The sequence below is a fragment of the Lycorma delicatula genome, chromosome 6, assembly GCF_047948215.1.
Source record: "Lycorma delicatula isolate Av1 chromosome 6, ASM4794821v1, whole genome shotgun sequence".
NCBI classification, from domain to species: domain Eukaryota; kingdom Metazoa; phylum Arthropoda; class Insecta; order Hemiptera; family Fulgoridae; genus Lycorma; species Lycorma delicatula.
Window position 1 is genome coordinate 163,864,123 of NC_134460.1, and position 288,358 is coordinate 164,152,480.

General features: G+C 33.0%; 3 protein-coding genes across 8 annotated transcripts in view; 2 read left to right on the forward strand and 1 right to left on the reverse strand.

Moving 5' to 3' along the window:
• Nucleotides 1–12,324: 12,324 nt before the first annotated feature.
• Nucleotides 12,325–173,423, reverse strand: Gpb5 (Glycoprotein hormone beta 5). Of its 4 annotated transcripts, XM_075369020.1 has the most exons (5): nt 173,021–173,423; nt 167,058–167,345; nt 48,061–48,357; nt 32,089–32,285; nt 12,325–15,812 (listed from the first exon to the last, which is right to left on the reverse strand). In XM_075369020.1, the coding sequence occupies exons 3-5, from the start codon at nt 48,313–48,315 to the stop codon at nt 15,800–15,802; spliced, it is 465 nt and encodes a 154-aa protein (XP_075225135.1). In that variant the 5' UTR covers nt 48,316–48,357; nt 167,058–167,345; nt 173,021–173,423; the 3' UTR covers nt 12,325–15,799. The 4 variants fall into 4 exon arrangements, with proteins under 4 accessions (XP_075225135.1, XP_075225133.1, XP_075225134.1 ...); XM_075369018.1 differs by lacking the exon at nt 167,058–167,345; XM_075369019.1 differs by lacking the exons at nt 167,058–167,345; nt 173,021–173,423 and adding an exon at nt 108,758–108,870.
• Nucleotides 123,549–164,854, forward strand: klhl10 (kelch-like protein 10). Its single transcript, XM_075369103.1, has 9 exons — nt 123,549–123,685; nt 129,881–130,132; nt 133,921–134,200; nt 137,080–137,316; nt 141,417–141,586; nt 145,704–145,873; nt 151,116–151,274; nt 159,949–160,153; nt 164,602–164,854. Exons 1-9 carry the CDS (start codon nt 123,549–123,551, stop codon nt 164,852–164,854), a joined length of 1,863 nt encoding a protein of 620 aa, XP_075225218.1.
• Nucleotides 173,424–180,611: 7,188 nt separating the features above from the next.
• Nucleotides 180,612–288,358, forward strand: part of LOC142326463 (ATP-binding cassette subfamily G member 4) — a 125,659-nt gene continuing 17,912 nt past the window's right edge. Inside the window, exons 1-10 of one of the 3 annotated variants that reach the window (XM_075369024.1) lie at nt 180,612–180,877; nt 206,888–207,024; nt 254,172–254,289; nt 256,136–256,325; nt 260,903–261,048; nt 269,756–269,994; nt 273,165–273,437; nt 276,973–277,172; nt 286,362–286,530; nt 288,334–288,358. The exon at nt 288,334–288,358 is cut by the window's right edge and continues 76 nt beyond it. In XM_075369024.1, coding sequence (XP_075225139.1) covers nt 180,849–180,877; nt 206,888–207,024; nt 254,172–254,289; nt 256,136–256,325; nt 260,903–261,048; nt 269,756–269,994; nt 273,165–273,437; nt 276,973–277,172; nt 286,362–286,530; nt 288,334–288,358 — 1,526 coding nt within the window. In that variant the 5' untranslated portion in view covers nt 180,612–180,848. Of the gene's footprint in view, nt 180,878–186,328; nt 186,695–206,707; nt 207,025–254,171; nt 254,290–256,135; nt 256,326–260,902; nt 261,049–269,755; nt 269,995–273,164; nt 273,438–276,972; nt 277,173–286,361; nt 286,531–288,333 lie in introns of those variants that run through there. The other 2 variants (XM_075369023.1, XM_075369022.1) reach the window with 2 other exon arrangements.

Consider the following 288,358-nt stretch of genomic DNA (forward strand, 5'->3'; position numbering starts at 1 on the left):
TAAAATGAAATATTTTTTGGAAAAAATTCATTTTGCAGGATAAGACGTTTAAAAACATATTAATATACGGTATACATACATAAATAATACGGGAATAATTAAAAATAAAAAATGATATAATACTTAATTTATTTGGGCAGTGAATAATTCACCAAAGGGAGCCCTAATATTTCGGTAAGGATGTATGAGATATGAAATTTTTAGGTGTGAAAATTGTCTAGTCTGATTGGAATTCGAACCTAGAACTTTTCGGATGAAAAATGAAAGACGAAGACGCTATTACTCTGTCATGAAGGTCGGCGTGAATTATTAATTGATAATTAAATTATTTTTAGTTAAAAACAATACATTTAATTAAAAATTACTGTTTACAAAATTACATAATTAAAAAAAAAAAAAATTAAAATATACAGATTGTCCTCTAAATATGAGACCAAGGTTTAGGAAGTGATTCTACTTAATATACTGAAGAAAAAATGTCCCGTGAACATAGGTCCGAAAACGCTTATTTTCTGTCTGTTCAAAATTTATTTTTAAGAAAAAAGTTATTTTTCAAGAACGGTTGGAGATAACGCAATAAAATTTTGTACTTTATTTTAAACTGAAATCTTTTAATAGGAAAAAAACGATACTCTTCGTTCACAAATTTCAAAATGGCGGCGTTTCAATTTTTCAATCTTAAATATCTTAAGAATTATTAGATTTATCAAACTGTGTTGTATCATAAAAATTATGAAGCATTATTTTTTAAACAAAACGACACCTTAGTCGTCGTAATCCGACGACAAACAACAGAGTTATTGCAAACCGTACGCCTAAACCGATATGGCGGCCATGTTTTTTTTTTACTATCGTGGTTTCTGATTAAAATTGATAATTTTAGCAATTTCAATCAGAAAATTTGAATTAGTTATCAAGTGAGTCACGATAATATAAAAAAATACAAGATACGTTCAGTTAGTAAAGCAGGATTTATTAATCCCTGTTAAAATAGAAATTTTTTTTGTCTTCAGTCATTTGACCGGTTTGATGCGGCTCTCCAAGATTCCCTATCTAGTGCTAGTCTTTTCATTTCCGTTTAACCCCAATAATCCTACATCCTACATCCCCAATAATTTGTTTTACATATTCCAAACGTTGCCTGCCTGCATAATTTCTTCCTTCAACCTGTCCCTCCAATATCAAAGAGAGTATTCCAAGGTGCCTTAATATGTGGCCTATAAGTCTGTCTCTTCTTTAACAATATTTTTCCAAATGCTTCTTTCTTCATCGATTTGCCGCAACACCTCTTCATTTGTCACTTTATCCACCAGTATGATTTTTTAAATTCTCCTATAGCACGACATTTCAAAAGCTTCTAGTCTTTTCTTCTCGGGTACTCCGATCGTCCAAATTTCAGTTCCACATAAAGCTACGCTCCAAACATATACATTCAAAAATGTTTTCCTGGCGTTTAAATTAATTTTTGTCTAAACAAATTTTATTTCTGACAGGGCTCGTTTTACCTGTGCTATTCGGCCTTTTATATCGCTCCTACTTCGTCCATCTTTAGTAATTCTACTTTTCAAATAACAAAATTCTTGTACCTCCATAATCTTTTCTCTTCGTATTTTTACATTCAGTGGTCCATCTTCGTTACTTCTACTACATTTCATTACTTTCGTCTTGTTCTTGTTTATTTTCATGCGGTAGTTCTTGCGTAGGACTTCATCTAAGCCATTCATTGTTTCTTCTAAATCCTTTTTACTCTGGGCTGGAATTACTATATCATCAGCAAATCGTAGCATCTTTATCTTTTCACCTTGTACTGTTACTCCGAATCTAAATTGTTCTTTCACATCATTAACTGCTAGTTCCATGTAAAGATTAAAAAGTAACGGAGATAGGGAACATCCTTGTCGGACTCCCTTTCTTATTACGGCTTCTTTCTTACGTTCTTCAATTATTACTGTTGCTGTTTGGTTCCTGTAAATGTTAGCAATCGTTCTTCTATCTCTGTATTTCAACCCTGGTTTTTTAATATGCTGAACATTTTATTTCAGTCTACGTTATCGAATGCCTTTTCTAGGTCTATAAACGCCAAGTATGTTGGTTTTTTTTTCTTTAATCTTCCTTCTACTATTAATCTAAGCCCTAAAATTACTTCCTTTGTCCTTATACGTTTTCTGAAATCTGAAATTCTAGTTAAGATTTTTGATGCATGGCTAGTAAGCTAAAATAGAAATACAAATTCCTATTTCAAGAATTGGTCATATATAAAACATAAAATATATCGAAAAGAAGCATATTCTGTGCAATATACAAACAAAATCAAAGTTTATTTAGAGTGCACACACACACACACACACACACACACACACACACACACACACACACACACACACACACACACACACACACATTTGTCCAAGAAGTACTTTGCTCCCAACATAGCAAAGTCCAGCAGTTCATTCCATTTTTTGGCATTGCAGTAGTTATATGTTTTATCGTGTTACCAGTTTGAATATCTTTAAAATTCAGATAGTCTGATATTATCTCAGGGTGATAATCAAATTTGATTTGAGAACTAACGTATTTATCGAAGGTTGAAATCGATTTTGGGACAAGCGTATACATTACTCTTTATGTCTTTGAGTACCTTCTGAAGTAGATTCACGTCGTCTACGATCATAAATTCTAATAGCCATAGACTTTCTTCTTTCTATCTGATCTGTGATCTTGCCGATCTAGCTGTTATGAAAATATCAATACCGAATCGAAAGTCGAAACTAAATCATCTATGCGTATGGCTTACCCTAATGGAACTTCTTAGTTCAGTATATAAAAATCTATTCACCGGTACTTTGCTTGCGTGAAAATGAATCCTCGTGGGTCACCGCAAGATTAGAAAATTACATTAAATTTAGTAAAAAATATAATAAATTTCTGAAGAAGTCGATATAGGTATAGAAATCCAATATTCCTCAAACCGTCAAAATTTTATTAATTATATAAATAGTCGGCATTCCCTTAATTTTGTTGTCAAACAAATTTATTTTTACATATACTACAATAACAATACATATTAATTAATCCCGGTCAGGCCCGTGCCTGAAAAATGCCATAATTTTTCACACAAAGCATTCATCTCATCCTCTGCAGAAAAAAGTGCTTAACTGCGGATCCGGAGGTTAAAACAAAAGTAAATCACGTAACTTTATGAAATCGATACTTACATAGACAACAATCGAAAAAGACAATGACAATGAATATAGAAGATATCTCCCGATATATGTACACAACATTAAATTTAGTAAAAAAAAAAAAAAAAAAAAAAAAAAAAACGTTTTAGATTATTTATACATACGTTCTTTACTTAAGATTTATATAATAGTGAAATTCGTGAAGTTTGAACTGTGGAAAACGTCCCTGAAATCGTATGAAAACTGCAGTTAATATTTTGTAATGATTAGTTGTAGTAATTGTAGTAATTATCACTGTTATCGAAAACTAACGAAAAAGACGTTTCTTTATACTGTAGTGAGATCAGATTATATATATATATATATATATATATATATATATAACGTGTCCCAAAAGACGTTGGCTGAGACTTAAAGGACTGACACAGGATATCAAAATAAAAAATAAATAAAAATCTTCACATGGATATATTCCCTATCACCCTTCTTTTTCCTTCTGTTCGCCATTTTATTTGTTCAATAAATTTGTTACTGTTTATGTAATTGACATATTTAAATATATATATATATATATATATATATATATATATATATATATATATATATATATATATATACGAGATCTGTAAATAAAGTTATAAGACTAGTTTTATTTTGGCAGCCAAAGTGGCAACACTGTAAAGTTACCAGTAAACATATAGTTAAATGAACAGCTGATTTATATTAGGTATTAATATTTTTAGTCTCTTGTTGCCACGTGAGACGTAAACAAAATTTTCGTGAAACGAGTTTTTGTTGTGCGTTACAAAAATGAGTGATACTAATTATGAGCGATCAAGTATTGCGTTAAACTCTGTGAAAATGCTACTGAAACCTTTTCAAAATTGAAAAGGGTGTACGGACATGACTCTCTGTGACGAGCCCAAGTTTTTGGGTGGTTTAAAGCATTTTCAGACGGTTAGGAATCAGTCGCGGACGATCCACACACTGGAAGACCGTAATGTCAAAAAGCAACGATAGTAATGACTCATCGATAGTAATGGCATCGTCCATAAATAGTTTTTGTCTACATGACAAACTGTAAATCAATATATTTACCGAGAAATTCTTGAAAGACTGCGGAAAAGAGTTGCCCGCGTGAGATCAGCCGTCAAAGACAACTGAATGTTGCAACTTGGCAATGCACCTTATCACACTGTACTCTCAATTAATGAGTTTTTGGCAAAGAAAAAAATTCTCGTAGTTCCTCAACCACCTTATTCACCCGATTTGAGTCCCTGTGACTTTTTCCTGTTCCCTGACTTTAAAAAATATCTCAAAGGACACTATTTTGGAACAGTAGAAAACATTTTAAAAAATGTAACCGACCATCTGAAGGATATTTCGGTTTCTGAGTTCAACCCTGCTATAAAGAGTGGGAAAACCGTTTGAAGCAATGCTTGGCTTTCGAAGGGAACAATTTCGAAGGTGATAGATTCCATATATAATTGGATTGTAAAAAAATTTTTTGTGAACCATTCTAATTACTTTATTTACAGATCTCGTATGTATATTTAAAAAAATATTTTAAATGCATTTTAAAAATTATATTAAAATTTAATTTTGTAGTACAGGTTGTTTCTACAAAATAAATAAGTTTGAAGATTAAAAAATGGCGGCTATTTTAATTTTTTAATTATTAATATCTCGTTAAATATTATTTTTATCGAATAATATTTTAATTAATAAAACCTATTATTGTGAAGAAATTGCCTTATCTGTTCAAATCGAATGTTAAAAACTGAGATCTGATTTAATCATTAAAGTGTAATCGAAAAAATTATGCGGTCCAACGATTTTGATCCTGTTTTCATTTACTTAAAATAAAATTATTAATTATTTCTAATTCAATTAGGGAAGAATTTTTATTGAAAAAAATCTCAAAATAACGAATGCACGGGAAACTGAAAAACCTAGTGCATTTATATACGTGAACTTTTTTGATTACTTTGGTGATCTGAATCGATTCCTAAAGTTTGGCTAAAATGTCTCGGCACCCCTGCATATAAAAAAAGCAGAGTCTTACTGGCTAATTGACTCATCAACGCGCAATTGAAGCCGTTTAAGTTAGATAGGTGAAGTTTACAGAGCGCATTGTTTTTGTAACGTATGCACCTATTAAAACCTTTTCCCATCACAATGATCCACGGTTGATTAGCGCTCCACGAAAATATGTTGATATCTGATTGCCTCCCTTCATAGTCTTATGCTACCCTCTTGTGAAAAAAAAATATCAAAAAATTACAGTATATTAAAGAGATTTAACAGATCTGACAAAAAAAATACCGTTACGATTGGATATTTTTTATGCCTGTAACAACAAAAAAATTGAAACATTACAAAAATTACGATAATTTAATTGCAGATTTTTTTTTGCGCATTTCTACCGCATTTTTTATAAGCGAATTTTTTTTTTGCTTTGTGTTCATGAAACATAGTTTTCTGATTTTAAAAATAATACTTTCAAGCAAATCGGTTGAAAATTGGGCAAAATATGATGAAAAACCCGTGTTACAAATCACAGATTAGTAACATATGTTAGTATAAGTGAAAGTAGATTCAGAAAACTACGTTTTATAAAAATTCGCACCGCTAAAAAGGCTATTCAGATTGACAAAAAACCATTTTTACTGTATACTGTTATTAATTACGAATCGATGTGTGTTACATGTTTACCGGTATCATTTGTCAGAAAAGATATTTATAGACCTCAAGTAAAAGTGACGTTTTATGACCACAATTCCTTTTCTTTGTGTCCCGTATATCATAATTTATTATGTGTTTCAATACATCGATATGTTGCTAGTAAGATAAATAATAAATAAATCGGTAATCCTCATAGCAATTATAATACACTCTAACACACACACACACACACACACACACACACAAGCACATTTCTGAGGAAAAACTGGTCATATTCTTTCTAGTCTAAATAAAACATTTTACATCGTACAAACGTCGTTCAAATTGTGTAATTAAACTGATTCCTTTGGAAATATAAAAAAAAATAACCGACTTAGATCCCATATAAAATGATTTTGTAACAGCGTTTTAAAACTGACGCCACACATATCCAGTTCCAAGGCTACATGATCTAAAAGGTGAAAGGATTTTGGAAAACTTCGTCTCAATGTTTGCAAATAGGGGTACAAATTTTTTAATGAAAATTATATATCTCAGGAATCGACGGTGTTACAGTCGTGAATATTGGTGTTTAACATCTTCTTTAAAAAAAAAATCACCGTTGTTCAAAAATTTAATTTGGGAGCCGAGGGGAGGACCAATATTTTGTATGAAAATTGTACAACTTATCTAAATCCTTGCTATTCTCCAAAGCATTAAAATTCTTACGTTCTAAAACTTTAAAAGTTGTAACCGGGATCGAGGCTACAGCGCTAACCAATACCTCTTAAATTACCGTTTTCAGTTCGAAAGACTTCAGTCCTTAATGTTTACGACGTCCCGCGAGATTTGGGAGAGCGAGGGTTTGCGGATGCGGTTCGGACTCGGAATACAAAATATTCAGAGGAAGATTTTAAAAAATTGTTTCAAGTACTTTTTCGTGTAGGGAACAGAGTCAGCAGTAATACGCATTACGCGGTTGAATGTGACAAGCAGTTACGCGCTGTTTTTGTCGGGAAAGGTAAGTTATTTGTGGATTATGGGGCTTGCAAGATTAAGGATTATATTACAGTGAATCTGTGCTTCCGGTGCTCCGGATACGGCATCCGGATTACGTAATCTAGATTACGGATTTCCTTTTGTTTCGGCACAATATGTAAAGGCGAGGAGCTGTCTTCCTACTGCAGCAAGGAGGGACGTTATGCGAAGAACTTTCCAATTAGGAAAGAAGAAGGTCCTCCTAATCGTGTTAACTGTTACCGTGCGGGAAGCACGCGTCTCATGACTGTAGTTCAGATGAATGTCCCGAATACAGGCGGGCGCGGGAGGTGTTGTGTAACAAGACTGATATCAATCTTTCTTTTTCCGTTTAGCCTCCGGAACCACAGTGAGGTATTACTTCAGAAAACGATGAGAATGATATGTATGAATGTTATTGAAGTGTAATCTTGTACAGTCTCTTGTCAACCGCTTCCTGAGAAGTGTGGTTAATTGAAACCCGACCGCCATAGAACACCGGTATCCACGATGTAGTATTCAAATCCGTATAAAAGTAAACTACCTTTACTAGGATTTGAACCTTAGAACTCTCGACTTCGAAATCAGCTGATTTGCGATGACGAGTTAACCGCTAGATTGGTACCTAAATCTAGGTGATTGTTCGGGCAGTTCGACCTTCTTTTACGATTATATTCTGTTTATTATTATATTCATATCTACGTTTCGTTAGGTTTCTATGTTTTTGTTAATGCGTGTACGGCTTGTTTTGTTTCTGTTATTTGTGTTGTCTCTGTTGCTGTCTCTGCTTCTTGCTTCGCGATTTTCCTAGTTTTGATATTTTTAGGGTGTTGTTCTCTTGTCTGAATATTTTTATAGTTTTGTTATTCGTTGTAGTTTTTTCACTTTGTTTGGCTACTTGTCTTCTTGTTAGGGTTTAGTTAATTTTGTTATTGTGTTTGTATTTTTTTGTTTATTACTTCGTTTAGGTATGTTATTGTTGTCTTTGAACGCTTTGATTTTTCTTGTCTTTTTATTAGCGCTTTCTAATAGAAGGTTTTATGTCTTTCGATTTATTACTTTGTCGTTCTGATTATTGCGGCTTCGTACGTATCTAGTTCTCGTTGTTGTTATGCGTCGAGCTCATTTTCCTCTCGGGTAGGTCGTGCAGCTCTATCGGTGTGGTCTCGTTCGAGACTGATAAACGGTATCGGTTTAGGGTTGTGTACATGTTAAGCGACGTACGCCGATAGGAATACAAGTGACATTCACATCGGCGGATTTTGACAGCGGCCAGACTGAAATATGTCTTGAGGCTATTGAAGATGTCCTCCGGTAAAGCCACTAAGGGCGATGTACGGCGGGGATGGTGCGGCGGTCGGACCCGTTACATGGTGGGTATCTTCCCCTCGGGGTCAAGCCTTTAATGCTGCGCTTTTCCACGACTATCAGGTCACAGAGAACTCAGGAGGTAGCGGGAATTGACTTACGAGAAGATCGCTTCTTTCATGTACAGATTTAAGTGGCCCGTTCCAGGGTGTGCTCTCTTGACTTACTGGTTATTCTCGCATCTGAAGGGAAAACCGCTTATGTAGTTTACAAAAAAACAATGTTCAAATATGTTTTTCGTACCGTTTTCTATTCGCTTAAAAAAAATATCGTCGGTGAACAATATATATTCTCTCATCAACAAAGTCTACAGAGTACGAACGTTCCCAGAATAATGCCAACCGGTAGAAACAATTTGACAAAACCAAAATTCTCGTCAAAGAAAATAAATCGATTTGTCAATATGTCCACTAAAATATTAAGTTATAAATTATTGTAGAATTAAAAAAAAATCTAATGTTTTTACAAAAATTCTTTCTAGATAAAATTTCAAAATCCACGCCAGTGGGTGGTGGTGGTATTGATAAAAGTTATAACACATTAATATTTTGATAGTACACTGTCAATATTTCATCAATAACTCTTGCACGTAAATGATAACATTTTTTTTTTATCGATTAAAAACCGAAAATTATTTTAATTATGATAAAGTTCATCTATTAAAACTATATAAAAATATTTAAAACATAATTCTATGTATTTTAAATGCGCCATAATTGTTAATGGTTGTGGTTAACACCGGAAAAGTCACTATTTAAAAAAAAAAAATGGCACCTTAAAAATAACAAGCATACTAAAAGAGATTGAGAAATGAAACGGTTTCCAATTACGTTCTTTACTAAGCCGAATATACAGTATTAAGCTAAACCACTGCAGTGCTAATGATTTCAACTCGCAAGTTACACATTTAATCGGTTCGCCAAAGATCTAACTATGTAATAAAAATCTATCATTTCTCTCATAGAATGCAAGTTTAATTAATTCTAGTTGAGCTTCAGATGATTCGAATGCGTTATAATCATAGGAATGATTTGTAAGAGATGATACGAAGAAAAAAATTAGCGTAGAATTTTTTTGTGAAAAACAATGCGTTATAAAATACAGTGTTTACAGTCGGAAGGGGAAATAACTTGGTTATTAATAGAAATCAATGCCAATAATAGTTAAAATTTTAAACTACAATCCATAATAGCATATTATACAACGAGCCTATAATGACAGTCATTAATGCACGAGTGCGAAGTAAGTTACGAACGAGCCTTGGCGAGTGTCGTAATCTCTTCAAGAGTGGCAAGGCTGTTAAGAGTGTTGCATACCTATTTTTTCTACGGGTGAGTAAATATTGGGGTTATTGATTTAAATCGATGATAAAATACATCGTTAAAGGAATATATTTTTTTTAATTTTTCAAAAATTATATTAAGTTAGCTTTCTGTGGCAGTAGATTATTTATTAGTCGTAAGTTCTGCCTTTTCTTTAATATCGATCGGTATTAAAGACATATCTTCCTCAGAATTTTACATAGTTAACAAAAATATAAATAGCGTAATGTAAAAGGTTAGTTACTTATCGGTGTATTTTCAAATTACCCTCCGTTTCCTAACTACTAAATCGAAGTAAATCAAAATAAAAAAAACAGCTGATACATTAAACGATACCCGCTTCTGATTGATTAGCGATTGAAAAGAATAGGATTTTGATCGGTTGAACACCTGTATCATAATGAAAGTCTACTTCATAGCGACCCTCACTAAGATATAGAAAGAGCATATATAACCTGATTACCAACATTATCTAGTTATGATTAAAAATATATTGGAGTTTTCTTTTGAATCTAAAGTACGATTTTAAAAACAGATATAAATAATTAATTTAAAAAAAAACATTTTATATATATATATGCCGTGCGTCCCACGATGAAGTACACACTTTTGACTTGGTATCACTCGCCTGTACCTCCACCGATTCTATTGAAACTTTACAGACTAACAAAGGATCTAAAAATGTTCTGTGAAAATTTCAACCTTGTAGGATTTATATATATACAAAGTGGCGGCTTTCAAATAAAAACATCAATTTCAGATAAACCGCATTTTTTATTCATACAAATAAAAGGGTAAAAATGATTAAAAATAGCTGATATTAAAACTAGAATAATTAAATTATTCACGATTACGATTAATTATTAACTTGTTTTATTCAATTTGAACAGCTGTTTAACAACACATCAACTGTTTTTAATCATTTTCCAGCTATTTTGTAACGAATTAAAAATACGATGTGGGCACCACATGACTTCCTTCCACGCTTATTAAATTACATATACAAATTTTTTTTAAATAAAAAATACATCAAATTTTTTTTTCATTAATAAGTTCTGATATTTTTCACGTTTTATTACTATTATCCAATTATTTATCGTAATTTTTTTTTATAATCAGAGGTTAATAATTCTTAATATAAGTCAGTAAATTTAAATTAAAAGGTACATAAAAATAAAAGGTTAAAAAAAAAAGAGCTGAAATCTGATTAGAACCGATGTGCTTTCTAAGATCCAAATATTTCATTAATTAAAGTTTCATTTGGCTATAACTCTGGAACAAATGAAAATAAGTACCGCTTATCATATATCGTTTAAAATATCTCAATGAGGGCTTATTACTACGGTTAAGATAAAGTCCAAAACCCAGATGTTTTTGGATTTTGGGATTTTTTTGGACACTTTTGGTTCAGTCAATCGCAATCAAAAAGAGAGGTGTACAACTAGATGTTACAACAGTCCTAAATTCAAAATTTTAACATCATGTGGCTAATCGTGTTTGAGTTATGCGAGCTACATACGTACGTACAGACGTCACGCCGAAACTAGTAAAAATGGATTCAGGGATGCTCAAAATGGATATTTCCGCTGAAATATGAAAACCGAAATTTTTCGCTATCACAATACTTCCTTTACTCCGTACGAGGAAGTAAAAATGTGGTTTATCTGAAATTGATGTTTTTATTTGAAAGCCGCCACTTTGTGTATATATAAATCCTAGAAGGTTGAAATTTTCACAGAAAAGTTTTAGAACTTTCTTTAAAAGATCTGTAAAGTTTCAACAGAATCAGTGAGGAAACGGGAGAGTGAAACTACATCAAAAGCGCGTACCTCTTCGTAGGACAAACTATATATATATATATATTCCAACAGGGTGTTAGCAAAGTACGGTAACCCGTAAATAAAAGTAGTATGAAAACCCTTTTAAACATTTTTTAGTCGATCATCTATGGTGGATGATCTTTTCGAGTTTGAAACGTCTCATTTATTTTTAATATTTAACCGCTGAAAAGTTATTTAAAGATTTTGATTTTCAGTACTTTTTTAACACTATATAATTAATTTTATGGCGATTTCAGATGGAAAAATTTTACATCTAATTTATTAAAGATCGGTAGCTTTTTTTTACTATTTAATTAATTTTTTCCTTAACATTAAATAGGTTTACGAGAGTAAATAAATATCTTCATAATTGCCGTATTGATTTTTTAGTGCCTTCTATTGAATTAAAGGTTAGCGTAAAAAAAACAAACAAACAATTAAATAAAAAGAACATCTGATCATGCGGTTTCGACCGGTGAATTATTTATCATATACCTTGTAAACTATGTGCAAATATGTACGTGCTCGCGTACATTTATTCTAAAATTAGACTATTTCATGCAAAAAAAGGTCATACTTACCGATCGGTTCTTTTAATGAAATTTTAAAAAATATTTAAGTATATATATACTTCAGGAAACAGGAATAAAGGAATTTTATGATGGTACAAATAAAAAAACGAAAACGTTTATGTAAAACGTTTTACGAGAGAGTATCAATAGACTACGAATTACAACGTTATTCGATTTTATTTATTGTAACACTTGAAGACCTGGGCGATGTAAAAAAAAAATAAAAAAATAAGGTATAACAAGTATCGGAATACATAAAAATATGATATATAATAAAACATATACGGTAAAACTATTAATGATAAACGATAAAAAATAATACGGAAATTTATGATTGGCTACCGCCAAATAAATGGTGAAAAACAAACACTGATTTAATGTAAATAAATATACGTATTTATTATTATTATTCAAAATACTTTGCCGTTTTAAGGCAAAAACATACAGCAGGAAATACCGTAAACTAATATAAAAAAGTGTGCATAACAAAGAGCATTACTAAATAAATTACGTGAATAAAATCAATTACACAATCATGCCTGTGCTTCGATTTATCCTTTACACTCATACGTAAACACCCCGCACGCACGCGAGGGCGTGAAAACACACACACACACACATACAAAGTAGGATCCAGAGACGGAATAGGAAAAAAAGATTTCTTAGTAAATTAAAAAAAAGATTATTAAGTACTCTTTTCTTTTTAAAATATCTGTATATCAATCAATTTTTGGAAATTATTAAAATAAAGTAATTTTTTTTTAATTAATCAAAATGAAACTATTTGGATTAAAAAAAAAAAACTTTCTATTATTTGTTTACTAATAAAAACAAATCGCATTCAAAAGGTTAAATAAAGATTAAAAAAAGTATCGTCGAAATACTTTCAACCGATCGTGAGTAAATGAAATAAATGACGACGAGAATGATTATTCAATTTTTTTTGGTCCGATACTGATAGAAAATACCGTAGAACCACCGTCTAACAAATAAAATAAGAATCTTAAAGCCCGTCAAGTCGTTCCTCAGAAATAGACACGGTAAATAAGTTTTTCTGTATTTACCGGCCAAAAAGCCATTTATTACAACTGGCCTTTTAGTTAGTTTTTTACAGGGTAAAAAGTCCAGTTATCGGTCCGATTCCAACAAAAGTTTTACGGGATCCAAAATCATTAAGATCGGTCCATCTGATAAAAATTTACGGTTGGAGATATAAAAAAAAATATATAGTAGAATAGAGAACCTCCTTCATTTTAAAATCGGTTATTTTAAATATTAGCAAACTTTATTTTATTATATATATTTCAAATAGCAGCTTCGAGGTGATATTACCGTCGCCTTGTTTGCTGACGATACAGCGATCCTGGCCGTCGACGACGATCATCGCTTGGCCTCAAAAATCGGTATTAGACCTGATCGGCGGGCGCCTAGCAAAATAAAGGTGGAAGTAAATCCGAACGTCAAGTCGTATTACGTTTACATTGAGCAGGATCGACCGTACCGAAGCCCACCCGGACGAGGTCATCGTCCCGCACTCTAATCCGGTTCGGTACGTTAGACTTCAAATCGATCGTCGTTTAACGCAGATGTACCGCGTGTAAGAGAAAAGGAAGCGACTTAACGCTAAGTAAAAGAGGCTTTATTAGGTAGGAACTCAAATAAACTTTTGATATAAAGCGATTTTAAAACCGGTTTGGATATACGGCGTACAGTTATAGGGTACGACCTACAAAAATAACGTTGAGATTATACAAGTTTTCAGAACAAGTCGGCGAGATCCATTATAGCGGCACAGCGGTCTGCCTCTATAATGAATCTCATTCAGAAGCGGAAGTCGGCGTGTTTCGATGAAGCCGGGAAAACCCCGATAGGACGCTCTAGAAGGCGGCAAGACAGGGGGGCAGAGACGACTGCCACGATTTCCTGAGACGACCGCGCATTGCCTAAAGGCGGAAGCCGGCGGTCTTAGGGGGAGTTTAAAAAAAATTTCCTAGAAAACAGCGAAGATGTCCGGCGACTGAAACGCCAACACGTGCTGGACATGGGATATCTGAGCGACACTTGAACCGGTTCGGTATCGATTACGAAACAAATTTCTATTTTTTTCCGTGAACTTATTACGCTACTATTTTATTTATCTATGTTTCTTCTTTAATAATATTGCGGATTGTTTTTCGGTTCGATTGACTTTTAACGCGTATATAGTTTATTAATATACGTATCCTTTATCGGTGTTTTCACTGGAAATTCCTCTTCACGCACTTTTATAGTGAAATTTACTTGCGGATCCTTAACGGAACAAATTTTAAATATACGATTTGCGAGACGAAAAAAATAGTCGACAAATCCTACTCGAAGCTCATTTAAATAAAAATTAAACGTAAATGAAGGAATCTTTTTTTGTAAATTATATATTTAATAAGAGGTGGTTGTTGCTGTGGAGTAGCCACAATACAATAGGGAATGTGTAACGATGCGGTTTCCCGTTACATCGAAACTGTTAGCTGTTATTTATTTTTAATTTAATTAAAATATATTATTAACCACCGATTTTAATTACTATCGTATTAATTAAATAAAACGGTTTTAGTTAGCGATATTTTAAATGCACTTTAAAAAAACTTGCTGGTAAATTTAATACAGTCTTGTGCTGAAGAGATACCTATTTGTAATACACGCTATTGATTTTAATGCGTTTAAATAAATTAGTCGTTACTGTAATTAAAATTAATTTACAAATAATTTGTTTATTTCTTTTTTTTAATATTTATAAAGGGAAAAAGTAATGAATCATCGATTAAATTTAATCCTAACAGCGTGAAAAGAATTGCATCTAAAGATCGATAACTTCGACGATCTAGGTTAATTAAACGCGGATTTAATAATCGTTGATATTTAATTTATACTTTACATCCTTCATTTCCGGTATAAAATTTTTTGAGATCGGTCAAAGTATTATACCGTAAATAAACTTTAGTTTATTATTTTTTTAAATACCTATTACCATTTATATGTATTTTTTGTTTTCAAAACATAAAATACAAATAAAAAACATGATCGGGTAAATTATCAATATTTGTAATAAAACATTTTATTTATAAAGAAAAAAATAGAATTTATAAAAAATTTGTTTGCTTAGAAAAAATAATCTAAAATCTTTCCTGTAAAACACACACACATACACACACAAATGAATTAAAATAATTAACATAATCTTATTCTAGAGAGCATTGCCCTGAAGAGGAAACATCATAAATACTGAAAAATATTATATATCTTATTAATAGTAACTTTTAGTACGCAAATAAAATATCTTCAGGTTTCCAAAAAAATAGAAGAGATTTTATTCGCCAAGATTCATTATTTAAATTAAAATTCAACCTCTTCAAGCTGTTACTCTGAATACTATAAACTAGAATAGAACATAAATTTGATTAATTTAACGCTGAAGAATTGTAAACATTACAAACACTGATTTTAGTGTAAGGTCAGTGAGGCGTGTGCGATGCGGATTATAAGAATAAACAAACAAGAAGGAAACTCGCTATAAATACAAATTTAAAAACTATTAATACGATTAAAATTACCATGCTTTACTCAAATCAATTATAAAAACAAAACGGATTAAAAAATAAAATAAAAAGATTAAAATTGTATAATATCACTTTTTTAAATTAGGTGAGTTTTGTCCATGCGTATCTTAAAAAATAAGTGTACAAGCTAAATAAAACCATGCGGTAAATATATAGTGCGATGGTGCGTTGGTGGTGATGATACGGTGCCATATTGTGCAGAGAGGATGCGTGTGTGTGCAACGGTGACACTGACTTGGGGAGTAATCCTCACTCTTCCATCTAAATCGCCTCCCTATAACACATGTAATTAAAATATTTCATTATATTTATAATTAAAAAATAACTATCGTTCAGTCGGTTTATTTTACTGCGGTTAATTTAAACAAAGATATTTGTAATATTTTTACATAAAGCCTAATAAATATACGTATAGATCAATCGTAGAACGAAGCGGTTAAAATAATGATTGTACCGGTCGTAAATTACAACAAAGAACGGAACTATTGAATTTTAACTATTACATCGGTATTTAAGAAATACCGTTTGATAAACAGGTATCCCGGAATTTGCCTGTCTTATTATTTCCAGTAATAAAATCCAGCGACGATCGCATAACTTTCCCGGCTAGCGGTTTTATCGTTAAACAAAATGGTTTTAAGCGTTAAAAATTTGAAATTTCGAATCGTTTTCATTTTCAGGGCTCCCGTACACTCGAGTTGAAGCATTCGGGTAGAATTTATTGTTTACAGAATAATCCCTGAACGGTAATAATAAATTTAAAAAAAGAACTTTTTAAAATTATTTAAAAACTAGCCGGCCCGTGTAGCCAGAACCTGAATCCTCGGGGCTCAGGCGAATCCCGGAGGCAACTCGAGGTGTCCTCGGGATCTCCAAGAGCCAAGCGACCTACCGTACGGTTGCAGAGCTCGTTTCGCTCGTCATTCCCGATTTGCCGGGGGAACCGGCACCCTAGACGCCGGTAGAATTCGCTTCGGTCGCCGTTCCCGTCTACCCGGAAGGCTCCACTCGCTGGACCCCCGGACTGTACGTTGTCCTCACGGTCGCGGGACCGATACTGATAAATAATAATTATACCGTTCGGACTTTATAGAAACCCGAAAAAGAAACTAAACCGCAAAGGATAGAAATAATAGTAATTACGGTAACTTAAGTACACGCTTCTTTGACGAAGAAAAATTCATAACTTATTTCTTCGCCGTGGTGGCGCATAAATAACGATGAATACTATAACCAGATAATTTATAAAATGTATTTTACCTCTTAAAAATAAAGAATATTTTTAATATGTTAACCTTCAAGGGAGCTAGGGTATCGGTCTACGACTTAAAACCTTCCTTGGGGTAACACGAATGTATCCAGCACGTTTGAAATTAACCGGCCTGTTTTTTCTCGCGTAATGCGATAAAAAACAGACAAACTTTATATGTACATATATTTCCGAATAACCGCGATCTATTAGACCGAGATGCATGCTAAAGTTAGCCTTCGACCTACTGACGAATGCCCCGTTTGAATTTTGAAAATCGGGCGATTGTTTGCAGAGATATTATAAGAGCACCCTATTCCACCTCCAAAAACAGCGTCGTAGGAGCATCCGGTCTGTTACCGATTAATGGTGATGATTGGTCTAGCCTTCCACGAGGTACTCGCGTACCTCACTACTCTACCCTCACACGGGAAGCCCGTTATTGTCAAACAGAATTTTTTTATAATTTATTTAATATAGTTTTATTTAACGTAAATTTAATTTTACGTATTATTATTGTAATACTATTCATTCGATCGATTCAAATCATTCAGTTCAAACCTGTTCAAACCCTGTTCAGTTCACTTCAAACCCTGTCCCACATTTTGTTATTTTTATATAAAAATTTATTTCTCAACTTCGCATAGACGAATCGCATTAATATTCGGTAAGCGTCTTGGTAATAAAGTTTTAAAATTAGCAAAAAATCACGACTTAAATACCTTCGCAAATTAAAAAATGGCGGTGATGTTTATTTCTCAATCGGTTATATCTCCATAAACATTTGTTTTATACAAATTTACGTTTATTTTCTAAAATACAAAACCATTTATTTTGTACAAAATTATATTTTAATTTTTTTAAATCGGTTAACAAATATCCTAGTTACGGCAGAAAATCGACGTCGTAATTTTGTACCTGTTTTCATGTTCTCCATTTTCCGTTCAATTCGATTAAATATTAATTGTTTTATTTATTGTTAATTCTAGTATTGTAAATTAGTACCAAATTAAGTAATAATAATTTTTTTACTATTATAAACCTAATAATTATGACGCAAAATTACAACATAAATTTTTACCCATAACACGGCTATTTGTAAACCGTTTTTAAAAATAAAATTCCATTTTGTTCAAAATAAAAGGCTTAATATTTTATCCGTAACATACATTTTGAAAAAACTAATATTTATGGAGATATAATAGATTGAAAAATAAACACGGCTGCATTTTGTAATTTGCGAAGGTATTTGAAGTCCTGATTTTTTGCTAATTTTAAAACTTTATTACAAAGACGCTTATCAAATAGTAATATGATTCGTCTATCCAAACTTGAGATACAAATTTTTATAAAAAAGGTAACAAAATGGCGAACAGAGGCAGAACGAGCCATATTTCCTAAGGATATTTTTGTTTAGTTTTACAAGTGGAATCGAAAAAGTATAGCCACCCTACCATTTTAGAACCGTTCTGTATATATTTGAGCACGGAAATCGTTTCAAATTTTATTTTTTATCCTCTGATATTCACTAAATTTATCCATAATGTTAAAATAATCGGTATCCGAAAGATGGGGAAAGGAACCGTAATTCGAAATTTCAGAAACGTTTTTGTAAAAGTTAAATACAGTTGTATTTGCTTCATTTTAATCCTTTAAAATTTTTGTCTGAATTTATCCTGCATATGTAAATTGAAAAAATTATTTTTTCCTAAAATGGAAGACATTTGAAATTCTTTTGTCCCGTAATTATTATTTTTTGTAAAATGTATTGTGTAAATAAAAAAAATAAATAAATAAAAAGTAAAAATTCATCAAGAGGTGGTGGCCCGATGTTTAATATTACAGAACAATAAATTACAGACGTTGCTGAAGTTTCAACCGTCTAAATTACAATAATTTTATTTTTAGGTTCCTTAGATCAAATTTCGTTATTCGTGCGTAATACCGTACAAAGAATAAAACAGACGACGTAAATAAAGATAATACGCAAACAAATTACGACATACGTATAAAAGAAGTAAACCGTACATCAGTATAGAGCTGCTATTAATTTTCGAACATACTGTACTTCTACATGCGATAAAATATTCTCGAATACCTGGTTTATATTAATTAGTTGCGAAAGAAATGAATGCGGTTTGAAACGGTTAAACAGTTGTGGATTAAAAATCAAAACAACGGATTAACCCAATTTTTTATAAAAATACTAGCAGACCCGGCAATGATTCGCTATTACTAGATCTGAGTACGTGTGTCGATTAAATGAACGTGATTGAAATTTAGATAAAACATTAACAAAATAAACATTACGGAACTTCACAGAATTTAACCTCTCTATTTTACCTTTTCTCCCTTTTCCCATTCCCCTTCCTTTTACCCCTTTTCCATTTTCCATTTTCCGTTTACCATTTTCTTTTTCCCCGTTTTCAATCTTTACTATATTCCCTTTTCCCCTTCCCCACCCTTTTCATTTTGTTTTCCCTTTCTCATTCCCCCTTTCCATTTCCTTTTCCCCGTTTTCAACAGATAGCGCTGTTTTTCAAAAAAAGCATGTTTTTACCTGTCACAGATGTAACATCTTAGGCATATAAATCGTAGGTATACAAAAACACGCGCGTATTCGAATGCAACGTTGTATCAAAATTTCAAAGCGATCGGTGAATAGCTTTCGGATATTTAAGATTTTGAACGAACGAACATTTACATTTTCGTTTATATAGATAGATGCAAGTTTTTGTAAAATAATATTACAAAAATTTTTCAAAATTTTTAAAAACTCGCTTTATATTTTTAAGTGACGCTTTAATCAAATTATTATCGTACATTCAGCAGGTGAATTTGAACGTCAAAAGATAACATCATATATTGAAATTTCTAATATATTTATAAAATATCAAACAAATTTTCAATCAAACATTTACTACACAAGATAACAAAATAGTGAAGCGTTTGCATCGTGAAGTTATTATTTCGTTTACTTGATTATCACAATTTCGACAAACGTTTTTATGAGTTTTTATAACGGTTTTCTCATTCGATCCATTTCTGATAATACATCACTATCGCAAGGTTTTCTTTCTGTCGTCCAATATTTCGATCTTAGTCCATCGAGAGATCTCTCGGCTAAGACTGACATACCCTCGACCTTCAAGTCAAGTTTTTGTCGGTTTGCAGATTTGCCATTTTTTTATTCCGTTCAAAGTTTATTTCGTTTTATGTGTTTGCCATTTTTTTTACGTCAAACTACTATCGGATTTGTTTGTTACATTCCACGTTTGTCATTTTTCTCATATTTTGCAGATTTTGCAATGTTTTTACGCTCGCACCCTTAATTTACCTCCGTACGGCCGTGCCCGTAATGAATACGTTCACGAATTTTGGAAGTTTTGGAAGGACTCCATGCGCGAGTTGCAACGCGATCCCTGGCAGCTCGCAAAGACTCGTTAAAATCCGAAGCCATTGCACGTGTTGTCCAGTGTTCGGTGCGGGTTTGGTGGTCGTGACCACAGATTAACATCTGTGGCGACCTACCAGGCGTTCCTGGATACTCTGTTTCCAGATGCTCCGGAGGGTGAAGCGGAAATCGGCGTTAGGGCGGGTGAAACACCATTCCCTGGCTTTCGGACCGTGGAACCCGAAGATATAGACCGAGTGGTTTCTCGAATGGCATTAAGGAAAGCACCGGGGATTGACCGACTTGACCAGGATATTTTTTACCATCTGCTGCCTGTCATAAGAGCCGCTTGGCAGACTGTTCTCGGGGTGCCTAAGCTGGGGCTGCTTTCCGGCTTGCCGGAAGGTGGCTTTGGTGAGGGTGCTCTTAAAACCTGGAAAGGATCCTGGTGAGGTCAGCAGTTATCGGCCCATGAGCTTCTTACCGGTCCTCGGCAAGTTGCTGGAAAGACTGGTTGTGGAACGGCTCTGGGAAAACATCGATATGAACTGTTTTCTAAATCGAGGCCAATACGGCTTCATGAAAGGGGTTGACACCGAGGATTGCATCTTAAATGCTCTTGCCGAGGTGGAAAGCGCCGACTGCAAATACGTTTTGGCAATTTCTATTGACATAGTGGCAGCATTTCCTTCCTTGTGTTGGAGTTCTGTCCTCTATGAATTGGAACGCCGCAATGTTCCCGAAGCTCTGCAGGCCGTGGTAAGAGACTATTTGTCTAACCGCACGGCTCTGTTTAAGGATGCGCACCTAGTTGTGGAAAAATCCGTCACCAGGGGAAGCCCGCAGAGTTCCGTTCTCGGTCCCCTGCTGTGGAACCTGGTGTTTGATGGATTTCTGGGGTTGACATTCCCAGAAGGGGCCACGGCTCAGCCTTTCGCCGATGACTGTCTCCTTTTAGTTCGAGGTAATTCACGACCGCAGCTAGAGAATAGGGCGCAGGCGGCTTTGTCAACCGCCGAGGGCTGGATGGACATACAAAATTTAAAGATTTCTGTGCCCAAGACGAAGTTTATGCTTCTGAAGGATACAGACAAATTATCAAGCAGTCGTAACCCCCAAATTAAGTATAAAGGGTGTGTAATCAGCCGAGTGAGGGTTCATAAGTACCTAGGTGTTTTGTTTGATGGCAAGTTGCCTTTTAGTAACCACATTAAGCAAGTTGCAGCGGACGCCGTCTCTGTGATGCACAAACTTAGAAGGATTACTCGGAAGGATTACGGGTTGTCGGGTCGTCAAATGTACTTGGTGTACCGAGGTGTCTTCGAGAGCATGATCGCATACGCGGCGCCAATTTGGGAGCATAGGTTGGATAGAAATAGAGCACTGCTTCAAAATTTAAGGAGTGCCCAGCGCAGAGCCTTGATAGTATGCGCTGGTGTTTTTAAAACAACTTCCTACGAGGCTACTACCGTATTGGAAAAGGCTCTCCCAATCGATTTAGTGGTGAAAGTTCGGGCAGCCATGTGGAGGTCGGGAAGCCGAGGCATTTGGGATGCGGATTCGAGCCGGGCTAGAACCGGAACGGAACGGCGATCACAATGCACCGGATTTAAATTTCGTTCAGTTGCCCATTTCCCGTCTGCGGAAGAGGCTATGGTGCCTCGCGATGGAGGCATGGCAGCTTGAATGGCACACCACGACTAAGGGAAGACCCTTGTATAGGTTTATACAGAATCTGGGGGGATGGTATGCCTCGAATTAATTTTTAAGGGCGGCGGGTGCCCAAGTGCTCACCAACCGTGTGGATTTGAAGCAATATCTGTTTCGGTTTCGCCTAGCGGCTGATGAGTTGTGTTTCTGCGGGGAGGTCCAGTCGAACGAGCATATGATGTTCGACTGCCCTGCTCTGGGGGCAGAGACCGGGCCACCCTGGAACTTAGAGGTCAGGGGGAAAACTGGCCGCTCATAAACGGCGAGTCAGTGCGGCGAGAGCCGCATTGTCGGACCGTGTGGGTGTTCCTCGATATGGTTGCGAAGTTCAACCGTCATCGCTAGAGTTTTTTAATTAATCTGGGTTATACTGATTCCTATAGCGCCGCTGTGGGAAGTTTTTCCTGAGATAATGGCTGGCCACCAGCCAGATACAAGCTCCAAGCGCTTTAAATGGTGGACAGGCACTAGCTGGCATACAGTGACCGAGGCGTGACAGCCTAAATTGCTGTCTTTTATTTTATTAACGTTAATGACTTTTAGTAATTAGTAACAAGGGGTGCGCCTCCCCGATCTAGATTCAGTTTGACAAGTGAGCGGTTGGGACGCATAAGCGGGTGGTGAATAGCACCCTGCTTGATTCGCTCACGCACGTTAGGTAGCTCACTAGGAGCTTTTAGGTAACGAGGTCGCTAAACTGTTTTAGAGGCACAGTAGCCGTATCTTGGCACTGACATTTGGTCTATGCTCTAGGGCGACCGAATGGGGTGGTGGCGGGAGAAATGCCAGTTAACCAATTACCTCCGTACGGAAAGATGTTTGCAAAAGCAACGGTGGAATATTGTATTGTCCCCCGACCTTAGTAACTGTGCAAAATTTCATCGGTCGGCAATGCTAGGAAGTACGTTAAATTAAGGATGCAAGATTTGAGGACAAACATGAAAAAAAAAACATTGCGAGTTGATGAAAAGCAAGTAAAAAAGGGAAAGGGCAGAATGAATTAGTAAGAGGTTGACTCACCCTCGTTTAGGTGGAATCTTCTCTTACTTTACATCTCAAATAACAAATATTTGTATAGCGCTTTAAAAAAGTATAAAGTTAATTCGAATCGATAAGGAAAATGTTTTTACCGGATGATACAAGTATTTACTACATAAAATTATAACGGAAGAAAATTATTATTTATTTAAAACGTCTGATTTATCCTTTCTGCGTTTCTGTTATTATTAAGTTCTCGTCTACACCAAAAAATTCCAGTAAATACGTTCAAATTATATTTTCTTATAAATATCTTTCTAACCAAATATTTTTGCTAAACTATTTCTAGAACGAATAAATAATAAAAGTCCTTCTCATCGTTCATCAATTTATTCATAATTTTAAGGAGAAGCTTTACAATAAGAAGAATATTTCCAAGATCACGAAATTAAGACGTTATACGACTGTAGTAAGATCAGTAATCTTGTACTGGACTGAAATATTACACCTAACCGACCACGAAAAATTGCTCAACATCAAATGAAGATTACTAAGGCGACAGAAAAAGGACACAAAGGAGATCTACCAAAATCAACAAGACCTAGAAACAGCGATAAGAAAAAGAAAGTTAAATTTATTGGAGCGTATAATCAGGATGAACCCGAACAGATTAAATAAACAAAACTTTGACGAGCTGTGAAACACGAAAAGCAGATCAAATTATCTGAAACAGATGGAAGAAGACCTCCAAAGGATAGGATTGAAAGAAGACGACTTCTTGTAATAGAAATAACTTCCGAAGAATTATTTACGTTGTAAAAGTTCTTTTGATAGAAAAATCTGACGATAAAGTTGTTATGCTTTTTTGGCATTAGTTATTTATTCTTATATAGTGCAAAAGTATCGATACGTAAAAAATGTTTAAAAAATCGATAATTTTGTACTTTTTTCTGCTTCCCCGACCACAAATCACCTCTCGAGAAATTTTGTTGGTTTTTCTGCGTTTAATAACTTAAATAGAAGAAACTGATAAAAATTCCCCTGAAAAATGAACAACCGATAAAAAGTTACCTAAAATTTATTTTTTGTGTACGGGAGGGTGATTTACGATGAAAATTTACTGTAATATTATTATAAAAAGTTTAAATGAAGTAAAAAAGTTTTTAAAAATTCAGAAAATCGATATTTTTAAATTTCGATCGGCTCCCCCACCCTCGGTATGGTCCCCAAAGTTTTTTTTTTTTTTTGCCGCTTACATAAGTACTATGTTTAAGAAGACAAAAAAAGTTTAGTTGAAAATATGCGATAAATAAAGATAGATTTTTTCAATTTTTGGGGAAGGTGGAGAATTTGGAAGCGATTTTTTTTTTAAATAATAAGATAAGCACGTATACGTATAGTGCGCTTAATATAAAGAGGGGGTTATGTTTGCAAAATTTTGAGACGATTGATCGCAAAGAAACTAACTACCTATCTCACCCCGTGGACATATCAACCCCCAAAAGTTTACCTATAAATTGCCTCGTAAACACCAGTCTGTGCCAAATTTCATTAAAATCTGTTATCCAGTCAAAAGTTATTAAGCTTCAAACACGCCAACACACGTACGTATGAAAATTACCCCCGCTTTTTTGTGTTTTCGAGTCCTTGGGTGATAAAAAGTCGAGAAATAACATATAAAAAAAATCCACACCCTATTTTTTGATCGATTACGATACTTTCCTTCTTGCAGCATAGCTCTAGAGTTACGATGCTAGGAAAGTAAAAGAATATCAGGAAGAAAGTGGAAGCCCACCGGCCGGTCTAGCGGTTAACTCGTCGTTGCAAATCAGGCGATTTCGAAGTCGACAGTTCTAATGTTCCAATCCTGGTAAAGATAGTTACTTTTATATGAATTTGAATACTAGATTTTGGATACCGGTATTCTTTGGCGGTTGAATTTCGATTAACCGCACGTCTAAGGAACGGTCGACCTGAGACGGTACAAGACAACACTTCATTTGTATTCATACATATCATCCTCATTCGTCCTCTGAAGTAATACCTGACGGTGCTTCCAGAGGCTAAACAGAAAAAAAGAGACAGAGGAAGAACAGGAGGATGAACGGGTGAGAAAAAACGAAACCGTACCGAAAAATGGAGAATCGCGTGGAACAAAAAAAGGAAATAATCATAAAGAAGAAATATTTCGTGTTTTAAGTTAACCTTTTCGCGTTAAAAAAAGTAATCTTTTTTTAATCCAGACTGATATCTGGATTACAGAAGGAGATTTTAAGATATTTTCACCTGATTAATTAACAATTATATTTATTTAAATTTATGAAGATAATAGAAGATAATAATAGTGTATAACAACTTATTAATCCCCGTTTGTCGGGAGTGAATTACACCCCGATGAATAGCATGTAATTCTACCAAGTACATGAAATATTCGAATTTATTGTACAAGAAAAATTCAATTATATATTTGTCGCTGTAAAAGTATAGATAAGTAAATAATTTATCTACACGAACGACTGAAAATTAATTAAAAATGAAAACAATACGTTATTTTTTTAACAATAAAAACAATTTCATAAAAAAAATCAATAAATACAAAAATTACTAATTTTCTCCCCCACACTCAATTTCACCATTACCTAGCGTCATAATATTTTTTAAAAAAATTAAAAGGATTTGCAACGTGCAGTAAAACAGAACGATTTTAATGAAATTCCTTTATTAAATATATCGCAATTTTGCGTAGGTTGATGCTCGCTTCCTTCACCAAATAAAATATAAAGAAATCCTCATGAGGTATCCGGGTTAAAAAAAAGTTAAATAGATTATTTTTTAATAAAATAACGCGTTGTAATGAAGCTGATAACAAAATAGAGGAGAGATTGCATTTAATATTAACGGAAACCATCGTTTTTATTCTTTTGCAAAGCAAATAGAAATATATTTATTAATATATATAAAATTGATTCTAATAATATCAAAGTAAAAATAACTTTAAATCTCCGATAACATATATTTGTAAGAAATAAATTTCCTTAGCGGTTTACGACGGTTATGGAATCAGTCAGTTACGAATAAATTTCTTTTTTTGTTATTAAATAAAAATTTCTTCAATTTTTTTATCTGATAGTAAATTAACGAATGATATCTTAAGCAAAATAACTGAAAACACTTTTAATATAATTTAGCTAAACGTAACTCGGTATCACCACGCATAACCGAATTTAAAACTATTAAAGGAAGTTATTTAGCAAATTATAGAGATGTCTTGTATTTGTTCAAGATGAGAACGCGTTCTAACTTTTGAAGCGATCTAGCTTATTTTTCTGCTGTATAAAAAAATTGTGTGATAGAAGTACAGGAAAAAAAGAAGGAATCTATCTTTAACATATATATAAAAATCAGGAGCAGCATTTGCGAAAAGAAAATCAAGTTCCAATCTGGAATGAACGATAATAAAAAAACTGACAACACAATTGTAGGACTTTCCCGTGACGCGGCTTTTTTCTGATACACGGCTTACACGCACAACTTAATTTAAAATATTTATAATTTTATTTAAATATAATATTTAAAAAAAATTTAATTCAACGATTTTAACTAAAGCACGCGCATACCGTATTTCATTCGCGCGGGTGTGGCAATACTAGCGGCCACTTTAAATATTATTCATTTATTTAATTATACAGCTCACCTGTGACGTTACAACATAACAGACGATTACAACAGATATGCGTCAGAGCTACACTACCGCTCCTTGTGGTTACAGGGAGTACTACTGACGCAGTATACCCGCTTAGCCAATAGTTTATTATGTAGAGCATTTTTGGGGGTGGGGGTGCGATTATACAAATTTTTTTGCAAATATTATTACTTTATGATTGTTAACAAATGCGCCTAAGAAAAAAAATAAGACCTGAATCAGGCGAAATCTCGAGATGATACCCTTGATGTACAGCCTCAACCGCTTGACGTTTTAAGATAAAAATTTAATGGCATCAATGCTTCATATATAGAAGTAATGTGACAAAATTTTGTCAAAATCGGTCGACAAGTTCTGGAGATATAAGGTGATTTAGAGGGCGACACCGAACAGACACACGTACATACGAACATCCGGAAAATTTCCACCCGGTTTGTGGGTTCCTTAGGTGTCAAAACGTTAAGATCCGGTGAAAACCGCATACGCCCAAATTTGACCGATTACAATGCTTTTCCTTCTAGAACTACAGTTCTGCTACAGCGCCAAACGAAAAAATACAAATTATAATAGTTTGCTTATTAATATGTAAAAAGATAATTTATATATCTACGAGCAAACAGAACGTACGGTATTATATATATATCAACAGATTAAATGAACACAATTGAAAGTTTGATAAAACATTGACAAAATGAACATTACGGAACTTCACAAAATTTAACCTTTCCCTTTCTCCCTTTTACTCTTTTCCCCTTTCCTATCCTCTTTCACCATTTCTTTTTCCCATTTTAATTTTTACCGAATCACCTTTCCCTTTTTCCCATTTCCCCTACCTTCCTCATATTCCCCATTTTCCTCCCCTTCCGCTTTCCTTCAATATTTCTCTTTCCTTATTTCCCTTTACCCCTTCCTCTTTCCCCCTTAATCCTTTTCTTTTTTCTCCTTTCCTCGTTCCATTTCCTTTTCCCCATTTTCCATTTTTCTTTTTCCATTTTCCCCTTCTTCCCTTTTACCTTCTTCCCTTTACCTTTATCGATTTTTCCATTTCTCCCTTTTTCCCCTGCGCGTAAATCGGTCCAGTAGTTTTTTGGTCTATAGCGGACACACATATCGGAAACAATGAAATGGAATCTTAAAATATTTAGTATAGCGTGTGCTGCTTTTACAAAATGTAATGCCATCAACGGTCCAATATATATATATATATAATTCTTAGAGCTATTTTCAAAAAAGTTATGTCGATCCAGTCCGGCGATATTAATCAAAATACAGACAAGCCGTATAGAAATTTCTTCCGGAAATTTCTATTTTTTATTCAACTATTAGTTATTTAGATTTGTTGTTTAAAACCAATTTCTGTTACTATTTTTTACTTTTATCGTGTTTCGCGTGTAAAATATTCATTAATAACAATGAAGAGAACCTAATGTAAAGAACCAATAAACAACATTTTTTTTAGTTAAAAATAAAGAGTATTAATTGTTCCTCTTTTATTAACAACTATCGATTAAAAAAATACTTTTATTAACTGAAAATATTACTACCGTTTTACTGTAAAATCCAAATAGCAAGCTGCTACCTTCGCTTTTATTATTACCTTACGCTTCGTGAAATCTGAAGTACTGTAATATTAGAGAAGTAAACGAAGATATATTAGAACAGATTATACGCTTACTCTAATCGATCTTCTGGCCATACAATACGAGCAACAGTTAAAGTTTGTATCCGTTTTATTTATTTAATTTATATCAATTTTAATTTGAACTCGATAAACCGGGTTCTAGCGTAATATTTTTCAAAATAAAAATTTTATTATAGAATAGTTAAATTTATCGTAAAATGTACTATTCAAAACGTTACACTATTCGTTGTTGAATAAGAAAAATATCCGATTTTTCTTTTGTAAAGATCCTTGTTGTTTTCTATCAAATTAAAGGGCTGCTTTTTTCTACATTTTTTTTATTAAGAATCTAATTCAGTAATATTAAAAATAAAAACGACGAAGAGATGAAATTATTTTTCTGTTATACTCGTACATGTATACATTTTAAATACGATACCGGTGGGATATCACGAACAAAAAAGCTCTGAAGATTTTTAAAGGGGAAACTTTTCCTCCAGTATTGAACGCATAAAGAATATCGAATGACAAATTTTGAAGTCTTTTAAATTTCTGAATTTTGAAGTACTTTTACGATAAAATTTCGAATTCCTACGTTTCCATTTGGTTTTTTCTGACTTTATTCGTACGATTTTACTTAGAATCCACAAATTTTGTTAAAAACTTTTACGCGCGTATTATCCATTTAACAAAGTTTTTTTACGGCAAACAAAAAATAATCTGTTTTTCGACCCTAATCTTTGTTTTTTATCCAGTATTTCTCGAAAACGACCAAAAATACAGTACTGAGACGTACTTTTTTTTTCAATTTTTAGGTCAGATCTCATTAAAAAAAACCTCAAAATTTATCCTTAATTTGAGCCCCAAGAATTATAGTTTAGCTTAATTTTACCGAAGGGATGGAAGTCAGGCCGAAATCTTTCCTAGCAGACAATCTAAAACAAAAGCCGACAAAAACTAAAAAACAAACAGGGGGTAGTTTCCGCCTTTCTTTTGACTCTGTATAGTACTCGTAAAAAATTGAGATTTAATACGATGAAGGTATACTTAAACAAGTGTTTTACGTTTTGGTACTTTAAAAGTTATTTAAAATTACTAAATTTTAAATAAATCAAATTTAGTGGTGGTGGAATATTCATCATCATTTGGACACAGATTTTGGTTCCTATCTCGAAAACCCTTTCACCAAAAAAGTTGAATTTTGGCACAAATATCTGAACTATATATATATATATACAAAATTTGACTGACATAAGACTGATATTTGACTGATTTATTATGACAAAATTTGACTGATATATATATATATATATATATCCCAGCTTCGGTCTGATTTTCGAGCCCATCATACAAGATAGAATCACGGTACTCCTTTATTTTTAATTTTTTTTTTGCCTTTTGAATAACATCGCCACCAAATTAGAACGACTGATAAAAGTAAATAATTACTCCGATTGAAGCCCCAAAAACAGGTGTCTGAATAGAAACCCGAACTTAAAATATCAGTTTTTTTAAATTTTAATCTTCAACGTTGAAAATCCAAACGTATCTAGTATTAGTGTAGACGACATGAGACCTTTTCAAAAAAACAACAGTCTCATGGTATCCGAATTTAAGATTTAAGAATTTTTAAATTTTACTTTCCCGTCTACAGCAATAGCTAAAGAAGGTAAGTATTGTAATCGGTACGATTTAGGCATATGCGGTTTTCACCGGATCTTAACGTTTTTGACAAGTATGGAACCCAAAAAACTAAAAGACCGGATGGAAATTTTTTGGATGTTCGTATGTACGTTTGTGTGTTTAATGTCGCACACCTTATATCGCCAGAACTACTGAATCGATATTTACTTGGATAGATTACTTCTGTATATCGGGCATTGGTGCCGTTAAATTTGCAAATTAAAAGGTAAAGGGGATGAGGCTATAGAGCAAGGTCACCCTCAGTATCTCGAGATTTCGCCGATTAAGGCTTTATTTTTCTTAGGCGCATTTGTTAACGATTAAAAAATAATATCTGAAAAAACTTTTCAAAATCGCACTCCCACCCCAAAAAATTCTGTAAAATAGTGGCTAAGCGGATATACTGCGTCATTAGTACCCCCTCTCACCACAAGGAGCGCTAGTGTAGCGCTGATGAATAGCTGTAAAAAAATATTATTATTAATAAAAATAATAAATATTTTACATTAAGTCGTGTGTGTAAACCGTGCATCAGTAAAAAGCCGCGTGACGGGAAGGTCTTGCAGCTTTTTTTAATAATTTCTGACATCTTATCTGTTTTTTCAAGTCCTGGTATTATTAAAAGTAATATATGAGGTATCAGAAGGGTCAAGCGGAACCCAAATCGCTTTACTTTTTTTTCAATTAAACTTCAAACGCAATATTCTTCCCCCTAATATAATATCGCAACTTTGGCCTGATTTTCGACCCCATCGGGCAAGACGGCTTCACGTTACTCGTATATATTTTTTTCGGCAGACTAAAAATCTTACCCTTATTTTAAATAAATAAGCTGAATAACTCGACTTCATTTATTTTCTTTTATTACAGTCCGTATGATATTAAAAAACCAACATAATTCTATTGGGTCAACTCGTTAAATATTTCCTAAAAATTTTTATACTGATATCTAAAAATAGAACGGTTGTTTTGTTAAGAACTCATTTAAATTTTTTAAACACTGACCCATAAATGCGATAACAAAATTTTATTAATAAAATTTAATACAAATAAATAATAATAATTAAAAAAAATAAGTATATTCTGACAACAAATAAATTTTATTACGAAGCGATTACATTCAAGGAATTTCAAACGCGATAAATATTACCGGTAAATATTTTTTCACTCGTTTATTTCAGTTAACGATTTTTCCCACAGTCGTATTTCAAGATTGTTCTGATGCAAAGCGGGTCGCAAGACTAATTGTAGTTCATATTTCACTGTTAAGGTCAAATTTATATCTGCAGACAACAGACATTACAACAGACAATGAAGTCATCGAGACAGCAAAACATATACCTTTGTTCCTCTGCCGAGGTGTACTTATTTTTGCTTATTATTATAATAATAAATTTATTAATTATAAATTTACTCTAATATAAATTTAAGTTTTTTAACTTAATTTAATTAAAAACCGGTGATAAATGGATTTAATTATCAAATCGTTGTTTTGATCTGCATACAAATTCACATCTGACTAGATTCAAAGGCGCCCAATATGTACGCCTGAACGAATCGATACAATCATCCGTTCGGTAAAATGTCTTGTCGATAATGTCAGTATAAAATGGACTAAAAATATTTGTTGTTTCTGTTACGATATGTGTTTTATACGTTCATTTTTTATAGATTTAAATGTACTTTCATTCGGTCAGGAAGATCTTACTGAGCATTCAGTATTGAAAATAAACAACTAAAATCCAGACATTAAAATTCATTTAAAAATAAATATGATTTACATTAAACTGAAATAATTTTTAAGTAAGCAGATTTGAATCAAGATCTTTTAGCATAACCGAAAAGCTGATCGATGATGATAAAACTGCCTAATTAGATACTGCACACACACACACACACACACACTCAACCTACAGAATTTTGAAATAAGATTGGAGCGTAAGAAATTACAGATGTAGTAAAATCATAGATACGGAGTTAAGCTTTTTTACACCTAAATACGCGTGCTTCCAAGTGAAACAAAAAATATACATTTATTTGCTGTCAGATTACACCGATTCAATATTATTGATAAATCAATAATAATAATATTATTTAAAGAAATAATAATCTCAATAAATTAATTAAAAATAGAAAATGATATATTATATATTAATATTATTTATTTTCTAATATAATTTCGACGATTTCATCAGTCGTTGGCCGCCTATACCTTACACCTTCGCAGGATGCTTCAGATGATTTACAAACCAGACACCTGCAGGAGACAGCTTGTAAATACTGATAAAATTCTGTCCCCGGCTCGACTCCTTCTTCGCAGTTGGATAACGTCACCGTAGCTAGTTCCCGTGAATCGAACAGACATACCGGATGGAAACTTCTTTTGTAAGGAAACCTCCAGTCAGATATCTGAAAATAAAAATAATAATAATAATACAAGAAATATTTTATTTTCTGATATAGTATAAGACGGCTACTGCGAGCTTACAAATTATTACACAAGAAGACCGTTAAGCGGAAAGTACGAATGTACTCGTATATAAGTAAAGAATTATATACAAAGTACTAGTCTATTCTTCGAGTAAACTTTTGACGTACGTGATCCCTATGACCATCACAATATTTCCCCACCCCTTGATCGATCGTAAAAAAAGTTAAATTCCTCAATAAATCGCATTAAGATGTCATCGTAAAAATCTTTAAAAAAGATTCGGTTCATCAAACGTTGAAGATATCGAGCAAAAAGGGATAAGTGGAGTGAAAAAAGTAAATAAAAAAAAAAAAAAATTGAGGCTGATTATCTCCCAGCCTTAAGACTCCCGAATACAAACCAAAGCGGCGCACTAATTAAATGTAATCATCTAATTAGTCCAAGAATGTGACGGAGTCCAGAAACGACAAAAAAAATCTTATGTGGACATCTGATGAACATTATCCACGATGTGGAATTTAGATATGAAAAAGTAAATGGACAATAATTTTTTGCCAAATTTAAAAAAAATGGAAAAAATAATATATAGGTTAAAAGATAACAGCAAAAAGAAAGAATACCACAAAAAAAACTGTTTCAGGAAAAGAAGAAATTAAAACCTGGTGATTAACAAACGTTATTCCATTTTCAATCTGTATGCTCAAATCACGATGAATAAATCTGACAAACATCTAAACAAATGTGGAAACGATCTTTTACGACTATGATATTCATATTATCAAAACTTCTATTATTACTGACATGAAACGGTCTGAACTTAAAAGAAATGTTGTTATTCATAATAATACAAAGCTCTACATTAAGACAATTGCAAATTCAGAAACTAAATTTAATGATGTAAACTGAAAGCCTTCTTAAGAAAATCTGATGTGAACACCGCATGATTTCCTTGTACGCCTATTAAATTACATATACACATTTTTATAAAATGAAAAGTACATAAAATTTTATTTCGATAATAACTTCTGATATTTTTTTCATTTTTTTTATTGTCATTATTGAATTTTTATTTATTGTACAATATTTTTACAATCGAGGGTTAATAATTATTAATAAATCGATATTTTTAAATCATAAAAAAAAGAGATGAAGTCGTATTTGAACCGATGCGCCTTTCCTTTGTAAGATCAAAATATTTCATTAGGCTATAACTCTGGAACCGATAAAAATAAGTACCTCTTACGATGTATCGTTGAAAAGCTGTCGATGAGGGGTTATTACTGCAGTTAAAAAAAGTCCAAAATACAATTTTTTTTTTTTTTTTTTTGCTTGATAATATCATCGCGTACGCTTGAAGCTTGTGGGTGGGATATGGAAGTGTATGAAAGATGCTATGCCTGACCGAGATCCGAACTCTGGACCTCGCCGTATGAAAGGTCAAGACGATACCACTCCGTCACAGAGATCGGCGATTATAATATTTTAGTGAAATTATAGTATTATAATACTACACTAAAAATCTATGTACATAAAATAATGAGTAAAATTAGTGATCTTATATGTATGTAATCTTTCACAAAAATATAAAAAAAGCTTCGATCCCAGAACTGTATACCAGTAGTTTCCGACAAAACTTGAAAAACAATAGGAGTTAAAAAAAAGTTTTTTTTAAATTTTGCGTAAATTTATTTTGTTAAATTGTTTGTAACCAAATAAAATTTTTAGAGAAATTAGTTATGAGGAAAGTGAGGCAATAAATAAAAGTACTGATGTGAACACCACATAATTTCCTTGTACGCCTGTTAAATTACAATTTTTTTAAATATATTTATATTTTTAATTACATATTTCTTTATTTTTCTCATATTATTTTTGTTGTTATTATTGAATTATTTATTGTAAAACTATTTTTACATTCACAGGTTAAAAATGATTAAAAGTCAATATATATATAAATTTAAAAAAAGGAAGTCGAATTCTTACCTTCTTCCTCTTATAAGATCAAATAATTCCTTAAATAAAATTTTATTGGATTATAACTCTGGAACCGATGAAAATAAGTACTTCATATGAAATATCGTTGAAAAGCTCTCGATGAGGGCTTATTACTGCAGTTAAGAAAAAGTCCGAAATTCAATTTTTTTTGGATTTTGGGCTTTTTTGGACTCTTTTGGCCCATTCAATTGCAATCAAAAGGGATGGTGCACAACTAGATGTTACAACAGTCGTAAATCCAAAAGTTGAACATCCTACGGCTAATCGTTTTTGAGTTATGCGAGATACATACATACATACATACGTACAGACATCACGCTGAAACTATTCAAAATGGATTTAGGGATGATCAAAATGAATATTTCCGTTGAAATCTGAAAACCGAAATTTGTCGCGATTACAATACTTCCTTTACTTCGTAAAACGAAGTAAAAAAGTATAAAATTGAAAAACATGATTTATATTAAAACTAAACATACACGCACACACACACACACACACACACACACACACACACACACACACACACACACACACATATATATATATATATATGAAAGTCATTCAATAATTAAATACAAATTGTTGTGGAGCCAAAACTTTACAGCTGTCCTGGAAGTATCATAAAAGGGATACTTTCAGAATAGCAAGTTGGTACCGCTGAGATGATCCGCTATTTGAGTAAAACTGTTATAACCTCAAAATATTTTATGATGCGGGTTTTGTTTGCGAATTAGTAGAACAGCGTGCAATGATCTGTTTTTTGCTTCGCCAATGTGAAAACCTGCTTAACATTTACTTTCGTAACAATACGGGCAAAGTTGAATAAACTGTAGGGAAAAGCGGGTAAAAAATTTTAAGACGGTCGAAATTCAGTTTCTGAAGAACACCGTTCTGGTCGTTCAAATGAAGTAACAATTCCAGCGCGTGAAACTCGCATAAATTCTTATTATTGAAGAATCGGGACGGTTGAGATTACAGCTGAAAAATTACAACTAAGTGTCGGGTCGGTTCGTAGGATTATCACCGACAATCTCAAATTCCGTAAAACAAGCGCAAGATGAGTTCCAAGAGAACCGACAGATTACTATAGGGAGACGAGACCCGCATATGTGCAGAGCTAAATCGACGATATCAGCAAGAAAGTGACTTTTTAGCGTAGTATTCTAACCTTTCAAGAAGAAATTCCGAAACCGACCGTCAGCAGGAAATACCATGTTTAAAATCTTTTGGTAAGATGTTTTAAAAGGCCCGGTTTTTCTCCATTTTCATAAAGATCAACGAATAGTAAACGGCGCATACTACTGCGACCTTATCGAGAAAGTGAAGTCAACCGTGTTGAAAAAACCGCCCTGGATCTCAGCACAAAGGCATCATTCTCCTTCAAGATAACCCTCGCCCTTACACGCTCACGGAATTCGAGAAATTGCGTCAGAAAGTATTAACTCACCCCTATACAATCCTGAGTCGGCCCCTTCTAATTTCCAATTATTTGGTACGCTAAAAGAGGCGCGCGCGTTACGCGGTAAGACGTTTAATGGCAATGAACACGACGAAATAAATGTTCTAAACCGGCTACGACATCAAGACAAAGATTTCATTCAGAAACGGGATAGCTGTAGAATATTTATCTTATTGTAGATTACGTTGAAAAGCGGAAAATTATTAAATACACCGTATAATAAAAAATAAATAAATTTAGACGTAGTCGGGTCCGACCCTTGGCGATTCCAATTCCTGGCAGGTTTTACAAGTGGTTTGCCGTCGCCTTCACCATGCGGTTAATTGAAACCCAACCGCTAAAGAACACCGGTATCCACGGTCTAGTATTGAAATCCATATAAAAGCAACTGCTTTTACAAGGACTCGAACGTTAGAACTCTTGATTTCGAAAATGAATTTATATAAATATATATCCATGTCCTGGGAGGTGTTTGCCAAAGTAAAGGTACCGATTTAGGTGAAAAAATAAACAAAAAAAAAAAAAGGCTCGTATAGATAAATACTTTTATCTCGTTTCATTATTCCTTTGTCCGTGATTTTTTTTTTAAAGAAATTGTATATTTTAAGAAAAGATTGAATGAGATATTTACCCAACAATATCCTTTAAAAAAGAAATAGATTTGAAATTTTACCTTTAATAATTTCAACGAAAATTTAATATTTATAATCGTTAATAGCTCTATCTGTAAATATTAATTTTATCGAATTATATTTTATTAAAAGAAATTTTAAACCTGTTATTGAGAAAAAATACCGCTTCATTTGTTAAAATCGATCGATAAACGGCTGAGATATAGTTGAAATTTTACAAGTGGATCGCGAAAATTATATGTTCTGACGGATTTATACCGGTTCTATTATTACTAATTATAAAAATTATTTTTAATTTAATTAGTGAAGGGTGTCAAATTATAGAGATAAAATTAATAAAAAGTTTTCTAATTAATTTAATTAAATTTTTGTAGCCGAAATGACAATGAATAACGGTGCAGATTTTGTTTTGAATATTTAAATAAGATTTTTAAAAAAAACTAAATATTTATGACCTATTTAAAACGTGTTTTAACTGTCCAAAGGGGGTGGTCGATGAGCAGGAGAACGCAAAAATTTCTCTTCCCGCTGCACCACTCATTACAACCAAGAGGAAGATGGGGCACTTGAGTTTTGCAAGAACCACTCCTGTTCCCGTCTCAGTAACCGACAGTCATTAAAAAATCAATTGTTCAATTAACACTGGGTTTTTTTGCGGCCACATAATACTACGTTTTCATAAAATCAGTTCGGTAAAGATAAACATATACAATATAATAAAGATTATTTTACCGATGATTTATTATCGATTGTTATTCGTTAAATATAATTAAATTAATATATATTTTGAATTAACAAAAGCAAAAATAATTTCTCACTTTGTAAAATGAAAACGATTTGTTAAAAACAGGGAAAAATTGTCTAAAAAAATTGGAATTTTTAACTTATTTCTAGGAATATTAGTTTACTATTTATAATTTTGACTTTCTTGGCTGTAGTAGCTCTGTTGCTGCTGAAGCAGCATATCGTCGCTGAAACCAGAAAAGTGTGTAAGTACATTTGAGTAAATTTTACAGGAGGGCCACAAAACTATGTATTTTAAAATGTAAATTTTGTTGAATACTTAAAACTTGTGAATATGATTTATATAACAAAATAATTAATTCTTAAAAATATTTATTTTTTTATTTATTATTGGAGTTACATATATTTTTACAGGAAAAACTGCACGGTTTATGTTGTTTCACGCTTTTCCTAAGAAACGTTTTTATCATTATCGACATTATCTAAGAGTAAAAAACGGTATTAGGTAGGTTTTATAAGAAAGCTACCTATTGTAACGGGTACCGTGAACAACTTACGGAAAATTTCGTCATATCTTCGCGTTTCACATTCCCCAGACACCAAAACCATCGTCAGTTCAAAAGTTTATATATATATATTTTACTTTCTTGTTGACATAATAAAGGCCGTAATTTTGCGCCAATCACTTTCGAACTGATAAATAAAATATAACGACGTAAAATATCGAACGAGTTCGTTATCGGGTAAAATCGGACCGTGGGGGTGGAAATGAGGGGGCTTTTTCGAAAAAACAAAATATCGCTATAACTTTCTTATCGAGTAAAATATTGAATTATTTTTAAGTTTCTACTATTCTTCGGATAAGGACTTAAAATTTATTTTAAGTAAAGTTTTCGTTATCACCAACCGTTAGCCCGAGGGTGGAAAAATGGGGTTTCGAAAACAAAAAAAAACCATACCTCAATTAATAGACGCAGTATCGAATCGGTTTAAAGCGGTCGTTAGTCCTCTAAATATTACCTAGAACTTTTGTCTGAAACAAGTTTTGATATGGCCAATTCTTACGGCAAGGGATGACCAAAATATTGCTGGAATTGTAAGAAGATTCCAGTTTCACATGAAGAAACATGTGAAACGTTTGTCGCATGCAACCGTTGTCGTATCGAGTAAATTTAAAGTTTTTCTTAACTTTAAGGTGGAAATCTTTTTTAATCCGTACTTGGCACCGGTGAAATCTACCTCCGCCTTCCGGCGCGTCGAAAGGGATTTTTTTTTAGTTGGAATATTTATTTAATAACATTTTGAAACACGTATTGTCTGTGAAGGGAATAAGTATATGAAAATTATATATATATATAATTGTGTATTATACTATACCATTCATCCGATTGCAACGAAACAACACTTTGGTGAGTTGTGCGCACGCCCGCAAAGCTTTCTGAATTAGTTTGGATCCGCTAGGTGGCGCTGGGGGTCGCGATATTTCGAAAAATTTGTATTTATGGTTCGATTTGGCTCATATTAACATACATTAGTTTAATCGTATCAGCATGGCCCGTTGGTATATATAATATAAAAATATATAAACAATAATTCCGCTTACCGACCGACACAATCATTATCCTGGTTGCCCCGTGGATTAGTCGGGCGTTGCTCAGTAATAAACGAAAACGTCAGTTAAATACTGCGGTCGATAAAAGCGTCTCGAACAACTGAAACGCTTTTATTCGACTAGACGTACAAATGTACGACTTATTTTATAACTTGACGATCGATTTTTATATTTATGGAAATTTTATTTTATTTTAATTTTAATTTACATCAAATTAATATGGGAAGTGAATACTTATATACAAGTTTATCAGATGTTCCTGAAGACGAGAAAACCTCTGAAAGCGCTAAAAAATAATAATTAATTAAATCGGTTGGTAAGCGGAATTATAATTTATATATTTTTATATACATTAGTTAAGTGAAAAGAAAAATATTTGCGAAAACTATACCCGCTAGGTGGCGCCGGTGTGGAGATATTTCCAAAACAAATATATAAACAGACTTTATATATATAAAAGGCAATGGTCGTATGTGTGTCCGCTATAGGCTAAAAAACTACTGGACCGATTTACGCGCGGGAAAAAGTGGAAAGGCAAAATGGAAAAAGGGATAAATTAAAAATGGAAGAAGGGGAAAAGGAAAATAGGTAAAGTGGGAAACAGGGGAAAAGGGAAATAGAGGAAAAAGTTAAAGTTAAAGGGAAATAAAGTAAAAGGTTAAATTTTGTGAACTTCCGTAATGTTCAGTTTTTTAATGTTTTATCAAACTTTCAATTGTGTTCATTTAATCTCCAAATATATATATATATATATACTCAAATCTAGCAATAGCGAAGCATTTCCGGGTAACTGATACAAATAAAAAATAGTATTTACTAATAAAATAGAAATTGAATCTAATATTACACGTTCAACTTCGGCATAATTTTTCTAATGATGAGGGAGTTCATCGTAAAAGGCAAGATAATCTGAGTCCAAACTTTTTTTAAAGCTTATAGGTGATTATATTTTTCTTTTTTGATTTTTGTACACTTCTGATATAGCGGTGGCAGCTTCTCCATTTCCTGTGGTCGTCTGGTCAATTATTGATCGTCTTGTGGTAATTTTTATCCAGTTTGTGTCTGTATGTTTTAATTTATATTCTATTTCTCCATCAGGTGTATATTTAATCTCTTTCAAATCTGTTACTGTCGTGTCTCCTACCTTGTGACCCGGTCTTATTGAAGAGTAGTATCACAGACCGGAAAAGTCTTTAAAAAAAGTGCGATAAAGGTACTGTACCTTATAAGGAAAAGGTTTTTTCTTGCTATTCGGCAGTGGAGTCAGTACATAATCATGAAGAATTATTTTTTTTATTAATTCCGATATTTTATTTGTTTTGCAGATTGCGACTGTTATCGTAAATGTTATATGAAGTAGCTGTCGAAAAGGATCAAAATGGACCCAAATTGTCTTTACTAAAGGTTATGATGTCTTTTCATAACTATTATGTTCTAAATACGGTAAATTTTGGTGATAAAAAGTCATTTGGTAAACGGGAGGTGATGTGAGATCCTATATTTTTTAATAAAAATTTTAATTTTTTTCAATTACAGTTCTTTTTAGCCTACCGGGTCGGTCTAGCGGTTAATTCGTCGTCACAAAACGGTTAACAGCTGATTTTCGAAAAGTTAATTGTTTTTATACTAAAAGAATGAATATTAAGCGGATACCGGTGTAATTTGGCGTTTACCACTTCTCAAGAACGGTCGGCTGAGTCTATAAGATTACACCTCGTTTATACGTTACGCATATCATTCTCATCTCATCGGGCCGGGGGGGGGGGTTGCTTATTGTTCATTAGTTGAATAGATTGCAACGTACACAGAAAAATAATAAATTAAAACGATGTCAGAAAAATAATTGTAATTTTACTACTACGTAATTTTTAAGGTAAAAACATTATTTGATAAGACTGCCAAACGGATCTATATTTTATTTTACCGAACGTTTTAATTTTTTTCGCATTTGTACTCTAAAAATTGCATAATTAAGTTATTAATATTTAAAAATTAATTAAATTAATATTATAAATTAATAATAATATTAATTTTTAATATAAAATATTAATAAATATAAAATATTAAAATATGAAATATTTTAATATTTTTAATATGAAATATTAATTTTTTAATACTTAAAAATTCTATGTTGTATTTGAAATAAAATCTGTCAAGGGTAAAGCCAGGAAAATAATGTAACCTTTTGTAGGGTTATCATAAATAAATTTGATTATGATTTATAATAATAATATACGTAATAAATAAAAATCCAAATATTTTTAAATATAAGATTCAAAAATAAAAATAATTTTTAATTACAGAAAAGTAAGATATAAACGTAAATAAGAAACTAGATTAATTAATATTCGGATACCGCAACTGTATATTACATATTTTTTTTATCGATCGAGTTCGTTGTGTATTATTATTTTTAACAGAGTAGTCTTGGTCAGCTGATGAATGGCCCTTCTCGAAAGAAACACCGGACAGACCTACTAAAACCTTAATGAACTCTGTTTAAAAAGAACAACGAGAACAAAATAAATGAAAAATATACTAGAGAAGAAAAAAGTAAACTAAGAAAAATGATCAATTTCAAAACTTTTTGTTTGCCGTTAACAATTTGATACAAAAACAGTTTGTTACGTATTTCCAATTACCGTTGTTAGATGCTAATAATTAGTATTTTTTTTTTATTTTAACCTAGTAACATCTGTCTCATACATAGAAATAGATATTAACTATTTACGTCAAGCCGTTTCTAGGATGTTAAATGAATCAGAAGCGAATACAATACACATGTACATATCTAGGATCCTTCATTTTCAGCGCAAAAAGTAAAATTGTAATAGAAAAAAATTATATGTAATATCAACGAAAATCTTCTTTTATTTTCAAGCTTATAACATAACATTATGTTCGAAAAACAATATCGTTCGTATGTCCACCACGGCTTTACTCGACTTAGTCAAGTCTACAAACAAAATTTTACGTAACTTTTTCGCACAAATCAGCTGGAATACGCGTCGAACATTGGCTTTCAAGTCATCAGTCGTTCGCCGTTTATCGCTATGGACTTAAGGTAATCCCAGAGAAAAAAGTCTAAGGGAGTCAAATCACACGATCTTATTGGCACATTGACATTAAAATTTCGTGAAAATATCGAATCACCGACCTTTTGACGCAATAATTGAATCGTTTCAGCAGGCGACTGGCATGCGGCACCAACCTATTGAAACTACATCCCATTAAAATCAAAATTTTTCAAATTTGTGAACAATAAATCACGAATCGCAGGTCGATAGCGTTCACCATTTACTGTAACAGCAAGTCCTTTCTCAATTTAAAAAAAATGGCCCGTTAAAGCCACAAGTCCATAATCGAAGCCAAACAGTGAATTTTTTCGGTAGTAATGATCACCACTGAATGATATGCGGTTTGTAATCGTATCAAATACGGCAATTTTGCTTTTTTAGAAAGCCATCGATCTAAAAACGAGCCTCACCTGAAAATATGATTAAATACAAGGAAGTATTACAATCGCGAAAAATTTCGGTTTTCAAATTTCAACGGAAATATCTATTGACTAGCTTCGGTGTGACGTCTGTACGCACGTAAGTATATCGCATAACTCATAAACGATTAGCCGTAGAATGTTGAAATTTTGGATTTAGGACTGTTGTAACATCTATTTGTGCACCTCCCCTTTTGATTGCAATCGACTGAACCAAAAATGTCCAAAATCCAAAACATTTGGATTTTGGACAAATGTTTTGTCCAAAAATAATAAGCCCTGCAGTAATAAGCCCTCATCGAGAGCTTTTCAACGATATATCGTAAGCGGTACTTATTTTCATCGGTTCCAGAGTAATAACCAAATAAAGTTTTAATTAATGAAATATTTGGAACTTACAAGAGGAAAGCGCATTTGTTCAAATCAGACTTCACCTCCTTTTTTAAATTTTTTTTTTTAATTTAAATAAATTAACCTCCGACTGTAAAAAAGATGTTTACGATAAATAATAATTTAATAACAATAAAAAAAATTAAAAAAAATGAAAAAATATCAGAAGTTATTAATAAAATAAAATAGGTGTACAAGGAAGTCATGTGGTGTCCACATCCGATTTTTTTCTTTAGCGATTATATTCCATCTACAGTAAAATTATTTTGACGATTAAGACTAACTCGGTCAAAGGAATCAACTGGGAGCCGAAAGTCTTTACTAAGAATTTTGATTTGTTTTCCCCGATTCTATTTTTAATATTACGTAATTTTAAGTTAAAAAGGTAATTTGATCAAGCGGGTCAAATAGGAGCAAAAATATCTTTATTGACCATGTTGATTTTTTCGAAATTGTGGATAAAATGTGCTTTCTATACGTGGTAAGGCGATCCAATAAAAACACTATTTTCACTATTAATAATAATAATAAATGATTATAATTATTAAACGATTACATTTAATAATAATATTATCGATTTTTATTTAATAAAATTATTAACTTTACGGCTTTAAATGTGTTTTAATTTTTCCTTCGTAAAAGCCGAATAATAATAATATTTAACATTTTTATTTAAAATTAAATAATTTTCTTTTCTTTTACTGTTATCAAAGAGCAGACATCAACAGCTATAGTCGTCAGTCGAGTGGAAATCGGTAGCGTATGAAAAGATGCCACGCCTTACCGGAATTCGAATCAGAGACATCCGCACGAAATGCTGAGACGCTACCTACTCAACTATGGAGGTCGGGAAAGAAATTTTACCTAAAAACTTAATTTTATTTTATTATTTCCATTTAAAACGCTTGTTGAACATAAGGTACAACGCCGGGAAAGTTTTGTAATCTTTTGCCGGCTTTTTTTTATTTATTATTAACAGACCCAGCAACGCTTCGCTATTGCTACATTTGAGTATATATAGATTAAATGAGCACATTTTGGAATATTTTTTTTTTTTTAACTTCCGGAACCACCGTTAGATATTGCTTCAGAGGATGAGATGAATGATTTGTAGCGTTTGTGAAAATGCCATGCCTGCCTGACCGGGATTCAAACCCGGGACCTCCGGATGAAAGGCCGAGGCGCTACCAATCGTGACACGGACGCCGGCCAAACATTAAAAAAACTGAACGTTACGGAACTTTACGAAATTTAATCTTTCCCTTTATAAAAGTCAGAACGTAAATAAATCCGATCGTCTAAACAGCACAACCTATCGGCTTTAATTCAAAATACTCTCTAAACACGGTAACGGGTCAAAATACCCGTAACTCTTTCTACCGGTCGGATCAGGATTTCAATGGCTTTAAACATTTCTCCCGTTAAAGCCCGTCAGGACTAGGAACGGAAGAGGCTGGTTTCTTCCCCTACGGGATTTGGATGCTTTAAACATTCTCCGGACAACGCGAATCGTTTTGCGAAAACCCACGCGTAAATCGGCCCGGTAGTTTTTTAGTCTATAGCAAACGCAAATACGAACGTTGTATTTTTTATATATATATATATATAGATAGATAGAAGAAGAAAGTCTGTTTGTATATTTGTTTGTTTGTTTGTTTCGAAAATATCTCGACACCGGCGCCACCTAGCGGGTATAGTTTTTGCAAAAATATTTATTTTCGCGTAACTAATATATATTCTGAATACGAGCCAAATCGGAACATAAATACAATTTTTTGAAATATCTCGACCCCCAGCGCCATCTAGCGGGTCCAAACTAATTGAGAAACTTTCGCGGGCGAATGCACTTCGGTTAAACTCACCAAAGTTTCATCGCAATCGGATGAATGGTATAGGAACGCATACGGACAAAACAAACAAATATTCATACAAATATATATATTAAGAATATCTTTTTGTTTTTATAACATTAAAATGCAAAATTTATAAATTATTAACATTTGGCAACATATGTGATATAAAATATGAAATAAATAATATACAACAGCTTACAAGATTCGTTACGTAATGATATTTATTTATAAAAAGAAATACCGATGTAACAAAATATTCTTTAGTAAAACAATACTCGTCACTTCTTAATACGAGCATTCAATATTCTGGTAAACACATTATTATTTGTGTCGTAACTTCTAAACGTGCTCGAATGAAAAACTGTAGGCTTTCAAATCAAGCATTACGTGAAGTCGCTCTTACATGTCGTATTTATACGTTATAATTTTAGATATATTTCGATCGTAAATCGGTAACAGTGTAGTAGAAATATCCGCGATGGTTTTATGCCGACAAATTATTAGCGTAGTCGTAGATTCGTGATATTAATAAAGAAAAGCCGATTGATGTTTTTTTTGTGTTATAGATATACCTTAATAATTAATTAACTCCGTATTTTCAACGATAAAGTTGTGATTTTAATTATTTATTTCTTTTCTTAAAAGAAAAATAATTAAATAACTTTTATAATAATCTATTTAAACGTAAAAGTTTATAAAAATTAGCGTAACCCTTTAGGGAGGAGGTATTGTACTAAATTATAATATTATTTTCTAAGTTATATAAAATAATTTAAATTATCTCAAATTACAAAAATTTGAATTATTTAAACAAACTATTACGTTTGAAATATCTATTATCCCTGAAATATTCGTTAATATTTATAATTCACCGTATTAAAAAAAAAAGAAGAGTTTATAGTTTGAAACTGTAAAACGTCAGAAATGGATTATATCGTAATCGTAAGGATAAGCTACTGACAAAGATCGTGGAATTACATTTCCGTCGGCGCTTAAGTGTTTGTCGCTTAAATATATAAAATTAAGACGAAGAGAAAATTTGAGAACGCTTGAGAGGACTATATATATAATTTTTTACACGAACGATTACATTAGTAAAGCCGAGTGAGCTACAACCGTCTCAATAAGCGGCATCGAGCGCAGTGTGACACGAAGGGTTATGTTGGGATTCCATTAAATTATAAGAATATTTCGCGCTAATTGAACTATCGAGGCGTAATAAGTAATATCGTTTTAAACGGTTTCATTATTATACGGATTTGAATACTAGATCGTGGATACCGGTGTTTTTTGGTAGTTAGGTTTCAATTAATCACACATTTCAGGAACGGTCGAACTGAGACTGTACACTGGACGCCGTCTCAGTGATGCACAAACTTATGAGGATTGCTCGATGGACTACGGGTTGTCTGGCCGTCAAATGTACACGGAGTACCGAGGTGTGTTTGAAAGCATGATCTGTTACGCGGCGCCCGTTTGGGCGCAAAGGTTGGATATGAATAGACTTCTTCAAAATTTAAGGATTGTCCGGCGCAGAGCCTTAATTGTATGCACTGGTGTTTTTAAAACAGCCTCCTACGAGGCTACTACCGTGTTGGGAAAGGCTTTCCAAATGGATTTAGCGGTGAAAGTTCGGACAGCCATGTGGAGATTGCGGAAAGGCCGGGAGGCCGATGTATTTGGAATGCGGTTTCGGGTGGGGCCAATACCGGAACGGAACGGTGATCGCAATGCACCGGGTCTAAATTTCGTTCGGTTGCTCATCTCCCGCCCGCGGAAGAGGTTGCAGAGCCTTGCGATGGAAGCGTGGCGGCTGGAACGGGACACGACGACTGAGTGAAAATCCTTGTACAAGTTTATACGGGATCTGAGGAGACGGTACGCCTCGAGTTCGTTTTTAAGAACAACGGGTGCCCAGGTGCTCACCAACCGTGTTACTTTGAACCGATATCTGTTTCGGCTTCCGCCTGGCGGCTGATGAGCTATGCGTCTGCGGGGAGGTCCAGTCATATGAACACCTGATGTTTGACTGCTCTGCTCTTGGGGGAGGCCAGAAACCGAGCCACCCTGGAACTTAGAGGTCAAGGGGAAAATCGGTCGTTCACAAACGACGTGGAGAGAGCCGCATTGTCAGACCGTGTGGGAGTTCCTTGATGCGGTTGCTTTGTTCAACCGACATCAGTAGTTTTACTTAAGAGAAAGACTCCTACCGCACTGCTGTGGGAAGCTAACCTAGAGATATAAGGATGATCACCAGCCAATTAAGGCTCCAAGCCCTTTAATACGGTAGACAGGTACTTTCTGGCATTCAGCGACCTAGGCGTGGCAGGTAATTGCTGTCTAGACGAAGTAAATTGTAATATATGGATGTCATATGTATTTTTAGTAGTTGACGGGGTGACCTACCCGTTTTAGTAAATATATGGCAAGTGAGAGGTTGGGACAAGTAAGGCGGTGGTGTATGGCACCGCGCTTAGTCCGCTCGTGCTGTTACGTAAGCTCTAGGAGCTATTTAGTCGCTAAACTGTTTCGAGACTCCGTAGCCGTTTATGGCACAGACATTCGGTCTTATTCTTTAGGTCGACCGAATGGGGTGGTGGCGGGAGAAATGCCAAGAAAACCAATAGCGAAGTTAAATTAGAAATTTAACTCTAGAAATTGATACTAACGAATCGAGATTTTTCGCTAGTGATCGGTACATTCCGGTGCCTACTCTTTGGTTATAGTTCATTATTTTTGAAGAAAAACAATCGCATAAGTAAAGCCTACCGGAATCGTCATCGTAAATCAGCTGATTTCGAAGTCGAGAGTTCTAAGGTTCAAATCCTAGTAAAGGCAGTTACGTTTATACGGATTTGAATACTAGATCGTGGATACCGGTGTTCTTTGATGGTTGCATTTCAATTAACCACACATCTCAGAAATGGACGACCTGAGATACACAAGACTACTCTATTATATCGATATATAATAATATAAAAAGTATATATACCTGACCACCATGAGACATGTACTAACGAATCGGGATTTTCCACTAATGATCGGTACATTCCGGTACTAAGCTAAGGGACACACACACACACACACATATATATATGTCCTATCCTACTAAAGGGCATTTGTGTGTATGTGTCCCTTAGCTTAGCAACGGACTGTATATATATATACAGCACACATATATATATCCTATCCTACTAAAGGGCAATTATGTGTGTGTGTGTGTGTGTGTGTGTGTGTGTGTGTGTGTGTGTGTGTGCGCGCGTGTGTGTGTGTGTGTAGCCAATATTAACTTTTTTTTTTTTTGAGCTTTCGAAGTATGATACAAAACCCGTTTAGAAATAATGTCACATATTTCCCACCCTTAAATCCTATTGACTTAAAACTTTGGAATTTACATAATTTAATAAGTAATTTCATCGTATTAAAGTTCAACTTTCTTCGATTGCATACGAAAAGTAAAACATTAAATCCGGTGAAAACTGCTTAATGTCTCTTGAAAAATTATCGCTATTAAAAATTACTGCTTAATCTAGCAAAATCTAAAATGAATATTTTTTTTACGTACTAACCTCTCTAGAATCGCAACGACCCCAGCAAGACATAACGCTGATCGTATCCCAGCACGTGCGACCTTGCGAGTCGGCTTTGGACACCTTACTGTTATACACCCGCTTGTGACAGCCCAATATACTGTTCGGATCGAACGCAGCCCCCGTTTGTTGATCTTGAATACGGATGCTGTTCAACTGCTCGCTGCTGATGTAGGCCCAGGCTGATACCCAAAATAAACACGTAATCAATACCGGGCTTCGAACTGATACCATGGTGTTAGGTCTCGATATTAGAAACTTGTTCGGACGAGCCGGCTGAAACAATTCCAAAAATTATAATATTAGAAAAATATCATTTTAGGGTAATCTTTAAAAAGCCACCCGACAATTTTTACTCTACAAAATGTTCGATGCATTATAATATATATTTCTTTTCGTTCGATTAAAACTTGAAAACGTTTAATTTTTTTACAATTTATCTTATATTCTCCATTCTTTTCTGTTCTTTGATAATTGCAAAAATACCGGATCAAAATATTTACTACATTGTTAATACAACTTCAGTTACACATGCGTTCACAGTCAAAAATCCGAAAACGGACGCCGATACAAGGTACACATACCAGGATACAAGGTAAGGCAGATATTTTTCTGAGACTGTACTAGACAACGGTAATACGCAGTTATCACGCGACTCTTTGTTCGTAATTTGCAGCAATACAACAAGCACGACGTTTCTACAGGCCGAACACATATTTATTGCGGAATATTATTTAATCATAGTCTTATTCTGCCAGAATGATTTTACGTCGAATTCGCCGACGGTACAGTAACAAACAGGTCGACTGTTTTTCGTTTAGCGCCTAAATTTCGTGAAAAAAGAAATGTACTTATCGAAGTCCATCGGTTTTAGACGATTACGGTTGCACAACATTTATCAGTCGCTTTTACGCTCTTCAGGAAACTTTGCGGCAAACCTTCTCGATAGAACTGACTTCCGGTTAGGGTCGTTCACAAGGAAAAACTCAAGTTAATCCCTATCAAATTCAATTAGTGTAAGAATTTGGGGAACCCGACTTTTATAGACAAATTAATTACTATATATGATTCAAACGTTTCATTCTTAATGGTGTGAATGTTTCGGGCGACTTTTCTTGTTAGATGCAGAACGGTTTTCCTTTTTGAATCGTTAAAAGCTAAAAGAGTAGAGTATTCGTTTCTGAGAATTCTCAGAAAGGTCATTGAATTCTCAAAAAGTAGGTGATTTTGTTGAGCAATTTTGCGATGAAGCGTGGTCTGACCCATTTTTTTCCGCAGAAACAGCCACTACAGGATATTATTATTATTATTCGGCAATTATTTAAAATTTTGAAGAACTATAGAAACAGAGAGTAGTACGGAAATGGTGGTACGGCGTCAAAAATGACGTCATTCCAAGATGGCGGCTGTCCGCCATCTTGGATTCCAAGATGGCGGCCGTCCGCCATCTTGGAAACGTCACTTCTGACGTCACTAATTCAAGATGGCTGTGGTCAGCCATCTTGGATTGTGACGTCATTGACGCCGGTACCCCGTCAGTGTTGCCAACTTGATTTATTTTATGTCGACAGCGAGTCAGTGTTACCAACTTGATTTATTTTTTGTTGACATGTTTATATATTGAAGAAATATTTCAAAGGTTGGTATCACTGTTGTGTGGCGGTCGATTTGAATTAAATAAATAATATTTAAAGTGAAAAAAATTCTGTCGGCTAGAGGATTCGAACCCGGTCATGACGGGACGCGACCGACTGACGCCTTAAACCAATCGGCTGCGGTGACTCCCTGATGTAATGAGTGAAAAATGTTCTACGTAAGCTGTGAATTTTAACGTAACATCAGTCTGTACACACACACACACACAAACACACATGCACACACACACACGCGCACACACATACATATATACACACAAGTGAATATAGACGTACCTCGAGGATGATCCTGGTCGTCCAGGCGATGACGTCGGGAGGCGTAACCTCGAAGGAGAGAGGTTCTCGTCGTAGATCGTGCACCGGGAGGCGGTGGCGGCGATGTCTGCTGCGACACACAAACACACACGCACACACACACACGCACACACATACATATATATACACACAAGTGAATATAGACGTACCTCGAGGATGATCCTGGTCGTCCAGGCGATGGCGTCGGGAGGCGTTACCGCGACGGAGAGAGGTTCTCGTCGTGGATCGTGCACCGGGAGGCGGTGGCGGCTGTGTTTGCGTGCGTGCGTCAGCGGAGTGACGTAGAGGTGTTTACCGTGCGAGATGCGGCGCTCGACTGAAGAATTGTGGGACCGACGTGGTCTGAAGTTGTCCGATTGACCAATCGCAGCGTTGGAATTCGAATCGGCGCATGCGCACTAGCCGTTAGTGCGTACGTGCCCACACATCTGCTTATCAACATCCGCAATCGGTATTCCAAGAATCGACAATTAATATTTATTTTAATTGCTTAACAACATCTGGTTGAGCCAATTATTTTTTCTTATCAAAGCCATAAATTATTATTATCAATATTTATTTTAATTGCTTAACAACATCTGGTTGAGTCAATTATTTTAAGTTCTTATCTACTAATCACATCCGGTCGAGCCAATTATTTCTTATCAACGCTATAAATAATTTTTTATTGTTATCGTCATTATAATTAATTCCGCGAATTGAGCCAATTATTTTTTATCAAAGCCATAAAATATTCTTATCGTCACGAAAAATAATTCCAAGAATCGTATTTGCTATGGTACAGTAATATTAATACACACATAGCCACCGTTTCTATACCATCGTTGCAGTCTCCGATACACGATTGCCTATCCTGCCCCTTCCCTCTTCATTTTCTCTCTTCTCTCTTTCGAGCCGTTTTTGTATATGAATCGGCGCATGCGCACTAGCCGTTAGTGCGCACGTGCGAACTGGAACGTCGTATCTAATAAGAGCGGATGCGATAAGGAAAATGTTTTTTTTTTTTTTTAATAATTAAAACCACAAGCCAATTATTTTTTTTTGTTCTTATCGACACGATAAATAATTCCACGAATCGTATTTATTTTAATTTCTTATCTATAACTTGCGTTGGTTAAATCCGGTTGTGTTTGTATATAAGTGAAAAAATTTGTGTAATTTCATCATTCGCAATCTGTTATTGAAAGTGAATACATCGATCGCAGAGAGATCATTTGATTTCATCATTCGCAATCTGTTATTGAAAGTGAATACATCGATCGGAGAGAGATCATTACATTTTCATCTTAATTAGCAAGGTAAGTTTTACTTTAATTAATTAAAAAAATAAATACTAATGGAACAGTATGGTATTATCAAATAACTTTCAATCAAATCAAGAAGAATTATTTAATTAAATTTTTAAAAAAATACTTTATAAATTAAAAAAATTAATACTTTTAAATAATTAAAATAAATACAATTAAAAAATACTGTATACAATTAAAATAAATACAATAAAAAATACTTTTAAACAAATAAAATAAATAATATATATAATGAAAAAAATTTCATCTTAATTAGCAAGGTAAGTTTTACTTTAATTAATTAAAAAAATAAATACTAATGGAACAGTATGGTATTATCAAATAACTTTCAATCAAATCAAAAAAAAATATTTAATTAAATTTAAAAAAAACACTTTATAAATTAAAAAAAAAATTAATACTTTTAAACAAGTAAAATAAATACAATTAAAAAATAATTTATACAATTAAAATAAATACAATAAAAAATACTTTTAAACAAATAAAATATATAATGAAAAAAATAAATACTAATGGAACAGTATGGTGTTATCAAATAACTTTCAATCAAATCAAATCAAATAAATTATTTAATTAAATTTAAAAAAATACTTTATAACTTAAAAAAAATAAATACTTTCAAACAATTAAAATAAATACAATTAAAAAAATACTTTATACAATTAAAATAAATACAATAAAAAATACTTTTAAACAAATAAAATAAATAATATATATAATGAAAAACATTTCTTCTTCTTCTGTTATTCACTGAAACACACAAAAAAAAAACAATGTTACGATATATGTTATTTTAATTTGTTTCAGATATTACAAAAAAAATGGTATCACCGGTAGTTATCCACGCAATAAATAACAACGTCATCCGTCTTCGATGGGACCTGTCTGACTCTGAGGAGATGTATCTCCTTTCAACTCTTCTACGGTATCAGAAGAACATCCTGAACTGTTTGAAGGAAGAAGGCAGACGCTTTGATGGCAACATAAAATGGTAATTAAAAAAAAACGTTAATATTTTTTGTAAATACTGTTTTTTTTTAAAGTAGTCAATATGTACTAACATTATTCTGTTTCTACAGGTACGTTGCAGCAAATGTTGAATTGATGAAGCGGACACATCTGGAAGACGGAGTAGAAACAACATTCATCAATTTGTACTTGCATGGAAAAACTAGAACGGTGATAAATTTGGACGATAACACCAACGTTGTTGAAGAATCATGGATAGAATCAGTGGAGAAAATTATAGAGACACTAACCAAATTCATCAACAACGGCAGCGGATGGGTAATGAATAAAATAATTTATATTGATTTAAATATTATCCGTTACCGTCCGTTATATGGCGCCTCTAGCACATTTATAAAAACACCAAAAAAACTTGTAAAAAGAGAGGCAATAGTTAATGTAAAAAATCCGCATGATGAAAAATGTTTCCTATGGTCCGTACTAGCATACCTGCATGACCAACCAGGTCGTAACTATCGTCAGAGTTGGTATGCACGCTTTGAACATGAAATTAACATGAACGGGATATCATATCCAGTAAAGGTTAAAGACATTGATCGCTTCGAGGTGTTGAACCGCACAATAAGCATCAATGTTTACGGCTATGAGGAAGATAACGATCGCGTGTACCCGGTGCGTGTTACCGAAAACCGCGATCGTACCCACTGCATACACCTATTGCTGCTTGCAGGGGAGACGAGAGATAAATTTCACTACTGCCTTATAAATACCAAACCAGGTAAAAATGGGCTATCTCGTCTCCTTTCAGGTCTTACAAAACATGGTGGTAGCAGCCAATATTGCCCTTACTGTTTGCACCGTTTCAGTTCATCAGACCCACATGTCGCTACACAAAACCTAAACCAACATTTGATCGAGTGTAAGCGACACGGTGCACAAAGGATAAGAGTACCCGATCCCGCTAAAGAAAAGGAATGCGTGATGAAGTTCAGGGACTACTCGTCCACACTACGCGTTCCGTATACAGTGTATGCAGACTTTGAATCATTTGTACATCCGATGGACACTGCCACCCCTAAACCCAACACTAGTTTTACCGATAAGGTAGCCCATCATCTTCCGTCCGGTTACGCCTATGTAATCGTCGACGAGGAAGGGGAGATTTGTGAAGGTCCTGTAGTCTACCGAGCGAGAACCGATGCTGAAAATATCGTTGAAAAGATGCTGGATGAATTGCTCGGTCACGCCGATAGATTGCACAAAATTATGATCACCGAAAAACCGATGGTGATGACTCCCGAAGACACTGAAACATTTCAAAGGGCTACCGAGTGTTTTCTTTGTCATTGTGAGTTGAACGACGATCGTGTACGTCATCACTCGCATACCACAGGACGGTTTCTCGGTGCATGTCATAACGAGTGCAATTTAAATTGTAAGCGCACCGAGCATATTCCAGTATTTTTTCATAACCTCCGCGGTTACGATAGTCATCATATAGTTCAAGCTCTGGGAAAATATAAGGACGATGTAAAAATAAACTGTATCGCCAACACATCCGAGCGATTACAGTCACTGTCTGTCGGTCCGTTGAGGTTCTTGGACTCTTTACAATTTCTTTCGTCATCGCTCGAAAAACTTGTGGAAAATCTTGTAAAAGATTGTCAGGACAAAGACACCGTATTTAAACGTCTCACAAACTGTTACCCGCTACCCGAGAAAAGAGATTGTTTAATCCGTAAAGGCGTTTACCCGTACGAGTACATGACCCATATAAACAAGTTTTTCGAAACCCAACTTCCACCACAGACGGCATTCTACAGTACGCTAAGAAGAGAGAACATAACGGACGATGATTACGTCCACGCTCAAAACGTGTGGGAATCGTTTGACTGCAATACGTTAGGCGATTACCACGATCTTTATCTTCTTAGCGACGTATTATTGTTGGCAGACGTCTTTGAAAATTTCCGAAGTACGTCTATGCAATATTACGGTTTGGACCCCTGTCACTTTTACTCCACCCCCCATTTCACGTGGAATGCCATGTTAAAATTTACCCGACAAAAATTGGAACTGTTGACCGACATAGATATGCATCTGTTTGTCGAAAAAGGAACACGAGGTGGTGTAGCCATGATTTCAAACAGGTACGCCAAGGCGAACAATCCCAACATTCCAGATCAGTATGACCCATCCGAACCCACATCCTGGGTTCAATATTACGATTGCAACAACCTTTACGGGACAGCCATGGTTGAGCCCTTGCCACACGCTAATTTTAGGTGGTTGAATACTGAAGAGATTGACAATCTCGATATTAACAGCGTTTGCGATCGTGGTGAAAAGGGCTACATCTTAGAAGTGGATCTTGAGTATCCACAAGAATTACACGATCGTCACAAGGATTACCCTCTTGCACCAGAACGATTAGTACCAACCGATGATATGCTGTCCCCCTATTTGAAGGACATAAAGAGATGTCCCGTAAAAAAATTAATGACTACATTGTACGACAAACAAAAATACGTTTTACATTACAGAAACCTAAAGTTGTACACTCGACTAGGACTGAAAGTGAAAAACATTCACAGAGTTCTGGAATTCTCCCAGTCGCCTTGGTTGAAACCGTACATCGACTTCAATACTGAAAAGCGTGCACAAGCACGAAACAGTTTTGAAAAGGACTTTTTTAAGTTGATGAACAACGCGGTGTACGGTAAGTCCTTAGAAAACGTACGAAACAGAATAGACTTCCAACTGGTCACTAACGAACGTAAATTGGATAAGGTGATTGCAAAACCGAGAGTTAAGGCTTGGTACATCTATAACAAGGATGTCGTTGGGGTAAATCTAAAGAAAACGGAGATATTCCTTAATCGTCCGATCTACATCGGATTTACCGTATTGGACATTAGCAAAATGATCATGTACGAATTCCACTATGACTACATGGTGGAAAAGTACGGTCATAATATAAATCTTCTAATGACCGATACGGACAGTCTGATGTATCATATCGTGACCGATAACGTTTACAACGATATTCTTCACGATATCGATCGGTTCGATACTTCAGATTACCCTCGCGATCACGCATGTTTTAGTAATACCAATAAGAAAAAACTTGGTAAATTCAAAGACGAAATGAATGGAAAAGCTATTCGTGAATTTGTCGGACTTCGTGCTAAGATGTATAGCATTCTCGAATTCGACAAGAAAGAGAAGAATGTAGCAAAGGGTATTCCTAGAGTATCCATTGCAAAGGATCTTAGACACGATCTGTACAAAAAAAGTCTTTTTAATGATTCCGTTACGTATACAAGCGCGTACGGAATCATAAGCACTTTGCACAATATATTTTCCATTAACAAGTCAAAGAAATCGCTTTCACCTTACGACGATAAACGTTACATATTAGAAAATAAAATCAACACAGTTCCATACGGACATTACAGTATAAACAAAAAGAAACGTAAACTCCCACCCAACAATAACGACAACACTCCGCAAAAAAGACCAAGAACCGTAAACGAAGTGCTCATAGCCCACGGTCATGACTATTGTAGACCAAGAACCGTAAACGAAACCCTAATAGCCCACGATCATGACTATTGTTAATTTTTTTTATCATGAGGATATATATTGCCTTTCTTTTATTTAAAATAAAACCATTATGTAATAAATTATTATAAGTGAAAAAAAAATTATATGTAAAAAATATGAAATAAAGTATATATCTAATAATATAAATGACTTTTTAAAATTATTACATAAATCACTTTTTTCAAAAAAATTGAATGTAAAAAAATATGAAATAAAGTATATATCTAATAATATAAAAACAAACACACACGAAATACGGTCAGTACAACAATGAACGTCAAGGCGTCAATAGCTAAAGAGCTCCATCGACAGGCGCGTCGAAACTACCCCACAAGACGCGTTGAACTTAAAGGTATTTCAGACCTATATCAAGCTGACCTTGTTGAGATGATACCGTATGCTAAATCGAACAAAGGTTATCGTTACATACTGACGATGATAAATTGTTTTTCTAAACTAGCATTTGCCGTACCGATTAAAACCAAAACCGGTACGGAGATCGCTAAAGCCCTCAAACCCATATTGGATAAACACAAGATGCGACATTTTCAAACCGATTTGGGTAAAGAGTTTTACAATCCGTCGGTTAAACGACTATTACAGTCGTACAATATAAATCACTATTCCACACATTCGGATAAAAAAGCGTCGATAGTCGAACGGTTTAATCGAACACTGAAAACGATGATGTGGAGAAATTTTACCGAACAAGGAACCTACAGGTGGTTAGAATTACTACCGAAATTAATCGCAAAATACAACAACACCAGTCACCGGACTATCGGAATGAAACCGAAAGATGTAAATAAGCGAAACCAAGCCGCTGTTTTACAGCGGTTAAATACGGTACTCTATCGAAAACCTACTTTACCGAAATACAATGTCGGCGATCGAGTGCGTATAAGCAAATTTAAAAAGACATTCGCCAAAGGATATCTACCGAATTGGACGAATGAAATATTTATCGTACATAAGGTACATGATAATACGCGTCCGTGTACTTACACGTTGATCGATGTTCACGGTGAGGTGGTGAGCGGTAAATTTTACGCTGAAGAGCTCACTAAAACTAACGTTACAAATAATGTTTATTTAGTCGAGAAATTCTTACGAAGAAAAGGCGATAGGCTATTTGTAAAGTGGCAAGGGTTCGATGGAAAACACAACAGTTGGATACATAAGGCGGATTTGGTGTAGTGAATCGATCAGTCATAAACATGAAGTTGGAACGTCAACAGGTCGGTAATATTACGCTAGAAAACTTCGACGAATATACAGGAGCCGGGTGTGGAGAGGGAAAAAGGACTCGTCATGGACCTCTTCTACCGAATACAATCAGATGTATTATCTGCGGACCGTCTAATTGCGGAAAAACAAATGTCCTATTCAACTTGCTGTTCTCACCGGACGGTTTACGATTTAGAAATATTTACGTGTTTTCTAAATCGCTGTACCAACCGAAATATAAGTTTCTAGAACAAGTCATGACTGGTGTCCCGGAGATCGGCTTTTTTGCATACTCAGAAAACGATCATGTGATGGCACCCGACGAAGCGGAACCGAACTCGATAATGATTTTCGACGATGTAGCTTGCGAAAAGCAACATAATATTCGCAAGTACTTTGCGATGGGGCGACACAACAACATCGATAGCTTTTATTTGACTCAGACATATTCCAGTGTCGGGAAACACCTTGTACGGGACAACGCAAATCTCCTTCTTATATTCAAACAAGACGATCTCAACTTACGTCACATATATCAAGATCATGTAAATACCGATATGAAATTCGATCGGTTTAAAAGTCTGTGTGGTGTTGCATGGAGAAAACCTCATGGATTTTTGGTTGTGGATAAGGAGAGCGATATCGACGGTGGACGATATAGAGTAGGCTTTGATGATTTTGTAAAAGAGATCAGTTGATAGTTGGTAACAATGGCAAGCATACACACCTACGAGGACGAAACACCGTACGCTAACGCGATACGTTTTAGGCAAAAACCGCAAAACAACTTGTGTTCCAAATATTTTAGCGACCGTCAGAAGTTTTGCGGTAACTACGTCTGCCGTAAAGTGAACTACTGTGAAAATAAAGACCGACGATGTTGGCGACATGTAAAAAGAATGAATCGTGACTATCCGTTGGTCGTTCTGTTGATGATTACTAGCGAAGGTACGATTTTCAATAAGCGTATATGGTTAAAATTTTTAGAAGAATGTGACAAATACGAGATGCCAATTGAACTGGTGATATACGATAAAAACATGTTCAACACCACAATTCGACACGGATGGAACTTTATTTCAAGATTTAGACCCTCTCCGCTCGTGTACAAAAAGCCTTTATTGGAACTTCGGAACCGTCATGCATCTATGGACTACACAAACGTTTACATGCACATGTTGGAATACGGTAGTCGTCTAGAAGGAGCGAGATGCTGTATAGTGATCACGGAACGAACTATTCCGATCAGGTCGCCAAAAACGTTGTACCGCTTAGCGTTATCATACGGTAGAAAATGTTTTGTGGACACGGCTTACGGAGTACAATTTACCGACGACGTACCGGAAACATTACCGATAAGACGAGGAGGATTACCGTTCGACATCGTGAACAACAGGGCGCAGGCGCTCTTTTCTGGCGAATTTCTAAACGAAGCGCTACCTACGTTGCGATTATACGCCGATTCGTTCGGATTGAGGTACAACGAACGACGCGAACTGTTTGAAATCCAAAACGAAGATCTGCTGCGAAAATGGTGCGAATATGCAGGAGCGAAACCGGACGAATTTTGGTTGTTGAATAGCTATCTGTTGCATTTACATTCGGAAGGTGACCGTCATCCGATCAGACGACTTTCCACACGGTACTTGACAAAGGTACCACAACGCGATCACTCAACGGTTGTGGATATTCCGCTGTGGGTTGGAAATGTAAAAAGGGCTGCTGTCTTTAAAGACACAAGCACGAAACTCATGATACCGTCTATCGATCAGGGTGTGACACAATATTACCGCGAATTGTGCAATACCAATCGTCGTCTGACAAGAATGAATGTTTCGTTAATCGATGTTATACGTTTTCTACGCAGAACCAAAAAACATGCAGTGTTCTTTAGATCGGTGGAACTAGGATGGTGATGTGATCGACTGTTTTCCGATCATTCGTAACCACGATGTCGAACAAGAACGAGGTCGATATGCCATCCTCATCGTCGTCTGCGAAGTTGGTAATGGAAATCGATAGAATACGAGATTCGATTAAACGAAAACATCGCGCTATTACGCAAGGAATAACAGAATCGGAACAAGATATTGAAAAGCAATTTAAGCCTATTGTCGAACCGCTCCGAGAACTTAATCAATCGTTTAAACAAAAGTACGATGTTAAAAAAGAACAAGAAGAGAATGCAAAGGAGGAGGTGGAAGAGACACCAACGGTTATGAGAAGACTCTTTAAAACACCGACGTCGGAAAAACAGTTCGTGAAACCTGTAGACCCGTCGACACCGAAAACGATGGGGTATCGTGCAAAACATTTCTTGGATCTTACCGTAACGGATAAAGGTAAAAAAATAGACAACGTCTACGGAGTTAAAAACATTGACGATCAATGGATGATCGGAACAAAACCACTCCAGTTCAAAGGAAATAAAATAGTTATCGACAACAAGACGTATAGCGGTTCCAAAGGTTTATATCAATTGATTTTTTTGAATGAGCCTGTAGATTATACAACCAAAGATTTAAATAACTATAAGAAAATATTAGAAACTACTGAGGCGCATAAAAGTCAAAATACCGGTCGCATAATTTCCAGTCGATCGTTAAAGTACAAAAATATTATCAAAAGACTGTTTCCTCGTACGCATCTTTCGTCGGAAAGCGGTCATGACGACGAAAGTCCAATAACTGGATCGGGTCTGTTGATGAGAGCGAAGAAAACGGTTAGACCGGATTACGTTTACTGGGACGATCCGAATGAACTGTGCGATAGACTGCGACTTTTATTGGCTTCGAAACGTGCGGGTCATACCGGTCATAATAACGAAATAGTTTCAATCGTAGAAGAACTGCAAGAAGGTGGATACATAAAGGAAGGTAGTACAGGGAACCTTTTATTTTAAACAGTCTGAAGATGAGTATCGACAAGTTCGGACGTTCTCGCGTTGGGAGTGCAACCGCCCAACCACCACCAACTCGGATTGTTGAAACGTTTGACAAAACCGCCGATGGAGATTTCGATATCAAAAAAAGACGTTTGTGCAACGTCGGACCGCCTGTTGAAGATGATGATGGTGCAACAATCGGTCACGTTAAGAAAATGTTCGTAAAGCAAAGCGAGTTGAATAATAAATACTTACCGACGGTTTCACCGATGGACAACAACGCACTCTCCTTTTCAAAGAGGCGATTGTGCGATATCGCCGATCCAATTGTAAAAACAGACGCCGTAACTGTCGACTATTTACGGAAAAACCTTTTCGGTACAAATGAGAGAATTAACGCGAGAGGGTGCGTTATTGCAAATGCTGGTGCACCAATTAATACCACAGATCTCACTACAAAGTCATACGTAGACAAATTGACAACTGGGATTTTAACGATTAAAAACGGTGTTGTGGATATCCAAAATAAGCGAATATGTAGAGTCGGTGATCCTGTCGAAAAGACGGACGTCGTTACTGTCAACTATTTAAAAAAAAAACTTTTCGATGAAAAGCAAATAACTAATTTGGTTTTAACACGCGCACTATTTAATTTTTACAAATTTGTATTAAACATTAATGACAGCGCTAACAGAAACTTAAATCAAATATCGCTTATGCGTATATTAACCGCTGACAATCATCACCAAAGCGATTCTGCAAACACAGATCTAAATAGTAAAGATACAAAGGAGAATGAGGATGCGACAAAAAATATGGTGCGTCCTCCAATCGCTGATAAGACAATGAAGAATGATGATGTGAATAAAAATACGATACGTCTCCCGGTTTCGGAGGACGAGGATGTGACAAAAAATATGGTGCGTCCTCCGATCACTGATAAGACATTGAAGAATGAGGATGTGAATAAAAATATGATACGTCCCCCGGTCTCGGATGATGTGAATAAAAATATGGTACGATTGTCGAACATGGATCCAATGTAAGATGGTAGAATGTTGTAAACAAGTTCATTGTCTATCCGACATGGCAAGAGTGAGGAGGTCAAAATGTTCTCCCGTTCAAAAGGGTAAGGTGAGAAGATCTAAACGAATAGCCAGTCTTAAACGAGGCGGTGGACTGTTAACAACTCTAACAGCAGGAGCTGCAGGAGCGTTAGGATCCTATATCGGTGATAAAGCATTAAAAGGTGTCAAAAAGGTGGTGGGTACGGTCGTAAACAAAGGGGTCGATTTATTACCGATAGAGTTACATATTCCGGGATATCAGTACTGCGGACCTGGAACGAATTTAAAAAAACGATTAAAGAGAGGCGATCCCGGTGTAAACAAGTTGGACGCCGCTTGTAAAGAACACGATATCGCATACGCAACGTACAGCGACAACGAAAGAAGAGCGGCAGCAGATCGTAAATTAGCCGAAAGCGCTTGGGAAAGAGTTAAAGCTAAGGATTCGAGTATCGCGGAAAAAGCTACGGCATTGGCGGTTACAAACGCGATGAAATTAAAAGCAAAGTTCGGCGGTGGAAGAGTACGAAGACGAAGAAGACGAACAAAAAGGAATAATATAAAACGCCTTGTCGAAATGATGAAACGAAAAGCGGACGCTGCAGGGCAGGGATTATACCTTAAGCCCTACCCTTTCACGGGATCGGGGATGGGCGGTAAAAAAAAACGTCGTCGCCGTCGTCGTCGTCTCCAATAAAGGGAATACCAGTGCGACCGCTATCGAACATAGAACTAATGTGGTACGCGAGAAGACTAAATATAACCGATTTTCGAGGGGTCTTCATGTTGGACGCATTACCTACACAACCGAAGATTAACGAAACTGCGATAGTTAATCTTGACCGCAGTACTGGTCATGGAACACACTGGGTATGTTATAGAAAACGTGGACGGATGGTGGACTATTTCGACAGTTTCGGTAATCTGCGTCCACCTAACGAATTGATACGTTATTTTCCACTCGATTCGATTATAAATTTCAATTATAACGCCAGACAGAGTATAAACACGGTTATCTGCGGTCATTTATGTCTTGAATTTCTCAGTCGTGATTCGTCAGCCTACAGGTAAACATGTTTTGCATAAGTGGAACTACGTCGTTCTTACACGCTACATTCTTTCCGCCATTGGATTTGTCTGATGGCGATTGGGAATTGGCGTTGATAAACTTAACCACATACAACTCGATTCCAAATGTCGAAGAGGGAATCAACAACACATTTACTGTTGTACCAAAGAAACCTCAAAAACCGATTAAGCTGACACTAGCGACCGGATCGTACGAAGTGGATGATATCGCCAAACGCTTGAGCGATGAACTCAAAGACAAAAGCAAAATAGATTTACTTATGCGTCCGAATAACAACACATTAAAATGCGAACTTAAATGCAGCGCTGCCATCGATTTGACATCAACGGATAGTTTAGCACCGTTGTTGGGGTTCGAGAAAACTAATCTGACGGCGAATATATGGCACGAGTCATCGAAGCCAGTTGCCATTAACAACGTGAACACCGTACGGGTCGAATGCAACCTTATACGAGGCTCCTACACAAACGGATCAGAGGGACACGTGTTGCACGAATTCACGCTAAGCGTACCGCCAGGTTTCAAAATAATCGAATCGCCGAAGAATATAATCTATCTACTGGTGAATACGAAGAGCTTAGACGATATCGCTATAAAGTTTACCGATCAAGACGGAAAACCGATTAATTTTCGCGGTGAAACCGTTACGGTGAGATTGCATTTACAAAGGAAAACGAAGTAAAAAAGAAAGCCAATAGATGGGGTTAATATACAACAGCGTTGGTACTAGTAGCGAAACGACACGCAAACCGATCAGTCGACGTGCAAACACCAAAGCGTTAACATCGCGTAACGTGTTGTTTCTTCGTAAACTTGGTTTTACAGTTTTGGTGAACAGTAATGGCAGGAGCGAATATGTTGGACGTCGGTGAAAGTGTTTCGTTCGATAACACGATCACACAGTACGAATATCATACCCATCTACCGTACGCTTCGTCGACTTACAACAACAACGATGAAATCCGGATTCCGATACACCAACAAGATGTGTACACTTTACCGCATAAAAGCTATTTGATGGTCGAAGGTGCGTTAACTACTAAAGCAGGCGATAAAAAGGCAACGGAATCGTGGTTAACAAACAACGCGATACCGTTTCTCTTCGAAGAGATACGATACGAGATAAACGGTACGGAAATGTGTCGCGTACAAAAGCTAGGAATAACGACAACGATAAAGAATATTCTTTCGTTGCGTAAAAGCGAAGAAAATATTTTGGAAAATTTCGGGTGGAAGTTCAAAGCGTCGGATAAGTTCGATTTGGAAGAAAACACGGGAAGATTTTGCTTCTACGTACCGCTGCGTATGCTTATGGGTTTCGCCGAAGACTACAGACACATAATATTGAACGTCAAACAAGAATTGGTTTTGCTTAGATCTTCCAACGACGTGAACGCATTAGTGTCTTCAAAAGAGGCGCCTGATTCCAAGTTGAAAGTGACTAAGATAGCGTGGAAAATTCCGTATGTTCACGTTGCCGATACGATGCGATTGCATTTGTTGAAGGTAGTAGAACGAGATAGACCGTTAGCTATTGCTTTTCGTACATGGCAGATCCACGAATATCCGGCTCTACCACAAACAAACATACATTCATGGACGGTAAAAACATGTGCGCAAACGGAGAGACCAAGATACGTGATATTCGGTTTACAGACCGACAGAAAAGATAAAGCTACAAAATCATTGACGAACTTCGATATGTGCGAGTTGGTAAACGTTCGTCTGTATTTGAATTCGCAGTACTATCCGTACGACAATCTACAGGGAGATGTGAATATGATGTATGAAATGTTCGCCAGCTTTCGGTCCGGGTATTATAACAAACCGCAGGACGAATGTCCCGCTTACAGTTTGGCGGATTTCAAGACCAGTGTACCGTTAATAGTTATCGACTGTTCCCGTCAGAACGAATCGCTTAAAACAGGAACAGTAGATGTACGTATCGATTTCGATACTAAAAACAATATACCGGCCAACACGACTGCCTACTGTCTCATTATACATGATAGCATCGTCACGTACACTCCGCTCAGTGGAATAGTGAAAAAACGTATGTAATGCCGGTGGTATTTGAGATGGATCAATTAGGTGGTGGACGGGGAGAGGAAGGTAAAAAGCAAATATTAGCTACGTGGCGACAGTTTACGAAATGGTTGATAACATTTAGCATATTTAAAACGGGTATTGCAGTTGGAATAATCGTAACACTGTTACTGGGTGACTTTTCGCATGAATCTTGTACAACGATCAAACCGATACGGTGTAGAGTGACATTTTCTACACAATCACCGGTTAACATACCGTTAGTATGGTGTAATTCATCGTCTGTGGAGGTGTTGTCCATTTTTTACAACGCTACCGTATCACCACCATCATCTTCAAAAAACCTGTCTGCTGACGTAGTTAGCAACATCACTACATCGTTACCTTCAGCGAAGACGACAGTATTACCAAAGGTAAACATCGACAAAACCGCATTGAAGAGGAAAAACATAGTGAATGTAACGACATCATTACCTTCAGCGAGGACAACAGTGTTACCAAAGGTAAACGCTACCAAAATCTCATTACGTAACATGACGTTACATGCACATGGTGATGATGACTATGATGGTCCTCTAAACGAGGAAGAAGAAGATGTGGAGGGGGTAACCCCCACCACTTCTACTTTGAAAGTATAAAAAGGCCTAATCCGACTGCACGCATACAAATCAGTAGTTGTTGAGCATCCGTCATGGAAGGAAGTGGTGTATATTCGCCAGACGACGTTCAATCGTTTCTATTCATGAACGATTCTTTGCATAACATCAATCACCATCCTGAAGTTACGAAACCGACTGAGAAGGAGGTTAAATCGAAACCAACGAAGATCCGCAAAAGGAGAAATCCGCGTAAAAAATCTTATGATAAACCTTCTTCAGTTGAACACACGATCACAAAGACCAAGACCAATAAGAAGCAGAAGAAGAAGGACAAAAAGAAGGCGGATAAGGGGAACGAAGGGATATCCCCCACCAACATTGTGATTTCATAGACATCGTTGGTGGTTACATATCGCCATCCTCATACACGGATGAGCGATCGTCATGGAAGGAGTTATCGAGTATCACGGCTTTCTCGGCAAACGAGGTGAGTTTATAGTTAAAGAACTTGCTGTTGTCGGTGATGGAAACTATATGATTCTTCACTTTCGATCACCGTACCCAAAGTCTGAGTTGACATCTAAATACAAACGGATGGTCGGATGGTTGGAGAGGAATTTTCACAAAATCGATTGGAATTACGGCGAAGTCGTATACAACGACGATATCATGAAGGCGTTATGTTCGCAGTTTGCCACAATACACACCAAAGGGTTGGAGAAAGTGGAATTTTTGCGACAGTTTCATAACGATGTTCGTCAGATACCGGACGGCGCACCGAAACCTAATTCAAATTATATCGTAAATTGTCCGTACCACACGCACAAGGAGAGTGGAAAATGTGCGTTACAAACCGGTTGTTTCTACATGGAGTGGTTGAAGATGTGTAAAAAGCCGTTGGATCTGGTGAGAGAAGCCGATCGATTGCGATCGTTTGCGAACACAAACGCGGAAAACAAAGAGGAATTGGCAAAAAACGGTTATTACTATTCCTTCAACGAATTGTGTGTAAAATGTTGTTGGTGTAACGAAAGGATGGATGTGCATCACCACTCAACTCGTTGTCAAAACTGCATCAAGGAAAACGTACCGCTTTCGTTTGAACATGTTGTTCCACGTCGAATACCGCTGTAGAGCTCAGTCTGCTGCAAGATGTTGATGAAAAAAATAAAAAATAAAAAAAAAAATAAAAAAAAATTTTAAAAAAATATAAAAAAAGATTCGAGTGTTTTACAGTAGGCCTATTGGGGAGAGATTTCACTCATGTAAAAAAAAAATCTCAACGCGCCACGGTTGCTACCTCGTGGGTGGTGTGGAAACGTAACCGTTTTTTTTTAAATTTAAAATAACAAGCGGGAAATAACAGGAAGTACAGGGTCCATAGCACTGATAAGGTATATATATTTGTCGCTCTGCTCACTACATCATTCATTTCACAACACAGCTGCACATCAGACGAACATGGGTGAGAGAACATCGACATCATTCGAACTTGCTAAAGCAAGAGTTGTTACCAGTATTAGAAACTTGGTGCGTAGTATCTCAAGTGTGAAGGGTGCAGATGTACCCTTTTTAGAATCGCTTAGTGAGGCATTAAGAAATGTGAAATGTGCAGTAGAACGAGGTGTTATACGGGATGAAGATTTGACCAGTACACTGCGATGTAAAATATGTCTGATTGGACGTGTAGGAGCAACGATACTACCGTGTGGTCACACATTCTGCATAGATTGTGTACGGTATTTAATACAACACAAACTTCCATGTGGGATGTGTAGACAAGCGGTGACTGGCTATATAAAAATCTATTTCAACTAGTCACCTCACCGTCTTTCCCAAACTGTCCTTTTCAGGACAACAACACATTACACAAACAACACAAAATTACACGCGTAGACAAAACAAAAAACACTTTAAACCCCCATACAATAAATTGTAACTAATTATTGTTTTTTTAATTTAAAAAAAAAAAACGATATTTATTTACATTTATTGAATGTAGTGGTTCCAAGGCCCGTGACACGATATGATATTGGATTTATCCACTATCAATTGTGTTACAAACGGTGAGGAGAGTGTTTTATAGTAAACCTATTTTTTCCCCTTAAAAAACCTTCCGATGTGTAATTCCATCCGCAGTTTAGCGATGGACGTTGACATAGCCGCATCGGTGTGGACGATTAGATTTTTTCCAAATCGTCGCGTAAGAACGTTGCGTCATCTTATGAAACTTACAATTGCTGCGTTTCCTCACGCAACAAGTATTACCGCAGACATACACCGTTTCAATACGGTTAGAGTGGTTTTCAATTACGACGCCACTTACGCTGAACTTCACGACGGTTTACAAGAATATTTAGACAGTTTAAAAATAGATACTGTAGACGGATTGTGTAGACATTATATTCACTATAGTGACGATCCAATATAGCAGCGATGAAAACGTTTAGCGATTCGGTAAACGAATTGAGGTTTATTGCATCGTATATTTGCAAATATTGTTTTATGATGCTTACCACCCACTACGATGTTAATGATGAAATACATGCTTTCGATTGTAAGAAATTCGACTACTGCGGTCGTGGTCTACCAGAATACTTATGTTCGTGCGAATTGATTATTGAAAACGTGAAAAGAATGCACGCTATGGTACGTGCAAATAAATACGAAGTGTTATGGGAAAGTCCGTTCGCCTGTACAGTTATCGATCGTAACGAACTCTTTCGGTTGTTTTGCAAAATTGTCGTGGAAATAGGGGGTAAGAAGGTAAATCACACTTGCAATTGCCATTCGGGTGTGAGCACTGCGAATGTTAAGATGGACACCGTAGCGTTTATTAACATTTTCAACGATGAATATTGTTTTCTAAAGAAGATACCGTTCAGGAGGTTGACCGATCTTGATATCGGTGTTAGCTACGTACTGTTGGAAATGAGAAAGATATTTACTCAATACGGCGAACTCCGTATTTGCGTAATATTGTTCGACAGCGAATCGGATGAACCGGACAGCTTTCAAACCTTATTACCAAAGACGTATACAAACAGATTTACCGACGATGAATTGAACGTTGTAAAAAATCATTCGATGAAATTAACTTATTATGGAAAGAAAAAACTCGCCAACGGTGACGTTGACGAGTTCAACGAGGATATAAAAATCAGTTTGTAAAATTTTGCACGAGTGTTTGTAGGCCTATTGGGGAGAGATATCACTCGCATAAAAAAAATCTCAACGCGCTGCAGTTGCTACCTCTTGGGTGGTGTGGAAACGCAACTCAAACAAATGTATTTTTTTTTTTGGTGGTGGTAAATGTTTGTTTATTTGTGATTACTGTTTTATAAGGAAAATATAATTTTTAATTGGCACGTGGGATTATTTATCGTGACGATAACAATAAAAAAAATATTTATAGCGTTGATAAGAAATAAAAATAATTTATGGCTTTGATAAGAAAAATAATTGGCTCAACCAGATGTTGTTAAGCAATTAAAATAAATATTGATAAGAATAATTTATGGCTTTGATAAAAAAAATAATTGGTTCAATTCGTGGAATTAATTATCGTGACGATAATTTTAATTGGCACGTGGGATTAATTATCATGACGATAACAATAAAAAATTATTTATAGCGTTGATAAGAAATAATTGGCTCGACCGGATGTGATTAGTAGATAAGAACTTAAAATAAAAATAATTGGCTCAACCAGATGTTGTTAAGCAATTAAAATAAATATTGATAAGAATAATTTATGACTTTGATAAAAAAAAATAATTGGTTCAATTCGTGGAATTAATTATCGTGACGATAATTTTAATTGACACGTGGGATTAATTATCGTGACGATAACAATAAAAAATTATTTATAGCGTTGATAAGAAATAATTGGCTCGACCGGATGTGATTAGTAGATAAGAACTTAAAATAAAAATAATTTATGGCTTTGATAAGAAAAAATAATTGGCTCAACCAGATGTTGTTAAGCAATTAAAATAAATATTAATTGTCGATTCTTGGAATACCGATTGCGGATGTTGATAAGCAGATGTGTGGGTATAAATAGCCATTTGTAATCGCCGTAGTCTCATTCTAAAGCTAACTCTTGGACAAACAACATCATCATGACTGACGGTAACAGAAAAGATTTTATTCATCATTTGAATAAGCGACTTGTTGCTACCAACTTCGAAACAAAAAGCGTTGGTGATCTCACTATCGGTAAACCTTATGAAATTGTATGGTTAAGGAAAATCGCTACACGTTATGGGAAGAGCATAGTATGTCGTTTACGAGATGGTGAAGAAGAACAACCATTTAACGTTTATTTACCAAGACGTTTTACCGAAATGCTTAATGAGGATGAATTAGAAAAAATGGTATCTATGAAATTAAAACTCGTATATAAAGGATTAATTGGTAAAGCTTTCGATGTAGCATTCGAGTAATACCAGGTAGCTATTTAAACTGTCCTTTTCAGGACAACAACACATTAAACAAACAACACAAAATTACACATACATACACAAAACAAAAAACACTTTAAACCCCCATCAATAAATTTGTAACTAATTATTGTTTTTTAAAAAATGTTTTCTTTTAAAGTAAACAAGATAGAAAACGATATTTAGTTACGTTTATTGAATGTAGTGGTTCCAAGGCCCGCGACACGATCTGGTAATAGATTTATCTACTATCGGATTTTGTTGCAAATGGTGAGGAGAGTGTTTAACAATAAATTGAAAAATTGTAGCTTCAAATCATACAAAATGCACTTGTCAGGATATCACCATACCTATCAGATGAATTTTTTTTTGAATTGTGGAGGGGAGGATGTGACATTCTGATTCGTTGATAGTATGGTGTGGTAGTTGTGGTGGTGGGGAGGAGCTTATAAATACAGTGTAACTGAGTGAAGCAGTTTATTTGTTGAGAAACGTTCGAGTTGTAAACATGATTCAGTTTAGTGAAGAAGATGTACGCGTGCGCGTTGGTGACCAACAACTGACGACTATGTGTTTTAAATTAAAACACAGTTACGTATATATTGTCGATTTATCTGATCATGATTTTGATAAAAACGGTGATAACTTGACCATAAGAGTGGTTTTCAATGATGATGATTTTGGATATGGACGAAAATATTATTGCGAATTTGAATGCGATGAACAAGCTATCGCACTTATTCACAGCAAAGAAGTACTGTTTTCTGGATTCTACGGTGACGACGGTAACGTAAAGGCGTTCAAATTAAATCGTTCGTCGAATATGAAGTTGAATGCGTCCGTGTTAAAAAATCTCAATACGTCGCATCGAAAAAATAACGTACTCGCTGTAAACGTGTTTGCTGCAAACGAAAGAAGAAGAGTAACAGCTAATGTAGCGACGGACGGAGGACTTTTCTTCAGAGGTCGTGATGAGGTAGATTGTTCTGCCGATGGTTGTGACGATGATACCCAACCGCTGTTGGTGGCGTACGACACAAATGAAAATTCAGAATTCGATTACGTTAAAACCAATCGATATATGAAAGGACGTCACATCGCTTCTCTTTATTTTATTTTATACAAGAATACGAAACGCAAAGAAGAGTATAAAGAAAACCGTCAACGAATTTTTTAATTTCTACGATGTTTAAATAAGTTCTTTTAAGGACTACAACATAAATTAGAGTTATCTTGGGATTTTTTTTTGTTTAACATAGATGTTCTTTCTTGTAAAGAAGTATCATGAAGACGTTTCTTAAGATATATATATAGTCGAGTGTTTTTTAGGCCTACTGGGGAGAGATATCACTCTAAAAAAAAAATCTCAACGCACCGCGGTTGCTACCTCTGGGGTGGTGTGGAAATGCAACAACACTCTAAACCCCCATACAGTAATGTAAAACTATTTTTTAGAAATAAAATTTAGTCGATCGGCATTACTGGATGAAGGTTCCAAGGCCTGCGGTGTAATCCGATGTCAGATTCACCATCTGTTGTCGAATTACACTTGCGAATGGTGAGGAGAGTGTTCCAACACATAAATTCATTTCATAACTTTTTTTTCCTTTTACAGATCCAGACACAACCGGATTTAACCAGTTACAACAACTCAAGTCACTTTTGTATTAGTGATCCGATAATTATTAAAAAAAACATTTTCCTTATCGCATCCGCTCTTATTAGAGACGACGTTCGAGTTCGCACGTACGCACTAACGGCTAGTGCGCATGCGCCGATTCGAATTCCAACGCTGCGATTGGTCAATCGGACAACTTCAGACCACGTCGGTCCCACAATTCTTCAGTCGAGCGCCGCATCTCGCACGGTAAACACCTCTACGTCACTCCGCTGACGCACGCACGCAAACACAGCCGCCACCGCCTCCCGGTGCACGATCCACGACGAGAACCTCTCTCCGTCGCGGTAACGCCTCCCGACGCCATCGCCTGGACGACCAGGATCATCCTCGAGGTACGTCTATATTCACTTGTGTGTAATGTATGTGTGTGCGCGTGTGTGTGTGCGTGTGTGTTTGTGTGTCGCAGCAGACATCGCCGCCACCGCCTCCCGGTGCACGATTCACGACGAGAACCTGTAACGCCTCCCGACGCCATCGCCTGGACGACCAGGATCATCCTCGAGGTACGTCTATATTCACTTGTGTGTATATATATGTATGTGTGTGCGCGTGTGTGTGTGCGTGTGTGTTTGTGTTTGTGTGTCGCAGCAGACATCGCCGCCACCGCCTCTCGGTGCACGATCTACGACGAGAACCTCTCTCCTTCGAGGTTACGCCTCCCAACGTCATCGCCTGGACGACCAGGATCATCCTCGAGGTACGTCTATATTCACTTGTGTGTATATATGTATGTGTGTGCGCGTGTGTATGTGTGCATGTGTGTTTGTGTATGTGTGTGTGTGTACAGACTGATGTTACGTTAAAATTCACAGCTTACGTAGAACATTTTTCACTCATTACATCAGGGAGTCACCGCAGCCGATTGGTTTAAGGCGTCAGTCGGTCGCGTCCCGTCATGACCGGGTTCGAATCCTCTAGCCGACAGAATTTTTTTTCACTTTAAATATTATTTATTTAATTCAAATCGACCGCCACACAACAGTGATACCAACCTTTGAAATATTCTTTCAATATATAAACATGTCAACAAAAAATAAATCAAGTTGGTAACACTGACTCGCTGTCGACATAAAATAAATCAAGTTGGCAACACTGACGGGGTACCGGCGTCAATGACGTCACAATCCAAGATGGCTGACCACAGCCATCTTGAATTAGTGACGTCAGAAGTGACGTTTCCAAGATGGCGGACGGCCGCCATCTTGGAATCCAAGATGGCGGACAGCCGCCATCTTGGAATGACGTCATTTTTGACGCCGTACCACCATTTCCGTACTACTACAGAGGCGATGAAAGTACGACCGATAGTTTCATTAACCGATTGTAGGGGTGTAAAGGTTGAGATGGAAGGGTATAACTGATAAACAAGAATGTTATCTTTCACCGACACCGTTCAACATTTATATTGAAAATATGATACGTAGTATATTAGGGGAAAGAGAAAAAGATGAAGTATAGCAGAAAATTTAAAGCGTATAAGGTTTGGTGACGATACGGTAATTCTAGCTGATGACACTTCTGGTCGGCAATTTTTGGACACTTTTGGTCCGTCGACTGCAATCAAAAGGGGTAGTGCACAAGTAGATGTTATAACGGTCCTAAATCCAAAATTTTATCATTCTACAGCTAATAGTTTTTGAGTCGTGCGAGATACGTACGTACGTACGTACAAACGTCTCGCCTAAACTAGTAAAAATAGATTCAGGGATGGTCAAAATGGATACTTTCGTTGAAATCTGAAACCCGAAATTTTTCGCGATCACGATACTGCCTTTACTTTGTATAAAGACGTAAAAATATTAAAAGATATCAGCAGTTATTAATAAAACAAAAATTTTATGTACTTTTCATTTTTTTTAAATGTGTATATGTAATTTAAAGTCATGTAGTATCCACATCAGATTTTTTAAAAATATTTTACAATTAATTTGTAAGATATGCTTATTGATACATAAGCAACTATATTAAATTGCATGTTGATAGGTAAAACCATTTATATATATAAAATTACATACACATAAAAACACATGCGCATACAAAAATACGAATTAATTTATCGCAAACATACTCAACTTTGAAATTAAGATTTTTAGTATTCGAATCAGATCTCAAAAAAAAAAAAAACACGAATATATATAACACTTTTAGGGAGAATTTTAAGATTAAGTCATTACTTTTCCCTCTATTATATTCTATAATATAAGAGCCAAAGAAGTAAAAAGTTATAATAATGATATTTATGTCGACACTTTTAAGAAGCTCTCTTAAAAACGATACTTTTGATTAATCCTATCTCCCCATGAAAAAAAGGTGAAAATTATACTTACTTTTTATTTCCTTGTACGAAGTAAATGAAGTATTATAATCGCGAAAAACTTCGGTTTTCAGATTTCGACGGAAATATCCATTTTTATCATCCCTGAATCCATTTTGACTAGTTTCGGCGTGACGTCTATACGTACGTGCGTATATATTTCGCATATCTCAAAAATGATTAGCCGTAGGATGTTGAAATTTTGCATTTAGGATTGTTGTAACATCTATTTTTGCACCTCCCCTTTTGATTGCAATCGACTGGACTAAAAGTATCCGAAAAACATTTGGATTTTGGACTTTTATTTTAACTGCAGTAATAATCCCTCATTGAGAGTTTTTCAACGATATATCATAAGCGGTATTTATTTTCATCGGTTCCAGAGTTGTAGTCAAATAAAATTTTAATTAATGAAATATTTGGATCTTACAAGGGAGGCGTATCGGTTCAAATCAGACGTCATCTCTTTTTTTAATTTAAATATATTGATTTATTAATAATTATAAATATTGGATTATAAAAAAAAAATAACAATAAACATTATATTATAATTCAATAACAATAAAAAAAAAAATAATAAAAAATCAGAAGTAATTAATGAAATAAAATTTTATATACTTTGAAAAATGTGTGTATGTAATGTAATAGGCGTACAAAGAAGTCATGTGGTGTCCACGTCAGATTTTTTTTTTATTTCCTAAAAAAATCCGTTCTTAAGTATAAATAAACAAATAAAGTATTTGTTTAAATGTTTTTTTTTCAAATCATTAATTTTTTTCCGTAAACCTTTTTGATAAAAATCCGAAAAAATGATTCGCCTCTGAATGTGCTCTTTTCTATAATACGATAATAAAAAAAAGTTATAATTAACATTATAGCTTTGAGAATAATCCAAATTAAAATAGGACTGGGTTATTATAAAAATGGATAGATATAAGATGCAAATACTCATGCGAGCGCGTAATCATCTAAAAGCTTTATCAACAGCCAACTACTTTAATTTACTAGCTTATAACCGTTATCTGCACGTTAACGCTAATACTTTTTATTTTAAATTTATCAGAACGATTCGTAAATTTATTACCGTGGATAGTTTTATTTACATAATCTCTCATGCAATTTTTTTTTTTACTTATTAAAAAATAAATAAAATAAAAATAATTTTATAAAAATGTTATCCTCAGTTCATTTATTTATTTTTTACTATTATTTAACTATACTATAAAGTAGAAGTAAACAGCAGGGAAAATTACCGCATTATCAGCATGAAATTTCCCGTTTGAATAATTTACCGGGAAAATATGCGGTGGAAGCTAAACTAACGATTAACAACCGGTTTAAGAAAAACCTTGTGAACGAGAAAGGCCCTGTTTTGGATTAAAAACTAATCGTAGAAGACAGATTTTAAAAAATAATAATAAATAACGCCACCTACATAGCGTTTGGAGATCTGAAAAATACATTTGGTAATGAAAAATGGACAAGCGTATTACATTTTAGGAAAACGAAGAAATAAGTATATTCTTAGAAATAGTTCTTACAAAAATGCTACTTAAAATCTAAAACTGTGAAATCGTTTCGATCGTTAAACGATCACAAACCAAACTAGCCGGCCCGTCTAGCTAGAACCTGGCCCTCAGGACTCAGGTCAGCCCGAGCGCATCCCGAAGTCAACTCAGGGGTTTATCGGGACTTCCCGAGGCCAAGGGGCTACCCCGTGGCTGCAGAGCTCGCTTCGATCACCATTTCCAATTTTTCAGAGGGACCGGCGCCCTGGTCACCCGCAGAGCACGCTTCGGTCCATCCCCTGAACCCCCTGTAATGTATGTTATCCTCACGATTGTGAGAATAATACTTATAAATAATAATTATAGTATTTAGGCTTTATAGAGACCCGAAAAAGAAATTTTTTTAACTTAAGATAGAATAATAGTAACTACGGTAACTAAAGTACACACACCTTTGACGACGAAAAATTTATAACTTATTTCTTTACCGCGGTGGCAAAAGTATAATAATGAAATAAAAGAATTAACCTATTTTTTCCATAATGAATATCTTTAATTCACAACGTTACCCTCCTTGGGAGCAAAAAAATAATGAACAATTTTAATATCTTAATCTTCAAGGCAGTTAGGGTCTCAGTCGATGCCTTAAAATCTTCACTGGGATAACATGAATGTATCCTGAAAATCTGAAAGTAATTGGTTTCTCGCGTAATGCGATGACAATAAACATTAAACATTATACATATATATATATATATATATATGTAATGACTAACCATGATCTGTTAGATCGGGAGTCTACCTGATGCATGCAAAAGTTAGTCTTCAACCTACTAACAAATACCCCGTTTGAATTTTTAAAATCGGACGATTGTTTGCAGAGATATTATAAGAGTACCTCATTGTACTTCCTAAAACAGCGCTCCACGGGCACCCCGTTTATTACCGGTCGATGATGATGACCGGTCTAGCCTCCCTCCAGGTGCTCGCATAACTCACCACTCTAGCCTCATACGTAGTCCCCACCGGAAGCCCGTTATTTTTATACAGAAATGTTTTAATGTATTTAATATTATTCTATTTAACGTAAATTTAATTCTACTATTTTCGTAATATTATTCGTCGGAATCGTTCGGTTCAAACTTAGCTCGCACAGTGATAGACTCGCAGATCATTAAAGTTTGTGCTTCAACCGATAAATCTCCACTACTACATATATTTTTTTCGAGATGAAATATATCGAAAAACCTTCTCGGTTATGTCAAGAAACACGGGGAAAAATCTGCGATTGATGGAGTAGTTTTTTTTGTTTATTCCGAACAAACAAAAACTCTCCTCCTCTTTATATAAGACGAGATAGATAAGCAAACAAATTAAAAATTTATTAAAAAAACAAATACGTATTAATTAACAAATCGCTCTTATGAAACACTAAAATAAGTGTTTTTAGATTAAAAGTAAAAAATATAATAACCTGTTATCGTTCACAATCTTAATATAAAGTGTAAATTTAACTTGAAACCTGGAAATTCAAACTGTTTACCGTAACTTCTTCCACAGGTTGATTAGATAAAACTTATCTCAGGATAGATAAAGAAAACATTAATCTTAAACCGAAAAAAGAGAGTATCCTCGCCCGCGAACAAAAGTTAGAGGTACAGTAACACGTTTTATACGACTAAAAACCTTCGCAAAAGATTTTTCATAAATTAAAAATTAAAAAATGCTATTCGATATTAAACCCCTACAATTGTTCAACAGGAAGGTAACTCCATCTTTATTCATAAAGTAAGTTTTCCGGCTATTTAATTTTTACGTATTACATACAATTTAGTTTGCACGTTATAAATATATTGTACTGATAATACAGTACGCAATATAAAGGAAAGTTTGATAAGATCAAATTTAGCATTTCGAAATTTTTCTATATCTTGACGTTTCATGATCTTTAACCGAAAAAAAAACATAATTTTAGTACTGAAATATTCCAGAAGGATGTATTCTACTTCCGTACTAATATCCGGATTGCATGGACTGATTTGAATGAAATTTTTTACGATGGCTTCTGAAATACATAGGATATTTGTTTTAAAACACAAACTGTGGAAAATAGGATCTTATAGGTTATACGACCACCATTTCCAATACACGCATCTCAATTCATTTACAGGTTTTTTTTTTTAATAGCATATTTTTCTCCCGTAATCCTATTCTTTTTATTTACTCGTATTATCTTTTTTTAGGTATTATTTTTTATCTATTAACATTTTATTTTTTAGTTATTTTATCAAATAGTATAATTCATATACAAAACATAGGTACCACGAATACATGAACATTTATTCCGGTAGCCAAAATACAACTATATCCTGAAGAATCTGCAAGAATAAATCTCCTCCCTTGTACTTTCAGCGCCACAAAAACTGACACAAATATGACTCTGGAAGGTTCCTATCTGTTTCATATTTCTTCTTGTTTCTTCGCTTAGCAGTAGCCTGGAACGATTCAATCTGATGTGTGTGTGTGCGCGCCTCAATTTCTGGGTCAACAAAATTTTGCGAACGGTTTACCTGCAAATGTCTGAAATTCATACGCTCGATTTGCGGTATTCCGTCATACGCTCGCCAACAATCGGAAACTATAGTCGTGCCTGGTAGTATGTGCTCTTGGAGACCGGCAAACAAACATTCGGTTATCCGGTTAGGCACCGTTTTCACGAAACATTGATTTGTTTCGACACAGATGCCTCCGAAAACCCACTGTGTCGGATAAACCCTGCCGACGTAATATTTTTGGCGAGCAAAACACGACTCGTCTATTTCTACAATAGTCCCAGGACCTCTAATTTTGACCGCAGTAACTAACAAATTATTCGCGCATACCTCACCCAAATAGTTTCGCCAGTATGTGAGTGCACTGTTCGCAATTCCGATCTCATCGATGCAAAATTTGTTCGAAGGAAATTTCATTGAACAAGCATAAATGAAAAAAAAAATTATCAAACGGAAGTTTGCTGTCCTGTAACTATGTATTTTTTCGGCAAACGATTGATGACCTGTATTCTCTCCTACTACAACGCCAACGATCAGGCGTGTCCGATAGTTTTTAAATATTTCACGGTTGTTCGTGCAATAAGGACGATTATGCAGTATGTTAAGTTCTTGAAGGAATCTAACTGTAGCTACTTTATCCTTAATCTCGTATACTATTTGAAGAAAATACATGTTTAAGCTGTGAATGAACGGCTATTAGAATAATTACTACGCGTATATTAGAAAGTAAATCGACAGGGATAAGATAAAGTATTATTATTTCTAGTTAAAAATAAGAATTTATCGTTATAAACAAAGAAACTACTAAGAACAGCGGATGACGTTGTATACAAAATAAGGTAACAAATTAATAGTTTAATTTTGTTATCGCGCATACTTTTATATTTCTACTTGTTTTCTGGTTGTCGTATAACTCATGACGCCCCAAAATACTTTTTAGAAAAGTTAATACAATAATTTCGTAAGAAGGGGTTGGCAAGACTACCTATTATTGTTTTATAATCGGCTGGGTATAATTTTCTATTTATTCTTTGTGAACGGTTAGTTACTTACTGTTATCTGTGTTTTTTTATTAAAATGAAATTATTTTAAACACGGAAGAAAGGATTTTTATTGTGGAACATTATTTAACAACTAAATCTTTTGTTTTGCACCAAGAAGCTTTTTCGATTGCGGTTCCGAGTAAGAATGTACTAAATAAATCTTCAGTTCATCGTTTGATAAAGAAATACAGAGGGACCGGTTTAGTTTCAAATTAGAAACGTAGTCGGAAACGTTCAGTACTTAATGACGAAGTATTGGAAGATGTTAGGATAAGCTTTTTAAATTCCCCTAACAAATCATTACGAAAAAAGAATCGTGCAACAAAAAGGAATATCTTTGTAAATTGGCTTTAAAGCTACCCGGCTACTTAACATAAAGCAATACCGAATTCATGTAACACATGAATTACATCCGGTTGATTTTGCCGCTAGGCTCCCCCCCTATGTCAACGGTTTAATCGATTCATTCGGATGAGAATTAAAGCGTTGGATAATGCATTTTTTATAGGAGAGGCTTAGTTTCATTCGATTAGTTACGCTAATAATCGAAACGATTGCTATTGGAGCGCTAACAGTTCTCACAAAATCCCGCATAAAATTGGTATGTAATGTGCAATTTCCACGGAGAAGAACAGTCGGCTCCGTATTCTGTGAAAACACTCTTAATGCAGACTTCTGTCAAGAAATTGTAACGAAATTTATTTCAAATTTAGAATTAAACGAGATAGATTCGTAGTTTCAACAAGTTAGGGTCACATGTCACACGGCAAGAGCAACAATGGACCTTTTGAGAAATCTCTTTGGTGAAAGAGTAATATCGACCGGCCAGCTAGGTCACTTGATCTTTCTCGTGCAGATTTTTTTCTCTGGAAAACTCTAAAAGGTTGTATATTCAAAAATAATCCACATACCACTGAAGAAGTGAAAGCCAAAATAATTCAAGAATTACGAAAAATTGGAAAAGATACGTTTCCAAAGGTAATTGCATTTATTAGGATTTGAACCTGATAACTTCGAGTTCGAAATCAGCTGATTTACGACGAGTTTACCGCTAGACCGACCCGGTGAGTTAATCGCATTTTAATTTAAAAAAAACAATAAAACTAGTAAATTTCTAATATTAGTAACTATTATTTTACAAGAAATCTCAATCGAATAAATGCCCTGAGCGCAAAGTTAAAACTTGCATTTAAAATGAAAAAAAAAGAAGTACTATCCAATCAAGAAAATTATTATGTCGACTAGGACACGAGATAAAAATATAATTTAGTTCGTGTAATGCAGGGATAGTGCAGATATAAAAAGAGATAAATAGGGAAAGTATTTATTGTTCAGTAAGTAAATACAGAGCGGTAAAGTAAATATTGCATTTAAAGGGAGTAAACGTCTACTAAACTGACTAACTGGAGAGTAAATACTTTTCTATTAAAGAATTTTTGTGTAGCATTCCAATATTTAAGTGTAGTTTACCGTATTAACCTCTTACTGATAATTACAATAATTACTTTTCTCGGCACGGTGACCACACGTCTAGTAAACTTATTATTTATTTATTTTCCTACCGTGTTCGTTGCGATCTGTTCAACTAATGAAAAATAAATAACCCCCTCGGCCTAATGAACTAAGGATACGTGTGACGCGCAAATAAAGCGTTGTCTTGTATAGACTCAAACCGAATATTTCTGAGACGTGCTGTTAATTGAAACCCAACCACCAAAGCACACCGGTATCCAGTGTCTAGTATTCAAATCCGTACAAAAACAACTAACTTTTACCGGGATATGAACCTCAAAAACAGAGACTTCGAAAATCAGCTGTTAAACAACCGGTTTTGCGACGAGGTGTTGTAGATAGATAAAATGGGGCCCGATTTATTCAGTTATTACATCAGCTTAGATTTTAAAATAAAGATTTCTGTAGTTGATATTTTCAGGATAATCTTATCTTCCAATTTATTTCGATAACCGTTATTAGCTCTTTATTTGCATTTTAGTCAAAATTGGATGACGTATAAGAAAATAAGGCAATCTGTAAAAGTATCAGGTAGACGTGATAAAAGTAAAATTACGGTAATAGGCAATTTCTGATTCAAAATAAAGCGAGACAAGGCTGAAGTCTCTTCCTTCTTGCTTTTTAACTTGTATGTAGAAGAATGAGTATTTGAAAGACAAATTTTCTGTACGCGTGCACACATGTATTACTTTTTACGTTATGTGTATTACGTTTTGGGAAAGATTAATTTAATTCCTATATATTTATATTAACTAAAAAAGTAATTTTTTAAATGTAAATCTGTTTTTTTATTTTTAGTTTATAATTCTTAATAATAATCTAAACAGAACCAAACAAAAAAGAAGTATTTATAATAAATTAGTTAAAGAATAAAAAACAAAATTTAATGCCGTTTTTAAAAATAAATGTCCAATATTTATAATAATCTTACACTAACAATTACAAAACACATACACGCACACACAACCGAAATTACACAATCGTATATCACTATAGTAAAAGGATTTATAGAACCTCTTACAAAGGAAACTAGAAGCGCGACAAAACTATGTTCTTTGAAAAAGGAAACTAAACTAGTCTCGAGAACAAATGAAATAGTTCGCACGAGTAAAGTAATTATTATTACTTTAATAATAATAAAGTAAACTTATTATTATTTATAAGTGCTCAAAAGTTTAGTATAGTACAAACAGTCGCTATATATATGTGTGTTTTTAATTTTCTAACGTGTACGTTGCTATCTATTCAACTAGCGATCAATAGGCAAACTCCCCAGGGCCCAGTGAGATGAGGATGATGTAAATGGGATGTAGTCTTGTCAGACACAGCCCGATCATTCCTGAGATGTGCGGTTAATTGAACCCCAACCACCAAAGTATACTGGTATCTACTGTATAGTATTCAAAACCGAATAAAAAAAACAAAACTAACTTTTACTACGATTTCAATCTCAGAACCTTCGTCTTCGAAAATCAGCTGTTAAATGACCGATTTGGGACGATGAGTTTACCACTCCACCAACCCGGTGGGCAATAACATAAAAAAACAAATTACCGTATTTGTTTGTAATAAATATACTATAAATAAATTTGTTTATAAAAACTAATATAAACAAATAAATATGGAAAACAGAAATGTAAAAAATGTTTCATTTTTTTTTCGCTTGTTTCAAGCGAATTTTTAAAATATTTGATGTAGACACCACATGACTTTCTTGTTCGCCTATTAAATTACATACTTTTTTTTACTGTTATTATTGAATAATTATTTATTGTAATTTTTTTTACAATCAGAGATTAATAATTCAATATATTTAAATTTATAATTATTAACCCCTGATTAAAAAAAAAAATGTGTAGATGTAATTTAATAGGCGTACAAGGAAGTCATGTGGTGTCGACACCAGATTCTTTTATTTTAATTCGATTTAGTAATTAGCAAGCAGAGGTTAATTTGAAAGTATACCGATAGGTAACTACTAAATTTCTATATTACATTGTTTATCCTTTTGTTAATTATGTCGGAATCTGAAGAAGAAATGTCTTTAATACCGATCGATATTAAAGAAAATACAAAATTTATAACTAATAAACATATTGCCGCAGAAGTTTATTGTTTAATGCGCTTTTTGAAAAATTAAAAAATACATATATTCCGTAAACAATGTATTCTATCTTTGAATTAAATCAATGATACAGTATGCAACACTCTAGTCTGGCCGTTATTGAACTCTTGGGAAATTTACGACACTCGCCAAGATTAGTGTCGAAAAAACTCGTGGATCAATGGTTATAAATAAAAGCTCGTTGCATAAGGTACTATTATTAAATAAAATTATGTGAAAAATGTATTTATCCTTTCAGTAAATTTTTGAAACGCGGGACCCAACTCCCGTTTCCTTGACCGATTGTGTCTAAAATTAAATGACATCAATACACCGTATCATCTTGCCACATTTAATTTGATTCGGCCCACGGTTAGAGGGAGGTCATGAAACGTGAAGATGTGGAAAAACTTCATTAACGAGCGTATTTTCCTTTGTATATTATAATGTATACACTACAACTACGTAAATGTTAGCAAAGTAAAAATATAAAAGAATTTTATTGAAACAACAATTTTAATGTATAAACTCTTATAATGAACATAAATATATATTATTCCTAATATGTACGTTGCAATCTGTTCAAATAGTGAACAATAAGCAACCACCCTACGTCCCGATGAGATGAGGATGGTGTGCATGACATACGAGGTGTGTGAGAAAAGTAATGAGATCGGTAACACTGCGAGCGATTTGGCAACGCTGCGTCTACCGGTCTGTGCTAGACCGATTTGTTCATTCCTTTCACATGCTCAGAACGAATTTCAACTCTGTTCAGCCAATACATTATTTTTGACAGCGCCATCGGTGAAGTTGTGTGTTACGAAAATTGAGCATCGGAATTTGGAGCGACGTAGTGCGATCAAGTTTTGCGTTAAACTTGGGGAATCCGCGAGTGTGACCTTTGAAACAGGCCTATGGGGAACATTGCTTATCAAGAGCGCAAGTTTTCCGCCGGCACAAATCATTTTTGGAAGGCCGAGAACACGTTGAAGATCAACCTCGCTCAGGAAGACCTTCGATTTCAAAATCTGACGAAAACGTTGAGCGTGTGAGGGTTCTAGTGAAATCAGGCAACAATAAGGATGATGAGTGAACGGTTAAATTTAAACGCTTTCACCGTACATCAAATTTTGACAGACGATTTGGACATGCGAAAGGTTTGTGCGAAATCGGTGCCGAAAAACCTCACGACGGAACAGAAGGACAATCGAAGAAACGCGTGCGTTGATCTTCTCGACAGGATTGACAACGACCAAGAATTTTTCAATCGTGTGATCGCAGGTGGTGAATCCCGGATATTTGATTACGATCCTGAAATTAAGCGGCAAAGCGAACAGCGGCACACTCCGTCATCTCCTCGACCGAAAAAATGTCGAATGAGCAAATCAAAGATCAAAACCGTGCCGATTTGCTTTTTTGACAGTAGGGGTAACGTGCAAAGAATTTGTTGCTCCACGACAAAATGTCAACCAAGTGTTTTACAAAGGTGTCCTTGAAAGGCTCAGGAAAAGAGCGATTCGCGTGAGACCAGACATTGCAGACAAGAGGATGCTTCATCATGACAACCATTTCCATCAGGGAATTTTTGTCCTGAAAACGCATTCCTACGGTTTCTCAATCCCCCTATTCACCTGATTTGAGTCCTTGCGACTTTTTCCTTTTCCCGAAATTGAAACGTGTCTTAAAAGGACGTCGTTTTGAAACTCTGGAGAACATTCAAAAGCCTGTGACCGACCGGTTAAAAGCCTTACCGGTTGAAGCCTCCCAGCGCTGCTACCAGGAGTGGGAACAACAAGGTTGGGACCGCCCAACCTTGGGCGGTGTATAGCTGCCCAAGGGAACTACTTTGAAGGGGATAATATTGTTGTTTGAAAAAAATAAAAACTTTGGTAAGTAAAAAGTCAGTTTCATTACTTTTCTCACACAACTCGTATAAATGAGTACTAACTTTTGTTTGTAACTTTACGAACCTCAGACTTTTCGACTTCGAAAATCAGTTTTAAAACAAGTGATTTTGTAACGAGTTATAAAGAGATAAATATAATCCAAAAAAAATTACAATGAAATTGTAAACCGTACGGTAAGATCTCACTGATATCATTTCTTCCGCTCAAAAAACAAGTTTCTATACTATAAATAAAACTATTATTAACAAAACGATACTGATATCAACAAAGGTAAGACACTACATTTCTATTATCAAAAACTGTTATTAATTAAGAATTTTCTTAAAAAAAAAAAAATACCTGTTAAATATTAATAATATTTAACATATTGTAGATATACAATAACAGATAATAAACAATGTGTAAGCGTTCCATATAATAAACAAAATAAATAAAAATTTGTTACAAAACTCATATCGGCTCGAGTTCATTTATTAAACAACGAATAATCATAATAATTGTATTATTTCTCTAAATGTGATATGTATTACATATAAATGAAACCGAGCCGGTAAGAGTTTTTGTACCAAATTTTTTTTTTTTATTATATGGAACGCTTAAACAATGTTTATTATTTATTATTGTATATCTATTTTCTGTTATATATATTTAATATGTTTATTTTTTAAACAAAATTCTAAATTAATAACAGCTTTTGATAATAGAAATGTAGTGTCTTACCTTTGTTGATATCAGTATCGTTTTGTTAAAAACAGTTTTATTTATATACAGAAATTTTTGTTTTTTGAGGGGAAGATATGATATCTGCGTGACTCTTACCGTGCGGTTTACAATTTCAGTGTTATTTTTTGGATATAACTTCGTTTTGTTAGATTATTCTTTTTTTTTATGAATTACTTATTGTTACCTTACGGATTTATTATTAAAATTTATTGCCTTTCTAGAAAAAACAAATATACATTTTTTCAATCGTTCAAGGGATTGATAAATAATTAATTTTTATTCGTTTAATTATTACAGGTAGAAAGAAGGTCGGTTACCTTATGAATAATTGAACGACAAACAAAAAGTTCTAATCCTGTTTCTACTTGGTCGAGGTTTCTGCCCGCTTTATGTTTACTGTACGAATTTTATTTCATTATGCGGCCCTTCTTTGACCGGAAGCTGATCGTATTAGTAGTAGAAGAAGTTGATCTTTAAGTTTCTTTTAAGACAAAAAAGCTGATGCGGACGCTACACCGCTTCCTTGTACGCCTATTAAATTACACGCACGCATTTTTAAAAGTACATAAAATTTTACTTCGTTAATAACTTCAGATATTTTTTGTTTTTTTATTGTTATCGAATAATTATTTATTGCATTTTTTTTAACGATTATCAACAAATCAATATATTTAAATTAAAATAAAAAAGTTAAAAAAAAAGCAGACGAAGTGGGATTCCGAACCGATGTGCCTTCCCCTTGTAAGATCCAAATATTTTATTAATTAAAATGTAATCGGTTATAACTCTGGAACCGATGAAAGTAAGTACCGTTTATCATACGTAGTTGAAGAGTTCTCGATGAGGGCTTATTACTGCAGTTAAGAAAAAGTTCTAAATCCAAATTTTTTGGATATCGGCTTATCGAACTCATTTGTTTCAGTCGATTGCGATCAAAAGGGGAGGTGCATAACTAGATGTTACAACAGCCCTAAATCCAAAATTTCAACATCCTACGGCTAATCGTTTTTGAATCGTGCGAGATACGTACATACTAACGTATATATGTACAGAACAGAACTCGTGCCGAAACTACTCGAAATGGATATTTCCGTTGAAATCTGAAAACCGAAATTTTTCGCTATCACAATACTTCGTACAAGGAAGTAAAACGTGGACCTATTATATTTGGTAACATTAAGTTTGTATTCGTGGTCGTTGAAAAACTATCCAAATACATAATTTAAATGAAAAATTTGAATTTAATTTATTTGAACAAAGACTAAAATTTTATAAGTTTTTTTAATCGCAGTTTAGATCGGACTGAATTTGTAAGATAAGAAATAAAAATATCTTAAAATAGCCCTGTTGTATAAAAATAAAGTATAATAATATATTAATTCGATTTTTGTCTATTTTGTTAGGAAGATTAAAAAAAAAAAAAATTAAGAACTGAACCGATTAAAAAATAAGATCGGTAGATGAACTTACCTAATTGTGCTCTCAACAGATATTTCATTTAAAATATTTGTGAGGAATCTCAATCTTTCATGAAAGCACAGTTTTTATAAGGGGAAGAATTACCTTATTAATAATTGTATTTACAAAAAAAATTATATGATAAAAAGCCGGCTGAAATACAAATTAAAGATTATTATTATTAATTATTTTGAAATTTAAAAAGTTCAAGCAGGGTTTCTCCGTCATAATTTTTTTTTCCTACAATACATTTCAAACAAATAAAAATTTCAAAGTAAAATTTATAATTAGAATCAAGAAAACTAGAAATTTTTTTTTAAATTTAAAACGGTACTTGATCCTATCTAAGATAATTTTTCTTTCGCTCTACCGCTATAGCAGAGTTATAGATTTCGAAGGGAAAGTATTGTAATCGGTCCAATCTCGGCATATAAAGTATACTTTATTATATTTATTTTTTTAAATTTTATTTTTGAGTTTTAAAGCTTAATTATTGACTGATCTTTCACCGGATCTTGACGTTTTGACACCCAAGAAAGTCCAAAAATCCCCAAAACCGGATGGAAATTTTCCGGATGTTCGTATGTACACGTGTATGCTCGGTGTCGCCCTTATATCTCCAGTACTCGACCGATTTGTATCAAACTCAAAAGTCAGATTATGTCAATATATGGGCACTGATATCAAACTGATGTTTGTGTATGTGTGTACGTGTGATTCTGTAAGCCGTGTATAAAAAAAGTACATAATTTTAAAATGCATAAAACGATACGATTTTCTTTTTTAGATACTATTTTGTCTTTTAAATGAGGTCGTCTATGATCCCCTCTGGAAAATTTTATTTACCGGCATTTATACGTACTTACTACAACTTGACACGGTCATTTTTCTCGTTATCGGTTGAATGAATCTCGGCCAATCGTACCGGGGCAATCACTTCGTTTTTAACACTGCACTTTCATACTTCCCCAATTTTCACGACGAGTCAACACCCTATGTTGAAATTCTCTCTTTCGTACTAGTAAAGTATATTTTCACTCCCTTCATATATTATCGATGTAAAACTCGTTGTCTCTTTGTAAATTGTATCAAATGCTTATTTATGAAGAATAAATTTAATATTGAGCGTAAACTCGATGACATCTGAATTTAGTTATACAATATCATGCTACATTAAATATCAAAGCGACTGAAAAATCTTTTCACGGTAACGAACTCTGTCTGATACCTCTGAATTTTACAAAGGCATCATTTTTACTTTTTTTTTTAATCTAATAATTTATTTCATCGTAACAAATTAAAAGCGATTCTTTGAAACAATATTAATAAAAATATTGTACCTTCTGTAATAAAAAGAAATCCATTTAACCGACACTTATGTTCATAATGTTCGTAACAAAACACCGACAATTAATTGAACGTACCTTTAAATCCATTTTTATAATATTTAAATCTTTTTATTTTAGTTTTTGAAGCTAAGATGAACAACAAAATAAAGCGATAACCAAAATTTTTAATATTAATAATTTAGAATTACAATTTTAAAAATACGATTTCAATTTGTTTTTAATTTTGTGACGGGGCTTTTTTAGTTATTAAAATATTCTATAAATTGATTTAAAAAAAATTAAAATCGAAATTTAAAAAATCTTTCAGATTTTTCCTAAATTTGGGAATTCCCCGATCGAGGGAGGGGATTAAATTGTTTTAGGGACTTTATTGTTTAAAAAAATACGTACTGAATATTTAAAATTTAAAATTGGATTTTTTTCATTTTTTTCCCCCATTTAACGTCGAATATTTTGTACAAAACTCAAGGTCTCCAAAGGAAAATTTTAGTTCCTTCGTTTGGCGAATTCTACAGATAAACGGCATAGATGAAGACCTACGCAAGAACTATCGCGTGAAAATAAACAAGAACAAAACAAAAGTAATGAAATGTAGTAGAAATAACAAAGATGGACCACTGAATGTGAAAATAGGAGGAAATAAGATTACGGAGGTAGAAGAATTTTTTTTATTTGGGAAGTAGAATTACTAAAGATGGACGAAGCAGGAGCGATATAAAATGCCGAATAGCACAAGCTAAACGAGCCTTCAGTAAGAAATATAATTTGTTTACATCAAAAATTAATTTAAATGTCAGGAAAAGATTTTTGAAAGTACATGTTTGGAGCGTCGCTTTATATGGAAGTGAAACTTGGACGATCGGAGTATCTGAGAAGAAAAGATTAGAAGCTTTTGAAATGCGGTGCTATAGGAGAATGTTAAAAATCAGACGGGTGGATAAAGTGACAAATGAAGAGGTATTGCGGCAAATAGATGAAGAAAGAAGCGTTTGGAAAAACATAGTTAAAAGAAGAGACAGACACTAAATGGTACATGATATTTATTTCGACTAATATTCCACGACAATTTTAATTCGCCTTCTTAAAATTTTTGTCAAACCAAAGTCGATCGCAAACGCTTCCAAACAGCTCAAACCTGATCGCTTTCAAATACCGTTTTTGAAGTGTTTATCCGCTGCACGCCAACGGTCCTGCATCGCATCAATTCGACTAATGTTGATATCCATCGGCCCGGGGACGTCTTCGACACGGGTGTTATCTTCACTCGTTATGTCCGTTAGTTCGAGTACAACGGCGGTAGAGGTGCTCGCGCCGTCGGCGTCGTTCACTAAGCGCGCCGTGACAGCTTTGCGACGCTCCCGAAACAGTCTCGCTCGCCCGGCACCGGATATTGGGGTAGCTGTGCGCGACCCATAACTTCCCCTTTCCAACGATACGCGTAATTTATATTTCCGGCTGGCTTTTGCGCCGGCTGAGTCTGTCATATTGAATTTTTATACTTTTTTGCATGTTTACTTTAATTTTTTACACGTAAATATTGTTTAAAATACATTTATTATTACGTAAATAAGTCTATCTCGACAAACTCTAAACACAAACACGAGAATCACCTCGCCATCAGGTCTAAGTCATGAGCTAATGGAAACGAGCGAGGGCGCCCGTTTTGGCCGATCTGCGTTGTGACTCCTCCCCGCCAACTCGCTCGCCCGCGACGCAAACTCAGTCTTATCGGCGATCCGACCGTTTAAGTTATAAAAGAACACCGTATTTACGTCGTCTCTGAGACTAATAGTTAGGGAGTTATAAAGGCAGGACGATATAGACCTTTTCGTTACGCTACAAATTTCCGTTCTGGTACTCGTATGTTTCGGTGTGATTTTAAAAACATTTCACGTCAAAAAAATATACAGTCATTTTTTGGTGACGGGCTGAATATTAAACAAAAACTTTTCGTAATTTGTGATCTTCACAAGATTTTAACTTTTCTAAGAAAAACCTTTCTTGAAGCGCCCCGATAAAGATTTGAAATTGTATTTCGGCCAAAACAACCCCTCGCCTTTTTCCAATTTTTTCAAAAAATTAATAAATTCTTTCTCCCTCAAGGTAGTATCTGTCTACCAAGCTAGAAGAAAATCGGTCAACGGTGACCTCAGTTATAATTATAAATAGATAAAATAGGTACATATGCACAAACAACAGTTTCACAAGAATAATTTTTTTGAATTTGGTAGTACTGAAATAATCTTTTTTTGTAGATTCTTTACAATTTAAGAAAAAAAAAATGAATATTTCCTTACCGCTCAAGACTTAATAAAAGACCGAATTTTTTAGATTTTTTTTTTTTTTTTTAACTGATCTCTCATTCTTTTCCCGTTTTAACTGTAGCAGTATAAATCGCTTTAGCCAGGAGTTTAAAAACCTCTCAATTTACAGTTAAAATCCAAACGTTTCTCTCCGGGATATTAAAAGTTCTAATTCCCAACACAATTGTCTACATCTCAATTGTCAATTGTCTAATTGTCAACAAAAATTTAGTCGACAAAAAAAGATTGAAATCTTTACTTCTTTATTTGCCAAAAAAGTCTAATTTTTAAAATTGTAGACGTAAAATGAAGAAAATATTTATTTTCTAATTTTAGACTTTATCGAAGGAAATATTAAATTTAGAGGAAACTTTACTTAAACGAATTTTTTAAGCTTATCCTATATACAGAATGATTCTAAAATGACGGGCTGGCTATACTTTTTCGGATTCTACTTGTAAAACTAAACAAAAAATATCCTTAGCAAAAATGGCGATTTCAAAATGTATGTTATTGATAAAATATTAGGCCTTTTATTTTGAACAAAAATTATATATATTTTTTTTTTAAATCGGTTTACAAATAGCCGAGTTACGGCAGAAAATTGATGTTCTAATTTTGTTTTTGTTTTCATGTTCTTCACTTTACGTTCAATTCGGTTAAATATTGTTTTTATTTATTGTTAATGAGTATCAAATTAAATATTAATAATTTTTTTACAATTAAAACCTAATAATTATAACTCAAAATTACAACATCAATTTTCTCCCATAACACGACTATGTGTAATCCGATTTTAAATAACAAAATGTATTGCGTTCAAAATAAAACGCTTAATATTTAGTAAATAACATAAATTTCGATACAACTAATATATATGGAGATATAACGGATTGAAAGATAAACATGACCGCCATTTTGTAATTTGCAAAGCTATTTAAGCCCTGATTTTTTGATAATTTTAAAACTATATTAATATGACGCTTACCAAATATTAATGTGATTCGTCAATCCGAACTTGAGATATAAATTTTTATATAAAAGTAACAAAATGACGGACAGGGGCAGAACGAACCGCTTTTCCTAACAATATTTTTTTGTTTAGTTTTACAGGTAGAATCCAAAAAAGTATAGTCAGCCCACCATTTTAGAAACACTCTGCATATAAATGAATATTTTAGAAAGATTTTTTTTAAAATATGTATCCTTTAAAAAATATGTATCCCGGGTTTTTTTCTTTTTTTTTGTTAATAGCCGGCAATGTTATGCAATACTTTGCCAGTTTTTTGTGTTTTTGTTTTCAAGGTATAATTATTTAATTATTTCAAGTATTTCAATGTGTTACAGAGAATACTACTCGACCGGTTTAATTTAAATTTATTTAATTTATGTTAGTTTTAGTATAGTTTCATTTATAACTGTTAATCTACTTATCACCTCACTGTCTTCTGTCTAATTACATCAGATCTGCTGTGACATAAAATGAATTAATAAATAAATAAAAAATAATGTGTTTTGTTCGATTTTAAGGAATTCTTTAATTTACTGGATTATTGATTACGGTGTGAATTTCATTTTAATATTCACCTTTTCAACAAGAAATAAATTTTACCGTAAAGAAATTTTCTTTTGCTGAAAAATGTTAACTATAGAGTTCTCCCCGTCTGTAGAATGTAGGATATTCTTTATTTCCTCTTTAAATAGAATAAAAGAAAACCTTTGTATTAGAAATTTTTAAATTTCTAATACATGAACAAAGGGACTGCCACATTAATACATTTCTATACGATGTTATTTTATAATATGAAGAATTATTTTAACAATATTATTGCATAGATTAATTAGGGAGCAATGAATTTTAACACAAAGTACAAAAATCTTCACCCACGTAAAATATATATATATATATATATACACACATATATGTGTGTGTGTGTAGAATATGTTACTATGTACATTTAATACTTCGCATAAGAGGTCAATTGTTGATAGAAAGAATCAGAAAATTTTCTTCTCGGCTTTTTGCTCTTTTGTTTACCCGTAATTCTTATTTTAAGCATCCCACGGGAAATCATACAACGAATGTATTCCAGGAAATACGGTTGCATTCCCCTCTTTTTCCTTAGAATGCAGTAAAAAAAATATTTTCTCTTTAAATACTGAAAAATCATATTTCTAAAAAATATGAAATCGATAAAAATAGAACCGTTAACCTCAATTGTGCAGTTGTACAGTCTTTGCGTTTCGTTCAGGAGGTCCCGGGTAGGGTTTATATTGTCACATAAAATCGGTGAAGATTTTATAGGAAAATAATTTACTGCGCGTAAATTGACAGTTTAAGTTGTTGGTTCGACTAATATTGAAATTAGCAAATATTTGAATTTTTTCATATTTTTTACGTAGTTCTGCGATAAAAAAACATGGTTTATATAAAAACGGGTCCGGAAACACTTCGTTATAGAGTTTGCTAAAAATTTCGCCCTGATTTTTTTTCGAGGGGTTAAAAAAAGCCGTAATGAAATTTCGACGTCTTAAATTAAGAGATAAATTTGACGCTTTCATATGGTTTTTTATCTAAAAAAAAATGAAATAAAACAGGTCTCAGAGCCGTACCACTAATAATTTTTGAGACAATTATTGTAAAAAAAAAAAAAAATATGTTTATGAAATTTAAATAATTATGTTAAACTGTAGCAACACGGCACCGTTGGTATTTTATATATAAAGTATAAATAATGAAAATACAACTTACCAACAATTATGAAATATTAAATCTATTCAAGCGCTTTCGGACCTTCTTCCGTCATCAGGAATACGCACTTGATTAAATTAAAAATGTTTAAATGTTTTATATCTTAACAATCGATTGTCGCTGTATAAAAACTTCAGTATACGTTTAAAAATGTTTAAACATTAGTACACACACTTTGACGACGAAAAATGCATTACCTATTTCTGTTGCCACGGTGACAGAAATGTAATAACGAGGTCAGAAATTAATTAATTTTTTTTTTTAATGATATCTTTAATTCGCAACTTCATCTTCAAGGGAGTAGGGTCTCGGTCTACGGCTTAACCCTTTCCTGGGATAACTCGAATGAATCCTTCAAATTTGAAAGGTATCGGTCGGTCGATTCTCGCGTGATGCCACAAGAAATAAACAACAACAGACAGACAGAAAAAAAAAAACTTTCGATTTTATATATAAGATGAAAAAACGATTTTTTTTCTAGATATTTTCAAATATATAAGTAATTCTTATACAGTTTAAAATTACGGTATAATATTTTTCTGTCGCTGTCTAGTTTGTAATAAAATTGAAATTTGTCTATGATTTGCAGATGACCTAACTAGCGTTTGTAACCGATAACATCGCAGAAGCTAGAATCCAGGTAACTTCATCGGAAGAACTAGCAGGAAGAATAGGCCTAAGAATATCTTATGAAAATACTAGAATAATGGCCACAAATCCCCTGGCATTGAATCACGTAATCGTAAACGGACAAAAAGTCGAGCTAATTGAACGATTTAAATATTTAGGAGAAAATATCACACATGATCTCAAAGAAAAACTATGCTGGAAAGGAAGAACACAAAAGCTAAGCCGTGCACAAAATACCACCAAAACAACATATAACAAAAGATGCGTCTTATTAGATACCTAACTTAAACATTACGAAATTGTAATCAGACCTATAATATCATTTGGAAGCGAAACGCTCTTCAAACTAAGATCCGACATTTCCTACTCGGCAGAGATGCAAACAATGTAAAGAAGAATTTAAAGAACATGCGTAAATAAAAGACGACACTGATGGGGGAGAACGGAGACTCATACCAAACCAAGAGGTGCATAAAGACTTAGAAGAACCGGCTCTAGACTACTTTAGAAAGAAAAGAATCTCCTTCTTTGGACACATAATAAGAATAGAACCGAACAGCCTCGTCAGGAAACCGGTCGAGAAATACTGGAAAATTTCCAAAACACCGACATGAATAACCGAAATTAAACGAGATATGCAAAAACAAGAAATCACAATACAAGATCTACTAAACAAAACTGACGATATAAAAATACTAAAAGAAGATTTAAAATTTAAAAAAAGAAAACAACAACGAGGGTTTGTTCAGAAGAACTCAAACAAGCAAGATCTGACAGAATGAAGAAGTATTGGGAGGCAATCAAGAAGAAAAATAAAAAGAAAAGACGAACCAGAGTTGACTAAAGTGGTCGGTCCACTGTGACCCAAAAACCTCAAAAAAAAGTGAAATTTTTTAAATTCTTTATTTTCCTATTGTAATTTTCTCAGAATTAAATTCTTTAAAAAGATTTTTTCGTACAGTTTTATTGGTTTGAGGCAATTTAACGAAGTTGTTGAACGTCAAACCTAAAATAATTGTGTTTTGTGGCCGCAATTTTTCGTATTGTACAATAATTTTCTAAATATTAAAAGGGATACAGTTCTAAAACCAGTTTTATTTGATTTTCAGATTAAAATCTATATGATACCGTCAAATTTACCGCTATATTAAAGTACCAAAAATTTCAGTACGGTTAAATATTACCTTGAAGCAGAAATCAGGGCAAAACTTTTTACAAACTCGAAAACAAAGTTTCCGGACCTATGAACTTTTTCTTTATTTTTAATCGTAAAATATATTTTTAAACACTTTCCGAAACATTATCGATAAGTTGTATGATAAATATCATCACGGATCAACTACTGTTACAGCTGTTTTGATTCTCTATGTTCCTGAATCTGACCTGCTCTGGAAATAAATATATTATTTTATCGATGTACTCCTCCTCTATGAATCATGAGACCTTGCCGTTGGTGAGGGGGCTTGAGTGTTCAGGGATACAGAGTAGCTGGACCGAAGGTGCAACCATATCGGAGAGGTATCTGTTGAGAGCCAGACTAAGGAATGATTCCTGAAAGAGGGCAGCAGCTCTTTCAGTAGTTGTTAGGGGCGTGAGTCACAATGACTTAAACGGCCGTATCAACATCACTCAGTTCTCTGAGTACTGCGCAGCTGAAAGCAATGGAAAACTACAGCTGCTTTTTTTCCAAGAAAATGTGGCTCTCTGCATTTTCACATAGCAATAATGGAGGCGCCTTCCTTGGTAAAATATTCCGGAGGTAAAATAGTCCCCCGTTCGGATCTCCGGGTGGGGACTACTAAGGAAGGGGTCACCAGAAAATTAAAAAATAACATTCTACGAGTCGGAGCGTGGAATGTTAGAAGCTTAAAAAAGGTTGCTAGAAAATTTAGAAAGGGAAATGGATAGGGTGAATGTGGATATAGTAGGAATTAGTGAGGTTCGGTGGGAAGAGGAAGGCGACTTTTGGTCGGGTGATTTTAGAGTAATTAATTCAGCGTCAAATAATGGGCAGGCAGGAGTAGGTTTCGTGATGAACAAGAAGATAGGGAGGAGAGTGGAGTATTTCAAAACGCATAGCGATAGAATCATTGTAATAAGGATAAAATCAAAACCTAAACCGACAACGACTGTTAACGTTTATATGCCTACAAGCGCCCATGATGATGATGAGGTAGAGTGTGTATACGAAGAGATTGATGAAGCAATTAAACACGTAAAAGGAGATGAAAATTTAATAATAGTTGGAGATTGGAATGCAAGCATTGGAAAAGGCAAGGAAGGAAATATAGTGGGTGAATACGGGCTGGACAAAAGGAATGAAAGAGGGGACCGACTTATAGAGTTTTGCACGAAGTATAATTTAGTAATTGCCAACACCCGATTTAAAAATCATAATAGAAGAATATACACTTGGAAAAAGCCACGCGATACTGCAAGGTATCAGATAGATTATATCATGGTTAAGCAAAGATTTAGAAATCAACTCGTTGACTGCAAAACTTACCCTGGAGCAGACATTGATAGCGACCATAATTTGGTGATAATGAAATGTAGATTGGGGTTTAAAAACCTGAAGAAAAGTTGTCAGATGAATCGGTGGAATTTAGAGAAGCTTGAGGAAGAGGGGGTAAAGAAGATTTTTGAGGAGGACATCGCAAGAGGTCTGAGAAAAAAAGATAAGGTAGAAAATGTAGAAGAAGAATGGGAGAATGTTAAAAAGGAAATTCTTAAATCAGCAGAAGCAAACTTAGGCGGAATAAAGAGAACCGGTAGAAAACCTTGGGTTTCAGACGATATATTGCAGCTGATGGATGAACGTAGAAAATATAAGAATGCTAATGATGAAGAAAGTAAAAGGAACTATCGGCAATTAAGAAATGCTATAAATAGGAAGTGCAAATTGGCGAAAGAAAAGTGGATTAAAGAAAAGTGTTCAGAAGTGGAAAGAGAAATGAACATTGGTAAAATAGACGGAGCATACAGGAAAGTTAAGGAAAATTTTGGGGTACATAAATTAAAATCTAATAATGTGTTAAACAAAGATGGTACACCAATATATAATACGAAAGGTAAAGTCGATAGATGGGTGGAATATATTGAAGAGTTATACGGAGGAAATGAATTAGAAAATGGTGTTATAGAGGAAGAAGAGGAAGTTGAGGAGGATGAAATGGGAGAAACAATACTGAGATCTGAATTTAAGAGAGCATTAAAAGATTTAAATGGCAGAAAGGCTCCTGGAATAGACGGAATACCTGTAGAATTACTGCGCAGTGCAGGTGAGGAAGCGATTGATAGATTATACAAACTGGTGTGTAATATTTATGAAAAAGGGGAATTTCCATCAGACTTCAAAAAAAGTGTTATAGTTATGATACCAAAGAAAGCAGGGGCAGATAAATGTGAAGAATATAGAACAATTAGTTTAACTAGTCATGCATCAAAAATCTTAACTAGAATTTTTACAGAAGAATTGAGAGGAGAGTGGAAGAAGTGTTAGGAGAAGACCGATTTGGTTTCAGAAAAAGTATAGGGACAAGGGAAGCAATTTTAGGCCTCAGATTAATAGTAGAAGGAAGATTAAAGAAAAACAAACCAACATACTTGGCGTTTATAGACCTAGAAAAGGCTTTCGATAACGTAGATTGGAATATTTTGTTCAGCGTTTTAAAAAAATTAGGGTTCAAATACAGAGATAGAAGAACAATTGCTAACATGTACAGGAACCAAACAGCAACAATAATAATTGAAGAACATAAGAAAGAAGTCCTAATAAGAAAGGGAGTCCGACAAGGATGTTCCCTATCTCCGTTACTTTTTAATCTTTACATGGAACTAGCAGTTAATGATGTGAAAGAACAATTTAGATTCGGAGTAACAGTACAAGGTGAAAAGATAAAGATGCTACGATTTGCTGATGATATAGTAATTCTAGCCGAGAGTAAAAAGGATTTAGAAGAAACAATGAACGGCATAGATGAAGTCCTACGCAAGAACTATCGCGTGAAAATAAACAAGAACAAAACAAAAGTAATGAAATGTAGTAGAAATAACAAAGATGGACCGCTGAATGTGAAAATAGGAGGAGAAAAGATTATGGAGGTAGAAGAATTTTGTTATTTGGGAAGTAAAATTACTAAAGATGGACGAAGCAGGAGCGATATAAAATGCCGAATAGCACAAGCTAAACGAGCCTTCAGTAAGAAATATAATTTGTTTACATCAAAAATTAATTTAAATGTCAGGAAAAGATTTTTGAAAGTGTATGTTTGGAGTGTCGCTTTATATGGAAGTGAAACTTGGACGATCGGAATATCTGAGAAGAAAAGAATAGAAGCTTTTGAAATGCGGTGCTATAGGAGAATGTTAAAAATCAGATGGGTGGATAAAGTGACAAATGAAGAGGTATTGCGGCAAATAGATGAAGAAAGAAGCATTTGGAAAAATGTAGTTAAAAGAAGAGACAGACTTATAGGCCACATACTAAGGCATCCTGGAATAGTCGCTTTAATATTGGAAGGACAGGTAGAAGGGAAAAATTGTGTAGGCAGGCCACGTTTGGAGTATGTAAAACAAATTGTTGGGGATGTAGGATGTAGAGGGTATACTGAAATGAAACGGCTAGCACTAGATAGGGAATCTTGGAGAGCTGCATCAAACCAGTCAAATGACTGAAGACAAAAAAAAAAAAATCGATATACTTTGACAATTAAGATTACATTAACATCGCTTTCTCAGGACTGATTGACATCATTACTGAATAAGACCCTTTCTTTTTTTTGTTTAGTCTCCGGAACCACCGTAAGGTATTACTTCAGAGGATGATACGAATGAATATAAATAAAGTGTTGTCTTGTACAGTCTCAAGAGATCGTGCCTGAATTTTTTTTTTAGCCTCCGGGACCTCCATTAGGTTTTGCTTCAGAGGACGAGATGAGATGACAGTCTGTAGCGTGTGAAAATGCCATTTTCACACCGGGATCGGGAACAACCAAAGAACACCGTTATCCAGGATCTAGTATTCAAATCCACATAAAAGTAACTGCCTTTACTAGAATTTGAACCTTAGAACTTTCGAATTTGAAATCAGCTGATTTGCGATGACGACTTCATTAGACCAGCCCGTCGGGCTTGAATAAGACCCAGTTAAATTGTAGTTGAAGTTAAAGACTTGTTAGGAGGCAATAAATTCAGTCATCAACTCAATAATAACAATAATAATAATAATAATGCCGATCTCCTTGGCGGAACGGTAGCGTTTCAGCCTTTAATCCGGAGTTCCTGGGTTCGAATCTCGGTCAGGCATGACATTTTTTTCAGCTATTCTCATAGGACAAAATGACCAAAGCAGTCGATTCCCGTCATCTCAAAAAAAAAATTAAAAAAAAGAGTAATAAATATACATCAAATTTTTTTTCATTCAGATAAATACGCAATATACTTGTATAAAATATATCGATGTTAAATAATCTAAATTCCTTATGTTTGTATCGATATTTAGCTTTAGCCTGAAACCGGCTCTGTAATATTAATATAAATATATATACGTTAATTAACACGATACTGTTAATTAGCGGAACAGCATGAGGGAAGGACTAAGCCCTTTCCCCTAAACATTGTGAAGATGAAATTGATTTTAAAGGTCAGGAAATTGCATTAATTAACAGAAAGGTTCTGGAAGGAAATTCGACCACCTCTGTAAAATTATGGGCTGATAATTGATTTTGGTATAATGATGAAAACTTTTTGTCTTAAATTAAAATTACAATAACTTTATTTTAAACTGAAATACAGATATTATTTAGAAACGCTTCTACGGGTAAATATAAAGTCAATCGTCCAAAAAATTATGAGAATTAAAATAAAATGAATCGGTTTAAATTTTGGAAACGGGAATTCTACTTCTGATAATTAGATAAAATACTACTATGAGTACTAGAAAAACGGATGTAAAAAAGTGAAATACATATTCCAGATGCTTAAAATGTTTAATTTGCTTACACTTAAATATTTATTTAATTCCCTAGATATATAGGAACTCTATAAAAAAAAAAAATGGAATCATTTTAACGCAACTGTTTTGATGCTGATTGATTTTATAAGTGCTGTACTTGACAGTAAAAAAAGCTGTTCTTTTCTTTAATTACTCTTTTTTTTTGTATTACATATATATATATATAAATGTAAATGTACGTTTGTTCAAAATCTTAAATGTCCGAAAGTTCTTCGCCGATCGCTTTGAAATTTTGACACAACGTTGCATTCGAATACGCGCGTGTTTCTGTATATCTACTATTTAACATGTCTCCTGTGACAGGTAAAAACATGCTTTTTTTGAAAAACATTGCTATCTGTTGGTCGTAAAAGAGGCACACGCCAAACTAAATATTTTACGATTCCATTTCAATGTTTCCGATATGTGTGTCCGCTATAGACTAAAAAACTACTGGACCGATTTACGCACGAGAAAGGGGGGAGAAAAGGAAAAATCGGAAAACTGAAAAATCGAGAAAAATCGACGAAGGTAAAAGGGAAGAAGGGGAAAATGGGAAAAATGGGGAAAAGGAAATGGAAAGGGGAAAGGTGGAAACAGGAGGGGTGAGAGGGAAACAACGGAAAGAAAAATGAGGGAAGGAAAGAAGCTGGTAGGAAATGGGGAAAGAAAAAGGGGGAAGATTGGGGAAGGAAAGGGAATATGGTACAAATAAAAATGGGAAAAAGGAAAGGGGAAAACGGAAAAAGGGAAAAGTTAAATCTTGTGAAGTTCTGTACTGTTCATTTCGTTGTTTTATCAAATTTTCAATTGTGTTGAAAAAAAAAACACATAAAAAAAAAATTTTTTTTTATGTGTATATATATATATATATATATATATACATATACTCAAATCTAGCAATAGCGAAGCATTGCCGGGTCTGCTAGTATATATATATATATATATATATATATATATATATATATATATATATATGTGCGTGTGTGTGGTGTGTGGTGTGTGTGTGTGTGTGTGTGTGTGTGTGTGTGTGTGCGTGTGTGTGTGCGTGCGTACATGACATGTTCAAAAAACTGACAATAATGTTGCTGAATTTACCGTTCGCTTATACCCTTTCAAATCAATACGTAAAAATGGAAATAATTACTTTCAACCTTTTTTTACTTTACCTGTTTTCTTATTTGTATCGATTTGTCCTTGTATTATTTCAGTTTACTTATTTCAAATGGAACGATGAAGAATAGTTTTTAAAAAATCCACGACTTTTTTTTAAAAATCGGTTCCAAAATTAAAAAAAAAATAAATTCCACGCACAGGTTTTTAAGATATTAAAATCAACACGTATCGCATATTATTTATTCATTTGTTTTCCACTCTGATAACACATATTTACTGACAACAAAACGGAGACGGTACATGGCGTTTGGGGTAAGAGGTTTTGTGCGTATGTCTGTTACTATTTTCCTAAAAAACTACTCGACCGACTTCGATGCGGTTTTTTGCGTAAGTATCACTTAATAGCGAGCAAGTTCTTAGATAAGAATAGCTTTACGGTTATAACCCGCCCGGGGGCGCTGTGCAGAAGGTATGTTTCTTCAAAACGGGTTTTGAATGTTTCTAAGTCTTTCTAGGTGAATTATTAAATAATTTGCACCGGTAAAGCGTATTAAACTTTCATCGTTATCGGTCTTTAAACGTTCCGCTGTTGGGCACAGGCTTACTAATCTTTAAAAATAAATAAATAAACAATAAAATTTTAAATAACCTACGACGAAAAGGTGATCCTTTAAAAAGAGTGAAATAATAAAATAACGGTATTTTTACCTTATAATTCTCTGTGACGCTGTGATATTTTTTAGACGATAAAATTTAAGATTTTAATCGACCGTCGTGCGTGACCCGTAGATCGCATAGATAGGCTTTTTTTTGTTTAACCTCCGGATCCACCGTTAGGTACCGCCTCAGAGGATGAGATAAATGATTTGTAGCGCGTGTGAAAACGCCGTGCCTAACCGGGATCGAACCCGGGACCCCCGGATGAAAGGCCGAAACGCTACCGCTAGCGCCACGGAGGCGGGCCGTAAATAAACTTTAGTTAGCATCGTAGTCACGCACGACGGTTAATCGAAATTTTACATTTTATCGTCTTAAAAACAATATCACAGAATATTGTAAGGTAAAAATACAATTATTTATTACGTTTTTTCGTCGTGAGTTTTTAAAAATTTTTTATTTTATTTTTTATTTGTTTTAAATGCATAATATAAAAAATTACAAGTATACTTTTTTGTTCTTTAAAAAAGTAAAAAGGAAAATAGTTTTCCTTTTTATTTCGCTTGACGGTAAAAGTTTTAAATTCATTTCCACCGTAACTCAATAAGACCTTATTAATACCTGTTTATTTGCGTTAAAAAACATGCTTTTTTTAATTTCTGCTTGGTGGTATGAAGGAAATATTTTTGTTTGTAACTCGACAAAATACTTCGATTTACAAGAAAGGGCCGCCTTTACTTAAAATACAATTAAACGATTTTCTTTTACAGAGACGGTATTACTTTGCGGATTAAGTTTTAAATAGTACAATTAAAAAATTAAAAATATTTTGAATTTTCTGCAACTCGATAAAGATTACAATATGTTCTCGCAATAATTTTCAACGGGCTTCCAAAATTGTGAATTGTTTGTAGTAATTTTTTTATTTAAAGTATATTCCTAATTATTTTTTCATGTAACCGAATAAAAAATCTTATAATTTATAATTTTATATTTATAAATTATCTTATGATAACGTAATCTGTTACCGCATTATAATATAGCGACAAAAATAAAATATTTCTCTTTTTCAAATTCTGAAAACCTTACCTAAAGAAAAAAAATCGTTAATTTAAATTGCCCAACGGGCTGGTCTAGCGGTTAACTCGTAACAGCTGATTTTCGAAGTCGAAGGTTTTGAGTTCAAATCCTAGTAAATGTTAGTCGCTTTTATATGGATTTGAATACTATACGGCGGATACCGGCGTACTTTGGTAGCTGGGGTCCAATTAATCACAAGTCTCAAGAACGGTCGGCCTGAATCTCTAAAAAAACTGCACCTCATTTAAACATCATCCTTATCTAATCGATGAGGATGATGCTTGTTCAACACGGCGGGAGGGGGATGCTTATTGTTCACTAGTTGAACAAATTACAACGTCCACATTAGGAAAACAAATTCAAGTCTATTGACTGAAACAGTCAGAAGTTAATATATTTTTTAAAATCAAATTTTTGGGTTTTAAAGAGGATATTACAAATTATTTTTTTTCTAAAACTATTAAATGTTATATTTCCAGTCGCGTAATCGATAAAGTAATTTTTAGGAGAAAAAAAACAGTAAAATTTTCATTATGTTCATTTTCCTTTGCAACACCTTAATACTTTTCAAGCTCCCATTCGATTTTTTCAAAAGTTTTAATCGGTTCTACGATGCCAAATTAAACTAGAAAAAAAATAAGATATCGGCGTGGCACAAAACCTTTCTACTTCCTTGTACGAAGCAAAGGAAGTATTGTGTTCGCGAAAAATGTTGGTTTTCAGATTTCAACAGAAATATCCATTTTGACCATCCATTTTGACTAGTTTCGGCGTAACGTCTATACGTGCGTATGTATGTACTTACGTACGTACGTACGCATCTCGCATAACTCAAAAACGATTAGCAGTAGAATGTTGAAATTTTGAATTTATGACTGTTGTAACATCTAGTTGTGCACCTCTTCTCTTTTCATTCCGATCGACCGGACCAAAAATGTCCAAAAAAGCTCAAAATCCAAAAAATATGAATTTTGGACTTTTTCTTAACCGCAGTAATAAGCGCTCGTCGAGAGCTTTTTAACAATATATCACAAACGGTACTTATTTTCATCGGTTAAACAGTTATAGACAAATGAAATTTTAATTCGTGAAATATTTGGATCGTACAAGGGGAAGGCGCATCGGTTCGAATCAGACTTCATCTCCTTTTCTTTTTCTAACTTTTTTTTAAATTCAAATACATTGGTTTATTAATAATTAACCTTCGATGATAAAAAAAAAAATGTACAATAAATAATAATTCAATAATAACAATAAAAAAAAGTATGAAAAAATATCAAAAGTTATTAACGAGATAAAATTTTATATACTTTTCATTTAAAAAAAAAACGTGTATATGTAATTTAATAGGAGTGCTAGAATGTCATGTGTTGCCCGCATTAGATTTTTATTTATTAATTTTTTTTTAAGCAAATACACATAAATACATCTATTTGGTGATGAAAACGTCATTCGATCAAGGCGGTCAACTTGTTTTTCTAAGGTTTTTTCCTCAATTATACTATTAATACTCTCTCTCTGTTTTTCTGTTTAGCCTCCGGAACCACCGTAAGGTATTACTTCAGAGGATGATATATATGAATGCAAATGAAGTGTGGTGTTGTACGGTCTCAGGTCGACCGTTCCTAAGATGTGTGGTTAATTGAAACCCAATCACCAAAGAAAACCGGTATCCACGATCTAGTATTCAAGTCTATTTGAAAGTTTATTTTCTTCATTAAAATTTTAACCTTTTTCATTTATACTTTAAATATATTTTTTTAATACTTTTATTTTAATCGCATCAACGATTAACGTCATTAGCAATTTATCAGTGTAATGTAACTGTACCGGTAAATTTTTAGTTTTGAACAAACTCAGGTCGACTCTGAGACGTGTGGTTAATTGAAACCCAACCGCCAAAGAACATCGGTATTCACGATATAGTATTCAAATCCGAATAAAAGCGACTACCATCATTAGGATTTGAACCTGATAACCTCGACTTCGAAATCAGCCGATTTACAACGACGGGTTTCCCACTAGACCAACGCGGTGGGTTACTATAAACATTGCATAATTAATCGATTAATATTTAAAAATTAATTTGAAATAAAAATCTATCAAGGGCAAAGCCAGGGTAAGTTATTAAAATATTTTACAGTTTTTTTTTTTTAAATTAATCTTGCGATAGATTGTTTTACGGTAGTGAAAATATATTTTCTTCCGTTCGTTATTTACACTAATGACAAGAAAAATGATAATGAAGGTAAATATTAAGTCGATAAATTCTAATTATTTCTGTTCTCGTACCTTAATATAAACTACGTTAAAGTTTTCCTTTATTGTATCCTTACGTACGATATATCATCTATTTTATTATATACAAAAAATAAACGTTTAAATGTAGCAGATTTATAAACCGCTAAAAATTAAATTAAATGTATTCCTATATAAAATAAAATTTGCTTCGTTTTTATTTTTCTAAATATTTATTAAAAAATAAATGTTAATAATTAGTAACAGCATTAAGATTATTAAATTCTAAAAAAAGACAAGATATTTTGCTGGCGAATGATATTTTTCTTTCTCAGAAATTACAAAAAAAAAAAACTAAATAGCATGCAGCCATTTCCAAAATGAAAAATTTAATTATAAAAATCTGATGTGGACACCGCATAACTTCCTTGTACGCCTATTAAATTACATATACGCATTTTTAAAAGTACATAAAATTTTGTTTCACTAATAACTTCTGATTTTTTTCATTTTTTTTTTTATTGTTATTATCGAGCTATTATTTATTGTAAAATATTTTTTACAATGAGAGGTTAATAATTAATTACTAATAAGTTAATAAATTTATAGTAAAAAAAAACAAAAAAGGAAATAAATGCAGTCGGTGCCTTCCTCTGTAAGATCCAAATAATTCAATAATTAACATTTTATTTGGCAATAACTTTGGAACCGATGAAAATAAGTACCCCTTATGATATATCGTTCAAAACCTCTTAACGAGGGCTGATTACTGCCGTTAAGAAAAAGTCCAAAATCCAAATGTTTTGGATTTTGGACATATTTGGTTCAGTCGATTGCAATCAAAAGGGGAGGTGGACGACTGACTAGATATTACAGCAGTCCTAAATCCAAAATTTAAACATTCTACTGCTAATCGCCTTTGAGTTATGCGCGAGATACATACGTACACACGTCACGCCGAAACCGGTCAAAATGGAATCGGGGTGGTCAAAATGGATTCACGGACGGTCAAAATGGATATTTCCGTTGAAATGTGAAAATATAAATTTTTCGCGGTGACAATACTTCCGTACAAGGAAGTAAAAAAAACACTATTTTATATTTCGCGTAAAGTATCTTTGTTAAACCGATAATAAACACAATATTTAAAAAAGTTATAGAAAATTTGATTTTGAGGAAAACGAAACGAATAAAGTCTACAGAAACTAAATACAAATGTATAAATTACGAAGGTTATTAAAAACAAAACGTATTACAATTGTTCTGTAAGTTGATTTTACAATTTGTGTTTGTAACAAAGCGTTATGTAACAAAGTTTCAAAACATTACTGCTGAAAATAAAGAAAAAAAGTTGATGTATATACACGTAGGTTCTAAAGCGATTCGTTAGCGAGTATCGGCTGGCGAAAGATTTCGCCCTGATTTCTGCTCCTTCGGTAAAATTAAGCTATATTATAGTTCTTTGAATCCAAACTAAGGGGTAAATTTAGCGGTTTTATGTAAAATCTGACGTGAAAAGTTGAAAAAAAATAGATCCCAAAACTGTATTTACGTAGTTTTTAAAAAATCTGGGGTAAAATACAAAAGATTGAGGTCAATAAACACGCATTTTATATTTGGCATAAAATAACCGTTTCCAAACTTTAACCAAAAGAATTTGACTTTTAATTAAGAAACGAAACAAAAAAGACTTTTGTCCCAGCCCGTTGATGAATACGACCAAATACTATCACAAAGTTTTAGTTACGTAAAATATATTAAATTATGTGAAAAAATTTACGTACCCTTTAAATAAAATTTTGAGGTACTGAACTCCCTCCCCGAGTTTCGTTAGCTCCCTCTACCCATGACCGATTAAATTTTATTTCAAAGTTATTTATTTATTCAAGTATTACTTCTATTGCTCTTTTGTTATTCGGTTTTTATTTTTATTACTTTTAAAAGTTTTGTTAACCGTAATCTGATATAAGTACCGTCGTTAAAATAACTTAAAAACAAAATAATCGATAAGCAAATTATAATTTGAAATTTTAATAATTAAAATTTTTTATAATATTTTTAAAATACTGTTTTATTTTTATTTTTTAAAAATTAAGTTGTGAAAGCGCAATAAAGGCTCTTTCTTGCTCTGTTGTATATACGAGTCCTATATTGCCACTCTTTAGTAGTACCAGACTGTTACATAATTAACAATAAAGCATTTTCTACTTAATTAGACGTTATATATAATTTAATAATTAAAAAATTTTTTTATTATATAATATATTGTAATAAAAAATAAATAAACGGTAGCTATGTCCCATAAACATAAAGTATCCATCCCCCTCCATCTTGCAAGTTTGAATGAGAGACCAAACACCTCAGAAAATTATCTTACCTACCTGAAAAACATTAAATTGTGTGAAAAGAGTTACCTAGCCCTCGAGTGAAATTTTCTGATACAGAACACATAAGGTCTGTGTCTCCCTGTCCCGTTAACCACCCTTAATCAAAATTAATCGGTATCATGCCCCCGTATACAAAAATAACTGCGACAAATTCTTCCAAATCGCTCGAACCGGTCTGAAGATATCAAGGAAATAACAGGCCGGCATATAGGTATATACATATTTCGGAATTTTTAAACGCCGAGATGTGTTTTTTCTTGTAAGAGAGGATCATGAAACTGATCTCCGACGTGCAAAATTTGATCCGATTAGTTTACTTTCCCTTTTAAATAGTATATCGTATAGGAAAACAGTGTAAAGCTTTGAATGTAGAATTTTTAACAGTCTGCTAAATAAAATAGAAATACATTTAAAATATTTTAAAAATATAATTTAAAAAATGAATAACTCAATATAATTTTAAGGATTATTAATTTAAAAATACTGAAAAATAAACTTATATAAAGGAAGTTGATTCTAACAGCTTACTCTTTTTATTTATTTTTAAAGCGAATAAAGAAATAGAAACATATCTGGGTATACTAATAAAGAAAATTTCAATAAATACGGGCACAGTATAAATATATAAGTAACTTATTTGCCGATCTTCGCGGCAGAGTTGTAGTTTTTCGGCCTTTCATCCGGAGGTCCCGAGTTCGAATCCCGGTTAGGCGTGGTATTTTTAATACGCTACAAAATTCCATTTACACATTCCAAACGCAAGCTTCAAGCTTAAGCGGTGATATCATCAACCGAAAAAAAGATCCGCTTTGAGCGCAATTCTTTTTTTATCTATCTTGTTATTTAATATGTAATTAGGTAATAAATATCTTAAAGATTAATTACCTTTATTTTTTTATCGTAAAAAAAGACTAAAAAAATCTTTTTTCGTTAATTTATCAACTCGTATTTTTGTAGATACTCGTATTTTCTTTTTATTTGTGTGAATATGTGTGTGGGTATTTATTAATAAAATATATATATAATAGTTTTATTATAAAAAATATTCCTCTGAGTCGCTTGTTTTCAATAAAAATTTCTGTAGTAAGCGCCTGGTTGAGAATTTGTTCGTAGTTTGGAATAATTCCATAATCTTTTTTCTTTTTCAATTTGAAAGATATTAAAATCATTTCTTAATTTACTTTATTATTTTTTAATCGATAACATTTTTTTTCTTTTTTATGAAAGATCGGGTATCAAACGTTACGGTCATTAGCTATAATTGGAAATTGGTAGCGTAAGAAAAGATGATGCGCCTGACAAGGATTTAAATTTTAAGTGTAATTTTTATCTTCATTTTATAAAACTGTTTATGATGCGAAAATAAATAAACGTCTCGGTCTTTCATCCTAAAAATTCCGGGTTCGAATCTCAAGTCAGGCTCGGCATTTTTCATAGGGTAAAATATTTTCATTTCACGCTACCGCGCATAAAGTTTAAGTTTATCTGATGAATTAGTCATCGATCCCGATAAAAGGAAAAAAAGATTATTACGCATTTGACGTTGATTATTTTTTGTCAATATTTATATATTTAATTGTTAAAAGTTGCACGTATATAAAGCGTAAAATGTCAATTTGACATTTTATTATTTTTTCCCGAGGTCTTAAATACTTTTATATTTGCGATGGGTATAATTTAAAGAATTATACCCGATGATTTATACGCAATAATTACTCCCAATTATTTTGCAAGTAAAAAAAACGTACTTTTACTTGCATTTCACAAACGTCGACCGTATAGATAAATATCACAGTAAAAACTGTAGAGCATAACCTCTTCTGTGCATTTTTTTTTAGCGCTCGCACGTAAATATATTTTTACTTAGGTATACAAGAAATTAAATGACATTTAATTTACAATTACAGATATGTACTTATAAGGAAACAAAAAGGAACAAATATGTTCACTTATACATACATACAAACATACATGTATTATATGCTCATAGTGTCTGTGTGTGTGTGTGTATGTGTGTATATACGCGAGTGTGTGTGTGTGTGTGTGTGTGTTTGTGTGAATGTTGTTATACGTGCTTATGTATATTCAGAAAAATGTACGTGAAGTGTATTATACTTAACTCTTCCTGAATAACAACAGTATTCTGAGACGTACTATTTTTTCAAAGTCGTTTTGAACTCGAAGTAACCTGTTGCGATAGGTCCGGCGTCTGTTCGTTCGTACGGAAGCCGAGAATGCGACGCAGTGTGGTGTCACCGGTCGCTCCGTTTTTGACCGTCCGTCTCTCTCTCGGTCGGTATCGCGCGTCTTATCAAACTTGGCGCAAGAGCGGACAAGCGCGACGCTATTGGTCGATATACAGCGCAAGTCGGAACATGAGGCGCCAGCTTTTCATCGAATATCCAACTACCTACGCACATGAAAATCTAATAGAGCGGAATTTTTAAAAGTACGCTCCAACCTGCCGATAGATTTTCTATAATACTTTCACGAGTCTACGGTTATTTAAACATAAAGGTCACACTTTATAGAGTATTACGCACTACAATTTACACACAAACACATACACACCCGCACCCGCACGCGCGAGCGAGAAAGTCTCTTACAAATATATATATATACACACACACATTCGCTATATCATCAATATAATTTTACAGCACATAAAACAAAGATACTAGAACATGTCGTAGATTTCTATAATATATTCCGTAATATATATTGTTATATGTCTGTCACCGTGGCAACAGAAATAGGTTGTGAATTTTTCCTGATCAAAGGATTGTGTACTTTATCGATATCTACCGATATTTTGTCCTTTGTAATTAAATTTCTTTTTCAGGTTTCTACAAATCCTGAATTCTTTAATCGTTATTAATTAGTATTATTCTTACAACCACGAGGGTAACGAACCCTGCGGGGGTCCTGGCTATACGGGAATGGCAAACGAAGCGAGCTCTGCGGCCCTGGAATGTCTTGAGGAGTTCCGCTCCGGGACTCGCTTACGCCGGCCTGGGCCATTGGGGTCCAGGAAGCGAGCCCCTCCCGCTAGAGGTCTAGAGACGGCTAGTTATTTTATAAACCGACTAAAAAAATATATTTACAACAAAAAGAAAATCTCAATAAAAAAAATTAATCATTACAAACCGGAAATTCTGTACTTATCAGAATGCTTATTCAATTTGAAGTCGGGTTAAATAAATGCGATAGAAAAAGAGTAAAATCGTGAAAAAAATCCTACGACTAGTAAATATAGGTGAAAAAGAATACAAATTCAGATATAATAAAGTAAGTATTTCATCAGAAATTAGAGCCAAATACTTAGGTCACCTTACGAAAACGAACGATAACAGGCTCGCAAAATAAATGTTCAACCGCATTTACAACAAAAATAACTTGGAAGGTTTTGGACTTCAGCGGTTCAAAAAGAGTTAAAAGAATGAAAATATCTTAGGAAATATTAAAAGACAGAACGACGTTCAAAAATCTGATAAAATATTTTATCCTTCTCGAAGAGGGGAAAAAACGAAATACGCCCGATCAGAAGAGAGAAGGCAAAAATAAAGCAACGGAATGAAGAATTATTGAAGGATCAAGAAATAAAACGCCTAAAAGAGAGAGGAATGAATTGAAAATTTTGCCCCGCCTGGTCCTCCTCGATTAAACTCGAGAAAAAAAAACAATCTGTATATATGAAATTTAATATAAAAAAAGGTATTTATTATTACCATTAATTTAACGGTGCGAGGCGACCGTTACACGAGTCACAAATCACTACAAATTACGACAGAGATGTATTCAAGTGTAGCCGGAATTCAAGATTGACTATGGAAGGTGAGATAAGTTCACGTTGGATTCCGCATTAAATCAAGTATGTTGTTGCATATCAGCACGCCAAACCTCATGAAATAAAGATTATTTTAAACCCGCCCGTGACACCTTCATACTATTCCCCCGTTAGGGACCGGTTGTATATTAAACAGCAACAAAATTAATCCGAGAAAAATTAAACCCTGATTAGTACCAAACGTACAGGTGCTTTATCTGGATTACAACTATGAGAAATAAAAAGATAATATTGTAACGCGACAAATTAATATACCTATTTCTCCTGTAAAACAATCCACTTGACCTAATAACGTCAAGTAAAACTAATATAGAAGTAAACTTATGGAACTTAAGTTAACAGTTGTAACTTTAAGAAAGTAAATCGTCGGAAACTTTTAAAAGTTAACTAAATTTTTTTTTTGTTGAGAACTCATTGGACATTCGTACAGAACCAAATAGTATATGAAACCCCAAAAAAGAAGAAATTCCTTCATTCCCGTTGATCTTCGCTAAATTTTCAGCAAAATTGAGAATCGTTTTTTCTTATTGAATTAGGAAAAAGCTCCGGATGGATTGCATAATTTTCTCAGCTTTGCTTTTGACACATCTTTATTACAAATATAGATAAGGTTTTAAATATTAGTGATTTAATTACGCAATATTTAGAGTACAATTGAGAAAAAGATCAAAATGTTTAGTAAAGTAATTCACCTCGCTGATCAAATTATATTTTTATCTTAAAAATAATGCAGTATTAAAAGTATTATTGAAAAAAAAAACAATTTTTTTAGTAAAACATTTTCGCTATTTTAACTGTGTAGTGTAATAATTTTATTATCAAAATTATACGGTATTTACAATATAATTTAATTTAAAAAAAAAAATTAAATAAGAATTTTTACTTCCTTGTACGAAGTAAAGGAAGTACTGTGATCGCGAAAAATTTCGGTTTTCAGATTTAAACGGAATTATTCATTTTTATCATCCCTGAATCCATTTTGACCAGTTTCGGCGTGACATCTGTATGTATGTATGTATCTCGCACAGCTTAAAAACGATTAGCCGTAGGATGTTAAAATTTTGAATTTAGAACTGTTGTAACACCTAGTTGTGCACCTCTCCTTTCGATTGCAATCGACTGGACCAAAAAAACCCAAAATCCAAAAAAATTGGATTCTGAACTTTTTCTTAACTGCAGTAATAAGCCCTCATCGAGAGTTTTTCAACGATATATCATAAGCGGTACGTATTTTCATCGGTTCCACAGTTATAGCCGAATAGAATTTTAATTAATTAAATATTTGCGTCTTAGAAGGAGAAGGCACATCAGTTCGAATCCCACTTCACCTCGTTTTTTTTTTATTTTTTTATTTTTATTTAAATATATTGATTTATTAATAATATTAACCTCCGATTGTAAACTAAACTTTTACAATAAATAATAATTAAATAATAACAATAAAACAAAAAAAAATATCAGACGCGTTATTAATGAAATTAAACTTTTCTTACTTTTCATTTAAAAAAAAATGTGTTTATGTAATTTAATAAGCGTACAAAGAAGTCATGTGGTTTCCACATCAGATCTTTAATAAAAAAATTGAATTCAATTTGATCACCTTGTTTGACAGGTAACTCTTATAACACATTTAGTTTAAGTCGCAACTTGAAAAACATATACAGTATCAGACATTACAAAAAATGTACAAAAGGACTTTTAAATTAGTAAGTCGGTCTACTTCTTTAAAAAAGTTTCCATTAATTCTAGGTGTAACTCGATTTTCAATTTTGAAAATTAAATTTAAAAAACATTATAAGGGTTATAAGTCTATCTGTTGAAGTAATTATTTATTTCAATAAGTAGCCCGATTTTGTGTAATGTCGGCAAAGTTAAAAAAAATCCCTTTCGGAACGCCGAAAAACGAAGGTAGATTTCACCGTTACTAAGTAGGGGATGAAAAAGATTTCATCTTAAAGTTAAGAAAACTTTCAAATTTAGTCGATACGACAACGGTTGCAGGTGAAAAAAATTTCACACGGTTAGCATACCATAAGCCCCATCTTACAATTCCAACGATATTTTGGTCATCCCCTGCCGTAAGGGTTGATCATATCAAAAATTGTTTCAGACAAAAGTTTTAGGCAATGTTTAGAGGATTAACGACTACTTAAAACAGATTCGATACTGCGTCTATTAAGGAAGATACGATTGTTTATGTCTTCGAAACCCCATTTTCCCACCCCCTGCGCCAGCGGCTGGCGATATCAAAAACCTTAACTTACATAAGTTTTAGGGCTTATCCGAAGAATAATATAAAATTTTATACGAATTCCATATTTTATTTATTAAGAAATTTATAGCGGTCAATAAAAGTCAATAGCAGCTATAATAAAAATGCGATAACACATCAAACAAACCAACACACCATCTTTTAGGTAGATTTCATAAGAAAGCTACCTATTTAATAGGAACCATGATTCGACTTGCGGAAAATTTTGACATATCTTCGCGTTTCACATTTCCCAGACCCCAAAACCACCGTCAGTTCAAAAGTTTATATATATATATATATATATATATATATATATATATTTCACTTTCTTGTAGACACGATAACCGCCGTAATTTTGCGGCATCACTTTTAAATTGATACATAAAATATAACGATGAAAAATCTCGATTGAGTTCGTTAATGGGCAAAATCGGACCACGGAAATGAAAATTGGAGGGCTTTTGCGAAAAACAATATCACTATAACTTTCTCATTTATTAAAATATCGAATTCGTTTAAAGTTCCTACTATTCTTTAGATAACGGCCTAAAACTTACCTAAGTACAAATTTTTGATATCACCGACCATTGGCTCAGGGGGTGGAAAAAATGGAGTTTCGAAGACAAAAAAAATTCATATTCCTCCCTTAATAGGCAGTATCGAATCGGTTTAAAGCGGTCGTCGGTCCTCTTAAACATTACCTAAAAACCTTTTTCTGAAACAATTTTTGACATGACCAAGCCTTACGGCAAGGGATACGAAAATATTGCTGTAACTGTAAGAAGATGGGGCTTGTCGTACGCTAAACATGTGAAACTTTTTTTCACATGTAACCGTTGTCGTATCGAGAAAATTTGAAGTTTTTCTTAACTTAAAGGTGTTAATCTTTATATCCGCTACTTAGTAAGGGTGAAATCTACCTCCTCCTTTCGGCGTGCCGAAAGTAATTTTTTTTATGGGAAAGATGGACTTTAATAACGTTTTTTTTTTTTTTAATTCTATAATTAATTGTGTATTTCGTGATGTTGCTCTAATCAAGTTTTTACTACGGTATCCCCTGATCCAACGAGATAAATTCTGGAGTAATTCCTCTTTTTTTTATGAATGAATAAAAAATTCAATTACTATTTTTTAAATTAGGATTTAAATTTTAAAATACATTATTTTTTCTTATATTTTTTAATAATTAACTAAAAAGGAGAAAAACCGTGAAAAATTACGGAACGGTTAAATACAATAAAAAGAATTAGCTAATTAAATCGATTAATGAATAATAATTATTAGTAAAATTAAATAAGGTAAATCATAAAATAATAAATATTTTCCGTGCGAAATAAGAAAATATTTTTTAAATAAAATGAAATTACGCTTTAGTTCATTAAATATTCTTTCCGTAGACTTAAGGTAACGGAACGTTTTGTTATTCTTTCAACAATCGCCGCACAAAACAATTTAAGTAAATGACAATTTCTTTTTACTTTAAATAATTCAACGATTAACATTCATTGTATTCAACAGGTTACGTATGTCCTCTATTCGTAGACGTCATTTTATATCTAAAATGCTAAAAATGACGATAAGAGAGAAGTTAGAACAGTTACAGTGTTCTCCTTAAGGGTCAAAATTGCAACATAAACAGTCCAATTTACATATAAACGGTAAAATACAACGCTCGTAAAGACCGGCAATAATTATGCGATTATTGTATATTAATAATATATGTTAAATAGTGTAATAACATTACTAAGCCCGTCGAATCGATTGACGATATTATGTGCGGACAGTAAATACGTACTATTATTATATTATATTATTATTGTACTTATAATATTATAAATAAGGCGGGTCATTCTGAATTCCGCAGTAATACTCTCAAATAACACAAATAAATTGTGAAATTCGTTACATACACGATGAAAATTTCGTAGTGACACTTAGTGAAGTTCGTGGTGACGGTAGATTTCAAAAAAGCTACCTATTGTAATGGAATTATTAATAATTTAATAATAATAATAAAAAATGAAAAATGAAAAAATCTCACAGTTATTAACGAAATAAAATTGTATGAACTTTTCATTTTAAAAAATTGTGTATATATAATTTAATAGGCGTACCAGAAGTCATTTGGTGTCCACGTCAGATCTTTTAAACTTTAATGTCAAAGATTGAAAAATCTCATTGTATTTAGTATTAATGCAGAAGACAGGGGAACTTTTGTTAAAAAACGTGGAGGGGGGTTTGGGATCCTACTTAAGAACACAATAAAATTGTTTTATTATTTACAATTTCTGGTATTTTATTTGTTTTTCAAGTTGTGGCTGTTACGTTAAATGAGGAAGCTGTAGAAAAAAAAGTAGGTCAAACAGATCCAAATTTTTTTTAAATAAAAATTTTGAATTTTTTTTACCGTCACTGGGTTAAGCGAGACGACTGGGACTTAAAATATTTTATTAGAATTTTGATTTTTTTTCTTAATTATACTTTTTAAGGTAAAAAAGTAATTTAATCAAACGGATATCAAATCGGACCCAAATTTTTGTTATTGAATATTTTTATATTTTTTTGTCATTGCTCTCTTAATAGTGCGTAATAATTTCATTAATATTTTTAATATTTTGGCGTATTTGAAATTAAAATCTTCAAGGGTTTGCAAAACCGGGAGACAGATTATTTGCCGTTTTAAATAGATAAATACTAGTAATTTATTAATATTAATAGTTTAAATAGATTAGTTACTTTCCGGAAATTTCTGTAACGGTTTTTGTTACGCAAAATTTTTTTAACAATTTTTTTTTACAGGAAAATTTTTTTGGATTAAAAAGATTTTTTAACATTAAGCATTTGAAAATCCTCCGCAAAATTTTGGCTAAACGCTAAATTTTTTTTATAGCTACGCTGCTTCTGTAGCAATAGAACTGTATAGAACTATCGTGAAAGAAAAAATAACGTGTGGTATGTCACATTAATTTCATCACTCAACATTGTATTATATTTCTCTGAATGCAAATTGTAATTGCAAATTTGTGTGTGTGTGTGTGTGTGTGTGCGCGCGCGCGCGCGCATGTGTGCATGCGCGCGTCCACACACACATATACGCACAATAATTTTACATAATTATAAGCTACGAAAATATTAGCATTAAAAATTTGAATTAATCTGACAAATTATTACATAGTTTAAAACATAAATGCAAATTACATAATTTCACTGCACCACATCTGCGTTAAATCGCATTAAATAACGAGATAACATTAAATATTAAATAACAAGTGTAATAACAGTTGCATTCCCTATAAGGCGTCGACTCAACGATTTAGTTCAGCGTAGGCGTCGTCTACTTGATTACTGAATATTGTTCTTTGTACGATAAGCACCCCCGTCCCCGTAACATCACGAAAATTATTATAATCGTCTCATAAAAATGAAGTTACAGCATCAATTACGGAGACTACGGAAAATAATGAACACGGCTACAATAACGTAATATAACGCTCTAAAAAAAAAATAATTAAACATATTACAAAATTTAAAAAAAATTAATACACACACGCGCGCACGCGCGCGGTACCGGCAAAAATTACGTAATAGATTTAAATTAATAAATATTATTATTACAAATATTAAACTATATCTTAAAATATAAAGTTAATTAAGAAATCAAAAAACCGACAGACAAAGTTTTCTATAGTTTCTCACTAAGCCGGACGATTACGCCAAAGACGACAACTTCAGGAAGAAAACTAAGCGGTACAGTATAGAATGCGATTATGCCGATAAAGAATTTTGTAAAACAATTATTTTACTCTTTAAGTGAAACCTTTTAGATATAGCATATATATCATAACCGTACCTAACCGCCCGGTTAGAACCGGTTATAACTAAAATTAAATAAAATAATGAAACCGTATTAAGTTTAAGAAGTCATGGTACAACATTTCATAAAAATCGGTTAATTCAGACTGCTATCATCGAAATGATGTACGCGAAAAAGCTTCTTTAAAATTAATTTTAAGTCCTTTTTTTCTGTTTAGCCTCAGGAACCGTCGTAAGCTATTACTTCAGAGAATGAATGAGGACGATATTGTACGAGTGCAAGTGAAATGTAGACCTCAAGTCGACCACTTCTGAGATGTGTGGTTAATTGAAACCCGACCATCAAAGAACACCGGTATCCACGATCTAGTATTCAAATCCGTATAAAAGTAACTACCTTTACTAGGATTTAAACCTTAGAACTTTCGACTTCGAAATCGGCTGATTTGCGACGACGAGTTCACCGCAAGATCAACCCGATAAAATAGTAAGTTATCTTAAAAATCCTTTATCATACGGTAGAAGATGATAACGAAACCCACCAGAAGACAGCGACGAAGAACATAAAGAAATGCAGCAACCGTCGCACGAATAGAACGAAGAGTTCTGCACTCTCCGCTGTGACGCTCTTCACAGGGCTCACGGGCTTTTCTAAGATTACGGTTATAAATATTTAGAACCGACAAACACGGACAGTCAGGCAAAAAGAAGAAAGAAACAAGAAGGACACCCCGTGGCAGTGAAAAAAAGAAGATGAAGAGGAGGGAGAAGAAGAAAAACTGAAATTCACCATCCTTCCTTCCTCCATTTTATAATTATTGGTCTAACGAAAGCATATACGACTCCCTCCACGAAGGATGCGCATTGCATCCTCCAAAAACCAGAGCCCCGTCAAACGAATAACTATTAGCCTGAAATTTGTTCAGCGGACAGACTTTGGGAATAGCGACGGGAAAAAGATGCAAATATCGTGCTAATCTCCCAAAATATAACCGAAATTAAAATAACATCAGAACCTGATTTACAAAGGACCAGAGCGCGATTCCTAACTCCGTTCATCTTAAAATAAAAACGAATATACAACGGTCATTCAAAATTAAATACCCGTCCGATAACTGGAAAGGCCCAGCAGCAAGAGACTGATGTACAGGCTCTGCGATCGATAGGGGGATATTATATCCCATGAACCCCTGATATCCTTGCTTTCCGTTCTGATAATTCAGTTTGAAAATGCTAGCAAAACGATAAATAAGGGCAAAAAAAGAAATTAAAATTAAAGATAGGCTTATTATATCCTAAACCTGAATGAAATGTTCTTAGTAACATAATAAAAGTAACACGCTAATGTAATGGAATTATCTAATCGGTACAAATAAGTGACTTTGAATCCAGAAGCTACAAAAAAAAAAAGTTTTTTTGCCCTGACCCTTTTATTACGGTCTGAATAAGACCAAATATCGTCAGATATTATCTTAGCTATCTAAAGGACATTAAATCGTATGAAAAAATTTGCTTAACCTTTGAACAAAATTTTGAGATGTAGAAACCACAAGGTTCGTTTTTTCCTTCCTTCCATCATCAGGGTATTAGCTAAAATTAAACACACAGACGATGTCGCCAAATATTATTCAAATCGGTCCATCCGTTCTGGAGATATCAAACCAAAAAAAAAAATTATTTGTAAAACAAATGAATAACCAAAATTTTGACAATTTTATTATTTTTCCAACGTGTACGTTGCAATCTGTTCAAATGAACAATAGGCAACCTACCCCCTCACGGCCAAATGAGAATGAGATGAGGATGATATTTGTGGCACGTGGTGTAATCTTGTACAGACTCAGGCCGACCGTTTCTGAGACGTGTGGGGTTAATTGAACCCTGACCACAAAAGAAATCGGTACCCGCTGACCAGTATTCAAATTCGTATAAAAGCGACTGACGTTTATTGTAATTTGAACCTCGGTACTTTCGACTTCGAAAATCAGCTGTTCAACAACTGATTTGCGACGAGTTAGCCGTTAGACCGGCCGGGTGGGTTTGACTAATTACTTTCTCTTATATTTCACATCGCAATTAGAAAAATAAAGTAACAAATTTTATGTATATCTAACCGGTTAAATTCTATACGGTTGGTTCAAGATCTATTCTTTCCCAGTATTTTCAAAAAAAAAGAACAATTAAATATTAAAGCTGTAAAATATCATTATAAAATAAAAAATATTCCAATTTCGTTTAGATCGATCGCAACAATAACTTTTTTCAAAAGTTTTTTTTACTATAGAATTCGAGTTAATAAGTTCTAATATAATATAAATAGTAATCGAATGAAACGGATGGATCTCCTGTTTTAACGTAAAAATAGATAAATAAATAAATAAATAAATTGTAATTGTTATGTGAATACTATGGAAACAGTTTAAAAATATAGCATTTAAAGGTATAATCATTTACAAAAATAAAAAACATATCGATAACCCCCAACCCCCAGAAAAATATAAAAAAATACATTCAAAAGTGCATAAAACTAAATTCTATAACACAATTGATACAGCACGATAAATTTTCAGCATTTTTTCACATCGAATCTGTTACATAGCCAACAGCTATACGAAAATTATTAATATTGTATTTGTAAAATAATTCTATAGAAGCACACAAGTAAAATGATGATGCAAGTCGGTAAGTAAAAATCAATCGTAACGTTTAAACGATAGTTTAGCTAATATACTTTTTTTAAATATTTTATCGAGAAGTTGAAAACAAAAAAAATCTCTATTAATCTCACACTAAAATTAATTACATCGTGAGATACGTCTCCGTCGACAAGATTTCAGATCGTCAATCTGATTTACTTGTCTAAGCGGGTAAGTCTCCGACAAACCGGTAAAATCTGAATGTTACGAACATAATATCGTAGCGTATCGCTACGGCGATAATTCCTTTTAACTTACTCGTGAAACACGGTCCGGTACATCTTATAAAAATAACCAGAAATCTAAAACAAAGATTCCAACACCGGATTAAATCTTATCCCTGAGAGGATCGTAATATTTTACGCGGACTACTGAAATATTATAATTAAAAAATACCCGACAAAATAATTTTTATATTTATCGAAATAGCCTTTTCAGCTACTTTCGTTACTTTTTGTGATTTGTGAACAGCAACATAAAGAACAGCAAAGGAAGAATGAGGTTTGAAAGCGGAGACGTGTGTGGCGGATACTATCGATGGAGGGAGAATGTGTGAGGAAAGTTGAAAATAGGAATATTTATCTTTATTCCAGTCGATCGATGATAACTATAGATATAACTAAGAATATACAGTGGAGGTTCAAATCAGAAGACCGCTTATGTACAAATACACGTCCTAATTCCGTGTATAGACACTTGGAGACTCGCTCTCGCTGTGTTATCTTATTCACTAAACGTGTTTATGAATAGCAGTTTGTATTCTTCAAAAAGATTATACCCGATTAAAATTCGATGCGTAAATATTAACAAACGAAGATGACTTTTCGTTACTGTACTCTAGCGTACAGATTTTCGGTGATGCGGTTGAAAGTGTTTACTCCTTTATCTTTTTAAAGCTGTTTTTTTATAATATTTTTTACTAGTTCCAAAGGACCGAAAATGTCCAATAATATTCCGCCTCGGTTCAATACCTCGGTCAGGTTTAATTATTATAAATATTTTATTATTCGCCGGTTCATTCAAATAAGTCTTTATTTCGTTCGTAATACAAATTATTTTTATTATAGTCTTGAACTAGTAATTCATACATATATAATTATTGTATTAATTAATTAAAGGATGGAACAAGAAAAAGATAGAGCATTAAATAATTCGATTAATAAGAGTAATAAAAATAGTGAGAATTTATAAAGGGTAACAAAAAAGTGAAAATTATTATTTAAAAATTTAAAAGTCCTCCTTTTAATAGAATACAAATAAAAAATTCTTCCTTTTAATAAAAAAGGGAGAAAGTGAAACCTGAATCTTAACAATAGAATTTGATGTCATTTTTTTATTTTATTTCATTTTATTGTAATTACAGAATCACGGCAACACATCTGGCTTTATGTACCGCTCATATGCAATACCCGAATTATTTGTATTTAGTACATTATAACAGTTTTAAATTACATTTCCTACGCTAAAAATGATAAAAGTAAGATAGAAGAAAGTAAGATAAAAGTAAACAGTTCTGATGTCTGGTCTAAAAGAGGTGGATATTGTCATCTTTTAGAAATAAATGATTATTATCTTAGCAAAGATTCTATATTAATGAATCTGTTGAACACATGCAAAAATCAACATGTAAAATTTTCTAAATATCAACCTACACGATTGTACACTACGATATGTACACTAACAAAAACTAACCTGATAGCCCATTTTCGTGTCTTCAAAAATTTTTTTTTTAATTCTGGCATGATTTCCCAAAAGTATATATATATATATATATATATATATATATATATATATATATTACATAAACATAATATAAAAATAAAACATGTAAAATCTTTCGAATAATTTCAATCAAATTAATAATGAATATTTCATAACAAAAATATTATACTCATTTCAATACGATCATTTTGATAATGAACTAACTTTTCTTTAAGTTCCGACTAAAAATATCAAATGCTTTCATTTCATAGAGTGGAATGGGGAAGGAATAAGAGTAAAAGAGATCAGAGGATGATCTAAACTACTCTCTTTTCTGTTTAGCCTCCAGAACCGCTGTAAGGTATTACTTCAAAGAATGAATGAGGACGATATGTATGAATGTAAATGAAGTGCAGTCTTGTAAAGTCTCAGGTCAACCGCTCCTGAAATGCGTGGTTAATTGAAACCCGACCACCGGTATTCACGAACTAGCGTTCAAACTAGAATTAGATCTCTCGATTTTAAAATCGACTGATTTGCGATGACGAGTTAACCACTAGAGCAGCACCGATGAGCTAAAATACTACAGCGGATGATATTTAAGTTAGACGCGATGAAGAAATACGTCGTGAAAATTAACGTAGGGAAAACAAAGATTATGAGATTTAACGAAGGAGAGTATAAAAGTGCAAACAAAAGAAAGGAAAGTAGAACAAATTGAGAAATACAAATATTAGGGAGGCGTGTTAAATGATAATCGGAAGAGCGACGCAGAAATTAAGTCGAGAATAGCCGTAGCAAAGGAGACCTTTAATACAAAGAAAAACTGCCTTGTAGCAAAGTAGACTTGGATCTAAAGAAAAGGCTAAACATTGACCGCGTTTCGCATCCGTAAGATAAGAGAGAGAAGGATAAGATTGATGCTATGCAAATGTAAGTGTGGAGGAGAATGGAGAAGATTAAGCGGGAGTGTAAAGTTAATAAAGAGGACATATTGAAAAAGATAAAGGATAAAAGAACACTTGTGGAGACAATTAAACGAGAAAGGGCGACTGGATTGGGAGAAGAAGGTATGTTGACAACCGTCATTGAATGGAGAAAAGAGAAAAGGAAGAAGAATGAATATGAAAAACGACATCAGGAACGAAAGTTACAGATACCAAAGAGCTGGTTTGTGACAGAAAGAACTGGAGGCGTCAGTGGTATCAGGGACCTGCTGCTAATGGGCTAAATACCTTTTGATGACGATATTATAATGCGAGGAATATGAATACATATAACATTTAATTAAGCTTCCACGGACTTTACAGATGTTAAAAATCGAGTTGTATAGTTGTATAGATGTTAAAAACAGTTGTATAGTACAGTGCAAGGCGATAAAGAATACACATATATTAATGTTTGCGTTATACCTTATTTTCACATTAACAATGTTTGAAAGGGTTTAACCTTCAGAAACTGAAAAAATAAGACTGTAATATACGTTTGGGAATGGAATCAAAACATACTACAAATGGGAAAAAATCTAAGGAAGGTACCACATTCTATATAATTATCGTTAGATGATTTTCTTTATACCATTCTTGGTCGGTTATAATTCAACAGCAACGCATCTCTTCAGCTACTGTAAAATGTTTGTGAACATTTATGATTTATTTTTTGAGTAATAAAATAAATATTAAATTTACTTAAATTTCAATTCTTAATCTGTATTCGGGCGATGATAAACATTACGATTGTTCTTCAATTAAACCACCTTTAAAAAATGTACAGTAAAACACAAATATTTTTCCCGTTCGTCATGATTTAAATAGTTCGCCTAACCGGTAAGGAAAGTATAATATTCAGTTAATTAATAACCGCGCTTCCTATACGCATTTCGCAGTATAATTAATCTTTAAAACTAATGTAACTTAGTTTCCCCCTTACAAAAGTAATCTCTTCCAGCTATATTGTACACAAGTTGGGCCAACATTTTCCATCGTATTTTAGATTCAATATTTTCAAACCGCTCTATAAATAGGATTTAGAAATTCTTTTTTTTGCACGACAAAGATTCATTCGGTGTTATTCGTTATCACAACGAAGATTCATGATGGTGTTCTTAACTATACAAAGTTTATTGTTGACGATAGCATTCCATTCGCTTTACCGCTTATCATGAACTAGCCTCTTCATGAAAACAGACAAAATCATTCAATGAGGCTGGAAGATAGCCTCCTTTGCCGCACGGTCAACATGCTCATTGCCTGATGTCTAGGGAACTATCACAAGCTTACGCTTGTTACACCGAGTCATTCAGAAATAGATTATCTCAGACAACAGGGTGTCTGAAGTATGCGACACTAATCGCCTGCAAGGCGCTTACAGAATCTGAGCAGACAAGAACAAGGTGAAATGTTGAGCTAAGTATATTTAGGGCTTTACTAAAAGATTCTTTGGTAATTAAGATCCCCAGACGTTCGAATGTTTTTCTTTTTCTGAAATTACGTTATAGAAATGTTATTTACGTCCACCGTTATCATTGAAGAACTAACGTGCTCACAGATAATAATTTTAAATACTTAATTTTTTTCAGATGCCATAGATCATAAACAAGAACAGCTTCTAGTATGTCAAACCGGTGGTCGCAGCATGTCGCAACAAGCGATGCAAGCTTTATACGAATTGAGAAAGGATAGACTACTCTGTGATGCCACTATTAGATTAGATGATGGACAAGTATTTCACGTGCATCGAGCTATACTCTCCGCTTCCAGCAATTATTTCAGGTAAAGTTTATCCCTTTTACCTGAATTTAATCTAATATGCGGGCTAGTAATAATCCCTATTCGATAAAAACCACATACAGATAGCAAATAAATGAAGCAAAAACACATATTTTATTTGGGGGGAAATATACGATATTCTACTTGTTTAACCGGGCAATCTTTTCACTGTATTATTTTACAGTCGAAACAACTCAACAATCCTAGTCTACCTGCCTTTTTATTATCCTGTTAATATGTCTACTTTTCAAAGAATAGAACTTCTTCGGGTGAAATTTAGATTTGTAATTTTCTGACATTTTTATATATTCTAGTGAAGATAACAGTAGTTATGTAAGGGTCGGCTTCAAAGGCATTTTAATTGATATCTCTAATAAAAAATTTTGATGTACAAGGGTAAGACAATTATTATCCGCAATGTAGTTATAAATTTTATCGCGATACAAATAGGAAACCTACATGTACATCATTTTTGAACATAGTCCCCTTGCATTTCAACGCACTTGGTCCATCGTTGCACAAGCTTTCTGATGTCCTCATAAAAGATTTTCGGTCGAGCTGCAAGCCAGGAATGCATCGCTTCTTTCACCGTTTCGTCCGAGGTAAATCGACGGCCCCTTAATGCCTCTGAGTTGACCTAACAAGCGGTAGTCAGAAGGGGCAAGATCAGGACTATACGGAGGACGAGCCGGTACTTCAAAGTTGAATTTCTGGAGCGTTTCAGCAGTGCGGGCAGCAGTGTGTGGACGGGCATTAACACAACACCTTTCGACCGGACAGCAGTCCTCGGCGTTTGCTTAGAATCGCAGGCTTCAGCTTGACAGTAAGCATCTCACTGTAACGCGCACTGTTTATTTGTCGTGCACCTTTCCTCATAATGTTCCGGTACTGGGCCTTATAAGTCCCAAAAAATTGTAAGCATCAGTTTACCTGCGGAAGGTTGGGTCTTGAACTTGAGCAGCGGTAGAGGTGCTCCCGCCGTCGGCGTCGTTCACTAAGCGCGCCGTGCCAGTTTTGCGGCGCTTCCGAAAGTATCGCTCGCTCGGCACCGAATATCGGAGTACCTGTGCGTGGCCTATAACTTCCCCTTTCAAACGATATGCGTAATTTATATTTCCGGCTAGCTTTTGCGCGGGCTGAGGCTGTCATATTGAATTTTTATACTTTTTTACCTGTTTTTCTTTGATTTTATACTCATAAATAGTCCGTAATGCATTTATTATTGCTTAAAATCTCGCACTATAAACTCAACTGTAAATCGACAACTATAAACAAACACACACAAATCACCACGCTATCACGTCTAAGTATGAGCTATACTGAATGGACATGCGAGAGAGCGCCTGCTTTGGCCGACCTGCAATGTGCCCCCTCCCCGACAACCCGCTCACTATTGACAAGCTGACCATTAAGTTGTAAAATGACACCGCATTTACGTCTCTGAGACTAATTGAGGCAGACGATATAATCCTTTTCTTTAGGCTATAAATTTCTTTTCTGGTACCCGTATGTTTCGATATGATTTTAAAGACGTTTCACGTCAAAACGCTTTAATACACACGCTCCACAAAAACGTAAATAAAACAAACAATAGTACGGAAGAATTTTAGAGTTATCAGTTCCACACAAAGTTTATCCAAAATATTAAGTAAAATACAACCGACATTAGAAAAAGAAATCTGAGAATATCAAGGTCGATTCAGACCTGGAAGAAGTTATGCAGAGCAAATGTTTAATGTAAAACAAATTTTACCGTACCAAAAAATTAAAAACCCAAAATTAGTTAACAATTTCTATAGATTTTTAAGAAAGTCATCTACAGGGAATCTGTAATTAAAATCCTTGAAGAATTTTAAAAAAATCCCAAGACAACAAAAATTATAAAAAAAAATATTTGTTAGTAAAATAGGCAAATACGGAATAAGATCCACAGTTTAAATTCCACAGTTTATTTATATATAAAGTATGAACGTAAAGTATAAAGTATAAACACAAAATCAAAAGTGAGATTCTTAAGGAAACATTCAGAACCATTCGAAATTAACACTGGAGTAAGGCAAGATGGACTGTCACAGATCCCTTTTAATTGTGCCCTTGAAAAAGTTATAAGAGAATGGAAGAAAGAATTTAAGGTTAAAAGCGCACGAAAACATACAACACTTTTCGGAAGTGGTATGGACGAGAGTAAAATCAAAATTCAAAAGCTAGCGCAAGCAAAATCGGTCTTCAAATTTTTTATGAAAAAACTAACCGGTTTTTCATAGAACCCAAACCCTTAAAATTTCCGACAACAAAGAAATATTTAGGGTTCAAAAATGTTAATATTTGGGAGAAATCATAACATCGAATATAATTGAACAAAAATTCCTTTCGGCACGCCGGAAGCCGGAGGTAGATTTCAACCTCAAAGTTACGAAAACCTTCTAGATTACTAATTAATTACTAAGTCAGTAGTTAGACTACTAACTTAATAGGACTAGAACACGAAGCATCCTATATGGGGTACCGGCTTGCAACCGCTTGAGGTAGAACGTTAAGGAACTAACTGTATTCTCAATTTACATCTCAAATTTACTAAATACGACAACGGTTGCGTGTGAAAAAAGTTTCACACGTTTAATATACGATAAGCCCCATCTTCTTATTATTCCAGCAACATTTTGGTCATCCCTTGCTATAAGGATCGACAAAAGTTTAGGTAATGTTTAGAGGACTGACGACCACTAAATATATTCGATACTGTGCCTATTTTAGTTTGGGTTGTGAAGATTGTGTGCGACATTATAAATCGGTACGACCGATTGTAAATTCTGTATGCGTGCAAAAGAACACATGGATAGAATTAAAAACAATAAACAAGAAAATTCCAACTTTGCTAAACATATATTAAATAATGGTCGTACGTACAATCCTAATACTTTTATGAAAATCTTAAGCGTTTCTTACCGTTATTATAATACATCTGATTTAGAAAAATATCACATTTACAGTAATCATTAAAAATTAATCGAGCAAAAATTTGTTAAAGATGATAAATTGTTTAAACGTGCCCTAAATATAGATATAAAAAATAATAATTTTAATAAATAAATTATCATTCTTACAACACGGTTCCCGTTAATTTCGTTTTATTCCACCAGATTACTCTTTACATTTCAATTCAGTGTACTGATAAATAGCAAAACGTCACGATTGCTTAATCGTTTTAATTTTTTAAATTTATTTTATATTATTATTCTGCTGACGATGGTCTAAGGACTGAAAGATCTAGGTAAAACACAATTAATTTTCTGGTAAGGTGGACATTCACTTTTTTAAAAATGTTTAAACGGAAAAATGAATTTTAAGAAAAATATACGGATCAAAATACGAAGATGGAATTAACAAATTGTAAAGGGAAAAAGAAATTTACAAATATACAGAAAAAATAGAGGACTTAATTTGGAAAGCAGATTAGAGTTTTATGGACATTTATGCGGAACGAACGATCAAAGATTGAAAAAATAAATATTTAATTTCTACATAAACAGAGCACAAAAACCAATTTTTTTCTCCCCGTTTAGCCTCCGGGAATTACCGTTCAGGTATTACTTCAGAGAATAAATGAGGATGACATGTGCGAGTGTAAATGTCCTATACAGTCTCGTACGACCATTCCCGAGATGTGTGGTTAATTGAAACCCGACCAACAAAGAACACCGGTATCTACGATCTAATATTCAAATCCGTATAAAAGTAACTGCCTTTACTAGGAACTTGAACGCTGGAACTCTCGACTTTGAAATCAACTGATTTGGGAAGACGCGTTCACCACCAGACCAACCCGGTAGGTTAAACACACACACACACACACACACACACACACAAAGACCAACCTGTTTAAAGAAATATAAACATATCTAAAAGCATTAAACATTTCTATAAGCATGTATAAAAACAAAAATAAATTTAGAAAAGCGATTAGAGGATTTAAATTTCCAGAAAGAAAGAGAAAAAAGGCTATAAATCTGAATAGATAGACGGAAGAAAGGCGACTACAGAGCAAAAAAAATAAAAATTAAAACCTTTTGGGTAACGAAAAAGAGTGAAGCTATACAAACGTGATCGGAACGAAAAGAAAAAATCCCTTAAATAACTTTTCGACCGTTAAATATATAAAAATGAAATATAACAAATCCTCAACCCCAAAATAATGTATTCTTCTTCGCACCTACTTTGGAATCCCCAAAAAGGACAGCTTAATTCAAAACTTAATTCGAACGGGAGTCCTCTAAATTTCCTTCTAGATAATTTTCACTTTATGTACATTTACCGATAGATTTTGTTTTTTTTTTTTTCAGTACTACTAAGATTGGGGGTTCATTTGCAATGCATTTTATTCTTTGTTTTTTCTGTACTTCTAAGAGAAGTACAGATAATACTATTTTCACCGGTTCCATAATAGTAACCGAATAAAATTTTAATTAAGGAAATATTTAAATCTTACAAGGGGAAGGCATATCGGTTCGAATCCGACTTTACTTCCTTTTTTTATTTTTTTTTCAACCTTCGATTGAAAAAAAATATATGAAAAGAGTAGTTATTAGTGAAATAAAATTTTACGTACTTTTCATTTTAATTTAAAAATGTTTACAGAGATTAAAAATTATTAATAAATCAATATATTTCAATTTAAAAAAAAGTTAAAATTTGTATATAAATATATGAAGTCGGATTCGAACAGATGTGTACACGGTTACGGATTCGACACGTTCTCACTTACACCACATAGCTAATAGACTAATATAAAATGCAAATAAGGCCAACACAAAAAAAGTGATGTCCACTTTATTAAAGAATTGGATCTCGCTTTCCAATTAAATAATTTCAAATGAAGTGCAGCAAAAAATGTGTATATGTAATTTAATACGGGTACAAAAAAGTTATGTCGTCTCCACATCAAATTTTTTATCTTAGTGATGAATACTGTACGGTTTTGTTTTTGTTTTTCTTTTCCAAACTATAAAAACCTCTCTGGTCGTCCCCAAAAATCATTCTCTATGTTCAGGATAAAGTTTACGGTTTCCCTATTGTTTCTAAAAAAGATTTCAGTTCTTTTACAAATCGTGTAGTTGTGTAAACGCCTTTATATAATTATTCAAAAGCTACTTTTGAATAAATTCACGATCAAACTTTACGGTTAACCGTGGATCTGAATTATCGTAGCGATATACAGGGTAGCGCAGTCTTAAAATAATTTTTCGGTAAACATGTTGATTTACAGTCTGTCCTGCAGGCATCCTTACGGACAATGCCGTTTCTATCGAAGAAACAAATTAACGTAGTCGATTTGCTCATGCTTTTTTGGGACGCGGTGAGTTAGAACGTGCCACTCCTTACTATGGCCAATTTTGCACAACCTTTTTTCACGTCCAATTCGTATGTCAGAATTTTATGGGCTGCGGTACGGTTCAAATTCAATCGTTCTGCGATCATTCTGACCGTTAATCGGCGGTCACGTACCGCATCAAGTCTCTGATTCGCTCAACACTGTCGTAACTTTTTGGCATTAACGGTCTTCCAGAGCGTGGATCGTCCGCAACTAATTTCCGGCCATCTGGAAATGTTTTAAACCGACTAAAAACTTGGGCTCGTGACAGAGCGTCGTCATCTCCATAAGCCCTTTTCAATTTTGAAAAAGTTACAGTAGCATTCTCACAGGGTTCAACACCCTTGTGAAAACTTGATTTCACAACGTTGCTCGTAATTAGTATCACCCGTTTTTGTAACGCACAACAAAAGTTCGTTTCACAAAAAGTTTGTTTTCTTCTCACGAGGCAACAATCGACTAAAAATATAAATGACCTAATATAAATCGACCTAAATAAATCTACTTTACTAGTAACTTTACGGTGTTGCCACTTTGGATTCCAGAAAAAAACCAGTCTCATTACTTTATTTAAAGATCTCGTATGTTCAGAGGACATTTTTTCTTCGTATGTTTAGTAGAATCACTTCCTACAGTTTGGCCTCGCCTTTAAAGAACACTCTGTATAACGAGGAGTAGTGGGAGATTAAAACGGTAATTCTTACGTTTCCCCTCTCGCTATATTGACTGCAGCCTAATCGATTTACCGTCGTTAGATTAACGATAATTTTTAAGTCGTACTTTTTCTATTTTGATACTTTCTGATTATTTATTTACTCTTTTTATTGCAGAGCTTTGTTTACAACCACACTACACGGCAGCGAGAAAACAGATGTACATTTACCAGGAGTCAATGCCGACGTCTTGAACATGTTATTGGAATACGCTTATTTAAGGAAACTAAAATTAAATTCGCAGAATGTCAGTGCCATTTTAGTTACTGCCGATTATCTTAGTTTTTTGGGTGTGATCGATCTATGCTGTCAATATATAAAATCTAATATAACACCGGAAAACTGTCTGGGAATATTAAAATTTGCCAGGTATGAAAAACACTCGTTATAATAAATTATAATTAGAAAAAAATTAATAAATTGAAAAAAAATACGTTCAAAGGCAGTTTACAAATAACTTAACTAAAATCTAAAACTGTTATAGACAATAATTAAAAAATATATATTCGTAATAAATAAAAAGGAAGGAGTTTGATAACGGAGAAAATTCCTTTATACAGTAAATACAGAAACTTTATTCTTGAAAAACATATGGAAAATGAAATAATCACTAATACCCGTCTTGGATTTTAAATATTAAAATCTTTTTATGGAAAATTTAAGTCGCACAATCTCATTTAAAAATGTTTCTTCCCCTTTAAATTTTTTTTCAAGGAAAGGAATATATCTAAGATAAATTTTATCCGCATAAGTGGAAAACCTGAATTGTAAATTTCACTATGTATTACTTCAGAGGACGAAACGAATGATTTGTAACGCGTGTGAAAATGCCGTGCCTGACCGGGATCTCTCAATGAAAGGCCGAGACGCTACCACTCGCGCCACGGAGGCCAGCACACACTTAGTTGTTTTAAACTACATTTGCCTTGTTTTTAATGATTTTAATATGATTTTACATTTTTACTAAAAACAGTGCTAAAATTACTCGTTTCGTAAATAATATTTGTCGATTAAAAGTTTTTATTTATATTTATTTTTTTTATTTATTATAGAAAAATCAAATACGGCAAACGTTTTTACCGAAAAACATCTATTTTTGACGTGAAAACACCATACATCAAGGGGTATTGGTTGGGGAGCAGTCTTGTGTGGTGTAATAAATATTAATAAAAATCTTTAATGGAAAGAATAGAAATCTGACACGATTATTTTAAAGGACACTGAATGCAAAAATTTTCATAAAAAATATCGGTCGACAACCCTAACAAAAAAATGGTTGCCGTTTCATATTTTTCACATTCAGAAAAAAATCCCTTTCAGCACACCAGGAGGAAGTAGATTTCACCGGTGCTAAGTAGGGGATAAAAAATATTTCCACCTTACAAAAACTTCAAATTTACTCGATACGACAACGGTTGCATGTTTAGCATACGACAAGCCCCATCTTTTTGAATGATTCAAATCAATCGAATGAATAAAATTACAAAAATAATAGAATTAGATTTAAATTAAATAAATAAAGTAAATATAAAACCTTTGTTTAGTAACAATAGGCTTCCCGTAGGAATTGCGTATGAGAGTAGAGTGGTGAGGTGATTTTTTTTTTTTTGTGGGCGAAAAACGCCTGGGCGTTATCATCATCCGGAATTAAATAATTCCAAAATAATAAGGTTTATAAAGTGTAAATGTAATATAAATCATATAATACAAATTTATTAAAGCAAGCCAAGAAGGCAAAATAAAACTCAAAACTAATACCACAGACGAGTTGATAAAATATAAAAGTTAAAATAATCGAATAAAGAAACCATATAAAACTTACCTAATTCCGATGGGTTGTGCAAAAGTCCCCTCCCCGGATAGTAAAATTAAATACATAGAACCAAAAAAATCAAAATTGAAAGTAAAGGTTAAAATTATTAAAAAAAACTCTTCTAACAGAAAAACATATATGATATTATTCTCTTTGCATATGGTACTATGCAAAAAGAGAATCATCCGGTCCAAAATTCCGTTATTATTGCACAAGATATCACGGATGTTTCTAGGTATATTAAACTGACGACGCATAACATATGCAGCCCACGAGAATGTGGTGCACAGTCGTGCGGCAGTTGCATCGTGTGCATAGGGGTGGGGCTTCTCCTGACATTAGGTAATCGTGTGTGATCCTCGTATGTCTTAACCGTAACCGGCAGAGGACCGCTTCCTCACGATGAGATTTTCTGCAAGAGGAGCCCCATGGCAACACTGAATCCTTAATCCGTCGGAGTTTATTATCGACGGTAGTCGCCGGTCGCTTTGCCACCTTGCTCTCGGTGATTGTGTTATACGATTGATAAAATCAAAGATAGTAACTCGGGTGGTGAAAGGAGGTTGAATACACGCTTCTTTGGCGGCAGAATCTGCTCTTTCGTTACCTAGAATCCCTACGTGGCTAGGGATCCAGCAAATACTTACCTCTCTGTTGCGTTTATCTAGCTCGGCGATTTTATCATAAATGTCAATAACGACAGGATGTTTGGAATTAAAGTTTTCTAACGCCTGGAGAGCGCTGTACGAGTCACCGCAAATAAGAATGCTCCTATATTTAGGGCTAAAGATACTTAGAGCCCTATTCATAGAGAGTAGTTCTGCGGTGAACACACTCGTAATACCGGGTAGGCCAAACATATAAGTCTTTTCATCGATAAAAAAAGCACAACCAACGCACCTGTGGCAAGCCGAAGAAAAGCATGATGTACACCGTCCAGCATTTTAAGCGCGGTTTGACGAGATGAAGAATAGGCGACACAACCGTAATCCAAACGGGAACGAACAAGGGAATAGTAAAAACGTAACATACATTACCGATCGGCCACCCGATTGGTGTTACTAAGGGCCCGCATCATATCCAAAAGTTTGGAACATTTTGTCCTCAATTCCTTTATATGTTTGATCCAGGTAAGACGGCTATCAAAAAGCAAACCTAGAAACTTGACGTAAGGAGAGACAACAATAAGCTCTCTGTTCAGAAACACCCGCGGATTAGAAGGGTTCCGTAGCCGAGAAAAGACTACACATTTCGTTTTGTCGGGTGAAAATGTAAAACCAGTAGTCCCTGACCAAGCCTCAAGGCGAAATATAGTGTTCTGTATCAGTCGCTCCGCAGCGGGTGTAGAGCGGCTCGCAACGTAAATAACAAAATCAACGAAAAGAGAACAAGACAGGAGCCCGTACACAATCGGTAATGCTGTTTATGGCCACAGAAAACAAGGTGGCACTTAATACACTACCTTGAGGTACTCCATTTTCCGAGACGACACTCTCTGAAAGTGAATCATTTACACGAACACGAAACGTTCGGCGATTTAAGAATCCCCGGATAAAAGCAAGCATATTGCCCTCTTTTCCCCACCTCCTAAGGCTGTTAAGAATGCCACGTCGCCAGGCCGTGTCGTACGCCTTTTTTATATCGAAGAAGATAGCAACGAGGTGTTGGCGGTTCAGGAAGGCGTTTTGTATGGCTGTCTCCAATGACACCAAACGGTCAATGGAAGATCTCCCTTGTCGGAAACCACACTGTTCCGAAGAAAGAAAGCCATGTTTCTCCAAGTTCCATGCAAGCCTGAGGTTTACCATTCTCTCCATTATTTTACACAACACGCTTATAAAAGAAAAGGGCGTTAGCTTGAGGGATCGGTTTTGTCTTTACTAGGCTTTAGTACCGGTATAATAAATGCTTCTGACCAGCCGGGCGAAAATACTTGTTCGGAGAATAAACCACTGTAAATACTCAAAAGATGTTGTAATGCTGATTTAGGAAGGTGTGAAAGCATACAAAGGCGAACGTTGTCTGGTCCAGGGGAAGTGTCACGTTAGTTCTTAAGTGAGTTAATGCAAGCACCTCATGCGAGGCTAGACCAATAATTACCATCGACTGGAAACAAACACCCAGTGTTGGGTTTCTTAATTTGTAATGCTTACTTCTCAATGGAGCAGTAAATCTACCCGTTCATAACTAATTACAAATATTACGTATTATTATATACACATCAGAATAAAAAATTAAAATTCATCATACATTATACATTTATACTTGTACACGGTTCATATTTTTTAAATCTACATACTTTTTTAACAAATTATAAATATAATATTTTTAAATTTATTTTCAGGGATCATTTCTGTAAACAGTTGGAAAAAGAAGCAGAGAGATATGTGATGCGTAATTTTGTGGCGGTAGCACAAAACAGTGAGGAACTGCTGGATATGGAATCCGAACAATTGGCCGAACTTGTCGGTGCAGACGAACTCAACGTCAAATCAGAAGAAGTAGTGTGGGAATGTGTTCTCAGGTGGATAAATCATAAACCGGAAACGAGAAAGCACCACATAGTTAAACTGATGAAGAATATACGTTTGGGACTACTGGAAACCCAATTCTTCTTGGAGAATGTAATTTGATAAAACGGTGACTTTTTCTTCTTAAATGATCATATTTAGTCGAATACTGCACAATTCAACAATTTATGCAGTAACAGGCATCTTCTTCCCAGGCCTTTCAGAACTATCAGCATCTCTTTGTTGTAGTTTTCTACGATACTGTTGTTAATAGTATCGGTCTTAAAAAAGTTAGGAAATTCTAATCTAAAAATGTTGCGCGTTTAATTCATTTTTTATAAATTTCCTATCTGCGATTAACTTAAATGTGTTGCGTTTCTGTAATGTGATTTGCAAAAGTTCATTCTATTGTGACTAATTCCTGTATATTTTATATTTTACCTAGTTTCTTGTAACTAGATGAAAGATATCCACAGTTATAAGGAACAAATATACACGTTATACAAAACAGAACTGACTTTTGCAAATCTCTTTATAGAAAAAGAACACCGTGCAGATTTTACAAGTAATAAAGACTAGAATCTCGGCGCGCTTAAACAGTATGAAGTTTACAAACTTACAAGAATTAATAGACAATTTATTTATCAAACGATGTAGAATGAATTTATTTTTTGATTATACTCTAAAAGGAGTTTCCTAACTTTTTTTTTAGATCACCACAGTTAACAGTACAGCTATCAGAAACTCTGCCGAAGAAGGTGCTGATGATTAGCTTTGAAAGGCCTTCAGAAGAATAAGTTCCATTAATTTGGAAGCAAGTTGTACATAACGTTTAATAATTTAAAAATATTATTATTATTATTAATGACAGTGGAGTTAATCTCCAACGCACTTAAAGGCACTCCAACTATGCAAGTAAATTGTCTTGAAAGTCATAATATATAACTAGAAAACCGGTAGTTGACAATTAAAGAAAGAAATGTAATCTGAAGAAAGAAATAATGGAATAACACAAAGCAATAACAAATTAACCACCAAATAAAAAAAATTACTAAGCGGCTGTTTTCTACATAGCCAGGACTTCCTGGCTATGAAAAGCTGGAAAGGAACTTTCCTTTCCCCATAATACAGCATACAGGTTAATAAGACTGTTATGTTATCGGTCAATTATAAAGGTTTTATTTACTCTTCAAAGTGGAAAATTATTAAGCGGCATAATTGTTCATTATTTTCACATGCTCAGTAAGACTTTTGATTTCTGTGATAAGTTAAAATGGCAGTAAATACACACAAGTAAGTATTCGATTGAAAAATGATTTCTTGTTAGCATTAAAGAATAAGCATAAAACACAAATGAAAAGTATGAAAACACGAGACAGATTTGTACAACATTCTGATAAGCAAGTTTGATCATAGTAACTCTCCAAAAGCCGGGGGAAAATAAATCTTTTATACCAGGTCAGGCCTCGATGCCGGCCTCTGTGGCACGAGTGGTAGCATCTCAGCCTTTCATCCGGAGGTCCTGGGTTCGAATCCTGGTCAGGCATGGCATTTTCGCTTGCCGCTTGTCATTCATCTAATCCTCTGAAATAATACCTAAAAATAATCTACATCCTTCTAGTTGATTGAATAGCTCTGATATTATTGATGAATCCTGTTTATGATCTCTTAAACTGGCCAGAAAAAGGTCTTCGGGGCTAGATTTTTCCCGTTCAACATTGAGAAAAAAATCTTGAATTTAAACCCTTCAATCTCACTTGTAATAATGAGCTTTCGGACCAGAACATGGTTTTAGAAAAACTTATGTAATACTTTTCTAAGGCGTTTGCTACAGTTAAATCACAGAAATCGGTTTTCTCCAAGTTCTATTTATTTTTCTGAATAACAGATCATTTATAAAGTAATACACAGAATGTGTATTTTTGCCATAAAGGAAATTACCGGTTATGAGGAAATCACTAGAGGTAAACGATGTGGGAATTGATATATGGAAAATATACGATGCGATAAATTCAAGTCAAAGAGTAAATAATTCTCAGCATACACTTCCTTCAGAAAAAGATATAGTTCCATCGAAGAGTTCTATATCTTTTTCTGAAGGAAGTGTATGCTGAGAATTATTTACTCTTTGACTTGAATTTATCGGTATGAAACAGTCATTTTTCAGGGAGGTGGGGCTCAAATTCATTATGATCTTTAGATGAAAGGGACTTATTTAAACAAACATTTTGAAGGATGACAATTCTGTAGGCCTCCTAGAAGTTCAGACTTAACAAGCTGTGACAACTTCCTTTACCACACAAAAAAAACAACTCCCATTTAAGACTACGGAATGGTAATGAGTTAAAAACTGCAGTCATATACTGTTTTTACAACTTTGATCCTTCAACATGCAAGAGAATCCCTAGGTTTGGCAACTGATAAAACTGTGTACAGAAATGGAGAAACACATATAATTGTATGAAAACAACTTTTATTTCAAGTTTTATGTGTAAAAATATTATACATAATTCATTTATTTCTTTGTATGGAAAGAAACTTCATGGCCACCACTCTGTATTCCGCTTTTTGAAAATAAAGAAGGCTATTAAAAATAACTCTTAAACCAATTATATTTTAATATCAACTTTCGTTCAATCAACAGAATATTTTTTGACAATCCAGAGGTAAAAAACTACAGGGTTATACTCACTATATGAAAGTATATAGACCATTAATCTCCACTAAAAATAGGCTTTATTAAAAGTCAGAAGACTTTCAAAATATTGTATAAATCAAGCGATTTATCAAATACATACATAGATACAATACAAGAATCAAATACATAACTCCTATTCTAGAATCAAATTTATCCAACAGTAATTTATATCATATGATTTTTCATTGTACAAGTAAATCGATCATCTAATATTAAACATGATTACACTACAATAAGTAGTACTAAAAAACACTGTACTTATTTTGGATATGTAATGATATTTTTCTTTTTAAAGGTTAAGGAGCATCCATTTGTGACTAAGAATGAGGCTTGTCGTCCAGTTATAATAGAGACACTGAGATTTCTGTACGATTTAGAAATGATTACACAAAAAGACGGTGAAGTGGCAACACCTGAAATCGCTCGGCCAAGGGTGCCACATGAAATACTGTTCGCTATCGGGGGCTGGTCGGGTGGAAGCCCAACAAATTTTATTGAGACATATGATACAAGAGCTGATCGATGGGTGAAGGTAAGTAAGTATTAATGTTATTTTAATCATAAAGATTACTACAATTTTATTTTTTCTTCAATTAATTTTTAAACATTTTTAAATGGATTAGGAATTAAATAGAATAAATGTCTGCGGTAAATGCTACTCTTATTCATTTACTTACAGATATCTAAAATTCTTTAAATGGCTGCTGAGCATTAAAAATGTTGAGCGACTGCTATTTTGAATTTTAATTATTATTTAATATAAAAAGCCACCCCTTAAAAACAGTTTCATATCTTATTGTCATGTTATCAGTCCTTGTAAGAATGCAGAATTTAATTACAATTAAATTAGGTACTTCCTTAAAACATTAATACCTTAATTTTTTTTTTAATTTTTAATCGGTGAACAACCAGATTATTCAAATAACAATACTATAAACAGATGAAAATATAGGTTACTTCAAATGTAATTTTTTATTTTAGTCAGAAAAGAATATATAAATAATAAAATAACCAAAATAAACAACATATTTTGCAAGTAGAAATGTACGAAAATCAAGTAACATAAAATGGATATAAACAGGTGTTACTGAAAACAATAAATATAAAAAAAATTATGTTAATATTCATAATTCATTACTTACACTTAGTTTAATATGTAATTTATCAAAAAGCAAGAAAAACTTTAATAAATGAGAAGGTATTTTAACAGTAAATAATAAAAGCATACTCGCAAACTATCAAATTTGGTCACATCCCCTAAAAAATCAGTTCTACACAAGTTAAGATTTACTTAATGCAAGCAATCAGAATGTAATGAAGCACTTACCTGAAGATAATGTTCGAACACATTATATTGCATTAAGTCATTAAAAAATTAAACATCATAATGAAAACTATGTACTCTTTTTTTTCAAGTAAGGCATAAAAATGTCTACCTGATGGCAGTTTTTCTTTGGATATCATTTTAGTCCATTTCTCAGTAATAAAATAAATCTTTTATGCTGATATGTACATAACAATAAATTTTATAGATTACTTCAGGAATGGGTATATGTGCTATTCCACAGATAATAAAAGTAACTGTCCAAACAATTACCTAGGTGGATCAAGGGGAAAATGTGGTAAAACCTTGATCAGAGCAACAAAACAAAATATACTATTATAGAATAAAAAATTCAGAATGGATTAATTAAAACTATTCGAGCACATACTAATGTACACAAGTGCGATAAAGGAAATTTGAGGATTTTTTTTTTTTATTTTTAATTAGTATTATTTAAATTCATCCAGGTGTAATGTTATTTTTGTAAAAGAAAATATTTCAGTTGTACTTAAATATATTAGTGGAAAGATTTTTTAAATGTTTTGGTAATTTAAAAGCGATAATGGAAGCATAATCCCTTTTTCATAAGCTGTGTTGGGGTACGTGAAAACAGTTTTATTGCCTAGTTAGATGGAGGTAAATATAGTTGCATTTTTAAAACTGACTATTCTTTTTAGAAAAGATTGCATACGCATAGATATAAACAACACAAGGACAAGTTAACATTTTTAATTTTCTAAATGCGTAAGTATACATAATTCATGCTCAATGGGTGCCAAACAATTCTCAAACATTTTTCTTGAAAACTCGTGTTTGAAAACTCACTCTGCCTTTTTGAGGGAGCCTTAAGAAATAATGGTATACTTAGACAAGAATATAGATAAATATTAAATAATGACAACCCTTGCATTAAGGTGTTTTACATTTGACTTGTCATGTGATAAATCATTCAGAAATTTTCCTTTACATGTAGAAGAAATACTGCTATCATTAATGGGAATTCTATACATGCATTTAGCAATGTTACATCTACTTGAGAAGCATAATGCAACAGTTCTATTTATATTGTAAGTTACATGGTTACAATCCACCAGTGAAAAATTTTTCAACTGCTACTGAAAAGATTTTGAAGTAATTTTAAATAATCTTCTGACATGGCGCAATTATGTTATCTGTAGAGAATAAAATGAATGGTTCAAGATTTTCAAGTAGATCAATAATAAACAATAAGAAAAATCAAGGAACGTAGACTGTCTGTGGCACTCCACATTCTACATCTTGAAGCGAGGACCTACAAGTTACATCCTGATCCCCTAGGGGAAGACAGCCTCCAACCACCCTCCTCTCTGTACCTAGCCTTGATGGGCTTTACCGGAGGTCATCTTTTAAACCTCGGCATATGAAATTTCTCAGTCTCCTCAGCTCAGGATGCCACCGATACGAATGTCACAAGCGACATTCTCATCAGTGTAACTATGAGTATTACTAAAAATAACAAAATACATATCTTAGTCTCAAGCAAGACTGAAAACCACAGTCGTCAAAGAAATTGAATCACCTACCTACCCCAAAGGTAAAGCGAGTTCACATGCGACATAAACGCGGAAAAACACTAAAACAAAAACAACACTGATAAGAAATCATAACAAAACAAATTACTCAGGAACAAGACCAAGCAGCACTCTAGATTCCCTCTGCAATCCGTTGCCTAGCCAAATAGTGTAGAAATTCTGCAACCACTGACCACTCAACTCGGTCCTTCCAGTTTTGACTGATGTTAAGTGTTGCTTCAATGGTATCCAGTCAACAAATTACTATGGTGCGCTCCAGATCATATTTGGTGCGATCATACAACACGTGAAAGGCATCCTGCACCCCACAATGCGGGCACAGACCCTAATCCACCAGGCTGAACCCAGCCAGTTTACCCCTGAAGGCCTCATGACCGGTAAGAAATTGAGTTACGTACCTGTTAGGGGAAACCCAAGATGCCCCACAAGCTCTTAATGTCTGGGAAGAGATCATGCATATATCGCCCATCAACAGTCTCAACCTATCTAGCCTGCCGTACATCATAACATGTTGCTCGATTTCCCGAATCTTTTTGGAAGTTAACTCACCCAACTTCCTACCAACATACCGCTCCTGTTTCTGAAGAGCTAGAATATTAACCGGTTTCACTCTCGCAATCATCATGACCACCTCCCATGAAACCGTCTGGTAACTACCCGTTACTGTCAACAATAATAGTCTTGGCCGTTAATAATATCTCTATAACTACAAAATTTATTCCTATCCGCCCAAACCGGCACAGCATACCACATAATTGCTTCACACATGCCCTTGTACAGGACGCTTAGGGTCCTAAAATTAAAACCCCAATCCGGATTGACCACACGTCAATCCTACATTTTACATGTACATTGTTATTATAAAATGAGATTCCAAGTGGCTATTTATATAGTTAGTAAGGTATAACCAATTGCAATTTACAGTAGCCTAATAAATAATATTTTGATATGAATTTTGTTTTTAGAGATTTTTTTTAAAATTCTATCCTTTAAAATAATAAGACACAACTATAATATTTTTTAATCAGTATTAGTTTTCTCACCTGTCCACTGGCTATCATACCCACTATACTATCATAGTATACATTCCTGTTAGTAATATTCTATCATAATTTGTTCTTAAGTTTCCTTTTGTACTGTTCTGACAAGAAATCTCTACAACACTCCTACAGCAATTCTCATTGGTTGTTCCCACAAACTTTGCATTCTGTTTTGTTTAATATAACAAATTTTGCAGGTCCTACTTCTTTCTACAATTTACAATGATAACATCCAGACTAATGTCCATTTCCACCCGATAAGTTTGTAAAACTGTTTTTCTTATTTAAAATTAGAAAGAAATTAAAAATTAAAAGAAATCTTTAATCCAATAAAAGAGATTGAAAACCAAACCTAACAAACACGCTGAAACTGCCCAAATTTATTAATTTTTTAATGTAATATATATCACTAACAGCAATATAAGCAAGAAATTACAGTTTGATTTCATAGAACAAATCAGCTCTGCATATACATTTCCAACCAAGCCTTAGAAACCAAAAAACCAAAACTTCATATAATAAATTGGCTCTGCACATACATTTCCAACTAAACGTTAAAAACTAAAAAGCCCTGTACAATCTCTCAGCTTACTAGATGCAACAATCAATAAATTACTTATATAGTCTACTGACAATGTATTTTACTTTTGTTGTAATAATGCAGTCAAATAATGATGTAGACTGTTTATTGTTACAGGTTGACCAAGTTGATCCTACAGGTCCTAGAGCTTACCATGGTACAGCGGTTGTAGGATTTAATATATATGTGATAGGCGGTTTTGATGGCATGGACTACTTCAATTCATGCAGATGTTTTAATGCAGTCAGCAAGACTTGGAGAGAAATAGCTCCGATGAATGGTAGACGGTCAGTATATTAAAATAGATAAGCAGACAAATGGGCACATAAAAGCCACTTATTAAAGTTAATCACACTTTTTCTTATAATCCTTGTTTTCATGACCAAGAAATCAACAAAGAGGAAACTTCCTCAAAGGTGACACACAAATCGGAATATGCGATTCAAATTAAAATCAGTAATTGCCTACAGAGATGTTATGAAAATGCTAAAATGGAAGCGAGAGGCACTACCTGAAAGCTAAAAGATAAGTCCACGATAGAATTTACCTCAGAAGTAAAAAAAAAAATCTTAGCTATATAGGATCAGTCAGTTCCACTGAAGAGAGATATAAAATTCACAGAAGGATAAAGAAGACCTTTAGAGCCTTAGAAGTTTCAAGCATCTTATTAGGTTTTTATATTATGTTAAATTTGGATTTATAATGAGAGACAAGTAACATTTTTAATAATATACTTTATCATCGTTCTTTTCATAACCATTATGAAAAAAAGTACATCACTATTTTAAAATAGTTCAACATTTTGTGTCTTTTCTTGATTATACAACCGATAATTGAAGATTTTCACATAACCATCTCTGATTCTTAGCAATCACAATACGTACAGCCATTCTTGCCAGGTTAGAGTACAATTATTTCTCCTTTTGATTGAGAAAGCTCAGTTAAATGCAGATTGAAAAAATGATTGGTTAATAATTGTCAACAATAACCTGTCAGAGTAAAGTTAGTCTAATATGTGGAAAAGTTTATGAAAGGCAGTTGCCATGATGAAGTTGTACCTTGCTGGGGGTTCAGGGGAATTCCAGCTTAACACATGAATTCCACATGTCATCTAATAACATCCAATAACTGTCATATAACATATTTCCTCGGTTTTATAAATCACATGGCATCGTATCAGAGATTTGATAGTGGGATTTTAGGTGATGTGGTCACAATTGAGACGATTTAAATTTCTGGAAGCTGTCAGGCTTATATCTGAACATCAATATATTTTTTTCCATTTTTGGTGGGACTCGTTGCATTCTACTAAAATTACTTGATGTTTACATGTATGTTTAACATAAATATTAACTATTTTAAGCATTTTCTTGTTTTTAATTATACTCTTTTTCCTGTATTTTTACAACCAATATGAAATGAATAATTTTCTCTTTTGTTGGTGGGATCCCTTTACAATCCATTAATGTTATTTTGTTTTTCTGTACATTGTACTTGCAAAAGTTGTTTTGGTGTATTTTATATATAATCTTCTTACTTAATACCTATCTTTTTTATTCTTTTACATTTTTTTTTCTGAAAAATTAAATATGCATAATGATTTTACGATTCACTTATAGAGTGGACTTGTAACTCACATTTGTTTTGGCAATAATAATATGACTGGTTGTTCACCTATTAAATTAAAATAAAAAAAAAAGTTTATTGTCTAGGAAAGAAGAATATTCAAACCTAATAAGCCAACCTATTGATAGAAACAAACAAAAAAGGACAAAATTAGAGTAACATAAATACTTAATTTATCATCTTAAGTAGATAGTAATTTAAAAAAAGCCTTTTCAGAGGAGGGGAAACTTTTCATAGGCACCATGTGGTCTTATACCCCATCGTAGTGTGGGACCTTCCTCGCGAGCTTACCCACTAAAACCCCTCCCCACCACCACTACAACATGGGATAACAGGTCCACCTTACAGTATTATCACAGCAACCCCATGTGTCTCGTCTCCATCGCTAGCCCCACGTCTCAAACTTGTCGGGATCCTGCATTTATTTATTTTTATTTTATTTAAACTTCAATCTCTTGGGGCTGGAAACATGCCCCAAGGGAGACTCAGAGGTAGTTATTCGCCCCTGGACATCTTTTGCCAACTTGGTACAGATGATCTTAACAGCATCGTGGACATCACATGCCACGATCATTCGGTCTGAAGCGGAGTCCCATCTTTTTCTGGGGTAAGCATGCCAAATTCTCCCCTGCATGCTTCCCTATGCTGTAGGAATCGATCACACACGAACACCATGTGTTCCACGGTGACTTCCTCCCCCCCCAATAATCGTAATCTGCAGAGGGTCTCAGCATCTGCGTGCACAAGTATGCCTTGAAACATCTGTGACTGATAAAGAACTGGGTCAACTTGTATCCTAGTACCCTGTGTTTTCAGCACAGCCATCTCTGGAGGTCCAGAATCAGTCTGTAGGTCCATCAGCCTTTTGTCGACTGATGCCACTTCTCCTGCCCCATCTGTGGACAAGAGATGCTTTCGCATATGCCTTACAAAAAAAAAAATAACTATACAACTAAAATTCCTTGAGGAAGCATCCATTTATTTTAATAAAATAATTCATATTAGTGAAAAATAAGAACTGTTATAAGTTTGAGAATCTTATCTCACATTATTGATAGATATTCAAAATTATGTTTTCTGTTGTGAAATTATAAATGCTATTGTGAGGGTACAAATAATTTTGCAGTTCAGTAAACGTACTGAAATACTACTGGAATTAATAGATTGTTTGAATATATATACACAAGGTCAAGGTCAAGGTGAATTGCTCAGGTCCAGTTGGTTTCAGTCAAATTCGCTTGGCGTCGTCATGTTCGTACAGATCAACTGATAACAACACAGTTTTTTGATTGCAAATATCATTATTGGTTTCTTAGCTATGCACTTGTTTGTGAAGTGTGTTTTTCTCGTTTGGCAGATTTTAGAATGAGTGACTTGAACGAACAAAGAGCTGCTGTGAAATTTTGTGTTAAACTCGAAAAATCTACAAGTGAAACATTTGATATGTTCAAGACGGCTTTGCTATGAACCGTGCTACATCTTTTAAGTGGAATGAACATTTTAAAGATGGTCGTCAGTTGATTGAAGATGATGAGCGTCCTGGACATCCTTCCATGTCAACTGACGACTCACACATAAATAAAATCAAAACCCTGGTTCGGGTAAATTGACGTCTGACTATCAGAGAGCTTGCTGAAGAGTGTGGGATATCAGTTGAATCATGTTTCGAGATTTTGATCGAAAAATTGAAGACGCACTGCGTTGCTGCTGCAAAATTTGTTCCATGTCTGATGACGGATGACCAAAAAGCCCATCGCATCCAGGCTTGTCAAGAATTGCTTGAACGTTCAGAAGAAGAAAAGTTCTTGTCAAGGATCATAACAGGTAATGAATCTTGGGTGATCAAAACAAAGGTCAATCGTCCCAGTGGGAGGGTGAAATATCTCCCAGACCAAATATAGCTCGCCAAGTTCGTTTCCAATGTGACTGTGATGTTGACAGTTTTTTAAGCTCAGGGCGTAGTTCACTATGAATACCTCCCCCAAGGCTCCACAGTGAACCAGACTAACTACATTGAAGTTCTGAAGTGTCTGCAGGACACTATCTGGCAGAAAAGGCCAGGAATGTGGAAGAATGGTGACTGGTTTTTTCATCACAACAATGCTCCAGCCCATTCAGCCCTCAGAACTCGTGACTTTTTTGTTCTTCCCCACCTACCCTTTCTTTCCTTTTCCTGTTTAGCCTCCGGTAACTACCATTTAGATAATTCTTCAGAGGATGAATGAGGATGATATGTATGAGTGTAAATAAATTGTAGTCTTGTACATTCTCAGTTTGACCGTTCCTGAGATGTGCGGTTAATTGAAACCCAACCACCAAAGAACACCGGTATCTACGATCTAGTATTAAAATCCGTGTAAAAATAACTGGCTTTACTAGGACTTGAACGCTGGAACTCTCGACTTCCAAATCAGCTGATTTGGGAAGACGCGTTCACCACTAGACCTAACTTCCCCACCTACCCTACTCGCTCCTTGTTCCCGAAACTCAAAAGATCTTTGAAAGGAAGAAGATTTGGGACAATTCCCGAGTTTGAGGCAAATGCGACGAAAGAACTGAAAAACATCACAAAAGAACAGTTACCCATCTAACTGTATCTAGTGGATTTAAATATTTATTTGTTGATACAGCAGTATATAATATTTGAAAAAAAAACATATATATATATATATATATATATATATATATATATTTTTTTTTTGAACAGACTATCAAGTATATTTGTAAATGCTTTATATAATTACTCTAAAGTGATCCTATTTCCGAGTCTATTTACAGATGTTACGTAAGCGTCGCTGTCCTGAGAGATTTGATTTATGCGATGGGAGGTTACGATGGCCATCACCGGCAAAATACAGCAGAAAAATACGACTACAAAACGAATCAATGGACATTGATAGCCCCAATGAATGTTCAACGCAGTGATGCTAGTGCAACTACATTAAATGGTAGGTAATAAAAATTCATGCACAACCAAAATACAAAGCTGCAACTAAAATACATAACCTGATTTTTTTAAGTTTATTGAAGAAAAATAAGAATATAGATCAATATGGTTTACTAATTACTTATTCTGATAACTATTTAATCTCATATTATTAAATGTCAACATGAAAATTAAGCAGCTATATCTATATGTGTATCAACAGTTGTACAAAGCCTTAATAGCAATGGTCAAAAGTACCAGGAAAATAATATTCGATTAGTTCTTTCAAACAGTATTCTATTAATACAGAATATTAAAAAAAAAGTAATTGGTTTAACAGACTTTTGCAAAATAAAATTATTACTGATATTTATTATTATAACTGAACCACTGATAAGTAATGTAATGAAATATTCAAGTTTAGAAAATGAAGAGCTAAATCTATTAGAATCTTTCAGGGAAATAAAAAACATTGTACTTTTTCAACCTAGTAAATACTGCTGCTGAAAAAAAAATTGCCAATGCTTCACATAACCTCAATTATAAAATATGTTTTTTCTTGCCTCAAAATAAATCGTAAGAAGATATAACTTTTTTTAATGGGCAAATCCTATGTAATATTTTTATTTGGTTGCTATTATAAGGCAAATTATAAACAATGAAAAATGTCAAGCCAAGTTAGAATTTTAAATCCAATTTTTGGTGTAATAGTAAGTAATTCTACAGATTATTTACTGAAACATTATCATTTTAAATGAATACACTATATCTTTGTTCATAGCAGTTGGCAATGATATAAATTAAATTAAAAAGAATAAACTTTTACAATGGCAAAACAAAACAAATTTATAATAAAACGTTATTAAAATTTACATCAAAATGTTTTCAGTCATCTTCGCAACCTTAGACACATATCTGTTAGCATTGACAACAACCTTAGTATTCTTTATGTACTAAAAAAAGGTCACATTGATTTGAATATTATATATTAAATAAATACACACCATTAAATGTAACACACTTTTTCATAACATTCCATGTAATTAAACATAATGTTTGCCAAATTAAAAACCCACCAGCAGTAACATCGGCTATTACTGTTGAGAATAAAGATTACCAGTGACAAAGATGCAAGAAAATGGAAAAAAAAAAAACAGTCAACTGAATTAATATTTCAAGTAATCTTTTTAAAAATGTTTTATTTTAAGATCTGGTTTAGTTTGTTACTGCAAAGGTTTATATTTTTAAATTAATTTTAATAATCATCTAACAATTTATTTACTTTATTTAAAACCTACTTCACTGATGTTTTAAATGAAGGTTTTATTAAGATTTTACCCTTTAGCTTGTAATGCTTAGCGTGGCATATTCCCAATATTTAATATTAACATCATTTTTTATTTTTATTTCTGCTGTGATGTCTAATTGTGTTGACAGACAGATGATGTTTACAAAAATCTGTTGGGCAAGGTGAAAGTAGTTTAAGCCTTTTGTTAGCATAAATCAAAATGCATAAAAATCAAATATTTTAACTACTCAAAACAATTTCAGCTGAATTTCTGATATAATTTTCTTGATATTTCAAGAGTTTGCTCACTTCATAACTACAGAATACCATTTGTTATAAAAGTAACATTTTCAATTTAAAAAAAAATTGTGATTTATTTTAATTATTGTATTTTAATTTAGTTGAAATGCAATGCATATAGTGTAATCCAAGTGACAACACATATCTAGTCCTTTTAGTAAATGAACTGTAGCAGAAATTTAAAATCAGCACTGCTATCATGTTTTCTGACTATCCACCTAATTATACAAAATCATTATTCTAGATTACAAATACTTATTCATTGAAAAGAATAGAAATAATTTTTACATGAAATACAATTTCACGCAGTGTGAAATAACAATATAACCACAATAGTAATTGTAATGTCAATTACAACAATTGACATTTCAATTACTATTGTATTGTCAAACAATACAATAGTAAGATAATAATAAGTAAAGAAAGTAACACTGGGATTTTCTTCAAACTTTAAGGATACCAGCTGGTGTCCATATTCTGTATTACAAAAACAAAAAGTCAGAGTATAATAAGCATATTTCAGTTTCAAACATACACATTTATCTCATTAATCATGATATACAAGTTGTTGTTTCTTCTCTTTTCCAGAGTATATAGAATCCCAAACAACAAATAAGCTCATATGGTTACTGAAGGAGTTCACATTCTAACAATGTATATGTAGCATGTTACATAATACAACCCAACAATTATAAATAATATTATTTACATATTGTCTTATACCTTGAATGATCCATTATTTAGTCTATTAAAGCAGTCATATTTTGTTTATCTAATAGAACTTTATTACATAATCGTCTCAAGATAACTATTATATAACTATTTACAATAGATTACAATCATGCAAGTAAATATTTCCTGCAATGATCAGTGTGCCATGGAGAGCATGTGCTCTCATGTTGTGATAAATGCACAAATGAAATAAAATAAAAATTCTTGGTCAAGATTCCAAGATCAATTCTTTGATAATTAATGACTCTAATTTAAGCTTCTGAATACTTCTGAATAATGACCAGATTTCTGATTTTATTTAATTAAACTTATTGTCCAGCTCAATTAAATTAAGGAAATTGAACTAGTAATTAACCAACTAAGAATGTGAAAAAAAAGTTGTTATAAAAGGTATCATTTTTTTGTAACAAAAAGAAATCAACTGTTGTTAAAAATAAGAGGAATCAACACAAAATATTAAACTGCATGGAAATTTTATATATATGAAACCTACTATCCTATTTATTTAGTTAGAACAACACTTAATACTTGTTTATAGGAGCCCAGGAAACCCACATACAATTCAATTCTAACATTATAAAAGAATGCGGTCTAGTTAGTAATTTTTATGACCTACTTGTTTTTTAAAACGTGAACTTAAAAGTATTGCATCTATTCACTATAGATGAAAAACATATTGTACTTTTAGCAAGATGATGCTGTTGCAGATCTTATTGTTTTTCAGTTAGTTCTGAAGAGATTCTTAAGGATTGATTGAAAATTATTTTTTTAGGATTGATTTTTAAGGATTCAGAGGTGTCTCTGACCACTGATTTTACTTTTGAGTAATAACAAAAAAACAGTTGTAAACAAAGCCACCCGCATATGATTACAAAGTTGCATTTCCATTAAATGAAGTCTGAAAACAATACAAGCTAGAATAATGTTGTAGTCCTGAGCAAGACTATAAACTACCTTGATCAGAATACTCCTAAGAATTGATCATTCGTCTCATATTTATCCTCATTTATTTCTTCGATTACTGCAGTATCATCTGTATCGATTTAATAAAGGAATTAAACAAGCTATTGCAAATAATTACTAATGTATTAATTTTTGCTTTATTTTTTTTACATTTCACATGACTATAAAATATAAATTTAACTACAGAAACAGAGAAAGTACTAATTACATGGTATTGTTCCTTTACAAAATGTAAAAAATGAGTCCCAATCATCTACACAAAAACTTTATGCTGATGTCATCAGTTCACTTTAGAGATAGCCATTTTCATCCTTCTCTGTATCAATCATGCTCTTCCGGATTTTACTACCTGTATGTCATGTATTTCCCCTATAAAAGAAAATACATTGATATGTAGGTCAATATTTTTATGAACAGAAACTACCATTTTCCATCAGACTTAGAACATTTTTCTTCTTTTTATTTGTAATTCTCTATTACATTTTGCTTCCTTATTTTGTTATTTTTAAATGTGTTATTTAATTCCTTTTTCCTTGGGACAGAGATCATTCATTCTGTATCAACTACGATGTTGAGTCTATATGTAGTACCGTGTTATCACACTCTGAAATTGCTGCAACAGGCATGGTAGCTGTTTCTTTAATGAGACTCAGCATTGAGAATCATTAATGATTTCTTATCTAACTATTTACAAGAAAAAACAACAAATTGTGGTTTACATGTCTAATTGCTGATTTGGTGAAATCAGATTTCCTAACTGTTCTTAATTCTAAAATATTTTATTTGCAGACAACAAATTACACATCTAACTTATGTAAGGATAATGAATTAGTATTATTTTCATAAATAAGTAAAAACAATTTAAAATAAATTAATAAATGACAAATCGATTTTGAAACAACTGTTAATAGTAATCTTATAAAATAGTCTAAAATAAAATAATTAAAAAACAAAAAACCCGACTACACATCTACCTAGAATAATTATGAAAAACAAACAAAAAATCACTAAACAAGTCTTTCTTTTCTTAGGCATTTTTGCAGAATATACTAAGTTAGTCTGCAATGTGAAATTTTTTCAGGCTATATACGACCCAAACAAAACATAAAATAAGAAATAATATTAAATTTCACATCACAGACTAACCTTCTGTATCCTAATTGCTGTAAAAAGAAAAAGATATAAACCTTGTTTAATGATTTTTTTTATAATTACTCTAGGTGGATTTGTACAATTAGCAGCCGGATTTTTTTTTTTTAATAATTTCATTTAGCCCTTTTTTGTCGTTTCCATAACTGTATCGTTCGGTAAAATTGTCAAGTAGTCATCTACATACTATACTGTTAATCCTTTTTCTTTCTTTAGAGACGTGCTATTTAATTAGAAATTTGAATGTTAATGTATGTGCGTGTAATGTATATGTGTAACAGTTCGTTAAAATTATTAATCAATTAAATCCAATATAACGAAAGGTAGGGATATAGCACAGGTTCTAACTTGACATATAATGATATCAGGTAGAGATATCATACATATCTCTATTCTGCTTGCTGCACTGCATCACTAACAACAATGTAATGCAGCCCACATTGACAGTATACAGAACACAGGCGGAAACCAGCCATGATGCATTCCTTCTTCATTTTGCTGAGCACATTTTTCACTTACATCTCAAGAACTATACATTATTAGAACAAATTACAAGAGACAAAAAGTATTTTGTTATTATTAATTTCTGGAATACCACCATTAAAATCTGAAAATGACATAATTTTTAAATCTTGTACCTCTAACGTAGATAGACAATTTAAGATAACGTATGTTAGTTCCAGAACAAAAGTTTGTTGTAATTGGTTGGATCATTGAAGTCTACAGAGAGGAAACAAACAAACATACATAACAGTAAAAAATACATTATTATGAAAACAATTATGCATCTTTTAAACATTTTCCTCTATCGTGTTTGTTTTTTCTGTTTAAGGTAAAATATATATAACAGGTGGATTTAATGGCCAGGAATGTATGAGCTCTGCAGAAGTTTACGATCCAGACATAAATCAATGGACACTACTTACACCTATGAGAACGAGAAGAAGTGGAGTATCATGTATTGCTTACCATGGATGTATATATGTTATTGGTAAAGAAATAAATTTATAATATATTTATTTTAAATTAAATAGTAAGGCTATTCCATAACATTTTTTAAAAGCATTTTACCATTTCCAATATATTGGAAAAAATGGCTATTCTTTCAAACTTTCTACGTTAGACCGTAACCTAGGAAGACTTATTTAAAATCCTTTTATGAAGAAACCTAAATTTTATTATTATATTCAAAACGTATATCCTAACTGAGTTGTGAGAATAAATATTCACATTTCATTTCTCCAATACGCCTAATAACAAAATAAATTAGTTGACTATATAAAAGCGGAGAGAAATTCAAATCACCAGTTGAATTTGAAATTCAAATTCAAAGTTCAGTGACGAGTTTTATGAAGGGTGAAATATAATGATACTGGAATACGGAGAGAATACTTATGGGAAAATAAAATGTCTACTACTAACATTCCAAAAACTTTCCGATCAACACTCTTTCATTTTCTGTCAGCTGCCATTGTCAAAAGTCAAATATGCCTGTTATATCAATACATCCAAACCGACATGCAGTGATTGAATTTTTAGTTGAAGAAAAACACTTTCAGAGAATCACTATTATCTGAAAGCTTTATAGTAATGAAACTGTTGATCAGAGTTGCGTGAGTAGATGGACAATCAAATTGTGTACATCAGAAGCCGGTAAAGCAAATACTGAAGATGAACCTTGCAGTGGTTCGCTAGTTTCTGTGACTGATGAAAAGCACCAAAAAGAGATGGATGAATGTATCACCACCCAGATACGCATATCAAAATAATAAGCAAGACATTATTGCAAGACTAGGCTACCACAAAATCTATATGCAGTAAAGAACAAAAAAAAATGAATAAACAACAAAAGTAGTCTTGTGAATAGCTTCAGTAACATTATAGCGATAAGGGAGATGAATTCATTGTCATTGCAGCAGGATAGAAAACTTGGATCCATTGTTGCGACCCAAAAGAAAAACAGCAGAGCATAGAATACCACATTATGGTTCACTGCAATCAAAAAAAGTCAAAACACAACCCTCTATTCAGCAGAATGTAGCACTTTTTCACTACGTATACATAACGAACATTAAGCAATAGTAGGAAGACCTTTTTTATGAGCGCTAGTGGTCACATGAAAATTCTAAACAATAAAATTTAAAGCCATATAAATCACAGCTTTTATAATTTCCACATGAAGGAGGCTGTTTCCTCCTTCATATGACTTGTGAGGGTTATCCTGCAATTATAAATACTGGAGTTTGGCATCACAAAATAATCGATTCTTACATTCTTTCACACTATGGTGACTGCAGGAGTTTGCAGAATTATTCATAAATGTCGGTGACAAAATAATCCTTGTTTTAACAAGAAGAGGACCAATCTCTTCATTAATAATTTTTTTCCTATTATAGAGAAAAATTAGAATGGCTGGCAGGGTTATCTGACTTCATTTTGCGACTGATCCTTGTGAGAATGATAAAGAAAAACAGAATAAAAATGGTACGCAGACATAAAGAAAAACACAACTAAAAATTTTAACAGAAAAGTATTTTCAAATGATTAATTCAATAAAGATTTCAAACTTTGGTGATTTGCAAAAATATTCCAAATTAATATAAAATAAATATTTAGACTAAATTATTACATTCTAAATAAATAAATGTTTTATTTTGACTGATATATAATAATACAACATGCATATCATATCAGTAGTGGGAGGACATGCACCTCTATGGATAAAAAATAAAAGGAATTGCTCCAGTATTTGCCTGGATAAATCAAGGGAAACCGTAGTAAAATCTTGATCAGAACAGAATCACAAAATACACAATTATTTACAAAAAATAGACACGATTAAGGATCATATTATCTAAATTAAATATAAATGCGTGAAATTACATCGTAAATTTCATCATTTACAACGTAAATGATGATATCAAATATAAAAATGTTCAAAATCCCATTCACAATTCAGAAAGCTTCAATGAAAATTTAAGTAATACTTAAATTATGTATACGTCGAATAGGATCCAGAAGATTCAATTTTTTAATTAGTATTATTTAAAAATTTATCAACAGAAAAATAATGTTTCTGTAAAACAAAATTTTTTAAACGTACATTAAATAAACAGGTAAGAAGTTTATTTTTAAACGGTTCAGTAATTTATTAAAAATAGTAATGGAAACAATAAGGCTCTTTCTCTTAAGCTTAGCTGTTTTATTAAGTTGCTGCAAATTATTATTTTGTTGCAAATGAAATCAATTTAAAGAGACCTTATCTCATGAAACACCTACAAATTTTGCTTCATGAGTATTAGAAATTTATCGTTATCATTAATGGGAATTTTATCAACACAATTACTAATGTCAACTTAAAAGGTACAATGTGACGGTTTCATCTATTTTAAACATTTCAAATAATATATAATTAGATTTATTAATAAATTATATTTAATAAAATAATTTTTTTGAAATTTTAAATAAGCCATGACAATAAAATAATTAAAATTGTTGTAACTTTAATGAGTGCCAATCTACACTCCATTTCACAAGTTTGAAATAATTAGAACTTTTCAGATTAGAGAAGTTAATTATTCCATCTAATTTTTCTTCATATTATCTTATGTCACTTGTCCAACAAAGATAAGTTCATAGGTAAGGATTATGCTCAGGAAATATTTCATTATACTGATGTAATCAGTTTTTAATGATTTCACCATTAAGACGACGTTAATTTTGAGGAAATAAATTCATAATTTACCGAAGAAGCTTGTACTTGAAGCTTGTACTTGGGAATATGGAAATACAATTTTGTAGCATATGAAAAATGCCATGCCTGACCGGAATTTGAACCCGGATCCCCTGAACAAAAGGCCTACTATTTTTTGTCTTATCATGAGGTCACATATGTCCTTATGTTTATACTTATTATTTTCTAAATAACTGGAAATATATTTCCCTAAGATCTTTTGAAGACTATGATCTAGCGTCATCCTCAGTGATATTACAGATGATGTAGTTGATGTTGATTATTGTCTTAAAGTAGTTAAGAAACCTGTATCCTAACTGGCATGCGGCCCAACACATATCATCCTACATTAGGTAAAAATTCATATGTTTAATTAAAAACACAAAGTTTCCCCGCTCCAATTTCCCACCGAATCAAAAAATTCTATGCCAGCACAAGTCTGTTTGAATGCTGAATACAGCCTCAGAAATTCACATTCAAGGATTTCCTCTCTTCACCATCCACAAAAAAGAATTTATAAACTCCAAAGACTGCATTACATGAATACATGACATTACTGTTTTTAATAAAACCGTGATGAATTTCATTGACTGTGCTATGAATTTACATTGTACTACTACAAACTGCATCCTTTGTTTACATGTACCTTCCACAACTTAGACAAAGACGGTAGACACCAGTCTTATCTTTTGTTGTTTTGTTATGTCATACTAAACAGGAGAGAATCTATTAAGACTTTGCTAAGCAGCTAAACAAAACAAAATACAGTTTCCTATATATATATATATATATATAGTGTATATACTAATTAAAAGAGAACAGAAGAGAATGTCAACGTAGAATAGAAAGAAAGACAGCGTCATGAAGAAGGAGATGACGGGAAAGAGAGAGGGGGAACACTTTGTATGATAGAATGAATGAATGAATGAATGAAATGCTGTTTCACTGGTGCAACATAGAATGGATGTCCTCCCTCTCATTACCAGTTCCATAACCAATTCAATGCTCAGCCTAAGGCTCCAAAAACAAAAACAATTCCACTGTCCTTTAAACCAACCTATCATTACTAAACTGTATACAGATACAGTTGTAGTTATTTTAACTTTATTCACGACAGTTTTCATTACAATGAATTTTAATTACACCTAATTAGATTTTTTCTGAGGTGCAAAAACGTTAAAAGTACAAAGTAAAAAATAAAAAAAAATAACAAATTGTTACTCGACTTATTTTTACCTGTAAAACATTAAAATTTATATACAGAAATATTTTAGAATAAAAAAAAAATTGGGTTTTGAAGCTGAGGTTGAAAAATAGAGTAATTGAGGGTATGTTGGAATTTAAGATAGTTATCTATTTTAATTAATTATTCCATTTCATTAGGAAGTAGAAACTTATAACGTTTATGCTCTCTCTAATTAAGTTTGGCTTAATGTACAGGACCGGAGCATTTAAAGAGAAATAAGAGACACTTAATGTCTATAAAAATGGTAAAAAAGGGATCAAGGCTAATAAAAGGGATGAATAGTGAAAAAGGAAAATCTTTCCATGAAGGAACAACAACGGCAAGATATTGCGTTATAAAATATTCTGAACGCCTACTCTGGGCAGTAGAGTCCTACCTATAATCTCTTGGAATATGTGTATTTTACTAAAATAAAGTAATGTGTATGTATAAATAAAGTAAATTTTTTATTCTGATTGGTATATAATAATACATATAGATTCACGTATCGATAATACATTATAAATCATGTCATAACAGGATAACTATAAATATAAAAGCATAAATTATTGATTAAAGTCTGTATTAATAATCTGAATATAAATGCGTGAAATAATGTTAAAGTAAATGCATTAAATTATTACATAGGATTAGTGTACAAGTTATTAATCGATAACCACTTAAAAAACTGATTCATGCCTGGTCCCTGTCAGGCATGGCATTTTCACACGCTACCAAAAATTGTCAATCATCTTATCCTCTGAAGAAATACCTAATGGTGGTCCTGAAGGTTAAAAAAAAAAAAAGAAAAAGTAACAGATTCAATAATTTTTCCTTCCAAAACTTAACAGCCACCTAAAAACAGGCCTAGGGTTTCTATAGAGCAACTGAATTGTGTGTACATAAAACTGAATTAGAATGATATAAATTAGAATGATTTATAAATGATATAAATTAGAATTATAAATGATATAAATGATTGAATGAATTAGAATGATATCAAAGTGTTTACAAAACGAGTCATTTCAGATATTACATATGAGTTTTCAGTAATTAATGTGCAGCATCTTATTTATTTTGGATATTTACAATTGGATATTTCATACGGATGACTAAGATCTGAAACAGTTTGGAAACAATAAAAGTTTGGAACATAAGTGGGTTTTTATTATAAAATTCAAAGCAGTCACCATTTCAAGGATCTGTATTTTGACAAAGCATCTTTGACTATGATTCAATATAAAGAAATTAGAAACTCTTAATAGTTAGAATCATGATTTATAAAATAAAGAAAAAAATCATACGAGAAGTAAAAGATATAAATTTTCTTAATTGAAGACACTGAAATGTTGTGATTTAAATTTTTCTACTATCATTGTTATAAGATGTGAGAAATGAAAATGATCGATTCATTTGATATTCTGGGAAGATTCCAGATATCTATTGTAGGTTTCTTGAATTAAGGCTCATAAGCTTCTTTTTTGTGTAATTTTTTGACCTACCATACCATGTGATATTAATTACAAAGGGTAGTTGATAAAGCACAGTCACTTATAACTCACAAATGAAAAAAAAGCAGTTAAATGAAACAAATATAGATTTAAAGTACATTTGTTGCTACAGAAACCTGCATTCAATTTTCCACATAATCACCATTAACAGTTACATATTTCAACAGTGAACCAGTTACCTCATTAGGTTTTTGAAATGGAGGTCTTTCCTTGATATACAACCTCACTGCATCCTTCAATTCATCTTCTGAGGTGAAATGAATACCATTAATATCCCTTTACTCATTAAGATCACTATATTTGAGGCAAGAAGTGAAAATCACAAGAATTGGAGTGTGTGGAGCATTCAAATTTCAACTTGACAATTATCTCAATGGTTGCATGTGATCTATGACATATAACATTATTATGCTGCAGAATTACTGGCTCCATGGATTGTTGATCATGACACAGACATTTCCTAAAGTGTTTTAACAGTTCTATGCATTGCTGTATGATGCAATGGTCATTTTTGATTGATGGTCATTTTGAATCAATCATCCAACTCCTTTTGGTCCTTCTCATCGGTCATAGAAACCAGTCAACCACTGCAAGGTTCATCCTCAACATTTGTTTTACCCACTTCTGATGCATAAAATTTTATTGACTCCTTATTCACAGTACTTTGATTAACAGCTGAATCATCATAAACAGCTTTTAAATGACAATGACTGTTACTAGTGTTCACTTTTTTTTATTGTTTTCAATACTGTATGCTTCTTTTTCATGCATTGACACAGCAGGCATACTCGACTTCATAACATTGGTAATTGCAGGGCATGAGTTTTGTAATGTTAGTAATAGGGGAATGAAACCATAACATGTCTCTGTGTAAAAATTTTTGTTACGTTCCAGTGTACATTACATTTCAGCTGCCCCTCATAGAACTAAATATGAGAATGGTGGTTAGGATAACATAAATGAGAGCTGTTAGAATTAAAAACGGGTCTGGCTGGGCTTCAAGCCTATTAACCTCTAAAATAATAATAACAAAACACATGTTGCTCGTACTATGTAACCAGACTATACTTCTAGTCGTCTACCTATCTAATTCTACCATATCCTCATTACTATCTAAACCTAGAAAAACAGGATTTAGAATATAAAATAAATATTATTACATAATACATCAATCCCAAATTTAAAACAAATTTTGATAAATTATTTAAAAAAGTTAATCAGTCCAGAGATACTTTTCTGATAATTAATAATTACCAGTAACTAAAATGAATAATTTGCAGTAGTTCTATTTCGGCCCATTCTTTTATTTAGATATAAGAATAAAAAGTATCTACATAGAAAGTTAATTGATAAATTAATTTCATGAACAAGGTACAGAAGTTGTAATATTATCAATAATGATTTTAAAAATATACAACCATTTAATAAAGCTGTCTCAAAACAAAAATTTTCTTATTTTATCCAAAAATTAATAACATTACAGAAAAAAGGTACATATATAAAAATTCGATACATTTATTTGGTGGTTTTTTTTTAGAAAAATGTAATTTAAAATTTCTTTAAGGGCTTCTATTATACAAGTAGCAAAAATTAAAATCAATTGATTTTGAATAAAAGAAAGGCAAATTGAATTACTTCAATACGGAACATCTTAATAAACTGCTAAGCGGGTAATTTGATTTAATATTTATTATGCCCTATATATATATATATATATATATATAATTTCGATCAAATATATAAAATTATAACTGGAAATTTAAAAAAAAATTAGAAGATACAAAATGAATCAGACAATGATGTCTGATTCAGATATAAACAAAACAATTTAACATTTTCAAGCAATTATATTTTAAAAACCTGTTTCTATTTTCTTTTGTTTAAAAAAAGACAAAAAATCATTTCTAAAAAATAAATATGACCCTCAGTTTTATCAAAACCAGACCAAATATTTTCAAGCAAAACAGTATGGCCTTGTTTTAAGAGAAAGGTCATTTATTATTTTCCTCTTATTTTAACTATTTAAAAAATCCTGTACCTATTTATCTAAAATTAGTCAAAAAACATTTTCTTTTACAAAAAGCAATATTATTTTGTTGAATTTTTAAATAATTAAATAAAACTGAATTTCTGGATTTAACACGTACAAATATGTATTTAAATAATTTTCATTTAGAATTTTTTTATTATGTACTAATTTCAATTATTTATTATAATACCTTCACATTAGTAAACTTACTTATATTACATTAAAATTAGTCATGTAGAAAGATATTTGGAAAAATAAAAAAAAAACTTATCCTAAAGTTTATATTTATGAATGTGAAATCTTTGTTTAAAAGACCAGTCACTTATTCTTAAGAAATGACAATATCATGAACTGTCTGGCAATTTAACACAATATTTCAGCTTAAAAGAAAGAGCCTTAGTATACTAATCCCATTGTCATTTTTAATAAATTACCTAACCATTTCAAAATTTTTCACATCAATTTATCTAAATGATTTTACAGAAACAATATTACACTATCAATAATATCTATTGACAGGATTTTTAAATAATATCTATTAAAAAACCTAAATTTTCTGCATACCATTCAACGTTATGTACATATGCGCTAAAATAATTTTAATATTAATGCTTTCTGAAGTATGGATTATTTTGTAATTATTTTTTATACTTATCTTCATGAACCTTAATGTAACTTCGAGTTTATATTTTAAATAATTAATATGAACATTAATAAAATATATTTATATATATATATAAATTAATTATAATTGTGTATTATTTTATGATGTTTTGATCAAGTTTTTATCATGATTTCTCATCATGACCCATCTCACAAATGCTGGGGTAGTTTTATTTTTTATAAATGTAAATGAATGGAATCCATTCATTCTTATGAATCCGTTCAGGAATTATAGCCATTCCTTACATGATTTATAATAATGTATTACTATTTACCAATCAAAATAAAGATTATTTTTAATAAACTTACATTACTTTTATGTAATGCTTCCTTGTAAATGCTTTAGGAGTTGCTTGTTTAATTAATAATGAGGTAGTGAATAAAAGTTCTAGTACATTTGTATATCTGTGTAATTTTTTTAGAATTACTCTGTTGTTTTATATATATTTGCAAACATTTTTCACTTTGAATTAAATATCATGATCATTATTAATTATAATTCAGGTGGTTTCAATGGTATCAGCAGAATGTGCAGCGGCGAAAAATATTCACCAGCAACAAACACTTGGGCGCCGATCCCAGATATGTACAATCCAAGAAGTAATTTTGCTATTGAAGTAATAGATGACATGATATTTGCCATAGGTGGATTTAATGGAGTCACAACAATCTATCATGTCGAATGTTTTGATGAAAGAGCCAATGAATGGTGAGCCAATATATACACTACATACATACATATATATATATATATATATATATATAAATATTTTTCTATAAACTTTATTACAAATTAAAATAAAAATTTTAACTGCAAGATTTACTATTTTGAATACAGATAATTTTCATGAAAAATATTAAAATGAACAGCCACATAGAAACAAAACTGTTGAAGGTTGTAGTTTTGATTGTGTGCAAATAAAGAAAAATAATTTTTTTAGAGTTACAAAATACAATTATTTTTTATATTTGTTTTTTACGATTTTGAAAGTTTATAAATTATGTTAGCTCCTTAAAATGTTTAAATCTTTATGAAACAACTACAAATTATTTTTTATTGATTATTTTTTTAATTTACTTTAAAATGTTAAGTAAACAATTTGACTCCCTTGATCAAATAATGATTTTACATTAAAAACTACATAGTAATACTCATGAAAGTGTAATTGAGGAAAAAAATACAAAATTCTTATTAAAAGTATGTTGAATTCTTGACCAAATTAATTTTTATTATCAAAATTATACCACATTTAGAGTATATTGCTTAAGAAAAAATCAAAATTTTTAGTAAAAAAAATTTGGGTTCCATTTGAGGACTTACTTGCTCAGTAACTACTACATATAATATTTTCAATAAGAGCCATGCCTTTAAACAGACAAATTATCAAAGATCATAAATAAACACAAAGAAAAACTTTAATTCTAATTCAGGTTTCATGGAATCCCCTTTTCTTAAAAACATCTTGAAAATTAAAGTTCATAAAAATATTTGAAATACTGGTCCCACTCAGTCCCATTATTTTTGGGGCTTAAAAGTTTTTTATTGTAATAATAATTTACATCAATAAATCAGTCTGATTCAACATAATGTTATTCAACAAGAATAAAATAAAAACATTTTAGTCTAATGAAAAAAAGAGCTGACAACAAAGTTGTAATATTTTCCTGGTAGGGGTTATTTATTCTTACATAGTGGAAAAATAGTAACATATGAGAGGTACATAAGATTTCTTTTTTGGGGTGGGGGTAATTTACAAAGAAATTTTATTGTAAATTTATCATTATATGTTTAAATAACCACAGAAGGTTTTAAAAAATTTTAAAAAAAGTTATATTTTTAAACTTTGATGGGCTCCCCCCCCCCCCCCAACAATATTACCTGCAAAGTACTGGATGTTTGAGAATTATCTGAACAACTTTGATGTGTTATTAGAAAAATATAATCTTATTAATGAATGGTTGGGCTCTCTTAACGGGTAATGTAAAGTTTCCCACAGCAAATACTAGATAGCACTGTGATTGCAACATAACCGGATACGTTGTTGCCATAAATCCACAGCTGAAAGCACAGTGTATAGAGTGGTTTACTGAAATAAAATCAAAGTGCGACCTGATTTTAGAACTTGGTATAACTTAGAGCCACCCTCAAAGAACAATTATTCATTCACGGTATGATAAATTTAAAGAAACTGGCAGTATTAAACATAAGAAGGGGTTGCAGGCAGACCTAGAACATCAGATGAAGAAATGGAAATGGAAATAGTTTGCAGCCGTGGGAAATCAACTCAGAGTACAGCATGTGGGTTAATTCTTCTGCGATGTACTATTCACAATGTTTTGAAGAAACAATTAAAACTGCGTCCTTATAAATTACAAATATCAGCACATTACACCACAAGATCATTGCTACAAAGGAAGTGATTAAAGGTATTGAAAATGATGATCATTACCTTAAAAAATTATGTTATCAGATGAAGTTTCATTTCATATGTCTAGAAAAGGGAACGCTTAAAATGCTTGAATATGGGGATCAAAGAACCCATATGTTACACTTGACTGTGTTAGAGATAGCCCACAAAAATTAATGTTTGAAGCATATCGCTTCACAATCATATGATTAGACCTTTTTTCTTTGCGGAAACTGCAATTAGCACGAATATCTATCTATTCTATTTGTTAGAAGGGTTTTTTACCCTCAACTTGAAAAGTTATAACCCGAAATTGTATTCCAATAAGATGGAGCGCCACCAAATTGATGTGTGTATCCACAACATATTCCCACACTGCTAGATTGGACATGATGGACTGATTGGTTGGCCACCTCAATCACCATAGATAACTCGTGTGATTTTTTCCTGTGGGGTTTCATCAGTAATGTATACAAAACTCATGCAGTGAATATTGATGAACTAAGAAGAGGATTGTGAACTCATAGTTACAATAAAGATCGCATGAAACTGATTAGCGGTTAGATACTTTGCAAATTACTAATGGTGAACACATTGAATGTCTTTGATTTCAGGTAAAAAAAAAACTTGCAGTTTTAATGTTTGTAAATTCATACAACCGGTTTTTCTAAAATTATTTACTCAATTTAATTATAAAATACCCAGTATTTTTTCTCGGTCACTTGCACTACTATTATGCTTAGGAATGTATAAAAGAAATTCGGTTAAAAAAATGCAACAAATAAAAAGATAGCTTTTTGATTTTTGGGAAAAGGAGGAATTTTGGGAAAAATCGAAAAAAAGGCTACAGCTGGAATAAATTTATTTTTAAATATTTGTGCAAAAATTCAACTGTTTTTAAAAACTAGTTTAGAATAATGTTGAATAACCCACTCCTAAATCTGACGGATTTAAAACTTGGAATTTTAAATATGAGTAACTAAAAGTATTTTTATTATATTAAAGCTTAACTTTTTATGACAAATTCTTTTTTAATTTTGTCCAAAATTTAATGCTAATAATGGCCCATACATAACATTTTTGGAGTAATTTTTAAAGAATTTATTTGAGCCAGTCCAGAGATATTAATCAAAATATACAGTCCAACACAGTTACTTAAATCTCCCTGAAATCTCTACAACCTTTTTTTTTGAACTAAGAAGATCTTAAAACATCAACATTTGGAAAAACCCTGTTCCTCAAAATTTAGGCCGATCATTATACTTTCCTTTTACAGCTATGCTGCTATAGCATTAATAGCACTAGCCGGGAAAGTAAAAATAGATTCTAAAACCTGCAGAAATTCAAATCAATCTATTAAAAATCTTAGCTGAAAAAACAGGTTTACAAAAGATTTCTTTTCAAATATTGAATATAAAATATTAAAAATGCTTCCACACACTTTAAAAACTGAATATGGGAAAATAAACATAGCAAATAAATTTAAATATCTAGGGGAAGTAAAAAAATCAATTGCCAGAAAAACAAAAATTATTATAAAATTACACCTGAATGTTTGTATCCTTCAGAGTGTTTATGTATGAATAAGATAAGGTAAAATTGAAGAGCTAGAGAAGAAAGAAGTAAATATCAAGAAAAATATTACAGCCAGTTAAAATTGAACAAAATAAACAGAGGATTAGAAAAAATGAAGAGTTCTATTAATTTAATGACAACTTTCAGATGTTATAAGGAAAAAGAAGACTGTTTTTTAGACATCTTTTCATAACGGAAGAAAAAAGACTGGTCTATAATCAGAAAACTAAAACACACCTAATTTAATGAAGCTTTAAAGTATATGACACGACTAAATATAATGGAAGAATAACCTTAAATAGAAATAGATTTAGAAATATTATTTTAGAAAACAAGAATTTCCAGGAAAAAGCAAAAAATAAATATGACTACAGGTGAAGTGAAGGAAGAAAATGAAAACATTGAGAAATAATGAAGAAATATTAGGTAGAAAGGAAGTAAAAAAAGAAAAAATTAATATATTTATTACGGTTCTAACGCGGCTGATTTAAGAAGAAAAACAATACTTATTGAAATCCTACAAAAAAAATTAAACTTATCAAAAGAGCATTTATAGAAAGCAACTGTAATAATTTAGAATACAAGGTTGAAGTAAAAGAAAGATTATAACTACAATAAAGAGTATTTTAATTCATTATAAATATAGAATATCAGAGAAACCAGCTGTATCTGAATATTGCATGGAAACTGACTTTTAAAAAATTCATTATAAACAGGAATTAGATGTTTATAAAAATGAATTTCTCCACTTAACTAGTTTTTCACATTTTGTACTTTTGCAGAGATCTTATTCTTATTCTTTAATACATATTTTGAAAATTAAATTAAAAACATAATTAAAGTGTTGAAAACATAGATATGTATGTGTGGTTTTACTATATAAAATATTAAGTCTAAAGTAAAGAAGAAACACGTGATATAGTAATTATTCGGTATCTAATGATGATGGCCATCTAGATTTAGAATTTGGGCGGGTGTTTTTTTGTAAATGGTTTTTGAGCATTTTCTATTTTTAAAATTTATTTCTATGACCACATAGCTCTTTATTTTTATAAATCTCTTTTATATTTATAACTAATTTTTATACAATAATAATTTTTAAGTAAATGCTGTGAACTTAATTCATAATATTTTTTTATTTAAATTTTTAAAAATGAATTTTAATCCTTTGCAGGTATGAAGCTACAGATATGAATATATACAGATCAGCATTATCAGCATGTGTAATTATGGGTTTACCAAATGTTTACGACTACATACACAAGCACAGAGAAAGATTAATGGAAGAGAAAAGGCAAAAATTATTGGCGATGGAAAGTCAACGAAATGCGAACATACAAGTCAATGACATTAATAATAATAACATTATTATAGGACCGGTCGGACAAAACGAGGAAGATGAGCAAATGGAACAAATGGCTGATTAGTTGAAAAAATAATTGTCACAAAGACGATGGAAATGATAAGCAATTACAATAAATAATGATAAACTTTATGATGACGATGATGAAAATAATAATAATTATAATAATTTAAATAATATACACATTTTCATTCAGACTGAGACGGGGGTTGGAATTTAAAATGTTAGTTTGATAAGCAAAGCCATGAAAAGAAAAAAAGAAGAAAAGTAAAGCTAAAAACATCAACATAATTTTGCTCACTTATCGTACTATTCTTTATATGATGGTCGAGTCAGTTATATGCTTGATAGATATTAAAATTCTGTAGTTTAATTTTTTATTAAATGCAATTAAAATATTAGACCGATATTATGCTCCAATGAATTCTCATTAATCGGGTTATTACTTTCCTCATCGATTTTGTCATAATATCTTTAAAAAGAAGTTTATAAACACTCTAAATAAGTTAAAACTATAAGTAAATAACAAAAGAATTTTAAAATAGAATATCTGACTAACATACCAAAAGCATTTCAATCCTGTTACTAGTTTCATAACGATAATTTTATTATCGGTGCTAAGAATAACTTTATTTATTAACTTTATTTAATAAATATTAATACTCTGAACAGTTCCTATAATGAAATATTGTAGAAAAGACTAATTTTACCAAAGAGAAGAATTTTAACTGATATCCCATTATGTAGGAAACAATATATTTACATGGATTTATAATACAAGCTATAGGTTATAGTATTTTACATGAAAGCTTGACTAACAACTTTGAATACATGTATGTCATTCATTTGTGCCGTATACATTTAACTAAGATGATTTAAAAATAATGTGAAACATCTTTTCAAATCTCAGACAGGGGCTTTGCGCAACTCTATGAAAAACGGTTTCTTCAATTTTCTTGCGTACTTTATTTTTATCTCTAGTAACTACTGGCTTACAAACGACTACAGCTACCTACTACCGCTTTTTTTTATTATCTTAAGATGAATTTTCTAGTATGAGATATGACAAGCGTAACTAGGTTCGAATTCAGAACCCTCTGGAAGAAAAGTAGAGATGCTATACCAATCTGCTATGGAGGTCAGTGAATACCTTTTTATTTACAAAAAGAATATTTTTCTCCTTTTACAAATTAATATTAAACCGATTATAAAAAAAAAGTTTTATTTGAAAGTATTTTTTTTAAATACTTTCAAAAAAAAACTTCAAAATGTCACAAAGACATTTTTGACTCATCTTGGGTCATGACTCTGTACTGCTCTTGGTGAAAAATGTTTTTTTCTACTTCCTGCTTATTTTATATTCAGTAAAAATTATCAGGAATGTAAATTAGTTTTTATACTTAACCCCTTTTTTCTAAAAGACACTGATAAAAATCTCTGTAAAGTTATTACTTTAATCATATTGATGTATAATTATCCATTGATGATCACTTCAAGAGTTGGTAGTAGAATTGCTACTTTAAAATTTAAAAAAAGGAATGACTCAATTGTGAAGTTTCTTAATGTAATATATATATATAATACTAATGAAAAAACTGATCTTTAAAATAAAATGTTAGTCTATTATTTAATACAACAGCTGATCTTGGTAGAGTAGTAGTAGCATCTCTGTCTTTCATCATAGGTTCTGAGTTCAAGTTTGGGTCAGGCATGCCAGTTTTTCACACACTACAAATAATTGTTACAGGTTGCCATTCAGAATAAAGGAATATAGAGTTGGGCTTTCTCTCCTACAAGTCTATTATAGACAATCAACACATCTATTCAATGTTCCAAGGGAACAGACTGCAGATATTTAGATTTCAAAAAAAAAAAAATTAATGCAAGGTTAACTTTTCCTATTAAAAAACATACATTTAAAATTTATACTAAATGACAAACAAAAAATGTATTTAAAAAAAATAATTTTTTCATTAAAGCTTTGTACAGCAACAAAGCAGAAAAAGACTACAATGCAGAATACATACTATTATTTAAATAGCAGGCATGTAAGCATTAAATTTAATAAAATTACAAAAATTATGTAAATTAATAAATTTAGTTCCACTATATCCATATATTTAAAAGAGTACAAATAAATTCCATTACTAGTGTAAAAAAATATTTTGAAAAATGCATTAACTTACTTTTTGCTATGCCAAAATTAAGCTAATTTTTAGTAAATCAACATCTCAAACATTTTTGTTTAAATCGTCATGAGTAGTTACCTATTTTGGTGTATTTTTCTATTTGTTGATTCAAACAAAGGTTCTGCCATTTCTCTATTAAGCGCAATACTTTGGCCTTAGCACAAATCCTCTGTACCGCTCACACTGATAATGACGATATGGCTGCCATTATTTCTTTATTCCATTAGATTTGTGTTTAAGAGCAGCATTAGAGTTAATCTGCATACGTTCCTTTCAACATGCTGTCGCATGTTCATGGCTCAATCAGGATATTGAGGATTGACAATTGAGAATGTCTATAGAATTACAATCTACAGGTTTAAAAACCTAAGTAAAACACGACAAATTAATAATAATGACAATAGTAACAATAATAATAAACAACAATAATAAAAATAGTAATCACAACCGCAATAACAATAACAGCAAATAATAATAAATCTCAATAATACACAAATACTAATCATAGTAATCGCAAACAGACCAATAATAATATACTTCCACCACATCCACTCATCAAAAGAAGATTCATGCTACTGAGAAAGGAAGGTGGAAGAGCAATACTCAATATTAAATATCTATGCTATGGACAGAATGAAAACTTAAGGGATTACTTCCATAACAAGCAACACCCCTTCTATCAAGCCATCGTAGCAGCAGTAACTCACCGAATCATTTCTTGTGTTCATGTACTGTCTGCACCAGAATTACTTGTAATGTCACCTTAATCATATAACTTAAACTAGAAATTCGCTTTTTAACTGACCTCCTCGCAGAATACTCTCACTGACTGACATCTTACAGAACTCTCCTTGCAGACTCACATCACAACATCTTGCTTAGACTGGTTTGCAGAACTCACATCTTGCAGACTGACATCATAACTCGCTTTGACTGATTCGCTACTAATTTCAATTGGTCTTCCCCAGAGTGTTTATACTCCCACCTTCTTTATCTGCCAAACCAGATCCCAGTTGAGTGTGAGAATGATCGACCAAACAAACCCTTTCCTTCCCATGCATTCCTAATTCGAGTCCAGTAACTCTTTTCATGGAATGACATCGGTTTAAGGTGTGTCAGTGGTCAGTATTACAAAAAAACTATTGTTAAACGGACCTGTTACCTTTACTAAAAGGGGTTCTCTTTTAACCTCTTTCTGGATTCCTCCCATTATTATAATTTCTACTACTTTCTTCTTAATTTGTAGGAATCCATTAATTCAAGTCCATTATACTGGTCTTGTTACAATATATATTACATAGTGTTCCACAAAGAAACAGAGAAACTTTCAGACATGTTCTACTGGTGAAAACAATGAAAAAAGTTCATATAAACATAGGTCTGTTAACACTTTGTTTTCGAGTTAGTCTAGCAAAAGATTTCATCTGGACTTCAGCTCTTCTAGTAAAAAGAAGCCCTACTGTAATTTTTGGAACCCAAATTAAGGAATAAAATTTGTGGTCCCTTATGTAATTTGAACTGAAAAATATGATAAAACAGGTCCCAGAACTATAATCTTGGACCACGTTTATTAATTTGGGTTCCAAAGCAAAAATGGTTCCATCTACAGGAAAAGCCATAGCTATGTTTTTTGGGGAGATACCAGGGGTGTGATGCTAATAAACTACCCGGAAAAAGGCAGGAACATCACAGGGGAATGAGTATTATACTTCACAACTGGACCGATTAAAGGGTGTTAATCGAACTAGACATCCACATCTGGCCAAAAAGAAGTGCTCATTCACCAAAATAGTGTCTGTAAACACATCTCAGGTTGTTGCAAAACTCCATGACTTAAGCATCAGAGTGCTTTCATCTGGACCGTAATTCCCAGATTTAGCTCCCAGCAATTATTTCCTCTTCCCAAACCTGAAGAAATGGCTTGGATGAAGATTCTTCAAATTATGAAGTCAAAGCTGAGACAATTACTTATTCAAAGTAAGTAGAAAGTACTTTAAGAAGGTAAGAAATTGGAAACTTGTGAAGTCATAAATATATCAAACTGCAAGGCCACATTAAAAAATAAAAAATATCTGAAAAATGTTGTGTTTATTTTGTCAGGCTGAGAACATTTTGAATGCCCTCATACATTGATAGAACAATAATTCTCTAATAATCTACTTCTGCTTTCTTTTATAAGATTTACAAACAACTGAAAGCGATCAAAACTGAAAATTTAAAAGCAGTTTACCAGTCTCATAAATTCTACATATATTTATCCTAGGCAGATTATCTTGCTTCTCTTAAAAAAATATCATCTGCCCCTACTAGTTTATTTTTGTTTAAATTTTTTAAAGCATTTAACAAAAAAATAAAATAGTTATGTTTTTATGATGGCATTAGACATGAAGAAGCATTTTTGTGAATTGTTTTACGTACTACTGTGTGAATGTTAAAAAAATGAGAATAAGGAAAATCCAAAAGGATTTCAAATGTGGTCATGGAGTAAACTGGAGAAAAAAAATTTATTGACAGATTGAAAAATTAAGAAATGAGAATAAAAGAAAATTGTTAATTCTGATTTTGAAATAGACCCTCATCTTATCTACCATCAATTTTTCTTTCTCAATCAGATTAAAAATTATTTATACATTGAATAAATCATTTCATTTTCATAGAATGATTAATGATTTAGGGCACCTACCCAGTATTGTTTCTAAAGACAACCTTTCATTTCAAAGTATTCAATAAACTGGATTGACAAAAAAATTGACTTTTTTGCAGTTTATTTTGAAATTTTATTAAATATTTTAAAGAAGTTTGGCCTTTATTGGTCATTATCCTTAAAATAGTAAAACACATATGAAATTAAAACGAATTAGTACAACATATGTATTAAGTAGATATGGTTTAAACTGTATAATCATGATACTTCTAATTATAGAACTACCACTGAAGAAAATTAATAACAAACTAAAATTAGACATTTATATAAATATTCCCTTGATTATCATGACTGAACATGATTGAAACTTTTAATAAAGCATACTTAAAAAAATAATAAGAATAGAGTAAATAATAAAACCAACTTCAAAATAAATTACATTAAAACAATAAGTTTCAATTCTTTAGGTTTTGACTTTTAGAAGCTGGTGATTGGGTAATCCATTTGAACTGACCCAAGGGTGGTTAGTTTATCTCTGGCAGCCATTTTTGTTGCGGTGCACACACCTATTTTATTATTGTAAGGGTTTAAGAAAAAAATCATAACTAAAAAACTATTGGTCTTGGAAAGATGAAACAAAAAGTAATTTATTCATATTTTCTCAAAGCAAAAGATTGGGCCAGCAGTTTATTTACCTATCTCTCTTATTTCTATGAGAAAATTACCAATAAAGTTGAACATGAACACTTTTGGCAATTTTTTCAAGCCAACCTCTGTGGCATGAGTGATAATGTCTTGGTGCTCCAAGGGGGTTTCTTGTCTTCTTGGCACTTTAATATTTTTATACTTTGTTATTATAGTTGAAATAGACTTGTTTGAACCACTCAACTGCAGTGTTCATGTTATAACAGGTGCTTGAAGTAATTTCCAGTCATCAAGAAAATTCATGTTGCAATATGCTCATTTCATTTAGCTTTGTAGTTACAGACTGGTCAGTTTGACATTAGTCAGCGACTTGTTCACATCTTTATCAAGTGTTTCAAATTTCATCCTATATTTGCAAATGTTTATTAAATAAATAAGTTTTACTTAATATTACATTGGCAAATTTTAAAATCAGTTAAATTTTTACATTATTTTAAAGTAATTTCAGGCAAAACAATGGAAGAACAATGTTGGTTTTCATTACTGAATTCACAAATTTTAATGAGTTCTTTTGTTTGTAAATATCATGAAACAAGAGTTTTTGTCAAAATTCAGTCACCATATGGACAATTCTGTTTGTTTGTGAACTCATAAAAAAAACAGTTAAGAAAAACTTAAGACAAATAACATTAGAGCAAGCTCTTAAAGAACACAATTTTTCCAATTTTAAATTTAGTTCCTGGAAGATCTCTTTGTGTTAACAGTTTCAAAGGTATCTTTTCAAAAATGTAAAAGCTTTCAAAAGCGGTAGCAATCTCGAAAATGACAATGTGCAGGCTCATTCTCTCCACCCAGCTGGACCACATACATCAATTCAAAAGTCTCAATATGACAGTGTGGGTACCGATCTGAAAAGTCCTGAGTAAGTTCACACCACTTGAACTAACTACATTGACAAGTCGTTCTCACACAATTTCAAGAGAATTATCAGAAGAGATATCATAGCTGTTGGTTAACCACACTAAATAATAAACTTTCATAGCTACAAAAACAAGCTATTTCATCGAAGAATAATTAACATTTTGTTACAATTTTTTTTTTTCGATAGTGTTTACAAAAATAAACCAATATAAAAAAAATGAATTCCTGAAAAAAGATGTAGGCTACTCATTGAAATATCTCAATTTGAGTAAGTTTTACAAGCATTCTTGAATCAAAGTTGTATTAGGTACCTTATAATTAAAAAATACCATTTTTAAGTATTGAAAACATTTACTACAACAACATAGGGGCTAAATATAAAAAATGTAAAGTGCAAAGAAGACAAGAAACCTTCTTTAAGCACTTATTTAGCGAGCAAAATGATACCGCTTTTAACAGATTTTTCATGATTTTATAACTTTTTTATTAGTGCAATATACACAAGAAACATTTTTATTTGCCATAAACATCTACAAAAACACTAAGCTGTGCAAATTTGAGATTTTTATCACCAACCCCATCACAGTTATTTGAAGCCAAAATTACAATTTAAAAAAAAACTTTCAAAAAAATCATAAAAATGATATATGGTAAAACTACTGACACATACCAACATGTAAAAAACTAATTCAAAATGTATATGCCATCCCTGCCTCTTGAAAATATTTTACAGTTTTTAATGTTCAACTTTATTGGTAATTTTCTCATAGGGACCAATCTTTTACCTTGAGAAAGTATGAATAAATTGCTTTTTGTTTCATCCTTATGGGACCAATTTTTATGATTTTTTTCTGTAAACCCTTACAATCACAAATAGGTGTGCGCACCATAAAAGAAATGACTACCACAGGTAAACTGCTTTAAGTAAAAATAGTTTTAAGGTACTGAAACATGCAAGAAAGTGGGTAAGTTTTAATTTTGTTTAATTGGTCAAGTTTATGTTTTTTTTGGGACATTTCAAATGGATTGACCCAATTGTTAATACAAACAATTACTAGCAATTTAACTGAGTGGTCCATAATTTGGCACTGACTTCAAATTGATGAAATATAATTAAAGTTTGGTTTGAAGTTAGCTTGGAAGTTGAACTAAAGAAGCTGAGAGTTTAATTTGTAGAAAATATTAGAATAGATTATGAAAATTTATTATAGTTTCTTTTGAATTTGGTTTATATCTATTTAAATGAGGGTTTAAAAAAACCACTATTCCTATGAACAAAGTTACTTACAAAAACAAATGCTAGAAACTTGGAACTTAATAAAAATAGAACACAAATTCAGAGAAACAATAAAAGGAGACTGCTATAAAGATTTGATCTAAAGCACTCTAAAATGCAAGAATGTGTTAGTTTTTTCCTAAGTTTTCTAGAATTTTTTTGAGAAAATACTTATCCCCAGTTATGAAATCAAGTAGTGCCATTGGATTTCCAATTTTTTGACTTCACAGTTCCCTATCGACTATTAATTAAATTTATGGTTGGTTACTATATGTACATGCTAATATTGCTTATATCAAAAAAATAAATATTTTTTCAAAAACCTTCATTTAACAGAAAAAAGGGTTTACATCTCAATTACGATTATTTTTTTCTATGTTGTATTTCTGGAAACCATTTTTTGGGTTTAACCGGGGTTTCTTTAACGATACTACAGAGTGATTTTTTAGTCCTTTACCCAATTTTAAATGTAATTTAAGAAAGGGAAATTTAGGTGGAATACATAAAATGTATTTGTTACTTATAAAAGAGATTTAATAAAAAGCTATTACTTACATAATTAAAAAAAATATGCTCAAAATGCCAACCCCTTGCGGTTATACACGCACGGAGTCTTTTCAGCATATTAGCAGAAACCTTTTTAAGAGTTGCAATGGAAATATTCGTGATTAAGTCTGTAATATTAACTTTAAGTTCAATAGTGTGAGGATTGTTTTTGAAGGCCTCGGACTTAATATAGTCCCACAACCCCACTGTAGTAAGCCTTTATTGGGGTTCATCTATTCCTCATTATGATTACTTTCCCTTTCACTATAATTGTAAAAAATGGCCGTTTCCTAATCACTTTCATATAAACAGTATCTTCATCACTATTATCATCAGACTATAATTTCCAAAATCAGAATCGGTTAAATAAATAATATAACAACTTGCAGATGCTATGCCGACTCGCACAACAAATAACCTCACATCGAGAACGTAATTATTCGTAAAACGATCTACTTTCGATTCAATCAATATTGATTATCGATATTACGTGAATTTACGAACTTACAAACAGATACCAGTTGGATTTTGATTAGCTTGATTAGCATATGATTAGTTAGCTCCTAAATTTACAAATTACAGTGCAACTTTCAGAAAAAAAAAAGATTATACAAATTACTTTCATTTAATAACTTAGCAGAGAGAGAGATTGAAATGGTTTTCAGTTGCTGTGACCTTAATGAATGTTTTTGTTAACAGTACTTCTCCATACACTGAAATGCTGGATATGAAAAATACTTGAGAAAAATCTCTTTTTTTTGTTCTTTTAAAATAAATTTGTCAAAACTCAGACAATTTTGTATCAAAATGAAAAAGTTTCTTATACTGTGCACCACTGACTTTTTCAGGGGCTTCCCATAGCTTTTTGCATTACAAATGCTCATAAAGGCAGTTATTTTAGTAATCTGTAAATGTTTTCAGTACAATTATGGCTAATTGAACAATGACCTTGTAATTAATGACAAAAGATTATTTATGTAAAAGAAATTTATTATTCAGCTAAATTTCTGTCTTTGCTTGTTAGTATGAGTAAAAGACTGTAATTTCAATATATACCAGTGAATTTAACTGAAAATAATAGTTACTTTTTATTCAAAATTAAACTCAATAATTTAATGAAAAAAAAGAAAGCTAGCAAATATAATAACCGATTTTTATTCATCTTTCTCAGAGTAATAATTTACATTCTCTGCTCTTATCTCATTTCTATATTCCATTTTTTGTATTCATCCTCTTAATTATAAAAACTAGAGTGTAAACAATTTATATTTATTAGTATCTTTTTTAAAATATTTTCTCAGAAATGACTGTATACCCAGATCACAGTCTAAATGTTAGCCTTGTATAACTTCAACCTAACCAGTCCTAGGGCAACATTTTCAGTTAAATTAATAGAAAATAAAAATAGTTTACTTCATATTAAATGTTCAGTATAATTATTTTTAAATTGCATATCTTTCATTTGGTTTTAAATGAAAGACATCAGAAATAAGTTAATAAAGTATGGCCAACATTAAATAAAATAACTTTTCAAATATTAAGCATAAAAAAAAAAATTGATATAAGTATACTACTACTTGAGCTCTACTGTGAACATTTTTTAAAAAAGTGGTAAAAAATATTAATAGCTGGAATATGGCAAGGGTTAACATAACCTGAATTTTTTTGATGAAAAAATTATTTTGCAATGAGAATTAAAATGACACAACCTTATCCTATACTTTGGTCCTTCTGATGTGTACAATCAAAGTTGTAGCCATGACTTGAGTCTGCTTTGGTATTTATTTAAACCGTTGTCAAATGGTTCCTACCACGGTTTTGAATTCTTACCGACTAAGGCTTTAACAGCATCTGTATGAAAAGCGTAGAGCGTTCATGATCTTTTCGTTTTTGCAGAATTCCTTCTTGGTATCTGGTGTTTGATTTAGACATGCATCTGCCTCAGAGACGGTCTTGTAAATCGATCGAGTTTTCGTTTTATAAAAACTTCTTCGCACGTGACGAAGAAGTGGCGATGATTGTTTGTGTAAATACCCTGTAACGAGCAATGATTCGCTCAGGTAGGGCGGCGAGCCTTACCTTGGCTAGTCCTAGTACCACCTGGAGTAATCAGCGTTTTTGTAATTGCTTGCACTTGCATAAACTATTCAGCAGCGGCGAAAGGTGGCAAGAAAACAATCAGGCCTCCGGCTGCGCAGACATCGCTGCGGGCAGTTGTCACATTTGAGGGCTTGCCCGACAAAATCCCAGCAACACCTCTTGCTGGCTGTTATAGGCAGTTATAGAACAGTCTCGCGGGAGGCAGTCTTTGTTATAGCCGCAGTCAAACCAATAGATATCTTTGCTAATGAGCGTAAGGAACGCTATATTTCCAAGTTAAATTATTTATTGACTTCATAACGAAAGCAGGAGATTGAAGACGGGGGCCTTGCGTCTTGGCAGGTCAGGTGGGACGAATCCCCTACAAGTCGCTACACGCATAGTATATTTCTTAGAGTCTGATTTAGGTGCGATTGGATGGGTCTCCCTTAATCGGTATATCACACAATTTCTCTCCGGGCATGATGTCTTTCGGGCGAATTTGGCTAGGATTCGTTTGGTGGATTCGAGTAAATACAGTCCAGTGGACCACGTCCTCTACGTCTGTCCCCGATACGAGGTCGAACGTTCACGAGCTATTAGGGGACTTGAGAGAATACATTCCTTTCTGGATCTCCGTATTAACTGGAGATCCAGCGAGGAGTGGTACATAGTGGCTGGTTTTCTTCGCGCCCTTGCGATGTGTAGGTCTGCAGACCTACACATCGCAAGACCACAATCGAGATACTCGATCGTGGTAGTATCCCGGGTGGCTAGGGTTCCGGCCTGGGCATTGGATTGGTTGGAGGTAGGCGCATTAACATCGTGCCACAGTTATATTGGTTATTCGATTTCGGGCTCCGCTGGTGGGGGCGGCCGCGCTGCCGGGTATGGTAGTCCGCACCACCGGCGGCGTGGCTTCGTTCCGCCGGTGGCGGTCCTGGTTTTGACTTGGGAATGTCGTGCGAGACTATGATGGGACCGGATGGGGACTATGATGACCGGAAGGGGATTTGTCTCCGGCTCCTGCGCGGACCGAAATGAGAATACGTTCCTCTTGTTAGGTAACCTAGAGTAGTCGGCTTATTTGTGTGCAGGTCTGAATTTCTATGTTGCCTAAAACATAATTTTAATTGGTATGAGTATAGCGTTGATTTAAGTTTAAACTCGTTCGTTTTCTGAGGCATTCACAGTCACGAACGGTGTTGTCAAACCTGGACTAGGTGCGGGGTTCGCGCTTCCGCGTTTTCGTTCAGTTAGTTTGAGGGAATCATGTTAGGTTGGATCAAAAGATGTCCGTTTGAGGCCTACGTGAAGGAGAAATTTGATATGTAATTTACTGATGCAAATGTCTTCCGAGGCATTTACATCGGTGGCATCCCGACCGAGGCCTGGCAGATAACTATGAGATCACTTAAAGGGTCTGGGACGACCCTCTGGGGGTAAAGACCCCCAGAGCTCGGAACGGAGGAAGTGGTGTGGCGACCGGTAACGTCACAAGGTGGGTGTCTTTCCCCTACGGGTTTGGGATGCCTGACAGAATAGTAGGTAGATTAGTTTTGCTTATTTTATTTACTTAGGAAAGCTGTAGTTGTAGTTTACCCCACATGCCTTACCAGTGACATACGACCACACTACTCAATAAAAATTCTACGAATCTCAACACTTCTTACTCATCTACACTACACATGGTGATGTCATGACACCTTCCGATTCGTGGCCGAAACTTAAGGTGTGACCGACCGTGCCAAAAAGTGAATGATTCTGCGAAGTGAGTCGTACACGGTGGCCTCCGGAAACAAGGGCACACCCGGTTGTATTAAGCCCTAGTCCCGGTAGGCGGTGCACTGCCGGGGCTGGAAGACAACTTTTTAAATTCACACTCTATTGTGGTTGTGATCTCCACAACCACTGGAGATCAGAGTCGATCCAAAGAGGCAGAACAGAAGAAAATCATTGGTGGTGAGCATGAACGTGAACTACAGAGTTCACCGGCTACACCCACGAAAACCGTGGAAAAAGACCGCCCGACCACCACATACGCTTTGGAACACCGAACGATAGAAAAGACTGCCATTGAAGTACAGGTACATCACATAAACCGGCAGTAACAATCCCCCGAATTGGAAAGGAAGACCGATAAGAAAGTGGGTACACCTCCGCCTACCGGGGAGTCCTTAAGCCCCGCTCGGACTAGAGCCGAGAAATGCAAAGGCACTGGCAACGCCACTTCATTGAAGCCGATACCACTGACCAAGTGTACGGACAAAATGATGGAAGCAACAGAGAACTCGGCAGGCTATGTTGCTCCGACCACGTTACCACAGATCTAGTCGGAGCCCTGGCGATACACTGGAGTACCGAACCAGAGGGATAATAGTACTTATGGGAAAGACCCCCGAGAACAACACACTACCGACTCGGCAACACAGACTGAATTGGCCGAGGAGACGGAAATCACCGACCTTTGGGGGACAGAGGAATATGATCGCCGAATCTCTGATGTGTAGAGAACTAGCAACGAGAATGACCTCCGAGCAATTATAAAGCGTCCGTGAAGAAAACAAGCATACAAATACGTTAGGCTTCAAACCGGCCTACCACATCCGACATCAAGTACGACGGCCTTCTTCGCACCATGCGAACACAGACGACCGACAGCTTTGTCGGAGCTCGTTCACAAAGCCTCACCCATGATTGGGCGCCGACTAAAACATGAATTTTAGATAAGCAGTGTAGATTAAGTTTATGAAAGTAGATGTAAAGTTTTGTATATGCTGTGTATGTTTTTCAAGTACAATGTAGATAATATTTTATCTAGTAGCATCCGCGATCCCAATCCCTAATAGGGTCCCAGTAGGTTTCCCCATTGATAGGATATGGTTTTTTCAATCATATTCCCGTGTGTTCCACGAGAACCTTGTTCATGCCTTGTGGATAGGTCCAGTTCCTATGTCATAAAGGGGGAGGGTTTTTAGTTGGTGAAAGCCCGACACTAATGTCTGTTGCGGGTGCAGACAGTGGCTGGTAGAGCTCCTCTTATGCAAAACAAAAAAAAAAATTAACAATTCATATTATGTATATTACTAATTTTTTTGCCAAGAGATTTTGAGTTGTACTTTGAACATGTAATGTTCAAAGTGGAAAATTATTATGGAAGCTAAAGAAAATTTTAATTAAAATGACTATCACCGTGGTTTCAAATCTGTACTTTGAATGTTCAAAGTGGAAAATTATTATGGAAGCTAAAGAAAATTTTAATTAAAATGACTATCACCGTGGTTTCAAATCTGGATTGAAGAAAGGTGAGTACCGTAAATGACTAATAGAATTTTTAAAATGCAGCAAAACATGTATGTCTAGAATCATACATGGTGATTTTAACAAATTTTGGGTGCTGAATTCAAAATTTATAATATTTTGTGTAAACATTGCACTTTTAGATACATATGATTTATTTACTAATAAATGCAAAATCAGTGTGATAACAATATTTCAAAAAGTTATTATTTATGTGTATTCATTTATAATTGTTTAAATCGGCTAAATTTTTGTTTATTCAAATACAGATGAATTGAAATATATTCAATAGTTTTTAAACGTTTAGATCATTGGAACTGAATTTTTAAAATATGTTGACAAATGTTTTCGCTTGTACAATGTTTGATCAGTTTCTCCAAATAAAAACCAACAATAGTAGTCTGTCAATCTAGCATCCCATCTTCCTTGATACTGATGCTCCATTTTAGATTAAATAAATTAACAATTAATGAAATACATCTTACCAGCACACTGATATGAACTCAAGATCTTTCGACTTTCTTAAAAGCCATCATCAGGATAAAATTATTTTATAAAGTTAAAAATTTAAAAGATCACAGTTAAAATACAAAACAGTCATGACTGTATGGTCCTACCAGTATATTGAAGGAAGATACAGGTACTCTGATGGATTATTCTTGTATTCCATGTGTATCAATATTCCTTCAGCCGAAAGATCTTGAGTTCATACCAATGTGCTGGTAAGATGTATTTCATTAATTGTTAATTTATTTAAAATGCATATTTGCTTGTTCTGTAAAGGCAATATATTTTAATAATAAATCCATAAGATAAAAATCAGTAATTCATAAAAAAATAAAATAAAAATCTAACAAAATGCAGTGATATCCAAAAAAATTACAATGAAATTGTAAACCGTACGGTAAATGTCTCAATCATTTATAAAAAAATTTAACATTTTTTATAAATTTATGTCCAATAATAATCAATACAACTCTAGGATAGCATAAAATCAAATCAAGATTATTCTATGAGTTGTAATCCAAACATCATTGTTATCTGCCAATAAAAAAATTACAATTGTAAATGCTTGTGAAAGCATACAAATTTGCTTTTTTTGGCACAGTTTATTAGATATCTATAATCCGCCCTTCAGAACAATGAATATATGAGGTGAATGGTTGTGAATGCCTTGAAGGAAAAAAGCCTAAAAACAATTAACTCCTGCATATGCATTTCTTAGATTACCACTTCCTACGCCCTCAGTTATTTGTTTTAAGTGCTCCATTGTTTGTCTTCACATATAGTTTTTTTTTCTACACATCACTTGAATGATTCAATATACATCCTACCGATCTAGTTTGTATGTTTACAAGATGTTGCCACAAAGTTTTCCCCCTCCATTCATCTTAAGGAGAGAAAAAAAGAAAAAAATCTTATAAACAAGATGTTAAATTTTCAGCTTTCTCTTTTTGGTTTCTTGCCCAGTTGTTGTTTGAAAGTCTGAAGGGTGGAATAATGCATGTAGTTTGTATCATCCATTTTGGCAGATTTCACAGAGAATAGTTTGTGCTGTCATTTGGAGACAGCACACATCTTTTGCAAGCATTTAGTTTCCTTATAAAAATAAGTCTACAACAATCATTAATGAAATAGGTGAGGTTCAAGAACATTAAACATAACTCAATTTTATAAATACAATCATTAGATTCATTCATTAAATTATGTGAAATTTTAAAGAATTAAGAACTAAGTTATACCCTTAGTTACAACAAACGAGATTTTATCTAGACGTGCAATTACAAAACGAGCTTACTCAGCATGAAAACAATTTCTATCACGTAAATTTCTCTTTTTCAAATACTTTTATAAGGTCCAAAGTTTTAAAATATTTTTAATTTCCTTTCTGATTGTTTATAATAACCGTTAACTTTCACAACAGATGCTCAGAATGTTTTTTTAGTGAATGACGAAATTAATGTCTGGTCAATTATATTAAACTGATTCATCGTGGTTCCCGATGCTTTTTTCTAAACGTCTTAACATACAGTTTATATATATTTTTTTGAAAATGGGAAGTTATACGTAATATGAAATTTTACTTAATTATGAAGCTTTGAGCAAATAAAATGAGCGTTGTATTTGAAATAGTTTTGCTTATATAACAGCTACTATATTTCAAGTTAAGTTGGCAATGAATGGTGTCAGCTGGTTTCTTCCGCAAGTGAAATCGCCTTGGTGTTTTAATTGATATTTTGGTTTGTAGATTTGGTTATGATTTAGTTTTTTTTAGTTATTTATTTCTTTATTAATTACTTATCAAAAATAATTTGTACTATTCGCTTAGTCGTTTTATTCTGCATGTAGCAAAGTTTCGTGGAGGTTTTCTTTATTGAGATAAATTACAAGTTGTTCCAGTTTCATCTAATAAAAAGTGAAACTACTGTGCAATTGTACGTTCGTGTTATTGTAAAAAATGGAAACATTTATCTTAAATAACAACAGGTAGTGTATATGGTGATTATTTTAAATTGTCCTTATTTGTAGTATGTTAAAATACATTCTAAGGTGCATTGAATTTGGTGCTGTATTGTTTATTTTTGTTATTTAATATTCATTTTTTAGTTGTGTAATAACTTTCAAGTCATAAAAGAAGTTATAAAATAGTCTATACTATTAACTTGCATAACTTAATGTAATGTTCACTGACATTTTATGTTATGTTTGTGTAAAGTTCTCAAATCAGCTTGCCCTGGTACTTTTAACTCTGCTATCATTTGATATAATGTCACTTAATTGAAAAATTAAAAAAAAATTACATCAAAATCGTATATATATGTATATATTTACAGACACAATGTACATTGTGTTTGTAAAATTATGGTGGAGTTTTAAATGGTTACAGCTTTGAAACAAAGCATTGTAGAGAGATCAAATATACATCAAATGAAGGAGAGGGACTCCTAGTTTCTTACCTATTAGTTCTTGATGTGTGCTCCTTTAGTTACCCTGCAGATGTCAAGACAATATTCTGCCTCTTACCATAACATGGCAGAGAACATCTGGTGTAATAAAAGAAACAGCTTCGGTGATCCTTTCTTTTAAATGGTCCAGATTTTGAACTTGAGTAGAATACATTTGTGTTTTTTATGTAATCCCTAAAATAGAAATTCATGGGAGTAAGATCTGCAGATCATGGGGGTCAGACAATCCACCTTTCCCGTCTGACCCATTGTGGAGAAAATGTTTTGTTAAGAAAATCCTACACGATTGTGGTAAAATGTGGAGTTCTGTCTAACTGAAAAATGGAATTCTTCTGCATTTGGGATGATGGATACTTCTAACATATTCAGGAAGATGTTACCCATTATTGTTTTTTCAGAAAAAAAGAAGGGGCCAATAACTCTGTCTCATTTAATAGCGCATCACATACACTGATTTTTCACTGTCACACTGATGTTTAATAATGGCATGTGGAGAACATGGAACGTTGCTTCATCACTGAAAATGAACTTGTTTAACACATCATCATTCTGCTCCAACATATTCAGAATGTTTATAGCTAAATCAAATCATTTCACTTTGTCCTCTGGATAAAGTTGTTATAACATCTGAATTTTGTACGCAGTGAACGTAGCTGTCTTTTTAACACATTGCTTAAAGTTGTTTTAGGAATGCTCATGCAATTGTCTAGAACTTCTGCGCAGATTTCTTAAGGATACGCAAGAAACTTGTTCATACTGTTTCAATTGTTTCATTTGCTTCAGTAGTCTGTTTGAGTTGAGTTGTTTATCCTATCGCTGAATGTTATTTTTATGCTGGTGGTGGGGGGGTCTTCATTGTATATACGACTGTATTCATGCCTAACATGTGTAACTGACTTAAATATAGAAAGCCATAACACACATTGAACCTTCCTCTACACAGTAAACATGAAGACTAACGTGCACATATTGCTTGTTTGTACTGGAAACATAACGTATATGTGCTACCCTCCGCACATATAGTGTTTTTCATTCATTTAACATACAGTTCATCTCTACATGCATTGTTCTGAAGCTATAACCATTTAAAACTCTGCTATTATTTTACAGAACACTTTATATTATATTTACACACACACGCACGCGCACCCGTATAAATGCTGATCTCTGGAGTGGTAATGTCTAAGCCTTTCATCCAGAGGTCCTGGTTTTGAATCGTGGTTAGGCATGGAATTTTTCATACGCTACAAAATTCCATTTCCATATATCATCTACAAGCTTCAAAGCTTCTATATAATTTCATCAACCCAAAAAATAAAAATATATTTAATTTGTGATAGAATAAGTGATAAAGGTAAGCCAGCTAGTTTGTTTAAGGGAAAATAGTAGCCTTTAAATCTATCAAATATAATTCTTATTAAGTCAAATATAATTCTTACAAAGTATCTGGAATCTTTTTTCACTTATTTCTAGGCACTTGTTTATTGTTATAAAGCATAAACCCCCTTTTCATGAAAAATAATAATTTTTATCTTAAAATTTTATCACTCGCAGAAAATTGAATATTTTTTTATTGAAAACAATAATTGCATTTTATTCACCAGTGAAACCAGCGGTCAAGATATTAGACATATGCACCTAACCATCTCTACTACTTCAGCTTCCACTTTTTTGTAGCTAGTGTTAATACAAAAATATATATATATACATATACATAAAAAAAAAAAAATAAATTATACATTTTCTAACCATGCTATTGAGTGGTGGGAGGTGAATATTCGCTGATGAAGTATATATCATTAAACATACCTTTGAATGATTTAGCACAAAACTTGAGCTCTGCTAGATACTATTCAATATGGCATTGGAGAAAATAATGGAAGGACAGTAGGATAATTGTGTATTTTCTGTGTAATCTGAATGTTATCTCCCTGTAAAAAATGATGGAGATGAACAGCTTTGTTGAGGTAATAGACATGATCGTGCAGGTAACATGCCTATTATCCCGACCCTATCAATTATTGTACAATAAAATAAAATTTACTAAATAATTTTCATACAAATTTTGAGTTTCGGCAACAAAACGGTAAAATATACTGCAACAAAAACAATGCTTTTGCATCGTTTTAATGAAATGAAAAGAAATGAAAATGAAAAAATGAACTAGCTGAAAATCAAATTTCAAATTAAATGATCTAAAGTCCAGTGTTCTAACGACAATGATTAGCCAGCTATTTTGTTAGAAAAAAATTGTGTAATTGCAAGTTAAAGATGATAATCTTAAATAAGTTTGGTTTATTCATTTCCGTTTATTAAACTGTAATTAATAAGACACTTCAGCGACTACTCTGGCATTATCTGAAACTTTGAAACAGTTTCTTGTAAATCTGCAGGAATTACCATATCCTCAGGAATAGGTAGTGACTATCACTACCCGATAAAATACAGCAGATCCACAGGCAGTAACTAAATAAATTATAACAAGGATGTGTAAAACTAATCTTAGTACTTATCCAAAGGAGGAAGAATTAGATGATGACAATAACAGTCAATACAAGCGCAGTTTATTTAGGTCATGGTAGTTTACGGTTTTGTTTTGAAAAATAAATTTAAATAAGGGGAGTAAATTCTAAACTTGAACTTGATCGATTGTCCAATGATGGATTTCAATCTCGGGTGCTGGGTTTATTTAGTTAAATTTACCGCTTAAATTCTCAGGTGTAATTATTTCTTTATTTTATCACCGATGAAAGCGAACAGATTTATGAGTGCTACTTTAGTACGCAATCTACCATCATCACGAGGTGTAAAGTAGCCATCCCACCTAATCGGTTAGCACCCCATCAAATTTATTTTAAATAATATTATAAATTATATACAAAAAATTTTTGTATAAATATTTAATAATAGTATTTTCATTTATATGTAAATAATATTATAGATTAAATGTCAATTAGACGAGGTTAGCGAGCATTAGGTTAAGTTTGGTTCCACCGGGTTGGTCTAGTGGTGAACGCGTCTTCCCAAATCAGCTGATTTGGAAGTCGAGAGTAACAGCGTTCAAGTCTTAGTAAAGCCAGCTATTTTTACACGGACTTGAATAATAGATCGTGGATACCGGTGTTCTTTGGTGGTTGGGTTTCAATTAACCACACATCTCAGGTATGGTCGAACTGAGAATGTACAAGACTCTACACTTCATTCACACTCATACATATCATCCTCTGAAGTATTATCTAAACGGTAGTTACCGGAGGCTAAACAGGAAAAGAAAGAAGAGGTTAAGTTTGGTTAGGTCCGGTGGTCCCGGGTTCGAATCCCGGTCAGGCATGGCATTTTCACACTCGCTACAAATCATTCATCTCATTCTCTGAAGCACGCCTAACGGTGGACCCGGAGGTTGAACAAAAAATAAGTTTGGTTAGGTAACGTCGTTTCCGTGAACGATATCAACATAACCTAACCAAACTTGTTTTTTTAGCCTCCGGGACCGCTATTAAATGGAAGTTTTGTAGCGTGTGAGAATGGCGTGCCTGACAGGGATTCATATCCGGGATCTCTGGATGAAAGGCAGAGACGCTACCACTCGCGCCGCGGAAACCGGTAGTCAATTTTTTTTTTTTTACCTCCGGAACCACCGTTAGGCATTGCTTCAGAGGATGAGATGAATTATATATAACTTGTGTGAAAATGCCATGCCTGACCGGGATTAGGGTAAGTCAATCTTAACCTAACGCTCGCTAACCTTGTCTAATTAACAATAAACTTACAAATAATATACACAACGGTACGGTATACACACTGATCTCTATATAACTGGACAGTGGATCGCGTATTGGAATCGGTAAAATTTGAAGCGTAAACTAGCGCCCGCATACGAGTGGTAGAACTAAATAAAATGAAACGGCGCATGCGCAGAGGTTAGTGTAAAAATAGGGATAAAACTGTGTTTTAAACCGATGCAGCAGAAGTGCTCTTTTTTTTATTTTGAACAGTGATCTCTGTGTAAAGTATATATCTGATCCTAATAAATTTTTTACCACTGTCCGTAAATTACTGCCACTGTTGCGAAAATTACCGTTCCTTTGGTTACGACTTGAATAAAATAAATGCCCCTACAATCACGAATACAGTCGCGTACAACGTTTTTATTTAGTTCCCAGCCGCTCGTTCTGTGGCGCTGGAGTACGCTTCAATATTGAACACTTAATTATAGTTTACGCCAAAGATCCCCCGTCCAGTTATATAGAGATCAGCGGGTAGATTTCACGATGATAAGCCGCATATTTAAGTATTACAGATTTATGATGTGATAATAATCGAACAAAGTCTGTTTTAATCGTATCGATTGTTTTTTGGTTTTTGTGCAGGACCGCAAAACAATTCTTGTAAACCTTAAATTAGTTGTAAACCTTAGAGGCTATCTGAGAAATTTAGTGTAGAATCCATGGAAGACAGGAAATGAACTCAAAAAAAATTATATATGGATCTTGATATAATTGATATTATCATTTCTTGAATCGATAATATTTTTGAACTTATTTAAAAAAAAAAAAAAATTATATATTATTTATTTCTAATGATTCTTTTAATTACATATTAAATTATCGACTGATTCTTTCATTTATGAATGGATTTATTATTATTAAATGGTTCACATATTTACAGTTTTAAAAAAAAAAAATTGTATTTTTCCAAATGTCGAAAACATCATTAATTTAAATCTGTCATTATTATTTTCATCAAATTATACTTTCTACTATCTAAGCGCACTGATTTTTCGTTACCTTTACCGACTACTGTTGTTCGGTTGTACTTTAGTTTATTATTAATTATATTCTCCGCTATACAAATAAATGTATTTAAAAATTAATTTTTAATTTATCGAGGGGAATGTGTATGTTTATGAATTGGCAGCAGTGTTTTAATACAAGGTTAGCCGGTACGGTGGTGGTACTATCGGCTGTCATCATCTCCGTCGTCTTACTGGGATTCATCTGCTGCGCGTGCGTCGCGCATTGCTATCATATTTTATCATTCATTACCAGTATTCGTAAATCGGTTTATTTGTTAGTCGTACGGTGCCTGTCGGTGAATGCGCTAGTCGTGTGTGATCGTGTTCAAATAAAAATATAGTTTTGTGTTCGGGAGTGTTTATTAATCTCGCCGCCGGTTTTTGTTTTTAAATTTAAATCGTCGGTCTGCGCACCAGCTTTTATCTTTCTGAGTATATTGGAATAATATTTGTATTTTTTTTGTAGTTGTTTTAACAGTAGAATCGTGCAATTTGTAAACGAATAATAACGTGTGGCTACACTTCATACAATATTATACTTAGGTAGTTTTGTTTTATTCTTTTATGAACAGCGTAACTTGTTTTGTAACAGGCTCGCTTTGTCTTGTTTTGATGTCGTACACGGACATCCGTGTGCGCCTAAACGTGTGTATTATCACTTTGGAAACATTGTAATTTTATAATTATTTACATTTTGCACGATTATATTGTAGTTTCCGTTAGGAATTAGTAAAACTATGTAATAAACGTCTAGAAATACATATAATATATTAATTTTACAAAACGCGTACGTTCTTTATAGATTTATCGTTACAGTAAGCAGATTATCAGCCTTAATTTAACGAATCGCGTTACAATAATACCCCTGAAAATAAAATAAAGTCTAAAGATAATTACTTATTTGATAAATGTTATCGAATTAACGCGCGGAAATAAGTTACTTTTGACTTGTAACTAATCGATTGAACTTACGTTAAAAGTTACCGTCATCAATTTGAAATTCTGCGCAACAATTCTGCGTGTTTTTTTCAGAACACCGGTCGACCGCTAGCGAGAGGCCATCTTAGATCTAGGAAGTTTCAAAGTTACTTCTGTGTATTCCAATTATCAAATCAAATCACGAGATTTAATTCTCTTAAACTACTTATTGAGGCCGATTTATGTTTTCTGAATAGATTTCAGTAATACGGTGGTTTTAAATATTGATTTTTTCAGTTCGGGCCGTAACTATCTTGAGAAAAATAAACTTGTAAAAATTTACCTATTTATAATATTCATATAGTCGGAAACCGATAGATATGCTACTCTGTTAATAAAAAGGATGTATTTCAAAATTTATCCGGACGAGTCAACGGGTACCGTGATAAATTACGTGAAGGTTGTAAATATATAAAATGTATAATTTAAAAAGCGATAAAAAAATTATTTGAGTAGTTATTTACGTATAAGTTAAACGAAAGTTTAGAAAATTCATTTTTTTAACGCGCTAAATAGTATTATTTAAAAATTCACCGAGGCGGTAAGTTTTTCTTTTTTACTTCTTTGTAAAAGTAAAGGAAATATTGTGAACACGAAAAATTTTCGTTCTCAGATTCCAACGGAAATATCCGTAACTACTCGGTTACGGCGTGACGTCTGTACGTACGTATGCATGTATCTCGCATAACTCAAAAAACGATTAACGTTAGGATGTTGAAATTTTGGATTTAAAATTGTTGTAACATCTGGTTGTGCACCTCCCCTTTTGTTTGCAATCGACTGAAACAAAGGTGTCCAAAAATTTGGATTTTGGACTTTTTAATAAAGTCCTCGTTGAGAGATTTTCAACGATGCATCACATAAGCGGTACTTATTTTCATCGGTTCCAGAGTTACAGCCAGATAAAATTTTAATTAATGTAATATTTGGATCTTACAAGGGGAAGGCACATCGGTTCAAATCCGACTTCATCTCCTTTTTTTTGGTGGAGAGATTAATTTAAGCAGTTCTGTAATTTATTAAAAACGCAAAGGAATTATTAAGGCGCTTTTCGTTAGCCGAAATAATGTGTACTTACACGAAAATAGTTCCTCCGTCTGTCTAAATAGTGGAGGTGGTTCGAAGAAGTAATTGTTCGTAGAAAAGATTGCAAAAGATAAGGTAACATTTTTAATACTGAACTACGCGGTATATAGTTGTGGTCGCCAAACGATGATTTGACAACCCGTTTTTAAATGTTGAAAATGTATCGTAATTTTTTGATGGTGGTCGAAGAGATGACATATTTGATAGAAGTATATATTATTATTTTTTTAGTAAGGTTTATTCAAAGGGTTGTTAACTCGTTCTGAATTAGTATGCAAGTTTTTGTACGGCCTAACGATTAGAATTTCATTTACCTTTGCCGCTTGCATCCGTGATTATTTTTAAAAATTAGTTACTTAAGATAATTTTGAGTCTTTATACAGATTATGATGTTTCAGATATTATTGATAAATTGTTTAGGAAGAAAAAAGAGAGTCGGCTTATTAATTTAAAATACAAAATGTTAGTATTTAGTTATATTAGATACAAGGTATCTTGTTTAAAAAAAAATTGATATGGACACCGCATGATGACTTCTTTGTACGCTCATTATAAGATATAACATTTTTTTAAAATGAAAAATACACAAAATTTTATTTCGCTAATAACTTATGATTTTTTCATATTTTTTTTTTTTATTGTTATTACTGAATTAGTATTTATTGTAAGATTTTTTGTTATAATCCGAGGTAAATAATTAATAATAAATCGTTATATTTAAATTAAAAAAAGAAAAAAAAGAAAAGGAAATGAAGTATGATTCGAACCGATGTATCTACCTTCCCCTTGTAGGATCCAAATATTTCATTAATTAAAATTTCATTTTGCTATTACTCTGGAACCGATGAAAATAAGTACCGCTTGTGATATTTCGTTGAAGAGCTCTCAGTGAGGGCTTATTACTGCAGTTAAGAAAAGGTCCAAAATCCAAATGTTTTGGGTTTTGGGCATTTTTTGGACATTTTTGGTCTTGTCGATTGTAATCAAAAGGGGAGGTGCTCAACAAGATGTTATAGCAGTCCTTATTCTAAAATTTCAACGTTCTTAGGCTAATCGTTTTTGAGTTACGCGAGATACGTACGTACAGACGTCACGACGAAACTAGTCAAAATGGATTCAGGGATGGTAAAAATGGATATTTTCGTTGAAATCTGAAAATCTAAATTTTTCGTTATCGCAGTACTTCCTTTACTCGGTACAAGAAAATAAAAATACGAGTATTGTTTCGGTCTGAAAAAAAAATTTACTTTAATAAAGCGGCTGAATGGTATCGCATTTACCGTGCGGCATATTACTTAGTTCTGCGATAAAGGCCGCATTATACTTGGTTTGCTGTTTTTTTCCTTAATAAATAATGTTTTAAAGTATCGGTAAATTTCTTTAAAATAAGTCTCATTTAACATACACATTATATGTCTGAAAAGTTTCCGAACTAAATTAAAAAGAAAGTACAGATTTAAAGATAAACGAATATACTCGCATCAGCCCTCTACGAAGAACCCTTTTCTAGTTATAAACTCGTTTCGGAGCCGGCGCTGCAAGTCCTTTGGATGGACGGATTATAGTCGAAAAAGCGGCCTTTCATCTTCGACTTGAGTTTTTGGGAAAATAGTCTGCTGGAGCCAAGTCGGGTGAGTAGGACGGATGGGATAAGACGGTGATTTGATTTTCGGTGTAATAACATGTTAAAACTGTTGCCACGTGTGTCGGGATATTCCAACCGGATTCAACGAATGCGACGCATCAGGTGTTTCATTACTTCCAAATTGAATTTAAGATTCACGGTTTGACCGGTCGGGACGAATTCGTGATAATTGAGGCCTTTTTAGTCGAAGAATGCAATCAACATCGTTTTCATTCTTGATTTTTGCCGCCTGCCTTTCGCCGGTCTTTGTGCTTCAAAACTCAACCGAGCAGCGGATTGTCGCTTCGTTTGTGTGTCGTACATGAAGCACCGGCTTTCATCCCTAGTTACAATCGTTTGCAAAAAATTCGGGTCGCTATCGGCAGTTTGAACGAAGTCTTGAGCGCGAGAAAGACGCACCTGTTTTTGTTCGGTCAAGAAGTGTGCAACGAAACGAGAGCACACCTTTCGGCGGTTAATTTTTTCTGTTAGATCGGTACGCACCGCGTCCTTACCGATGTTTAGTTCTTTCTGCTACGGTCCGAAGGGTAAGATGAGGTTGTTCGAACAGGAGCGCGCGCACTTTCGCAACGTTTTCGTCGTGAATAGCTGTTGACGGTCTCCCGCTTCGTTCGTCGTCATCCAACCGTCTTTAAACCGCTTCCACCGCGTGTATGTTGTAGTACGAGATGCGGTTTCATCACCGAACGCTTGCTGTGTCGTAGAATAAGTTTCAACGAAAGTCGAACGCAAAATTTTATCGCGCTTCTATTTTTCATGTCGGGAACTAGCACACGGTCACATGAACGCGACGTACGCGGCCGAATAGAACTCGAGACTGGAGTGACGAAACGTGATGACATTTTGCGTACTCGTCAGATATCGTACTACGTACTTCCACGGTCGTCCGAAAGATGGCGATATTTGTATCGACTACAGAAATTCAGTTCGGGATCTTTTCAGACGTACTGTCTATGCACTTCAGTAGTATATTTATATAGAACAATTTTTCAGTAGTAATCTTACAAATTGTTGCATTATATAGCCTAATACTGATACGGTTTCATTAACCTTTTATTATTAATATTTAAAAATAACGCCGTATCGATATGAATTATAATAAACTTACTATATCGAATATTAATTTAATATTTTTTTACGCCGCTACGGGTTTCCTTGATGTTTCCGAGAATATTGTAGATCATTCTTATTTTGTCATCTTTGCGAATATTGTTCTTGACGTTGTATATAATTGTGATCTTCTTCGATAAAGTATTTATTTATTTCTGGACTGTCCGATCAAAATTAATTTGTATATCATTTTCATAATATACGCGCCATCTTGTAAAGTAATGTACTTAAATTATGTTTTTAAGCCTGGTATGTATTATTTTCTACTTTCGATTAATTTCGTATAAAATTTATTACTAAAAATTGTGTTGTATGAAATTCCACGTACGAGAAATATTTCTACGTTAAAATCTATAAATGTTTTTCATGCAAAAAACCTGTTCTGAAACTAAGAAATTAGCAATTGTTATACTGTTGATTATCTACTTCCCGGTATTATTATATAGGTATAGTTATCACACGGACGAGAAGCGAACTGAATTTCCTGTTTATAGAATGTTAGAATATATTATTCTTCGTATCGTTGTGGCGAAAGGGTAGCGTTTCTGTTTTTACTTTTTTGTACGAAGTAAAGGATTTATTGTGATTACGAAAAATTTCGGTTTCCAGATTTCAGCGGAAATATCCATTTTGACCATACCTGAATCCATTTTTACTAGTTTCGGCGTGAGGTCTGTACGTAGGTACGTATGCATCTCGCATATCTCACAAACAATTAGCCGTAGGATGTTGAAATTTTGGATTTAGGACTGTCGTAACATCTAGTTGTGCCCCATCCCTTTTGATTACATACGACTGGACCAAAAATGTCCAAAAAAGCTCAAAATCCAAAATAATTCGGATTTTTGATTTTTTATTAACCGCAGTAATAAGCCCTCATCGAGAGCTTTTCAACGATATATATCATAATTGGTACTTATTTTTATCGGTTCCAGAGTTATAACCAGATAATATTTTAAGTAATGAATTGTGTGGATCTTACAAGGGAAGGCACTTTCGAGTCATCTCCTTTTTTTAATTTAAATATATTGATTTATTAATCCGATTGGAAAAACGTTTTACAATAAATAATAATTCAATAATAACAATAAAAAAAAAAAATATCCCAAGTTATTAATAAAATCAAATTTTATGTAATTTTCACACGTTTATGTAATTTAATAGGCGTACAAGAAAGTCATGTGGTGTCCACATCAGATTTTTTTGGTTTTACGTAGGAGGAGGCCAAAAAATCTGCTCGCAAATACCACAACGCGCCCGTTCCAACCAAATCGATCCGACTAAACCCCCTCCTCTTGTCAGCGACATGTCCGATACCAACCTTTCGGCATCATGCCGCACCGCTGTGTCACCAGACAGGAGAAAGGAAGCCAAGTTGCACAGAAGGGAGACCGCAGTGATCCTCAACCCCGGCGACCGAGCAACCTAGTACCCAGACGCAACACAAGACAAGACTAGAGTTTAGATACCTTAACAGCTAGACTTGATCAAGCCTATCTTCTATTACAGAGGCAGAACTGAAGCAGTCCAAAGGCTCATGCGGCTTAGTGTGGGCTTAAAAGTCTGTTTCCCGAAAGAACAACAAGTCTCGACCGCGGTCGAACCTTACTTGCTTCACTCGCACTTCCCGCACTTGTACACCGGTACAGTCATACGCATCGCGTTTGTCTTCTGTCTTCTGCCCGAGTTCAGTGGAGTCTCGACAGCCTTTTCCATAGCGGCGACCCTGTAGGACCCTCCCGTGCCTCAGCTGCCGAGCTGTCCACCTCCCTCAAGCGGTCCGACGAATCCTGCTCGTGCAGAGACACGCTATGCCGGTCTTCTTCAGTCATATTGTCTTTTAGAATGTTGTAACACATCTTGGATGGATACAGAAATCCATTTTTGGGTTGTCCAAAAATCAAGCTCAAAAATCAAGCTTCCTGTCGATCCATTTTGCGATGACATTAAACTTATTCGCATAATAACTGTTTGAAGAAGTCGATATTGACATACACAACTATCGATTAGACAATACCTATCGATATAGACGACATTAAATTTAATAAAAGAAGGTGTTCTTAGTTATTTATGTATATATATATTTTTTATATGTTTTTTTTTAAATTTATACAGCCGTGAGATCGGTGAAGTTTGAACTACTCCGGGGATTATAAGAAAGCTGTGGAAAATTCCGTACCGATTAGTTCAGTAGTTTTCGCGGTTATAGGGAATAAACGACGAAGACGTTGTTTCTTCATATAGTAGCGAGATCGTGTATTTTATGATGCGGTTTGAATCCAGGTTTTAACATGATTTCCATTGATTCGACCAGGCAAATGCCGAGACAGTTTTTTTAAATTTATTCATAGTTAGCATAACTCTCCACTGATGACGTCATATTTTCACTTTATAATTTTGTTAAGTACCGATCAGAATGAAATATTTATTTATAAAATCTCTTATGTTTGTAATCGATTAATTTTGCGTTCGTTCGTTCGATTTATGTTTTATCCATTGTTGGCCGAGACCTATTAATTTAATCTACGTATTTCATTTACGAGTTTTATTTAAACATTTGTTTTGTAATCGCGAAAAAATTTCGGTTTTCAGATTTCAACAAAAATATCCATTTTTACCATCCCTGAATTTATTTTGACTAGTTTCGGCGTGACGTGTGTACGTACGTATGCATCTCGCGTAACTCAAAAACGATTAGGCGTAGAAAGATGAAATTTTGGATTTAGGACTGTTGTAACATCTAGTTGTGCACTTCCCATTTTGATTGCAAAATCGACTCGACCAAAAGCGTCCGAAAAAGCCCAAAATCAAAAAACTTTGGATATTGGATTTGTCTTAACTGCAGTAATAACCTCTCATTGAGAGCTTTTCAATGATGCGTCATAAGTGGTACTTGTTTTCGTCGGTTCCAGAGTTACAGCCAGATAAAATTTTAATTAATGAAATATTTGGATCTTACACGGGGAAGACATCGGTTCGAATCCGATTGCATTTCCTTTTTTTTATTTATATATATTGTTTTATTAATAATTATTAACCTCTGATTGTAAAAAAAAATTACAATAGATACAATTCAATAACAATTTAGATTCGGAGTAACAGTACAAGGTGAAAAGATAAAGATGCTACGATTTGCTGATGATATAGTAATTCTAGCCGAGAGTAAAAAGGATTTAGAAGAAACAATGAACGGCATAGATGAAGTCCTACGCAAGAACTATCGCGTGAAAATAAACAAGAACAAAACAAAAGTAATGAAATGTAGTAGAAATAACAAAGATGGACCGCTGAATGTGAAAATAGGAGGGGAAAAGATTATGGCGGTAGAAGAATTTTGTTATGTGGGAAGTAGAATCACTAAAGATGGACGAAGCAGGAGCGATATAAAATGCCGAATAGCACAAGCTAAACGAGCCTTCAGTAAGAAATATAATTTGTTTACATCAAAAATTAATTTAAATGTCAGGAAAAGATTTTTGAAAGTGTATGTTTGGAGTGTCGCTTTATATTGAAGTGAAACATGGACGATCGGAGTATCTGAGAAGAAAAGATTAGGAGCTTTTGAAATGCGGTGCTATAGGAGAATGTTAAAAATCAGACGGGTGGATAAAGTTACAAATGAAGAGGTATTGCGACAAATAGATCAAGAAAGAAGCATTTGGAAAAATATAGTTAAAAGAAGAGACAGACTTATAGGCCACATACTAAGGCATCCTGGAATAGTCGCTTTAATATTGGAAGGACAGGTAGAAGGAAAAAATTGTGTAGGCAGGCCACGTTTGTAATATGTAAAACAAATTGTTAGGGATGTAGGATGTAGAGGGTATACTGAAATGAAACAACTAGCACTAGATAGGGAATCTTGGAGAGCTGCATCAAACCAGTCAAATGACTGAAGACAAAAAAAAAAAACAATTCAATAATAATAATAAAAAAAATAAGAAAAAATCAGAAGTTATTAGTGAAATAAAATTTCATTAAATGTGTATAAGGGTGTTTCTAAAATGGTGGGCTAGTTATACTTTTTCGAATGCTACTTTTAAAACTAAACAGAAATATCCTTAGGAAAAATGGATATCCATTCGTTTCTCCTTCGTTCTCTCCTTTCTCCTTTGTTTTCCCCCTGTCCGCCATTTTGTTATTTTTATATAATAATTTATATCTCAAGTTCGAATACAGGAATCACATTAATATTTGGTAAGCGTCTTGGTAATGAAGCAAAATATCAGGACTTAAATACCTTCGCAAATTACAAAATTGCGGCCATGTTTATTTTTCAGTCCCTTATATCTCCATAAAGATTAGTTTAATTAAAACGTATGTTTTCCTAAAATATTAAGCCTTTTATTTTGAAGAAACTGACATTTCACTTTTTTGAATAGGTTAACAAATAGTCGAGTTACGGGAGAAATTTGATGTTGTAATTCTGTGTTATAATTATTAGGTCTATTATTGTGAGAAAATCTTACTTAATTTGATACTGATTTACAATATTAGATTTAACAATAAATAGGAACAAAAAATATTTCATCGAATTGAACGTGAAGAGAAGTAACATAGTTACGAGGTATTTAAATATTAAATCAACTTCCAGAGATATTTAATTTTTAAATGGATTATGATGTAGAAATATCAGGTATTTAAAAATTAAAAGTCCTCACCTGTCTTACATCGATAAGAAAAGATTTAAATGCGGTTATTTAAAATTTAAAGAGCTCTTTAATACGATTAAGCCATAGAGCTTTAATTTTATATGCATTTTTAATAGGGATGATTACGTATGTGTATACAAGGTGTTTCTAAAATACTGGGCTGGCAATACTTTTTTGGATTCTAGTTGTAAAACTAAACAAAAAATATCCTTAGGAACGGCAATTTCTCCTGCGTTCTGCCCCATGTTTATTTTTCAGTCCGTTACATCTCCATAAATATTAATTTTATCAAGATTTATGTTATTTACTAAAATATTAAGCCTTTTATTTTTAACAAAATTAAATTTTATTTTTGAAAATCGGTTAACAAATAGCCGAGTTATGGGAGAAAATTAATGTTCTGATTATGTGTCTGTTTTCATGTCCTCCATTTTACGTTCAATTCCATGAAATATTAATCGTTTTTATTTATCGTTAATTCTAGTAAGTATCAAATTAAGTAATAATTAAAAAATAAAACAACTACCTGCGATAATCTTGCGTTAATTATTGTAGAACATTAGGTGTTATTAAACGGTTAACAATTGTTAAAAGTTATCAGAGATGTTCAAAGTGTCCACCGTTAGAAATTACACAAGTCTCCGGTCTTTTTCGGAGAGATTGTCTTAACCGTTCAAATATTCCAGGAATATTCCTAATTTCTTGAAATTCAGTTTTGATCCTTCGTTGAAGATCCTCGGTGTTGAGTATCGGAGTTGAATAAACGATATGTTTCAAACGGCCCCAGGTAGAAGTCAAGAGGCTTTAAGTCGGGCGATCGGGCAGGCTAGGGCACTGATCCTCCGCGGCCTATCTGTTCTTCACGGAAAGTTTCACGCAGGAAATCTTTTACCGACCGACTGAAATGTGGTGAGCTCTATCGCGGTGAAACCACATATTTCTTCTTAATCGTAGAGGTAGGTCTTCCAAAAAATTTGGAACATTTTCGGTTAAATGAGCAAGATAATTTTCCGCATTTAAATGAAGAATAGGACAGACAGGACGTTAAAAATAGTCATTAAAAATACCTGCCCGTATATTCAGGGAAAATCTTTGTTGATGGCTACTTTGGAAGGTACAATGAGGATTCTCGTCGCTCCAGATACGCTGGTCGTAATAGTTTTAACGCCATTCCTCTTGAAAGAATCTTGACTTTTACATTGTTAACATGATCAGCTGTAATAGTCGCCGTGTAAAATTATTCAAACGTCAAAAATTAATATCTATTTTTTTATTACTATTTAATATTAAATCTTATCGTCGGAAAATTATTGCTTAACCGGATACATACTAGAATTAACAATTAATATTTAATCAAACCGAAGGTAAAGTGGAGAACATGAAAGACATAAAATTACAACATTAATTTTCTCCCGTAACTCGACTGTTTGTTAACCGATTTTCCAAAATATAATGTCATTTTGCTCAAAATAAAAGGCTTAATATCTTAGCTATTTCATAAAACTTATATTTATGGAGATATGTCGGATTAAAAAGTAAACATCGCCGCCATTTTGTAATTTTCGAAGATATTTAATTCCTGATTTTTTGTTAATTTTAAAACTTTATTACAAAGACGGTTACCAAATATTAATGCGATTCCTGTATCCGAACTTGAGATATAAATTTGTATTTAAAAATAACAAAATGGCGGACAGTGGGAAAACGAAGGAGAAATTGCCATTTTTCCTAAGGATAATTTTTGTTTAGTTTTACAAGCAGAATACGCAAAATTATAGCCAGCCCACCATTTTAGAAACAAATGTGTGGTACCCACGTCAGAGCTTTCGTTTTACTTTATAATAATATTTGTGTTTATCTCCTTCAAAAAGCCATTATGTACATCGATTATAATAAAATATTTACTTTTTTACACGATTATTTATGTTTAAAGGGGATTTTTGGCTAATAAGCTTTAATCGGCCGTGTTAGTGGTGTGTATATACGTTCTTGGTTGTGCTACCCTGGATTTCAAACGTTTGAGATAGTGAACTCAAAATAGAATTTGAATAACATCGTGGAATTTTTAGTCGGTTATGATTATTAATAAAGAATTAGTTTTTTCTTCATATTCGGTATGGATTTGTCTGTTGAACAACTCTTTTAATATTATAAACTATTAACTCTTGTTAATTGTTTATCGATTAACTAGTTAACTCTAGATAATTGTGTCGTTCGTAATTATAGTATTTCTTTTTGTTAGGCTATTTAAGATAATGAATCTGTTGCTGTAAGAAGTTGTGTTTTAGGTACCACTTTATAAAAAATTTATTTTTAATGTGTTACCCAACCTATATATATATAATATTTAAGTCGATCTTAATATATATAATTATATGAGAGAGAGAGAGAGAGAGAGAGAGAGGAATTATAATTAGAAGGAGAGGAATTGGCCTTGTGCAATCTTAGGGTTATCATCGTAAATATTACTTACATGTTAATGGTATGTATTTTCAAGGTCTAAACTACCTCTTAAATAACTATGAAATCGTGAAACGCTAAAAAAGTATAATTTAGCAAACATTTTTATCTCAGAAGGATCTGTTTTTCGGTTTGAGGTGAAACGTACGAGGTCTGTAAATTAAAGTAATGAGACTAGTTTTTTGGAGCCGTAGTGGCGACACTGTAAAGTTAACAGTAAACATATAATTATATGAAAAGTTGATTTATATTAGGTATTAATATTTTACTCTATTGTTGCCGCGTGAGATGTAAACAAACTTTTCGTTAAAAGAATTTTTGTTGTGCGTTACAAAAATGAGTGATACTAATTATCGGGTTTTGTGTTAAACTCGGTTAGATTGCTGCTGAAACTCTTTCAAAATTAAAAAGGGCGTATGGAGATGACACCCTGTCACAAGCCCAAGTTTTCAGCCGGTTTAAAGCATTTTCAGATGGCCGAGAATCAATTGCGGACGATCCACGCTCTGGAAGGCCGGTTAACGTGAAAAACTGACGTCAATGTTGAGCGAATCAGAGACTTGATACGGTACCATCGGCGATTAACTGTCAGAATGATTGCGGAACAGTTGAATTTGAACCTTACCGCAGTCCATCAAATTTTGACAAAAGATTTGAAAATGATAATAGCGTGTGCAAAATTGTTCCCAAAAAACCTCGCTGTTGAACAGAAAAACAACAGGGTGGAAGTGTGCCGGGATCTTCTAGGGTGAATTGAAACCGAACCTGATTTTCTAAAAAAACGTTATTACTGGTGATGAATTTTGGATACGAGTATTTAAGCACGACCCAGAAACAAAACAACAGAGTAAGGAGTGGCACGCTTCAAACTCACCACGGTCCAAAAAAGCAAAAATGAGCAAATCAAAACTACGCTAATTTGTTTCTTCGACAGTAACGGCATTGTCCATAAGGAGCTTTGTGCCTACAGGACAGACTGTAAATCAGTATGTACACCGAGAAATTCTTGAAAGACTGCGGAAAAGAGTTGCCCGCGCGAGACCAGCCATCAAAGACACTGGATGCTGCAACTTGGCAATGCACCTTTTCACACTGCACTCTCAATTAATGAGTTATCGGCAAACAAAATCATTCTTGTAGTTCCTCAACCGCCTTATTCACCTGACTTGTGTCTTTGCGATCTTTTCCTGTTCCCGAATTTAAAAAACACCTCAGAACGACACCGTTTTGGAACAGTAGAAAACATAAAAAAAATGTAACCGGTCATCTGAAGGATATTCCTGTTTCTGAGTTCCAACACCGTTATGAAGAGTGGGACATTTGAAGCGTTGCGTGACTTCCCAAGGGAACTATTTCTAAGGTGATAGAGTCCATTTATAATTGGATCGTAAATAAAATTTTTTCTGAACCGGACTCATTACTTTATTTGCAGACCTCGTAGGTGCGTCCTCTTGGGTTGAAATGTAGGTCGCTTATAAAACTGACGGTGAAAAAAATTATTTACCGTCATTTTGGTTAAGGTTGTGGAAGCCCGAAGTTTTTTGCGTAAATATTGTATTTCAAATACCGTTTATTATGATTTGTTATGTACTTACCCGTTCCGCTAAAATTGTTTGAATTTCCTTCCCGGTTGCTTGGATGTGATAATATCCTATCGAAAAATAGATCGTTTTAGAAGGATTTGTTAAATTTCACTTTCTATATCGATATAGTAACCCGCAGGCGACCGACCAGATTCGTCTCTGTCAGAAATTTTTTTCGTTCCTATTAGCTTTAAGATCTTTTCATTTCGAATTGTATCGTCTAATCGATTTTTATCTTTCTACAATTTCTATCTTTATCGCTACATTTCAATGGCCTCGGTTCTTTTCCTTTCCTCGTTTTAATCGCCCATGATATCCTACCTAACTAAACGGCATTTGTCTGTGTGTGCGTCCCTCTTAGCTTAGCACCGGAATATACCGATCGCTAGCGGAAAATCCCGATTCGGTAGTAAATGTCTCCTGGTGGTGGTCAGATGTATACTTGTTATATTATATATCGATATGTATGCGATATATATATTTTCGGACGATTATCTCGAAAACGGTCGGTCTTTCTGAACATTTTGTCGACCCCCCCCTTTACGGCAACTCAATCTGTTCCCTTTGGTATTTGTCGGATGATATAATTTTCAAGCGCCTCCGTGGCGCCGTTTGGAAATTGGGGAAGGAGGGCGATGGGGTGCCACCGTAAAGCCTCGACAGCCGGTAGTCCGATTTTCACAATTCAAACGATGTATCTATCAACAGGTCGAGCGCTAATTATTTAACGCATCGGTACACTCTTGATCGACCGCATCTTGGTTATCCGGAAATTTAATCGTTTAGCTCTCTGTTTAGATTGCACTCATCCAACGTAAAACGTACGTATCCGATCTTTCGCTAAATACGCTCAAACCAGCGCAGCTCTGTAAAGTGTGAACTTATGAAGACTAAAAAAAATAAAATAAAAAATGTCGAAAAAACTTTAAAAACTACTCTTATATTAAATGCTCTAAAAAGTAGAAAATAATGAATGGCCTAAAGGGTGGGGTGCCCCCACTCGTTCGGAATTAAATTCACATCCCCCTGATCCCAAAATCACCGTCAGCTCAAAAGTTTATATATACATTTATGTATGTATATATATATATATTTCACTTTCTTGTGTACACGATAACTGCCGTAATTTTGCGCCAGTCACTTTCAAATTGTTCCTTAAAAATAACTCGTCCCAAAATTTCGATCGAGTTCGTAACGGCCAAAATCGAACCATGGCGGTGGAAATGGGGGGGGGGGGCTTTTTTGAGAAAAAAAATATCGCTACAACTTTCTTATTAAGGAAAATACTGAATTCGTTTAAAGTTCCTACTATTCTTTAGATAAGGCCCTAAAACTTATCGAAGTAAAGTTTTTAGATATCACCAACCATCGGTCCAGGGGGTGGAAAAAATGGGATTTCGAAGACAAAAAACAATCATACCTCCCTTAATAGGCACAGTATCGAATCGGTTTAAAGTGGTCGTTAGTTCTGTAAACGTTACGTAAAACTTTTGTGCCTAACAATTTTTGATATGACCAACCCCTACGGCAAGGGATGACCAAAATGTTGCTGGAATAGTAAAAAGATTGGGCTTGTCGTATGGTAAACATGTGAAACTTTTTTTCACATGCAACCGTTGATTTGACTTTAAGGTGGATATTTTTTTAATTCCCTACATCGGTGAAATGTACCTCCGTCTTCCGGCCTGCCGAAAGGGATTTTTTTTTGTTATTTATTTATATATTCCGGTTTTTTTTAAAGAAATATCTGTAGTTCTATTTTTTTCGGCTGTCTCGTTCAGATTGTTTAATTTTTATGTTGTTTATATGACAGATTGTACAACTAAAGTATATTATAACCCTCATTTTGATATTTAATTCGTTATTACATTCGTTTCTATTCCGCTTCATGACTTTTGTCGTATTATTATTTATTTTCAAATCGATTTTTTTTCGTAATTCCATATCGTTCAGAATTATTTTTAATTCGTTTTTATATAATTTTTTTTATTTTGAAGTTCGGGATTAAACGGTAAACATTTTTGTAATTTTAATTACAATTCTCTTTCGGTTAACAGATAAATAACGGCCAAGAAGGAATGCCGGATAATTTGATTAGTATTTAATAATAATTTATTTTAAACGTTAGCCGATAAAAGAAACTAAAAAACAACGATGAATTATAATCGCGTAATTTCAATTTCATTTAATGCACGACACAAACTTAAAGGCTTCTTCGAATAGAAACTCACCTTGAGATAAAAAGGAAGCGATAAATTGAAGGAACGAAGTAACAAAAATAAAAAATTGTTTTAATTTTTTTTTAAATTAAATGTAAGTTGAATTCGGATTACTCGGTGTTCTTCCGTTCCTATCTGTCATCTGAATGAAAAAAAGTATTCTGTTAAAATTCCATTAAAATATCACTTAAAAAACTTTTATCGTATTTTATTCGCTTTAATTATCGTTTCTTACAACGTTTAGCTAAAACGAATCCTCAGTGGTACGGCAAGATGAAGAAAGGAACCTTTGTTTGTTTGAAACTTAAAAAAAAGATTTTTTTCGAAAATAGTTAAAAATCCTATTTTGTTTCGTTTTCATCTCCTAAAAATGCTTGCCAAAATTAATTTTCATTTATTAAAACAAACAGTTTTCTACAAGAAGAATTTCTATCCCCGTGCAAAATTAATAAGCAAGCTTCTTTATATCAAAAATAAATAACGATCGGGTTCAGTTTTCGGATCGGAGTGGTACGCTTAAAAAAAATTCAAATGAAAAATATTAGACAGGAGTGCATCTGTCTATCGTAAATTAATATTTTAAGTTTCGATAAACCAAGTTTTATAGTTTATTCGTAACTCCGTTCAAACAGATATAAATCGAGGTAAAGCGAACGAACCGATGGGCTTTTACTTCAGTTCTGTAAAATGTAAACCGACAACAAAGTAACGCGGAATCGTGGTAATTTAACACAAACACTTTAATTATGTATACAAAATGTAGACAGGATCCGCTGTCAAAAATCACGTCGCTCATTTACGTAACAAAAGAAAAAAACTGCTAACATCTGAATTTATTCCATCTTGATAAATTGAAATAATAAATCAAAATTTTTCAATTTTCTAAATTTAATTTGAGGGAAACCGCATAGCTATATCTCTTGCAGAATATGATTTAGTCGGCGACTTGTTATATGTGAATGTAAAAAGGGCACCAAATTAATTTAAGTTTTACCGCTCAACTTGTTATGGAGTTATCTGAATAAATTTACACCGAAAACTTTCCTTGATGTACAATAAATCGAGTCGGAAAAATAATTGTTTGTATCGGCCGATCGGTGGTTACTAAGTTTAATTAAGTTATTTTTTTCTTTGTTGTTTGAGTTAAACTACTTAAGTTAATGAATATTGTATTTCATATTTTACAGGAAAACTAATCGATCAAATTAATTATCTACGTCATTGATGACGAGTACGACGACTATGTGGCTTATAATACTGACATGTAGGGTAAAGCTTTATGCATATCTTAACTTTTCTCCCGCTACTAAATTAAAAATAAACAAGTCGTTTAAGGAAAAGGTTGTACTTTTATTAAAGTTGTTGTCGTCAGCAAAAGAAAAAAATCTGATGCGGACACCACATGATTTCCTTGTACGCCTATTAAATTACGTATACGCATTTTTTGCTGCGCTTCATTTAAATTTATTTATTTTTTATTAGTTTATTTATTAATTTTGTTTCAAGTCGCTCAAGTAGTGATGTAGTATAAGTGAGATCGTGTCGGATCCGTAACCAAGCGCACTTCGGTTCGAATCCGACTTCATATACGTATATTTTTTTTTAATTTAGATATATCGATTTATTAATAATTATTAACCTCTGTAAAAATTTTTGAATTAAATTGGAAATTACATCAAATTTTATATCGATAATAACTTTTGATTTTTTTTAATATATTTTTTTATTGTTATTGAATTATTATTTATCGTAAAAGTTATTTTACAATCAGAGGTTAATTTAACGGATCGATATATTTAAATTAAAAAAAAAAAAAAGGTAAAAATAATATATGTACGTGAAGTCGGATTCGAACCGATGTGCCTTCCTCTTGTAATATCCGTATATTTCATTAATTAAAATTTCATTCGGTTATAACTCTGGGACCGATGAAAATAAGTATCGCTTACGATGTATCGTTGAAAGCTCTCGATGAGGGCTTATTACTGCGATTAAGAAAATTCCAAAATCCAAAAAAATTGGATTTTGGGCTTTTTTGGTCACAACCGATTGTAATCAAAACGGGTGGTGCACAACTAGATGTTACAGCAGTCCTAAATTCAAAATTTTATCCTACTAATCGTTTTTGATTTATGCGAGATATATACGTACGCATACGTCACGCCGAAACTAGTAAAAATGGATTCAGAGATGGTCAAAATGGACATTTCCGTTTGAAAAAAGAAAACCGAAATTTTTCGCGATCACAATACTTCCTTTATTTCGTACAAGGAGGTAAATAACGAACGAAGCGAATCTACATTCTGCGTTGTTTAATTTTGTTCGACCGAGAACCGGTTTGGACTTTGGGAACTTTTAATTATTTCACACCCTTCTAATATGAATACATGCAAATACCGCCGATAATTGTCGGGTTGTAAATACTTCTGACGGGGGAGAAAGAGCAAACGATTTACCCCGAAACGTTTGGTTTAGTATATCTAACCGGGGTTAAATAACTAATATTTGAACTAACGATAATAAAACCTCCCTTAAAGTGCCAAAACGGCACTTGAAAAAATACTACAAAGCGTATAAAAGTAAAATTATTTCGTTAAAAGGTATTCGAGTTGTAATTTTTTAATAAGTGATTATTTCACAATATAATTTTGAAACTCGTGTGGAAATGTGGAACGGAAGTTTTTTTTAGAGCTATGTAAAGCGTTAAGCCTGACTGGAATTCGAACCCGGGAACTCCGGATGAAAAACCGAGTCGAAACTTTCCCGTGGAGTTCGACAAGTTTATACTATTACTTTACTTAAAATCCCCCTGAATCGTTATTTTTTATTCACCGGCAAACAGATACACACAGATCAAAGCGGAGGGTTTCAGTTTTATACGTAATGCAAAGATGTGAAGAATAATTGCATTTTTAGTTACGTTATTTAAGTCTAAATTTCAGTCTTATCGGAGCTTGCTATGAAAAATTACTCTTCCTACGATAATTAAATAAATAAAGTATCTTGTATTCTGTTACGTAAAACATTACATAGATCGTGTGAAAGACGAGTAAATGTTCTATCGCTCTGTGGATAAAACAAAGGAACTACTCCAGAATTTACCGGGATGGATCAAGGGAAACCGTAGAAATGTGAAAATAAATTTTTTACAAATATTCGGTTCTTTTTCGGAATCTGACAACCGCTTTTTCAATTTTTTTTCCACATCAATGGGTATTTGGAGAGAAATTATAAATATGATCCTAAACGTAACTGACGCTCATTAACCTATTTTTTGGTAGATTTCTTAAGAAAGCTACCTATTGTAATCGGTATCATGATTCGAATTCCGCAAAATTTTGATATATCTTTGCGTTTCACATCCCCGTACACGAAAACCACAGTCAGTTCAAAAGTTTATATATATACGTATTTCACTTTCTTGTGTGTGGACACGATAACTGCTGTAATTTTGCGCCAGTCACTTTCAAATTGATAGGTAAAATATAATCACCCAAAATCTTGGTGGAGTTCGTTAATGGGAAAAATCGGACCGTGGGGATGAAAATGGGAGGGCTTTTGCCAGAAATTCGATATTTTACTGGCTTTTGCCAGTAAAATATCGAATTCGAAGTTCCTACTGTTACTTCGATAAGGGCCTAAAACTTATCTAAGTAAAGTTTTTTGATATCAAGAACCGTTGGCCCAGGGGATGGAAAAAATGGGCAGTCGAAATACAAATCGTACTTCCCTTAATAGGCGCAATATCGAATCGGTTTAAAGTGGTCTTTAGTCTTCTAAACATTGCCTAAAACATTTGTCTGAAACAATTTTTGATATGACCAACCCTTACTGTAAGGGATTACCAAATTGTAGGAAGATGGGGTTTGTCGTATGCTAAACATGCAACCGTTGTCGTATCGAGTCAATTTGAAGTTTTTCTTAACTTTAAGGTTGAAATATTTTTTATCCCCCTTCTTAGCAATGGTGAAATCTACCTCCGTCTTCCGGCATGCCAAAAGGGATTTTTTTTAATTTGTTGTCGTCGATTTTATTCAAACGCGGGTCTTCCAAGTGTACCTGAGAGAGGTCCAATATAATCATTATTGCTTGTAATTATAAATAATCTAACTAAACTTAACCTACGCTCGCTTCGTTCTCTAACCTTGACCGGCGAGCGTAGGTTAAGTTCGGTCAGATTATATTTGTAATTTCTCCGCAAATACCTCCAAATACCCGCTGATTTGGAAGAAAAAAATTGAAAAAAGTGTGTTTCGGATTTCGAAAAAGTACCGATATTTGACGTATCCAGAACGGGTATTGCGGTTTTGATTGTAATATCAAACTCGTGACTTAAAAAAAAGAGGATTTCTCATCGTGTAGTTACCTTGTACTATACGTAATTACTAGCGTTTCAAAATACTGTATCGACAAACGAAAAATGATGAGGTAAAATTGTACTCGCTTTTCGTTCCAAGTCACTGTGCTTACCTCTAAAATATGTAGGTCGGACGTATTAAATTTTATTTAAAATCTTTCTCGAAGTTCAATGAATACAGCTGTTAAAGAATCATTCAGATTGAACTGTGGCGGTTTCTGTTCTTTTAGTGATCATCGGTCGATCGTACAAACTGAGATTCCGTTTCACGCGCGTTTGTTGGTTTAAATTGCTGTATGGTGTAGCCATTTTTATTATTCGATTAAATTTTTTTATTAAGTAAGTAAAAGGCTATCGTAATCTGTATCCGATGTATCGCGATTCGATAAGGTTTAGGTTGTGTTTTGTTATCGTCTGTTGCGTATTCTTCCTTGTGAATTGATTGTTGTTTTGCTTGTGTTTCTAGTTACCGTTTAAGGCCATAGGCCCTTCTATCATCGGTTGGATTTTCGAGCGTAATTTTTTATAATTATCAGTAAATTTTTGTCGTTGACTTTTGTACGGTGTAAAAAGTAATTATATTTTAAATAATAATGAAGGTAGAACCGTCGCAGTCTTGTGAAATGAACTCCCTTGTGTCCGACAGGAAAGGTTCCGTGAAGGTGACTATAACTCCGGCGCAATGTCAACCTCCGCGGGCTCTTACTCATCTTCCTACGAGGCCTGCCGTCGACATCGCTTTCCAAGATCTCACCTACTCCGTATCAGAAGGAAGGAAAAAAAGTAAGTGGCTGTGTTTTCATTTAGATATTAAGTTGTACGTATTAAATTTTGCTAAATTTATCTTTTCGATTTAGTTTAAGGTAAATTTAGTTTTATCGTATAATTGTTACACGATTAATAAATAAATGAAATTAGATCGGTGTTTGATTTTATATACAGGTGTTCCTAAAATAACGGGCTGGCTGTTCTTCGGATTCTACTTGTAAAACTAAACGAAAAATATTAGCAAAAACGGCAATTCCTCATTCGTTCTCTCCTGTCCGCCATTTTGTTATTTTTATATAATAATTTATATCCCAAGTTCGGATAGAGGAATCGCATTAATATTTGGTAAGCGTCATGATAATAACATTTTAAAATTAGCAAAAAATCAGGACTTGAAATACCTTCGCAAATTACAAATTGGCAGCCGTGTTTATTTTTTAATTCGTTATATCTCCGTAAATATTAGTTTTATCAAAATGTATGTTACCGATAAAGTATTAAGCCTTTTATTTTGAACAAAATTACATTTTTTAAATCGGTTAACAGCCGAGTTACGGCAGAAAATCGATGCTGTAATTTTGTGTTGTTTTTATGCCCTCCGCTTTTCGTTCAATTCGATTAAATATTAATCGGTTTTAGTTATTCGAGTATTGTAAATCTCTACCAAATTAGGCCTATTATCGTTAATAGGCCTAATAATTATGACACAGATATGACAGATGTTTGCAAAAGTAATGATGGAATATTGTATTGTCACTCGACCTAAGGAACCGTGCAAAATTTCATCGATCGGCAATGTCAGGAAGTATGTTAAATCAAGGATGCAAGATTTGAGGACAAACATGAAAAAAAAACCATTGTGACTTAAAGAAAAGCAAGTAAAAAAAAATAGAAGTTCTATGTTTATATAATTTTATTTTTAATATTGTAAGCTTGTAGTACAGAGTGACTCAAAATGAATGTCGGAGTTTTAAAGTTCTGTATTGTTTGTTAAGTTGTACTTCAATTAATTAGGAATGAAAGAGCGAGTCGAACAGTTTTAGCTGTGCGCAAGTTCATAAACGTTTTCCCGTACTTTCCGCTTGAAAGCGCTAGTAGCAGAGATGGTGACCCCTCCAACAAAGCGTTCCGTTTTGCAGTTTGCAAATTGTGAATCTGTAATTACCGTTCAGCGTGTGCTCCGTTTGAACTTCCGTTGTGATCTCCCGATCGACACTAACATTCGCAGACGGTATAAACGATTTGAAACACCGGTCATATTTGTAAACGAAAGAGTACAGGACGACCGAGTACGTCCGAAGACATTGTTGAACGCGTAAGAAAGTTCTGTGTGTAGTACTAGGAAATCCATCGGGTAGACTCGCAGTTAGACGAATTAGGAATTCCAGTGACGTTTGTGTGGTGTTTTAAAGAAACGCTTACAACTGCGTCCATATCGTTCACAGCTATTACAAGCTGTAAAGCGTGCAGATTATGTTTTGCGCGCTAGCTTCCGCAAATGAAATGATGCACTGTGACGATGAAGACTTTCATTATCGCGACGTATTCAGCGACGGATCAAAATTCACGTTAACTGGAAAGTAAACGCGCATAACGTGCGTGCGTATCTGCGGATCAGAAAATCCTCACGAAATTTCGCTGTGCGAACGAGATTTCCCAAAACCGAATGTTGTTTTTTGCCGTATCCGGACGGCAAGTTACGGGCCAATGTTTTTCGCTGAAGCAAGTGTGTCCGGAACGAACCGAGCTTTATTTGGCAACAAGACGGTGTACCTTCTCGCCGATTAACTCTGTACGCGATCGGTCGAATGAAATTCACCTCGATTACTGCCATACTGATTACTACTCCCCGGTCGCCGGGGAGCAGATGGCAGGGCTTGTTTTTCGTGGTCTCCACGTTCGTTCGATCCGACTCCGTGCGATGTTTTTCTTTTGTGGTTTACGAAGGATCAAGTGTATATCTACCGTTACCGTCTGATCTACCCGACTTGTGACACAGAATTGAAGCAGCTATCGCATGAGTTACTCCAGACTTGCCGATTAAAGTACGGAATGAACTCTCCTATCGGCCGGATGTGTGCCGCGTGCGAATGGGACTCGTATTGAATACTTATAGGAAAAGCTGTTTGAGTCGTCGTTTCATTATATAAGTAAAGCTTAATGCACTGGTTCCCAAACTTTTTCAGAGTCACGTCGTCCTTTTTCAATTTAAATTTTTCCACGGCGCCCTACCCTAAGTAAAAGTACGACTACTCGTTAAGAGATAAAAATAAATAAAACTCGTGTATCTTTATTAACGTTAAATTGATAATTATAAATGTCTCGGCTCAATTAATTATGAAGCTTTTACAATATTTCGCGGCGCCCCTGTGAAGAGGCCGCGGCGTACAGGTTGGGAATCACTGGCTTAATAAATATTACATAACTTTAAAACCTACGATATTCATTTTGACACGCGGTAGTCGGATGTATAAAGTTATTATTTCAGAGCGCTAACCGTTTTAAAATCGTATCAGTGTATTAGGGATATTAAATGCGACTCTAACCCGAAAATTATGAAGTTTATACGGCGTAGAAAAAAATCTATTGTTTTAAGGTATCGCCTTGAAACATTTTTTAAATAGTGGTTTTAATTTGACCGTTATCTCAGGGTCGAAATAGTTTTTTTTTAGCCTTTATCGCCTGGTTGGAGGATACAATTTTCAAATTGTTTTTATTATGTACTTATTTTTTCAAGTACCACATAAATACTGCGTTTTGTTGATGTTAATAATTTTGATACTACAAGTGAAATATTTTTGAACAATTTGAGTTTGTGCTAATTTTGTATTTGGTTTAACGAATCATTATGTAATAAAAAAGGGGAAATATCATAAGAAAATGCAGTAAATAAAAAAAAGGAAATTTAGTAATTTGTAAATGTAATAATTATTTTCAACGTTATGGTAGGGTTAAATTTTATGAAAATTCCGCTTAAGTTCAGCGACATCGTTGGCAGATTATATTCATATTAAATTTTGTAATGATTATTTCCTTGTTTTTTTTTTTGTGTTTTTTTTTAGTAATTGGGGAGAAAAATTTTATATATATATTAATATTATATATGTTAATCCATTAACCGTTTTTTATTTCTATCTTTAGAGAAATCGTAGTATAAGGGGGAGTTTGCTAATCAGTTCAAATTTTGTATGTCGGATTCTTCCAGATCTTGACGTTTCTTGATCTCCCCTCTAACAGAAAAAAACAAAAAATTTTAGCATTGAAAAATTCCGGAATGATATATATATATTTGGTTATATATAGTTGGTCAGTTTTTGATATCTTGATATCTCTCCAGACTAGATTTGGGTAAAACTTTGGCACGATTTCTTTATATGTATATGTTGATGCCTTTTAATTTTTTGGTCACAATTAGTTCAAGAGTCGGGGAAACACGGACCTTAAGGGTCTCTTATCTCAAAGAAGGATCGTTAAATTTTATATAACTTAATGCCCTTTAGGTAACTAAGTTATTTTTTGATTGCGATTGATCTTATTCAAACCCGCCGTAAATGGGTTTGGGGAAAAAACTTTTTCTTTTTACAATTCTGAATTCAAATTTATAGAAGATCAAGTTATTATTAGTATATCACTTTGTTATATATTTGGGCGATCTCATTCAGGGACGGTGAAGAAAAAGCGCTATATTTTTACCTTTTCTTTTCTTCAGTTAACGTCTTGCTCGATCTGTTCAGACCGCATACATCGATTTTTATTAAATTTCGCTCAACGACTTGTGAATACGGTTCGTCGATGATATTTAATTTTGGTTCCGATCGGTCAAAAGGGCTAAGGAGATAGTCACTGTAACTTCTTCGGGAAATTCATGAAACATTTGCCGGTTTTAAAAAATTTTTTCTACTTTTAAACCCGTTCGATTACTTATCTGTTATCTTGCACGGATAACATATCAGATCTAAGCGCAGATAGTCGAATTTAACAGTTTTATTGCACGTCAAATTAGTCGAGCAGATATTTTGTGTTGTTAGCCCGCTGGACGGGAGTAGTGGTGAACTCGTCACCGCAAATCAGTTGTTTTCGAAATCGAGAGTTCTAACTTTAAAATCCTAGTAAAGGAAGTTACTTTTATATGGATTTGAATATTATATCCGTGGATACCGGTGTTGTTTGGCGGTTGGGTTTCAACTAACTATACATATCAGGAACGGTCGACTGTACAAGACTTCATTTACATTTATACATGTCATCCTCTAAAGTAATACCTTACGTTGGTTCCGGAGGCTAAACATAAGAAAGAGAGAGAGATATATATTTTGTGTTGTTTTAACAGATGTTATGCGGACGAGTATACATTTATATTTTAAGATGATTCGAAATATTAAAAATCTTTTCGGGAAATTTTGATAATATTGTTATTTATTTATGAATTTGGTCTTCATTTTTTACTAAAATAATTCATAGGTAAATATCTTTGAGCACAACACCCAAAAAATGAAGACCAAATTCATAAATACGAGGGAATTTCTAAAGTAAAGACCGCTGGGAAATTGTCCTCCTTAAGATTGCCGAACCGTGTCGTTCACGGGCACGCTAGTAATTTACAAGCTGCATTGTTGTCTGTAAGTTTTCGCGTTGTAGTATTTTTGATTACGCGTGAGTTATTACGTTACAAAATGAATAGGAAAATCGATGTGCCGCCGATTGTGAAATACGTGAAGTCATTAGTTTTTTAAACCATCAAAACGTTAAACCGGCTGAAATTCATAGGCAGTTGGTTGCTGTGTACGGTGATATGCTAATGAGTGAAAGAAACGTCCGAAAATGGTGTGGAAGGTTTGGAATTAACAGAATTAATGTGCACGATGAAGAACGTTAGGGGAGGCCCTCGATAATCACCGAGGACTTGATGAAACGCGTCGATGATGAAATCAGAAAATATAGTCGCTAACGATTTCCGACCTGGCCTTTCTTTTTCCTGTTGTTTCAAGCGCTGTTAACGGTCGCATTGTTCATGACCATTTAGGCTTCAGAAAGGTTTGTGCACGACGGGTGCCGCACGTCTTAACTGAACGTCCAAAAAAATCCGAACGGGATTGCTTTTGAATTTTTGGTGCGATACACAGAAAAAGGCGATGAGTTCCTTAATTCAGTTGTTACCGGCGATGAAACATGGATTTCTTATTACACGCCAGAGAGAAAACAGCAGTCAAGTGAATGGCGTCATCCTCAATCGTCAACCAGACCGAAATAGGTTAAGTCACAGCCGTTTGGACGCAAACTGATGGCCGCAGTCTTTTGAGATCGGTTTGGCATACTGCTGATCGATTTCATGCCACGCGGAACGACTATAAATGTAGAAATCTACTGCGAAGTTCTATGTAAGTTACGGCGCGCCATTCAAAATCGGCGATGCGGGCGGCTGACTGACAGCGTCGTCGTCCTGCTGTACAATAACGCACGTCCACATGATGCGGGTCCGACACGTGATTTACTGAGAACATTTGGATTGGAAATTTACGATTGCCCACCATATAGTCCGGTCTCAGTTCTTTCCGATTACTATTTGTTTGGGGAATTGAAAGAATTTTTGAGCGGTAAGCGATTCGCGGGAGACGATGAACTTAAAAATGCTGTTAATCAGTGGCTAAATGGACTGGCGGCAGAAGAATATGACGAGGGTATATTAAAGCTGGTGTATCGCTACGATAAATGTCTTAATTCTTGAGGCGAATATACAGAGAAATAGTGTAAGGTATCTGAGAAATAAAAAATATTTATAAAGTTTTCAAAATTAAATGGTTTTTGCAATGAAACCGTCTTTACTTTAGACAACCTCTCGTAAACTATAATATTTAGAATCATCTTACTCTTTCACTTGCCACCTTATAACTGTGTGTGTGTGTGTGTGTATATATATATACACACATTTGTGCATTGTGGTTACCAGTCCACAGTTAACGCGCTTACAGTCGCACACATATCTTTTACTTCCGTAGCAATGGGGTTTTCTTAAATTATATGAAAGTATCTTTCTAATCAACATTTCTTTTACAATTAATTCCACGCGTTACTCTCTCCCAGTTTTCTTTTTCATTAAATACGTAAACGTCTGGCCGTATTGAGAATCTTTTAAGGCGTAGCTGTTATATTTTTTATTCGTATAAATAATTTTTGACGCTACTTTAAATTGCCGTACGTATTATAATAAAACAAATTTGATTTTTTGTCGTGCTGTTTGTAATTTATTGTTTTGACAATTTTTATAATAGGCTGTTCCAGATGTTCTTGTGCGCATTCAGTTAAAATATTAGTGTTTGTGCGTACGAATGAAACGACTAAATTACAAAGTAAATGGAATTTAAACGTGCACTTTGATCGTTGTTGGTTATTTCTCCATCGATAAGATAAATAAACGGTTTGCTGCTTGTTGCTGTCGCGCACATGTGTTCTTTATTTGATTATAATACAATGATTTGTGTTTCACGATGTAGTCATCATCCGCAGAAAACATTCGCATGTACATAACGTGTGTAGCCTTTTGTTAACCTGTTTTGACCTCTTGTTTTTTTTCTTTTCTTTGTTTCATTATTTGTTGGAATGTATTACGTCGAGAAATCTAATTATGACTTCATTACAATGATCAAAGGTCAACGATGACGATTCAAAACAACGTCGTTTTACAGTGAAGTCTTTTTTTTCTGTTTAGTGAAATTTCATTGAAGCAGTAGACCTCTACTGATTAAATGAAAAAAAAAAAAATTAAAAATCGTGTACAAAATGCTCTATCATTTGCATTAAGATTTTTTTCAACTATAATGTTTTTGTAAAGGTGTATGAATATTTATGTTAATATGTTCGCCGGTACTAATATAATCGTGTGTGTGCGCGCGCGCATGTGTGTGTGTATACCTGCATACAAACCAACAGGTGTCGCAGGAGGTTTTACCAAATTTAAAAGAATAATTAAAAGCATCAAAATAAACAAAATAAATTCTTTCGGACGGTGTCTGATACGGCTTCATTTTCCTTCTGCCCAGCAATTTGTGTTTTTTCAAAAAATTTATATCCTTAGAACGGATCGAAATATTATAATGAGATTTGGTCTATATGTTCCCGACAATATCTTTTACAAAATAAATAAGTTTGAAAATTCCCGAAATTCCGAAATTTAAATTAATAAAATTTTATTAAAAAAAATTTTTTTAATTTTTTAAAATAAAATGTTAAGCTTTTGATTGTGAACAAAATGATACCTCTTTTGTAAACAGCTGAGATACGGCTGAAATTGGTAAATTGGATCGTAAAATTGTGCAGCGAGACAATTTTGTACTCGTTTTATTATTTATAATAATGGAAACTACTTTTAATTCAAAGATAATTCAATCGCTTCATTTTTTGTGTGAAGGAAGTGGTAACAGGCATAAAAAACAAAATTGTGAATTTCTTCAGATATAAATTTTTATTGAAAAAAATAAAAAATGGCGTACAGAAGGGAAAATGAAGAAAAATTTGCTTACGTGAACTTTATTTTTTGTTTATTTAGATGTTTTCTATCGGTTTTTGAAATTTAGTCAACACCTTCTAGAAGTGGAACACTAGCAAGTGATGTGTATCAATTTTATCATCGGAACAGTCTGAAGTAACCGCACTTATCTTTCTGCTAGTTACCGCAGTCGATCGAGAACATAATCGTTACCTAAAAATTATTTATGCTACCCCTATGTCGGATTTATTTTTTTTAAGTTAGGTAAAATTTCTCGTTTTGTTTCGTTACCGATGACATCGCGAACGAGTACAGTATATATATATATATATATATATATATATATATATATATATATATATATATATATATTACTCTATGTACGTCAGCAAGATAAACCACCGAAATGCGGTCGTTATTTCTCTAATAAGTAAGGGACAATTTCATTCTGTTTACCTACAATACTGACTGTCAGTGGCGGCTCACGGTTAAAATTAGTGAGGGGGTTGCTCCAGAAAATTTTTTTCTGGGCTTTTTTAAGGTAACTTAAAATTTTCGGCAAAATAAAAGAACCGAAAAAATGAATGGAGTAGAATAGCTGGAAATAGGATAATAATGTAATTCTACACGTTATCACGTTCAAGAATACGGTAAATGGTTTTTAAGCGCAACACACGCGGAGTAAAAAAAAAACCAACCTTCCACCAGCACGCCGGGGTCGGCACTGCGGGAGCGGTAGTGTGCTGTTTCTTCCTCGCAGCCTCCTATGTGCAACTTCCTTTGTGCGCATGCGCACAACAGTCAAACACCACGCCGCTGGAACTGTGAAGCGCACAGTTCTATATCAAATTTTTTTGTATCTTTTCCATAAAGTGGGCGTTGGCTACTGACATTAATCTTAAGGATTATATATTGCATAAGTATAAAGAAAGAAAGAAATTAACGATTAATATATAATCCACTTTACCGGCACGTTGATATATTCTCTAGATTTTTCGGCTTACTTAGAAGCCATCAACAGGAGTTAAAAATTAACGCATTAAAGTGAAAGTTGAAAAAATCATAGTTAAAATTTAAAAAGTCGCGACTGTCCGGTCCAACTATTATACTCGAACTACTACTCGGACCGGACTGTCATGACTATTTTAAATTTTAACTATGTTATTTTTAAATTTGACTTTAATGCAATTAACTCCGACGATGGCTTCCAAGTATGTCGAAAGATGCCGGTAAGGTGGATTATATTAATAGTTAATTTATTTATTTAAGATAGCGGTACCATTTTTGAGAAATTATAAAGAAAGAATTAAAGAAAAAAGGACTCGTTATATTAAATGTTATCGATAATATCGACTGGAAATAGGGGGTGCTGCAGTTCCGCAGTGGCTGTACGCGAGCCGCCACTGCTGGCTACAGTGAAATATTATAAATAACCCGATGAAATATTATTAATCCGTGAAATATTATAATTTAACCTACCGGGTTGGTCTAGTGGTGAACGCGTCTTCCCAAATCTGCTGATTTGGAAGTCGAGAGTTCCAGCATTCAAGTTCTAGCAAAGGCAGTTACTTTTATACGGATTTGAATACTAGATCGTGGATACCGCTGTTTTTTGGCGGTTTGGTTTCAATTAACCGCACATCTCAGGAATAGTCGAACTGGGGCCGTACAAGACTAACAATTGATTTACATTTATACATATCATCCTCATTCATTTTCTGAAATAGTATGTGAACCGTAATTTCCGGAGGCTAAACAGGAAAAAGAAAAGATAATTATAAGCGATAATGCTTATATCGGACATCTATTTCTCTTTAATGAACAAACATCTGCACGTTTTCTAATCAGCCTTGCGTGGGCTCATTATATTAAACCTGAGAAATATCAGGCCGATTAGAAATTTGTAGATAATTTTCCAGTTTACCGGCGCATTGCAAAACGACGACGTCTTTACAATAATCTTGAGTTTTCAATTCGCCGGCGACATAAACATCAATCGTTACAGAACACCGTTACCCGCTGATACAGCGTTTTACTCGCTGACACTTATTTGAACTTGCGTACACTCGCGTTTCGATTTCGGTTCGAAAAGATGAATCCAAGTTTCATCAAGAGCTGCTATGCGATCTAAAAAAGCGTTATATTCCGCTAAAACCGTCGTTTCGTAAATGTGAATTCGGGTGTCTTTGTGATTTTCCATCGGGCGATTTTAGGGTGACCGTTCCACCGTCCATACTCGTACCGTAAATTTCTGAGATTTCCCAAATATTTATGGATCTGTCTTTGGGAATAAATCATTAAAACGATTTTATAAAGTGTAAGCCAAAAATTCCACCACATCTTCTGCTTTGATGAAAATCGTTGACATATGTTCTGCTTGATTTATATTGTTCGATAAGCATACAAAAATTTCGTTCTGTTTTAACATCCGCGAACGAATTTCGGCCGGTTTTACATCTTCAGAAAATAAAAATCACGTCGCAGAACGCTGTTCTTCTACGGTGTATGCTTCAAGTAGAGTCGAAATTTTGACTTTATAATACTGGAAATTCTTTCGAACAGCTGATATTTTCTACGTTAGGAGTGCCGACTTGAACGTCAGGTAAGTTCGGTTTATTCTTTTATTCTATACTACAGTTTTTCCGACTTTGCCGTTTGTTATTTTGATTACTGAACGACCCTTGTACAAAAATAAACAAGTTGCATACATTTAATGAAAATAATTACGATAAATATTATTTAACGCGCGATTATAAACCGGTGCTAATAATATTATACGCAGATCAGATTTCAATTTACTTTTATTCTCCTATTTATTTATATATCTATTTAATTATAGTTTAAAGTTAACAAAGATTTACCCGACGACCTCCAAATTAATTTTTTAATGTATTCAGCGGTAGATTTTAATCGATGTTCAATTCAACAATGAATTAAGACGAAATCCGAGCTAAGAAATCTTTGTGACACCCGTTTACACGGCTACCAGAACCGTATTAATCGATTTATTATTAACGTAAATCAATTACCTATGAAGTAATATGAGGCCAGAACAGTAACCCTAGTAATTATTCATAATAGCAGTTAGTCTCAGAGATACCTATATTTTTTTATTAATATTGAAATTACGTTTATATTTCTAACTGTATTTCAATACATTTTTTTTAATAATATCAAAACCTCAAATTATTATAAAATTAAGACGACCAGTAACTTTTCTATTTTCAGTTTAGCGCCTGTAACAAGTTTTAAATCTGTTAAAAATTAAAGAAACACGAATACCACAAAAAAAAAAACTATAGGATGTCCGGCCAGTGAAGGTCATTTTCACGGCCTGATCGGCATTGAACTGTTCCTGTTTAACGATAAACACGAACAGTTTAATAACTAGGAAATTAGTTTTTCCCGCATTTGTAAAGTAGGAGTCCCCTAAACTTCGGACCGTTGCCATTAAATCCGCGAAGGCTTTATGCCGATACGACTTGGGTAAAATATGGTACTTGGTTTGGTACTTAAAACTTCTTCCCCCTTGCCTGTGTCTTGGAAACGACATTATTCATTTCTTCAACGCATTGATTTTGCCGAGTTATTTGTATACAGTATAATTTTTTTTTTAATTTATTTTAACTAATGTATATATACATATATTTATTTATATAGCCTATGACACTCCCGGTACCGTAAGGATTCTAACGCGGAATTATACATCTAAATCGGTTCCGATTTATGTAAATAAATCGTGTATGTGTGTATGTTTTTCCACAAAACATACACACATATATAATATGTACACATACACACCCTAAATGCGAGGGACGATCAGAAAGTAAGTTACACCCCTTCTTATTACTGAACAAAACTACATATTTTTATATATTTTTCGACGTAATCCCTAAGTTTTTCTAAACACTTTTCACATCTTGTGACAAGTTTTTCCATTCCACTCGTAAAAATTTCCTACAACCGTTTAAGGATCGCTTCCGTCAGTTTATCATCATTAGCGAAACGCTCCCCTCCCAGGTCTCGCTTGAGACGATCAAACAGGTGCGAGTCGCAGAGTGCTAGGTCAAGGCTGTAAGGCGGTTGACATCACACTTCCCGCTTTACTGTAGCTAGTAATATTTATAATTTAACTAAACTTAACCTACCCTTGCTAACCTTGAATAGCGAGCGTAGGTTAAGTTTGGTAGGATTATATTTATAATTTATATGCAAATAACTATCGATTAATGTGGAACAAGAATCGGGTGGGGCTGTCTCGAGGCGAACGGCTTCATCGTATTTTTTTTTTAACAAATCTGAAAATCTCCGATGGAAAATTTTACTTCCTTCATTTGGCCGACTCTACGGATAAACAAGTCGGTCTGTATGTCAGCGAGTCGCTTTTAGTGTACTGGATTGAAATAAAATCGAGACATTGACTGCGTACTAGTTTTAATTTTAACATAAAACAGACGCTAAATGGTACGTGATATTTTTTCGACTAATATTTGAATACGGTTTTCTTCAACATCGGTCTGCGATATGAGAAGTAAGAGACAAGGCATAATAAGCAGCGGTAGAGGTGCTCGTGCCGTCGGCGTCGTTCACTGAGCGCGCCGTGCCAGTTTTGCGCCGCTCCCGATACAGTCTCGCTCGCTCGGCACCGGACATCGGGGTACCTGTGCGTGGCCCATAATCTTCCCTTTCCAACGATATGCGTAATTTATATTTCCGGTTGGCTTTTGCGTGGGCTTTTGAATTTTTATACTTTTTTATACGTTTACTTTAATTTTTTTACACGTTAATATTGTCCAAAATACACTTATTATAATTTAAATCGGTCTACCTCGATAAAATTTAACACAAACACACGAATCACCGCGCTATAACGTCTAAGTCGTGATCTTCACTGAATGGACATGAGCGAGAGCGCCAGTTTTTGCCGATGTGCGCTGTGACCCGTCACTGCCAACCAGCTCGTCAGTGATGCAAACTCAAAGTAGTATCGGCGAGCTGACCGTGTAAGTTATAAAATGATACCTACCTATCTCTCTGAGACTAATAGTTAGGGGGTTATTAAGGCAGGACGATATAGATCTTTTCGTTACGCTACAAATTTCTGTTCTGGTACTCGTATGTTTCGGTGAGATTTTAAAGACGTTTCACGTCAGCATTGTGCAAACAATTGCGCATTTTCTAACTAGCCTAAATTTTTGTATGGACTCGTTACAATAAGCCTGAAAAATATCAGGCCGATTAGAAGTCGCAAGATAATTTTCCAAGTTGCCGGTAGCATTGCAAAATGTAGGTTCTTTACGATAAGCCTGATTTTCAATTCGCGTATGACATTTATGTTATCGAGATATTTTTAAGAGCAACGTAACATCAACAACGGGTACTATTGTGGTGTGCCGGAAAATAAAGTGAACCCCACAATGGGGAGGAAGTCTCCCGGTTCTCTCAGAAAAAAGAATAACGCCCGCCCCGTACCCCTCAAAAGACACGAGAAGCTATTCAAAAGTCGGGCTGGAATGTATTACCGCAACCGCTGTACAGCCCCGATCTCAGCCGTTCACATTTTATTTTGTTTCTTTCCCTCGAAGACGTTTTATGCGACATCTACGAGGGATATCTCTAAAGTAAAGACCGCTGGGAAATTTCTCTCCTTAAGGTCGGCGTACCTATGTCGTTCATGGCCACGCTAGTAATGTACACACTGCATTGTTGTCTGTAAGTTGTCGCGTTAGAATATTTTTGATTACGTGTGAGTTATTACGTTATAAAATGAATAGGAAAATCGATTTTGCCGCCGACGGTAAAATACGTGGATTTATACGTTTTTTAAACCGTCAAAACGTTAATCCGCCTTGAATTTATAGGCGGTTGGTTGCTGTGTAACGGTGATAATGTAACGAATGAAAGAAACGTTTTAAAGTAACGTAAAAGGTTTAGAAATAACAGAATAAATGTGCACGATGAAGAACGTTAGGGGAGGCCCTCGATAATCACCGAGGACTTGGTGAAACGCGTCGATGATGAGATCAGAAACGATCGTCGCTCAACGATTTCCGACCTAGTACTTCTTTTTGCTGATGTTTCAAGAGCTGTTATCGGTCGCATTGTTCATGATCATTTAGGCTTCGGGTTTGTGCACTCGGGTGCCGCACGTCGTAACGGAACGTCACAAAAAATCCGAATGGGATTTGCTTTGGAATTTTTGTTGCGCTGCACAGAAAAAGACGATGAGTTCCTTAATTCAACTGTTACCGACGATAAAACACGGATTTCGTATTGCACGCCAGAAAGAACACGGCAGTCAAGTGAATGGCGTCATCGTCAGTCACCAACCGTTCCGACAAACGTCAAGACATCCATTTGGACGCAAACAGATGGCCACAATCTTTTGGGATCGGTTTGGCACACTGCTGAGATATTTCATGTCACGTGGAACGAATACAAATGAATAAGCCTACTGCGAAACTCTACGTAAGTTACGGCGCGCTATACGAAATCGGCGACGTGGGTGGCTGACCGGCGGCGTCGTCCTGCTCCACAATAATGCACGTTCACATGATGCGGGTACGACGCGTGGGTTACTGAGAATATTTGGATGGGAAATTTACGAATTTTTTAGCGGTAAGCGATTCGCGGCTAATGATGAACTTAAAAACGCTGTTAATCGGTGACTAAATGAACTGGCGGCAGAAGAATACGACTAGGGTATATTGAAGCTGGTGTATCGCTACGATAAATGTTTTAATTCGCGTGGCGATTATATAGAGAAGCAGTAAGGTATGTAGCTTAAGGAAAGTAAAAAATATTTATTAAGTCTTTTTACAATGAAACGGTCTTCACTTTAGAGAAAATCTCTCGTAGCTCGATAACGATGAGCCGGTCAAGACTGCTGTAAAAGATCGGCTCGGTCTTAACTGCTGGAATAACAAAGCTTACAGACCAGATACGTGCCTAAATGCATTCCGGGGATTATATAAGAAAGGTACCGTCAGTTTTATTGTCGTCGGATAAATAGTTTTTGTCATTTATCTCTTTAATTATTGAACGAGCCTTGCGTAAAATGATCATTTTATATAATAATCGATCGATGTTTATACGATAATAACGATTTTCTGTACGTGAACTTGACCTTTATTCATTGACTATTAAACGTGTCGTTTCCTTTTGTGTAGAAATTGTTATATGTATCGGTTTCAGTTTTTGTTAAACAATTTTTTTTTTCATTACCTTTTTCTAATTATTAGCTTTCAGTTTCTGGTTTTTAATAAACGATGTAGTAGTATTAGTATTCGAGGTGAACCTGTTTCTCCGGACGACCATCGCTTATTTGTTTCTAATTTCCTGATATCTGTAGCGGTTTCTAAAAGTTGTAGCATAGTAAGCTTATTTGCCGATTTGATGACGACTTCCTTGTGTTCTCCGTTTGTCAAACTCTTCCTTTTCAGTAGACTTGTTATCGTAATTTCCTTATTATTATTTTTAATCGAAGCGATATCTACGCTGTGTTTTATCGTAATATTAATCGAGTTGTCGTAGATTCATAATATCGATAAGTAATTGTATTTCGTTATTAATATTTCGTTGATTTATTATATGTCAACTAAATAAGAGATTTTATATTATTTTTAAAATTTTAAGTGATGCAAATCTGGGAAGATTCTCGTATTAATATATCTTTAAGACGCATCCGTACTTGCGTCAGTATCATATACTTAATTCACCGATTTATAATTGTACAATCCCCGTATTATTTATCGTTAAATGCATAGGTCGGTGAAACTGCCTACCCGTTTCGTTTAAGAATTACCGTCTTTATTCCAGTAACCCCCGCACTTTTTTTCTTAGAATTGGAGAGAAAAAATAAGGGTGCGGGGCTTACTAAACATAGCCTTTAGCCAGGATGATTTATGTAAAGTAAACGTTTTCTTACAAGTACCTAAATTTAATCGCGTAAATATAGTTACATTAGGCTTTCGTTTATCAATACCGCTTATACAGAATACTGTATAAGCGGCATAAATACTGTATTCATCGTGTTCATATTATCGATAGGAACGAAGCTACGGTATTTTTATAAAACCGATTCGTTCTGTATAGTCTGCATCCGGTTCTAATGACACTACAGTTACAGTATCGGTTACCCATCGTCGTCTTATCTATTCGCCATAGTCGTTGTACTCTTTGTATATGTGGACGGTTATGTGCATTTTATATGTTTAGTTTATCTTGTAAAGATTAATACGGTGATTTATTTTAATTACATGAGTACAAAAGGACAGCGTCTACGATCTTTTACAGTAAATGAAAACTGCACGTTTTTCAGAAGAGGCTGAAAAAATTGGAAATCGGACGGCAGGAAGAAAATTTGACGTAGATGAAAACTGCATTCGAGACTGGCGTAAGAAGAAACAACTGGTGAAAGGCGCCGGTAATAAAAAGGCTTTTCGTGGCTTAAAACCAAAATACGCAGACATAGAAAAAAAATTGTACGAGTTTGTTATGGAAAAAAGGAAATGCGGTTATGCTGTCACGACAGAAATGTGTCGATCATATGCTCGCTAAATCGCTAAATCGTCGACTAAAGTTGATTTTAAAGCAAGCCGTGGACGGATAACACGATTTTTTGCACGGAATTATTAGTCAATAAAACGAAAGACAACCATTTCTCAACGACTTCCACACGCTTATGAACAAAAAATATTACATTTTCACAAATACATAATAAATCTTAGAAAAGGTAAAGGCTATTTGCCTTCTCAAATAGGAAACGGTGATCAAACCCCCGTATATTTTGAAATTCCATAAACAAAAAGTGAAAAAAGTGTTACGATTCGCACCGGTGGTAATGAAAAACAAAGGTGTAGTGTTACGCTTTGCATTACTTCTGATGGATCAAAATTACCTCCGTACGTTGGTTTTAAAAGAAAAACTCTTCCTACCGTACAAGTAAATGGAGATGTTATCAGAGCACAGGAATCAGGTTGGATGGACGAAACCTTAATTTTAGATGGAATCAGGTGTGTATAGCAAAAGCGATCAGGAGATTTACTTAATAAAAAAATACTAGTATGCTAGTAAAGGATAGTTGTCGGGGGCATACGACTGACAAAGTGAAAGACATTTTAAAAAAGGGTATGACAGACCAAGTAATAATTCCAGGCGGATTGACATCTCTATTGCAACCAGCAGATGTCTGCGTTAATAAACCGTTCAAATCTGCATTAAAACAACTGTACAGTAAACGGATGGCTGATGAAAATTTCTTTCTCACGCCTACAGGAAGAATCAAACGCCCAGATTTTAACCGGATTTGTGTTTGGATAAAAGACGCTTGGGAAGGTATTTCCACAGAATTAGTAAGGAAAAGTTTTAAAAAATGCGGAATATCTAATGAAATTGATGGTAGTGAAGACGATCACCCTTGGCAGAGCGACGTGGAGATTACCGGTAACTCTTCTACAGATATTGACAGTGACAGTCATTAATTAAAAATAAAATCCCATATTAAAAAGCGTACTGAAATGATCCTTTTCAACGTGATACTTTCTTTTCGTTTTACTGGCCTACTGATTCTGAACCTAACTAGTACTTACGGTAATTAATTATTAATGTAATATTAATATTGTAATCTAAATGAAAGAATTAAACGCTTTACTTTCTGAATATTTTCGTATTTACGTATTTTTTTATCATATCTGTTGCACTTTAAAATACCGGTAAATACTCGATCTTTTTTTAGATTTTCGGTCCGGAAAATCGTGGTGCGGGGCTTATTCGACGGCGGGGGGTACTCGAATAAATACGGTAGTTAAAATATTTGTTTCGTTTATCTTTATTGTATTTGTATTGAAATTTATCGCTAAAATACATACATTATAACAAAATTAAAATAAATTGCAATATAAAATAGAGGAATTATGTATTATAAAGTTAGAAATTAATTTATTTTTACCTGTAAATATAAATTATATTAGAACATCAGCGGAGGGATAAAACTTTGTTCACAGATTTAGGCATTCATATCTACCCTGCTTAAAATTTTCAGAAATTCTTATTAGTAAAAACGTACTTGCAGAAATAAAAAAAAAATCTTATGTGAACACCATATGACTTCCTTGTACGCCTATTAAATTACATACATTGTGTTATACACATCTTTAAAAGTACATAAAATGTTATTTCACTATTAACTTTGATTTTTTTCATGTTGTTTTTTTATGGTTATTACTGAATTATTATTTATTGTAAACATTTTTTTTACGATCTGAGGTTAATAATTATTAATAAATCAATTTATTTAAACTAAAAAAGAAGAAGTTAAAAAAAATGAAAATGAAAAAAGGGGAAAAACAAAGAAATGCTTAAAAAAAAAACAGGAAGAAAATGTTGCAAACAAAGAAAGAATAAAAAGATTAAGAGAAAATGATAAATATAAAGAGGATGAGAACGTTAAGACCGAGAAAAGGGGAATGAATATGAAGAGAGAGAAAATTTTAAAACTCGAGAACGTGTACTCAAATTAAGATCAGAATATATAAAAAATATATTAGTACGACGTTGTTTATTATTATCCTGTTTCAGACGTTAATTTAATTATATAGCACATTTCAGTTACGGTTTAATATCGCGCGATTCAAAAACGACTTTACAACTTTAAAAGAATATATAAATTTATTTAGGTAACTTACAGATTCGGTTGAAGTTTCATTTCATAGAAAACCACATCGAATTTGTTACCCGACATTCACTTTGGTTCGATACGACTTAAATTTGTAACGCGACGTACATTCTACCTGAAGTCGATTTCATTCCAAACTGTAGCTAGCAAGTAGGTCGTTACCTCTGCAGCCGCGGCGTTAATTCTAACTCTTAGCTCGACAACATCGGCAGGCAAAGGCGTTAAATAAATAAAACCCGTAAAATAAATTAAGTATAAACCCGATCTTTATTGTATTTAATGAAACCCTACAAGAAAAAATCTAGCGAGGTGAAATCTGAGGAGCGAGGTGGCCGATCCTCCGATTTGGGAATCAAGTATCAAGAAAATTTTGTACTTGTAGGGGGTAGCGAGGTGGTGCCCCGTCTTACTGATAGTAATGGCGTCCACCTTTGTTATCATCGTCTGACTGAAAATTAGAAAATTTTGAAGCACGTTCAGATAAACGATACCGTTTTCGGTCGCCTCCTGGAAGAAGAACTGGCCTTTCTGTCTGGAAGAAGAACGACTTGACTCGACGAGATTCGGTGCCAAGAGTAAATTGTACGCCTACTAGGAGGCTCCCTACCGTACTGTACGAAAATTACGTTGAACTGCGGTTGCTGCTGACTGAAAATCGTGAAACCAAAACACAGCGAGCGTGTTTCGCACCGGCAAATGTATCCATTTTTAACAATACCGGTGGCCAAATTCGGTACTAATGAACTAGATGTGTCAAAACTCGATGTGTTTTGCAATGAAACGAGACCTCAATCGAAACTGTAAGTTATCTAAATAAATTTTTGCTTGCTTTTAAAGTTTTGAAGCCCTTTTTGAATCGGTCAGTAGATTCAGGTTTATAAAACGATGGACTGAATTGTCATACCCCACAAAAATATCAGTAATGAAACGTACGAAAGGAATGCGGTACTGCTTTACGCGTCATCTTCCTGTTCCAAGCGATAATGCAGATTGTTTATACGCGACGTATCGTTTAATGCTTACGTATGAAATTTACATATATTAAAGAAACATCCTTTATCCCTGTTGTACGTTATAAAAATACAACTGTAGACGTACCTATCAAATATTTGTACCTATCGTCATTCTGTTGCGATTCTGTAAAAAAAAATTGAAGTCTACCTCTTATTTTTACAGTCGTGTAAAATGAAGGGAACGCGACCGAAATTCGAGGTCAGGATTTCCGATTATTTCCATCGTATAATTCGTAGTTAAAGCTGTAAGTACATTGTCGTATTACATCTTGAATTGTACGTTTCTAAATTAAATGTCGTTACAGTATTTACGCATCCGGTAAACCTTTGTTGTCAGCAGGTGAATATTCATTATAAATAATATAAATAATGATTAAAACGAGCGCTATAACAACAGTTAACAAATAACGAATACAGATTTCCTTATCGTATCTGAATGAACAGTACAAATAGAAAATACACTTCTAATATGAGAGTAATCATTTTTAGATGCAAGATGAATCGGGACCCTGCATCTAACTGTACTATTTTTTTTATACTTTCCTGGGTATGTAGTTTTATTGTGTAGCTATAGAGTATATTGTATAAAAGGAAAATTGTAATAACCGAGTCAAATTTTGCATAGCGGTTAACTCGTCGTCACAAATCAGTCATTTAACTGCCGGCTGACTTTCGAAGTCGAAGGTTCTCAAAAGTACGTATCCTACTAAAAGTTAGTCGCTTTTGTACGGATTTGAATACTGGACAGTGGATACGGGTGTACTTTGGTGGGGTTAAATTAATCACACTTTCAGGAACGATCGGCCTGAGTCTGTACAAGACTAGACCTCATTTACGTATCGTATCATATATATCATATTCATCTCATTCAGCCGGGTGGGGTGTTGCTTATTGTTTACTATTTGAACAGATGACGATGTACACGTAATTAGAAATATAATTTTTTTTTAATTTACAGGTCTGAGTGTCGCAAACTAGGAGTTTTGCACTTTCATAGCCCCCTTTAAACAAAAAATGGTACTTATCGGTTATACTTTTGACCCCTACTGAAAAATTATGTTAAACCTTTGTGCACAACTCGACACGATAAAACTTACATAGTGTAACTTATTGTAATATCATTTTTATTTTTAACGTTAATCAGACGAGGTTAGCGAATGAAGCGAGCGTAGGTTATGTTTGATTAGATTATGTCGATTCCGTGTAATGACAAATCGCTTACGTATATCGACGTAACGTAACCAAACATTACCTACGCTCGCTTCGCTCGTTAACGTCGTCTAATTAACGTTAAATATACAAATTATATATATTCCACCTATTTATATGGCCAGTAGACACGAATTTCGTGTAAGTATGCCTCAAAAGTATCAGCACCGGTTACATCAGTAGGGGTCCCGTATAACCGATAAGTACCAAAAAAATATAATTTTAGCGTAAAACATTTTTGCAGATGTATTTACGTATCTTGGCTTGTTTTTGTACGCAATAACGTACAAAATCGTACGTCAAACCGATCGTACGTCAGATATATTCCCGATGTTCCGATTTTGATGAAATTTAGCTCGACGATTTCTTTATACGACGCATCGATAATATTTAATTTCGGTCACAAGGGGTCTGGAAGATACGGATTTTATCGGTCTCGTAAAAAAAAATTTACTCTAAGAATCGGTAAATTTTTTCGCGTAATTTCACGCGTAGGTTGCGTGAACTTACGTACTTTCTGCTGATATTTGGTCTTTATCAAACCTCTGTAAAGAGATAGAGCGAAATACCCTTTTTTTTTGTCGTTTCTGGATTCAGACACTTTTTTATTATATAATTCCATTACATTAGTATTTGCCACTTTATGTATTCGGGAACGGAGGATAATAAGCCTATTTTTTTCATCGATTAAGATTTTGCTTGACATCTGGTTTAATATTTGGATCAATCGATTTTTATAAAATTTTGTTCGATGGCTTCTGAATGGGAGTCGATGAAGAGATTTAATTTTGGATAAAATCGGTTAAGAAAGTAAGGAGATGCGATCTCATGGATCCCGTATTTCAAAGAGACGGTAATTTTTCATCATTCTTTACGCGCGTACTACTTACGTACTTTAATGTACCGTTTATGTTTTTCCTGACGAGGACGAAACGATAGTTGCTTTTTTGTTTTATTAATGACGTTATTAACTCGCTTGAAAATACCGGTAAAAGATTAAGGGGTGGAATAATTCTATTTCTTTGTCGCATTTTGTTAGCTTACGTCATTTTAATTTTTTGTTCTTGTGGTTTTTTTAACGACTTTTCGAAGAAACGTACGTTATTACTTTCGGACGCACGGTGGGATCGGATGGTGAAATGGAATTTTCTTAAAAAGAAAACACTTTTAAAAGTTTTGAGGTATAAAGAAAGATAAAGTGAAAATTGCATTCTATAAAATTTGTCGCTTCAAAATCTCGACCGCTAGATCCTATGCTGTGGTAGCGTATCTGAAGTTGTGCGCGTGAGAATTTTATGATGATTGTACGCTCAATTTACGGTCGACAACAGAGAACAAAACCTCTGTTGTATTGACTGTGTATTTTTCATTCGCGCTTATGCAAGAGTCAGATTGTCGAGTCGGTTTAAACTTGATGGTTGTCTAATATAGACGTTCCAAAAAAAATACAGTGGAATTGTAAACCGCACGGTAAGAGTCTCGCAGATATCATTTCTTCCGCTCAAAAAACAAAAAACTGCGATACAGATAAAATATAAATAAAATAAAGTATCATTTTTATCAAAACGATATTGATATTAAAAAAGGTAAAGACACTACATTTCTATTATCAAAATCTGTTATTAATTTAGAATTTTGATTAAAAAAAAAATACATGTTAAATAAAACTCTTACCGGTCCGATTTCATTTATTTGTAATACATATCATATTTACATAAATAATAAAATTCTTAATGATTATTTGTTGTTTAATAAATGAAATCGGGCCGGTAAGAGTTTTTCAACAATTTTTTCTATTTTTTGCTTATTATACGGAACGCTTAAACATTGTTTATTTTTTATTATAGATTATCTATTGTCTATTTTATATATATATATTTAACATTTTTTTTACTAAACAAAATTCTAAATTAATAACAGAATTTGATAATAGAAATGTAGTGTCTTACCTTTTTGATATCAGTATCGTTTTGATAAAATTATATTTTATTTGTATTACATAAATTTTTGTTTTTTGAGCGGAAGAAATGATATCTGCGAGACTCTTACCGTACGATTTGCAATTTCGTCGTAATATTTTTTATATCAATGCGTTTTGTAAGATTATTCTTTTATTTTTTTTTTATCGTTTACTGATTGTTATCTTATAGATTTATTATTAAAATTTATTGCCTTTCTATCACAAACAAATATACAATTTTTCGAATTTCTCGGCCAATTTTTTTTTTGTTGTAGTCGTATCGTTCACTTCATTAACACATTTTTCCCTTTTTAATAAAAATTGTATAATGACCTTCACGAATCGAAGATCGTGATGTAATATTACACTTATTACTTTGTGAGTGTAACCGTCGAATTTTATTGTATCCGTGGACACACTTTTTATATTATTATTATTAAATGAACTTTTTTTGTATTTCTCCATCGATCGGTTCAAATAGTTCTAATTGTAGAATAAAAATGTAATCTTTTATTCCGATCGAGTTTATTTCTGTTTTATGTAACAAATCGTTGTTGCCACATTTGCAACATTTTCCTACTGTTAGTGGTTCTTTGTGTTTTATTAAAGTATTTGTTTTACAATCTCTTGTAAACTAATACTTTTATTTTTTTTTAATGAGGTGATGGGAATTAAAAAAATTGTTTCATCTTCAGTACTTTCATTTACATAGAGCATTTACAATTAAAACAAGCTGTAGTATATTGTATTTTAAATTTTATTATTTCAAGTACATTATCAAGTTTTTTGTACGCTACCCGGTACTATGAAGTACTGCTATCTACCGGCGCGATTCGTAAACCACCTTCTTGAGGAAAAATGACGTATTTAAGTCTTGCGGTTCATGAAATGGAAGAAGAAAACGTTGTTTAATAAAATTCTCGAGGTATTTTTTGAAAGTATTTTTATTACAAATTTAATTGAACCGAAATATAATATATTTATATATTTATCATCGGCTTTTTTTTGCTTTTTTCCTCCGTTTTCATTTTACTTTTAGGTAGGTCGTGTTTAGAACTGTGTAAACATTGTTTACACGGTAAATAAACGGTAATATTTATGTATTCGTATGATAAATAAAAATTAATCGCAATTCCAGAAGGCATTAAAGAAAATTATTTGAAATTTATTTTCCGTACACTTTTAATTGAAATCCAGAACGTTAAAATGTTGTTTTTTTAAAGAAATCGGTGTAAAGGTTTTAAATGATTCAGAAATTAAAAAAAAATGGAAACTGTAGCATAACGAGCTAACGTCCATTCTCATAAGCTGAAGTATTCTGTTGAGATATAGCAAAACAGTACTTTTGTCTAGATATCATTGTTATTTTTTTTTTTAAGAATAAGTGACTTTCTTTAGCAAAGATTACGGAGGAAAACTATTACTGTGCGATTCTGTTTTTAATTTTTCTGTATATAAAATAATTTATCGTTAAAAAACTCCATTATGATCGCTATTTTTTCAAAAGAAGCGATCAGTCATATTATTTACTAGGGTGTTTTTTATTGATATATTTTCTTTTTTTTGTCTTCAGTCATTTGACTGGTTTGATGCAGCTCTCCAAGATTCCCTATCTAGTGGTAGTCGTTTCATTTCAGTATACCCTCTACATCCTACATCCCTAACAATTTGTTTTACATATTCCAAACGTGGCCTGCCGACACAATTTTTCCCTTCTAACTGTCCTTCCAATATTAAAGCGACTATTCCAGGATGCCATAGTATGTGGCCTATAAGTCTGTCTCTTCTTTTAACTATATTTTTCCAAACGCTTCTTTCTTCATCTATTTGCCGCAATCCCGTTTCATTTGTCACTTTATCCACCCTTCTGATTTTTAACATTCTCCTATAGCACCGCATTTCAAAAGCTCCTAATCTTTTCTTCTCAGATACTCCAAGTTTCACTTCCATATAAAGCGACGCTCCAAACATACACTTTCAAAAATCTTTTCCTGACATTTAAATTAATTTTTGATGTAAACAAATTATATTTCTTACTGAAGGCTCGTTTAGCTTGTGCTATTCGGCATTTTATATCGCTCCTGCTTCGTCCATCTTTAGTGATTCTACTTCCCAAATAACAAAATTCTTCTACCGCCGTAATCTTTTCTCCTCCTATTTTCACATTCAGCGGTCCATCTTTGTTATTTCTACTACATTTCATTACTTTTGTTTTGTTCTTGTTTATTTTCACGCGATAGTTCTTGCGTAGGACTTCATCCGTGCCGTTCATTGTTTCTTCTAAATCCTTTTTACTCTCGGCTAGAATTACTATGATATATGATGGTGAATTACTATGATATATAATTACTATGACTATGATATATTATAGGGTGTTTTTTATCTTCCGCTTTCGGATGAGGCTTCACAGCCTCGTGATGGAATCACGGCAGCTTGAGCGGAACACCAGCACTAAGGGAAGGTTTTTGTATAATTTTACACAAGACTTGGGGGAACGGTACGCGTCAAAATCATTTCTAAGGGCTACGGGGACCCGGGTCCTTACCAACCACGTAAATTTGAATCGATATCTGTTCAGATTGCGCCTGGCAAATTATGAGCTTTGTGTCTGCGGGGTGGCCCGGTCGAATGTACGTATGTCGTACGACTGCCCCGCTCTTGGGGAAGCCGTAGCTCGGGCCCCTCTGAAACTTAGGTCAAGGGGAAAATCGGCCGCTCGTAAACGGCGAGTCAGTCTGGCGTGAGCCACACTGTTGGATCTTGTGAGTGTTCCTTGATGCAATTACGTTGTTCAACCGGCATCAGTAGTTCGCTTAAGGGAGGACTCTGACCCCGTTACTGGAAGAAGCTACCCTTGAGTAACGATCGACCATCGATCTATAGCCCCAAGCGGCTATAAAGGATCGACAGGTCGATTTGCTGACATTACAGCGACCTAGGCGCGGCAGCGAATAGTTGTCCTTGTATATTATTTTCTTTTTCGACGAGGATAAATTTTAAATTGACGTTCGTATATTTTATTATAAGAGGGGGGATGCGCCTACTCGTTTAGAAAATAAACGACAAGTGAACGGCTGGAACCATCGGGTCGGCGTAGCGGTTAAACTCGTCATCGCAAATCAGCCGATTCCGAAGTCGAGAGTTCGACGGTTCCGGAGGCTAAACAGAAAAAGAAAGGGGTGAACGGCCGGTCGCAAATCAGCCGACATGGTAGACCGTGCTTATATCGTTCACGCAATTAGGTTAGCTCCAGGAGCTAGTCAGGAGACTTGTCGCATAAACTGTTCGAGGTACAGTAGCCCTACGAGGCACGGACTTTTCGGTTTTATGCTTTAGGGCGACCGAATAGAGTGGCGACGAGAGAAACGCCCAGTAAATCCAATCCAGTCCAATAACTGTCGCTTCTTTTGAAAAAGAAAAACAACAATAAACTCTCTTATTCCTGATTTTTTTTAAAATATTTGTAACGTTTCGCTGTTTTAAACTTTTGACAGAAAATTATTTATTTTCTTACAAATTTTTTTTAACTTTCAAAAAAACTATTTTTGTGAACGAGTGAATATCGAAGTTTTCAACTTTCATCGTAAAGTTAGCGGGCGAATTTTATAAGTATCAATTTTTGTTTAAATAACCCAAAAATATTGTCGTACGAAATGTTTTTGTTTTTTTTTTTTTAATATGTTTTATGATATCTTTAAAGCATTAAGTTATTTTAATTATAGACACTCGATGTATAGCCTAAAATTCTTATTTTGCGATTTTTTATAATAGATATATTTCATTTTTCTTCTGCTTCTATTACAGGTGTATTGAATTATGATGGGGAGATGATAAATAAACTATAATAATAAAATGATGAAGGTTATTTACAAAGGAAAAGGATGTTTAATTATCTATACTCGTAGTCATTTATACTCATATAATGGCATGTCGTAAAAACGATGACGAAGTTGAATTTTCTCATTATTATATTATATTATTTTTGTTAATAATAATAATAATTATGTTTATATTTTATATATCATATGAAGTAGTCGTCTACACACAAGGTCAAGTATGTGATGTCATTTATACTGATCGCGCGCGCCCCCCCGCTTATTCTTTATGTACAGAATAAATTAAGAACTGAATTTTATTAAAATTTTTATTTAAAGTAACTTATGTGTTTTTTAATTGAGTTTTAAATATTAAATCGAACGTTTTATTAAAAAGAACATTAAACGGTTTGATTTTTAAATATCTCTTTAACTGCTCTTTAAACGTTAGCTCAGTTGCGTATAACACGTTGTCATTGTGGTATTTAAATATTTTTCTCCGGAAATTCTCGTAAAGTAGCTGAACAATTTACCGTAAAAAAATAATAGGCTGAATACGTCTTAATTGTTAAGAGCTTTAAGTAGCACTTTGTTGTATTCTTCGTCTTTTTTACGGTTCATATTTCTTTTTTCTTTGGTTATTTTTTTATTTTTATACAGATTTTTTCACCTTTTCTTGTTTCTTGCATTTTTTTTCTTTTGGGCAGCTTTTTTTCTATACTCATCTTAAAAATAAAAAAAATAAAAAAAATAGAATATGTAAAAGAAAATAAACTTAAAAAAAGAAGACTTAAAAAACGCATTAAAATGTAAGTAATAATAGAATTTTCAGTTCTTTAAATTTCGATTATTTTATTCGACAAATTTACGGCGAGGAATTAGTTTTTAAAATTTGTAGAATTAAAAAAAAGTATTATTTCCTATGTTTTAGTGGTTTTTAAGCCTTATTTTCTTTATTAATAAGTTTTTCGTGTCGCTCTGCTTCAATGGAAATTTTCTTCTGCTCTGTACTGATCTTGTATTTAGTAATATGTAAGGTTAGGAAGTAGTTATTAAATTTAATTATAATAACCTTTGTCCCCCCGATCTAGACAATTTATAACTCGCGTATCGGATTATCTAATACGTTAATATAGGGCCTATTAACCTAGTTCTTAAGCCGGCCTCCGTGGCGCGAACGGTAGCGTCTCGGCCTTTCATCTAGAGATTCCGGGTTTGAATCCCGGTCAGGCACGGCATTTTCACTTACGCTACAAATCATTCATCTTATCCTCTGAAGCAATATCTAACGGTCGTCCCGGAGGTTAAACAGAAAAAACCTAGTTCTTTTAAATAAGCGTTTGTGACAGGTTTCCTTTTCTTCGATTCGTTTAAAAGTTACATATTTTCGGTTCATCTAATTTTCAACATTTTTTGATAACATCGTATTTCGAAAGTATATACTCTTTTTTTTATCTTATAATAGTGTACGCATATATATTTTAAATAAATAATTTTTAACTCGTAAACAGTGCCGATTATAAAGGCCGTTTGAAATTATTCTTTCACTGCCTTGCGTAAACGGAGCTCAGCAACGCCGGTAGCATTGCTTAAAAAAAGCAATAAAATAGGTTATTTTTTTCGAAAAAAAGAATAATAATTTTTTCCCAATTTGAACGTTGTAATCTGTTCAACTATTAATTATGAGGATGGTATGTACGACTTGTAAATGAGATGTATTCTTGTACAGACTCAGGTCGACCGTTCTTGATACGCGTGTAGTTAATTTAGCCCGCCGGCCGGTCTAGCGGTTAACTCGTAATCGCAAATCACCTGATTTCGAAGTCGAGAGTTCTAAGATTCAAATCCTAGTAAACGGAGTTACATTTATACGGATTTGAATACTAGATCGTAGATACCGGTGTTCTTTGGTCGACCGTTCCTGAGATGTGTGGTTAATCGAAACCCAACATGTCAGGAACGGTTGACTGGAGACTGTACAACGCATTCATCCTCTGAAGTAATACCTTACGGTAGTTCCGGTGGCTAGACAGAAAAGAAAAGTTAATCGAACCCCCACCGCTGAAGTACACCGGTTTCCATCGTCTGATATTCAAATTAAAATAAAAGCGACCGGCTTTTACTAGGATTCGAACTTCGGAAATCAGCTGTCAAATATTTGCGGAAAAAGTATTATACTATAAAATTTATTATTTTTGTATACTGCTGACATCGTTAGACTTTTTCTATAAATAAAAAAATATAATAACGATGAATAGAATAGAAAAATAAAATAGTTATAATATTACGTAAAATTGTAAGTCGTTAAGTTATTTGGAAAAAAGAAACGTTTCCAAAGTTTTTATAATCATGGGATTTTACCGGCCTCCTTTGAAATAGTTAATTTTTCTTCTGTTAACGGTCGTACTTCATATTGATTACTTCAAAGAAAAAACCTTGCGATCGATCTATTTACCCACGACGGAACGGAATGGTATTAGGCATTTGGAATAAAAGGTTTGTGTCTGTGTGTGTGTGCGCGCGCATGTTACCATTTTCCTCAAAAACTACTGGACTAATTAAAATCGCGTTTTTTATATTACAACATAGGTATCACTTCAGAGGAGGTTCTTCGACAGGTTTTACGGTTATAGGCTGCAGGGGGCGCTGCAGTAATGCGTTTCTCTAAAATGGTTTGCCGGATTTTCATGCGGTTTTTTGTATTACACAAGTATCATATCAGAGCAGGTTCTTAGATTATTAGTTTTACGGTTATAAGTCGCCACGGGGCGCTGCAGTAGATATGTTTCTTCAAAACGGCTTTTGAATGTGTCCAGGTCTTTCTAACTCCAGAATAAATTACCGTGTGGATTATTAAATAATTTGCGCCGGTCAAGTATACTAAAATTTCATCACCATCGGCCTATAAACTCCCACTGTCGGGCACAGGTCTACTAATCTTTAAAAAGGAATAAATAAAAAATGAAATTTTACAAAACCCGCAACGAAAAAATGTAAAAAACGTGAAATAATTAAATAACCGTTTTTTTACGTTGTAATTCTGCGTGACACTGTGATATTGTTTTTAATACATAAAATTCAACATTTTGATTGACCGTCGTGCGTGACCCGTAGACTGCACAGATAAGTTTTAGTTGTCATAGTCACGCACGATGGTTGATCAAAATCTTAAATTTTATTGTCTTAAAAAAAATATCACAATGTCAGAGAATATTATAAAGTAAAAATACAGTTATTTAATTGTTTTACATCTTTAAGGGTCTTTCGTCGTAGGTTTTTACTATGTAATTTTCAGTTTAATAAATATCCCTTTCTTCTTACCTTGGGAACACCTAATATAAAATAAAAATTTAAAAAAAAACCGAAAACATTTTTTGAAAAGTAAACCTTAAACGTACATTTAAAAATACATTCCGATCGAAGTGAGAAAGCAATTTTTTTTTAAAGCGTACTAAACATTATTTCATAGAAGTTGTCCGACATTTTACAAGATTTTCTTTTTAACTAGTGTTCTGGACTGTTTTTCTACAGACTCGTTTTTGTAATTTCGTTATGCAAATGAAATTTAACGGTTAAAAATTTCATCGTATTTAATCGTGAAGTTTAGACAAATTTTACGTGAAACCTTATCGAAATACCAGATCGGGAAACGACGAAACGATCGTGGCATACAATTCGGCGATAAAATTGCCGGCACGGATGAGGTAATTTATAAACTCTGGTCGGCTGTAAAAGAACAGCCGACGGAGTTACCCTGTTTTGACCTATCGCTCGCTACATTTAGATTTACGCGGGATAATAAGAGAATAAATGTTATGCGGAAAATAAGCGGGAATATTTCTCTCTCTCTCTCTCTCTCGCCTTTCCGTAGTGAACTCGTCTATCTTGGTATTTTTACACACCGCAGCAATTTAATTTTTATGCTATTGTAAATAATAGCTTTTCTTTCTTTTATTAAATCCTAATAAACATATTATGTTAATTTTATTATTTCCGGTTCGTAAAGACAACCGCTTGCTTTCTTTTATTCAGTATTTTATTATAACGAATTCATCCACGGTATCTATTTTTTTTAACTACGTGTCCGGCGTATAAAGATTTTTCCTTAGTACTGTGCGAGGTTAATTTATAGCCTTGCGTGCGTGTAATTTCTTATTGATTTATTCCTTTTCTAATTGTTAAGAGTAATGAATTAAATAACTGTGTAGTACTTGTACAGTGCTATGCCTGCGATTACGTTTAGGAAAATTTTTAATTTTACTAGAAAACAGATATCCAAAAAAAATTCAATGAAATTGTAAACCGTACGGTAAAAGTCTCGCAGATGATTTCTTCCGCTCAAAAAACAAAAATTCCTGTAATATAAATAAAACTGTTTTTAACAAAATGATACCGATATCAAAAAAGGTTGTATACGCTGCATTTCTATTATCAAGATCTGTTATTGATTTAGAATTTTGTTAAAAAAAAAAAAAGAAGTTAAATATATATAACAGACAAGGTGTCAGATGAATCGGTGAAATTTAGAGAAGCTTGAGGAAGAGGAGGTAAAGAAGATTTTTGAGGAGGACATCGCAAGAGGTCTGAGTAAAAAAGATAAGGTAGAAAATGTAGAAGAAATGGGAGAATGTTAAAACGGAAATTCTTAAATCAGCAGAAGCGAACTTAGGTGGAACAAAGAGAACTGGTAAAAACCTCGGGTTTCAAACGATATATTGCAGTTGATGGATGAATGTAGAAATATAAGAATGCTAGTGATGACGAAAATAAATTAAAAAATACTGTAAACAGAAAGTGCAAACTAGTGAAAGAAGAGTGGATTAAAGAAAAGTGTTCAGAAGTGGAAAGAGAAGTGAACATTGGTAAAATAGACGGAGCATACAGGAAAGTTAAGGAAAAGTTTAGGGTACATAAATTAAAATCCAATAATGTGTTAAACAAAGATGGTATACCGATTAATAATACGAAAGATAAAGTCGATAGGTAGATGAAATATATTGAAGAGTTATACGGAGGAAATGTATTAGAAAATGGTGTTATAGAGAAAGAAGAGGAAGTTGAAGAGGATGAAATGGAGAAACAATACTGAGATCTGAATTTAAGAGAGCATTAAAAGATTTGAGTGGCAGAAAGGCTCCTGGAATAGACGGAATACCTGTAGAATTACTACGCACTGCAGGTGAGGAAGCGATTGAGATAGATTATACAAACTGGTATTTAATATTTATGAAAAAGGGGAAGTTCCGTCAGACTTAAAAAAAATTGTTATAGTCATGATACCAAAGAAAGCACCGGCAGATAAATGTGAAGAATACAGAACAATTAGTTTAACTACTCGTGCATCAAAAATCTTAACTAGAATTCTATACAGAAGAATTGAGAAGAGAGTGGAAGAAGTTGTAGGAGAATGATTTGGTTTCAGGAAAAGTATAGGGACAAAAGAAGCAATTTTACGCCTAATAGTAATAATTTTAGGATTAATAGTAATATTAAAGAAAAGGCATTCGATAACGTAGACTGGGATAAAATGTTCAGGATTTAAAAAAAATTAGGGTTCAAATACAGAGATAGAAGGACAATTGCTAAAATTTACAGGAACCAAACAACAACAGTAATAATCGAAGAACATAAGAAAGAAGCCGTAATAAGAAAGGGAGTCCGACAAGGATGTTCCCTATCTACGTTACTTTTTAATTTTTACATACAACTAGCAGTTAATGATGTTGAAGAACAATTTAGATCCGGAGTAACAGTACAAGGTGAAAAGATAAAGATGCTACGATTTGCTGATGATATACTAATTCTAGCCGTAAGAACCACCGTAAGGTATTATTTCACTGGATTAATGAGGATAATATGTATGAATGTAAACGAAGTGTAGTTTTGTACAGTCTTAAATCGATCGTTCCTGAGATGTGCGGTTAATTGAAACCCAACCACCAAAGAATACCGGTATTCACGATCTAGTATTCAAATCCGTATAAAAGTAAGTAGGATGTGAACCGTAGCACTCTCGACTTCGAAATCAGCTGATTTCTGATGACAAGTTTAACCATTAGACCGACCCGGTGAGTGGAAGAATTGATATCTTCTTTCTTTTTCCTGATTAGCCTCCGGTAACTACCGTTTAGATAATTCTTCAGAGGATGAATGAGGATGATTTGTACGAGTGTAAATGAAGTGTAGTCTTGTACAGTCCCAGGTCAACCTTACCTGAAATGTGTATTCAGTATTCAAATAGATGCGATCTAGTATTCAAATCCGTGTAAAAATAAAGTTCTGCTACCTAGCGGTGCGATTCGTATCGCATTTGCAACGATGAAGTTCTAACAAACCTTTTTATCAAGTTTTATTTTCTATTTGCTACCTTTAATAAAAATAGTTATCATCGAGTCGGCTTAGCCGAATTAACATTCTTCTGTTCAGATCAGGTAAGGTTTTTCTGACGGAAAGGGATAGATTTACTTGCTTCTTTATACTTTAGGCATTCTTAATGGATATATAATTCATTAAAATTAGTCGAGCGACAAGAAGCGCGAGTTGTATTAGTAATATCCCGTTGAGAGTAATGATTTCCTTTATACAAAAAGAATTTTTATTGTACATCTGGTAAACATCATATTTAAATTGTCACGTACGGTTGAGTATCAGTAGTTAGTCGGCAGTAGTTAAACCTCATATCTGGTTTTTTTTGTTTAATTTTCTTGTATGTTTTCGTTGTTACAAAAATAAACCGACCAGATTACACTGAGTCGAAAGAACCGATCGTGTTTTGTTCTCGTACCTCAATCGATCAAAATGCGAAGATATATCGACATTTTCCCGGAAGTCGAATCACGGTAGCTTATATTACAGTAGGTAGCTTTCTTATGAAATTTACCTAATATGTGAAAAAAAACTTTTTAAAAACTACTCTTAAATTAAAGGCACTAAAAGGTAAAAATTAATTTTCGGACGGTATCTCAGAATGGATTTGACAACAAGCTTTGATGGTGATTTGTAAGCTTATGTGAAAGTCATACCTTCAAATAAAAAATTAGATCTTTTTGCCAATTTTTTTCATGTGCGTGTTGAATGGCCTAAAGAGAAGGCGCAAAAATTTGTACTTTGACACGAGCACCCCACTCTTTAGGCCATTCATCATGCATCATTTACAAACCGTCTAATTTTTAATTTGAAATTTTTAATTTCACAATCTTACATATCACCATCAAAGTTTATTGTTAAATCCATTCTGAGTACCATCCTAAAATTATTTTTTAACTTTTAAATGCGCGAATGAAATACGGTACTAAAGCGCGCAGCTTTAGTTAGAATCGTTGAATTAAGTAAACAAAAAATATTTTATTTAAATAAAATGATAAATATTTTTAATTAAATTGTGTGTGTATATGTGCGTAAGCCGTACATCAGAAAAAAGCCGCGTGACGGGTAAGTCCACAACTGTGTTGTCAGTTTTTTTATGTTATTTATCGGATAAATAATTATTATAATTTTAATTTTGACGCTCCTAATATCAGTATGTTTTTAGATATCCGCGTTATTTTCACCAATATTTCTAATTTTACCGTCTTAAAATTCGTCCACCTGCGGTACGTTTTTTTAACCCGACCTGAAATTTTCGTATCTGTAATTCCTCATTTCCTTCATAATTTATTACTTTCGTATATTTTTATTTATTTTCAGGCTGAAGTTTGTTCAAGCAAGAAATCGATTCTGCTCGTATATATGTTTAGTTTACGCTAAAAGGACAGTTTCATTAAGGTTCTTAACATTTTTATTTTTATCTCCTCAGATGTTTAATTTACTCTGAAAATTTTCCTTCGATCCCCGTATTGTTTATTTTATGTACATGTTGAAAAATAATCTGTATAAAGTAAAGACGTACATACAAGGTCTGTAAATAAAGTAATGAAACGTGGTTTTTTTCTGCATCCAAAGTGGCAACACTGTAAAGTCGCTAGTAAACATACGGTTATACGATTTATATTAGGTATTAATATTTCTAGTCTATCGTTGCCGTGCGACACGTAAAGAAAATGTTTGTGAAACGAGTTTTTGTTACGCGTTAAAAGAGATACCGATTACGAGCAACGTCTTGCAGCCAAGTTTTGCGATAAACTCCCTGAGAATGCTACTGAAACGTTTTGAAAACTGAAAAGGGCGTATGAAGATGACGCGCTCTGTCACGAGCCCAAGTTTTTAGATGATTTAAAGCATTTTCAGAAGGCCGGAAATCAGTTGCGGACGATCCACGCTCTGGAAGACCGTTAACGTCGAAATGCGATGACATTGTAGAGCGAATCAGAGGCTAAATACGTTAGGACCGACGAATAACTGTCAGAATGTTTGCAGGACGGTTGAATTTGAACCGTACCGCAGTCCATCAAATTTTGACAAACGAATCGGACGTGAAAAAAGTTTGTGCAAAATCGGTCCCAAAAAACCTCACTGTTGAACAGAATAATAACAGTTTAGAAGTGCGTCGCGATCTTCCAGGACGAATTGAAACCGATCTTGATATTCTAAAAAATGTTATTACCGGTGGGTGATAAATCTTGGAACAGTAGTAAACATAAAAAAAAAAATGCGATCGACCGTGTGAAGGATATTCCGGTTTCTGAGTTCCAACACTGCTATGAAGAGTGGGAAACCCGTTTGAAGCGTTTCGTGGCTTTCCAAGGAAACTATTTCGAAGGTGATAGAATCCATGTATAATTGGTTTGCAAATAAAAAATTTTTCTGAACCATTCTTATTACTTTATTTTCAGACCTCGTGTGTGTGTGTGTATATATGTATATATATATATATATATATATATGTGTGTGTGTGTGTGTGTGTGTGTGTGTGTGTGTGTGTGTGCGCGCAGAGAGAGAGAGAAGATAGAATGGAGAGGGAGAGGGAGAATTCTTATAATTACGATGGTTATTAAGTTATATACTATCCTCCTAATAAATGGGCTTGCAGTATTTTTTTTTACTAGGCTGTTATTCCTTTAATAAGTTTTAATAGAGAGTTTAACGTTGCGACATCATTCCACATTCGTTCTTTGTGGTTTGTAGTCGATGAAATTTTAAGCGGCGTCAGTGGCTTGTGCTGTTATTACTAGTACATCTGTTAGCGTATAGACTTGTAGCGTTCGCACCGAACCTTTTCGAATAAAGATTGTTTAATTCGAATTTAGTTACGGAAATTTTATTTTTCGCGGATAAAAATGTAATTTTGAAAGTATTTCCGTAAGCGGTTGACCTTTGTTCTGTTCTACTAATAATTAAAATATTTTACGTTGTTACGACTTTTATTTAAGATGTAAAAAGTACTTTTATTTATATACAGGAAGTTGAAGTATTTAAATGCTTGTACGTTTAATTTGGAAGTATTTAATACTGAATTCAATATTTAATGGATGAAGGAAGTTAAAGTGTTTAAATGTGTAAGTAAATGATGTTCGGGTATACATCTCTTATACATTGGCAGAGGATAATTGCATTGATGATTTGATGTTTTAACTGACGTGCGCTTATGTGTGTATATATATATATATATATATATATATATATATATATATAGAGAGAGAGAGAGAGAGAGAGAGAGAGAGCGAGAGAGAGAGGAGAGACAGGACGTTCATTTAATTTATCAGTTATTAGTTATAACCAATTCCGGAGCGCGCGCGTGTATGTAAGTTGCGCGTGCGTTTGATGGGAGATATTCAAGGTTGTATTTTTATAATTACATGTTGTGTGTGTGCAACATAAGCAAGGACGCGGTAATCTGAAACGCAAGGAACTGCTTACGCTAGCACAAAATTGCTTGTTCGCCGCATCTTAAGCCATTTGTATATCTATCTTTTTTCATTTGTAGGAATAAGTTTTTCCGAATTTTTTTTATAATGCGGCCATATCGTCAGTTCCAGCAGACTTACATTCGGTAAAAGGACTCTGAATTTTAAAAATCGAAAAAAAGAAATTTTGAAATCAGTTTATCAGATATATTTAAGTATTTATTTAAGTATTGAAAATCGTCTATTTCTTAGTCGTATTTTTTTTAAATTAAATAAATAAATAATCGTGTCCACGATTTAATTTATTTGATGATATAAATCTGTTTCTTGCACTGTGTTTCTATTTTTTTGTTTACAAATAAATGAATTAAAAAAATAAAACAAAAATTTTATCGATATATTATAAATTTTTGTTTCGTTTTTGAAAGATTTCTTCTAGATCTAATGAATAAAAATTACCGTCGAAAACAAAAGTTATTAATTGTAGATTACTATTTTCAAAGTTTAACAAATTATTTTACCTCATTTGATTATTTTTGTTGTCGAGTTCATCAGTCGTCGACCGGTTTGATGTCATTATCCATTATTTTCTATTTTGTTCTAATCTTGTGGCGGCTCGTAGCTAAAATTAGTGGGAGTGCAACTCCAGAAAATGTTTTTCTGGGCCTTTTCAAGGCCACGGTTAACGTTTTCTGTAAGATACATAGAACAGGAAACAGGACGGCCGTTTCCTGTTCTGCAGCTTTACAAAAAACAGTCTGGGATAAGGATTACCTAGTAGAGTTGAGTCTTTTTATCGATCCTTAGTTATATATGCGCAACACGATTAGTGATATTCAGTTAAAACTAATTATCTGTACTAAAATACGATCCAAAATCATACAGTATTACAGAAAGAACGATTATTCTTCAAATTACTTTGTCGCGTTATCATCAATCAGACCGTTACACTTTGTAATATTACATTAATATTTATAGATATTTTTCACTTAATTATTATAACCTCATTAAAATATTGCATTTAATGTTTTAAATAATATTTTGTGGCATTGAAATTATTGTGCTGTATAATTTAAATTAATAATGATTTAAATTGAAGGACAAATATTATAAACATGTTTAGTTTTATTATGATTTTTTTTAACACAACAGCTAAAAACAACAAAATTACAACAAAAAATTGTTATTTGCAGGCAGACTTTGCATTTCTATGTAAATTAATTTCTTTCTTTTGCATTTATAGGGAATGAACCGATAACAGATAAATTTAGTGCAACAGTGTGAATTTATTTTCATCTAATGAAAATATCACCTGTTAGTTACAGCTTTTCATTATTTGATCTTTTTCATAGTTAAGTGTGATCCGTTGTAAGAATCTGAGCTGCTAAAGAAAATTGGTTATTTCCAATTTTTGAGAAATTGTAAGCCCGTAATGCCACCACACCCTTTCTAAAAAAAAAACTTAAGTTTCCTGCACGTATCATTGAATCGCCCTTATGATTTTTGTTTTCTAAATCGATGAAACAAAACATTATCGGTTATTTTAGAGTTAATGCAAGGTTTTAAGAGCAACTTTTTCATCGATAGATTGATATCTAAATAAAATTGGTGTTGATCACTTAAACTGTTCCCTCTCGCTAAATTAAAAAAAAATATATGCATCCTGCCCTTAAAAATAGTTCTACGGTGTTCATTATTTGATTAGATTGTATATTTAAAAAAAATATCATTAAGTTCTTGTATCGTTTTAAAGCCGATCTGCTGATCGTTCTGAGTGAGGGGCTTGGCATCTTTATGTGCAACAGTATGCTTGGCATAATGAAAAAAGGTGAAAAGGAAACCGCTTTATTCCTCAGTTTTCCAGATATAAGATCTGGCCCCGACCAACTGTAACATGTTTGGGAGTTATCGTCTAATATTTAGTCGCTTGCTCTCATTCGGTTGCGGTACATGAAGTATTCCGGTCGTATTTAGTCTTCTAATAGATATTTCGGTCAAATAATGAAATTTGTTTTTAAGATGATTTGGATCTAAATTATAGTCGCATCGATAGTTTTTTCTGATTGAATTGCCATAATTTTTTACAACTATAACAACATAATACGATAGTTCAAGTTAACGGATGACTGCGTGAAAGAAATCCATTATAAAAAAGCACCTGGAATATTCAAGTAGATGTAGCTGTATCTTTATCAAATCTTATAAACTAAATAATATAAAGAAGAATAACGTAATTAAAACAAAAATTATATCGTACCGACATACGCAAACAAAAATTTGAAAAACATAGCTATCAAAACGTAGCCGATCAAAAGAACGAGCTATAAAGTAAGTTTGAGAACAAAAAATCAGAATACAACGGTTGGAAGTTATCGAGAATAAGATGTATCATATTAAATATAGCCTTGGAAATCATCAAAGCGAGTTTGTCAATATGAGAAAATTGTCTTTTGTCGTATGTAGACAAAATTAGGTTAACGCGTAGATACCTCGCGGTATCTGGTGGTGATCCAATATGTGTCTTGGAATACTACTGCATAATTGGGCTTCACATTTTAGTCGATTATGTGCGTTACAAAGGAATGTGTTTTTAGTTTATACCGGCACTAAGAAGCAGTGTTGTACGATGATGTAACTAAAATAAAAAAAAAAAACTTCTCAAATTCTTGAGGTTAGAGTTTTAATTTATTTTCGTTAGTTAATATTTTTTTTTGCAGAGAGCTGTATATTGTCCCTCTTTATGTATTCACAATTTACGTGTAGTTTATCCGGGTGTTTTTGTACTACAGGGTGCGGCAGAATAATTTGCCGATTTGAAGGGTCAATAAAAACAAAGATGTTAAAGGTATTGTAATTATTTTTTCACCGTATGCTGCCGCATCGGAAATTTATTTTTACACCCTTTTGAAAATTTTATCCGGCAAGTGGCACACCCCCATTAGCGATACGCTGATTTAACCGTAATTCGTAAGCGTCGATCGACTCCTTCCGGCACAGCAAGGGGTATGTTGGCTACTGCTTAGCGAATATTTTCCTTCGGTTCAGCCAATTTTCCTTCGTTCAATTTTCCTTCGTTCAATTTTCCTTCGGAAATTTTCCTTCGGTTCAGCAAGAACCGAAGGAAAATATTGAAGATATATGTACGTGAGGGCTTTCAGATATTCCCATAAAAATAGTCACAAGAGGCTAAATCGGTGGAGCGCGCGGGGCATTGAACATCGCTCCTCAAAGAGATCAGGCGCTCAGGTAAGTTTTGCGGAAAACACGCATTGGAGTTCGCGCCGTGTGTGCCGTGGCTCCATTCTGCTTAAACCGCATATCCCCAACATTCATTTCGTCAAGCCTCGGTAAAAAAAAGAAAAGGGCAGCTGCATGCTTGCGTACAGAGCGCCGAGGAGATCGTAAAAAAGACTGCCTTACCGCCTCGATGTTTTGGGGTGATCCGACTGACCTTTACCCTGATCTTCTCTTTTCAACATCGCCGGTTCTCCTGATTGTGTTTTCCCGCGTAACAATCGATCGCCGATCAGGAACATGGCAGTCTTGAAGTGCACGCGAAATGCTCGCTGCATGGCGACGGTCTTACAACCGTTACAAAAGTTAGCCTCTACGGCAATCGCGCGGTATTGCATTCTTGGTACTGAAGCGGAAGGGAGAAAAACCTCCCGACCAACCCGATCGAATGAGACCACATGCACCCTCTAACGGCTAAACCTCGCTTCCAGGCGTCTTAATTCAAATCGACAAATTATGCTGCCGCACTCTTTATAGGACGTGGAACTTTGTCGCTAGTTTTCTTGTAGTTTATTTTTCACAAATTTTCTTGTCGGTGGGAATGCTTTTATAACTCCCCCGCTTACAGACAGCTCGTATAACATAATATACAAAAGTCCTTGAATTCATTGGCTTCATTTTAATATGGTAATGTTTTTTTTGTTTAATAGCTTTTCATTGAAGTTTTTTTTTAAAGATTCTCATAGTTTAAAACGGTGTAGAATTCTATTATTTCTGTTTCTCAGGTGATCACATCTCTTTATTTGTTATTTTTTCCTTTATTCTTTTCATGAAACTTTCCTCTACAATAAATTTAATATTTGAGCTGTGAGTATTCTAATGTTTCTTCAAGATTTTTTTAAACTACTTGTAATTGCAGCATACTTTTAACTTTTTATCGTGATATGTTCTAATAAAACGTATGGATGAACATTATTTTTGTAAAATTACAGTATATGCTGATTTTGAAAAATTGGTTTGCTCTTCTTTTCACAGTCAACAGAGAGCAAAGGAAAATTGTATAGCGATAGATTACAACCTAAGCAGAATATTACTGCCCATTTACAAATTTACTGTTTTCCAGGTTGGCATCCCCGTTTTAACACCTCCTATAATAGATGTGTGGGTACTGGCTGAATTACTAATAAGGTTTCATTTTATATATATATATATATATATATACTAGCCGGTAGCCGTGGCTTCCTTCACACGCTAAGTATGATTGTTGTAGCCTTTGTTGAGTTAATAAATAGCCTTTGAGTTAATAAATCGCTAATGGTACTTGTAAAATAGTTATTTTTCTGATTTATAAATATTCAAAGTATGAAATATTAGATTCATCATTCATGTGCCCTTGATTCGTAAAATCAGTATTTGATAATTTTGAGATATTTATAAACATGATTCATATACGTAGAGAGATAGCTGAAATCTTTATTTCTGTAGAATAATGCAAATAGTGTTTTTATATACATTCTTGCACCAGCGCCTCATTATGAACCACATTTTTGGGACAATAAATAAAGAGCTCGCTGCTCTTGCTTACTTGAAAACATACCACGTACAATTGCCCATGAGAAAAGCAAGCAGCTCGTAAATTTACATCAACTGTGCGTAAAGCAAAAGTAAACCTTGCGGCTTACCCGCCGGGTTAGTCTAGTGGTGAACGCGTCTTTGTTAATCAGCTGATTTTGAAGTCGAGAGTTCCAACATTTAAATCCTAGCAAAGGCAGTTACTTTTATACGGATTTGAGTACTACATTGTGGATATCAGTCTTCTTTCATGGTGGTTGGATTTCAATTAACCATATATCTCAGAAATGATCGACCTGAGACTGTACAAGACTGCCTTCACTTACACTCATACATATCATCCTCTGAAGTAATACCTGACGGTGATTCCCGAAGGCTAAACAGGAAAAACCTTGTGATTTATTGATGGTCATTGCTAAACATATATTAACTGGAAACTGGAGTCTTTTAAATTGAAACCGAAAGTTATTAGATATGTTTGGAATTGTACGGATAAATACAGTTTATCCTTTGCTGAAGCCTGTTAAAATAATCATTTCATTGAAATTGTTTTAGAGATTTAGCTTTCAGTCAACTTCATTATATAGCTCTAGTGGCTTCAGATTTCTCATGAATGTGATTGGAACACCTACTTTTAATTTTAATATGTAGCTGATAATCTTGATACCGATAAAGAATTAAAAAACTCATTTGGGTAATGAACTACATTCCTCTTTGCTCAAAACTGTAGTAATGAAGTTGTATGTTTTTTCGTCGTTTGGAAATTCTTTTAGCGTGCAGCTACTTGTGGCATTTACTTATTCATTTCTCGGTGCTAGTATCACACATTTACATAGCCGTGCTTAATTGTGCAAATTTTTGGACTCGATGAGTTCATAAATCTTTTCGATCAATTCCATCATTGAAGAAACCACGGCATAATGATGGTGACAGGTGCAGATGAAGTATTGTGGCGCACTATTGAACTAACTTGTGGGTTTGTAAGAAGGTAATTGAATAAAATTTGTAATAACTCTGGTTCTTTTTAACATATCGATATCAAACAAACTGAAAAACCTTCTGCGTAGCGTCTGCTGTAAGCATGCAAAATTCCATTGAATTTGATTCTGTAGACTCTGAGATTAGTGCGGATAAAAAAAACTCCAAAAGATTATTTATTGTAATATAGATATGTGCACATTGTCTTAACAAAGTACAGAAACCCAAAATAACTTTAAATAGTTAAACAGAAAAATGGAATTTAACAAATGCTCTTCTCTTTCAATTGATCTTATTTTGTTGATATTAGACCACAACATCCAAATCCTATTGTCCTAAGGGACAATTCTAAAATTTTAAAGTAGAAAATGTAAAATTGTTGTATATCATTTTGAAAAGCATTGAAAACCAGAAACTTTATGTAAAAACTTCTGGTTATGACTACCCTAACCAAAATGGTGGCAATTTGATATTTTTCACAGTTAGTTTCAAAAGGGGATTAAATAATTCTTAAATAATAGCTGAATAGTGAAACATTGAAAGAATAGAATTTATAAAATGCTCCTATCTCACAAATTGGTATGTTTTGAGGTATGTGACAAGTATGTGGGTTATACTATAGACCATTTTTGAAACTAGCATTCAAAAATATTAAATGGCTGCCATTTTGGTTAGTATTAACAAAGCCAGAAGATTTTTAAGTCAAAAATTTTTTTTTCAACTCCCTTTAAATCAGTTGCCATGATCCTGCCAGTTGTCATCCGAAGAACTTTTGGGTGTTTGGAATGTGGTGTTCTCATCTAAAAACTAGATTTTTTGAGGGGGCATGTACTAAATTAAATTCTTCTATATTTAACTGTTGAAACGTAAGTTAAGGTTTCCCATACTTTATTAACACTATACATATTTATATATATATGTCCATACAATATTGACTGAAACTCACCAAAATACAGTAACAGATAAGTAACTTAAAATGTAACACCGATAATCAATTTTCACAGGAACAATCACTTGCAACATCACGTGCAACATCACTTGGTATCAATTGTATAATTGCATCGATCAATTGTTATTAAAAAACTTAAAATATATAAATGCCTAAAATATGATTATATATAATCCTAAAATTTGTTATGATGAATTTCCAACTCTACTGCCATTACTGTTATTGTGTTTTGGTGGTTGAGTTTCAGTTAATATTGAATTTAATTAGCACAGTGGTCAGTATTTTGATGAATTTGAACTTTCAAAAAATTATTATTATATGCGATATATATGTGTATGTGTGTATAATATCATAGATATTTTAAAAGTACAATACTTATAATTATTAAAATTCTATAAATAAAAATAAAATTGTTTTCATGTAGAAAAAAAAAATTGATATCAGTTTTAACATAGCTATTCATTATAAGTAGAAGATACTTATACTTAAAAAGGTGCTTGTTGTAAACAGGCTCTCCTTTTGCATAAGAGCCAATCAGTTGGGAGAAATATATTTACATAATCTATATTTTTCTTTATAAAACGGTTTCTTTTGTGATAAGATTTACATACCATTTATGTAAAATTGAAATGTGTATAAATTAAATTGTAAATAATTACAACACTTTTTTATAATTTATTTATTTATTATTGTAAAATTCTATTTTAAGATTGGAAGTGATTGGTCAATTCATTATTGATGTCTTTCAATATTATAATTATAATTATAATTAATTATTTAATAATTGATGTCTATTATAATAATTATAATATTAATAATATATAATTTTATTCATTATGTTGCCAATCATATAGTATATTACAAAAATACTAACATGCAATATAATACAATACAAACATAAAAAATTGAAGTTACACTAAAAAAATCTCCCTCTCTCTCCCTCCCTCCCTCCCACTCTCTTCACTTTTTTTTTTTTTTTAGCCTCTGGAACCAGCATAAGGTGTTACTTTAGAGGATGAATGAGAATGATATGTATTATGTGAATTAACTATAGTCTTGTACGGTCACAAGTCGACCACTCCAGAGAAGTGTGGTTAATTTAAAGCCAACCGCCAAATAACACCAATATTCACAATGTAGTATTCAAATCTGTGTAAAAATAACTGCTTTTATTAGGATTTGAAACTTAGAACTCTTGACTTCGAAATCAGCGATTTGCAATGACAAGTTAACTACTAGACCAGCCCAGCGGGCTAAGAGTTTAAACTCTGTTTCCTGAGTGTAAAACTCTTGGGATATTTATATTTATGAGGAAAATTAACCAATAAATATGGAAATTGATTAATCCAATCTGAAGGTAAAGTTGAAACTGATAAAAAAAAATCTAAAAAATTAGGTATATTACACTTGAATGAAATTTCCCAGTTACCAAAAAGATATTCCAGTGTAACTCTTATATAATTAATACAAGAATATGACTTTGGATCCAGAAACAATAAAAAAGTTTTTTTTTGCTTTGCCATCTTATGGAGGTTTGAATATTTAACAAACACAGTCAGTAAGTATTTTACCTATCTAAGAGACTTTAAATTATGTAAAAAAAAAAATACCAAACCTTTCAGTCAAATTTTGAATGCAGGATCCATAGGTTTTATACCTCCCTTGAGCGGTTGTTATCAAAATTAAATAGCATCAATGTACAGAAATCATGCTAAATTTTATTCCCATTATTCCATTCAGTCTGGAAATATCAAACAAAAAACAGACTAACATAGATACTTAGGAATATCATCCTACTGAAATTTTTTTACAGTAAAATTTTGTAATCTGTTAAAAGAAATAATGAAACACGAATATCTGTAAAAACTAAAACCCTTGCATGCAAGTTACACGATTACCTTATTTACACTTATACAGTTGTACACTGTATTGCTAAACAGCTGGATATGATATAATAAAGCCAAATGAAAAAGAAAATAAGAATTGCCTAAGTTTACATGACATTTTGCCCAAACTCTAAGTTTTTGAAACGAGAAATACACATTTTTTACCAAAGCTGTATTAGTCTGTCACAACCAATATTTGTGTAAATATAATGCCTCCATTCTAGCAGATTATTACTACCACCGTTAAAATTAAATTGTATTGGTTCCCTCCCGTCACTACTCAAATCTTATTTATTACTCTTCAGATACTTAATTTACCATTAAGTCTAAAACATTTTCTAAATGAAATTTAAAAAAATTGCATTATTTTATAATTTTTTAATTTATAAATGAGTTATGATGTATAAAAAACAAAATATACAATTAGTTACAAAATGTATGCGCATGTGTGTATTACTAAGATGTGTGATTTTAATATTTAGACCTGTTGATAATAATTGTGAGTCCTGTTGTTTACACTATTTTTTCTCTCTACAATTTTTGTATGACCAAAATTGAATTATATTTCTCTCTCCTTGAATTATATTTGGCTTTATTTTCCTCATTTTGTTTTTTTATTAATACATAAACATAATAATGTGAATGAAGTAGACAACAATAGTGGTTGTTCACTACTGGATCGATGAATCTCCTACTGGATCCAGCTAATTGCCCGTAACCTATTATGTCAAGGGTAGAATATTTGTTTATATGTATTTAAATTAATTTTCCTTATTAGGATTCAAGTTTTTACACACATAAACAGAAAATGCATGTGTGTGTGTGTGTGTCTGTATGAGTATGTTTATAAGTGTTGAAGAATACTATGATTTAAGTAAACGATCAATTTTTATTTTTGTTAGGTGTTATTATTGCCCATAACAGAACTGAGATGGTATATGCATTTAGAGTAAGAGATTGTGTGTATATCTGTTACCATTTTCCTCAAACACTACTGGACCAATTTTGATGCGGTTTTGTACATTACATAGGTATCACTTTAGAGTTGGTTCTAAGACATGTTTTGTGGTTATAGGCCATCGGGGGTGTTGCAGTAGATGTGTTTTTCTAAGATGGTTGGCTGATTTTGATGTGGTTTTTTGCATTTCATAGGTATCACCTCAGACCAAGTTCTTAGATTATTTTTACAGTTATACGCCACCAGGAGGTGCTGCAGATATGTTTCTTCAAAACGGCTTTTGTATGTTTCTAAGCCTTTATAAGTGGATTATTAAATAATTTGTGCCGGTCAAGTATATTAAACTTTCATCATCATCAGCCTATAAACATCCCACTGTTAGACATAGGCCTATTAATCTTTAAAAAGTAACCCACCGGGTTGGTCTAGTGGTGAACTCATCTTCACAAATCAGCTGATTTGGAAGTCAAGAGTTTCAGCGTTCAAGTCCTAGTAAAGTCAGATATTTTTACACAGATTTGAATACTAGATCGTGGATACCGGTATTCTTTGGTGGTGGGGTTTTAATTAACCACACATCTCAGGAACGGTCGAACTGATACTGTATAAGACTGCACTTCATTTACACTCATACATATCATCCTCACTCATCCTCTGAAGTATTATCTGAACGGTAATTACCGGAGGCTAAAAAGAAAAAAGAAAGAATCTTTAAAAAGTAATAAATTTAAATATTTAAAAAACCCATGATGAAAAGGCAGCTCTCAAAAAGGAGTGAAATAATTAAATAACTGTATTTTTATCTTAAAATCCTCTGTGAGATTGTGATATTGATTTTAAGACAATAAAATTTAAGATTTTGATCGACCATTATGCATGACCCGTTGACCCCATAGATAAGCTTTAGTTATCATTATAGTCATGCATGATGGTTAATCAAAATCTTAAATTTTATCGTCTTAAAAACTGCATCGCTATGTTGCAGTAGATTATAAGTAAAAATATAGTTATTTAATTGTTTATCTCTTTTTAGATGACCACCTTTTCGTTGTGGGTTTTTAAAACTTTTAATTTAATTTTTTATTTTAATGTGATTTATATTATTTGGTGTTTGTATAATATAATTCTATTTCATATGTTAGGTAATGTAATGAATAAAAATAAATGTAATACTGAAAACTTATTTCTCTACTTTCATTTATATATACTCGTATATTAATATAAAATTAAGAAAAATTTTTATTAAAATTTTTACACAAACAAATACATTTTAATAAATATTTTAAATAGTATTGACTGCTTTGGTCACTGGCCAATTATAAATGCCAAGAACGTATTAAATTTTGTTAACTACATGAATTAACTAAAATTGCTTGAAGTATTGTAATTATTTTTTTTAATTTATAGTATTCATTTTTAAATTATTACTCCCTAAAATATTAAAGGTACTTTGGTAACATCAGGGTGTAAGAGAAAAATTATGAAATATCCTAATTTTTCAGTGTTGGAATGATTTATACTTTAATATACCATTACTTGATTTTTAACTTAAAAGCGGTTTAATAGTATTTATTGGAATATTATTAGTAATACTAATTTTCATTTTTGCATTATTTTTACATCGTACGTATTGTTATTATTGTTTCAGAAGTGAAAACAATTCTGAAGTCAGTCAGTGGCCGTTTACATTCTGGAGAGCTTACTGCTATTATGGGTCCATCTGGTGCTGGAAAATCCACCCTCCTTAATATCCTTACCGGCTACAAGTAAGTGTACATTAGTATTCTTTCATCCAGTTTTTTAATGCTGTTATTGATGTATAAATAATTATTAGTGTTTTTATTAAAAATGTTTCCTTCCAGTAATCTCTGACATTAGAGCTGTTAATTAACAACTATGATTCTGTGACCTCTCTTCCTTAACTTAGACCGGTAGTTCCCAGCCTGTGCTCCACAGAACCCTAAGGGCTCTGTGGCTGTTCCAGGAAAGTATAATAAATAAAAATTAGGAACAAAAAGTAGTCAAATAAGAAAACTATAGATCGCATTCTGAACATATCGTCAAAGCTTTGATAATGTCATTTGCATTGTTGGTAGTAAGAAATAGTTGGAAAAAAATTACAGCAATTGTGCTGAAATCATTTTGACATTTTTTTTAATCTTTTGGACAATTAATGAACATTTTGTACTTAATGGCAGTTTTTATTAATTTCAGTGCCTCTTAAGCAAAATTATTTTAACATCAGTACTAAGTCATGAATAAAAGTGCTATGTCTAAGCTAAAAACCTTTTATATGCGGAAAAATGAATTTTTATTTGGGGATTAAAAAATATATATTTTTATACAAAAGCTATTTATTAAATTATTATTGTTAAGTAATAAATTTAAACAAAATGAATTGAAAAAAGTTTACTATTTACAAAAGTTAGATGTATAAGTTACTTACATATACGGTATTACTTCTGGACATAGTTCCTACCCAAATTCAAGCGCTTATCACATCATGACACCGGCTTATCTATTCCCCTTATTATTATATACATATTTATTACTATTAGTTACTAACTTGTTACTGTAATACCCAGGTTCATAATTTCTTCCGACCAAATTCCTTTGCAGTCCCAAAACTCTGTAGCATTGATTTTTTTTTATTTGAAGTGGTGTATTTGAATTTTTTTGTCTTGTTCGTGAATTGTGTGTGCATTCGCTGTTTAGACTGTTCTTTTGCCTCAAAACTGATGAACAGAATCCATGTCCTGATCGCAGTAACAATACTGTCAAGAAATCCACTTCTTTTATTCTGGTATCGGGGATGAAAACTCCCATTTTTTCATTTTGTGGGCATCTGTAAATCGTTTTGGTACCTGATGTGCACAGTACTTATGAAAACTTTACCGTCTTTTAACGATTATTTAAAGAATGTATCTTGAAAGTTTCCATACTTTTAGCTAACTTCTGTAATTGTAAGCGGTGTTTGTCATGAACGGCATATTAAATTTTTGTAACAAGTTCATTGCTCGTCGTGAAATGTCTCCTGTTTCTTCCTTATCGTGCACATTAGTTTACCCTTGTTTGAATTTTGTGCACGGTTCTCTCATAGAATCATAACTCGTTACATTATTATTGGAAACTATCCTCGGCTAATGGGGATCAAAATTACAAATTTTCCTCTATCTGCTTGTAAATATGAATGTTGCTATGTACTTTGAAGCTAGTGGGAGCCGTAACAGTTGCCTCAATATTTTACCATGTATTCTTTGAGCAGTACACGATGAAACTGCGACTGATTTTTTGTGTGATATTTAATTCGTTATGAAAACCGGTTTGTTTATAACGCTGAAACAGAAATTAATTATGAATGGCCTCTGTACATATATTTATATATGCACATTTATTTACGTACATAGTAGTTTATGTATAGTAATTACTTACCGTCATTAATAATTAATAAATTTACAGATTCCTACTTTTCTTTAAGAACAAGAAAACCGATTAATTTCTTTTTACTTATAGTTTCTAATACCGCTTTCATTTCCTGCAAAGTTTACATTTTTTACAGAAAATGATTTATAATTTGCAGTTGTTATGTTTGTTTCTTAATTTTTTTTCTAGAACATCAGGCATGAAAGGTTCTATTACAATTAATGGTCATGAGCGTAATCTGAGCCAGTTTGCAAAATTATCTGCTTACATTATGCAAGATAATCAGTTGCATGGAAATCTTTCTGTCGATGAAGCGATGCATGTTGCAACTAATCTCAAACTAGGAAGTGATCTTAATATACAGGAAAAAATTGAAGTGGTAGGTATATTAATCATTTTTGGTAATTTTTCATTTGGCTTGATGAATAAAAATACAAATCAAAACGTCTTATCTTTCTTTAGTATTTATGAAATAACTGAGTGTATCGATCATGTTGTATTCTTGTGCTAATAAGTTTATATTTCTCTCCGATTTACTTTTAGTCAAACTTGACAATTCATTTATTAATTATAATATATTCTTAATATGATTATGCTGTTAAATGTTAATTTTATTTTATTTTCTTGTAATGTCAGCAGATATCTTGAGTTTTTAAAATGTTTTAAAAATATGTATAATTATTCTTGGAATATTGATATTAACTAATTAATTTCTGCTATTCAAGGAGAAATCATAAATTAAATTAACGTAAAGATTACGTTTAAGATGTAAATAAATAAACCTTTGAAAAAATGTACGGCTAGTTTTTTCTTTTTGTTGTGTGTTTTTACATTTTAAGTCTCATATGATTACTTTTTGATGTGTATTTTTATTTAATATTTTTAATTTAAAATATTTTCAATATTTTACATTTTTAAGTTGCTTGTGGTAGACTTTTCTATTTTATTTTATAAACTTTTTATCATACAGGCTGTCCCAAGATGTTTTGCGCTGTATTTTAATGACTGATTCAAGACATCAACCCGCTGGGTTAGTCTAGTGGTGAACTTATTGAAAATCAGCTGATTTCGAAGTCGAAAGTTCTACTGTTCAAATTCTAGTAATGGCTAATAACTAGTAACTTTTATACGAATTTGAATACTAGATTGTAGATACCGTTGTTCTTTGATGGTTGGGTTTCAATTAACCATACATCTAAGGAATGGTTGACCTTCTGGAAGCTAAACAGAAAAAGAAAGGATTCAAGACATCAAAATAAAAAAAATTAAAAAAATCATGATGAAAAATTAATCTTGCTTTCTTTTCTTACTGTCTGCATTTTTGTGTAATAAAAATAAATATCCTAAGAACTGATAAAGATATTTTAATGAAAAGTTATGCAGTTTTAAGCCAGTTTTCATTTCCTTTACTAATTAAATTAAAAATAATTAATAATTTCTTTTATTAGTAAATGAAAAATGGCACAAAATTGCCAAACTGTAAAATTTTTGCAACTTTTAAATAGCCTATTTTCAGCCATATCTCACGTATGAATCGAGTTTATCAACGGATTTGAATAATGACAGATCGAGTAATTTTGTTCATGATAATAGGTTTGACATTTTATCTAATAAAACATAATTTGATAAAATTGATATTTATGATTAAATGTTAGTTTTTACCTCCCTAGCATTTTTAATTTTTAAACTTTCTTTATAACTCCAAATTTAATTCATAATCTGAAGTTTGCTTCTCTGTATAACCACATAACTATAAAATACATCAATTTTCCTTTAAGATGATAATTATGCTTCTTTTCCAATATCTCCTTTTTTAACTGTATAATAAGATTTGGTTTAGCGTTGTTGAAAGGACCAAATAAATTCTGATGTTATGTCCAATTGAAATTATAAAGGATTTCCTACATAACCCCTTTTTTTTTACTGATTTGATGTGAAAGGATATTGTCATTTAAAATCTTTTCATGAAATTTTATTTGTGAGAATGATATTTGCAGCTTGAAAAACATTATTCATGACATTTATTTCATTAATTTAATTTATTTACAAAAATATTAAAAAAAGTATTTGTACTACTTATTTTTGTTTTCAGAAGTAATTTTGTGATTATTTTCTGGAAATGCTGAATACATTGATTGTGTTCATTCTTGTATCCTCACTGTAGCAATAAAATTGTTAAATGGTTTCAATGGTCTCATCGCTTCTTGCAGTGTTGGACAAATAATGTCAACATAACTTCTTGTTCAGGCGTCTTTAGAATTTCCTTCTCCCTTTGTGGTTTTTATTTTCATTTTTTTTTTGTACTTCTAGAATCCTGATTCTTCCCAGTAAGAAAATTTCCTCATTTCAGTTACATCATGTTTTTCACAAACAATAATTGCAACTATTTGGAAACTTTATCGCCTAAGTTTATCATATTACCGAAATTTATCACCCATTTTTCTTTTTCCTGAGAATTTTGGCTAATATTAATTTTCTTTTAATCCCCGTTTTTTTTTTCATTAAAGATGTTTTTTAACTCTACATGCTCATCTAATATCTGAACAAGTGTTTTATATTAAATTGCTTGTTATGTTTAGATCCACACTTTTTTTGCTTCACCACAAATTTTCATGAAGGAATTCGAACATCAAGCTTTAAAATGATGTACAATTAAAAATGATTTCTAATTGATCTTGTACATCTAAAATTATGTAAAAAATTACATTTAAATAGAATTTAAAATAAAATTTTTGAGTAGTTTTTCAGAGTTCCTACAAATGTGAAAATCAAGGAATTTGAAATGGGTTGGGAAAGTCGGGAAAATTTCGGATCTGGAAAATTAGAAAAAATAGAGAAAATGAATTTGTAAAAATAAAAATTTAATTTTCAGGATTATATTTAGTAAAATTTTAATACTATAAAACAATAAAAATTGTTGCGCCTATTTGTTGAACTTGTTAAATTATTCATAGAATTATAAAAGAAAGTCCAATGAAACAAAAATTACGTATGTTCTGTAACCCATAATGTTGTTAGCATTTTTCCCTAGGAGTTTCAACCAGTTTGGAAAGTCTAATCAAACAAATTGAAGGATTTATATGCTCCATTCTGTTATATGCCTTTTATATATTGTTAGCTTCTTGTTTTTCTGTTGCAGAACATTTTCATAAGGAAGCTGCAATATTTAATGTCTCCTATTATTTTCAGTGTTATTGTATTACATTTATCATCGGAGAAAACTTCACACTTACGTAAATAGATCTTTGTGATGTATGAAAACTATTAGATAAATTAAAATAAATATACTATTTTGTTAATTTGAGAAGAGAACACTAAAAACAAGGATCTTTATTCAAAACATTTTTGTACGAGGGCCATTCATTAATTAAAGACACAAATAGCTATAGAGACAAAAACAGTTGGTAAGGGAGTTTTGATACTTTCAGAATAGTAAGTCTGTAACCCTTGATGACCTTTGATCAGATGATCGAGTAATATTGTTTTGCTTATAACCTCAAAACCTTATTTTATTATGGCAAGTTCTCTTGAAGTTTGCGAATTAGTTGAGCAGTGTGTGATCTGATTTTCCTTTCTGAAAGTGAAAAACCGGTTAATATTTACTCTCGTATGACCAGACAATATGGAAAAAGTTGTATCAACCGCAGAAAGTTTTACAAGCAGGTGGAAATATTTAAAGACGGTTGAACTACAGTGTCTGATAGGCTTCATTCTAGACATCCAAATGTCTAATCGATTTTCATCTCTGCCCGACGCTTGAAAGTCGCATAAACTTTTTCATCCAAGAAAACTTGACGAATTACAGTTGAAATTACGGCTGAAAAATTACAACTAAGTGTCAGTACAGTTAATAATATCATCGATAAGCAAGAGTGTGTCGTAAAACAAGTGCAAGTTGGGCTCCAAGAGAGTTGACAGGTCACCATAAGACAAGGCTTCGTACTTGCATAGAATTGAAACAACAGTATCAGCAGGAAGGTGATGCTTTTTTGCACAGTATTCAAACCTGTAATAAGACATGGATTTGCCATTATAAATCAGAATGAAAAAGACAGAGCGTGGGGTGGAAGCACATGAGTTCACCTGTCAAGCAAAAATTCCAAACCCGACCATCAGCAGGAAAAATCATGATGACAGTCTTTTAGAATGCAAAAGGGCTGGTTTTGTAGATTTTTTAGAAGATAAGTGAAAATAAACAGCACATACTACTGTAACATGCCTGTCAAAAAGTGAAGCCAGCAGTGTTGAAAAAATGTCTTGGATCTCGGCTCAAAGACATCATTCTGCTTTACAATATCGCTCGGCCTCATATGTATCAGGTAACTCAAGAAGTCATCGGCAAATTGTACTTCCTTACCCCCCATCATACAGTACTGATTTGGGCTTATCAGATTTCCACTTGTTTGGTCCATACAAGTAGGTGCTACACGATAAAAAGTTTAATGGCATTGACAACATCAAAGAAAATGTGCTAAATCAGATCCGACATCAAGACGAAGATTTCTTCGCAGCAGTCATAAATAGCTGATTCAGAGGTGTGACAAGTACATTAATGTTGTAGATTATGTTAAAAAGTGAAAAAAAAGTGACTTTGATTATATACTGTTTTAGCTCTACAGCAATTTCTGTGTTGAAGTATTGAATGACCTTCATAAGATATAATATGCGCATTAACTCATTTGCATGTATTAAAATTGAATTCTATTGAACACTTTGTTTTAACTATGTTTGGTATAATATCCCTTTGGATGAATAGATTTATGTAATTGGAATTAGAAATCAGTTTGTCATTTAAATAAGAGAATTAGAAGTTTTTCCATTTATGAAGTAATAGAATTAATCTAATAATTATAATCTAGCTTTGAGAATGTATAGTTCTATATGATTATAGTTAAACATAATTTTTGGTGTGTTATTTAAGAATGTAATAAATTAAATATTCATTTTTGTCTTCAGATACAAGAGATTTTGGAAACACTTGGCCTTCAAGAGCATCGCAACACAATGACCAGCAATCTTTCTGGTGGGCAAAAGAAAAGGTTGTCTATTGCGCTGGAACTTGTTAATAATCCTCCTATTATGTTTTTTGATGAACCTACCAGGTAAACTAATCAATAATTTATACTTAATTATAAATTTATATAATTTCTGTGTTGCATGATATATTATAATATGATAAATGCAGAGCACCCTTGATGTGCAATATTAAAATTAAGATTTGTTTATTATTGAACGAAAAGTACTTTAAATATCTTCACCATTGGATATGTTATTATCACTATTATTATAATTATATATTTGTCAATATTGCTGGTGGAGTGGTTGCACTTCTGTCTTTCATCTGGAGATTCTAGGTTCAAGTCCCAGTCAAGAATGGATTTTTTCAGACGCTACAATAATTCATCATAGTCACTGTTAATGGGAGTTAGTCTGTTGTTGTCTTTGTTAATAAATTTTTATTATTACTTACTTATTTGTGTATGTCAATCTATATGAATAATTTGCAGGCCAAATTAAGTATTAAAATTATTCTTTTAATGAGCATAAATAGAAAGGAAAAGTAAAGGAATCGGCCAAAATTTTGGATATTGGGGATTTTCTAACATTGATGTTTCAAAATCTCCTATGTCCAGACTACAAAAAAGTTATAAAAATTTCTGGAAGGTGTATTGTACATGCTTAGGTGTGTAGGCCTGTAGTTTGATTAATATCTGTGGATTGGCTCAGCATAAATTCTAATAACAACATAGGTTGTTCAAAAAATTTCTACATTTGGGGCATCGACATTAAATTTTGCACAATATTAAAAATGTTGAACTATTATTATTATGTTAATTCTATAATTTTAAGTTGATCAGATGTAGGGGTGGGGAATATTCAACATTATTTCTAAACAGTTTTTGCCTTGTATCTTGAAAACCTGTAGATTAAAAATTAATAATTCAGCACAAATATTTGGTTACCTGATTTTTTGACTTCATTGAACAAAAGGCCATCGTGGCATTTATTATTCTTTATAGTAAACTATAATTTTTTTTAGTCTTGCTGAAAAACATTGTGTCGAATTAGGTACATATTGAAATAAATAACACTAATTAAACAATTATTAAACCAATTATTTTGTGATTTCTGATGCTTTATCTATTTTTCAAGTTGCGATTAAGTTATGATCAAGTTAAATTAATACATGAGGTAGTTGCCAAGAAAAAGTATCAGTGGGATCCAAAGATTTTTATTAAATATTAGAATTTTTTTTTGCAGTTATATTTTAAATACAGTTTAATTTTGGTTGATGGAGTCAACTGTTACTCAAATATGTTTTACCAAGAATTTTGATTTCTTTATCAGTTGTATTTTAAATACTGCATATTTTTTTAAGATAAAAACATCATGTGCTCAAGGGAGTCAAATCAGATCCAGCTTTTTTTTACTGAACATTTTTTCAATTTTAATTAAAATATTGCATAATTAATTCATTAATATTTAAAAACCCTACAGCATATTTGAAATAATCTTATCAAGTGGTTAAAGCTGGAAAATTTATGCAACACTTTGCTGGGGTTTTCCCTGCTTCCCCTCATTTGTTATATTTACTTTCTTGTATTGAGGGCTCTAATTGATCTTTCCTTTCATAATTTTCTTAATTGAACCGCTAGAACTAAAAGCACGGTTTAAAATTCCATATTTTATGCTCATTACTATATTCCATAATTACATTTAAATACATTTAATGAATGTTGAACTGAATTCTACTGTGCATGTTCTTATCGGTATTTGTATAAAAATATTAGTTTATTATTTTATAAAAAACAGAATCATATACTGATCATTTATTAAAATTTGACCATGATATAAAGAATTTATTTTTGGTTCAAAATGATAAATTATATGTATTATTGCCCCAATATTGGTAGAGCTATATTGGCCAATTCTGATGGTAGTTTTTTAAATTTTATCATTCATTTTTCCATTTTATATATCCAAGCTTATTTTTAATTAAAAGATAAAACAAACAATAGTAATTATAAATTACTGTAATGTAGATTACTATAACAGCCCTAAAAAGGCTCATAAAAGCATTGCTGTAAAAAACACAGAAGAAAAAACATAATTTTGATAGGTGTCAATAAGTTTGAAGTGATAGATGGTTTCAGAAATTTATTAAAAATGAATGTAAAATTAATCTTATATATGCTCAAGATTTCATTATATTTCACAAATATAATGCAGTAATTTAATTTTAATTTTTTTTTATGAAAGGGTGAAAGGGGGAACGGTTAGATGCTATCACTGCTACTTCACTGTGGAGTTCAGACAAGTGTTTATTATATCAGTAGTTTTGTTACTAATTTGAAATATTAAAACTGAATTGACTTAGAATTTATTGATTGGTTGTTGTTATTTTATTGATTTTTAAAGAACATTACTTTTATAATACTTATTTTAGCTATTGAGTTATAAGTAAGAACTTATATTGTTTATTACAAAGGTGACTAGTTAAAAAAAAGTTTCATAAAACAAATATTGTTGAATATTTTATTTATTCTGCAAGTTTTTATGTACTTCATAGCACAACCATTTCTAATATGCCAATAATTTTTTATTTGTTGTTTGTCAAATTTTTATAGACACAATTATCTATTTATTCAGGCTTTAGTGCAAAATTATAAGTAGAATAACAAATAATGCACGCATGTTGAAGAAGTAATTCGACTGTTGAGTAGAAGCATGAGCAAACATATAAAATATAACATTGCTTTTTGCATTCTGATTTTGTTCAATCTACCCGCAGTGCAAGAGTTTATGATTAGTAAGCATTCACTGATCATAAGCTTTAAGATGTATGGTAGATATTTAAAATGAAATTATCTTTTTTTATTCTTTTATATGAATCAGCATTTCATTTACTGAAGGATGTAATTTATATGCAAGTAATTTTCTACATAGAGGCTTTACACAGCAATTAAAAAACCTCCATTATGATAGTGACGATTAATATTTTTTACTTAAAAGATTTTTTATTAATTTTGATTGTTTAATTTTTATTCAATCATGAGTCAGGACATTTTATAAAGTGCAAAGTAGTGAAGGACAATACTGAGCAATGTAGAATATTCCGTATGAACTTTCATACAATAAGAAAATTTATATTATCTATTAGAAATATTTTCTGCAAATTAAACAATTATTTTAAAAATAATTTTTTGCAATTTTTTTGCAATGATTCTATAAGAAATAACTATTAGTAAATGAGTTTTTGAAAATGTTTTGGTAGATCAAATTGATTATTGAGCAGAACTTGCATTTTATTTATATAAACTTGCCTTATTTTTAAGTAAATGAGTGCATCATCATCGGTTAAACTTATATCACATTCAGAAAAGATTTACTGCTGCTGTGTTAACTGGATTTAATGCATGCAATATACGATATGTTAACCTTGTAGGATTGTGGATGTTTAATAGACATAATACAGTTGGGCCAAAAAAATGGGATATTTTCTTTGGAATGTCGATAAAACTATAGTTTGTTTAAGTATATCTGTGTTGTATTGTCGATATTTATTTATTTTTACTGTTGCACAACACGTTAGGTTCCAAATGATAGGAGGGAACATAAGTGTACACAGGTCCCAAGTATGTACAAAATCTAAATACAGTATATAAAATACGTAACATGTATACAATAACAATAAAATAAACAAAAAACAAGAGAATACAAAAAAATATGTTCAATTATTACAATCATTTTATGTACACAGAAATGATGAAACACCAAATTCCTTATTAGTCAATAATGATGGAGTGATGAAATTGTGTGACATGAGTTCTCTAAAATTGTATCACAAAAATTGTGACTGCACGCCATTTGTAGGGAGTTTTTCCAACACTTTAATCTTCATCACTATGATCCTATCACTTTCCCATAATTTAGTAATTTTTTTAAAAATAGCAATTGTATGTAATTTCAAAAAAGAACTGTAAAAAATTAGTGAGAAAATAAAATTAAAACAATTTTTTTTTATAAAAAATATATATAGATTAGTTGACTACTACTCCTTCGCAGAGTTGAGAGCATTTCTGTTTTTCATTTGAAGGTTCTATGTTCAAATTCCAGACAGGCATAGAATTTTTCAACAATATAAAAATTCATTGTCATCAATCACAGTAACTTTAATTGGTTGTTAGCATGTGTTACTGAATAAATAAATAAAAAAAATGATGTGAAGTGTGTGTGTGTGCACATATGTGTTTTCACATATTGCACGCGTATGTTTGCATATGTGTTTTTCTGTATGCTCACACAATAATAAAAATAAAAATAGTAAATATTTTGTTTTAATTATTTAGGAAAGCGTGTATTTAATAATAAAATTTACATATTTCTGGCAGTTTTACCAGAAGTAAGTAAAAATGTGTTAACATTTTCACGTGTTTTTACCATATCCATTTTAAAACAAGATATTAAAATAATAATTTCTTACTAAGTAATAAGAAATTTATTTTTTAAATAAAAACAGTTTTTTTTTTAGTAAATTTTTTTAATGTTTTAATTTGTTTTCGATCGTGAGAAGAATCCCACGGTTATCTTATTTAATTTTAATTTAAAACTTGAGTACATTCACGCACATACACAAGCATCCATGCTATGAATTTGTGTACAAATATCAATGAGAATTCTGAATGATAAAAGGTTAGATGTATTAATTTTATATTTGAGAGCGATGTTAAACTTTTTTCTTGCTTAATACATGGATTTTGGACCTTTTTTTAATGTTTATTTATGAACAAATAATCTTTTGTTTAATTTTATGTCAAGTTCCAAGGTTTTATCATTCAGTATTTCTTTGTAATTTTACAGTAAATTATTTCTAAATAATATTATTTTATTATCTATATACCGTAGAAGTCACGGTTATGAGTAAATATGTTTTATTATATTAATAATAATAGAACAAGGTTAATGACATTAGAATGTGTGATCTATTGCAACATGAACTTTACTTATAGTTTTTTTTATTAAAAATATTTTTTTTTTTTAAATTAAATTTTATAAACGATACACCTAAATTTAATGGGGTAGCATGAATAAAATATAAAATAAATCAGAAAATTAATATAAAAAACATGCTAAAAAGGTTTGTTTACTTTTAATTATAGCTTAGGTATTTAATTAGTTTAAAAGAAAATTAATTTGTTGTTGAAAACAAAGAAAGTAGTATTTGCTTCATGTTTAATAATATTACAAAGTTGCAATTTTCTTTAGTGTTTAAGTGAACCTATTAAAAAAAATCATATATATATAGCAATCATTTAAGTTTTGGTTACTGAAATATGTTTGGTTGTCAGTATTTGCCAGCAACTAACATTTGAGTTTATCCTAAGAAATTAATTTCTGCATTTTTAGTTTTACTTCTAAATAAATATTAAAATCAAAAGTTTTTACTATTAACATCGACCGTTTTCAAATTGTGGCTCCAGGACCATTTTTGTTGCATTTCTAACTGTATGAACTGTGCACCAAGATCTTTTAATATGGTATTTTTATTAATTAATTCTATTTAAATTTTCAATTTCCTTGATAAATTTGTTTGCTTCAATATCATATAAAGAATTATTTTTCTCTGATCACTCGGATTTTAACTTTTCAAAATTCTCATTTAATAACATATTTATTTTCAGCTTGTTTATATTTATTCTGAATGAACATTTATTTCCTTTATATCTTTTAATTTTTCTCCTTTAATGTATCTAAATACCCTTGTGGATCATGAAAATTTAGTGAGGTTAGGTCACTTAGAATTTAGGTCTATAATTTCACTTTTTTATTTTCTATTAGAATCATCTTTGTGGTAAGCATTATCACACAGAATACAAGAGAAATTACCATTACTTACAAGAATACAATAGAAAATACATTTATTAAGAGAATTTACACATTCTATCTTTTTATAAAAAAACTATAAAACCGCATCTTTTTATAAAATGTCTAAATTTACATCCACTTCTTAAAAATAAAATTATTTAAAAACATATTAAATATTAAAAACAGCACTGAAGTAGCAAAGAAATAAAACAAATAGAAATAAGTAACAAATAGTATACCTGTTTCCTGTGTTATATATAAAAATAACATTACAAGAAATTAAAAATTTAATAAACAAAATTATTTGGTAAATATAATCTATGTCAGCTATTAATAGAGCAATATTGTTATTAAAACTTGACAAAAAATGTCAATAATACTGTAAATGTAACTTAATGGTAACTAATATTTAAAATAAGGAGGTTTTCCATTAATTATTTTTCCCATTATGAAATCTTTTCCCTTTGAGTTATGTTGAATTGTTTTTAAAAATATAAACTTGCATATCGAGGAGTGCAACGGCTGCTAATACCACAAAATTTGTTTAGATAGGTTGATGTCAGAAGGTAGATGATGTCACCATTATGTGATGAAATTCACATAAGTAGCACATAAAATTCACATAAGTAGCTGTTAACATGACATTTACTGTACCATTCTTAATGCCATTCCTTAATGTTGAGATTTGGTTGGCCATCTTCAACAGTTTGTGTGTGTTGACCAGATATTGGATCAACAAAATTTTCTGCTTTTTAAAATTGCAAATCTGTTATGAACACATATAAGGTTATAAACTTATAATTTATCGCAGATTATTATTGTTCTCAGGACTATATGATTACAAATAATCAGCGTTAAGGTACATGTCTATGATTGGAAACCGTAAATAGAAAAGATTTTTCCATTTGCCTGCTTATTCTGACAAATATACAATGTGGAATTCATAACCTCCTGATATTATATTTTCTTTTTGTAGATGGTCACTTATCTATTTCTGTGACTTGATTAGGATCTCTAATAACCATGCTAACAGTTTTGATGAACAAACCTCACATAAATAATTGTTGCAATCTTCAGTTGTATTTTCAATAAGACCAAAAGCTCTTCCCAGAATTTAATTGTCAGTTTGAACAAATTACAACTAATTTATTATATATAATTACTTATCTTACTAAGCAAAATAGGCTTTCTTGATTGTTTTCCAATTAAGTAAATAACACTGATATTTTAAGGAGTATACATACAACTTTACCTTTTTCTTTTTCCTGTTTAGCCTCCAGTAATTACGTTGCAGAAATACTTCAGAGGATGAATGAGGATGATATGTATGAGTGTAAATGAAGTGTAGTCTTGTACAGTCTCAGTTCGACCATTCCTGAGATATGTGATTAATTGAAACCCAACCACCAAAGAACACCGGTATCCTCGATCTAGTATTCAAATCCGTGTAAAAATAATGACTTTACTAGGACTTGAACACTGGAACTCTTGAACTTTAATTACCTAAAAACATCATATGATATGATATTAATCTCCTAAATAATTTTGTTTTGTAGCAATATACTTTTATAAAAGTCAAAATAAGTTATTTTCAAGCAATTAAGTCATGTAGAATAATTCTTATGGTGAGAGACAATTAATGAAAAAGTACCGTGGTTAACTATGGATTCAATTTTAAGTGATTTCATTTCTAAAGTATTTTTGTAATTTAAGGAAGACTAGTTTAATTAACCTTATTATAAATATTTTCAAAATAAAATTATAGATTATATAATGACATTTTGGTAATTTGGAAAAAATATTTTGGTTCAGAGTACCATTATAATACTTAATAATTATTATAATACTTAAAATTTTGATTCATAGCACCATTAAAATATTTTATATACATTTTAGAAATAAAAAACAATAGCATATTTCACTTTTTAGATATCAACACACTGACCTTCATGTCAGAATGATATCTTCTTCCTTTCATCCAGAAAGTTCTAGGTTTGAATTGTGGCCAAACTTGGCATTTTTTCAGATTGTATAAAATTATTTCTTATCCAAAAAAAAAGAAGTAGGTTACTGTAATCGAGTGTAAACCTGTTCTTAAGGAGATAGAATAAAATAAATAAATTAAAACTAGATTTTTATTAAAAAAATCAAAAACAATAGTTAGCAATAAATTAATATATGCATACCGCAAAAAAACATAAACTTTGTGTGATTAGTAGAGTCCTAAATTACAGAAGATAATAAAATGAAATTAAATGATAAATTTAATATTGAAAATTTTGATAACAAAAAGAGTAAAAATAAATCATATAATAAATGTAAATTTATATGTAAAAATAAAAAGAATAAATTCACAATATTAAAAGAAACAAAATGTAATTTTTTTATTAATTAAGATTTTAATAGCAGCACCTACACATTAAAAAAAAACACTTTTAAACTGGCTATAAAATTCATTTAAAACTCTCAAAAAATCTAATCTTAAAATTTATATATCCTTGAAATTAGTGTTGTGAGTAAACTTGTAAAAAACTTTACATAGGTATGAAAGACAGAAACATTCCCGAGCATATAAATACAATAAACATAAATCTAATTATGCTGATCATGATAGATATAATAATGATAGAGATTAAAAAAAAGGATTCTTAGAAATTATTAAAAAAAAAAATTAAAAAAAAGATTAAGCAGAAAATTTTGTGAAAGTACTAAACGCTAAAAAAGAAACAGTAAGTAAAAAAAAAGGATAATTTTTACTGGTGACTGATAAATAAAAGTTCAAACTGGTATATCATTATAATTGTTAAAATAAATAATTTAATAAACAGTTTTTATATCTATATGATGGAAGGGCCAGGAAGGTGGTATTTTTAATAATAGAAATACATAAAAGTATCTTTTAATTTACATGTTTGTTAATTTGCGTTTTTCTTTTTGTTTTAGCGGTCTGGACAGTTCATCTTGCTTTCAATGCGTTTCATTACTGAAACAACTATCAAGAGGTGGACGTACTATTATCTGCACTATACATCAGCCTAGCGCTCGACTGTTTGAAATGTTTGATCATTTATATACATTGGCAGAAGGCCAGTGTGTTTATCAAGGATCTACTCAGCAGCTTGTGCCATGGCTCGGTGAACTGGGACTTGTATGTCCAAGTTATCATAATCCTGCATCTTTTGGTATGGATATGGATATAAGTTTTGTGTGTAATGAATTTTTATAAAATAAAAGGAAGAACCCAAATATATTAAATTTATTGATACTATGCAATAAGTAAATATATGGTGTATTCGGGAGGGTTTCTTTTTTATGATTTCAATGAACCACATCTAATAATTTTATTTTAGTCTGTTTAAATTCCCATACAGCTTATAATCCAAAATTGTCCCCATATCAGTTTCCATTTGTAGTAAATGTTTTTTGATAGTAAGGCAATGTATCAGGTAGCCACTGGGCCGGTCTAGTGATTAATTTGTCATCCCAAATCAAGTGAAGTTTAGTCTTATACAGTTTCAGGTCGACTATTTCTGATTTGTGAAAACTGATTTGTAAAGACGCGTTCACCACTAGACCAACCTGGTGGGTTAGGAATAGTCAACCTTAGACTGTACAAGACTACACACTTCATTTACATTCATACACATCATCATTCATCCTCTCAAGTAATATTTTACGGTGATCCCAGAGTCTAAACAGAAAAGAAAAGAGAGCGTATCAGGTATAATTTGTAATCTTGCTTTATTTTTTTTGACGTTAAGGGTTAAATCATGATTAATCTTTCAAATAAACAAAAAAAAATTATGTAAAAACTAATTATATTAAACACATGCATTAAAACACATATGTCTAAACGTTAATCAAAACAAAGTACAATGTAATTCAAATAGTAAAAGTACTTGTGTGTGATTTTTCTAAAAAAAAAAAGAATGGTAGATCTCACAAAATGAATATAAATGTGATATCTTTTCTTTGTTCTGAAATTTTTAATGATGAGTTCAACATTGTTTAAACAGGTTTGTAATAAATTATGCAAAACAGAACCTGGTTTAATTTAGTGTACGAATGTATAAGGTGCCTTACAGCAAATCATCTTTATTTATATGTATTACAATTCTAAGGTTTGTCCCCTTCAGTATAGTGTCTCCTTCAATATATACACATTACACTAGTTGAAGGAATGATGCAGATCAGTTTTGCTCAGCTGTTTTAACCCATTTGTTATTTTCTTCTTTCTTTTTGTTGATTTTTTCAAATCAAATCATGTTCCTTTTAGCACAGATTTCATGTTACAATAAAGAAAAAAATCTGTTGTGGACACCACATGACTTCCTTGTACGCCTGTTAAATTGCACGCTCATATTTTTTTAAAATGAAAATTACATAAAATTTGATTTTATAATAACTTCTGATATTTTTTCATTTTTTTTATTGTTATTGAATTATAATTTATTGTAAACGTTTTTTTACAATCAGAGGTTAATAATTATTAATAAATCAATGTATTTAAATTAAAAAAAAAAGTTAAAAAAAGGAGATGAAGATGATGTGCCTTCCCTTGTAAGATCCAAATATTTCATTAATTAAAATTTTATTAGACTTTAACTCTGGAACCACTAAAAAAAAATAACACTTGTGATATATCATTGAAAAGCTCTCGATGAGAACTTATTGCTGCAGTTAAGAAAAAGTCCAAAATCCAAATTCTTTGGTTTTTGGGCTTTTTTGGACACTTTTGGTCCAGTCAATTGCAATCAAAAGAGGAGGTGCACAGCTAGATATTAGAACAAAACTAAATCCAAAATTTCAACATCTTATTCCTAATAATTTTTTAATTATGCGATATATATTATACGCATATTCATGCGTACAGAAGTCATGCCAAAACTAGTCAAAATGGATATTTCCATTAAAATCTGAAAACCTAAATTTTTTGAAATCACAATACTTCCTTTACTTCGTACAAGGAAGTAAAAAGTTGCATATTGTCAATTGTAGTGAATATAGAGGATGTTCCAGTCTTGTAGTGTGTCAGAAACTGCTTCACAGAAAACGCTGTATGAGGTGAATCACTCTAATTAAGAATAAATTCATTTTTTCACAATTCTGGTTTTTTCTGTTGGCTTTGTCAAAACGTTCCTTACAATAGATTGTTCAGTGTTAAGCTTTCTGTAATCCCTACTTTCAAAATATCCATTTATATATATACATATAAAAATAAAAAAAACACGACTTTGAATTTAGACTTGTTTGATAAACCTTTTTTCCCTTTTCCTTGATGGTGACAGTATTTTCCAATCTGTTGACCGTGTTGTTTTTCTCAGGATCATATGAGAAGATCCATGTTTCATCACAAGTGATTTTTTTTTTTTTAAGTTCAGAATCTTTATCAAGTTGATGGAGCATATCGGTGAAATTCCTTGCAACATATTCTTTGCTCCGATCTGAGAACTCAAAGATAATCTTGCCACAAACTGTATTCAGTTGCAAAATTTTCAGTGTATTGTCTTTATGTTCATAGTTTAGCTACCGTTCAACACAATCTGGCAGTCTTCTCAAATATTTCTTAATTTTTCTATATTTTGTTTAGTCCTTGAAGTGGAAAGTCATCCAGGGCATTCATCATCTTCCATATTCTAACATCCTTTTGTGCCAAACACTTCCACCTGTCTGGACTTCCATGTGTTATGAAGTCCACAAGACATGGAGTCTTCCCTGGAAGCCTCAGCATTTAAAAATATTACATTGGTGTTTTGTTCAATTTTCCTAAAAATTCCATGTCATGTTATTCAGCTTTTAAACTTCATATTATTCTGGCATAAAACAAAAAAAGGATGGCTCAATCAACTTAATGGGTCAAGGGTGTTGATTTGCAAATTCAGACATATTCTAGTTATCTACCAAAAGAACTAACATTAGTTCTCAATGGTTTCTTTAAGAAGTAGAAACATACTCTTGTTTAATAAACACACCGCTTGTATAATAATTTTTTTAACTTTTTGTTACAAAATTATAACATCAAATGTCAACACTTTTATTAAACTATGATCAAGTAGACCATCAACCACCCTCATATTCTTATTATTAAATTAAAATTAGCCAAATATAATTACAAGCGTAAATAAAATGATTTACTTTGATAAAAAAAATCATCTATTAGCAAAGATGATTTTCATTTAATAGTTTTTTATGTTATTTATACCTGAAGGGTTGGTTATGACAAGTGATAGCTATTATATGATGTTATGACTTTTAAAAGCAAAATTTAAGTTGTGTATTATTTAATTTTATGAATGGAGTAGAAAATTTGCCTTTTTATTTATTCTGATACATTTATATTATCTTGTTATAGTGATTGAAGTTTCATGTGGTGAATACGGTGATAACGTTCGCAAATTGGTGAATGCAATTAAGAATGGTAAACATGATATCAGAACCGGTAGAGCTTTTCCTACTGCTGAACTTTTAAATAATGCTAATATCAATGATGTCAAATTGAAAAACGGTGATGTAACACCTTCATCGGTTAATTCCACACCTTTAGCTTTGGAAACTAATGGTGGAACAAAAACAAATAATCTTTTATTGGCATTTGCAACCAATGATATTGCTAAACAGTCCCATGGTAAGTTATTTATTTTTTTTAATTTATGTTAACTGATCACCTATGTTAATTTATTTTCCAGTTATAAAATATATAAAAAGTTTTTTTAATGATGTCTGTAGGTTAAAGTAACATTAATCAAGAAATTTATTTATTTATGTCTAAAAACAAATTTATATTTAAAAAATAAAATTAGAACTTAATAGATAGATATAATCTTATGAGTAATTATGAAAGTGGTGCCTAATCTTCACCTTTATGCATAGATCTTAAAAACAACTTACATGAAAAATTTCTTAAATTTTATTAGTTGTAATTTAATCATACTTATGAAGATTCAAGAAATTAATTCATCTAACTCCCACAAAGGGGAGAAGATAAAAAATGGTTTTGGAGACTATTTTCCTACTAGCTATACTTGTATTATCAATTTTCTCTTGTTATTACTGTCATTTTACCTTGTATTATAAACTTTGAATATTTTTTGTTCTGGTCATTTACAGTTTGAAAGATTTAAAATGGAAATAAAAGATTAAAACCAAGAATTTCAGATAGAATTTCACCATCTATCCTCAAAGGCTGTTCAAATATGCTATTAAAATCATTACTGTCTTTTTTTAATTTATCTGTTATCAGTTTTTAATTTCTTCATAAATATAAAACATCTAGTGCTCACACCATTTTATGAAGACAAAACAGGCAATTAGTCAATAATTGCTGCCTGATATGTATATTAAATATGTTTTCCAAGTATTTGCAAGAGATTTTATGATACTAGATGGAGTTTGTATTTTTCTTCGATCTTGGATTTAAAAAGTACACCACAGTCTCTTCCTAGGTCATATATATATATAACCAATTTGACATTAATATCTGATAGAGTATAAGTATTCCATGTGATCATAGAAGGAGACAGTTCACGTACACTTATTTCTCTTTGGTGTTAGAGAATGTAATCATTTAAATTTAAAGCTTTTGATCGTGCAAACTTGTTTCTTGTAGGAAGTAAGGATCCTGTTCTGTGTAATCGTACTTTTGTACTTTAATTGATTAATTTCGTACTTTAATTGATTCTGTTCTTGTTATTTATTTGAATGTTGTATTTGACATTGTTGTTGAATGTTGTATTCTACTTCACTTCCACTGAGCTTACAGAATAATGTTAAAGAAATGTTGGGTTTTGTTTCGAGGGCTTTTATTTTCATGATTGGAATATATTGACGAAATTAAACAACATAACAATTGATAGTGTTTAAGAATTTTCATTGGTAATTTAACATTAATTCAAAACACAGATCAAATATTATTATTTATACAAAGGTCATTCAAATATAAACCGGAATTTTGCTGTGTGGACTGAGGAAGAGCAGTAATTGTGGTGAGGCACTGCAGATAGTTAGTAGGACATGTGTGTAGGGGAGCAACCGTCCAGTCATGCCTGTAGATCACATCAGTAGCAGAATGTCTGCAGGAGGTACCTTCATCTGTTGCACAACAAATTATAATTCGATTTCTCATCAGTGAAGGTGTCAAATCCTCTGCAATTTTGACTTGAAACTGGGCACAGTTTGGGGATGTTACCCTGTCAAAAACAGAAGTGTTTGATTGGGACAAAAAAGTTTGAATTGGCCATGATGCAGTGGAGAATGAAAGTCACGAAAGTCATCATGGACCAGTATCAACGATGACAACATTCAGGCATTTCATGACGTTGTGGAAGGTGACCGATATATAAACGTCGCTGAAATTACGTTAGAGGTGGCCATAAGTTTTGGAAGTGTACATACAATGTTATCAGATACTCATGGATGTAACAAATTGTCATTGACGTGGGTTCCATGTCTTCTTATTGAGCACAGAGAAGTGTTCTATGTAGCTGACAGAGAAAGACATCTGTCAGCAGCTTTTGAATCACTTTAAGGAAAAAGGTGAGGCATTTTTGGACTGCATTGTGACCTTTGACAAAACATGGGTCTACCACTACACCTTGTAAAGCAAGAGTAAAGCAAGTATGGTGGGTCAGAAAAGTGGAGACAGACACCAATAGACCAAAAAATGCTTGTCAGCTGGAAAAGTTCTGGCAACTATGTTTTGGGATTCAAAAGGTGTGCTGCTGATTGATTTCCTGTACAAAGGACAGTAAGTGCGGCATACTACTGCCAGTTGTTGGATAATGTCAGACTGCTTCTCGCACAAAACAATGCCAGCAACTGATTTGCAATACCTTCCTTCTCTGTGAAAATGCAAGGCCATGTACAGCAGCTCAGAATCATGATAAACTTGCTAAAATTCATTGGAAACCTCTTGAATACGTGTCGCACAGTCCAGACTATTCACCATGTGATTTTCACATGTTTGATTTCCTAAAAGATTTAGAAGGGGAAAGATTCAAAGACGATGCTGCACTTGAGTATTATGTATGCAATTGAAAACAAGATGACTGTTGGGACAGCTACCTTGTTTTTTTTTATGAGGGGATCACAAAGCTTTCTATTTGGTAAAGAAAATGTATTTCTGTTAAAGGAAACTTCATAGAAAAATAACAGAATTTACTTGTAATTTTTTCTAATATAAAATATACCAGAATTTGTTTAGCTTTATTGAAAGCTAAACAATTTCTGGTATATTTGAATCATCGTTGTAATATAGGAGCAGAACCTAGTCAGAATTTAATTACTATATTTGTTTCATACATAGGTTGTATACAACTTATTTTTTTGTTAATTTAAGGTATTTGCTATAAAATATGTTCTGAGGAATTAAATTACAAAATCATGAATCACATCAAACGTTGAAAAATGTTTAAATTAAAAAACAAAATATTTCTTATATATTTATTTATATATATATATTTTTAGCTGTCATAATAATAATTTTAACATAGTTTGTTATATTTTTCTAAAAAAATCAGAATGTTGGTTTGTTTCTATTAATATTTATTTAAAACTTTAAACATCTGTACAAATCATAATAATTGCTAAATTTACTGAGCTTTGTGGATCGGTTTACTTGTAAACTTATATATTCTATTATTCTCATTAAAGCAATGTAAGAGCAAATGATACTTACAATGTAATTTTTAATGCGTAATATTTTGAGTTGAATAATTCATGTATGCTTAGAGGTAGATGTAAGTTCCACAATGAAATTTAGAAAATAAGTTGTATTTCATTTGGAATTAGTACAGAAAGCTCAACTAGTTGAGATGCCTACCACCTATAGTCAAGCCTATTCTTAAAAACCCCTTAAAAGCCCTTAAAAAGCCTCTTAAAAACTAAATTAGTTGTGGTATGTAATCTAATTTAATAACTTGTTTGCTTTAGATGTTCAAAATAAGTGATTGTGTGTTTAATTTTAGAATAGTAGTATGAAAGACAAGAGTGGCGACAAATAATTTCTGGGTCTTAATGCACCAAAGTTCTCCAACGAACTGACTGCCTCAGGTACAATGCAAACTGATGTAAACCCTAATGAAATGCTTGTAGTTAAATGCTGGTTAGTAGTAGATAGGAGTTTATGTAGTTTGTAATAATATTACTGTAATTTGCCTTTGTAGGTGGTAATGATGGTGTGGTCATACCGGTTGATTTTAGCAACTCTGGAATGGGTGAAGGTGTTGATAAAGGTCAAGACAATGTGATGGCTTCATTACTTGACAACAATTTACCTTCCAATCAAAAGAGATACGGCACTTCAGAATTAAAACAGTTTTGGATTGTACTTAAGAGAACTCTTCTGTTCTCTCGTAGAGATTGGGTAAGCTTTTAACGTCACTGTTTTTATTAATCATGAACACCAGTTTACTGTTGGCTTATTGTTTAATGTTTTTCTTCGCAAAGGATAAATGAATTTCACAGCCAAAGTAATATTACCTAATTATTCAATAGTTCCAACAGAAAGAAGAGAAAAAATTTGTTCTGTTCTGTGTTCTCAGATTTTCTTTTGTTTGTTTGCAAATAATTTTTATTTTTGTATTTCATTTAAAAAAAGTGTCGTTAGTTATTTTGTAATACATTCATCTGTGTAGTTAATGGTATATATTGACCTAAATTTCTAATTATTTCATAGAATTATTTTATGCTTTTATATATATATTTATATATATATAAAATATACTAACTCTACCTGCCACGCTTCGCTGTGGCACATTGTGGTTGCATGGATAAGAAATGAGAAACAAAACAAAGCATACGTTTCATAGAAGTTTAATTTTGCAATACTTGTGGATATACAATATTTTTTTGTTTTTCCACTGTCTGCGTAGATATAAAGGCTATCTGGTTTGCCGACTCGGGAACACGCACATACAGTTGTCCATGTGAGAAGCAATCCGCATCTAAATCTAAACCACACAATACTAAAGATTGACCTTGAGCTCTATTGATTGTGATTGCAAATGCCAATCGAATTGGGAATTGCAATCTTTTAAATTGAAATGGTGTATCGGTCGGGATCATGGGTATTCGAGGAATGAGGACATCTTCACCTTTGAAAGGTCCCGTTAAAATCGTTGCTTCCACTACGTTATTCATCAATTTCCTGCCGTTGCAGAGTTTTGGCTGATTAATATTCCGCAACAGGATAATTGGCACACCTATTTTCAATTTTAATATGTGTGGTGGCATCCCTGGCAGATCGATTGAGTTTAAAAATTCCGTTGGATAATTAACTACTTCATCTGCTTCCACAACGGTATCTATTGACTTATATGTAATTTCCTCACTTTGAATGCTGGATTGAATAACATTATTAAGTTGATAGACATCCTTATTCTTTGCGGCAAGGATAGCTCATTCACTGAGCCAATCGTGATTTCTATGATTAATTTGAATATCAGGAAATACTTTTTCGATCAGTTCTTCTTTCGATGTTACTAAATTACAAAAATTATCAGGAAATGAGATTCGTCTAGACATCTCATTGACTGGGAGCTGTCCGTTTCCAATGTCCAGTAACTGTCATGAGAATACCTCAGCTGATGGATCATTCTGCAACTGGACACGCATATTCGTAGCAATGTACGTACATTTCGCCACAGTGTTGAATATTTCAGGCAAGCATTTATTTCGTTTGCTGGTGTCGATCGAGAAATTACAGGCAATGTTTGCCTAAAATCTCCTGCGAGCAATATCAAAGCATTCCCGAATGGTTGAACGTTTCCATGCAAATCTCATAACGATCGATCAAGAGCTTTAACTGATTTTTTATGTGCCATCGTGCATTCATCCCAAACAATGAGTTTACATTTTTGTAATACTTTTCCCATACAGGATGCTTTGGAAATATTGCACGTGGGAGTCTCGATGATTTGCATGTTTAATGGCAACTTCAGAGCTGAATGCGCAGTCCTTCCACCTGGTAACAATGTCGCAGCTATTCCAGACGAAGCAAAAGTTAAGGCTATGTCATTTTTTGATCCAACCGTTGCTAGAATCAATCTAATGAGGAATGTTTTCCCAGTTCCTCCTGGCGCATCCAAGAAGGAGGTCCCCCCAACTACGTCATTTATCATAAATGCCTTTCTGTTCACGCGTTAATTTGGGAATGTTTGATCGGACATATGACTGAAGATCACCAATGTTGTATCTCTGTTCACGGCGTAAATCCACATCAAATGAAGCAATCGCAGCTCGGGTGGGTGCTGGCATTCCCAATTGACTAAGAACTTTATTTGCATTAGCTAAGCACTTGTCTTCAATATTTAGCAATACTTCGTTGTAAATGCCTTCTGTAAATTCAGACAAAAGTGAATATTTAACCTAACAAAGGATTTTTTGGTCATTATGTAGGGATATTATTTTCTGTATATTTGGTTATTTTGACTTTTTTTGTTTGCATAGTCTTAAGTCTATCTGAGTGTTTTAATTTATTTACTGTAAATCATCCTTCTTGGTGGCTTTTCTTTTTGTTTTGGTGTTTTTTTTTTTTTTTTTTTTTTTTTTTTATAAATAAAATACAGATGTTTTAGCTGTTAAATATAATTCAAAGAAATTTGTTACTTAATCAGTTGTGATTTTGTTTACATTGGCAATGGCCATACGAGCTCTTTGTGATTGGTCGTTGTGTTTGACAGCGGCCATCTTGCATTGATCTGATTGGTTTTCCTTTGTTTACATTTGCAAATTAAAAATGTACAAATTAAAAATAGATAGATAGATTTATTAAAAATAGATGAAAACAATCTTTGATGCGGGTTATATATCGTGCTAAAATTTGAGCTCAATCGGTGCAGAACATTTTGAGTTTTTGAAGCCATACACAAACGAACTTAACATTTATATATATATAAAGCCATTAATAGTGAAGAAGTAATAATATCTGTCTTTCAGCTTTCTATCTCAAACTTGACCAGATAATATTGCCAGATTTTTGCTCAGGTAGCTATATAATGTCACTTTTGTTTATCATTTCATTGAATTTAATCTCACACCAAGGATAATCTTTTAGAAAACTGACATTACCATTCCTTCTATCATCACTGTAGTGATACACAGTGATGAGTTATAAGAGATTTGTAAAATTTTACACAATTACCTGTTTGCCATTATAAAAAAAAAGTAAGCAATATTAAAAATAAAATATTATTAATAAAAAGAAATATTCAGTTTTGTATTAATGAAATAATAAAGATAAAAATAACAATCATTTATTAATTTCATCAAAAATAAGTTAAAATATTTACCAATTGTGAAGTTAGCAACTGTTTATCAGGTTTCTCTTTTTTTAACTGTTCTAAAATATGCACACATACAAAAACATGTATCTGTATACATAAAGAAAAGTATACAATACAGCATTCATGCTTGGCTTTCTTTCAAATATAGTTAACCTTTTCATCTAGAATAATCATTAATGGACATGGTTCATATAACTAAAAGTCTGAAATCTTTAATTTGACCGGTTAAGATTACAATAATTGCGGTTATGTAAATTGACCTGAACTTATTTTTTTAATATGCATATTAATAATAAATTAAAATTCTGCTATAATAAAATCAGTTTCGAACATCCCCCTTGTACATTCACTGTTACTCAAATTTCTTTAAATTAGGTGTTAGTAAATTCACATAGCAATGTTTGCTAGAAACCTGTCTGTCCCCTACAAAGAAAGTATATAATGTAATTGAAGGAGAATAGATTAGGACTTAATAAAAAAAGAAAAATTAAAGTACATGAAGTTATCTGCTGCTCAGTTATAGAAAGTTGTTTCAAAACAGCTTCTAGCTGGTGTAAACGTGCTTTGGGAAATAAAAATCTTTAGTTACCTTGGGCTTAAACTAAGTGTGAAAATGATATGTGAAACAGTATAAAAGAATAACACAAGCGGGAAATAGAGCATTTCACTCCAGTGTTTTAAATCAGGCTTGTTTCTAGAGCGCAAAAATGAAATTATATGAAAGTTTAGCGAGACCACTTGTAACTTTTGGTTCAGAAATATGGGCGCTGACTGTAGCAGATAAAAATCATGAGGAAACTGAAAAGATGATGTTGTAAAGAAGTTTAGGCTACTGAAGAGTGGAAACTACAGATAAGTGACAATCTTGGAAGGAATGTAGTGAGAAATTGTTTAAATCTCAAAGAATTAAAGGGATGGAGCATGAATATTGAATGGACAATACAAAAGTGCCAAAGGTAATATTAAAAAAAAAAAAGGTTTAATGCAAGGAAAAAGAAGATGGGTAGGAGCATGAGGTGGATGAGGATTGAGAAAATTTTTAGATGATAAAGAAACCTGGATGATTGTTATAAAGGAAGCCAAATCTTTCAGTGGACCACAGTGCCAACAAAAGGAAAAGAAAGATAGGAATATTAAATATGGTAATATAGCTACAACTAACTTGCATATAAATTTGTACAACTTATGGATGTTTCTAAAATCTACCGATGTATTAATACGAGAATTTAAATTTTCCAATTTGAGGCAAAAATTATTTAAATCCATTTGACTGTGTATACTTTATAATTATTGTACTTATTCTAAAACCTAAGTTTTAGAATTAAATGGAATTATTAAAAATAGATAATGTGTATTTAAGATCTAATTAAAAATTGTTTGGATAATGATGACTGGAGTTTTTACATACATCATTAAGTGAAGTTACATTCTGCAACTTAATACAGTTACAGAACCAATAAATTAGATTGATTATAGGTTATATAAAAACCACATATCCTTATCTTATGCAAACAACATAGTAAGTTTGCTTGATTTTGACCATCTTAAAGAGATCAATTTTAGCCAAGGAATGAGATGAAAATAACTAAATATAGTTAAAATGACTACTATTTAAGTTCTATACATCTTGGCAGGCAACTTTTCGAAAATTGCAGAAATGGTGTAATTATATCATTAGATTCATCAGTCTTTTTTGCTTAATATTTATATAACACCTATGTGTCATTTTTTGTTTGAAAAATAGGTTTTTCTGTTTTTAGAAAATTAAAATTAGATAGCCATAAAAAAATAATTGACAGCGATAAAAAGTTGACCTACTATCTTTTCATTTAATCATTAAATCAGTGTTTGATTAATTGATTTTTAAAATACCCATGACTTTTTTATGAAAAAGAAGTGCATCTGATAGACATTTGCAGTAAATTTGATATCATTGGAATCATTAGTGCAACATAAGTATAATAATATGAAATTTGATTGTAATATGAAATCGAAATAAAATGATGCAGATATGCTTGTGATGGATGTAGATTTGAAACTATTTTATAAACTAAAGAGATGTGTATAAAATTGCAATTCCCTCATTCAAGAACTGTCAAGTTGCAGTGCCTTATGTAGCTGCAATTTGTTAACTTGTTTAAAAAATTTGTCACAACATTATAGTATTGTTTAGTTGAAACTGTGTGTACCTTTTACCAGTTCCATGTATACCTTTTTAATTCATTAAGTAATTACAAATTTATGTCCATCGTGTTATTTTAATTTCAAATTTTTTTTTTTTTTTGTCTTCAGTCATTTGACTGGTTTGATGCAGCTCTCCAAGATTCCCTATCTAGTGCTAGTCGTTTCATTTCAGTATACCCTCTACATCCTACATCCCTAACAATTTGTTTTCCATATTCCAAACGTGGCCTGCCTACACAATTTTTCCCTTCTACATGTCCTTCCAAAATTAAAGCGACTATTCCAGGATGCCTTAGTATGTGGCCTATAAGTCTGTCTCTTCTTTTAACTATATTTTTCCAAATGCTTCTTTCTTCATCTATTTGCCGCAATACCTCCTCATTTGTCACTTTATCCACCCATCTGATTTTTAACATTCTCCTATAGCACCACATTTCAAAAGCTTCTAACCTTTTCTTTTCAGATACTCCGATTGTCCAAGTTTCACTTCCATATAAAGCGACACTCCAAACATACACTTTCAAAAATCTTTTCCTGACATTTAAATTAATTTTTGATGTAAACAACTTTTATTTCTTACTGAAGGCTCGTTTAGCTTGTGCTATTCGGCATTTTATATCGCTCCTGCTTCGTCCATCTTTAGTAATTCTACTTCCCAAATAACAAAATTCTTCTACCTCCATAATCTTTTCTCCTCCCATTTTCACATTCAGCGGTCCATCTTTGTTATTTCTACTACATTTCATTACTTTTGTTTTGTTCTTGTTTATTTTCATGCGATAGTTCTTGCGTAGGACTTCATCTATGCCGTTCATTGTTTCTTCTAAATCCTTTTTATTCTCGGCTAGAATTACTATATCATCAGCAAATCGTAGCATCTCTATCTTTTCACCTTGTACTGTTACTCCGAATCTAAATTGTTCTTTAACCTCATTAACTGCTAGTTCCATGTAAAGATTAAAAAGTAACGGAGATAGAGAACATCCTTGTCGGACTCCCTTTCTTATTATGGCTTCTTTCTTATGTTCTTCAATTGCTACTGTTGCTGTTTGGTTCCTGTACATGTTAGCAATTGTTCTTCTATCTCTGTATTTGAACCCTAATTTTTTTAAAATGCTGAACATTTTATTCCAGTCTACGTTATCGAATGCCTTTTCTAGGTCTATAAACGCCAAGTATGTTGGTTTGTTTTTCTTTAATCTTCCTTCTACTATTAATCTGAGGCCTAAAATTGCTTCCCTTGTCCCTATACTTTTCCTGAAACCAAATTGGTCTTCTCCTAACACTTCCTCCACTCTCCTCTCAATTCTTCTGTATAGAATTCTAGTTAAGATTTTTGATGCATGACTAGTTAAACTAATTGTTCTGTATTCTTCACATTTATCTGCCCCTGATTTCTTTGGTATCATTACTATAACACTTTTTTTGAAGTCTGACGGAAATTCCCCTTTTTCATAAATATTACACACCAGTTTGTATAATCTATCAATCGCCTCCTCCCCTGCACTGCGCAGTAATTCTACAGGTATTCCGTCTATTCCAGGAGCCTTTCTGCCATTTAAATCTTTTAATGCTCTCTTAAATTCAGATCTCAGTATTGTTTCTCCCATTTCATCCTCCTCAACTTCCTCTTCTTCCTCTATAAAACCATTTTCTAATTCATTTCCTCCGTATAACTCTTCAATATATTCCACCCATCTATCGACTTTACCTTTCGTATTATATATAGGTGTACCATCTTTGTTTAACACATTATTAGATTTTAATTTATGTACCCCAAAATTTTCCTTAACTTTCCTGTATGCTCCGTCTATTTTACCAATATTCATTTCTCTTTCCACTTCTGAACACTTTTCATTAATCCACTCTTCTTTCGCCAGTTTGCACTTCCTGTTTATAGCATTTCTTAATTGCCGATAGTTCCTTTTACTTTCTTCATCATTAGCATTCTTATATTTTCTACGTTCATCCATCAGCTGCAATATATCGTCTGAAACCCAAGGTTTTCTACCAGTTCTCTTTATTACGCCTAAGTTTGCTTCTGCTGATTTAAGAATTTCCTTTTTAACATTCTCCCATTCTTCTTCTACATTTTCTATCTTATCTTTTTTACTCAGACCTCTTGCGATGTCCTCCTCAAAAATCTTCTTTACCTCCTCTTCCTCAAGCTTCTCTAAATTCCACCGATTCATCTGACACCTTTTCTTCAGGTTTTTAAACCCCAATCTACATTTCATTATCACCAAATTATGGTCGCTATCAATGTCTGCTCCAGGGTAAGTTTTGCAGTCCACGAGTTGATTTCTAAATCTTTGCTTAACCATGATATAATCTATCTGATACCTTGCAGTATCGCCTGGCTTTTTCCAAGTGTATATTCTTCTATTATGATTTTTAAATTGGGTGTTGGCAATTACTAAATTATACTTCGTGCAAAACTCTGTAAGTCGGTCCCCTCTTTCATTCCTTTTGCTCAGCCCGTATTCACCCACTATATTTCCTTCCTTGCCTTTTCCAATGCTTGCATTCCAATCTCCAACTATTATTAAATTTTCATCTCCTTTTACGTGTTTAATTGCTTCATCAATCTCTTCGTATACACATTCTACCTCATCATCATCATGGGCGCTTGTAGGCATATAGACGTTAACAATCGTTGTCGGTTTAGGTTTTGAATTTATCCTTATTACAATGACTCTATCGCTATGCGTCTTGAAATACTCCACTCTCCTCCCTATTTTCTTGTTCATCACGAAACCTACTCCTGCCTGCCGATTATTTGACGCTGAGTTAATTACTCTAAAGTCACCCGACCAAAAGTCGCCTTCCTCTTCCCACCGAACCTCACTAATTCCTACTATATCCACGTTTACCCTATCCATTTCCCTTTTTAAATTCTCTAGCCTACCAACCTTTTTTAAGCTTCTAACATTCCACGCTCCGACTCGTAGAATGTTATTTTTTACTTTTCTGGTGACCCCTTCCTTAGTAGTCCCCACCCGGAGATCCGAACGGGGGACTATTTTACCTCCGGAATATTTTACCAAGGAAGGCGCCTCCATTATTGCTTTTGAAAATGCAGAGCCACATTTTCTTGGAAAAAAAAAACAGCTGTAGTTTTCCATTGCTTTCAGCTGCGCAGTACTCAGAGGACTGAGTGATGCTGATATGGCCGTTTAAGTCATTGTGACTTACGCCCCTAACAACTACTGAAAGAGCTGCTGCCCTCTTTCAGGAATCATTCCTTAGTCTGGCTCTCAACAGATACCTCTCCGATATGGTTGCACCTTCGGTCCAGCTACTCTGTATCCCTGAGCACTCAAGCCCCCTCACCAACGGCAAGGTCTCATGATTCATAGAGGAGGATGATTCAATAACAATTTCAAATTGTTATTGTTGAATGTGTGTTCCTCTGACATTTCAATGGTGTAAATTATTGTACAATTTTTTTCCCAACTTTGGTAGCTTGGTAAAGTCGCTCGCCAAATTATATGGTACTTAGTGAAATAGATAACACCACACAAATGTTAGATTGTTGAACTAAAAAAAAATTATATTACCTCACTACTTGAGACGTTAACTTAAAAACGAATATATATGTAAATACTCCTTGTAAATCAATGGAATGCAAGTGAATGTATACTTCTGAAAAGATTAAGTATTATTATTTATTTGGTTTTAGTATACTCTTTATCATGAGAAAAATCCTTGTTTAGATCAAGCTACCATACATTCAATAAATTTGAAGATATTAAGTTACTGGTTTTTTTTCCATCTATAAAAGCTAATTTGTAGACGTAAATAAAAATGGTTTATATGTATAAAAATGTCTATACAAAAAAAATGCATGTTTTTCTTGCCACTCATAAGTGTTTAAATACACGATAGTATTAAAACACACATGAGTGCCAAGTTTTTTTTGAGTGCATTGTAATGCACTTAATTTTTGAGTAGTAATCTAGACCAGAAAAATCTTTTTTAATCTTTTGCCTCTACTTGGATCTAATGAGCTTGACACTATTTCTAACATATTTGTTTCTTATAATCTATATATGTTTATTAAAATAATTCATTCTTACTTCCAGACACTGATGTACTTACGATTGTTTGCTCATATACTGGTTGGATTTCTAATAGGAGCTCTGTATTATGATATTGGTAATGACGGAGCTAAGGTGTTGAGTAATCTTGGTTTCCTGTTTTTCAACATGCTTTTCTTGATGTACACATCTATGACCATTACTATATTATCATGTATGTATTTTCATGATTTTTTTTTTTTTATTATAAGTAGACTTAATATATGTACGAGGGCTGTAAATAAAGTAATGAGACTAGTTTTTTTGGCAGCCAAAGTTGCAACACTGTAAAGTTACTAGTAAACATATGGTTATATGAACAGCTGATTTATATTAGGTATTAATATTTTTAGTCTATTGTTGCCACGTGAGACGTTAACAAACTTTTCATGAAACAAGTTTTTGTTGTGCGTTACAGAAGTGAGTGATACTAATTATGAGCAACATTGTGCAATCAAGTTTTGTGTTAAACTCCCTGAGAATGCTACTGAAACGGTTTGAAAATTGAAAAGGGCGTATGGAGATGACGCGCTCTGTCACGAGCCCAAGTTTTTAGCTGATTTAAAGCATTTTCGGATGGCTGGGAATTAGTTGCAGACGATCCATGTTCTGGAAGACTGTTAACATCAAAAAGTGATGACAGTGTTGAGCGAATCAGAGACTTGATATGATATAACGGGCAATTAACTGTCAGAATGATTGAAGAACAATTGAATTTGAAGCATATTACAGTCAGTCTAATTTTGACAAACGAATTGGATGTGAAAAACGTTTGTGCAAATTTGGTCCCAAAAAACCTCACTGTTGAACAGAAAAACAACAGGGTGAAGTGTGCCGTGATCTTCTAGGGCAAATTGAAACTGAACCTGATTTTCTAAAAAATGTTATTACTGATGATGAATGTTGGATATTTAAGTACAACCCAGAAACAAAACGCCAAAGGATTGGCACACTTCAAACTCACCATGTCCAAAAAAAAGCAAAAGTGAGCAATTAAAAAATCAAAACCATACTAATTTGTTTCTTTGATAGTAATGGTATTGTCCATAAGGAGTTTTTGCTTACAGGACAGACTGTAAACCAATATGTTTACTGAGAAATTCTTGAAAGACTGCAGAAAAGAGTTGTCCGCTTAAGACCAGCCATTAAAGACAACTGGATGCTGCATCATGACAATGCACCTTGTCACATTGCATTCTCAATGATTTTTTGGCAAAGAAAAACATTCCTGTAATTCCTCAACCACCTTATTCACCTGACTTGAGTCCCTGTGACTTTTTCCTGGTCCTGACTTTAAAAAATATATCAAGGGACACCATTTTGGAACAGGAGAAAACTTAAAAAAAAAAATGTGGGCCAATCTGAAGGACATTCTGGTTCTGAGTTCCAACACTGCTATGAAAGCCATTTGAAACGTTGCGTGGCTTCCCAAGGAAACTATTTCAAAGGTGATAGAGTCCATGTATAATTGGATTGTAAATAAAAAGTTTTTCTGAACCGGTCTCATTACTTTATTTACAGACCTTGTATGAGTCTAATCTTTAAAATAATTTAAGTATAATATTCACTCGCTTTTATTTTCAATATTCAGTATTTATCAGTGAATTGCTTTATTTATTAATTAAATAACACTCGGCAATCAAGTGTTGATTTATGGACTGAAAAATGGCTTTCAGTTTGAAAAATCTATTTGATTACATTTATTAACTGACTTATTAATTAATATTTAGATCTATATAGTAATTCTTTTTCAAGTAAAATCTGGAATCTAAAATTAAATATATGAACAAAACATGCTTGGTGTTTATGTACTTTATATATTTATTTGGTTGTTGATTATAAGAGATACCAATTCCCAGCATAATTTGAAATTCAATAATTAATACATGATACAATAATAAATTAATTTTTTGCATTTAATAAAATGGATTTAGATTAACATTACAATCTGTATTTTTTAATCTGAATATTTTTACAGTTCCATTAGAGATGCCTGTACTTAT

Coding starts and splice junctions, on each gene's coding strand:
- Gpb5 (XM_075369018.1), bottom strand. CDS start 173,089: ATGCTGAAAAGACTCCGTGCGTGTATAACCGCAAGGGGTTGGCATTTT. Junction 48,358..173,020: donor AGCATATTTTTTTTAATTAT/GTAAGTAATAGC, acceptor GAATTGTTTCAG/CCGGCTCGTCCGAACAAGTT. Junction 32,286..48,060: donor GTCGTTGCGATTCTAGAGAG/GTTAGTACGTAA, acceptor TTTTATTTTCAG/ATATCTGACTGGAGGTTTCC.
- klhl10 (XM_075369103.1), top strand. CDS start 123,549: ATGTCGCAACAAGCGATGCAAGCTTTATACGAATTGAGAAAGGATAGA. Junction 137,317..141,416: donor GAGCTGATCGATGGGTGAAG/GTAAGTAAGTAT, acceptor TTATTGTTACAG/GTTGACCAAGTTGATCCTAC. Junction 151,275..159,948: donor TGGATGTATATATGTTATTG/GTAAAGAAATAA, acceptor ATTATAATTCAG/GTGGTTTCAATGGTATCAGC.